This window comes from Ranitomeya variabilis, chromosome 3 (genome assembly GCF_051348905.1).
Source record: "Ranitomeya variabilis isolate aRanVar5 chromosome 3, aRanVar5.hap1, whole genome shotgun sequence".
NCBI classification, from domain to species: Eukaryota; Metazoa; Chordata; class Amphibia; order Anura; family Dendrobatidae; genus Ranitomeya; species Ranitomeya variabilis.
Genome location: NC_135234.1, coordinates 76,633,861 through 76,877,653, shown reverse-complemented (window position 1 = coordinate 76,877,653; position 243,793 = coordinate 76,633,861). Strand labels below are relative to the sequence as shown.

Here is a 243,793-nt window from a genome sequence, read left to right as displayed (position 1 = left end):
ACGGACATCGCTGCTATTTTCACACCCCTGTGCAGGATTCGGGACCTTGGACATGCGCACACCACTACGCCACCAACGTAATGATGAGCCTGATCTCGGGGAGAAACAGCGCTGTGACCACGCCCATCCGACCTGACCAACTTGAGTGACAGGACAAAACGGACACTTCACAAAGGTATTTCGGCAGCCTAACGGGGGTGTAAAGGCACCAAAAAGGCACTAATGTAAAGCCCAGCTCTGCCCCTATTTCACACTATTTTTATCTAATCTTTAAAAAACGGGGTGATAGGTTCCCTTTAACTAGAGATGTGATGCAAGGGAATTTTAAGTTCCCCAACAGATTGAAAATCTTATGCTAATTTTATCAGTAGTGGCCATATTGCCCATAGCAACACTCTTCAGGCTTCCAGAGTAGGTTGAAACATGGTCACTGGTTGGATATTATGGGCAGCATTGATATATGATACACAAGATCCTATACAGTAAATCATAATCAATAGTTTCTGATCACTGGCTTCCAGCACAGAATTTCTCATTATTGGGCAGGAGCTGATTGGGAGGTAGCCATTATAAAAGTAAACAGCATACAGAAAGACAGAAGCAGTGGGAAAACTAAGAAAATCAGTGTCAAGTAATGTTAATCCCAAGCTAATATTTCGTCATGCTTCAGGAAGACGATCAATGCAATATCAATCTGCTCTATAGTTTACGCTGCACGGCTGCAGAGAAGTGCGCTAATACCTTTGTCTATTCGTCATCTGTAGACAGGAACTTTGCAAAAAACAAAATACTATAAAATAGTGGGAATCGGGGTTGGGGATATGTGTTCTTTTGGTGCATATTTAGCGAAGAATGGCAAAAATACAGATAACATGACCCCAACAATCGCAAGCATGTATCCCCATCCGATCTGACAGTCTCCTGCATAGTATATACTCGAGTTCTCACAGTACTTTTTCACAGTAGCTGAGTTGAGGCCGAAGGGATAGACCAAGAGTCCTGATGCCATGATGAACACTGTAAATACAAAAGAGAAAAACAAATGTGATTGTGGTATGTAGTCTGTAAGAATAAAATGCTAAATTCAATGTGAAACTTTGGAGAACATTTTCTTTTTGTTATAAATGATGTAATGATTTATTTTTTTTACTATGTCTTCATAGAAGCCGGAGCTTCCTTTTGGTTTAAAGATGTGTCAAACTTATCAAACAGCATGAACCTTTATGATAAATCTGGAGCAGTTTAAGATTATCCAGTCTAAGTTTATGCTGTCTAACAATTAGAGAGCATTGAGGAACCTGACCCATTATTTTTAAATTTGCCTATGCAAATAATTTGGAGCTCTGTATAATGAAGTACAATCAAAAATTATGTTGTGGTACAGTGTTAGCCAGAAAAATGTATGTCAATATTTTTATACCCAAAAAGACAAAAGTATTCTAGCAGTGATACTTTTATTGGCCACAGCGGCCCCTTCATCAGGCAGGTTTACACAGGAAGGATTGAGGCAAAAGCACAACATTTAACAAATGTTACATCAGGACATTTGTGCATGGAGCGGATGGAGTGATGCCTACTAAAGAAGAGTCAAGGTTATAAAATTGAAGTTTTTGTGACAAATGAAGAGGTGATGAGTAAGGATCTATTTACATGGATCAACCAGAGGCGTTAAACTACCGATCAGCGGTCGTTTAGTACACATACCACAGTAAATGATGCAGACTGAGCGATCTGTAATAGATCACTCAGTGCACACAGGCTCATTGTTCTCAGCACTGCAAGTCTTATTTACAGATTCCCTTTAGAATGACCTTTCAGTATTAAAACTTTTAAATCCATCATACAGTATTGTGTCCCAGCGCATGAAAATCAGTATATTAAACAATCCAGTACTTTACATGGCCAGCGAAGTTAAAACTAGTAGGATATAAGTTTTTCCTATTTTTTGCTCTCTAAGGCCTGCGTCACACCTAACGTATAAAAATACGGTCTGTTTTTTCATGACTGAAAATTGTACATTCACACTGAAGACATCAAAACTATGAATTAACACATGTGGAATTATATACTTAACAAAAAAGTGTGAAACAACTGAAATTATGTATTTTATACTAGGTTCTTCAAAGTAGCCACCTTTTGCTTTGATGACTGCTTCGCACACTCTTGGCATTCTCTTGATGAGCTTCAAGAGGTAGTCACCGGGAATGGTTTTCTCTTCACAGGTGTGCCCTGTCAGGTTTAATAAGTGGGATTTATTGCCTTATAAATGGGGTTGGAACCATCAGTTGTGTTGAGCACAAGTCTGGTGGATACACAGCTGATACTCCTACTGAATAGACTGTTAGAATTTGTATTATGGCAAGAAAAAGCAGCTAAGTAAAGAAAAACGAGTGCCCATCATTACTTTAAGAAATGAAGGTCAGTCAGTCCGAAAAATTGGGTAAACTTTGAAAGTGTCCCCAAGTGCAGTGGCAAAAACCATCAAGCGCTACAAAGAAACTGGCTCACATGAGGACCGCCCCAGGAAAGGAAGACCAAGAGTCACCTCTGCTTCTGAGGATAAGTTTATTCGAGTCACCAGCCTCAGATATCGCAGGTTAACAGCAGCTCAGATTAAAGACCAGGTCAATGCCACACAGAGTTCTAGCAGCAGACACATCTCTACAGCAACTGTTAAGAGGAGACTTTGTGCAGCAGGCCTTCATGGTAAAATAGCTGCTAGGAAACCACTGCTAAGGACAGGCAACAAGCAGAAGAGACTTGTTTGGGCTAAAGAACACAAGGAATGGACATCAGAGCAGAGGAAATCTGTGCTTTGGTCTGATGAGTCCAAATTTGAGATCTTTGGTTCTAACCACCGTGTCTTTGTGCGACTCAGAAAAGGTGAACGGATGGACTCTACATGCCTGGTTCCCACCATGAAGCATGGAGGAGGAGGTGTGATGGTGTGGGGGTGCTTTGCTGGTGACACTGTTGGGGATTTATTCAAAATTGAAGGCATACTGATCCAGCATGGCTACCACAGCATCTTGCAGCGGCATGCTATTCCATCCGGTTTGCGTTTAGTTGGACCATCATTTATTTTTCAACAGGACAATGACCCCAAACACACCTCCAGGCTGTGTAAGGGCTGTTTGACCAAGAAGGAGAGTGATAGGGTGCTACGCCAGATGACCTGGCCTCTACAGTCACCAGACCTGAACCCAATCGAGATGGTTTGGGGTGAGCTGGACTGCAGAGTGAAGGCAAAGGGGCCAACAAGTGCTAACCATCTCTGGGAACTCATTCAAGATTGTTGGAAGACCATTTCCGGTGACTACCTCTTGAAGCTCATCAAGAGAATGTCAAGAGTGTGCAAAGCAGTCATCAAAGCAAAATGTGGCTACTTTGAAGAACCTAGAATATAAGACATAATTTCAGTTGGTTTCACACTTTTTTGTTAAGAAAAAAAATGAAGTAGGGTTCCTCTATCAATTCTAACCAGCAAAGGCTAAACAGACAGCTGTGGGCTGATATTAATAGCCAGAGAAGGGGCTAGGGATATTGGCCCGCCTACCAGACTACCAACATCAGTCCTCAGCTGCCCCAGAAATGGCACCTCTTTAAGATCCACCAAATCTGGCGCTTAGCCTCCCTCTTGCCGTGGTGCGGTTGATGTCAGCTTTGCATTGTCAGCTGCCATCAAGACCAGGGGTTAGTAATGGTGATGCGTCTATAAGACGCCCCTCATTACTAACCCCTTAGTCAAATTGTGAAAAATACATCACAAAAATAGTCATTTAATTGAAATAAACACACCACACTCTCATTTTACCATTTATTACTGTGAAAATAAAAATAATCATATTCCTCACCCCTGTCTGACAATAATCCATTTGTCCCATGCCGTAATACATCCCTGCTTCATCTGGATGCCTTGTTGAACAGAGGCATGATGCGGCCGTTCTGCTTGACATCCAGGAAACGCTGAGCTTGGGGCGCAGCTTCAGTGTCGAGCAGTAATGTCATAGAGGTAACCACAGGTCACTGTCAGCTGTTCCCACACTCAGATCACTATGAGCCGGCCCATGAACTGTGTTAACCTTCATTATGTCACCGCTAGCACCGTGAGAAATTTCTCACTGGTAGCTAGCCGTAATCTCACAATGAGCTGCCTGTGGGAACAGCAGCTTCAGTGATATGTAGTAACCTCAATGACGTCACCGCAGGTCACTGACGCTGCGCTCTGACGCTCAGTTTCTCCTGTATGCCAGGCTGAACGGTCACATCATGCCACCGTTCAGCAAGGCATCCAGATGAAGCAGAGATGGATTGCAGCGTGGGACAAATGGATTATTTTCGGACAGGTGAGGAATATGGTTTTCAATAATTTTTATTTTTACAGTAATAAATTGGAAAATGAGGATGGGTGTGCTTATTTCAGTTAAATGACTTTATTCTTGCTGTGTCTTTTTTTCAATATGACTGTGGGGTTAGTAATAGGGGTGTCTTATAAACCCCTCTCCATTACTAACCGCTGCACTTGAGGTCAGCAGCCATAAAACAGCTGGAAATTTATGGAGTTATTTAAATGTATGTTATTGTATATTCTTTTCCATTTATCTTCATGTTTCCATTGAATCATTATTTTCCACAACATTATTGCTCGTTACAGGCCTGTCTGAGTATCATGGGTCAGACCTCCCTACTAGTATGGAATCTCAATGGAAAGAAAACTAAACCCTACATTCATCCAAAGAAATCACTGAGGTTTCAGTCCATGAGACTCCTCCGATTCCTTGCGGTAGAGAGGTCTTCTCTTATTAATTATGAAATCTACTTGCACATTTTCCAGCTACAGTTATGCTGCTCAGATTCAGGTACAACTGATGTCTCTATAGTAAGCACCCCCTGATCTAGACCCCAGACCACAGTGAGAGTGGACTACTTACATACATTATCTAGTAACAGTTCACAAAATCTATATACAAAACTAAATATTATTTTATTATGCTTTGCTTATATAGCATCATCATATTCCACAGCGCTTTACAGACACCATCATCACTGCCCCCATTGGGGCTCACAATCTAGATTCCCTATATAGAAACACACAGAAACACGGGGAGAACATACAGACTCCTTGCAGATGTTGTCCTTGGTGGGTTTTGAATCCAGGACCCCAGCACTGAAAAACAACAATGTGAGCCACTGTGCTGCCATGATATAAATATTACCATTAAACTTATTAGAAAATGTAAGCACATTTAAAGAGAACCTGTTATCAGATCTAATATAATCTGTATCCATCATTCAATAGCTCACCTGGACCTGATGAGGGTGATGATGAACTAAGGCTACGTTCACATTTGCGTTGCATCGGGCGCAGCCGCGGCGACGCATGCGTCATGCGCCCCTATATTTAACATGGGGGGCGCATGGACATGCGTTGTGTTGCGTTTTGTGACGCATGCGGTTTTTTGGCGCAAGCGTCAGGGCGCAGAGGACGCAGCACGTTGCATTTTTTTGCGCTATAAAAATGAACGCATGCGTCACAAAACGCTGCGTTTTGCTGCGTTTCGCATGCGTTTTTGCGTGCGTTGTGCGTTGCGTCACCGACGCAGCACACAACAACGCAAATGTGAACGTAGCCTTACTCTGCAAATACATCCCAAATTGACTCTTTAAAAAGTTCGAGTCTTACCATACATTGCCAGATTGTGTGATCTCCTGTATTCAGGCCACCCACCTAGTTTGATTGTGGGGTCATTATAGTATGTGTGTGTTGGGGAGGGGGCATTTTATTATACAGCTCTGGCAAAAATTAAGAGACCACTGCAAAATGTTCAGTTTGTCTGATTTTTCTCTTTATAGGGATATTTTTGAGTAAAATGTAAATTGTTTTTTTATTCTATAAACTACTGACAATATGTCTCCTCCGAATTTCCAAGCAATACATTTTGTATTTTTTTGTGAAAAAGAAAAATGGTCAAAATTAAAAAAAACAAACAAACAGTGCTTTCAGATCTCAAATAATGCAAAGAAAACAAGTTCAGAATCATTTAGAAACAACAATACTAATGGTTTCACTCAGGAAGAGTTCAGAAATCAATATTTTGTGGAATAACCATGATTGTTAGGCTGTGCACACGTTGCGTTTTTTTTCGCTGTTTTTCTCCATAAAAACGCTATAAAACCGTGATAAAAACGCTATAAAACCGTGAAAAAAACGCTAACGTTAAGAATCCTATTTAATAGAATGCAATCCTCATTTTTTGTGCACATGCTGCGTTTTCCCAAAAAAACGCAGCATGTTCATTAATTTGCGGAATCACGGGGATTCCGCACACATAGGAATGCATTGATCCACTTACTTCCCGCATGGGGCTATGCCCACCATGCGGGAAGTAAGCGGATCATGTGCGGTTGGTACCCAGGGTGGAGGAGAAGAGACTTTCCTCTACGGACTGGGCACCATATAATTGTTAAAAAAAAAAGAATTAAAATAAAAAATAGTGATATACTCACCTTCTGATGGCCCCTGGAGTCCTCCCGCCTCTCAGCGGTGCGCGCGGCCACTTCTGTTCCCATGGATGCTTTGTGTGAAGGACCTGCGATGACGTCGCGGTCACGTGACCGTGACGTCATCGCAGGTCACAAAGCATCTATAGGAACGGAAGCCGCCGCGTGCATTGCTGAGGAGATCGGGGGCCTTCGGAAGGTGAGAATAACCTTTTTTTTTTTTTTTGTTAAACATATCTTTTTACTATTGATGCTGCATAGGCAGCATCAATAGTAAAAAGTTGGTCACACTTGTCAAACACTATGTTTGACAAGTGTGACCAACCTGTCAATCAGTTTTCCAAGTGATGCTACAGATCGCTTGGAAAACGCTAGCATTCTGCAAGCTAATTATGCTTGCAAAATGCTAGTGTTTAGCAGGAATATGCATGTCAATTCCGCATGCGATATACCCGCGGCAGGAGTTGCAGAATTGCCGCGGAAATTTCCGCGGCAATTCTGCGACGTGTGCACTTATCCTTAATCGCAGCTTTTATGCGTCTTGGCATGCTTTCCACCAGTCTTTCAGGCCGGTTTCACACGTCCTGATATTTTCGGTACCGGAAAAAACGGTACCGGAGATATCAGTGTCTGTGTGTCCATGTGTGTACTTTGTGCCGCATCAGTACCACGTGGACGGCCGCTGGGGAAGCAGCGCTACAGTAAGCGCTGTTCCCCTGCGTGTGGTGCTGAAGCCAACTGTCATCCCTGCTCGGCCGTCGAGCAGCACGAGCAGGGGACAATGAATGAATGATACGCAGTGGGTACAGGCTCAGTAATTAGTGGTGACGTCATTAAGTCTGTGCTCGCTCGCCGGCATGATCTCAGGACCGTGGGAGAATGCAAGTGATGAGGTCACTGTGACAAAGCTTGAACTGCCGTGACCTCATCACTTGCATTATCTCACGTACTGAGGTCACAGGAGTTCATGCCGGCAGCGAGCACAGACTCGGTGACATCACCACTAGTTACTGAGTCTGCGCCCTCTACATATCATTCATTCCCCAGTAGTTTACAGCTGGGCCGGTCGCATTAGCACCGCTCCCGGTTGTAAACTGAATGTCCCCCAGATATGGATTACGGTGTGGGACTAACTGAACGCCGGACAGGTATGGGTATATTGTTGGTTTATTATCTTTACTTTTTTCCAGGAGATCGAGGGTGTCGCTTGGATCACCATTACAATAAAGATGGAAAAATTGTGTGGTGTCTGATTTCATTAAAATACTTTATTCTGCTTGTGTGTGTTTATTTAACCTTTTACTAACTTTAGGATTAGTAATGGAGAGGTGTCTTATTGACACCTCTCCATTACTAAGCCGGGCTTAATGTCACCTTACAATTGGAAGGTGACATTAACCCCTCATTACTCCACTTGCCACTGCTACATGGCAAGTAGGAAGAACCTGGCAAAGCTCCAGAATTGGCGCATCTAATAGATGCGCCTTTTCTGGGCAACTGCAGGCTGCTGTTTTTAGGCTGAGGGGGCCCATACCCATGGCCCCTTACCAGCCTGAGAATAGCAGCCCACACCTGTGAGTTTTGCCGGGTTTTTTCAACAACATAGGGAGACCTGTTGTGAAATTGGATTCTGGGCTCCCCCGGTGGCCACTGGTGGAATTGAACTTGTGTGCATCATCCTCTCTGTTCACCTGTTCCCATCAGGATGTGGGAGTCTCTATATAACCTTGCTCCTCTGTCAGTTTCATGCCGGTCAACAATGTAATCAGAAGCCTTTCTTTGCATGTTCCTGCTACTAGACAACTCCCAGCTAAGTTGGACTTTCGTCCTTGTTTGTTTTTGCATTTTGTTCCAGTTCACAGCTGCTGTTTCGTTACTGTGTCTGGAAAGCTCTTGTGATCTGAAATTGCCACTCTGGTGTTATGAGTTAATACTAGAGTCTTAAAGTAATTTCTGGATGGTGTTTTGATAGGGTTTTCAGCTGACCATGAAAGTGCTCTTTCTGTCTTCCTGCTATCTAGTAAGCGGACCTCGATTTTGCTAAACCTATTTTCATACTACGTTTGTCATTTCATCTAAAATCACCGCCAATATATGTGGGGGCCTCTGTCTGCCTTTTGGGGAAATTTCTCTAGAGGTGAGCCAGGACTGTATTTTCCTCTGCTAGGATTAGTTAGTCCTCCGGCTGGCGCTGGGCGTCTAGGGATAAAACGTAGGCACGCTACCCGGCCACTGTTAATTGTGCGGCAGGTTTAGTTCATGGTCAGTTTAGATTCCATCTTCCAAGAGCTAGTTCTTATATATGCTGGGCTATGTTCTCTCGCCATTGAGAATCATGACAGTTTGACCGGCCCAAAAAGGGTTAAATTATTGGCTGAGAAAGGAGAGAAAAAAGAAGTCTGCTGAAAATTTTTTTTTTTTTTTTTTCTCTAGTTCTGAGTGTGCTCATAATTGAATCACTTGCTAGTCTCCTATACTGCAGCCTTCCTCTCTTTCTCTCCTTCTAATCCTTGAATGGCTCTGTGTTCACCTGTTTGAAATGGATCTTCAGAGTGTAGCTACAGGTTTGAATAATCTCGCCACGAAGGTACAAAATTTGCAAGATTTTGTTGTTCATGCACCTATGTCTGAACCTAGAATTCCTTTGCCTGAATTTTTTTCAGGGAATAGATCTTGCTTTCAAAATTTTAAAAATAATTGCAAATTGTTTTTGTCCCTGAAGTCTCGCTCTGCCGGAGATCCTGCACAGCAGGTCAGGATTGTAATTTCCTTGCTCCGGGGCGACCCTCAAGATTGGGCTTTTGCATTGACACCAGGGGATCCTGCGTTGCTCAATGTGGATGCGTTTTTTCTGGCCTTGGGGTTGCTTTATGAGGAACCTCATTTAGAGCTTCAGGCGGAAAAAGCTTTGATGTCCCTATCTCAGGGGCAAGATGAAGCTGAATTATACTGCCAAAAATTCCGTAAATGGTCTGTGCTTACTCAGTGGAATGAGTGCGCCCTGGCGGCGATTTTCAGAGAAGGTCTCTCTGATGCCATTAAGGATGTTATGGTGGGGTTCCCTGTGCCTGCGGGTCTGAATGAGTCCATGACAATGGCTATTCAGATCGATAGGCGTCTGCGGGAGCGCAAACCTGTGCACCATTTGGCGGTGTCTACTGAGAAGACGCCAGAAAATATGCAATGTGATAGAATTCTGTCCAGAAGCGAGCGGCAGAATTTTAGACGAAAAAATGGGTTGTGCTTCTATTGTGGTGATTCAACTCATGTTATATCAGCATGCTCTAAGCGTACTAAGAAGCTTGACAAGTCTGTTTCAATTAGCACTTTACAGTCTAAGTTTATTCTATCTGTGACCCTGATTTGTTCTTTATCATCTATTACCGCGGACGCCTATGTCGACTCTGGCGCCGCTTTGAGTCTTATGGATTGGTCCTTTGCCAAACGCTGTGGGTATGATTTGGAGCCTTTGGAAGCTCCTATACCTCTGAAGGGGATTGACTCCACCCCATTGGCTAGTAATAAACCACAATACTGGACACAAGTAACTATGCGTATTAATCCGGATCACCAGGAGATTATTCGCTTTCTGGTGCTGTATAATCTACATGATGTTTTGGTGCTAGGATTGCCATGGCTGCAATCTCATAACCCAGTCCTCGACTGGAAAGCTATGTCTGTGTTAAGCTGGGGATGTAAAGGGACTCATGGGGACGTACCTTTGGTTTCCATTTCATCATCTATTCCCTCTGAGATTCCTGAATTCTTGTCTGACTATCGTGACGTTTTTGAAGAACCCAAGCTTGGTTCACTACCTCCGCACCGGGAGTGCGATTGTGCCATAGATTTGATCCCGGGTAGTAAATACCCTAAGGGTCGTTTATTTAATCTGTCTGTGCCTGAACACGCTGCTATGCGAGAATATATAAAGGAGTCCTTGGAAAAGGGACATATTCGTCCTTCGTCATCTCCCTTAGGAGCCGGTTTTTTCTTTGTGTCTAAGAAAGATGGCTCTTTGAGGCCGTGTATTGATTATCGGCTTTTGAATAAAATCACGGTTAAATATCAATATCCGTTACCACTGCTGACTGATTTGTTTGCTCGTATAAAGGGGGCCAAGTGGTTCTCTAAGATTGATCTCCGTGGGGCGTATAATTTGGTGCGAATCAAGCAGGGGGATGAGTGGAAAACCGCATTTAATACGCCCGAGGGCCACTTTGAGTATTTGGTGATGCCTTTTGGTCTTTCAAATGCCCCTTCAGTCTTCCAGTCCTTTATGCATGACATTTTCCGCGATTATTTGGATAAATTTATGATTGTGTATCTGGATGATATTCTGATTTTTTCGGATGACTGGGACTCTCATGTCCAGCAGGTCAGGAGGGTTTTTCAGGTTTTGCGGTCTAATTCCTTGTGTGTGAAGGGTTCTAAGTGCGTTTTTGGGGTTCAAAAGATTTCCTTCTTGGGATACATTTTTTCCCCCTCTTCCATCGAGATGGATCCTGTCAAGGTTCAGGCTATTTGTGATTGGATGCAACCCTCTTCTCTTAAGAGTCTTCAGAAATTTTTGGGCTTTGCTAACTTTTATCGTCGATTTATTGCTGGTTTTTCTGATGTTGTTAAACCATTGAGTGATTTGACTAAGAAGGGTGCTGATGTTGCTGATTGGTCCCCTGATGCTGTGGAGGCCTTTCGGGAGCTTAAGCGCCGCTTTTCTTCCGTCCCTGTGTTGCGTCAGCCTGATGTTGCTCTTCCTTTTCAGGTTGAGGTCGACGCTTCTGAAATCGGAGCTGGGGCGGTGTTGTTGCAGAGAAGTTCCGACTGCCCCGTGATGAGACCTTGTGCTTTTTTTTCCCGTAAATTTTCGCCCGCCGAGCGGAATTATGATATTGGGAATCGGGAGCTTTTGGCCATGAAGTGGGCTTTTGAGGAGTGGCGTCACTGGCTTGAGGGGGCCAGACATCAGGTGGTGGTATTGACTGACCACAAAAATTTAATTTACCTTGAGTCTGCCAGGCGCCTGAATCCTAGACAGGCGCGCTGGTCGTTGTTTTTCTCTCGGTTTAATTTTGTGGTGTCATACCTACCGGGTTCTAAGAATGTTAAGGCGGATGCCCTTTCTAGGAGTTTTGAGCCTGACTCCCCTGGTAATTCTGAGCCCACAGGTATCCTTAAGGATGGAGTGATATTGTCTGCCGTTTCTCCAGACCTGCGGCGGGCCTTGCAGGAGTTTCAGGCGGATAGACCGGATCGTTGCCCACCTGGTAGACTGTTTGTTCCTGATGATTGGACCAGTAGAGTCATCTCTGAGGTTCATTCTTCTGCGTTGGCAGGTCATCCTGGAATCTTTGGTACCAGGGATTTGGTGGCAAGGTCCTTCTGGTGGCCTTCCCTGTCACGAGATGTGCGAGGCTTTGTGCAGTCTTGTGACGTTTGTGTTCGGGCCAAGCCTTGTTGTTCTCGGGCTAGTGGATTGTTGTTGCCCTTGCCTATTCCGAAGAGGCCTTGGACGCACATCTCGATGGATTTTATTTCGGATCTGCCTGTTTCTCAGAAGATGTCTGTCATCTGGGTGGTGTGTGACCGTTTCTCTAAGATGGTCCATTTGGTTCCCTTGCCTAAGTTGCCTTCTTCTTCCGAGTTGGTTCCTCTGTTTTTTCAAAATGTTGTTCGTTTGCATGGTATTCCGGAGAATATCGTTTCTGACAGAGGGACCCAATTCGTGTCTAGATTTTGGCAGGCATTCTGTGCTAGGATGGGCATAGATTTGTCTTTTTCGTCTGCTTTCCATCCTCAGACTAATGGCCAGACCGAGCGGACTAATCAGACCTTGGAGACATATTTGAGGTGTTTTGTGTCTGCGGATCAGGATGATTGGGTTGCTTTTTTGCCATTGGCGGAGTTCGCCCTCAATAATCGGGCCAGCTCTGCCACCTTGGTGTCCCCGTTTTTCTGTAATTCGGGGTTTCATCCTCGATTTTCCTCCGGTCAGGTGGAATCTTCGGATTGTCCTGGAGTGGATGCTGTGGTGGAGAGGTTGCATCAGATTTGGGGGCAGGTAGTGGACAATTTGAAGTTGTCCCAGGAGAAGACTCAGCTTTTTGCCAACCGCCGTCGTCGTGTTGGTCCTCGGCTTTGTGTTGGGGACTTGGTGTGGTTGTCTTCTCGTTTTGTCCCTATGAGGGTTTCTTCTCCTAAGTTTAAGCCTCGGTTCATCGGCCCGTACAAGATATTGGAGATTCTTAACCCTGTGTCCTTCCGTTTGGACCTCCCTGCATCTTTTTCTATTCATAATGTTTTTCATCGGTCATTATTGCGCAGGTATGAGGTACCGGTTGTGCCTTCCGTTGAGCCTCCTGCTCCGGTGTTGGTTGAGGGTGAGTTGGAGTACGTTGTGGAAAAGATCTTAGACTCCCGTGTTTCCAGACGGAAACTCCAGTATCTGGTCAAATGGAAGGGATACGGTCAGGAGGATAATTCTTGGGTGACTGCCTCTGATGTTCATGCCTCCGATCTTGTCCGTGCCTTTCATAGGGCTCATCCTGATCGCCCTGGTGGTTCTGGTGAGGGTTCGGTGCCCCCTCCTTGAGGGGGGGGTACTGTTGTGAAATTGGATTCTGGGCTCCCCCGGTGGCCACTGGTGGAATTGAACTTGTGTGCATCATCCTCTCTGTTCACCTGTTCCCATCAGGATGTGGGAGTCTCTATATAACCTTGCTCCTCTGTCAGTTTCATGCCGGTCAACAATGTAATCAGAAGCCTTTCTTTGCATGTTCCTGCTACTAGACAACTCCCAGCTAAGTTGGACTTTCGTCCTTGTTTGTTTTTGCATTTTGTTCCAGTTCACAGCTGCTGTTTCGTTACTGTGTCTGGAAAGCTCTTGTGATCTGAAATTGCCACTCTGGTGTTATGAGTTAATACTAGAGTCTTAAAGTAATTTCTGGATGGTGTTTTGATAGGGTTTTCAGCTGACCATGAAAGTGCTCTTTCTGTCTTCCTGCTATCTAGTAAGCGGACCTCGATTTTGCTAAACCTATTTTCATACTACGTTTGTAATTTCATCTAAAATCACCGCCAATATATGTGGGGGCCTCTGTCTGCCTTTTGGGGAAATTTCTCTAGAGGTGAGCCAGGACTGTATTTTCCTCTGCTAGGATTAGTTAGTCCTCCGGCTGGCGCTGGGCGTCTAGGGATAAAACGTAGGCACGCTACCCGGCCACTGTTAATTGTGCGGCAGGTTTAGTTCATGGTCAGTTTAGATTCCATCTTCCAAGAGCTAGTTCTTATATATGCTGGGCTATGTTCTCTCGCCATTGAGAATCATGACAGAGACCCCAAGTCGGGTTTTCATTCATTCATTGTCCCCTGCTCGCCGGCAGAGCAGGGGAGAAGGGATGACAGCCACGTTCAGCACCACACATAGGGGAACAGTGGCTTACAGTAGTGCTGCTTCCTCGGCTGTCCGTGCACACGGAGGACAGTGTGCACTGTTCTCCCTGTGCACATGTGTGGCACATTTTGCGGCCCGTGTGTCCGGGTAAAAACGGACACACGGTCCATGAAAACATGCTGACATTTGCATAGACTGATTCATTTGAATGGGTCTACATGTGTCAGTGTCTCTGGTACGTGAGAAAACTGTCACCACACGTACCGGAGACACTGATGTGTGAAACTGGCCTCACGCTGCTTTTGACGAAAAAATGTAAGCAGTTCTTTGATGGCTTGTGACTATCCATCTTCCTCTTGATTACATTCTAGAGGTTTTCACTGGGGTTCAGGTCAGAAGATTGTGCTGCCCATGACAGGGATTTGATGTGGTGGTCTCTTAATTTTTGCCAGAGCTGTATATGGAGCACAGTGGGGGCCATGAAAGGGGTATTCTACTGTGTGGGAACACTAATAGGCTTCACTATGAGAATATTTCTGTGTGGTCGCATTTTCTGGACTGGGCACAGGTTTAGTGTAAAACAAAAAAAAAAGTGGATATCCCTCTTATTTATTTTTCAAAGTTGGGAGGTTTGTGTTTAGTGTGTAATAATAGTGTGTAACACAATCTGCGTATGGCTGCATGTACCCGGCCGAGCACTCAGATCAGCAGGCAGGAATCTAGATGGTCTATACTTATAATCCAGCGGAGCACCTTTGGAGGCAGAGCGCTTTGCTATGCAGCGCCCACTTTCTAGGGGGGCTCATTCAGATGTCAATGATTTTCTTGTACAGTAAGAGCTTCATTAGTGATTTTTTTAGTTTGATCAGAGTCTGGTCAGGGTGTCAATTTTAGCCATCAGAGTTTGGTCTGAGTTTTTCTTAGATAAGATACCAGATAAAAGAAAAAGGTTTCTCTATCTTTTTAGCAGTCCATGAAAAATGGACAGTACACAGATGGCATCTGAATGCTGTCCAATTTTTTTTTTCATGATCCCATAGACTTGCATTGCCAATTTTGATTCAACACTTGGATCAATATCGGACATGTTTCCACAATTTTGTATGGACCACTTGGTCTGTAAAAAACCACGGACATGTGAACGATCCCATTCAGTATTATAGATATAAGCGATATCTGAAACACACCCACACCCGCCCCCCACATTGGACATGATACCAAGTTGAACAATTTACTGTCCAAACGCGCTTTGACTCCATTGTAAGAACAGGACGCTATAAATGTAATTTTATTGTTGATATATGAACAATTTATCAGGGTAGACGTGTCCAGACTTCAGGGAGGTCTCAGCTGTCAATTACAGTGTTTGGGGGGATGGAGGATACAAAACTGATTATTGATGAATCAAAAACCTGCAGAACCACCCAGTGATCAGGATTTACATATAAGGCTGGGATCACACTACAGCGAGATACGGCCGAGTCTCGCAGGTTAAAACCAAGCTCTGGCACCGGCACTCCAGAGCGGAGCGTGCGGCCGCACAGCAATACATGGAGCTGCACGCTCCGCTCCGGAGTGCCGGTGCCAGAGCTTGTTTTAAACCTGCGAGACTCGGCCGTATCTCGCTGTAGTGTGACTCCGGCCTTACTGGAATAAATGTTTTTTAAAGGACACAGTCTGGAAACATTACAGTGAGCAATGAGTAATGCTTAAAGTGGGTCTCCCCTTTCAGAAAACTTTCATCATATAGGGAGGATATAAAATGCAAACCAAGTATCACTCTCGCTGGGTCCCGTACCAGCTCTCCGCTACTATCCCAGTCTATGCTGATGTCATGTCAGTGCTGCAGCCAATCTGTGGCTTAATGTTGCCAGCATGAGCTGCAGAACTCACTGATTGGCTGCAGCACTGTTGACATGTCAGCACTGCAACCAAACAAAAAGATGGTAGCAGGGAGGGTAAGTAATACTCTTCTTTTATAGTTACCCTGGCCTATGAAAGAAAGTTTTATGAAAGTTGACAACTCATTTAATGAACCTTACACCAGAGCGACATTAGAGGTTCCTGGCTGCTCTAGTGACAGATCCACTTATAATATTTTGTTTTATGACCCATTTACCTACAACAGTTTAGAAAACTTTTACTACTTGGTAACAATATAAAGTTCTTCAGTTTTCAACTCTCTGCTACAAATCAAACAAAAATTCCTCCTAATATAGCTCTGTCCTAAAGGGTTTGTCCGGCAAAAAACAAGTTGCCCCCTATCTACAGGATATGAGATATGTTGTTGATCATTAGGAGTCCGACCACTGGGACCTGCACCATTCATTGAAAACTTTTATCCCCGTTAGGGCTCATGCAGGCGACCATGTATTCTCATCCGAGAGAATCGGGATGATTATGCAAATGACACTGATTAGAGTGTCAGCAAAGTGCAATCAGATTCTCTTGAAGGAGACAATCAGAGCACTCCGTGAGGAGAAGCTGGAGAACAAAATGTCTCCATCTTCTCCATTTTGTCAGTGCTCAGAAATCGGACTGTACTCAGATGTCATCCAAGTGCAGTCTGATGATTTCCACGTGCTCATTGACTTGCGTGGCCGAGTGCAATCCGAATATCTGATCAAACTTGGATATGCGATTTTGTCCTTGGCAGACTCTGTACAAGGAAAAAGATTGGTCAGAGTGATTTGCCGGATCACACACGGATGGATTATAAGCCGTCTGCACCTGCGTTTGGAATGAAGCAGAAGGCACATGCTTCACCTCCACACTATATATTTCCTATGAGACTGTGGAGCACTGTCCTTGGCTTTTTCCGGCAACGTCATAGGGAATGGCGATTGGGTGTTCACCCTGCCACTCCTTTCTGTAATAAGGATAAAAAGTTCTTCATTGGGGATCAGCTGTAATCTGCCAATAGCGGTTCCCCACCGATCAAATTATCACTGATGGTGGGAACTTGGTTTCACTGGACAACCCCCTTTAACTATTCGATAACATGCTGTGTTTAAGCCACTCTGTCAAAACTGGAGATTTTAGAAAATTAAATATCATCATCACCCTTCCTGATTTCATGCTCACATTTTTGTTACCTTTTCTCAGTACCTCAAATATCCACAAGGTGGCGTTCAGGGACAAGAAATTTGGCGTTGTGTCCAGGTTTTCACTACTTAGATTTTTCCCTAACTTGTCTCAGTAGATTAGTAAATCGTATCTTTGTTTTTGTGTTATAAAGACATTTGTACGCACAAGTGCTGTAGCGTGCCTCCCTCATAACACTGAACATATTGAGAATTTGCGACATGCTGTGCTCGTAGAGGAAATCTACTGTGGAGATGGCGCGCCGACACAGATTCTCAGATCATTGCGCAGCTTACCACATTGTTTGCCATATGCAAGAGCTAGATCCCTGTACAGCCGGCAAAGTAGCCGGTTATAACACCCAAGATGGCCGTCATCTTTGTACGTAGTGTTGTTTGTCCCGCACTATGAGATTTCATCGCTTGAAATGGATTAAATTAAAAATTTAAAGTATAAAACAGATTTTTTTTTACCATGAAAAGCCATTAATTTATTAACCATGCAAATATATTCATAAATGGCCACAATGTTTCTCATTATATGATCTCTCCGTATACTGCTCTATTGCTTAGGCCGCATTCACACATTCAGTATTTGGTCAGTATTTGACATTTGTAAGTCAAAACCAGGAGTGGGACAATCAGAGAAAAAGTATAAGGCCAGTCTCACACGTCCAGATAATTCCGGTACCGGAAAACTCGGTACCGGAGTTATCCGTGTCCGTGTGTCCGTGAGCTCACGTGGCACATCAGTGTGGCACACGTGCGGCAGCCGTGTGCCGACTGGGTACCACACGGACCGTGCAGGAGACAGCGCTACAGTAAGCGCTGTCCCCTGCTTTGGGTGCTGAAGCCGCCATTCATCCCTTCTCTCCAGCAGCGTTCGCTGGAGAGAAGGAATTAAAAATCTTTTTTTTTTTTGCAGTTGAAATAGTTGAAAAGTTCCCAGTAACCAACCCCCTCCCACCCCCCTCCTCCTACGGGAGGTGGAGCTGCATATTCATCACTGTAATGAGCGGTACCACGTGACCGCTCATACAGGACAAGCTGTGATGCTGAGAGGAAGCATCGAGGGAGCCGGGTGAGTATTTTATTTCCAGCGGGCGGGCGCACAGGGGGTGGGAGGGGGTTGGTTACCGGGAACTTTATTTCAACCGCAAAGAAAAAAAAAAAAGATTTTTCATTCCTTCTCTCCAGCGAACGCTGCTGGAGAGAAGAAATGAATGGCGGCTTCAGCACCACAAGCTGGGGGAACAGCGCTTACTGTAGCGCTGTCTCCTGCACGGCACACGGATGGCACACTGACAGCATCCGTGTGCGGTACGTGTTTTACACGGACCCATTGACTTTAATGGGTCCGTGTGATCCGTGCGCTCCCACGAACATGGACATGTCTCCGTGTTTTTCAAACGGACACACGGTCCGTGAAAACACACTGACATGTGCAGAGACACATTGATTTTAATGTGTCTACGTGTGTCAGTGTCTCCTGTACGTGAGGAAACTGTCACCACACGTACCAGAGCCACTGACGTGTGAAACTGGCCTATTAGAAACATATGCACCACTTCTGCATTTATCACCCACTCCTGGTTTTGGCTTACAAATACTGATGTAAAATACTGACGGAATACTGACCGGTAACACACAAGAGGCACCAATGTCTGTAACAGATATGATAGTCACAAGCATTGTATATGTGGACTAATTACAAGATTTATTTCATTTTTTGTCACCATCTTGGCCCCCTACTCCTCCCATCGGTCCAAATGCTGTTAATAATCATAATAGAATACATCAGGATCCTACCACCCTGAGATTATTCGATATGTTTACACAGAGGTTTCATTTTTCACATGGTTTTTGCAGTAGATCCACTCCAAAATCCATATCAAAAACCTCTTCAACTACCTATACTTTTTAAAGTTGTTTTTGGAGCTGATACGCTTCAAATAGCTTGTAATACAAAAAAATCTGCTGGAAGAGTGAATTTTGGAGCTGATTCTGCTTCAAATTTGACAGATTTTTTTTTTTTTTTTAAAGAATAAGCGATATTTATTTTAATGGGAAAAAAACACCCATAGAGCACATTGTGCTGTTTTTCCACATTTTATTTTAAAATGGCAAACAATCCACGTATAATATTCTGCGAGGAGGAAAATCTCTTTAGTGTAAGAGGTTTCCATGCTGGGGCAGTCGGGCTCTCAAGATAGGATTAAAATTAATATTACTAAGCTGAAATGTGTGAGTATAGTAAATGCAGCAATAATACAGGTAAAAATAACCCAAATATTCAACGTAAGCCGATATCTTGGGCTTGTAAACTGCAGCGGCACTTTTTGTAATTGTTTGCTTTGTATCGCAGGCAAACCTTTTTTTTCCCTTTGCTAGGATCTGATGACTCAGGCCCCATCTGTTTTTTTTTCACAGATGAACACGGCCACATAATAGTCTATGGTCATGTTCACATATCTGAGACATGTCAGATTTTTATCAAATTTGTGGATCGAACTCGCCAATGCAAGTCAATGAGTACCTAAAAAAAACAGACATCGCTTGGTTGTAATTTTGTGTCATTTGAGTGCCACTGTACAAAGGAAAGGAAAAGCCTGGAAATTAAAAAAAAGCGCATGTCACACTGATGGTAATAGCTGAGACACTGACGAAAAAGTGAAGTAATACTGGATAAACCACAGTGATCAAGACAGATCAACGTCTGAGCACGACGAGCATAAGAACCAGAAACCGCTTCTGGAATACAAGTTTATCCCATCCACAAGGCTATGTTCACATGCAGCATTTCTTTCCGCAGCCAAAATCTGCCTTCTTGGCAGAACAAGCGCTGTGTTCAAAACGCAGGTTTTGCAGCGGACTATATATTTGTGCTTTGTCTACAGAACATGTTTAATAAAGTTATTTGATGAGTTTTTTGCAGGTTTTTTTTTCACTTTCTCATTGCTTTCAAAACCCCTCAGTCTATATAATAAGCCAAGAGTCTTGTCTGAGCCTCGCAACATTTGGAGGAAGAGAATGTATCGGGTAAAGTAAGTCAGGTGAGCATCGAACTTTGCGGACCAGTCATGTCAGTCTGGCTCTGTGCACTTGTCCGTATAGGAAAGGTACAGGAGCTGCCTAATATTTACACGCCGGTCAGTAATTAGATGAGATTAGCACATGCTGATGTTTTTTCTTACGTGGCCGTAAAGTCTGCTCTGAATATTACCCATGTGCTCAAGGACATAGGCTACAACTGCTCCGTGTACTGTCCGGACTACACATGGAGTAAAGAGTGAAGATCGGGGAAGTAGAGAACATGACACTACATAGTAACATAGTTATTAAGGTTGAAGGAAGACTTTAAGTCCATCTAGTTCAACCCAAAGCCTAACCTAACATGCCCTAACATGTTGATCCAGAGGAAGGCAAAAAAAAACATGTGGCAAAGAGTAAGCTCCACATTGGCGGAAAAAAATTCAGACTAGTTCCTTGGATCAACGCTCTATCGGTGGTGGTGACCGTTCGCTGACAACGCACAAGATGTAAAGAAACGGATTCATTTTTCATTTTAAAAAACATTGCGTTTCGGAGTTGGATCAACTCCTTCTTCAGGTTCCTTCAGACATCCTCCTTCTGGGTGCAGCGGCCTTTCATTGTTTGGTCACCCAGGTGAGCGGTTCACATCCCATCCTCTGCGGTTTTACAAATCGAGCGCTCCCTTTCTATTTTTTTCTTTGTATCTGCTTTAATGAAAACCTCATCTGAAAATGTTACTTTCTATAAGAGGTGCAACCACTTTTTTGCTGTCAACTTGTATGTTGTTGTCTTTGGAAAATTTGTATCCCCCGAGCCGATGTGCATTCGATGTATTTCTTTTAGATGTGGGCAAACTGTGTGAGTTTTTCATGAGGAAGATGCTCCAGGTCACACTGGCGTCTTTTTTTTTTTGCATCTTTTTGGTCATTTATTTGCAGCATATTTGCCCCAGTCTTCTTTTTCTTCTTTTTCCCCTTTGGTACATAAACTAGTAAGCGGCTTACAAGCTGAAGCCTCCTGGAGAACGGTCCGGTCACTTCTTTTAACCGCTTTGTGTCTTTCGAAAACCTGAGTGATTACAAGAAGCTCCGAAGGCTGAACATATGCAAAGCAAGTTGTTTTTACATTGCTGCATATATGTTCATTCCTTTAGCGGGTATTCACCTGGGAAAGATGTCGTGTGCAGACATCCTTACACTGGTAAGAGATGTGTACATAGAAACATCCCATCTGACAGCACAGGGGCGCCATCTCCGTGCTGACTTCCCATTGTAGATTAGTAGTCCCCTCGCTAGGGGGGCAGCACATAAATCTGCCTATACTATGTACTGTAGGTACAGGTTGTGCGGTCAGTCCTTCCCTATGTGGCCAGGAATAATTAAAGCTGTCTCTCAAATAAAATTAGTAATGTCTCAGCAAAAAAGGCAATGAGAAGCTAAAAGAACACCGCACTGATGTACAATTTAGGGACTGGAAATTTTTTAGGCAAAATATGGGCTAAAAACTGGAGTTGAGCGACTATGTTCGGAATTGGTTGCCGAATCTCAATTTGCCACATTGGTACCCTATTCGTGATGATCGGTTCTGAACATATTCGGTAATTTCTACTCAAATTGACACCATTGACGTTTGGCTGTGTTCGGCGAATATTGCAATATTCACCGCCGATCGTAATCGGAACCGAATTTTGAAAAATTCGTTCTAGTCTACTAAAAACATGACAATGGACATCCCATGTATAACACCAGATATCTTTCATTCAGTAGCAAATTCCTGTGCACTTGTGTGAATAACGGCCCAACGCTGGTACGGGACCACTGTATACAGCCATTTCTTCACACCACCTTTTCTGTCCAGACGCGATGAGAAGGGTCTGCACAATACGTCCATTCTCCACAATGGCTTCTGTTCATCGCATCCAGACAAGGAATCTGCCACATTCTTGGCCTTTCCCCAGTGCACAGAAGCGTTTGCCAATAGTCTGTGCCTTCATCTGGAACAAGTTACAACAAGGCACAAACAGAGGCAGTTGCACCGCAGCATATTTCACCTGTCATCACAATCACATCATCGCCATATTAATTACTATATCTGTCATTTTCTCCTGTCAACAGTGTTTGCACTTGTACGATGCCAGAGTTCAAAGCAAAGCAAATATTGTGGGGAGGCCGCCGCCGCTCTAATGTGGGCACATTCTGATACCTTAGGGACCCAAGAGACATGAAGATTGTTCGTCTGAACCTGACAGTGGCCACACACAGACAGCACCAGCTTGCAGCGAACAGAGGAGTTATATTACGGCATGAGACTTCCTCTATAACATTTATATTATAAAACAAAACCTAAAATATTTATCACACTGACCCAAATATGACTGGTTTTATCATGTGCATCCAAGCTTTAATCTCTTAAAAGGAATTTGTCAGCAGGTTTTTGCGACTCCTTTTGAGAACAGCATGTTTTAGGGGCAGATACCCTGATTCCAGCGATGCAACTCTTACTGCTTGGTGCAGTTTTGATAAAATCCCTGTTTTATCTGCTGTAGATCTCCAGCCCTTCAGAGGGTTTCTGGCTGCTATAACATCCAATCAGCAACTCCACGATTGAATTGACATGCTGATGTGCGTTAAATGCCGCTGTAGTTCTTGACACCAGCATTTCAGAGGTTAAACGCATGCGATTGGAGCTAGCTAACTCCGATCTCATCAGCTACATAACTAATGGCTCTTTCAGAGGTCAGTGTGTCTGTTACGTGGGGTGACCGTTTTCACATGTACCAGAGACACTTACACACGTAGACCCATTGAAGTGAATGAGTCTGTACACATGTCATTGTGTTTCCACACTATCCATGGCCCCTTACCAGACTAAGAATAGCAGCCCTCAGCTGTCAGCTTTAGTAAGGCTGGTTGTCAAAAATGAGGGGGACCCAATGCCGTTTTTTTTAAAATTAGTTCTTTAAATAATTAAAAAAAAACAGTGTGGCGACCCCTCTATTCTTGATAACCAGCCTTGCTAACACTGACAGCCTGGGGCTGCAACCCGCAGCTGTCAGTTTTGCCTGGCTGGTTATCAAAAATACAGGGGAAAACAAGGCGTTTTTTAAATTTATTTATAGCGTAGACGGCGGCTGATGAATACTCCCATCAACCGCTCCTGCTCTCACTGTTATTAGCAGCAGCAGGTGTCGGCTGACGGGAGTAGTAGTCCCATCAGCTGCTGCTTGCTCTGTTATTAGCGGCAGCAGGTGTAGGCTGATGGGAGTAGTAGTGCCATCAACGACTGCCTGCTGTCAATGTTATTAGTGGCACCAGGTGTAGGCTGATGGGAGTAGTAGTCCCATCAACGACTGCTGCTGTCACTGCCCTGCTCGCACTGCAGAGCAGTGAAGAATGATGAGAGCCATCTTCAGCACCAGCAATCAGGATGTGTGAAACCGGCCTAACACAGCATGGAGCAGTCCACACAGTGGCTGTGCATAACTGCCGCACATGTACAGCTGCAAACAGCAAAGAGTTAACACTTTCCACTTTATAATGAAAGACTTAAAATGAGGTTGTATATTAATGAGCAATCTGGTAATAGACAATCATGGAGTTTACTTTTTTCTATTTTTGCTAAATCAATCATATTAATATATCTAATGGGTACATCATAACACTAGTAATCACCAGTGTTGGGGGTGTCATAAGGCAGAAGGATCCAATGCAGGGGCAGGACAAGGTCGTCTTCCACCTTGGGCACACAAGGCAAATTATTCCCTTTCCTTCTATGAACTGTTCAGTTGAGTGTCCGTCATACTTCATGATACACTGGCAGTGTTTGGCTACAGACACAGTGTCCTACCATAAAGTGCCTCTATATACTTGATCTACCAGAGAGTGGCCAATAGACAATGCCTGTTGTGAATTCCGTTCTGGAGCTCCCTCCTGTGGTTGCTAATGGTATTTTTGTGAGTTCTGCCCTTGGGCTCCCTCTGGTGGTTTCGAGTGGAACTACTGCTCCTTTAGGTAGCTGTAGCAGCTGCCTTCACTAATCGCCTTGCCTGGGTTTGTTATTTAAACCTGCTCTGGGCTTTAGTTCATGCCAGCTGTCAATGTTCTTAGTTGGATTTGGTTCTCTCCTTGGATTTCTCATATGGCCTGTCCTTTTCAGCAAAAGATAAGTTTGTGCTAGTTCTTGTTTGTCCATTTGCTTTGGACTCTATTGCTTTGCAAATATGTCTCTTTTTGTCCAGCTTGTCACTATGTCATATTCAGGCTAGCTGGAAGCTCTGGGGAAGCAGATTTGCCCCTCCACACCGTGAGTCGGTGTGGAGTTAATTTTTTAAACTCTGCGTGGATTTTGTAGTTTTTAATACTGACCGCACAGTAACCTTTTCTCTCTGTCTATCAAGTTTAGTATTGGCCTCCTTTGCTGAAATCTGATTTCATTTCTGTGTACGTCATTTCCCTCTCCACTCACAGTCAATATTTGTGGGGGGCTATCTTTCCTTTTGGGGTTTTCTCTGAGGCAAGATAGCTTTCTATTTCCTTCTTTAGGGGTAGTTAGTTCTTAGGCTGTGACGAGGTGTCTAGGGAGAGTCAGGAACATCCCATGGCTATTACTAGTGTTGTTGTTAGGATTAGGAACTGCGGTCAGTAGAGATACCACCTCCTCAGAGCTCGTCCATGTTGCGTTTTAGCCACCAGGTCATATCAGTGTGGCTCCTTAACCACCAGGTCATAACAAATGCCCTAGCCAATCAGGCGCACACTGCACCCCAATAAACAGGCAGGCAGGGGAGTGGTGCGCTTCTGATGGGACAATTTCTTTAATGTATTATATGTAAACATCACACTGCTAATTGGCAGTGCCCGATGGTGGTATATAGTAGACAGAACAGACAATAATGCTAGATAGATTGTTGCCAAGAGCTCTGTTTTAAGTAGTAGTGGAGAATTGTTTTAAAATATTCTTCACACATAGTTTGGTCTCTTTGCTGAAATCCAGTATCCACCTCATCCTGAGCTGCATCTAAGTATCTGGTGCAGTCAGCCAGCACCCTGCTTTGTACTGATGAGAGGCAAAAACTCAAAACAGTAATGCGTTTAGATAGGTCTCTGACTTGGCATGTATGCATAACTTTGCTGCAGTGCAATTGGTGTTTGATGGTGGTACAATATTCAACCTAAGAACCAGGACCACCCACCATATACATTCATGGCCAAAAGTATTTGCACCATTAAAATTGTTCCAGAAAATGAAGTCTTTCTCCCAGAAAATTATTGCAAATTTCATGTTTTGTTATACACATGTTTATTTCCTTTGTGTATTGGATCAACACAAAAAGAAAACAGAGACAAAAAGGCAAATTGGAAATTGGACATAATTTCATAAAAAAAAACAAATGGGCTGGACAAAATTGCTTCCACCATTCCAAAATTGTGTGTAAACAACTTTGTTTCAAGCATGTGATGTGGAAAGTAACAGATGTGGACAATATAAAAATCACACCTGAAACCAGATAAAAGGGAAGAAGTTGACTCAATCTTTGTATTGTGTGTCTATGTGAGCCACACTAAGCATGGAGAACAGAAAGCTAAGAAGAAAACTGTCTGAGGAGATGAGAACCAAAATTGTTGAAAAATATCAACAATTTGAAGGTTAAAAATCTATCCCCAGATATCTTGATGTTCCTTTGTCCACAGTGCGCAACATAATCAAGGAGTTTATAACAGATAGCACTGTAGCTAATCTCTCTGGATTTGGATGACAGAGAAAAATTGATAAAAGGTTGCAACGCAGGATAGTCCAGATAGTGAATAAACAGCCCCAGTCAAGTTCCAAAGAAATTCAAGCTGTCCTGCAGGTTCAGGGTGCATCAGTGTCAGCGCGAATTATCCGTTGACATTTGAATGAAATAAAACGCTATGGCAGGAGACACAGATATAAAAAGCTAGCCTGTAGTTTGCCAAAATGTACCTGAGTATGCCAAACTCCTCCTGGAAAAGCGTTTTGTGGACATATGAGACCAACATAAAGCTTTTTGGTAAAGCACATCATTCTACTGTTTACCAAAAATGGAATGAGGCCTACAAAGAAAAGAACACAGCACCTACAGTGAAATATGGTGGTGGTTCAAAGATGTTTTGGGGTTGTTTTGCTGCCTCTGACACTGGGTGCCTTGACTGTGTGGAAGGCATCATGAAATCTGAAGATTAACAAAGAACGTTTGGGTGCAATATAGTGCCCATTATCAGAAAGCTGGGCTTGCGTCCAGCAAGACAATGACCCCATATATATTTCAAGAAGCACCCAGAAATGAATGGAAACAAAGCTCTGGAGAGTTCTGAAGTGTCCAGCAATAAGTCCTGGCCTATATCCCATTGAACACCTTTAGAGAGAGCTTAAAATTGCTGTTGGGAGAAGGCGCCTTCAAATATGAGAGACCTGGAGCACTTAGCAAAAGAGGAGTGATCCAAAATTCCAGTTGAGAGGTGTAAGAAGATTGTTGATGGTTATGGGAAGTGATTGATTGCAGTTATTTATTCCAAAGCATGTGCAACCAAATATTAAGTTGAAGGTGCCAACAATTTTGTCAGGCCCATTTTTGGAGTTTCGTATGAAATTATGTCCTATTTGCCTTTTTTCTTCTGATTTTTGTTGTGTTGTTCCAGTACACACAAGGGAAATAAACGTGTATAACAAAACATGTGTAATTGCAATAATTTTCTGGGAGAATTTTCTTGAACAATTTCAAGGGTGCCAACACGTTCGGCCATGACTGTACTTATGATGGGCAATTTACAAGCTGCTAAAAAAAGCCAAGAATAATAGAAAAAAGAGATAAAATAGAACATAAAATGTTAATAGAGATGATGGGGCCACGGCCACCACCTTAACACCTCGGGCTGGACAGTCTCTTTCAGTGTGGGTTCAGCATAATAGCTGTCCTATGTCTACTATGCTCAGTCATTGTTCCTCTCTTCCCAGTTTGGTACTCATTCAGCTCCACTCTTTCCATTCCCTGTAAGGCCGGTCTCACTACGGTTCGAATACTGATTTTGGTGCCAGAACTGGTTTTCTTACTCAAACTCAACAGCCTCACGGACCTGCGGCTGGTTGGACATCGCGTTTCGAACGTGGACACATGTGTGAAAGTGGCGTAAGGGTGAGGATTCGCAGCCTCGAATACTTTGTTGCTAATGTTGTACAGGTTCCCATAAGAAATAAGGTCAGGACCAAAATGAACTAAGGCCCCATAACAGTTACAGAAGCTACCTCTAAAATACACATAAACTGCAATGCAAAATACTACATAGAGGGAAGAAGCGAAGAAACAGTGGTGTGGCCTTAACATGACACCATTATTAAAGAAGGAATATATTTGTGAGTAGTTCTTCACAGCACATCCTTCTCTTCTATATTATTCTGGCTGCAGAAAGAATCAATATGATTTAATATTCTGCAATGTTCCTAAGGTGATTGTATTTCATCACTGGCAAGGTTACAAAAGGTGGCAGCAATTCATCTGAATGGAAAAAGATATAAGTAGTAACTACACAATCACAAAAATCCAAATAAATCACAGTGTGACACAACCTCAGACGCAGGAACAAGTATCTAGACAGGAGATGGAGCAGAGGATTGAAACTGCTCCAATTATTGCAGAACTGGAATACAAAACCAGTAAAATGGAGTGCGGCAATATTAATAATAGAGCCAATGCTGCAGTCCAGTAAATCAAGAACACATTGAGTCATACAGCGTAATCTGGGGCAAAACTAGATGGTGCTGCAAATCCCATCCTGGCAGCCACTAGGAGCTCAAGTTGGTAACAGAATCTACACTTAACCAAAGATGATGAAAATCTACTAAGTTCTATGAGGTGCACAAAATACCACTTGCTATCTCTATCACTTCTTTTTGGAAGAAGCCATGCGGCCGGAGAGCTAGATGAGTAATGCAGATGGGGCTGCTTTGACATTTACCTTACTTACCTGCCTGTTGTACATGGCGCCGTTCTTCCCCGGCACAGCACAGAGTGGTCACACACCGCTCCTGCCGGGGATTCAGAAGCCTCTGCTGGCGTCACGTCTACAGAGCTGAGGCTTGTTTTCTGCTCTGCTCATGGGGGGACTTCTGAGGTCATTTTGATTGACAGCCGGATCCCTGTTGCCTACCTGGGGAAGCCATCTATCAATCAGAATGACATCGGACGTCCTGCCCGTCATGTCAGCAGAGGAAACTGAATTCCCGGCAGAAGTGGTCTGTGACCGCTCTATGCCGTGCACAACAGGCAGGTAAGTTGCAACTACCTGCCTGTTAGTGCTTAGATACATTTTTTTGTAAACTCCTGGATACCCCCTTTAAACTAAGAGCAGGTTCGCCCATGTAATTTCCTCATGTAGGAGGTTATAGGATCTGTTACAACAGTTACAAGACCGGTGGTATCTTATTCTCTTCGGCATTCTTGGGACACTCCCTGAGAATAAATCACAGGCCCTGCCATTAACAATAATATTGATATTCAATTGAGATTTTCATGTCATGTCATGTCAAATCAAAGATGATCTGGCTGGTCTCCTGGCATGTCTGTTTTAGTAAATATTTGTTAACCCCTTGTTTTTTTAGAACTCTGTCTTGTACCACTCTGGAAATGTACAACAAAAAGTTTTGAGACCGACACAAACTTTAGTTTTCCTTAATTTTGCTGCTTTAATTTTTATCGTGGCAATTTGCATTAAGTGTAGATTGTTATGTGTAATCAGATGAATAGCAAAAAAAATGTAGTCAATAATTGCCATGAAAATTAACTTATTCACAATAACCCAATTTCTACTGATTTTCTTCCCTGCCACAAAATGACCTGCTTACACAATTTCAGTGATCTTCTAGTTAGATCAGGAGAAAGTGTTAACAAGCACAAGGCAGCTGATGCCACTCTGTCCTATTCATTGAATTATAAGAACATTGTCTTCTTCTGCTTATCGCCAAGTTAACATATGAGTCATTATTGCTTTGCATCAAAAGGGCTTTACAGGCAAGGACATTGCTGCCTAGAAGATTGTCCCTAAGTCAACCATTTATCGGATTATCAAGAACTTCCAATAGAGAGGTTCAATTGCTGTGAAGACTTCAAGACATTCAAGAAAGTCCAGCAAGTGCCAAGACTGTCTCCTAAAGAAGATTCAGCTATGGGATCTGTCCTACAGCACTGCAGAGCTTGCTCAGGAAAGACAGCTGGCAAGTGTCACTGCAGCTACATGCACAGTGAGGTGAAGGCTTTTAGAAGCTGGTTTGGTGTCGGGAAGAAAGGAAAAGAAGCCACATCTCTCCAAGAGAAACCTTAAGGACAGACTGACATTTTACAGGTATTGGACTACAGTGGGCTTGGGTAAAGTTATTTTCTCTGATGAAGCCTCCTTCAGACTATTTAGAACATCCGTAAGAATGTCTGGAAAAGTAAAGGTGAACACTACTATCAGTCTGTGTCATATCAAAAGTGAAGTAACTTTAGACCATTCATGTGTGGGGTTGCTTTTCATTTAGGTGAGTGGGTTCACTCACAATTTTGCCCAAGAAAACTGCTAAGGAATGGGATTTACACATCCTTCAAAAGCAAATTCTCGCAAAGATCCAGGAGCAATGTAGTCAAAGGGGTGTGTTATTACACGGATAGCACTTTGCACAGTATGAGGAAAACGCCCCAACTTGTAACACCTGTTTGTCAATTAATTCATACATTTCTACAATAACCGAGGATCTAAGAATTGATGCTCCAGAATTGTTGCATCATAAGGAATATTACTAAAGGAATTCACTAAAATGGAAGCACCAGGAGAGCAGACCGATCATCTCTAAGTTGACACTACAGGTAGCTTTGGGGTAAATGAGACAAAAAATTCACAAATTGGCAAAATCTGCCTGTCGTGAACTCGGTAAAAGGGTTACTAAATTTGGGGGAACTAATTTATTTTTAAGATATCCAGAAGAGCACCGAGAAGAAATAATCATAATCTCATTATTATAAACCCATCAACCTTTCATTCAATTTAACACTTGGTATTTATCCATCAAGCTGCAGAGGCCGAATGACACCGTTATTTCTTGGTGCTGACAGCAGCGACATTTAACAGAAATGCCTCCAATCTCCTTATCATAAACCATCAGCTCCGTTCATCATCTGAAAACAATAAAGTCCAAGTTCCCATCCACCTGTGACATGTAGCGTGTGCCGATCCCATGTTACCCCACCAAGGGATGAGCGGCGGTGCGGTCATGACAAGTCGTCTCCTGAGATTGAAATGAAAGGCAGCAAATAATACAGAGAATCCGGCATCAGGATCACCGGGAAAGATTCCTATTTATCACACGCTCAGGGCTGGGGAATCTCATTATGGCCGGTGGTCGTGCAGCCTTTGCCAGTAGATCATGTAAAAATGCTCAGTGCCTTATCCTCATTTCACGCTTTGGCTGCTGACAAGCCATTTATCAGTATCAGGAGGATAGTGGTAGGAATTTATTTTCACTATATGTCTCCTCCTACCCTTGACTTCTCTATTTATTACAGATCAGGTGCGGGTCTGTGTGTCAGCATGTTCGTTGCCAAAAGCAAAAAAAAAAAAAATCCACAAAACTAAAACCGTGTGCAGTTGAGGTTATTACGAAACCTAAGGATGAAAAAGCATCTAAATGAAACCCTAATTATTGAGTTTGAGTGGGGCACGTATAAGAACTCATGGCTTGTCGTTCGTCGCCTGAGATCACCGCAAAGCATTTCTATTATCACTGTACTGTCATTAGACGGTAATGTCAGTCTTAATGCATCCGAAAAAAGTAACAGCCTGTAATGATGTCTGATGATTACACTGGGGCTGCTGATTACACTGGGGCTGCTGTACAGGCGGCTGTAAATGAGCTCCGCCAATGGCTATAATGGCGTTATAAAAAGTGAGCGGAGGTCAGAAATCAGAACATTATCTCAGCAACTTAATATACCCCTGTGTATGACACATCTGTGAGCACGGTGGTCCCGTCTGCAAGAACTGTACATGTAACAGAATAGCGCCCCCTCCAATTACAGAGGAGCGGACATCGTTCCTGAAAAGTCAGACTTGAATTCCTCATCTTAGAATTGTATTGCCCCCATTTTACTCCTCCTGGAAATGGATAAATTGACAAGTAGGTGTCGCAATTTACTTACCGTATGTTCATATCTAATCTGGCACTGTCCAATCAGAGCTTTCAGACTAGTAACACGTCCTATTGTCTCTTCATACTCTTCCATGAGGAATAACTGAGAAATGGCACAACCAGTGGAATAACTGAAAGCTTATCAGCCCCAATGCAAAAAAATCTCCAACAATGTCCCGAACTATCACAGACCTTTAGTATTGGTCTTCTCATATGTCTCATAAGGGCTACAGGGACAATGATCTCTGGAGGCAGACTCTACGGAGATCAGCGGCCCAGAGATAGTAACAACTCATTTACATATTAAGAAAAACTTGGCTTTCTCTGGAATAAGACATTGGGTCGCAGATATTAAGGTATCAATTTATTCAGCTTCCCATGACGTACAGTACATGCCCATATAGACGGCTTAGGAGGGTTGATCCTGCTGACAGATTCCCTTTAAAGGTGTCTGAATCTGCTTATATCAGTGGGATCAGTTGGTTGTGTGATATGTTTGGGGGCCTTGCGGGGAGCCCGCATCAAAGCCGGGACATGTCAGCTGTTTTGAACAGCTGACATGTGCCCGCAATAGCGGCGGGTGAAATCGCGATTCACCCGCCGCTATTAACTAGTTAAATGCCGCTGTCAAACGCTGACAGCGGCATTTAACCGGCGCTTCTGGCCATCCGGCCGGAAATGAGCGCATCGCCGACCCCCGTCACATGATCGGGGGTCAGCGATGCATCAGAATGGTAACCATAGAGGTACTTGAGACCTCTATGGTTACTGATCCTGGAGAGCTGTGAGCGCCACCCTGTGGTCGGCGCTCATAGCAAGCCTGCATTTCAGCTACATAGCAGCGATCTGATGATCGCTGCTATGTAGCTGAGCCAATCGAGTTGTGCCAGCTTCTAGCCTCCCATGGAGGCTATTGAAGCATGGCAAAAGTTAAAAAAAAGTTTAAAAAATGTGAAAAAAATTTAAAAAAAATAAGTTTAAATCACCCCCCTTTCGCCCCATTCAAAATAAATCAATAAAAGAAAAATAAAACCTACACATATTTGGTATCGCCGCGTTCAGAATCGCCCGATCTATCAATTGAAAAAAGGATTAACCTGATCGCTAAATGGTATAGCGAGAAAAAAATTTGAAACGCCAGAATTACGTTTTTCTGGTCGCCGCAACATTGCATTAAAATGCAATAACGGGCGATCAAAAGAACGTATCTGCACCAAAAAGGTATCATTAAAAATGGCAGCTTGGCACGCAAAAAATAAGCCCTCAACCGACCCCAGATCATGAAAAATGGAGACACTACGGGTATCGGAAAATGGCACAATTTTTTTTTTTTTTTTAGCAAAGTTTGGATTTTTTTTTCACCACTTAGATAAGAGAGAACCTAGACATGTTTGGTGTCTATGAACTCGTAATGACCTGGAGAATCATAATGGCTGGTCAGTTTTAGCATTAAGGGAACCTAGTAAAAAAAAGCCAAACAAAAAACAAGTGTGAAATTGCACTTTTTTTGGCAATTTCACCGCATTTGAAATTTTTTTCCCATTTTCTAGTACACGGCATGCTAAAACCAATGATGTCGTTCAAAAGTACAACTTGTTTCGCCAAAATAAGCCTTCACATGGCCATATTGATGGAAAAATAAAAAAAGTTATGGCTCTGGGAAGGAGGGGAGCGAAAAACGAAGACGGAAAAACCCAAGGTCATGAAGGGGTTAAATCATAATGACAACTCAAAACATCCAAATGACCCTGATCAAAAGTTCACATACCCCATTTCTTAATACCATGTATTGCCCCTTCTAACATCAATGACAGCTTGAAGTCTTTTGTGGTAGTTGTGGATGAGGTTGTTTATTTTCTCAGATGGTAAAGCTGCCCACTCTTCTGGGAAAAAAGCCTCCAGTTCCTGTAAATTCCTGGGCTGTCTAGCATGACCTGCGCGCTTGAGATCTCCCCAGAGAGGCTCAATGATATCGAGGTCAGGAGACTAAGATGGCCACTCCAGAACCTTCACTTTGTTCTGCTGTAGTCAATGACAAGTTGACTTGGCCTTGTGCTTTGGATCATTGTCATTTTGGAACGTCCAAGTACCTTCCATGCGCAGCTTCTGGGCTGATGATTGCAAATTTGCCTCCAGTATTTGCTGATAACATGCTGCATTCATCTTTCCTTCAACTTTGACCAAGTTTCCTGTGCCATTGTAGCTCACACATCCCCAAAACATCAGCGATCCACCTCCATGCTTTACAGTAGGAATTGTGTTCCTTTCATCATAGGCCTTGTTGACCTCTCTCCAAATGTAGCGTTTATGGTTGTGGCCAAAAAGTTCAATTTTGGTCTCATCACTCCAAACTACCTTGTTCCAGAAGTTTTGAGGCTTGTCTCTGTGCTGTTTTGCATATTGTAGGCGAGATACTTTGTGGCATTTGCGCAGTAATGGCTTTCTTCTGGTGACTCGACCATGCAGCCCATTGTTCTTCAAGTGCTTCCTTATTGTGCATCTTGAAACAGCCACACTGCTAGTTTTCAGAGAGACCTGTATTTCAGCTGATGTTATTTGTGGGTTATTCTTTGCATCCCGAACAATTTTCCTGGCAGTTGTGGATGACATTTTTGTTGGTCTACCTGACTGTGGTTTTGTTTTTACAGAGGCCCTGATTTTCCATTTGTTAATCACAGTTTGAACGCTGCTGACTGGCATTATCAATTCCTTGGATATCTTTTTGTATCCCTTTCCTGTTTTGTACAGTTCAACTACCTTTTCCCATAGATCAGTTGACAATTCTTTTGCTTCCCCATGACTCACAATCCAGAAACGTCAGTGGCTGGATGAAAGATGCAAGAGTCTGTCTGGATCCCAGAAACGCACTCAGCTTTTACACACACACAAAGTGATTACAAGCAAACAGGTCACAGGTGAGGGTGTTACCTTTAGTAGCCATTCAAACCCATTTGTGTCAACTTCTGTGCATGTTATCAGGCCACAATCACCAGGGTATGTGAACTTTTGATCAGGGTAATGTGGATATTTTGGGATGTCATTATGATTTAAAAAGAGAAAACACAGTAGTTTGACAATAAATGGCTTCACCCAACCACTAACCATGAGTGGAGAAAAAGTGTTGGTGTTATCATTCATATTCTGTGAAAAAAGGCCCAAAAAGCAAAAATTATGCAAGGGTATGTAAACTTTTGAGCACAACTGTATATCACAAAGTTTGTTTGTTATTTTACTGTATCCCTCAGCATAGGAAAAAGTAGTGGACTACTCTTTTCTATACACTAAATAGATAAAACTATGCTTATGCCCACTGAATTTAAAAAGGCCATTCTTTTAGCGTATGCCAGGTTTTATGGGGCCCTATGGATATGTTCGGCATAAGCAAAAAGGGCTCTGTTAATGAGATGTGAACAGAATAACTGCATATGACAGTGCTTGAAATGTTCACATTTTCACGGTAATTTCACGTCCCATTAAAATATCTGAATATCTGATCTACGTTATATTCATGTTTTCCATCCTACAAACCTTAAAGTCAAAAGCCATCTATGAACCAAAACAAAAAACTAACAAGCCACTGCCAGATTATGGAGGGGAAATAAAGAATATTAACAATGGGAAGCAAACAGCATTGACTTTGCAGACCCCCTATTACTGATTCGGCGCACATATTGGTCAAGTCCACCAGCAATGTCTACTGCGAGGATGACCAATCTGAACAGTCAGCGTTCTTGAACTGTATTTTTGAATATTCAGTAGTTAAGACACTTATACGCATTAGTCTGTGGGCTGAATTCATTAGTTCACACTACAGTTTAATGTATACGAGGGCCCCCGACAGAGGATTGTTGGGTGAGATAAGGATCCATCTTGCCTTTTTTTTGGAATGCCAATCCTTTTGTTCTCAGTAAGATAAGCCACCACCAGACATATCTGGCAAGCAGCTCTGTCATCGAGAACGCAGAAGCGTTCGTCCAACAGCCATCTAAAGTGTATGGAGGGCTTTAGAAAGGGGTTGCCACAATGAAACATCCCAGTTAAAAGTTCCATTACATAGGTTAAAGATAATTATATACTTGATGGACTTTTTATAAAAACCAGTACAGAATATTTTAGTGTTGTAAAAATGGATATTTCAAGACGAGTAATCGTCGTTTTAAATTTGTTTTCATAAATCAATAGAACACATGAAAATAAGAAACTGTGTGATATATCTTATCAGAGAAATCTGCTTCTTTCTCTTCTTTTCATTCTCAATTCATAGGTGAACTCTGTATTCAGTGAAGACAGACATTGCCATTACTAAGATAAGGAGATGACAGTTGGTGCTTCTAAACTTTTATGGAGAAGGGAGGAGTTACTGTTCTCCATAGAACTTCATGAGCACCAAGTGCAATCTTCTATCTCAGTAATGGGAAAATCTGTGTTCACTAGAGACAGATTTTGCACATGAATTGAAAATACTGACATTAATAATCAGTCCAGTAGAAGAAAGAAGTGGATTTCTCTGATAAGATATATTACAAACGTTTCTTATATCCATGTGCATTATTGATTTATGGGGGGGAGGGGGAATCAAACGACAGTTACTTTTTCAGGTTTATGCTTCTGTATTACTAGAATAGAAGACCCAGTTTCAGAAGCACATGGAATCAGGCCTCTTTATCACCAGGCATTTCTCTTCGCTTGCACATGACTCATCTGCTATTGCAGCAGAAGCAAAAAATAGAAAAATGTATGGAGGGCAGTGACGCATAATGTAAATTAGGATCCCGCCAGTATAAACAAATCACTCTTGTATTTTGTGCAAATGTGTCGCGGGAATAAAAAATATACATATATAAAACCATAAATACATTTCTCAGCAATTTCTGGGAAAAGACCAAAATATACGACAGAAGTAAAAATAGTCACAGTGACTTGCTCCACATAAAATCATCCAAACGGATGTAAAAATGGCCTATAAAATATGTGCTCCTCTGTCTGGTGGGGACCCGTGACTCCCCAATTTGCATTTATATTGCATCATTCATCTATTTAATATGTTAAACCATTAAAGGGACATAAGAATGTGGATGAGGGCACCTCTAAGGTATCAACTCATTTCATGCATCTCACATAATGAAGACCTGTACCTGATTATTAGGTACAGAAGATGATGAAGGACAGGACGGAGAGTTCACTCGCAGCTTGTGTTCACCAACTAAAGATCGAGCACAGATGAGAAACGCCATCAGGATCGTTCTCTGCTTTTACTCCATTTCTTGATCATTTCCATAAGAATCGTTCCTAGCATATAGTGATTGACAACTATAAAAGCAAATTCCCAAAATTTAAAGTTATCACTTATCCACGAGGTAGAGGATAACTTGTAGACTGGTGCTAGTCCGACCACTGGGCCCCCTACCTGATGTACTCAGCAATCTCCGGCAGTCCCATAGAGAATGCTCGGCTCAGAAGGGGCATTTCAGAACCTCATTGGTGGTGATCGGTGGGTCCTAGTGCTCGGACCCCACTTATCTTGTGGATACGGTGGTCTTCTGCTGGAAATTTGCAGTCTATCACTGTATCTGCACCCGGTTCTCTAGACAGTGCTATCTGGTTGTTTTATGGTAATTGTAAGTGGCTGTCCTTCTCTATAAGGCTTGTACTATTGTATAGTGGGCAGCACGGTGGCGCAGTGGTTAGCACAGCAGCCTTGCAGCGCTGGAGTCGTGGGTTCAAACCCCACCAAGGACAACATCTGCAAAGAGTTTGTATGTTGTCTCAGTGTTTGCGTGGGTTTCCTCCCACATTTCAAAGACATACTGATAGGGAATTTAGATTGTGAGCCCCAATGGGGACAGTGATGATAATGTGTGCAAACTGTAAAGCGCTGCGGAATATGTTAGCGCTATATAAAAATAAAGATTATTATTATTATAGAGATGTAATGTAGATTATAATTATGTAGGTATAAAGTGGTCCTATTGTGGGGGTCAACCTAAGTACTACTAGGTCTGGATATTTAAAGGGAGTCCATCGGCAGGATTTCACCCCCTAAACTAACTATAGGCACCTGTAGCTCTTTCAGAGACAAGATCAACAATGCCTTTACATTGCCAGTCTGTTCCTCTGTTACTGAGAAATCAGAGTTTGACGTCATATGCAAATGAGGCTGAACTGTTTGTAGCACTGAAGCCTCTGTCACTCCAGCTCTATTCCCCACCCAGCGCCGTCTCCTCTTGCTTGACTTACAACTCATTTGCCTGAAGTCAAACAGATGTGAGGCAGGAGGCGAGGGCGCTGGGCGCAGAGTAGAGCTGGAGCGACATAGGTACAAGGCTGTAGGACTATTTAGTCTCTAATTGAGGCTTCCGAATAACAGCCATTTTTGTCATTACACTATAAATCATTTTTATTGTATTATTGAAGCCACCTAACAAAAAAAGGTAACCAAATAGGAACAGCTGCTCCAACAACAACTAGGCATGGCAACTAAAATGTGCATGCGAGTCTGAGAGTCACAGTCCTAAATTAATTTCTGTAATATAATATTTGGGTGTGGCAAGATCAGCATGTGCTATTTCCATAGAAAGTTACAGGAGTCACAATGTAGCTGGTAATAGAGTTGATCACAGACCGTCCTGGTGTTGGGATCCTCAGTAATCAACAGCAATCTGTGGAAGATCCAGCAGCAAGTGTACAACTCTCTAGTAGCTCCTCTAGAGGAGAAATGAAGCATTACACAATGTCTACTGAAGTACATGGACTTTCTATGTAGTTAATAGAGAGGTCAGATCAACCAGATAGTGTTCATGACCAAAATGGTTGTTAATTCGAGCAAACAATATCATTTGGCACCTAATATTTTAGACTCATGAGCTATATACGCCCAAGGAATTTTTTTACCCCTTGACAAAGCTATACGCGAAATGCGCGTCGGGGTAACGGGCAGTGTGGATTTTTCTTTTTCCACGAATAATCGCATGTGGTAGGTAATTTTGCTTCTGTGTTGCAGAATACTGATAGGAATACTCCATGAGTGGTTTATTCTCAAAACGGGATTTTCAAACCATGTTTATTATGCTGTTCATAATAATGAAAGACATGAACTCAAAATGTAATTTAGAAGCTGATTTTTTTCTGCCTAATTGGTAAGTTATAGACTTAATTGATTATATTACGCTATTGTGGGATTTACCATTTATCACACGGTCCCTTCTTTTGGGTTTTATGTTGTGTTTTTAACTTATTTTCTGTAGTTGTTGTGCATATATTTTTTGTACTCAAAATATTTACATTTATGTTTTTTTTTTAGTATGTCTTTTGGCTTAATTTATAGGTATTTTTGATTCATTTGGTACTCTTTAAATGTTTTCAATATTTTGGTAAATATTATTATGAGTATTTTTGTCCATATTTGGTTATTCAAGGGATATTTTAGTCTAGAGTTTGGTAAGAGAAAAGTTCTCCTAGTGGTCTCTCCCTAGTTTGGTTTTGTGTTGTCTCCATCACCGTTAAAGCCAGTAATTGGCATGTGTCGCCACTAGGATGTCACGTAGATTAGCGGGGGGCAGTATAAGTGCGCCCCTTTAAACCAACATGAGTTATGTGTTGAGACTATAGGACTTTGCATGTTACTTATTATGTAATGCAAAAAGAACAAACAAATCAATGTTGGAACAGATTAAGTCAGACATATCACTCCCAGTAAGGATCTCCAAGCTACAACTTGTCTACTTTGGACACATTATACGATGAAGCAATCACTGGAGAAGGACATCTTTGTCGGAAGACTAGAAGGAACAAGGCGATGAGGAAGATCAGCAGCCAATGGCTTGATACAATCAAGATAACGGTGGAGAAGACCCTGGTGGCCCTATCTAGGCTTGCACAAGATCGATCTTCCTACACATCATTCATCCATCAAGACACCATGGCTCGAGAACAAGCCGAAGGCCATTAAATAATAATAATAATACAGCCTCTTCAGTCAGCATTAAAAAATGGAAAACATCCAGGACATGTCATCATCAACCCCTTCTTTTCCGAAGTTTCCAGAATATAAGCAAAAACATCATATATGTTCTGTTAACAGATATAAGACAACACATTTTACAGCTGAGTTAAAGATGTTCTCCGCAGAACAATAACTCTCATCCGCTGGCAGCTAAAAGCCAAGGAAACAGCTGGACAGAAGTGATAACGTATCTCCAGGCCCTTACATCTTGTCTCTTTGATAAATCTACAAGAAGCATAGTCTGTGAAGGAAAGCGGAACATTGATGTCATTTTCCCAATGACTTGGAGGAGTCTGATGCTGAGAATGTAAGAAGTGACCATTGCTTCGTGTATATAGGCAACATCCCGCTTACTGTGAAGCCGATCTAACGGGAGCCATTCTCCACGGTGGGAGAGATAAGTGACAGCTAAATCGTCAGCTTACACTTCAAGAGCTGGATGGTACAGATGGGATCTCCTCGTGAAACATTGATTTCCTTTGCATTGTGGCTTTTGCTATTTGGGGGATTATTGTTCAGGGATTCACAATGACTGACCGTTGCAGAAAGAGCTTGGAGGGAGAGCAGCAAATGAGAGCAAGAAGAGGTCAATCAAAGTTTCCCAGACAAAACAAGAGAAGTATTTGCCCTTTAATAGACAACAATACAACAAAGGAAGACAATCAATGAGAGCCCTATATCAAATTAATCTGTATGCCATATGTGTGTTCTATCAGTTGCAATGTATTTTCACTATACAGTAGGTTGGGCTCACACCGGACTCTGGATTTCCAATTCTTTCTCTTCCATTATAGTAACAATAAATGGGAATTCATTATGGAAACGGATCCTTCCATTGGGTTGTCAGCCATTTTACAAGGAATCTGTTAGTAAGATGTTCACATGTAAAGCGCCATGGAATAAATGGCACTATAAAAATGAATAATAATAATAATAAGATTACCCCTTCCAGGCCGTCCAAACAGTATGGGCATTTAGGTCATAGAAGGTTGAATACAATTATACCTTAATATCTGTGATTCAATGTTTTATTCCAGAGTAATCCACATTTTTCTTAAATGAGCCATTAAGATCTATGGGCCGGACATAGCTCTCCCTGAGAATCTGCCTCCAGAGCTTATTATAAATGAAAGGGGGAGTCACCAGTGTGGGACATGTAATGACTGACAGTCTGCTCTCCTGATCTACATGTCTCACACTGGTAACTCATTTATAATAAGCTCTGGAGGCGGATTCTCAGGGAGATCTAAGTCCGGCCCAGAGATCTTAACAGCTCATTTACATATTACAAAAATTTAGTTTTTTTCCTGGAATAAGACATTGCAGATATCATTTTGTTCAAGTCTCTATGACTTAAATGCCCATAGGAGAATTGTCTCAGCAAAACAGCTACAAGCACTACAACGATATATAAAAAAAATAGAAGAAACCTAAAATCAGTATGATGTTAAGGCTGTGACTGGCTCTCTGTGCTTGCCTGCTGCCAGCCATTTACACTACTGCTCAGTAAGTTTGACCAAAGTAGTGCATGTTATGATTTTATTCCATGCAGACTAGTGGCAAATTGGCCATGTGCACGGGCTATAAGAGGTGCATGCGCTCCCCGTATGCGGTACAGCATACGCCCATATAACAAGCCCTAAAAGCTAGAGAATCCCTATAAGAATGTTATTAACACAAAAGTACTGCACAAGACAAACACTTGTTGGCCTTATGACTTAATATGGCATAGGTGACCTCTGCCGCTTCCTAGGGACTAATAATCTAAATAATTGGTCATAACAAGGAAGATATAATTATAAAAAAGGCGCAGGAGTTTGACACACTCTATTGATCCGGAGCGCGATTTAAGACAAGACGATAAAGCAGAAGAATGCTGAACGATAGTGCAGAAGAGGCGTAACAGGCGACATTAGCATTCAGGGCAGGATTACACTGAACCACTGTCTGATCACAGACCCGCAAATGTACAGTGAACGGAGAGGAGTTATCAGATTTCCAGCTGCCCCGATCTACGTTATCTTGTCGATCTTTGTCACCCTCCAGATCTATATTGTATAGAAATTACTGGGGGTAACTGCAGGTAATATTTATTGTATACTAGATGGTGGCCCGATTCTAACGCATCGGGTATTCTAGAATATGTATGCGTAGTGTATAGCACAGCCCACGTAGTATATTGCACAGCCACGTAGTACACTGCGCAGCCCACGCAGTGCATTGCGCAGCCCACATAGTACATTGCGCAGCCCACGTAGTACATTGCGCAGCCCACCTAGTATATTGCGCAGCCCACGTTGTATATTGCGCAGCCCACGTAGTACATTGCGCAGCCCAGGTTGTACATTGCGCAGCCCATGTTGCATATTGCGCAGCCCACGTAGTATATTGCGCAGCCCACATAGTATATTGCGCAGCCCACATAGTATATTGCGCAGCCCACGTAGTATATTGTGCAGCCCACGTTGTATATTGTGCAGCCCACGTTGTATATTGCGCAGACCACGTAGTATATTGTGCAGCCCACGTTGTATAGTCATGTAGTATATTGCCCAGCCACGTAGTATATAGCACAGCCCATGTAGTATATTGCCCAGCCACGTAGTATATAGCACAGCCCATGTAGTATATTGCCCAGCCACGTAGTATATTGCCCAGCCACGTAGTATATTGCCCAGCCCAGTAGTATATAGCAATGTGGGCATCATATCCCTGTTAAAAAAAAAGAAATAAAATAAAAAATAGTTATATACTCACCTTCCGGAACCCCTGGATCCAAGCGAAGCGGTTACCGACGCTGCTCGTGCGCTCCGGTCTCAAGAGTGCATTGCGGTCTCGCGAGATGATGACGTAGCGGTCTCGCGAGACCGCTACGTCATCATCTCGTGAGATCGCAGCATGGAGCGGTCACCAGAGCGTCGCGAGCGGGAAAGGCCTGTTGTCGATCCTGGGGCCGACAGACGGTGAGTATATAAGCATTTTTTTTTTTCATTATTATATTTAACATTAGATCGTTTTACTATTCATGCTGCATAGGCAGCATGAATAGTAAAAAGTTGGTCACACAGGGTTAATAGCAGCGGTAACGGAGTGCATTACACCGCAGCATAACACGGTCCATTAACCCTGTGTGAGGGCAGACTGGAGGGGAGTACGGAGCGGGCACTGAGTGCGGGGAGGAAGGAGCGGCCATTTTTCCGCCGGACTGTGCTCGTCGCTGATTGGTCGTGGCAAAATCAGCGACTTGGATTCCATGACAGACAGAGGCTGCGACCAATGAATATCTGTGACAGAAAGAAAGACAGAAAGAAGGACAGACAGACGGAAGTGACCTTAGACAATTATATAGTAGAAGGGAGGCTAAAAATGGGAGCTGTATGTATAAAATACAGAAAGGGGTAATGTTTAGGACACCTCCATTCATGAGTCTTTTCTCTATAAATGGGACAGCCAATCACATGGCGGCAACTCAGTGCATTTAGGCATGTAGACATGGTCAAGACAATCTCCTGCAGTTCAAACCGAGCATCAGTATGGGGAAGAAAGGTGATTTGAGTGCCTTTGAACGTGGCATGGTTGTTGGTGCCAGAAGGGCTGGTCTGAGTATTTCAGAAACTGCTGATCTACTGGGATTTTCACGCACAACCATCTCTAGGGTTTACAGAGAATGGTCCGAAAAAGAAAAAAAATCCAGTGAGCGGCAGTTCTGTGGGCGGAAATGCCTTGTTGATGCCAGAGGTCAGAGGAGAATGGGCAGACTGGTTCGAGCTGATAGAAAGGCAACAGTGACTCAAATCGCCACCCGTTACAACCAAGGTAGGCCTAAGAGCATCTCTGAACGCACAGTGCGTCGAACTTTGAGGCAGATGGGCTACAGCAGCAGAAGACCACACCGGGTACCACTCCTTTCAGCTAAGAACAGGAAACTGAGGCTACAATTTGTACAAGCTCATCAAAATTGGACAGTAGAAGATTGGAAAAACGTTGCTTGGTCTGATGAGTCTCGATTTCTGCTGCGACATTCGGATGGTAGGGTCAGAATTTGGCGTAAACAACATGAAAGCATGGATCCATCCTGCCTTGTATGGAGCATCTTTGGGATGTGCAGCCGACAAATCTGCGGCAACTGTGTTATGCCATCATGTCAATATGGACCAAAATCTCTGAGGAATGCTTCCAGCACCTTGTTGAATCTATGCCACGAAGAATTGAGGCAGTTCGGAAGGCAAAAGGAGGTCCAACCCGTTACTAGCATGGTGTACCTAATAAAGTGGCCGGTGAGTGTATATATATACAGTATATATATATATATATATATATATATATATATATATATATATATATATATATATAAATATGTGCATATATATAATGTGCTCCTCTGTACCATCCTACTTACAGGTTTACGGCTTCACTTGACAGATTTTTTTTATATGCAGATGTTTCCAATCAGGACCCCACTGATCTTTAGAAACATCTCCCGTTCTGGTCTTGAGCTAAACTTATATTACATATGACATACATGACAATTCGTATGAATGGCTGCCATATATTACTACGTTTCCGCTGCAACTGCTATTCTGCATGCTGTTGGCCAGAGATATCGGGAGCAGGACCCAACACAACCAACAGGTCGCCATGGTGGTCTCATTGTGATATGGGGTAGTATATATTTGGTCGAAAGTATTAAAAGTGTTTTCCACTACTAGGAAATTGTTGACTTATTCTTATAGTATATTATCAATATCAGAGCTGCCGGGGGGGTCTGACACCTTACAGCCCCACCAATGACCTGTTCTATTCCCCCAAAACAGTGATGTCTAAAAATCTCTGGTTCAGTTGAGGCACTAAAATAAGTCAGGCACTGACTGACAAGTCTGTAGGTGACACTAGACCAAAAGTTTTCTTCCAGGAGTTGAGCTATTTTGCACTTTTTTTTATCCTAGAGAGAATTTCCGTAAAAACTTGCGCACCAGCTGTATCTCCACAGGCTACCTTCCGAAAGTCCATCATATCCCTCATTAAAAGACTCCATCTTTATTACAAGTTAACACCCAAAATAATACAAGAGGTTAATAGAACTATAATGGATATAAATTGTGGTAGTTTCATGACTTTGTTTCCACACAACTGATGCCCCCTATTCATAAAGACTGAATACAGCAGCAGCAATCATGTGCAATTTTGATGTCCATCTTGTGACTGCAAATCTGACTGGCCAGAAGTCACTGTTGACGGTCACTATATTTCTTCAAGAAGTTGTCCAGGCTTTTCACAAAAGACTTGTGAAGCACAAGCTGTGAGGAATCTTCGATGACGGTGGCGAGACTGAGCAGTCATGTGATCGCAAGTTTGTGATTTTCATACTTCTGGCCACTTTCCAACTAGACGTGCGAGGCCTCAATCAATACAAGTGAATTGAGCAAGGCTGCATACATCTAGTTGGACTGTGGCCAGGAGTATGCTTATCGCAAACTTGTGGTCACACGACAGTTTGGTCTCAGCACCTACACCGGAGAATCCTCACCGCGTACGATGAGAAGATTCACAAGTCTGCAGTCACTTAGTGACTGCAGACTTTTGTGCAAAGCTTGGACAACCTATTTAATGTAAGTCTATGAGGGTCTCGTTCTGAGTCTCATAGACTTATACTGAGAAGTGACTTCCGGTCCACCCAGTAAACGCTGGAGTGATCTGGCCAGTCACAACTCCGATCACAGGGTGCAGAGGAGGATACGAGCAGCATCGGGAGCAGCAGAAGATATACTACACACAAGAAAGATAGATTACTAATTCCATTCCTATTGTGAAAAAAAAAACAAATCCCGCAGGGGTACGTTAAATAAAGGACTCTTAGGTACTGTAATAAGTTACATTTTTAACCATTTGCGTGTTCTTTGCTGTTAGATGCGGCATCTCAGCTCCAACCATGGGCAGAGTACTAGAATTCCTCCCCGGGGAATGTTTTCTTGTACACTGTCATGACTGTCAACGAGCGGAGCTACGACCCTTAAAACAATGCGTCTAGTCAATTCTTCTGCCTAATGAAGCCTGGTACTATTATCAAGGAATATGGATGAATCTGAGATGAGTCGGTTTGATTTATAGATACTCGCACCACTTTAATATATCAAACCCCTAAAGAGCTTAGAATTATGGTGTGAACATAGCACCGCATGCCTAATAGGAAATTATACGGAGATGCACTGGTTATAGCATGATATCGGATACCCGGAATTACAGAACATGTGTCTATGTATCTTGTGACAAGGACATATGAGGTGACTTTTGACAAAGTGTTAATAGTAGGTTGGACACAATCAAAATAATGACCCCACCCTGCTATAGAGATGTCATCTTTCACATATAAAGAAACCATTATCCTCCGCCCCTCACACAGTAAAGACCTCATAAATAATCGCTTGTTGTATTAACAGTGGTCTTCTTTTGCACTGGTCCAGTCCATGGACATGGACATATGACGGCTCCATACTGTACAGATCTCTAATACCGCAATTATAAGCCTCTGCTCTGTCCCTCCATGATACCAAAGCACTGTGCCCATTGGGAGTCAACAGTGACATGCTCCTTACTCTAGGTGGTACATATCCTTTGGTCCAGTACATTTGTTGCTGATATTGGTCATTTTCATTCCTTTCCATTACAAAGTCATATCTATTTGCAGATTTGTCTTTTCAACTAAAAATGTATCCCATTGAAAAGACAGTCGCATTGAGTATGTTATACTGTAAGTATGTTATAGGGCCGGAGCAGCTCTTCGGATTGATATATATATATGTTTGTGGTAAAAAATTTAGACAAAATCTATTTATTTTATCCTAAAGAGTCCAGTGGGCGGTCCTAATCAGCGTTGTGGCCTTCCCTGTCTGATATGAGCGTGTATACTGACACAGAACGAGCAGAGGTTTACATGAATTACTAGCTTTATTAACTCTAGTATCAATCTGCTCAGCTGGTTTTGAGTAAATCCTGACTGCTAAAAAATGTCATCAATTCTATGTGAAAGAGATGTGTTGCACTGCATGAGGCAAATGGTGGTCCCACCAGACACTGACTGATTTTCGGACCTCCCCCCTGACCACCCCAATACTGTAAAACTGCACATGTTAGAGTGGCCTTTTATTACGGCCACCCTAAGGCGCATCTGTGCAGTAATCATGCTTTCTGATCAGCATCTGGATATGCAACGCCGGAGAGGTGGACGGATTATCTTGGTAAAAGAGTGAATATCACAATAACACATTTACACAAATTTCTGCACAATTCTTGAGAGAAAAAGCCCTTTTGTGTACTGTAGTGCAGCGGTGTCCACGCTGTGTAATGATGAGGAAGTGACCCAGGAAATTTCCTAAGTAAACGCAATTTAATGTTCCGTGTACCTACGAACAAAACAACAAACATAGGCACTCATAGGCTGAGCTTCTGCAGAGCCATTAGCTCTGCAAGTTGCAAACTCCAAAACTGACACACTCAACCCTGTGCTAAGGGTCTTTACCAGGAACCCGTGGCCATAGGCCACATGGAAAACCCGGCCGGGGAGGAAACGCACCAACCCCACTACCTTCCTGTAGTCCATTTAAAAAATAAAACCCCTTGACGGATTTTCTTAAATCTGCCTTGGGCCAATAGCTTGCCCAGGACCAACACTTACATTTATTTTGCATTGCAATCACAGCTATGCCTGTGACTGCAATGCACTCCCGCGGCCTCAATACACCTCTGTGCGCATCCTGGGGGATACGTAGCGATCATCCCATATTACCCCGGTCACTGCCTCACAGTACACTGAAAAAGTCTTAGATGTTTGAGTTCAGCTCAAGAAAAATGGGAACAAAAAGAGAAGTGTTGCGTTTATATAATTCTTCAGTATAGTTGGGGCCGATATATATATTTTTAAGGACTTTTTGATTCTCCCAGAAATCACAGAATTGCTTAATCCCCAACAGCTATCACCATTATTATGTCTTAAGTGTCAACGACACACAGGTTTCAACAGGACACCCTAAAAACCTACGAGTCTATTACTATGACAGAAGTTGTATGGAGCCATAACAGGCTTGAGACATCACCAATCTGCCATTTGATAATGCATATGAAATATTTATGAAATCTGAAATCAAAAACTTTCTCAAAAATGATCGCACCCTATACGGTAGTTCTATCACCAAACTTAACAATACACATTACATACAGTACATTAATAAATAGATATCTTATACTGGATGAGACTGGTGGACTTCCGTCAAAAATCCAGGTCACAACTGCTGAATGAAGCTTTATGAAAGTTTTACACAATCTCTGCCCACTTCGCCTCATTTACAGCCCCTCAGTGTCCCTCTTCCCTGCTGCAGCTGAGATCTCATCACTGCTCAGTACAAGCTGCTGCTGTTAGTCAGGCTGCGTGAGTAGAGATTGATTACACTAAAGATTCACGAGGTATTTATCTCTATAGCTGAATGATAAAATGCTCATTGTCACATCAGGATTACGCAGCCATTGTGACCAGGATTTAAGAACCTCATCATGTCTAAGAAATCTATTTAATAATGTATGTAATTTGTGTTGTGAAATCCGGTGACAGATCCGATTACTTATAATTTTACACAATTGTGAATGCTTTTTTTCTTCTTGCGATTACCGTAATAAAAAAAAAACAATATTAAAATTAATTTACTGAGTAAATATTTTAACCACTTTCCGACATATGACGTACAGTTCCACCCACAAAACACAAGCCCTCATAGGAGTATGTTGACAAAAAAAATAAAAAAGTTATAGTTCTTGGAAGAAGGGGAAGAAAAAAGAAAAATGAAAAAATGGAAAGTTGCCACAGGGTGAAAGGGCTAAAGGGGTTGGCCATTACTTTTTTATTTGTGGCCTATCTTTAAGCTGCTAGCAACGGGAACATAGCAGCTCTGTCAAAACTAAAGTGGCCAGGGCCAGATACTGTGGATCCATCTTCTATTCATTTGAATTGCAGGTGGATTTGGAATTGCGCGTGAATCTGGAATTGGGGAGTGGATCTGGAATTGGGAGTGGATCTGGAATTGGGGGTGTATCTAGAATTGGGGATGGATCTGGAATTGGGAGTGGATCTGGACTTGGGAATGGATCTGGAATTGGGGATGGATCTGGAATTGGGAGTGAATCTGGAATTGGGGATGGATCTGGAATTGGGGGTGGATCTGGAATGGATCTGGAATTGAGTGTGAATCTGGAATTGCGGATGGATCTGGAATTGGGAGTGGATCTGGAATTGGGGATGGATCTGGAATTGGTAGTGGATCTGGAATTGCATGTGAAACTGGAATTGGGAGTGGATCTGGAATTGGGAGTGGATCTGGAATTGGGGATGGATCTGGAATTGGGGGTGGATCTGGAATTGGGGGTGGATCTGGAATTGGGGGTGGATCTGGAATTGGGGTGGATCTGGAATTTGGGATGGATCTGGAATTTGGGATGGATCTGGAATTGGGGATGGATCTGGAATTGCACGTGAATCTGGAATTGGGGATGTATCTGGAATTGGGAGTAGATCTGGAATTGGGAGTGGATCTGGAATTGCACATGAATATGGAATTGGGAGTAGATCTGGAATTGGGAGTGGATCTGGAATTGCACATGAATATGGAATTGGGGATGGATCTGGAATTGGGAGTGGATCTGGAATTGGGGATGGATCTGGAATTGGGGATGGATCTGGAATTGGGGATGGATCTGGAATTGGGGGTGGATATGGAATTGGGGTAGATCTGGAATTGGGGTGGATCTGGAATTGGGGATGGATCTGGAATTGGGAGTGGATCTGGAATTGGGAGTGGATCTGGAATTGGGAGTGGATCTGGAATTGGGGATGGTTCTGGAGTTGGGGGTGGATCTGGAATTGGAGATGGATCTGGAATTGGGGTGGATCTGCAATTGGGGATGGATCTGGAATTGGGAGTGGATCTGGAATTGGGGGTGGATCTGGAATTGGGGGTGGATCTGGAATTGGGGTGGATCTGGAATTGGGGTAGATCTGGAATTGGGGATGGATCTGGAATTGGGAGTGGATCTGGAATTGGGGGTAGATCTGGAATTGGAGATGGATCTGGAATTGGGGTGGATCTGGAATTGGGGTGGATCTGGAATTGCACGTGAATCTGGAATTGGGGATGGATCTGGAATTGGGAATGGATCTGGAATTGGGGATGGATCTGGAATTGGGAGTGGATCTGGAATTGGGAAAGGATCTGGTATTGGGGGTGGATCTGGAATTGGGGGTGGATCTGGAATTGGGGATGGATCTGGAATTGGGGATGGATCTGGAATTGGGGATGGATCTGGAATTGGGGGTGGATCTGGAATTGGGGATGGATCTGGAATTGGGGGTGGATCTGGAATTGGGGGTGGATCTGGAATTGGGGGTGGATCTGGAATTGGGGTGGATCTGGAATTGGGGTGGATCTGGAATTGGGGTGGATCTGGAATTGGGAGTGGATCTGGAATTGCACGTGAATCTGGAATTGGGGGTGGATCTGGAATTGGGGATAGATTTGGAATTGGGGAATGATCTAGAGTACCTGGCCATGACCACTATAGAAATGGTGGAGCTGTGGCATTGCAAAAACTTCCACTGATGGTAACAGGTGATTACTGCGGGTGCTGGGTGTTACACTGCCACGATCAGGTATTGATGACCTATCCTAAGGATAGGCCATCAACAAAAAAATTAGTGGCCAACCCACTACTTGCTTAAAGGCATTTCAGATGTGTGGTTTATTGAGAAAAGTCAAGCAGTACTTAAGTAGAAACTTCCAGACCGGTGTTCATTGATATGCAGAACTTGCCGCTCGGCACGAGTGAAGTTAACTTAGTAGACACATAAAGGAGTGACGAAAGGAAATGAAATACACACTCGGAGCCTGTGAACCTTCGACTATACGAGTCCTATTGAAATGTGTCAGAGTTTAATTAGCGGCTTCCATTCCCAATCTACATCGAACTGAGGTTAATGAAATGGCACGGTGACGTCTATTGTAATAGACTGGAGAATACCAGTCACAAGGATTAATCTGGGGCATGCTGTACTTATGGACTGTGCCACGTTCCTTTACACTACGAAATTATTAACACCTTCTACACAGCATTTTTCTGCTGTAATTTATTTTTATATACTGTATATAGTATGCTAGTCAATATCTTATATATCCTTATAAACCCTATGCTTTGAATTATTGTAATATTGGAAACAAATAATTACATAGTAACACAAAATGTACAAAATGTTTCTTCATCACAGAAAATCTCTTTAATTTGGGGGCTGCAACACCAGTTGGCTAATTACCACTGCCCTTGACTATAAGCTAAGCTAATGAGCCACCTTTCCCAACGTATGAGTTAGGCTCACCTAGTGAAGTGGACCCACTGTCACAGGTCCGGGTGGTTTACGGCCCCATGCGTCTGTGCAGCTGGCAGGATGGCACGAGGGGACCAAGGGTGAGACAACCTCGGGACTCTTGGGAGCAACAGGACAGATGAAGTGGAGTCAGCAGAGATAGAAGCAGGTGTTAGCACTGTGTGCACAGGGGGTGGAATACACCAAACTAGAGTCTTGAACCACAATCCAAAGACACAGGTGTGTGTCCTAATGGGCCATAAAAGCACCAGGAAGATTATGTCACTGAGCCATGCAGGGCAAGCTGCAAAACCCAATGTGGAGGGCAACAAAGGGCAGCGGACGGAGGTGAAGGGAGCAGAGCCCGGACAACCCGAGACAAGTGTATACAGTTATGATTCTGTTAGCTACTTATTTGCACTGTCACCCCCACAAGGCAAATATTGCATTACATACAGCTATTCAGATAAAGGGCTGTCCTGGTAACACATGGCGAATCAATGTCCACCAGATCAACATCCACTGCAGGAAAGAAGTTCAGCTCCGACTCAAAGAAAGGGTGCAAGTGAGGGACTAACTCATACTCACTGACAACCATAAGTTCCATTAGAGCTTAAGGCAAGAGTTGTCAAGATGAGACCGTTTCTACAAACCATTGCAATAGATTATATTGCACTAAGAGGGAGACGTCGGTATTTAAACCCTTTTTTACATACGGCAGTGTATGAGAGTATCCACAAGCTTGTGGATTTACTGAAATCTGAAATTTTGCAAATGGTGTCCCATGACAAGATTGTGCTCTTACCAGTGATCCTTCATCTTTTCTACTAAAATGGAAGGATGATAGCACAGCTCAGCTATCCTCCCTAATGATAGTCATGTTTACCTTATGGTAACCCTGAAGGAGTGACAATATGTCTGCAGATTACATACTGGGGTATGCACAAATATCTATGGACTATGGATCCTAGAGGTTGTCTAATTATTGGATATTGTGCCTATTTTTCCCTCTGAATTAACTTTTTGACATGTTACACATCCATATGAGACCTAAAAGCAGGGACCAGTTTTCTTTGGACTGGATATTACTGGTTGCTTTCTATACATGTCAGTCACAACAGGCTCACAGCTGAATGAAAAAATCATGGCATTGACACAATGGTACACTCATACAATGACATTATTTTTGTCATCCTGATTTCCCACAAACCTACCTACAGTATTTGTGTAACATTGCATGTGGCTATCATACTGACTGTACATGTAGTATAGCATGTCTAAGCAAGTGTCATAGTGATCATGTAACATGTTGTCCTTCAACACTGCTTTACATGATGAAATTAAGAACATGAAAGATCTGCAACATCAATTCGTAGTTACAACACTGGGAAATCATTGTTAACTGAATAAGGCAGACACTACCGACAATGTGGTCAGACAGCACAACTTAACTCCAAGAACACAGCTTCCAAAATGGTCCATCAAGTTGGGACTAACCACTCAATATTTTGTATCATGTTGGTGCGGCCATTGATTATAATAGGTGCTACTCAGTAAGTAGACCGTGAAATAATCATAGTAGGGAAAAAGATAAAAGCAAAAAACGCATATTTTATTAGTTCAACCTGGAGAAGATAAACATTGGGTTGGAGAGGACTCACTTCTCCTTACACAGCACGACGGCCGTTTCGTATCATCGATGACGGATGACGCTTCATCTGATGTTTCAACGGACACCGGATGAAGCATCATCTGTGCTGTGAAACGGCCGTTGTGCTGTGTAAGGAGAAGTGCGTCCTCTCCACCCCTATGTTTAGCTTCTCCAAGTTGTACTAAATAAAAGAAATATTTTTTTTCCATTTATCGAGTTGTAGTGTTTCTTTTTCTCTAAGGCTAGGCTCACATTGCGTTAGTGCAGTCCGTTCAACGCATGCGTTAAACGGACTGCGTTAACGCAAGTGCCGAAAAAGATTGCGTTATGCGATCGCGCTAGCGCAGACTCTTCATCTGTGCTAGCGGTGACGGACCCGAAAATGCTGCAGACCGCATCTGAGGGTCCGTCACATTATGACGGCACATCGCTAACGCATGCCGATTATGACATGCGTTAGCGATGCGCTACATAATGGCAGCTAATGGGTGCGCTAACGCATCCGTTACATAGCATTAGTGCCGCTATGTAACGGATGCCGTCAGCGCATTGCCATTAACGCAATGTGAACCCGGCCTAATACTTGAAGTGCAAGGTGACTCAGAGTTTGTTTTTTTTTTTTTTAAAGTCAATGGCCTCATCGGTGGATACTCCTCAATCCCGTTCTCTTATGATCCAGTACATTACTCCCGCCCTATCTACCTGTGTACGAGCGGGCCAGGTAGCAAACCATAATGTAAGCAAGCAAATTGTTTTGTTTTGTTTAGCAGATGATACAATGTATAAATATATTCCATCCATCTGACACATTATATCCTCTTGTACAGATTCATCATCATAATAATAGTTATTACATTACATATTCCCTTGAATTAATATTTTCCCGCAGGCAATGGCTTCATAACCATCCTGCCTGTAGGACAGTCATTTTCCTCACAGCTGTAATCACCGCTATGACACGGGCGACACTGCCTTGATTTCATGGCTGCTGATAAATTGGTGTCACCAGCGGTCCTCATTTTACATGGATCATTGTAAATCGGCCTGAATGTTATTTACTGTGTGCCGGTAGAAAGATCACTGACAAGGTCTGTTTGCGCTGTCATTCAGGGTTAGCGAGAGGGACCCTACTGTCAGTGCAGTGACATCGCCTTTATGTTCACCTTGGACCTCCATGTGGATCGTGTCCGTCTGTATATACACAATGCAGCTTGTTATATTGTGTCCTGGGCCTTTTCCTTGGAACAAGTGAAAACGACACGGAGATACCGTGGTGCGGTGCGAGCTATTGACCACTTTTACATTTGCACTCACTATGTTACATCAGTGTAAGCCAAAAACCAGAAGTGGTAAAAAAGTAGTAAAAATAAAAATCTTCTGCAAATACTGCAGTGTTTGCAGGAAAAAAAACATTGCACAAAATACGCACATTTTGGATACGTTTTTTCCCATTCATTTGAGCTAAAAATGCTGCAAAAACCCTGAAAGAATTGACATGATGCAGATATGAAACTGCTTTAAATCTGCAAGGAAAAAATAAGCAACATGTGCATGGGATTTCAGAAATATCAGTTACTTTGCTGGTACAGTAAAACGCTGCATTTTTTCCATGGGCAAAAATGCAAAAAAATAAAACACAGCGTGTGAACATTCACTTAGGCTACGTTCCCACGTTGCGTCTTCACTGCAGAGTTCCCAAAGGGATACTTGCAGTATTATTTAATATTGCGGATATAATTGTGGAATGAGGGGAAGCCGCACATTTCACCCTTTACATGGCTCTCATGTCTCTTGCAGGATCTCAAACCCGCATCTCCTGTCAATTTACATTACGAATATATTTCACAGCTTATACATGGGGTTTCTTAAAGGGAATCCAGTCACTACATTTTTGCTACCTCATCTGAGAGCAGCATGATGTAAGCAAAGAGATTCTGAATCCAACAATGTATCATTTTGCTTACTGGGTGCAACCGTTCTAACACAATCAGAAATTTTAGATGTAGCATGGAGCAGAGCTGAGAAAGCTAACTCCACCCCCACCACAGCTAACCCCACCTACACCAGTCTCTGTATGTACATTGCATATTAACAGTGAACTGCTTATCACAGGAGGGGGCATGGTTGGACCAGTGCTCCTGTGCACATCAGACCTGGCAGTGATAATCTCCTGGTGAGAAAACCTTCACTGTATGTAAACAACAGCACATAGTCTGATAACTGACACGTTAAATTCTGTGTTTTAACCCCTATCTCATGCTGCCGTCAGATTACATAGCAAAAACTTATCCTCACCTACTGTATTCTCACCCATCCCTTGCAGATTGTGAGCCTTCGCGGGCAGGGTCCTCTCTCCTCCTGTACCAGTTATGACTTGTATTGTTTAAGATTATTGTACTTGTTTTTATTATGTATACCCCTCCTCACTTGTAAAGCGCCGTGGAATAAATGGCGCTATAACAATAAATAATAATAATAAATAATAATAATAATAACTTGTTGACAGATTCCCTTTAAAATCTCATACTGTAATCTGCCATTGCAACACACAGAGTATTTTCCCGCAAAGTAAAGTACTTCACTTTTTCTCCATGGGAATTTAGCCTTAGAATGTGACCACATTAGCATTCAGCTAAGTGTATGAAAATCAACTGATTCCCATCCAGGAAAGACGGACGATTTTCCATCCATATAGTATTCCATATTCTCATTTTTTACATCCATTATAATGTCTGTTATTCACATACACAAGTAAGAAATAAAACAATAAATTAAATAAAAAGGCCTGATCCGGTTTCTGGTGTAATCTTTGCAACAGATCAGTTAAAATGTAGCATTCCATATGGAATATGGATGATGTCCTGGTAAAAGCCATTGTTTTTATATATTAACTGTATAGAGTTTATTGGGCAAATCTTAAAAAAACGCAGCATGGACGACTCGCTTCCGCTTTTCTGAACACACACGTGTCTGAGCTAGTCCATTGTATTACATTGGCCTGAGCTGATGAATGGAGTCTCCCACCTCGTGCACAAGTCGCTCCCTCGCTTAATAATAAAAGCTGGTAATCTGGCGCTACTCATCTTGGGAAATCTCAAACCAAGAGGAAATAAAAGTAAGGACACGTCTAGATGCATCCCTACCAACTACTTAGGAGTCCATGTTTAGTGTCCCGGATTTCGCAGCACTCTGCCCAATCATTGCTAGATCGTTAAGGCACAATCCATAATTATATGGCAGAGTAAATCCCGCAGTTTTGGAGTATTTTGGTTTGCATTGGGTACATTTTCTGCTGAGGCCATACTTCTGCAGGAAAGCACATTTCTAGGCACGTAATAAAAAGCTTCGGGCACACAGAGGTGACACGTAGTACACAGACCTGATGTCCCTTTGCGGCTCATTTAAGGTATAATGATGGTGGATGAGGACGTACTGCCTGGGGGAACTGGAAATACAGAACATCAGCTACTTCATCCTAGGACACAAGTAAACGTATGAAGACTAGGCATGAACTAAGGGACAATTCCAAGGCCGATAATACACACCTAGGACCAGTCAGTGTCATATTCTCACCTGTCGCAGCTCCTGTGACAACTGTCTGTGTCAGATTCTGCTCTAATCCCAGTGGTGGCGCTGACCGTGATGCCGGCCTAGGACAAGAACAGTCCAGCCAGTATGACTGACGATTACTGGGCCATTATCAGTGATCACAAGAGCTGGTCATTTGAACTCCGAAGAGTTGGGTTAGACAGACAATCCCGGCTTCCTGCACAATGTATGTCCTGTCACCAGCATCGCCTTTTTTTGGATACAAACCTGGTGCCATTTTATATTCTTATTAACGTATTTCAAAGAATTATTCTGATTAACCCCATGTTATGCCCTCACTGGTTTAATCCCTCTGGCTGATCTCCTGTATGATGACCTGGCTTCCACTGATGATGCATTTAGATGCGATTTTGTCCTCGTTCCTACTTGCTTGATTTTTACATTAGCTCGCTCCACCAGTCAGCAGCCACTCTACAGACACAATCTAAGAGTCCGGCAGTGAAGGACAGATCCCTGTTTGGGGGCGAAAGGGTAAAAAACAAGGAGTCCTTAGACCACGATAAGCTAGAATGAAACCAGACTGTTCTATCAAGGGAACCCTTTTTCTGTCAGTCTTATTAGGAAAAATGCACATAAAGGGAGAGTAATCTGCTCATCCTCCTGTGGCGGAGAAGGCCCATCCATGTATCACATGGTTCACCATTCTCCTGAATATCAGCATGTAGTAATACATAATCACACGTTTATGGAGAAGAAATGTATTGCTGGAGGAACTTTACCTAATCAATAACAGCTAATAGCAGAGGGACTAAGAACCGGGGCCTCAGTAATCAGATAATCATCAGGGGGGCTCCAAAGAAAATTAAAGCGTACCTGTCCTTACATACAGCTGAGGCAATGTGGCCAGCACGGTTACTCAGAGGTTAGCACAGCAGCTTTGCAGCACTGGGATCCTGGTACAAATCCCACCAAGGACAACATCTGCAAAGAGTTTGTAAGTTCTTCCCTGAGTTTGGGTGGGTTTCCTCCGGGTTCTCCAGTTTCCTCCCACAATCCAAAAACAGATTGATAGGAAGTTCAGATTGTGAGCCCCAATGGGGACAGTGCTGTTGATAAGTGAGTCAATAAAATAATAATAATAACATGGTATTAGTGCCCTCAACACACTCTACCAATAAGTTAAAACTACTTTTGGTGCAATCTCTAGTCTTATGTGTCCTGGAAATGTCACGATTGTCATGCTCTGTATCTTGTCATCCATTCTTTGTTTGGGTGGTTTCGCTTTATCAGCATTCTGACAGCACTATAGGTGCTGTAACTGTGATTTACCAGGATGCATTCTTCCTGCCATACTTCAAAGCTTTGATTGCCCTAATGTCAAATCTGGCCTTTCCGTTCTGGCTGCATGCAATTTGATAGACGTGAGAGCAGAAGAAGAGAAAATATCCATCCCGTTTCTATAATCCGTCTTGTGGTCTGCATCTCTGCTGCTACAGATGGATTACACTGCACAGCAGGCAGTGGACAGCAAGTTACACAGAACAAACACACCTAGTGGGTGATTTTTCCAAGGTAAAGCTAGAATTATAATGGCTTCCATTTACCACAGCTTTGGATGTACAGTAAATGGAGAACAATATGTAATAGAAAGGGACTACATTTTAAAAATGGTATAAAGTTACTATACTTTTAGGCATAAGTGTGGATTGGGGTAAAATAGAGTTTCACTTTATATCTGGCATTCTTACTAAAGGGTTAAACATTCTTCTTCTTCAACAGAAAAAGTACTGAATTGGAAATCATTACCTTAAAGATAATCTACTTTTATTGTCCAGCGGGACGGCATTAATTGTCGGTAACACATGCTGAACTATTGGAAAATGTACAGGATTTGCATATATTTTCCCAATGGTAAGCACTGTCCTCGCTCTTCTTTGTGCTTAATGCCAGTGATAAATAGCAACTTGCTGACCTATTCTGAGCTGTGCAGTTTTACAATTGTATTTATCTGCACATATTAATAATTTATATGATATGTAAAATGATAAATCTGCATAATTAGCTTGGTAAAATAATCTGCCTAGATCATACAGCCCGAATAATCAGAGTCAGAAACAAGTGATTCAACTAATGCATGCTGATAGCCAACAAATTGCATAGTAATTTAGCAGATTTTATAATAAAAAAGCTTAAAATATTCAGCAGATACAGATATAGAGATCACTAGCTCTTCTCTCATCCTATACCATAACTGTAGAAAAAAATATCCTAAATATTACACATTGATCTATTATGGCAAATCAAAATTTTCAACACTGAACATGAGGTTCTTAGTTTAAATTTTGATAAAAGTGGATAAGCCCACGGCCACGTCATGGCGACCTCTACAGTGGTTCCCTGCTCTAATAGGAGTAACACAACCACAGCCTTCTCTTGTTGTCATTGGCTATCAAGGGAATCTAAGAGCGGAGTGAGACTCTTTGGGTGTCTAGTTGACTGATAAATACGCCCCTTGAGAGCTGACAGACTGTTGCAGTCGGAATGCTACTTTCTGTCCTGTTCTCAGGCAAATAAATACTTAAGCATCAAATAGTAAGTTATATGACTGACTAATATGGTTCAATTAGGCCAAATGCCTCCATTGGCCAGTAACTGTTCCATCTCCCCACTTCGCTTTTGGTCTTGTGTTCAACAAAAGAGCATCACCTGTGTCAGAAACACAAACAGAACAAGGATCGCAGATGAAGCAGAGCCAGATGTGTAGATACACACAGGATCAGCATCAATATAGGAAATTAGTATCTTTCGGCAAGGAAGGAGTTCACACAGTATGCAGTCCGGTATCTTTCAGCAGGGTAATGGCTAATAGCACCAATGTAACAGAGAAGTAAATGAAGTCTGGTATAATCAAGCAAGGCAATGATTAATCACAGGAATGCAATGAAGTATAAGCAAACTAGAGATTCGCTCAAAGACATGTGTTACCTTGATTGCAGAGGCCGAGTGTGAACAGTTCTGAGAAGTTGGTAACCTGCTGAGAAGTTTGTGTGGACAACACTTAAGTTGTTCGGGCAGCATGAATCTATTGACCAGTTTCCTTTAAAATTCAAGAACCTGGCCTCTGGTAAAGCCAGCCTTAAGACCTAGGGTGATGACGTCGGAGGAGTTAGATGAGATACCTGAGAAACCTGGCTTGGACTACAACAAAGGAAGGCTGTCATAGTTGAAGGGAGCTAGACCAGGCACTCATAAGTAGAACTACAGCTGTACTGAAGACATGAAGGGAGGTGAGCCAGGCCATCACATTTTCTGTGGAAGATGATTACTGACCTGCCTTGCTACACTACATTTTATTAATGTTGAAGGTGGGACATATTCTGACAGTAATGCAGGATATCCACACTGCTGGTTAACACAACTAAGGTGCTGCCAAAACCGTACCACCGGACATGGTTTTCAAAAGGACAGTAGTCCCGTGATAATATTGTTAGAATCTGTTTTGTTTTGACCATCCGCCATCTTGTTGTGGTTTTCTGGCTGCTGGTCTTTTTCCCCTTAGGAGGTGACTTTTTTTTTGTACGCAGTCCTTAGATCTTTTAGGGACCTCCTTCCCCTTATCTATAGGTCTTCGCTGAGTTTAGACTAGGATCGTCGGTGGGTCTAGTCGCAAGGAATGGGTCGCCCACTCCATCGTAAGGTTTCAGCCTAGTCTTAGGCTATGTGCACACGTCAGGATTTCTAGCAGAAATTTTCCTGACAAAAACCGGACATTTCTGCCAGAAATCCTCATGCGTTTTTGACGTGTTTTTTGTGCGTTTTTTCCAAATGCATAGAATTGCGGGAAAAACACGGAAAATCCGCAAAATTAATGAACATGCTGCTTTTTTACCGCGATGCGTTTTTTTCACGGAAAAAAACGCACCATGTGCACAAAACATGCAGAATGCATTCTAAATGATAGGATGCATAATGTATGCATTTTTAATGAGGTTTTTATAGTGTTTTTATCTCGAAAAAACACGAAAAAACCTGAACGTGTGCACATACCCTTAATGCAGGGTCAGCTTTCCCCCATCTCTCCTAGTTCTGTGCTGCAGTTTCCTAACAAATATCCCCTGAAGGAGAGTCATTGGCTATTTACTGTATCAGAGCTAAAGTGTTTGAAAACTGAAAAAGTGATGCTGTAGAACCACTTACAGTACATATTGTTTCTAAAACATAGTGTTTTGAAAACTTTCCTCTTACTTTGTAGATTCTGTTAGAACACTTTTTCCAATTTTTTGCTTAAAGAGGTTGTCCACTAGTTTTGATTGATGATCTATGCTTAGGATAGGTCATGAATGTCTGATTGGCCGGGGTCCGACACCTGTCACCGTCTCTGATCAGCTGTTACTTCTCGCTGGTGGCTGCCAACACCAATAACAGCTGATCAGCGGGGATGCCGGGTGTCGGATTCCCCGGATAATCAGACATTGATTGACCTATCCAAAGGATCAATCATAAAGTAGTGCACGACCTCTTTAATACAAATCCATTTCACATCATTCTCATATATCTGAGTTTATGGAAATTACATGGTAATGTAATAGTTTTCTGAAGGTTATATCTTCTCTTCATAGAAACTTATTTTTAACTTGGCATTCCACAGCAATAAATCAACCAACAGAGTAATGTCATTCCACATAAACCTTGAAGGGAGTGTAATAGTACAAAATGACTGTTCAAACCAAGCTGAAGAACTTCTCGGTGCACACTTGGCGAGGTCAAACAGATCAATGCATCTTAGCGCCGACTCGTTTCCCAATCTGTCTCCTGTAAAGTCAGAGCTGCCAATCAAAGAAGAGGGGGATGAAGATCGGTGCAAAACAAGAACTGTTCAGTTACCCCAAGGACTGCACCCATCATCTGTCCTTGGTTTGAACAGTCATTTTCCATTGACAGACTCTAAAGTTTTCCAAGAGCCTAAAACAGAGAGAACGGACACCCATATAGTACCTTCTGTTGAGTCCGATAGCTCGTTAAATGGATCACACTAGAAAGACACAATACTATTGATATGTCCTATGTGTGCAATGAACACAACAAAGAGGATATATTGCAATTAAAAGCGGTCATTAGTGGTGTAGCTACGGGGGGATTTAGAGCTAGCAGTCGACATTGTACCTAAGGGGGTGCTAAAATCCCGTTTTCCATTTAAGACATCAGTACTATGACTAGCACATGATAGATGAGGGGCTGCTTAGGATTTTGATCTGGTGCCCGGGAGCTTTAGGCTATGCCTCTAGTGGTGATGCACATGTTCTGCTCCTCTTGCACCAGGACTCAGGTGCGCTGCTTCTTCTGCACCCCTATAGCTACTTCACTACTTCAAACATGACTGTTCTGGAGGGGAAAATGTTAATACATTCCCATTGACCAAATGGTATTGAAGAACTGCCAAAATCTTGACACTTAAAATAGAGAATTTCTGAGATTAGTGGGAATTTATCATCTGTGTCCCCACAAGGACACTATGCAGTTTCCCAATTTCATCCTTCATTTCACTGGCAGATGTTCTTAGCTAAGAAATTCTGTCACTTAGAATGATCAGTTAGCCTTAGAGAAAATACCTGTTATACGACAGTCTGCACCCAAACTGCTCGGCATCTGAAAGGCAGTACAGCCGTCACCAGATATGTTTATTAATATACCTTTAAGAGATAATTAAGAAAATGTAATTCTTTGTGCAAAAATTCTTAATTTTTTCACTTACCATATATACTCATGTATAAGCCGAGTTTTTCAGCACATTTTTTTTGTGCTGAATGTGCCCCCCTCGGCTTATATATGTCATTATCCCAGTTTACAGTGGGGGAGGGGGAGCAGCAGAGCAGTGGGTCACAGGAAGCAGGAGCCTGTGGCTGCGGTGAAAGCCTGTGCCCGCTGCTAAAGAGAAATGAATATTCACTGCACTGTCAGTAAGTATTCATTTCTCTTATAGCACGCGAACAGTGACAGCCACAGCCGCCGGCTTCCAGCAGCTGTCGGGCTCACATGGGTGTCCGCTCATTAAGGGAATAAATATTCACCTCTCTCCACTCCCATAGGCGTGGAGAGAGGTGAATATTCATTACCTTAATGAGCGGGGACACGTGATCGCTTGGCCAGAAGAACTGCTGGCACCGGAACAAGATGCTGCAAGGGCGTGCAGGGAAGGTAAGTAGGATGTTTTTTTTAATTCTTTTCTCATGGGGGTCATACATACAAGGATGGGAATAAGGAGCCATGCATACAAGGATGGGAATAAGGAGCCATGCATACAAAGATGGTAATAAGGAGCCATGCACACAAGGATGCGGATGAGGAGCCATGCACACAAGGATGGGGATGAGGAACCATGCAGACAAGGGTGGGGATGAGGAATTATGCATACCAGAGTAGGGATTAGGGGACAATGCATACCCGGCTTATACTCGAGTCAATAAGTTTTCCCAGTTTTTCGAGGCAAAATTAGATGCCTCGGTTTATACTCGGGATGACTTATACACGAGTATATACGGTACTTGTTTATCAATCATATGCCAATATATTGGAACACAAAATGGTTACAAAAACATATGTGATCGTCTCAGGCACAGAAAATAGTTGAAAAAAATAATCACATGAAGTATACGTGTATATACCCGCCAACATACTGTGTTATTACCCCGCGGCCCCAATTCATTGTTTGTATTTTTAGTCACTTTTCTTTTTTGTCTTATTTGGAATTTTTTGCATCAAATTTGTCAAAATGGCCCACACGATTCATGAATTTGCCGCAAAGTAAAGAATTGTATTTTTTTTCTGTCTTGAACTGTTTTTGTGACTCTTTTGGTGCTGAAAGTTGCACGTTTTGTAAAATGAAGCTAAAATTTAGCCAAAATACTGGCATGTTCAAGAATACATCATTGGGGCAGCTGGAATGGTGTTTTGGCAAATTTTGCAACTTTTTTAAAAGAAAACATCAGGTATTGCTAAACTCTACACACAAAGCGGAAAACAAGAAAAAAAGCAAGAGCACACACATAAAATAGACTTAAAGGTGCAAAAAAGGTGCAAATAAAATAATGAAGAGGTGTAAAACAAACAAAACTAGACAAAAACCAGGCGATGATGAATCAGGACCTGTATGTTTATAAATGGTCTTTATTATTTGACTATATTGTGGTCTTATAGTAACTACGGTACATTACATGACGTATCTGGAACCATTTCAGAGCTACAGACTCAACTACAGTCCAAAAACAAATTGCACTGAAAGTCTGTGTGGAGACACGAGGATCAGTGGGTGCTCTCATCCGCTGGCCAGGCTGTCTTTAGAAATACAATAACATATAGAACAGTCCCAGCAAATACACAACATGGTGCAAATTAAAGAGTATCACACTTCCGCTGGCTCACCAGGATTAGAGCAGCTTCGACTTCGGGCCAACTACCCCCACCAGTGGCATCCCGCTTTTGATGGCCACCCACAGAGAGGAGGTAACGACAAGCTTAGAAAGCTAACTGTTCAATGAGGTATGTAGTCAGGTGACTTGATTGTCCCAACATGGATTCTCTGAACGTCTCCATGGGGCCAGTTGACCAGATGTTTCCAACCTGGCTTCTCCAAAGTGCAGTGTGAATATAAAAATGGATATTTTGAGTCCATATTGAAATATACAGAATGCATTCAGACCATGACAGAGCAGCATTGCTGATCATACATTTACAGACAATGCTCATAGTGACATAATCTTGAGAACTGTTCACTTATTGTCTAAAAGCTTTTACCTCACAAATAGTTCTATGTTTCTCTATGTTTGCTGTTATTGTAAAAAATGAAGGTTTATTTAACCTCTGTCTGTGGTGGATGAATGTAATCACTGGGAGCTTTTATATTCTATGGGTTTGTTGCCCACTGTCTGATGTTTGCATGGTATCTCTGTTTCATCTTATCCCGAAAGCTGGCCACCGGAGGGGGAGGCTGAAACCAGAGTTACATGGTGTAAATCACTATATAAGGCCAGAGAAACATGACTAAGATAGAAGCAGAAAGTTGGGTATCTGTACTTATACGTGTACAGTGTTGTGATACCTGCATAAGTCAAGACGCCCATGCAGTGTTGTGAATTTTCCAGGAGGTTCTCTGTCTTGGTGTTGCTTGTCTGATATTCCAGACGGATGATGTTGAAAAGCTCCTTGGTGACAATGTGAGTATATGTATTTAATCTTTATATGTATTTAATCGTTATATATATCTAGTCTTTATATGTACTTAACCTTTGTATGTTAAAATATACAAAAGTGTACGCAATCATGCTATTCCTTTAAATTTCTACTTTTAAATAAAATGATGATATATTGCAAGTAGTAGTAGCCTTCTTTAAAGCTGTATCTGAACCTTAGTGTTAAAAACTTGGCGATACAGATGGTCAATGAATCAGATCTGTATTTTTCCAGCTGGGACCAAGGTCCCTTAAAATAACTTCCTGTAGAATCTCTCAAATCTGTATTCTTCAAGTTGGAGTCATGAAGTCCTGGCTGCTGTTCTGTAGAGTCTCTTTGCAGAATGATAAAGGTCCCTTTTTATACCCACATCTGTCCTTCAGGCTATCATCCACAGGTCAGGGGTAAGGTGGGATGAGGTCAACTTTCATTGTTTTCATATGTAATCATTTTGCATAATTTAGTCTACAATGTTTTCAGGTCAACAAACTGCAGGGCCTGATACAATGGGTAATCAACATATTAGCAAACATCAACTGTTCAATTATCCAGCCTCCCTTTCCTCCAAGGATGACAACACAATAATTAATTCAAGAATCAACATTTAGGCCCATATGAACAATGGCCTATGTATCTTGACCCACCAAAAGAAAACCACATCAATTCAAGAGTCAATATTTAGGCTCATATGAACAATGGTCTATGTCTCTTGACCCCTAGAAGAAAAACAGTCAGGATTCGAACCCAGCAGCTCTTGTGCACCAGGCGGCAACTCTTCCTGCTTAGCTATTCAGCTCGCTAGGCAGTTCTGTGCTAACCCAAATACTTGTACCTATGTTGTTTCTGATGGTCTCCACCTTGAGTTCCTGCTGGTCCCTGTTGGTCTCCACCCTGAGTTTCTGATTATCTCCACCCTGATTGAACACCTTATTTAGACCATTGCACTCCCTTCCTTGCGAGATTTTTGAGCTACCATAATCTAGTCAAGCTTCCTTTCACCTGCTGCTTATCCTCAAGATTCTACTGCTGCTCCGTGTACCGACTTCTTGGCTATCCCTGACTACGCTATGTATTGCTCCTTCAAACTACATTGCTGCTCCTGTGTACCGACCTCTGGCTATCCCTGACTGCGCTACCTGCCACTGATGCCCCTAGTGGTTGCAATACCACTACTCCAACCCAGGTCAGCCTATAACAAACAGATCAATTCAAGAGTCAATGTTCAGACTCATATGAACAATAGTCTATGTCTCCTGGCCTACTGAAAAATAAGTCTAGCCTAATTAAGAATGTTGTGTAATAATCTGCCAAACCTAAATAATAGAATTGTCATATTCCCTCCAGCTTTACCATATTGAAAAAACACAGAAGTTAATTCTCCCACCAATAAATCCACAGTTATTTACTAATCATTTGCTTGCATACATGCACTGTGTTCTTGACTTATTCACAGCACTGTGCATGTGTCTATATGAGTGAGGCAAGAGGCAGGAAATACTCGTAGCACTCCACTGCTTCTATGAAGATGGATTTGCCATGGTGCGGGCCTCCTATAGAGCCTATCCCTCCCAAATGAACTACTGCTTCCCTTGTATTCACAATGCAGCCATGGACTATAGTGCTATGCATCCAAGCAAAAGCAGAGTGATTGCCAAGTGCTGCTATGGTCTTAGTTAAGTAACTGCCTTGGGTGCACCCAATTTCTATTGACATTTATTACACAAATTATATACTAGGGATAAAAAAGTCTCTTGCACCAGAATATTTTATCCATTATAAATTACTACTCAACACTGATAACTCTGCCCTTCTTCTCGACAAGCCTACTGTACTGCCCTCATCTGTCCAAAGGGGTTTCTCCCAAGGGTCTCTCTTAGGGATTTCTCCAAAACCCCAAACTGCATAGATCATATTCACTTCTACACTTCCATAATTTCACTTTCCATCATTATCCCCTTACAAAAAAAACAATCCCTCAGTCACAACTACTCTGCTATGGTGCCTCAGTGGTTAGCACTGCAGTCTTGCAGCGCTGGGGTCCTGGGTTCCAATCCCACCAAGGAAAATATCTGCAAGGAGTTTGCATGTTCTACCCGTGTTTGTGTGCATGTTCTCCAGTTTCGTTCCACACTCCAAAGACATACTGATAGGGAATTTAGATTGTGAGCCCCATTGGGGACAGTGATGCTGATGTCTATAAAGAGCTGTGGAAGTAATGGTGCTATATAAGTAAGTAAACAAAATATTAACAGACCTGTCTTCATCTGTAAACTCCTGGAACATTTGGTCTACTCTTTGCTAGTGACTGCTTGATGCTTTGCAATCCAGTTTTTGCTCTTTATATTCTTCAGCAACAGCCCTCACTAAAGTCGCTAATGATCCACTGACAGCTAAAAATCTAATGGTCACTGTCAAGGTGCTGCTATGCAGGTAGATGCAGCTACACTAGATGGCAATAGAGTGGAGAGAGGACTGCACACAGCAGGACCAGACCTGCAGCGCAGCAGCGAGGCCACAACCAGGTGGCAGCAGAATAGTAAACAAGCCGAGTCGATATTAGTCTGTAGCGCAGTACCAAAGGAATAATCAAGCACAGAGTCAGAAACAAGCCAAATGGGTCAATGCCGGTCAGGAGCAGATATGCTAAAGACAAGAAAAAAAACAGCAGGTCAGAGTCCAAGCCAAGTCACGTACCAGGGAATCTAAACACAAAAGGGGAACACAGAGTGGGGACGGGAAGAGGAAAATAGACACAGGTACAGTCAGCAAAAGCAGAAGGACGAATCAGGGTACGAAGAGTCAGCTACACACACCTTAGGCAGAAACTATAACTGACACTGCCTGCAGGATGCAGTGGAGCTAAATAGCAAACCTGAACCCAGAATGAGGCAGAGCAAAGTTAAGCTTTGACATGATCAGACAGGGAAAGAGAGGATACAAAACCAGGCCTGGATCATGACAGTCACTACTCTCTGCTAATTCTCCTGGATCTCTCTGCAGCATTCAACACTGTGAATCACCAGCTCCTCCTCACTATGCTCTGCTCTATCGGGGTCAATGACGCTGTTTTCTCTAGGTTCTCCTCCTACCTATCTGACTGCTCCTTCAATGTATCTTTTGAAAGATAGCAAACATACAAGGCTTTGTCCATAATAAATCATCATAATCTCACACACAAAGCCGCAATAACTGGATGTGCAGGACACACAAATAAGATTAGAAACCACAAAAAAAGTAGTGTACTAGTCCAAATGCATATAAAATAAATTTTATTTAAGATTTACATATAACGGGACTTAAATGATAGCAAAGGCTAAAATTGGCAATCACCTGCAAACTGCAGTATGGAAACAGAACGGCACAGATGCCCAATGAGTCATAACTAGACCATATACAGCAACAAAATGCCAGGTATACTATATCAATTACATGGCCGCAATATGTACCAACAAAGAATACCCCTTTGGACTAGTACACTACTTTTTTGTGGTTTCTAATGTATCTTTTGGTAGCTCGTCTTTACCCCTTAATGTTGGGATTCCTCAGTGTTCAGTTGTAAGTTCTTTTTCTCCATAATCCACCCATACTCTACAGCAGATTTGGTTTTCAGTATCATCTCTCTCTGCTGATCACACCCAATTATATATTTCTTCTCTGGACATAACACCCACATTACTACAAAATACCAATGATATCTGTCCGCTGTTCCTAACATCATGTCCTAAATCTCTTTGAAATAGAATGTGTTAAAAACCAAACCCCTTGTGTTTCCTCCTTCTACTAATGATGTATGATAAAAAAATACATATTATATCATGGCATCGTGCTAACCAGAAAACTCTATGAAATTACTTTTATGCCAAAAAAGATTAAAGTATTCTAGGAGTGATATCTTTATTGGCTAACCAGAAAAAAATGATTTGAAAGCTTTTGGAGAACAGAGGCTCCTTCCTCAGGCATGTTTACACATGAATGACTGAGAAAAGACCACAAAATTTAAGACATATTACAGCAGGACATTTGTGCATGGGGTGGATGAAGTGATGCCTCCAACTGAAACCCAAATTGCCATTTCTGTGGGTGGTTCTTCCATTAGTTCCAAGTAACACACTCACGGCCTTGGAGTTGTATTTGACTCAAATCTTCACTCATATCTGATCACTCACTTGTTCATGCCACCTGCACCTTAAACACATCTTGAGAATTCCTCCTTTTCTTATCTTTGACTCTGCAAAAACTCTTACTGCTGTTCTGATTCATTCTTGTATTGACTACTTTAACTCTCTATTAATCTGTTTCCCTCTTACTACACTCTCCCTCCTCCAATCCATGCTGAATGCAATTGCCGGGATCATATTTCTGTCCAACCACTACACTGATGCCTCCACACTGTGCCAGTCATTCCACTGGTTGCCCATCTGCTACAAAATACAATATAAACTTATCTCTCTCACCCACAAAGCGCTCCACAGTTCTGCACCATCCTACTTCTCCTAAGTAATCTGTCTACCATCCTTTTCGGTTATATTCTCTAAAATTACCAGATTTTTGATGAAGTCTTGTTACAACCCAGGAATTCCAATTTGAGTGTAAATCTTTATTTGCTTTCTATCTTCCGATGTAAAAGTCTCCTTTCTGGAAGCTTTTCCATTACCTTATAACTGAGAAAATAAGTGTCAAATCACTTTCTGCAGCACGTTCAGACTCAATATCCGTTTCTCCTGGATAGATTGTTTTCTCAGCATATAAAAATTCTCATTTACCTAATCTAGCTCTAGTGGTGCCTGCTTATTAAGCAGTGTCACTAGCTCCAACAACAACATGTACAAAATGCAAATAATCCTCCTCATACTTTCAATCTCTTTTAATAGTCATAAAAATTGTCCTGTAAGAACAATAGTTTTCTTGTGAATATAGAAAACTGACAATGATTCATGCAACCTGAGCAAGAAAGAAAACAGACACTGAATTCTGTGCTTCCACATACATAGGCATCACTAGTGCAGAAGTTTAGCTGGTGTTAGGCTCAGCGGGAGCAGGTGGATCCTCTAAGCCTTAGGTCCGGGTGGGCATACAGGCCCCGGGTGTTGATGCAAAAAACTGGGAGGCACATGGACAGCGAAGACTTGGCACACACAGCAATTTCAAGAGCAGCAGGATGAATGAAGTGGAACCCAGCAGAGATGAAATGCAAGCACAGATGGTGGAGCACATCAAACATAGGACTAGAGTCTCAATCCCAAGACACTGGTGTGTGTTTAAATGGACCTTAAATAGGTCTAAGGAGATGATGTCATTGGTCCACTCAAGGCAACTTGCAAAACCAGACATGGAGCACAGCAGAGGGCAGTGGATCCAAGGGAAGGAAACGGAGCCTGAGATACCCCAGAAAGGTGTGTAACAGCTGTCAGGGGGCAGTGATCCCAGACCCAATTACTAATAGCTAATGGATGGGGAAAAAATAAAAAATAAATAAAATAAAAAAAAGGCTAGAGTTGTACTGTAATGGTTTTATGGTGTGTCCTTGTGTTTATCGATTATATATAAAACAATAAATTGTGTTTCTGATACTTTGTTCTTTGGTGTGCTTCAGTTTCTTTTCCTATTCTTTTTCCAAGGGATTCATTCTATGTGAGACATGAGTTGAATATCTTTGAAAAGAAAGGGTGGACACAGAGTTGTAACTACAGTCGGTGAAGGGTTTATAGTTGCCCCTGACCTCTAACAGGACCAATATGAGAAGACCACAAGCTTCAAGTTCCACCACATGGTGGACATATCTACAGTAGGAGGACAAAGATAGTTCTCTGCATTGAAGTTTTGTGATATCGTCTGCTAGTGTATTATTAGAATACTGCTTCTAAAGGAGTTTCTTATTTCTGGAGACCAGTGATAGAGTCTTGTAAAATCATCAAACATAATCTCGTCTCGCTGTACCATACCCATTTCCGGGCCAGTTTGTGTACTCATTGACCACCCGCAGCTCTTCCTTTTACCATTATAGCATAAGCTGTACTTTTTATGTCATTAATGTTACAGCCTCGGTCGGACTTTAGCACAGCGATATAATGTTCATTACTGAATGTATGATGCCGCTACAATGGCTGAATAAAACAGTTGGTGGCCTCATGATTCGGAAACCTACAGACATGGCTTTAGATTTCTGTGAAAGTACTTGATCCTTCTTAATAGTACGAAGCCATCAGGGAAATATCAGACAACTGAAGAGCGGAGTGCACAGTCGAGCGGCGGAGATCTTTTTCTGAAAGGTATTAAATCGCAGAATAATGTTTACTGAAGGAAAGTGCCACTTATACCCATCGACTAATCCAGCTCTACACAAGTGCGCCATGATGATTGATTTCACAAATAAAACATACAGTGGAGTCTATCCTACTTTTTTCCCCAGTAGAAAAAAATACTAAATTTCTCCAGCCATTTTGTCTGTGATTTGTATTGTAGGAGCAGACTAATGAATGACAACCAGAAGTTAAATATAAAATCTACATATATTAATTTGCTGCTTTTTTAAATTCTACATTATATGTGTTTGCCTGTTTGTTTTTCTGCCATTGTTGGACAGGGTTTGGCGTTTCCAAATGTTTTTGGCTGATTCATCAGTTTTAAAAATTCTTCAAATATTTTTGCAAATATACCCCAGTTCCCCCTGGTGTGATTTTATGTACATCTGGATTTGTGGAAATTTTGCTAATATTTTATTGGAACAGGCGACGTTTTTCCCTAAAAAGTATTAAAAAAAAAGTAAGAGACAAAAATGAAGAGTATGCTTTATTTTGCAAAATAAAAATCATCAACCATTTTGAAGAAGTTTTGCGCAAAACTGTCAGCAAATAACACAAGACAAATAAAGAAGAGTGACTTCAAGGGAACCTGTCATGTCCAATAACACTTTTATCCTGCACATATGGGATTAATCTGCAGGTTAGTATAATTGTGCACCTGCCCGGCGCTGTCACTTAGGAAGAAATTAACTTTATTCCTCCCGGTGGTGTTCGGGTTTCAGCCACAGGGGCGGCACCGGTGGGGGGATCAGTCAACACTCTGGGTATAGAGAACAGCAGCTGTAACCGCGTCCCCAGCACTGACTGACAGCCATCCCTAACGCTGATCTGCTGTTAGTCAGGGCCGGTGGTGCGGTTACAGCCGCCGCTCTCTATACACAGAGCAGTGACTGAACCCGCGCCGGCGCAGCCCCCATGACTAGAAGAACACTCACTATCGGGAGGCATATAGTTAATTTCCTCCCAGCAGGGGGCTCTAAGAGCCGACACTGGGCAGGTTCACAACACTATTGATCTACAGATTAACTCCATATCTACAGGTTAGTAGTGTTTTTTCACGTGGCAGGTTCCCTTTAAGTGCAGTCTGTTCCTGAGATGCCATGATGGATTATGGGAAGTGGGGCAGGTATTGGTGTCCTGTCTGTCAAACTTCATACAGGCAGTTTTCAGTTTGGGGCAGGCAAGTCATTGCACAATGGTAGTAGTAATGAATTCTGGGAAGTTAGGAAGAGGAAGCTTGGGCTCCTATAATGCTGGAAGAATACTGATTTAGACGAACTGTTCACTGAACACGAGTGAATGGCAAGTTCTAGATCATGGACAGTTACTGGGCGCATTAAACAGATATGTGCACGAAAAGCAGTTTTAAAGGGGTTGTAGCATCTTCTTTCTTCAGGAGTGCACCGTTCCTCTGCCTCCCAGCTTCCTGCTCTCCGGCCGGGGGACACTGTGCTCCTGAAGTTTGACCATTTGCACCAGTGGCATGGTCGCACCCATGATCCAAACTTTGCACTGTGGTGGATATTAGCAGCAAGATTGTGCTTTTATACAGATTTTGTGAGAACGTAGGTGTAAGCTTTAACCATATTGTACCTAATAAGTGAGAGGTGACAGAAGATTTACATTTTAGACGCAGACAGAACCCATTGTTCTTACCCTATCTCAACACATGAAGTATCTTCTGAAAGACAATCTCACACACATAATAAAAACCATTCACAAGAACAAATCTGACAGAGATAATAGTAAAAGGCAATATATAATGGCTGTAACAATAGGAACTAGCAGTTTATGAGGAGAACTGTGCCACACGTCAGTGTGATGGCCACCATGCAAATGCGCTATTAAATGGATTCAGCAAACACAATGACATAATCCTCAGTGAAGTGCCTGGACCATTTCCACACATTTATCACAGAGGGATAATATACACTGCCAGCAGCACAGAGCTCCTGATTCCAGGCACGTAAACATGTCATATAGGAGGCACCATAAACATGGATTTCTGGGTTCACCATATAAATAAACTCCAAGTTCCTCTTGGCATCTAAATCCCATGAAATTGCTCTCATCGCCTGTGTGAAGTGGCCATTTAAAAGCGTTTAATTGTTGATGACTGTTGTAAAGCAAGACGATTGTCTGCTGCTGGAGAGACGCGTCATCGTCAGGTCCTCGCGGTCCAATGCTGAGAACCCACACATTATGCCCACAAACGGCGCGCCGCTCCATCGAAACAGATGGTCTGGATGCAGTCGGCGTCCTACTTCCAGGTCCCTCCTGTTCTGTTTGTTTTTCATGTGCACCATTTTACATGTCTTCCTTCCACCCTACAGGCTGTTACTATAGTGAAGGCTGAGAAATCACTGCCATAATCCCAACTATAATGAAGAAACTGACCGAGAAATTCATAAGTAAGTTATTACCAGTAGCAACTCTACAGCCGGTGCAAAACCACAACTCCCATAATGTCCTGCGAGCAACAGACTGATCAGCTACTTTCCAAACATTATTTGGTTTTATCATCCATAACCTTACCATTAGCTGCACCTACAGGCAGCCACACAACAAACATGCAAGTACACTCCTTTGTAGTCCCACACTGGACACCCATTCTCGTGATCAATGGAAGTCCCAGGTGGGACACATGACTTATCCTACTATTATACTGTGTGCAACTCCTTCACCTAGCTGGCTGTCCTGCTGCTTCTAACACAGATTTCACAGCACACTGCTGATTGTTGTTCCTGCTCTTTCTGATCTCTCCCTCTCTTCTCTTAGCTTTAAAGATGGCAGAAAGGAGGTAATGAAGTGATCAATGATGTTTCAGAGTGTGGAGAGGAGGGAAGGCATCCATGTCTTCTGGGATAGCAGACCACACAGGCCATAGTGTAATACAGTGTAGATAGGGAGGAGAGAACACATGGAGAGATTGCATAAAATGCTTGCTATCATAAAAAGAAAAGTAAGGCGAGCACTTACTGCATATGCCACACGAGGGAGGTGTGACACACCTGTCCCGGGTCCAGACTCTCCTCCCTTCACCTTGGTCCACTGCTCTCTGTTGTGCTCCACATCAGACTCTGCAGGTTGCCCGGTATGTGATATCATGTCCCTAGGTCGTTTAAGGCCCATTAGGATGCACACCTGTCTGTTAATTGCTATTCAAGACTCTAGTTCTGTTTTTTCCACCTCCTGTGCACATCATGCCTTACTTGCTTCTATTCCTATATATTGAACTTCTTCTGTCCTGCTGCTCCCAAGACTCCTGTTTGTGCCAAGCCCTCGCTCCCTATGTGCCATCATGCCAGCCGCACTGATACGTGGGGTTTGTGTTCCCACCAGGACCCGGGGCTTAGCAAGTCCACGTCACAAGGTGAGCCTAACAAGAGGAAGCCGAACACTTAAGAAGAGGTCACCCGTGGGGTGTACAAAAAAAAAAATCAGTCCAGGAATGAAGCTGTGCTGACACAAAAGAGTTAGCAAAGACAGACCACATTGGACACACAGACCACACGTCCAGCCTGTATTACTGGGAGAGACACACACACGAGAAAAGCCGGAAACTTGGAGCAGGTTGTGCAGGGTCTAATGAATGAAGGGATGGAGATTGCAACCTGAAATTTTCTGCAACTTTTTTATGTCAACCACTGACGTATAGAGTAACCTTTTTTTCTATTTCCAAGTTGTTGTTAGCCTTTAAGTCTAAGTTCTCATCAGAAACCTCTTGTCCTGGTCAATGAGGTCCACCATGTGATGGATCTGTCCCTGGCATAAATTCCCTATTTCTGTTACGAATATGGAGCGGAAGTGAAACTTCTTATCTCCCAGTGCTCAGTCTTCCCATTTATCCTATATTGTCTTCTGATAGAAGATCCAACATATCCACGAGGCGTCCGTCTGCTGATAGCTGTCCTTCATTTTTCATGGTACCCTTGTAGGTAAAATCCAATGTAGTAATCCAGCCAGGATCACACATCAGTGGCCTGTCAGGCTCTATTGTGTACATGGCTAGCCTGCTCGCTCCTCTCGGGTAGTACCTGGGGTGAGGATTTTAAGGTCCATTTGAGCTACATTTGCTTCTGGCTGAATAATGAAGAAGGTGAAGTCCTATGGGGGGGACGTACAAAGCATGGTCATAAGTATTCAGTCTGAGGCTCGCCGGAGCAGATGCATCCAGTAAATGCAATGATGCATTAAATAAAACTATTTCATAAAGAATTAAGTCTGGAGGTAAATGATAAAACAGAATGGTCTCGATTTTCCCTGCTGCGCGTTCACACAGTTGGAACTGATGTTCCTGCAGTCTGAGAATGGCATTGTAAGGCAATACTAAAGCGTGGCTGGTGATTTGCTATTTAATGCTCGCTGCTTGGTTTTCGGTTAGATATAGTATAAATCACCCCGGAGCGAAGGATTTTCAGAAACAATAAAAATCATCTTCCAGCTCGCTATCCGGTCTAGTACTGAAAATAACACGCACATCTGTCGGCCAACCACACAATGCCGGCGTGCCGAAACATCAGGGAAAGGCCATGGTCTGGGCAAAAGAGAGTAGAGAGGCTGTTACGAGAAAATGATGAGCTATTTAGTATGCTGGGACTTGTAGTTCCTCTGCCACAGAGCAACCTGGATATTTTTCTAAGGTATAGTAGGACAAGCAGGACATCTTTTTAAAATTTAAGGAGAAATATAAAATTAAGTTAGATTTTTGCCTTCACATCATGGGCCTCCAATTGATGACACTTTTCTTGCATTTCTGATATTCACACTGCTATATCCTCTGCTATCTACGTGAGGGGACTGACCTAATCTGCGACCTTCATTGTAGCCCCCAGCAGGACATAATGTGCCACAAATGACCCTTACATTGGACAAGCTGCTCATTGTGGCGCCACCATGTGGTCACACAGCGTACTGCACTTTTCCATGTAAGTTAATAAACTAAAGTTCTGAACTAGTTTTAATAAAAATCAGAACCATTCTAGGAGCCATCGGTGGTCCAGCAGACCCCATAGGTGTTATTTTCTGATATTGACTCATTAAGTGATCCTGCACCACAGGACTGAAAAGTGACTATAAATTTCTCATTTATTATCACCTCGCTGCATTGGTTCATCAAAGCAAGGACTCATTCAGACGTTCGATGTTCTCGTACAAGTGCTGCCTGTGGTTTTCACAGATAGCACTCATCCCTGTGATAGTCTACGGGGTCATTCTCAGGTCCGTGATTTTCCAATCACAGGGACATGTTTGATTTTGATCTGAGTGTCAGATCAAAATCAACAATGCAAGTCTATGGTTCCGTGAAAAAAATGGGACTGCACTCGAATGACATCCGAGTGCAGTCTGTTTTTCTTTTTCTTTTCACATAGGAGAAAAACTGATGATACTCAGACTCATCTCTGATAATTGGTCCATTTTTCTCGTACATGGAAAATACTGACATGTGAAGGAGGTTTAATGCACTGAAATAAACAGAGACCTCATGACTGGGTATTTTGGCCAGGACTTATCCATTAGGGCTTGTTCACACGCTGAGTTTTTGCCATGTTTTTTCCCCCAAGTGTTTTTTTAAGGTTAAAAATATGGTTTAACTTTGTAGTATCAAAAAAGTGAATGAGAATTGTGAAATGTCCTGCACGCTATTTATTTGATCCATCCAAGTGATTACCCATCATGGCATCCCGCGCCAGCTCGCTCCATTGTGACTCTCATCATACAGCGTCCCCTCCGGAGATCATTGGGAATAATTATCCCTCGCTCTGTACACTATTGATCCAGTAATATTTCATAAGTGGACGGTCAATAAAGTATTTATATGTCGCTTTTTCCTAGGACATGATAAAAGGGTAAATGAATTAGTTTCCTTGCTATGACAACACATCCATCAACGTGCCGCTCCACTTTTCCTGCCATGTAATTTCCACCACAGCACATGCATTTGTCAATGTGTTTATAGAAATATCACCAAACAGCAGGCGGTACTCAGCGGCCACCTCCACCGCCGCAGTAATGAACCTCTCAGCCCCATCGGGCCGCGGCCCACCAGCTCAGGGGTTTGATTCAGACGCAGTTATTCTTCTTATTGCCTTCAGGCTTTCTGTAGAAAAAACGTTAATAAAACGGTGAATCCTATGCAGTCGGAATGGAGTGTCCTTAAGTCTTAAGAAATAATCCTTTGGGTCACGGTCAAATATTTTTGGGTTGCTGCTTTGTAGTGAAAGACTTGGTTACAATGCTGGATGCCCCTAGGCCCATTGCATTAGGAAGAAATGCTGGAGAAGGTGCAGATCACGGTTAATAGAAGTCCTTGGGTAAAAAAAAAAAAAATAGAGCAAAGGTGATCGCTGTCAGCACAACATGACTGTTCAAACCAAGCTCATGTGCTCGGTGCACCCTTGGTGTGGCAGAGCAGGTCAGTGCACCGTCCAACATACCTGCTTTAAATCTATCTCCAGAGATGGGGGTGAAGGTGCTCTGCCACACCAAGGGGGCACCAAATGCCTGTGCTTGGTTTGATCAGTCTTTTTGTGCTGACAGACTTCTTTCCACTCAAATAACGACAACATAGGACATGCACACACATTAGATAGAATCGGAAACCTGACAGAATTAGTAGAGGAAGTGACAAACATGCGTGGCCACCTCTCTGTTAATTAACCGTTTGCATGCGGCACCAGAGGTGGACATATTGGTGAAGCCACACAGGGGCCCTAGAGGTAAGGGGCCGCTACTATCTCCAAAACATGGAGAACTGTACATTATGATGAGCTATTAGATGGCACATATACTGTTGTTGCACAGGGGCCTCTTCTGTCTGTGTCCACCACTGGCCCCATAAAGTCAGATAGGCTTTGGATGGCCCTTGTGACCAAAGTCAACCTCATTAGCTCCAATACAAAATCTCCATCTTTGTAGATGGGCCTAATTTCAGGGGCGAATGCTAAACTTGCACCCTCTACAATTACACCCTTATATGTGACCTGTATTTCCTGTACGAAAAGGAATCGGGAAAGGAAAGAGTTAAAACATACTAATGAGGTCAATGAGCCAAATTGGAGAGATACCTGTTTGCAAAGTGTGGGAAACGCTTTTATTTCCAGAGCGCACAGCTTGGATGAAACAGTACCTGTTGTGACCCTTAAAAAAAAAACCTTATAATGAATATGTCAGCAGGCTTTTGTTATATAATCTAATAGTAGCATGATGTAGGGGCAGAGAGCCTGATTCCAGCGATGCATCACTTAATGGGCTGTTAAAACAGTAATTTTATCAAAACTACACTTAACAGCAGGACATTATCATTAGAGGACCACTAAACCTGTTGCCAGGTAGTCCTCCATATTCATGTTCTCTGTATAACTCCACCCCCACCACTGAATGCTAGCTTTCTGCCTATGCACAGTGTACACATAAACCTACCAGTCAGTGGAGTGGGCAAGGTTATACAGAGCTCAGCATTTAGAGAACTGCTAAATCTGCAGCAGAGAAAACAGGGATTTTATCAATACGTCAGCAAGCAGCCCAGTAAGTGACACATCGCTGAAATCAGGTTCTCTGCCCCTACATGAGACTGCTCCCAGATGGGGGAATAAAAGTTTGGTGACAGATTCCCTTTAAAACTATTTCAACCCTCTATGTTTTCCTTCTCAAAGTGTCTGGAAAGCCAACGAGTAATTGCTTCTTTTGTGTTTCCTATCATCTGGCCCTAGGCTGGAGGATGTGTTTGCGCCAAGTATCAGGCGATGACAATTGTCTTTTCTTCCCTTGATTTTCTCATTACACACTGGCCAAGGCCAAGTCGCCAGATGACACCCAACCTGGCACCCCGTATCCAAACCCGCTCAGGTAACACCCACCAAACTACTTCAAAAGAAATTATTATTATTATAGATGGTAAAATGTATTTGAAATCACTTGTTTAATTTGTTTATGTGAGGTGGCTTTACTGTAAGAACGAATGGAGGGTCAATATATATTACTCGCCCGATTAATGGCAATTACCAATCAGCACCTGCTTCTCCTGATCTGTGATCCCAGGGTTATTACTGACCACTGTACAGGGAAGTAATGATGTTGTGACAGTACTAAGCAGCTGTAAGTGGTGCCGCTAACGTTCCTCCAGCCTCCAATCAATCATCCCCCGCCGTCCTCCTGCATCTGAATAAGAAGCAGCCAGAATTCTTATCTTCTATCTCAAGATTAATGACAGAGCCAAAATGCTCTTTATTCCCTCCAGTATGGGGTAAAGCAAAGGCAATGATCAGATTCTCTGTGCTTAGCTGGCACATTGCGGAGGAATATACATGAATTATATTTGTCATTCCAAAATAGAGCGTCAGATCACAGACGGTTTCCTGCGTAGCGTACACTCTCCTCTCTTTCCGACGGTTTCCTGCGTATACTGTCCTCTGTTTCCGACGGTTTCCTGCGTAGAGTATACTGTCCTCTGTTTCCGACGGTTTCCTGCGTAGAGTATACTGTCCTCTGTTTCCGACGGTTTCCTGCGTAGAGTATACTGTCCTCTATTTCCGACGGTTTCCTGCGTAGAGTATACTGTCCGCTGTTTCCGACGGTTTCCTGCGTAGAGTATACTGTCCTCTGTTTCCGACGGTTTCCTTCGTAGAGTATACTGTTATGACCCCAATGGCAGGGGGTCTCAAAGACAAATAGCGAAGTCTGCAAACATAAAACCCAGCTCATAGGGCAGTGGTAACTGGGCTGACCATATACCTGAACCTAGCACACAAATAACAGCAGCCGGGGAACGTACCTATGTTGATTCTAGACGTCTCGCGCCAGCCGGAGAACTAACTAACCCTAGCAGGGAAAAGAAAGACCTTTCTTGCCTCCAGAGGAAATACCCAAAAAGTTGGATACAAGCCCCCAACAAATAATAACGGTGAGGTAAGAAGAAAAGACAAACGCAAGAAATGAACTAGGTTTTTAGCAAAGAGAGGCCCACTAACTAATAGCAGAATATAGGAAGATGACTTATATGGTCAGCAAAAACTCTCACAAAAACTCCACGCGGAATATTCAAGAACCCCCGAACCGTCTAACGGCACGGGGGGAGAACATCCGCCCCCTAGAGCTTCCAGCAGTATCAGGAATCACATTTAGTACAAGCTGGACAAAAATAAGAGCACAGTAAATAACCAAAAACAAGAAAGCAGGACTTAGCTTAATTTTGCAAAGAACCAGGACCAGCAGAAAGGAGCAAACAGAAGGATCTGATTACAACGATGCCAGGCACCAGACTGAAAATCCAGGAAGTTCAAATAGCGACACCCCTGGACTAACGAGGCCAGGTGGGTACCAAGCAAGGGAAGGAATATCAAAGTGTCATATCACTAGTGACCACAAGAGGGAGCCAAAAAGTCTAATTCACAACAGTACCCCCCCCCTTAAGGAGGGGTCACCGAACCCTCACCAAGACCACCAGGGCGATCAGGATGAGCAGCGTGAAAGGCACGAACCAAATCGGCCGCATGCACATCAGAGGCGACCACCCAGGAATTATCCTCCTGACCATAGCCCTTCCACTTGACCAGATACGGAAGCCTCCGCCTGGAGAGACGAGAATCCAAGATCTTTTCCACCACGTACTCCAACTCGCCCCCAACCAACACCGGAGCAGGAGGCTCAACAGAAGGAACCACAGGCACAACGTACCGCCGCAACAAAGACCTATGGAACACGTTGTGAATGGCAAACGACACAGGAAGTTCCAAGCAAAAGGACACTGGATTAAGAATTTCCAAAATCTTATAAGGACCGATGAAGCGAGGCTTAAATTTAGGAGAGGAGACCTTCATAGGAACAAACCGAGAAGACAGCCACACCAAATCCCCAACACGAAGTCGGGGACCCACACCGCGGCGGCGGTTGGCAAAACGCTGAGCCTTCTCCTGTGACAACTTCAAGTTGTCCACCACATGATCCCAAATCCGCTGCAACCTATCCACCACAGAATCCACCCCAGGACAGTCAGACGGCTCCACATGTCCCGAGGAAAAACGAGGATGGAAACCAGAGTTGCAGAAAAATGGCGAAACCAAGGTAGCGGAACTAGCCCGATTATTAAGGGCAAACTCAGCCAACGGCAAGAAGGTCACCCAATCATCCTGATCTGCAGAAACAAAACATCTCAAATAAGCCTCTAGAGTCTGATTTGTTCGCTCAGTTTGGCCATTAGTCTGAGGATGAAAGGCAGATGAAAACGACAAATCAATGCCCATCTTAGCACAAAAGGATCGCCAGAACCTGGAAACAAACTGGGATCCTCTGTCAGACACGATATTCTCAGGAATGCCGTGCAAACGAACCACATTCTGAAAGAATAACGGAACCAGATCAGAAGAGGAAGGCAGCTTAGGCAAGGGCACCAAATGGACCATCTTGGAAAAGCGATAACTTACCACCCAGATGACAGACATGCCCCGAGACACTGGAAGATCCGAAATGAAATCCATGGAAATGTGTGTCCAAGGCCTCTTCGGGACAGGCAAGGGCAAAAGCAACCCGCTGGCACGAGAACAGCAAGGCTTAGCCCGAGCACAAGTCCCACAGGACTGCACAAATGACCGCACATCCCGTGACAAGGAAGGCCACCAAAAGGACCTAGCCACCAAATCTCTGGTGCCAAAAATTCCCGGATGCCCTGACAACACCGAGGAGTGAACCTCGGAAATGACTCTACTGGTCCATTTATCAGGAACAAACAGTCTGTCAGGTGGACAAGAGTCAGGTCTACCAGCCTGAAATCTCTGCAACACACGTCGCAAATCCGGAGAAATGGCCGACAAGATTACTCCCTCTTTAAGAATACCAACTGGCTCTGAGGCTCCAGGAGAGTCAGGCACAAAGCTCCTAGAAAGAGCATCAGCCTTAACATTCTTTGAACCAGGCAGGTACGAGACCACGAAGTCAAAACGGGAGAAAAACAATGACCAACGGGCCTGTCTAGGATTCAGGCGTTTAGCAGACTCGAGATACATCAGATTTTTGTGATCAGTCAAAACCACCACACGATGCTTAGCACCCTCGAGCCAATGACGCCACTCCTCAAATGCCCACTTCATGGCCAACAACTCCCGATTGCCAACATCATAATTCCGCTCAGCAGGCGAAAATTTCCTAGAAAAAAAAGCACATGGTCTCATTACTGAGCAACCAGGGCTTCTCTGCGACAAAACGGCCCCTGCACCGATCTCAGAAGCATCCACTTCAACCTGAAAGGGAAGCAAGACATCAGGCTGACACAAAACAGGCGCCGAAGTAAACCGGCGCTTCAGCTCCTGAAAAGCCTCCACGGCTGCAGGAGCCCAGTTAGCAACATCAGAACCTTTCTTGGTCATATCCGTCAAAGGTTTAACAACGCTAGAAAAATTAGCGATAAAACGACGGTAGAAGTTAGGAAAACCCAAGAACTTCTGAAGACTCTTAACCGACGTGGGCTGAGTCCAATCATGAATAGCTCGGACCTTGACTGGGTCCATCTCCACAGCAGAAGGGGAGAAGATAAAACCCAAAAAGGGAACCTTCTGCACACCAAAGAGACACTTTGAGCCCTTAATAAACAAAGCATTCTCACGCAAAACCTGAAACACCATCCTGACCTGCCTTACATGGGAGTCCCAATCATCAGAAAAAACCAGAATATCATCCAGATAAACAATCATAAATTTATCCAGATACTTCCGGAAGATGTCATGCATAAAGGACTGAAACACTGAAGGAGCATTAGAGAGCCCAAAAGGCATCACCAAGTACTCAAAATGACCTTCGGGCGTATGAAATGCAGTTTTCCATTCATCTCCCTGCTTAATGCGCACAAGGTTGTACGCACCACGAAGGTCTATCTTGGTGAACCACTTGGCACCCTTAATCCGGGCAAACAAGTCCGACAACAGAGGCAAAGGATACTGAAATTTAACAGTGATTTTATTCAGAAGTCGATAGTCTATACAAGGTCTCAAAGATCCGTCCTTCTTGGCCACAAAGAAAAATCCCGCACCAAGAGGGGAAGAGGATGGACGAATATGTCCCTTCTCCAGAGACTCCTTAATATACGAACGCATTGCGGTATGCTCAGGTACAGACAGATTAAATAATCTTCCCTTAGGAAACTTACTACCTGGAATCAAATCTATAGCGCAGTCACAGTCCCTATGAGGAGGAAGAGCACTGGACCTGGACTCGCTGAATACATCCTGATAATCAGACAAATACTCAGGAACATCCGAAGGAGTAGAGGAAGCAATAGACACCGGCGGGGAATCGCAATGAATTCCCTGACAGCCCCAACTTGACACAGACATAGCCTTCCAATCCAAAACTGGATTGTGAGTTTGTAACCATGGCAGACCCAAAACGACCAAATCATGCATTTTATGCAAAACAAGAAAACGAATCACCTCTCGATGTTCAGGAGACATGCACATGGTCACCTGTGTCCAAAACTGCGGCTTATTTTCCGCCAATGGCGTAGCATCAATACCTCTCAGAGGAATAGGATTAACCAAAGGCTCCAGAACAAAACCACAGCGCTTGGCAAAAGACAGATCCATAAGACTCAGGGCAGCACCTGAATCCACAAACGCCATAACAGGATAGGAAGACAATGAGCAAATTAAAGTCACAGACAAAATAAATTTAGGTTGCAAATTACCAATGGCGACAGGACTAACAACCCTTGTTAGGCGTTTAGAGCATGCTGATATAACATGTGTAGAATCACCACAGTAGAAACACAACCCATTCTGACGTCTATGAATTTTCCGTTCAATTCTAGTCTGAACTCTATCACATTGCATTAACTCAGGTGTCTGTTCAGACAACACCACCAGAGGATTAGCGACTTTGCGCTCCCGTAAACGCCGGTCAATTTGAATAGCCAACGCCATGGAATCATTCAGACTTGTAGGAACGGAGAAACCCACCATCACATTCTTAATGGCTTCAGAAAGGCCATTTCTGAAATTTGCGGCCAGAGCACACTCATTCCACTGAGTAAGCACGGACCATTTCCGAAATTTTTGGCAATAAACTTCAGCTTCATCCTGGCCCTGAGAGATAGCCAGCAAGGCCTTTTCTGCCTGAATTTCAAGATTGGGCTCCTCGTATAGCAACCCAAGCGCCAGAAAAAACGCATCAACATCTGCCAAAGCCGGATCGCCTGACGCTAACGAGAAGGCCCAATCCTGAGGGTCGCCCCGTAAGAAAGAGATAACAATTTTTACTTGCTGAGCTGAGTCTCCAGACGAACGAGGTCTCAGAGATAGAAACAATTTACAATTATTCCTGAAATTTCTAAATTTAAATCGGTCTCCAGAGAACAATTCCGGAATAGGTATTTTAGGTTCTGACATAGGACTGCTAGTAACAAAATCTTGAATACTCTGCACACGAGCAGCAAGCTGATCCACACTAGTAATCAAGGTCTGGACATTCATGTCTGCAGCAAGGCTCCAGCCACTCTGAGATAAAGGGGAGGAAAGAAAGAAAAAAAAAAACTCAGAATTTCCTTTCTTATAATCCCACTTCTGCAATGCATTAAATATTCACTTAATGCCTGGCATACTGTTATGACCCCAATGGCAGGGGGTCTCAAAGACAAATAGCGAAGTCTGCAAACATAAAACCCAGCTCATAGGGCAGTGGTAACTGGGCTGACCATATACCTGAACCTAGCACACAAATAACAGCAGCCGGGGAACGTACCTATGTTGATTCTAGACGTCCCGCGCCAGCCGGAGAACTAACTAACCCTAGCAGGGAACAGAAAGACCTTTCTTGCCTCCAGAGGAAATACCCAAAAAGTTGGATACAAGCCCCCAACAAATAATAACGGTGAGGTAAGAAGAAAAGACAAACGCAAGAAATGAACTAGGTTTTTAGCAAAGAGAGGCCCACTAACTAATAGCAGAATATAGGAAGATGACTTATATGGTCAGCAAAAACCCTCACAAAAACTCCACGCGGAATATTCAAGAACCCCCGAACCGTCTAACGGCACGGGGGGAGAACATCCGCCCCCTAGAGCTTCCAGCAGTATCAGGAATCACATTTAGTACAAGCTGGACAAAAATAAGAGCACAGTAAATAACCAAAAACAAGAAAGCAGGACTTAGCTTAATTTTGCAAAGAACCAGGACCAGCAGAAAGGAGCAAACAGAAGGATCTGATTACAACGATGCCAGGCACCAGACTGAAAATCCAGGAAGTTCAAATAGCGACACCAATGGACTAACGAGGCCAGGTGGGTACCAAGCAAGGGAAGGAATATCAAAGTGTCATATCACTAGTGACCACAAGAGGGAGCCAAAAAGTCTAATTCACAACAGTATACTGTCTGCTGTTTCTGGTATCCGACGGTTTCCTGCGTAGAGTATACTGTCCTCTGTTTCCGACGGTTTCCTGTGTAGAATATACTGTCTGCTGTTTCCGACGGTTTCCTGCGTAGAGTATACTGTCTGCTGTTTCCGACGGTTTCCTGCGTAGAGTATACTGTCCTCTGTTTCCTGCGTAGAGTATACTGTCTGCTTTTTCCGACGGTTTCCTGCATAGAGTATACTGTCCTCTGTTTCCGACGGTTTCCTGCGTAGAATCATTTGTTTGTGGTGCATAAATAATTTGGAGACTTTCATAGACTTTTCCCTTTTTTCCCACCTCTATAAATTGTGTATGTGCAAATTCACACAACCATAAACCATGCACATGATAAATTAATGGATAATTCTGCAGTCACACTGTACTCTGAGACTTTATGGCCTATTTTCATCCAAAATAGAACGGGATCGTAGTACAAAGGTGAAGAGAAGCGTTATCTAACTATGACAACGCTATTTAGGAAATCTGCCGACCAGACAATCCTGTTATCATAGTGGGAATGTCTTCTTGGAAGTTCTAACTGTTACGAGCGTGTCACACCAAGGCGGGAGATCTGGGGGTAGAAGATCACTGCGTATTGTGAATAACAGATCTTCCATTTAGACTGTGTATTTGGATCCCATATTAAATTAGTTTAGTTTCCTTTGGTGCTGAATAGGTTAATGATCCTTTCTATGCTGGTCAGAAACATGCAGCTCAGCTGCTTCTGATCTGGTCCTTAACTCTTCTTATAAAATCTCGTCAGACCCTCTGGCTCCTCTGGGGAAGGGTTTGCTTCCTTGCTCCTAGGAGACGATGCGTTGTGTCATAAAGCTCAGTAGTTGAAGTTTGGAGTTGTCGTGTTCTGTAGTTTGCTGTTGTGTGTTGCTCTCCTGGTCCCCTTTTACAATTTAGTTTAGTCCTCCCAGTCCCTATCCTCCTCCCTATTGTTGGTTAGTGCTTTTGTATGATAGAGGTTTCTTTTATCCCTGTTTTGTCTTTGAGTCTGGTTTACCTTTCATTACTGTCCCATGCCTCATGGGGTAGGGGAGGAGATTAGTGTTTTTACAGGAGCATGGTAAGGTCCGGACACGGGCCTCTCTACCATTAAGAGTGCCACCGGGACAGGGATAGTTTGAGTTAAAGCTTCAGGGGCAGTGTGAGGCCCCTCGTCGTTACTGAAGATCATCACAACGTGACAGTAACCATCTGTGGATGTCCAGTCTGGCATTACCTGGAAGTCATTAACAGTAAATACTACTACTTACATGCTTTTGGTTCTGGCTCATTGAGGGGGATCCCAAGTGAGGTGCCCCCTTTTATAATTGTGGACCCTACTCCGTCTTTGTTGAGATTAGTTTTCATTTTGAAGAAAAGAAAGATGAGGAGAAGAGCGATCTTCCAACCGCATTGTGGAAGTAGCATTATAGACAGTATGTAAATAACAGTACTATGGTAGGAACTCCAGGACCATCACAAAGATGTGTCACATCACAGGCTCCAAAGTCTTGGATAGTCAAACATGAGCACTAGCTTTATGCAAATCTGCCCACAGGTTGTGTAGTTTTGCAGCTCAACCCAGAGCTGTAGTTTGGAGTTCTTGCATCCAAGGCTTAGATTTAAGTTTGGAGTCCTGCAGGAATTGGCTGCTACTTGGACAACCCCTTCATTAATACACCATATTTAAAAAAAAAAATTGGGTAGGCCTCAAAACATTGTGAATGGGAAAAAAGAGCAAACAAACTGCAGTGCAGCCTAACAATGGCTGGGTGTGGATAGTATACTTTTATATTCAAGTTCTGTGGGGTTCCAGGTTGGCTGTGGACAGTTGCATGCGCCTGTCTGATCACAACTCCTGCGGTGCTAAACACACGTTCTGACAGTGCACTTTCCCCATTGCAGGCCAGCACCTCTGAGGCGTAAAGGGCAAGCTCAGACCATGTGTCCAATTTGAAGACGTAGAGGTTAAATGGGTCAGACCCATCAATCAGTGTATGGACTGGACACAGGTGGACACATACTCTTCCACCATGTTGTTTAAACTGTTTTGCTCATGGATTTGATCCCCTAAGATTTTGTTTTATGGTCGGCTTGTCTTTCTGCTGAGCCACAGGAGACACACCTTTTCTTTGAGTGTTTGGGTTCTGTTTTCTGACTGCAGACTGTCTACCTTAAATCAGGTGTTTTCCTTTGTCCTCCTATCACCTTTTGTGTGCAGCTTTATATGCTGTCCTCCAGGAGGCATTTCATGCTGGTGACAGATTCATTAACAAGTTCTGACATTATATTGATGTTTGGAGCCAGTCTGTGAGCTTTGAGCTAAAGATTTTCATCTTTGCTATACTTTGCACCTCTCTTCTGCTTAATTTTAGCAAGTAGTCTGTATATTTGTTAACCCCTTCCCGACATGCGCCGTACTAGTACGGCTCTGTGGGAACTGAGTTCCCGCAAACCGCAGTACTAGTACGGCGGCAGGATCGTGCGGTCTCACATTGAGCACCGCAGCGATCGCATGCGGGTGTCAGCTGTATGTGACAGCTGACACCCCGCAGGAATGCCCACGATCGGCGCTAGCCCCCTCTGATGCCGCTGTCAGATCGCATCGCGTTGTTCCGGTGTTCTGGAAGGAGTCCCCGGATCCAAGATGGCCGCGGGGCTCCTTCCAGGTCCTTCACTGAGGTGGCTCTGAGCAGGCGCCGGAAAGCCTCCTGCACTGCCTGTCAGATCGCTGATCTGACACTGTGTTATGCAAAGTGTCAGATCAGCGATCTGATGAAATATATTGATGTCCCCCCCCCACTGGGACAATGTTATAAAGTGTAAAAAAAAAAAAAATAGAATGTATAAAAAAAAAATAAAAAAAAATCCCCAAATAAAGAAAAAAATATATATATATTTTCCAATAAATCCATTTATTTATGTAAATAAAAAAAACAACAATAAAAGTACACATATTTGGTATTGCCACGTCCGTAACGACCCGCTCTTTAAAACTATCCCACTAGTTAACCCTTTCAGTGAACACCGCAAAAAAATAAATAAAAAAAGAGGCAAAAAAACAACGCTTTATTATCATACCGCCGAACAAAATGTGCAATAAAATGTGATAAAAAAAGACGGATATAAATAACCATGGTACCACTGAAAACGTCATCTTGTCCTGCAAAAAAAAAGCTGCCATACAGCATCAGCAGAAAAATAAAAAAGTTATAGCTCTCAGAATATAGCGATGCAAAAATAATTAATTTTTATATAAAATAGTTTTTATTGTGTAAAAGCGCCAAAACATAAAAAAAATTATATAAATGAGGTATCGCTGTAATCGTACTAACCCGAATAATAAAGCTGCTTTATCAATTTTACCACACGCAGAATGGTATAAACGCCCCCCTAAAAGAAATTCAGGAATTGCTGTTTTTTGTTTATTCTGCCTCCCAAAAATTGGAATAAAAAGCAATCAAAAAATGTCATGTGCCCGAAAATGGTACCAATAAAAACGCCAACTCGTCCAGCAAAAAACAAGACCTCACATAACTCTGTGGGACAAAATTTGGATAAATTAAAAGTAAATCAAAACCCCCTTCATCGCGCCCTTAGTTAGGGAAAAATAATAACATTTTTTAAAATGTATTTATTTCCATTTTCTCATTAGGGTTAGGGTTAGGGCTAAAGTTAGGGTTAGGGTTAGGGCTAAAGTTAGGGTTATGGTTGGGGCTAAAGTTAGGGTTAGGGTTGGGGCTAAAGTTAAGGTTAGGGTTGTGGGTAAAGTTAGGGTTAGGGTTGGGGCTAAAGTTAGGGTGTTACGGAACCCCCCAGCATCCAGAATATGTTGTGCAGTTATATGTATGTATAATAGGTTCCATGTGAGATGCATGTCCCTAATGCATCAGCCCACAGCCTGCAACCCTGGGCAGAGGGGACAAGATATCCCCCCTCTGACCTCCCCCACCTTTGTAATTCCTACAGTAAATATCGGCAGGCTCCGGCCACCTGCGGCTATTGTAATGTATGTCTGGCCTGCCACTTTTCAATTGGCCCGCCCTCTGTATCTGTGTGATATATTCTGTGTCCTGTGAGTAAAGTGTTGTCACACTGGAAATACGTGGAGAAGCAGTGATCTTTTATATGCGCCCATGTAACCAAGCAATTCCAGCCAGCATCCTTCATTCAGACTCCAGCCAAAGCAGAGTGGACCTCCTGAAACACGGGGTAGTACTGAAAGAGGTACTCCAGCATGGTAGACCCCGTTACATAGGGTTAGGGTTGGGGCTAAAGTTAGGGTTAGGGTTGGGGCTAAAGTTAGGGTTAGGGTTGGGGCTAAAGTTAGGGTTTGGATTACATTTATGGTTGGGATTAGGGTTGGGATTAGGGTTAGGGGTGTGGTTAGGGTTATGGTTGGGATTAGGGTTAGGGGTGTGTTTGGGTTAGGGTTTCAGTTAGAATTGGGGGGTTTCCACTGTTTAGGCACATCAGGGGCTCTCCAAACGCGACATGGCGTCCGATCTCAATTCCAGCCAACTCTACGTTGAAAAAGTAAAATAGTGCTCCTTCCCTTCCGTGCTCTCCCGTGCGCCCCAACATATGGGGTACCAGCGTACTCAGGACAAATTGGACAACAACTTTTGGGGTCCAATTTCTCCTGTTACCCCTGGGAAAATATAAAACCGGGGGCTAAAAAAGAATTTTTGTGGAAAAAAAAAAAGATTTTTTATTTTCACGGCTCTGTGTTATAAACTGTAGTGAAACACTTGAGGGTTCAAAGTTCTCACAACACATCTAGATAAGTTCCTTGGGGGGTCTAGTTTCCAATATGGGGTCACTTGTGTGTTATGACCCCAATGGCAGAGGGTCTCAGGAATAATGCTAAGTCAGTAAATACAGAAAACCAGCTCATAGGGCAGTGGTAACTGGGCTGACCATATAACTAATCCTAGCACCACAAATACCAGCAGCCGGGGAACGTTCCTACGTTGATCCTAGACGTCTCGCGCCAGCCGGAGAGCTAACTACCCCTAGAAGGGAAAAGAAAGACCTTTCTTGCCTCCAGAGGAAATACCCCAAAAAGTTGGATAGAAGCCCCCCACAAATAATAACGGTGAGGTAAGAGGAAAAGACAAACATAAGAATGAGCTAGGAATTTAGCAAAGAGAGGCCCACTAGCTAATAGCAGAATATAGAAAGATAACTTATATGGTCAGCAAAAAAATCCTATCAAAAATATCCACACTGGAAATTCAAGAACCCCCGAACCGTCTAACGGCCCGGGGGGAGAACACCAGCCCCCTAGAGCTTCCAGCAAGGTCAGGAATCACATTTAGTACAAGCTGGACAAAAATGATAGCAAACAAATAACCCAAAAAAAACAAAGAAGCAAGACTTAGCTTAATTTAACACGAACCAGGACCAGCAAACAGGAGCAAACAGAATGTGTCTGATAACACCGATGCCAGGCACTGGACTAAGGTTCCAGGAGGTTTATATAGCAACACCCCTGAAGTAACGACCCAGCTGGGTGCAGACAGAGGGAAGGAAATCCCAGAGTCATATCACTAGTAACCACTAGAGGGAGCCAAAAAAGTCTAATTCACAACACTTGTGGGGGGTTTCTACTGTTTAGGTACATCAGGGGCTCTGCAATTGCAACCTGACGCCTGCAGACCAATCCATCTAAGTCTGCATTCCAAACGGCGCTCCTTCCCTTCCGAGCTCTGCCGTGCACCCAAACAGTGGTTCCCTCACATATGGGGTATCAACGTACTTACGACAAATTTGACAACAACGTTTGGGATCCAATTTCTCCTGTTACCCTTGTGAAAATTAAAATTTGGGGGCTAAAATATCATTTTCATGGAAAAAAATATATTTTTTATTTTCACGGCTCTGCGTTATAAACTGTAGTGAAACACTTGGGGGTTCAAAGTTCTCACAACACATCTAGATAAGTTCCTTGGGGGGTCTAGTTTCCAATATGGGGTTACTTGTGGGGGGTTTCTACTGTTTAGGTACATCAGGGGCTCTGCAAACTGTTGTGAAATTGGATTCTGGGCTCCCCCGGTGGCCACTTGTGGAATTGTACTTGTGTGCATCATCCCCTCTGTTCACCTGCTCCTATCAGGATGTGGGAGTCGCTATATAACCTTGCTCCTCTGTCAGTTTCATGCCGGTCAACAATGTAATCAGAAGCCTTTCTGTGCATGTTCCTGCTACTAGACAACTCCCAGCTAAGTTGGACTTTTGTCCTTGTGTTTTTGCATTTTGTTCCTGTTCACAGCTGCTGTTTCGTTACTGTGTCTGGAAAGCTCTTGTGAGCGGAAATTGCCACTCTGGTGTTATGAGTTAATGCTAGAGTCTTAAAGTAATTTCTGGATGGTGTTTTGATAGGGTTTTCTGCTGACCATGAAAGTGCCCTTTCTGTCTTCTTGCTATCTAGTAAGCGGACCTCGATTTTTGCTAAACCTATTTTCATACTACGTTTGTCATTTCATCTAAAATCACCGCCAATATATGTGGGGGCCTCTGTCTGCCTTTTGGGAAAATTTCTCTAGAGGTGAGCCAGGACTGTCTTTTCCTCTGCTAGGATTAGGTAGTTCTCCGGCTGGCGCTGGGCATCTAGGGATAAAAAAACGTAGGCATGCTACCCGGCCACTTCTAGTTGTGCGGCAGGTTTAGTTCATGGTCAGTATAGTTTCCATCTTCCAAGAGCTAGTTCTCATATATGCTGGGCTATGTTCTCTCGCCATTGAGAATCATGACAGTTTGACCGGCCTAAAAAAAAGGGTTAAATTACTGGCTGAGAAAGGAGAGAAAAAAGAAGTCTGCTACAATTTTTTTTTTTTTTTTTTCCTCTAGTTCTGAGTGTGCTCTTAATTGAATCACTTGCTAGTCTGCCTATACTGCAGCCTTCCTCTCTTTCTCTCCTTCTTATCCTTGAATGGCTCTGTGTTCACCTGTTTCAAATGGATCTTCAGAGTGTAGCTACAGGTTTGAATAATCTCGCCACAAAGGTACAAAATTTGCAAGATTTTGTTGTTCATGCACCTATGTCTGAGCCTAGAATTCCTTTGCCTGAATTCTTCTCGGGGAATAGATCTCACTTTCAAAATTTTAAAAATAATTGCAAATTGTTTTTGTCCCTGAAGTCTCGCTCTGCCGGAGACCCTGCACAGCAGGTCAGGATTGTAATTTCCTTGCTCCGGGGCGACCCTCAAGACTGGGCTTTTGCATTGGCACCAGGGGATCCTGCGTTGCTCAATGTGGATGCGTTTTTTCTGGCCTTGGGGTTGCTTTATGAGGAACCTCATTTAGAGCTTCAGGCGGAAAAGGCCTTGATGTCCTTGTCTCAGGGGCAAGATGAAGCTGAAATATACTGCCAAAAATTCCGCAAATGGTCTGTGCTTACTCAGTGGAATGAGTGCGCCCTGGCGGCGATTTTCAGAGAAGGTCTCTCTGATGCCATTAAGGATGTTATGGTGGGGTTCCCTGTGCCTGCGAGTCTGAATGAGTCCATGACGATGGCTATTCAGATCGATAGGCGTCTGCGGGAGCGCAAACCTGTGCACCATTTGGCGGTGTCTACTGAGAAAACGCCAGAAAATATGCAATGTGATAGAATTCTGTCCAGAAGCGAGCGGCAGAATTTTAGACGAAAAAATGGGTTGTGCTTCTATTGTGGTGATTCAACTCATGTTATATCAGCATGCTTTAAGCGTACTAAGAAGCCTGACAAGTCTGTTTCAATTAGCACTTTACAGTCTAAGTTTATTCTATCTGTGACCCTGATTTGTTCTTTGTCATCTATTACCGCGGACGCCTATGTCGACTCTGGCGCTGCTTTGAGTCTTATGGATTGGTCCTTTGCCAAACGCTGTGGGTATGATTTGGAGCCATTGGAGGCTCCGATACCTCTGATAGGGATTGACTCCACCCCATTGGCTAGTAATAAACCACAATACTGGACACAAGTGACTATGCGTGTTAATCCGGATCACCAGGAGGTTATTCGCTTTCTGGTGCTGTATAATCTACATGATGTTTTGGTGCTGGGATTGCCATGGCTGCAATCTCATAACCCAGTCCTCGACTGGAGAGCTATGTCTGTGTTAAGCTGGGGATGTAAAGGAACTCATGGGGACGTACCTTTGGTTTCCATTTCATCATCTATTCCCTCTGAGATTCCTGAATTCTTGTCTGACTTTCGTGACGTTTTTGAAGAACCCAAGGTTGGTTCACTACCTCCGCACCGGGAGTGCGATTGTGCCATAGACTTGATTCCGGGTAGTAAATACCCTAAGGGTCGTTTATTTAATCTGTCTGTGCCTGAACTCGCGGCTATGCGAGAATATATAAAGGAGTCCTTGGAAAAGGGACATATTCGTCCTTCGTCATCTCCCTTAGGAGCCGGTTTTTTCTTTGTGTCTAAGAAAGACGGCTCTTTGAGGCCGTGTATTGATTATCGACTTTTGAATAAAATCACGGTTAAATATCAATATCCGTTACCACTGCTTACTGATTTGTTTGCTCGTATAAAGGGGGCCAAGTGGTTCTCTAAGATTGATCTCCGTGGGGCGTATAATTTGGTGCGAATCAAGCAGGGGGATGAGTGGAAAACCGCATTTAATACGCCCGAGGGCCACTTTGAGTATTTGGTGATGCCTTTTGGTCTTTCAAATGCCCCTTCAGTCTTCCAGTCCTTTATGCATGACATTTTCCGCGATTATTTGGACAAATTTATGATTGTGTATCTGGATGATATTCTGATTTTTTCGGATGACTGGGACTCTCATGTCCAGCAGGTCAGGAGGGTTTTTCAGGTTTTGCGGTCTAATTCCTTGTGTGTGAAGGGTTCTAAGTGTGTTTTTGGGGTTCAAAAGATTTCCTTCTTGGGATACATTTTTTCCCCCTCTTCCATCGAGATGGATCCTGTCAAGGTTCAGGCTATTGGTGATTGGACGCAACCCTCTTCTCTTAAGAGTCTTCAGAAATTTTTGGGCTTTGCTAACTTTTATCGTCGATTTATTGCTGGTTTTTCTGATGTTGTAAAACCATTGACTGATTTGACTAAGAAGGGTGCTGATGTTGCTGATTGGTCCCCTGATGCTGTGGAGGCCTTTCGGGAGCTCAAGCGCCGCTTTTCTTCCGCCCCTGTGTTGCGTCAGCCTGATGTTGCTCTTCCTTTTCAGGTTGAGGTCGACGCTTCTGAAATCGGAGCTGGGGCGGTGTTGTCGCAGAGAAGTTCCGACTGCTCCGTGATGAGACCTTGTGCTTTTTTTTCCCGTAAATTTTCGCCCGCCGAGCGGAATTATGATATTGGGAATCGGGAGCTTTTGGCCATGAAGTGGGCTTTTGAGGAGTGGCGTCACTGGCTTGAGGGGGCCAGACATCAGGTGGTGGTATTGACTGACCACAAAAATTTAATTTACCTTGAGTCTGCCAGGCGCCTGAATCCTAGACAGGCGCGCTGGTCGTTGTTTTTCTCTCGGTTTAATTTTGTGGTGTCTTACCTACCGGGTTCTAAGAATGTTAAGGCGGATGCCCTTTCTAGGAGTTTTGAGCCTGACTCCCCTGGTAATTCTGAGCCCACAGGTATCCTTAAAGATGGAGTGATATTGTCTGCCGTTTCTCCAGACCTGCGGCGGGCCTTGCAGGAGTTTCAGGCGGATAGACCTGATCGTTGCCCACCTGGTAGACTGTTTGTTCCTGATGATTGGACCAGTAGAGTCATCTGAGGTTCATTCTTCTGCGTTGGCAGGTCATCCTGGAATCTTTGGTACCAGGGATTTGGTGGCAAGGTCCTTCTGGTGGCCTTCCCTGTCACGAGATGTGCGAGGCTTTGTGCAGTCTTGTGACGTTTGTGCTCGGGCCAAGCCTTGTTGTTCTCGGGCTAGTGGATTGTTGTTACCCTTGCCTATCCCGAAGAGGCCTTGGACGCACATCTCGATGGATTTTATTTCGGATCTGCCTGTTTCTCATAAGATGTCTGTCATCTGGGTGGTGTGTGACCGTTTCTCTAAGATGGTCCATCTGGTTCCCTTGCCTAAGTTGCCTTCTTCTTCCGAGTTGGTTCCTCTGTTTTTTCAAAATGTTGTTCGTTTGCATGGTATTCCGGAGAATATCGTTTCTGACAGAGGGACCCAATTCGTGTCTAGATTTTGGCGGGCATTCTGTGCTAGGATGGGCATAGATTTGTCTTTTTCTTCTGCTTTCCATCCTCAGACTAATGGCCAGACCGAGCGGACTAATCAGACCTTGGAGACATATTTGAGGTGTTTTGTGTCTGCGGATCAGGATGATTGGGTTGCTTTTTTGCCTTTGGCGGAGTTCGCCCTCAATAATCGGGCCAGCTCTGCCACCTTGGTGTCCCCGTTTTTCTGTAATTCGGGGTTTCATCCTCGATTTTCCTCCGGTCAAGTGGAATCTTCGGATTGTCCTGGAGTGGATGCTGTGGTGGAGAGGTTGCATCAGATTTGGGGGCAGGTGGTGGACAATTTGAAGTTGTCCCAGGAGAAGACTCAGCTTTTTGCCAACCGCCGTCGTCGTGTTGGTCCTCGGCTTTGTGTTGGGGACTTGGTGTGGTTGTCTTCTCGTTTTGTCCCTATGAGGGTTTCTTCTCCTAAGTTTAAGCCTCGGTTCATCGGCCCGTACAAGATATTGGAGATTCTTAACCCTGTGTCCTTCCGTTTGGACCTCCCTGCATCCTTTTCGATTCATAATGTTTTTCATCGGTCATTGTTGCGCAGGTATGAGGTACCGGCTGTGCCTTCCGTTGAGCCTCCTGCTCCGGTGTTGGTTGAGGGTGAGTTGGAGTACGTTGTGGAAAAGATCTTGGACTCTCGTGTTTCCAGACGGAAACTCCAGTATCTGGTCAAATGGAAGGGATACGGTCAGGAGGATAATTCTTGGGTCACTGCCTCTGATGTTCATGCCTCCGATCTTGTCCGTGCCTTTCATAGGGCTCATCCTGATCGCCCTGGTGGTTCTGGTGAGGGTTCGGTGCCCCCTCCTTGAGGGGGGGGTACTGTTGTGAAATTGGATTCTGGGCTCCCCCGGTGGCCACTTGTGGAATTGTACTTGTGTGCATCATCCCCTCTGTTCACCTGCTCCTATCAGGATGTGGGAGTCGCTATATAACCTTGCTCCTCTGTCAGTTTCATGCCGGTCAACAATGTAATCAGAAGCCTTTCTGTGCATGTTCCTGCTACTAGACAACTCCCAGCTAAGTTGGACTTTTGTCCTTGTGTTTTTGCATTTTGTTCCTGTTCACAGCTGCTGTTTCGTTACTGTGTCTGGAAAGCTCTTGTGAGCGGAAATTGCCACTCTGGTGTTATGAGTTAATGCTAGAGTCTTAAAGTAATTTCTGGATGGTGTTTTGATAGGGTTTTCTGCTGACCATGAAAGTGCCCTTTCTGTCTTCTTGCTATCTAGTAAGCGGACCTCGATTTTTGCTAAACCTATTTTCATACTACGTTTGTCATTTCATCTAAAATCACCGCCAATATATGTGGGGGCCTCTGTCTGCCTTTTGGGAAAATTTCTCTAGAGGTGAGCCAGGACTGTATTTTCCTCTGCTAGGATTAGGTAGTTCTCCGGCTGGCGCTGGGCATCTAGGGATAAAAAAACGTAGGCATGCTACCCGGCCACTTCTAGTTGTGCGGCAGGTTTAGTTCATGGTCAGTATAGTTTCCATCTTCCAAGAGCTAGTTCTCATATATGCTGGGCTATGTTCTCTCGCCATTGAGAATCATGACAGCAAACACAACTTGACGCCCGCAGACCATTCCATCAAAGTCTGCATTTCAAAACAGCACTCCTTCCCTTCCAAGCTCTGCCATGCGGTGGTTCCCCCCACATATGGGGTATCAGCGTACTCAGGAACAATTGGACAACAACTTTTGGGGTCCAATTTCTCCTGTTACCCTTGGGAAAATAAAAAATTGTGGGCTAAAAGATCATTTTGTGAAAAAAATTTTTTTTTAATTTTCATGGCTCTACATTCTAAACTTTAGTAAAACAATTGGGGGTTCAAAGTGCTCACCACACATCTAGATTAGTTCCTTAGGGGGTCTACTTTCCAAAATGGTGTCACTTGTGGGGGGTTTCCACTGTTTAGGCACATCAGGGGCTTTCCAAACGCGACATGGTGTCCGATCTCAATTCCAGACAATTTTGCATTGAAAAGTCAAACGGCGCTTCTTCCCTTCCGAGCTCTGCCATGCGCCCAAACAATGGTTTACCCCCACACATGGGGTATCAGCGTACTCAGGACAAATTGCACAACAAAGTTTGGGGTCCAATTTGTCCTGTTACTCTTGGGAAAATAAAAAATTTGGGGCGAAAATATCATTTTTTGTGAAAAAAATATGATTTTTGTTTTACGGCTCTACATTATATTATAAACTTCTGTGAAGTACTTGGGGGTTCAAAGTGCTCACCACACATCTAGATTAGTTCCTAAGGGGGGTCTACTTTCCAAAATGGTGTCACTTGTGGGGAGTTTCCACTGTTTAGGCACATCAGGGGCTCTCCAAACACGACATGTCGTCCGATCTCAATTCCAGCCAATTTTGCATTGAAAAGTCAAATGGCGCTCCTTCCCTTCCCGAGCCCTGCCATGTGCCCAAACAGTGGTTTACCCCCAGATATGGGGTATCAGCGTACTCAGGACAAATTGTACAACGGCTTTTGTGGTCCAATTTTTCCTGTTACCCTTGGTAAAATAAAACAAATTGGATCTGAAGTACAAATTTTGTGAAAAAAAGTTAAATGTTCAATTTTTTTTAAACATTCCAAAAATTCCTGTGAAGCACCTGAAGGGCTAATAAACGTTTTGAATGTGGTTTTGAGTACCTTGAGGGGTGCAGTTTTTAGAATGGTGTCACTTTTGGGCATTTTCTGTCATATAGACCCCTTAAAGTGACTTCAAGTGTGAGATGTCCCTAAAAAATATGGTTTTGCAAATTTTGTTGTAAAAATGAGAAATCGCTGGTCAACTTTTAACCCTTATAACTTCCTAACAAAAAAAATTATGTTTCCAAAATTGTGCTAATGTAAAGCAGACATGTGGGTAATGTTATTAACTATTGATATTACTCTCTAATTTAAGGGCATAAAAACTAAAAGTTTAAAAATTGCAAAATTTTCGCCAAATTTCCGTTTTTTTCACAAATAAACGCAAGTCAAATCGACGAAATTTTACCACTATCATAAAGTATAATATGTCACGAGAAAACAATCTCAGAATCACCAGGATCCGTTGAAGCGTTTCAGAGTTATGACCTCATAAAGTGACTGGTCAGAATTGAAAAAAAATGGCCTGGTCAGGAAGTTGAAAACAGGCTTCGGGGTGAAAGGGTTAAGAGTAATTGCTTTATTCTTTTATTGGTATTTTGTTATTTACTTTACTCACTGTAACTTCTTTACTTTGTTCAGCACACTTTTCCTCTTGTAGTTAATTCACACTCTGCTCTGCCCTCCAGTTCTTTAGGAGGAACGAGAAGCAACTAGATGGCCGTTTAGGGAGTTTATGTCCGAGGTGCCATCAATAGCTGTTTGCTTAGGGCTATCTCTGTACCCCCAGGCACCAATAGGGACTGTGGTGACAGTATAGCTACTCTGTACAGGAACCAGCAGGCTCAAATGTTTTTTATCCTATTATTCTCGAGTGAGTTGCTACATAGGCATAACATAAACGTAGCCCCTGCTAATATGGACCATATCAGATGATGGTGCTTGATGTTACGACATGCTGAGTAAGGTTTTCTACATTTCTGCCATGCTAACCCTCCCTTCCGCGGCCACAGTTGTGTTTGTGACTTCCTACTTCTCCTCTCCGTTCTGCTTCCACTGAGCCCCCGCTGTCATGTGAGGACTAGTGTTGAGCATTCCGATACCGCAAGTATCGGGTATCGGCCGATATTTGCGGTATCAGAATTCCGATACCGAGTTCCGATATTTTTGTGATATCGGAAATCGGAATCGGAAGTTCCCAGTGTATGGTTCCCAGGGTCTGGAGGAGAGGAGACTCTCCTTCAGGCCCTGGGATCCATATTCATGTAAAAAATAAAGAATAAAAATAAAAAATATGGATATACTCACCTCTCCGACGCAGCCTGCATCTTACCGAGGGAACCGGCAGCGTTCTTTGCTTAAAATGCACGCGTTTCCTGCCTCCCGTGACGTCACGGCTTGTGATTGGTCGCGTCGCCCATGTGACCGCGACGCGACCAATCACAAGCCGTAACGTAATTTTAAAATCCTGAATGCCTAGAATTAGGCATTCAGGACCTGAAAATTACGTCACGGCTTGCTGTGATTGGTCGCGTCGCGGCCACATGGGCGGCACGCGACCAATCACAAGCCGTGACGTCACGGGAGGCAGGAAACGCGCGCATTTTAAGCAAAGAACGCTGCCGGTTCCCTCGTGAGGTCCAGGCTGCGTCGGAGAGGTGAGTATAGCAATATTTTTTATTTTAATTCTTTATTTTACACTTTAATATGGATCCCAGGGCCTGAAGGAGAGTTTCCTCTCCTTCAGACCCTGGGAACCATCAGGGATATCGTCCGATACTTGAGTCCCATTGACTTGTATTGGTATCGGGTATCGGTATCGGATTAGATCCGATACTTTGCCGGTATCGGCCGATACTTTCCGATACCGATACTTTCAAGTATCGGACGGTATCGCTCAACACTATTGAGGACGCCTTCAGTATTTCATCTATCGGCGTGCGCTTGCATTCCGGCATTATCCGATCAAGTTCTAGTGATGGAAGTAAGAACAGCACATTGTGATTGTAGTGGGGATCCAGCAGGGTGGTCACACAGTAATCAGCACTTGTAACAATCTGGGCAACTCGGCGGTCATTGCACAGGCACAGCAGAATGTATTGCCTCATGTGTGCCAGGCTGCCCAGAGGCAACAACAAGCTATCCTCGGTGGGAGGTGTATCGTCGAGTCCCTCTGGTTCCCCAGTGAATCTCGTGAGCTACTTTAAGTGTAACCCTGCTGTGAACACGGTTGTTCCTCCTCCTCCTCCTCCATAAGTGTCCTTGGCTGGACATTTATATACCTCGCCGCTGTTGATACAGGCACCCATCCTCCAAGACATGTGTGGTCACCTGGTCTGTAAATGGTATGAATGGTCCCTGTATCTCCTCCTCTTCCTCCTGGGCCACCACATCATCCATCATCACATGAAGGTTTGTTTTAATAGGAGGCATAGAAGTGGAATAGTATCACTGATGATGGCGTCATCAGCGCCAGCCATGTTCGTGGAGTACTAGAAGCAGCTCAACACAGCACACACGTGCCGCATGGAGACCAACATGTTGGTCGTGAAGTGGTTTTGTTCAGCAGGAGACATGGGACGCTGTGTCTCCTGGTTTCCAGGCAGCACAGGAGGTTGCCTTGCCTGGTGTTAGCCAATGGTGGGAATTTGTGCACCGTGCTGTTTAGGTGAGCAGGGAGTGGCTCCCTGGACATGACTGGGAGGAATTCATCACCTGATTAGGACTGGCTTTACAAGGCCTGCTTCTACAGTAATCCAGTTCAGTGCTGTTTAGTCAGTTTCCTTGTGTAGGTGTATGGTGAGTGCTTCCTAGTTGAGTTCTGCTTGCTTCTCAGTAGTTTCTAATGGTTGTTATTGGTTCTTCTTTATTAGCTATTGTCCATGGGTTTCCCTTTGGTTTTCATTTGAGTTTTTTGCTAGCTTTGGATTTACTCTTGTACTTGACTCCACATAGCCCACCAGATGCCAACTACCCTACGACAGCGTCTGGAAAAGGCTTTGTAAAGCCCCCCTCCCCTTCAGGAGTGGGTGAAGAATATCCTGGCCCTTAAAGTCTTGCCTGGCATTGGTGGCTTGAGCAAAGTGTATCAGTGACTTTTGCTGGTCCAATGCGAGTAACTATACCTGCGCATAATAGTATCCACTTAAAGCTATTAACACTGACCTACAAAGCCCACCATGTAATTTCTGGTCCTCCCAAGACCTCCTTCTCTGCTCTACAATCGTATATTTCTCATCCAATCATCTCCAAGACTTCTCCTGAGTATCCCCCATCCAGTACAATTCTGTGGCCCAACACATCTGATTATTTCCTACATTCAGAAATTTCAAGCAGATCTATAAAACCCATGTCTTCAGAACAGCTTACAGCCTGCAATGACCCCACTGCCACCTCACCAACACCAGAGCTGCCGCAGTCCCCGAGCCTACTGTCTCTTTCCACATTATCCTGTAGAATGTAAGGCCGCGAGCATAGGGTCCTCTACCCTCTATACCTGTCATCACTATTAGTTTGTTCATTGTAATTTCTATTTGTGTTTTGTTTGTAACCTCACCTCATGTACATCACCATGGAATCAATGGTACCCTAAAAAAAATAATACTAATCCTCTGCATGATGGTCCACCCAGTCCACATCCTTGACCTTCTTGCCGGACTACACACAGCAGAAAGTTGCAGCAGTTGGTACATGTGTTTCATCATCATCATCATCAAAGATGTTCTGCAGTGGCCCGCTGATCGTTTGCACTACCCTTTCCACGTATTCATACTCCAACAGAACAAGTAGTTGGACATCAGTGCACTCAATCTCTTACAATTGTTGACCAGGTGGATGGCCCACGGAACCACAGCCAGCAGAGTCATCAAAATTCTGAAGTGACTGCTGCATGACTTGGGGCTCAGACTGGGGCCGAAGGTGCAAAATCTGCACTTTCAGCAGGGGACCGGATGGAAGACAAAGCAAAGGAACTGAAGGCATTCTCAGCCAAATAATGTAAACCACCTCTACTTGTTCCGGCCTCAACATTTGTCCAGCGGTACTCGTGCCTACAAAATTTCGCAGAACGTCCTTTCGCATGCGTGCATCAGAGGAAGGTTGGTAAGTAGCAGGCACAGATCGACCACGTCCTCCCTCTCCCAAGAGCAGCAAAACCACCACTTCCCCTATTTGATGCTCTCCGCAATGTTATCAACCCAAAAAAGAGTATTACATGGCCTGTATACAGAAAGACAGTGGAATTATTACACTGCCTGTTTTCAGAGTACCCCCACAAAAAACAACACAAAACCAGTGTTGTCTACCATTTCATCCAATACCTCTTCCACTTACACAACCACCTCAACCTCCTCCTCCACATCAACCTCCTCCTACACTTGGACCTCCGCCTCCTAGTTCTAGATTGTTATTTTATTCTATATTATATTTAGTCAGTTCCCTAAAAAAACCAGTGCTGGATACCTCCTCTCCTGCCTCTTCCACTTACACAGCCACATCCACCTCCTCCACTTGGACCTCCGCCTCCTGGTTCAAGATTATTATTTTTTCTTTTTTTATTCTATGTTATTTTAAGTAATTTCCCTATTCACATTTGTTTGCAGAGCACTTGACCTGCTCTTAACCCCATTTTACTTCCTTTTGCAGCCCCCTAATCGTGACTATGACCATTTTACAACCATTTTATAGCAGCGAAGTTTGTGTCCCCATTGACTTCTATTGAGTTCAGGTCCGAGATCAAGTTTGAGGTCAAGTTTGGATCTGAACCAAACTTTTTACTGTATATTCAGCGAACTCAAACATCTACAGGTTTGCTCATCACTACTTTTGACTGAGGTGTGTAAAAACTATGACATAGCAGACAACTAAAAATATTTACAGAGATTTACAGTACGTCATGAGAAGTACTGGTTTCAGTCATTCTGAAGAACAGGACATCCAAGAAGTATCGTTTCTCCTTACGGAGATTGACATGCTAAGCATGCCGAGATGAGGAGACTTAAAGCCGCAATGCTCCTCTGCTAATTATGCATATTGTCTCTTCAGAGAGGAAGAGAACTAGAACTGTAGTGCCATCTATTGGAAGGTAGCAATCCTACAAGTCAATGTTGACCCTTTAACGAGCCTTGTCACATGACTTTGCATAATAGCCAAACTAGAATCTCAATTTGCAGACACTGTGTTTCGGGGTAGTGCCCCTCATCATTGCAAAGTGGAGATCTGGTTTGGCTGTGTGAGAGGCGTCCGACCGATATCCAAGAAGTATTGTTTCTCCTTGCGGAGATTGACATGCTAAGCATGCCGAGATGAGGAGACTTAAAGCTGAAGAACAGGACGAATGATTATGATGCCATTTCTCTACTTCTTTTGTTCAATTTCTTACTCAGAAACCTGCTGCATCATCTTTTAAAAAAGAAAACCCATGTCCTCCTAAACATCAATCCATTCCTTTACTACCCTAATTAGTGAGCCTGCTGTTAGGATTTACCTCTGGGACATCTGATAGATTTGCCACAACATTGCCCGAGGAACCTTTTGGCATGTTCAAGTCTTCCGATTCTTTGTATGAGGGAATCATCAAAAAGCACAGAAGCAACCCATCCAGGCATTTCATTACACGCAAAACATCCTCCCTGCCAACACAGCAGCAGCTCAAGGGAATCCTCAAAACCGTGGATGTTGCTATGCGAATTCACCGATATGCAGACAAAGCTTCCTCTGAAAATCTGCTAAAATTCTTTGAAATCCTCATTGAGCAGAGATACAATAGTCACATCTGCCGGAAGGATTGCTTCAAAGTTGTTCTCAGAAATGTCACCTGAAGATGGAGGTTCCTGAAATTATGCTGCAACTGAGCCGCCTTGGAGACCACCAGCAAATCACTAAGAAATCCCGTCATTATCTGCTTTCAACTCTTCATTAATAATACATGTACAGCAAGGAAAGTAAAAAACATGTCTTTTACAGTCGTGGAGTGACTGTACAATACTCATATACCCTGATCTTATAATTATTTCTCTTAACAAAGACTTAATTTAATGTTATCAGACTATAAGATATATCAGAGATCATGTAATGGATTTGGGGGTTTACCATTGGAGTTCAAAGTAGTGAACATTGGGCATCGAACTTATCTACTAAGCTAGAACACGATCATCTGATGTGTAAAGTGCGGGGTCTCCTGACCCTCCTCCAGCAGATCATAAGGTATATAAGGTTCTGGAAATTGAAAGTTAATGGTGATCTCTCACCAAATGTCACAATACAAACTGCATATCTCTTCCATCTGTTGAGCCGGTGGTATTCACTTTGAAAATTTATATCAGAATGGATGCATCAGCCTTGATAAAAGTTTTACTCTATCGCAACCCACCTAACACCACCTTATTGACCGCTCCTCAGTGTCCCTCCTTCCTGCTGAGGCCTCACATTGCTCAGTACAAGCTACAGCTGTCAGTCAGGCTGTGTGCATGTGAAGCTGGAGAAAAGTGGATTAAATCTGTGCTGCAGCCTCGAATAAACCGCATTTCGATATATTATTTTATTCTGCTCATCACTGTACCACCGGCAGCACAGATTTAACCCACTCCTCTCCAGCTTCACATGTTCCTTACACTATGGCTCTGCAGCAGCATTTTTCAAGCTTTTAAAGGAGTTATGACTTTACAACCCCATCATCTGAGCATTACTCCTGCTTGTCTCTCTTGTTTTTCTTGGATAAGATCCTATTGCGCTCTTTCTTTATCCAGTTTTCCTTTGTTCAGTCGGGTTATGTAGGCCGAGACTTAGACACATGAGCTGTTTCATCCTACAGCTGTATTAAAGTTTTCATCTTAATATCAGGATTATTCAGCCATTCCAATATTGATTTGCAAAGTAAATACACCAGTTTCATCAAGTCAACACATCAATTAACGGGCCAGCAATGGTAAAGTGACTATCCTGTGATGTCATTACATGCACTGGCAGCCTACAATTTGGCCTTACAGCTATCCAGCAACTGAGAGTGTTGTTTTTAACCTACAGAGCTTTTTCTGGGGCTTAAAAATGGACAGGGTGTGGTCTACTATGAAGGCAACCCTGGATGTAATGCCTGCAGTGACATCGCTGACCATGGACCCTTAAAATAGACATATTAGAACTCTGTAACAGACCTCTAATCCTTATGGCTGCAGCCATAGCTGCCTTCTATCGGTGCCATACCTTTACTGGTATTCCCACTCTCTAGTCGCATTGTATCTATCCTCTATAGTTTCAGCATTGAGTCCTGTATTCTTCTAGGCAGTCCGTATACCTGAAGAAGGTCTAAACTGAGACCTAAACGTCATATACAGTCATATGAAAAAGTTTGGGCACCCCTATTAATCTTAAGCTTAATGTTTTATAAAAATTGATTTTTTTGCAACAGCTATTTCAGTTTCATATATCTAATAACTGTTGGACACAGTAATGTTTCTGCCTTGAAATGAGGTTTATTGTACTAACAGAAAATGTGCAATCTGCATTCAAACAAAAGTTGACAGGTGCATAAGTATGGGCACACTTATCATTTTCTTGTTTTAAATACTCCTGCCTACTTTTTACTGACTTACTAAAGCACTTTTTTTGGTTTTGTAACCTCATTGAGCTTTGAACTTCATAGCTAGGTGTATGCAATCATGAGAAAAGCTACTTAAAGTGGCCACTTGCAAGCTGTTCTCCTGTTTGAATCTCCTCTGAAGAGTGGCATCATGGGCTCCTCAAAACAACTGTCAAATGATCTGAAAACTAAGATTATTCAACATAGTTGTTCAGGGGAAGGATACAAAAAGCTGTCTCAGAGATTTAACCTGTCAATTTCCACTGTGAGGAACATAGTAAGGAAATGGAAGAACACAGGTACAGTTCTTGTTAAGGCCAGAAGTGGCAGGCCAAGAAAAACATCAGAAAGGCAGAGAAGAATGGTGAGATCAGTCAAGGACAATCCTCAGACCACCTCCAGAGATCTGCAGCATCAACTTGCTGCAGATGGTGTCACTGTGCATCAGTCAACTATACAACGCACTTTGCACAAGGAGAAGCTGTATGGGAGAGTGATGCGAAGGAAGCCGTTTCTGCAAGCACGCCACAAACAGTCGGCTGAGGTATGCAAAAGCACATTTGGAGAAGCCAATTTCTTTTTGGAAGAAGGTCCTGTGGACTCATGAAACCAAGATTGAGTTGTTTGGCAATACAAAAAGGCGTTATGCATGGCAGCAAAAAAACACAGTGTGTTGTATAGTTGACCAATGCACAGTGACACTATCTGCAGCAAGTTGATGCTGCAGCTCTCTGGAGATGGTCTGAGGATTGTCCTTGACTGATCTCACCATTCTTCTTCTCTGCCTTTCTGATGTTTTTCTTTGCCTGCCACTTCTGGCCTTAACAAGAACTGTACCTGTGTTCTTCCATTTCCTTACTATGTTCCTCACAGTGGAAATTGACAGGTTAAAGCTTTTTGTATCCTTCCCCTGAACAACTATGTTGAATAATCTTTGTTTTCAGATCATTTGACAGTTGTTTTGAGGAGCCCATGATGCCACTCTTCAGAGGAGATTCAAACAGGAGAACAACTTGCAAGTGGCCACTTTAAGTAGCTTTTCTCATGATTGCATACACGTGGCTATGAAGTTCAAAGCTCAATGAGGTTACAAAACCAAAAAAAGTGCTTTAGTAAGTCAGTAAAAAGTAGGTAGGAGTATTTAAAACAAGAAAATGATAAGTGTGCCCATACTTATGCACCTGTCAACTTTTGTTTGAATGCAGATTGCACATTTTCTGTTAGTACAATAAACCTCATTTCAAGACAGAAACATTACTGTGTCCAACAGTTATTAGATATAGGAAACTGAAATAGCTGTTGCAAAAAAAACAATTTTTATAAAACATTAAGCTTAAGATTAATAGGGGTGACCAAACTTTTTCATATAACTGTATGTTCACTGTGGATTGCAAATAAATCATCTTTTTTTCTACATTAATTCAGTGACAAGTTCTTCATAAATATTATTCTCCGAATTGGGCTCTACTTGTGCACCTGCTGTCAGGAGTGCCGTGCTCTACTACTACTATAGCTGGGGTCTTAGCATTTCTTTTAAAGTGTTGGCACTTCTTGTGATGCAAGGTCCTGCCACACCTCCATATCTCACATTACCATCTGTTGGTTACCCCCTGTTCTGGGGCCTTAAAGAGAACATGTCAGCAGGATTTTGCTAAGTAAAGTGCACACATGGCCATATTGGCGCTGTGATATTGATAAAAATGAGATAAGTGGTGATGAAATACATTTTGTGGAATTTGTGTAATCAGGGTTTGAAGTTTTATTATAATCATTGCTTCGTGCATCAGGGCGGGACTGTGGATAGGGTGTCATGGCGCTGTTGCAGGATATCCGGGTGCTAGGGTCTCCTTCCCTATCTCTAAAGCTAGAGGCACCCCAGCTATCCCTGTTCCCCGGATTACTTCTGATGGTGAAGATGCCGGGGCCATGTCCTAAATCAGCTCTTATCTGTCACTTCCCCCACCCAGGGAAGTGAGGAGTTGTAGTGTATAAGAATACACAAACCAGACTAACAAAAGTATAAGTACAGGAATAAATTAAAATACCAATCAGACAAATATGCACTCACAAATAACAGAGTGGATCACCTGAAAGTAGGAAGGAAGGAAGGAAAAAACAAATAGGAGAAAATGAGGATGTGCAGACAGACAAATCACCGAGCAACTCTCTTCTAAACAACACTCCAAACGCCTCCTCAAACAGCCAACACCTCCAACTTGAGAACCAGGCAGTATGAAACTAACACTGGCAATCCCCGATTGCCAGAGAAAAGTATATACAGCAGTGGCCTACACTGAACAGCTGAGATCAATACAACAAAACCCAGACTCATATTTAGATATACATAAAAAATACACATATTTGGTATCGCCGCGTTCAGAATTGCCCGATCTATCAATAAAAAAAAAGGATTAACCTGATCACTAAACGGCGTAGCGGGAGAAAAATTTGAAAAGCCAGAATTACATTAAAATGCAATAACGGGAGATCAAAAAAACGTATCTGCACCAAAATGGTATCATTAAAAAGCCAGCTCAGCACACAAAAAATAAGCCTTTAACCGACCCCAGATCACGAAAAATGGAGATGCTACAGGTATTGGAAAATTGCGTTTTTGTTTTTTTTTTTCAGCTAAGTTTGGAATTTTTTTTACCACTTAGATAAAAAAAGAACCTAGACATGTTTGGTGTCTATGAACTCGTAATGACCTGAAGAATCAAAATGGCAGGTCAGTGTTAGCATTTAGTGAACCTAGCAAAAAAGCCAAACAAAAAACCGGTGTGGGATTGCACTTTTTTTGCAATTTCACTGCACTTGGAATTTTTTTCCCGTTTTATAGTATATAACATGCTAAAACCAATAATGTCGTTGAAAAGTACAACTTGTCCCACATAAAATAAGCCCTCACATGGCCATATTGACGGAAAAATAAAAAAGTTATGGCTCTGGGAAGGAGGGGAGCAAAAAACGCAAACGAAAAAATGAAAATACCCTGGGTCATGAAGGGGTTAAAGGAGTTGTTCAGGATTATTTATTAAAAATAAGAGGATTTTCAATAGAGGCCTGTGAAAAGAAAGTATTGATAGAGGAAAATGCACACTATGTTGCCATACAGGGACAACAACCAGACCAGATCAGACCATCGTGCAACACATGCATGAGGCTTCTATTGATGCATTTCTCAGCCACAAACTACATAAATAAGCTAAACTGTCCTCCATGACTCTTTCTATTTATGTATTTAAAAAAACATAAAGTTATAGTTTTTTGCAAATTTTATTGAAATTGCGGAGTATGTAGGTCAAAAACAACATAGAAAAACCTCCAACCCCGTATGTGACTCCTGCCAAATGCAAATCATTCTACCGCCTGAATCTGACAAACGGCAACTCGAGATGGTTCTGACTTTCAATGCGGTGCGGCGCCCATTGACGTTATAACAAGCGACATACCCTGGATGCCATACGTCTTCTTTACCGTATGAGACTCAGGTGTAAGTTATGAGATGTGTTCTAGATGATCATACCGCGCTGCTCACCGCCTCATACAAATTGCTCCTTCTCTGTGAAATCCAATTTCCGTTGGGGAAGACAATTTCCAGAATTTCAGCCATAAAACATTGAGGCTTTTAGTCACCGCTTCTCTGACATTTAGCAGAGAAATAGCATTTTACACTTTCTGACAAATCTGTGTACTTGGGGAAATCTGATTCAACATCAATATGATTTCTCCAAGAGATAATATCATGTGAGATAGAAATATGCTCAGATTACACACAGGAACGCATCTGGGATAAGATCTGTAAACCATTCAGTTATTTCTGGGGACATATATATATATATATATATATATATATATATATATATATATATACACACACTAAATATATTTTTTTATTTATTCATAAAATATCAGAATTGTGAATCATTTACCATTTACCTTTGGTCAAGTAAATGGATAAATATGGATATTCATTGCTTGATATTCAATTTTATTTGTGCTATTAATGATGTGTCTAAGCATGTTCAGTGTTCAACGGGATCACATACGGCCAAATTTCTCCTAATATCTGGCTGTAAATCTGCAAGTTTTTGCCTTTCACTACTTTTTCCGATATACATCTGATGCAGGTTGAACTTGATGGACTTTATGATTTAATTTTTACTCTCTCTCTTAACTCCATAGAATAATGCATGTTACCTAGGTTAAATCACTAAATGTCCTAATATCAACGGGGCACTTCAAAATATCAATACAACACTAGTCCCATATACATCCATATGTGAAAAGAAGAGGTCCCACCAAAATTGCTTAAAATATAAAGCAAGAAGGTTATTAACAATAATTAAAAACAGTTAAAATATAGCAAGAATAGCCGTAATATGGGACGCCAAATAACATATAAAGAGGGCTACAGCACGGCAACACAGAAAACCACCAATTGTATGGCTAAAATAGCTATTAATACAAGGGGTTCTATATAAGTGGTGCTACCTAAATTACTGACACCTGCCCTAAAAGGTAAACAAAGGAGCCCTGCAACAAGAATACATACATATGCTGAGCTATACCATATACTGAATGGAGACAATAATGTCAATATCAAAAAGTACCCTAGGTTATAATAAGCCTAGAGAAAAGGTGGTGCTGAATGACCAGTCTCGCCCAGATAGGACAAGGGACACTGGTACAAGTCCCTAACCCCAGTATAAATAAACATAAAGATGTAGTTGTATACCTGTTGCAGAGATACTCTTGGCGTCCCCTCCCCTCGACGCGCGTTTCGCCGCCAGCTTCTTCCGGGGACGCCCGGAGGTTTTCTGTGTTGCAATGCTGTAGCCCTCTTTATATTTTATTCGGCGTCCCCTATTACGGCTATTCTTGCTATATTTTAACTGTTTTTAATTATTGTTAATAAAATTCTTGTTTTTAATTTCAAGCAATTATGGTGGGACCTCTTCTTTGTCACATATGGATGTATATGGGACTAGTGTTGTAATGTTACTTAGGTTACCAACTTCTTCTGCTGTCTATCTGGAGGTAGCCGGTCTCCTAGGAAAGGAGTGTAGAACTTGCATCGTCTCTGCTGTACAGCGTTTTAGCTATGAAGCAGAATCTGGCCAGGTTCCGTCCTCAGATTCTGCACAGGAACAGCTGCCTGCGCTTGCAGAACCTGAGAACGCACAGTCCGCTGGCCCAAACTGCCATCTTCAGGAGTGCACCACCACTACAGAAGAAACGAAGCCATAAGGCAAAGGAGCAGTGCATTCCTAAATATTAACCTTGAGAACAATCCTTTAAAACACATAGTTGTCTGCACTTTTTAATACAGTTGGGGCTGAAAAATCTAGATTTTTTTTGGTGTATGTTAAGCAAATACTGTAGACAGGGTGTAAATTAATTATCCGCTTAAAGGGAATCTGTTAGCAGATTTTTGCTATTTAATCTGATAGCAGCATGATGTAGGGGCTGAGAGCCTGATTCCACTTACTAGGCTGCTTGTTGTAGTTTTAAGCATATCAGTGTTTTATCGGCAGGAGATTGCTGCTCTGTATATCCCCGACCACACCACTGTTTGGCAGCTTTCTGCCTAAGCAGTGTACACAGAAATCTGCCAGTTAGTGGTGTGTGTGGGGGGGGGGGGTTATATACAGGTCATCATTCAGAGAACTGGTAGATCTGCAGCAGAGAAAACATTGATTTTATAAAAAAAAAACAGCATGCAGACCAGTAAGTGATACATTATTGGAATCAGCGTCTCTGTCCCTACATCATGCTCCTCTCATATTACATACTAAAAACCTTTTAACAGTTTCCCTTTATTTTTTTGCCTGAAAGGCAGTGGAGCACTTCACATTCCTCCTAAAGATGCAGAGGGCAGAGTGTAAATAACCTACAAAAGGGAAAGTGTGCAGAAATAGATAGAGATCCCAGAGTGAGTATGTACTGTTATAAAATATGCCTCACTTCACAAAAGATAGGTGCAGGGCAGAGAACATAAACAGCAAAGAGGAAAACCCTAGCTGGTCTTTCACTGACTAGCATAAACTACAGCATTATGGTTGAACATCCAAATGAGACTGTCACCAGCAGGAAATACCAGGAGAGGGAAAAAATATAAATCCGCACCCAAAAGGTGATAGGGCAGACAAATTAGTAAATGAAAACACCTGTTACTCTAAAAACACTGAAGCAAGGATAAGAGAAACCAAACACTCAGAGAAAAGGTGCACCTGCTGTGGCTGGGTGGACAGAGGAGCGGACAACAAAATACAGGCTCAAGGGTTCGAACCAAGATGCATGACACTAGGTTTACGACAGATCATTAATATCATATTGATGGAGGTCTGACACTTGGCACCCCTACCGATCAGCGGTTCTTAACACCGGTGGCAGGAAGATGTAAGCAGTTGCACAGCTCTCTCAACTTTTTAGTGGTTGATGCTGAAAACTGCTTATCTGCTCATAGTAATGAGATCAGCTGATGTGGACGGGGTGCCGTGTGTCAGACTCCCATTGAATTAATATTGAGGATACATCCTCAATATTAAGATAGTGGAAAACATTTTCAAGTTGTTCTTGGCACAATCGGCGTCTGGCCATCACCTATGCAGGGTCTCATTCACTTGAATGAAGCTACATTGCATTCTCAGGATTTTGTGGGCGTCCTAGTGAAACAATGTTATAGGAAAACACCCTTTAAGGTACCTAATTAACAATCACCGAACATATTTTGATGAGTTGCGCTGACAATCAGCCATGGATTGCCATGATCAGTCGATCTACGACACAAAGGATGGTTGTCAGAATACTTATTATCTTGCTTACTAATTACAATTTTCTCCCCAGAACTACGATTTATCAAAATGGAGTAGTAGTCCACGGCAGCCAATCAGGCTGCTATTTTTATTTTTAAAAGGTCTTTATAAAATAAGAGGTAGACTCTGATTAGTTCCACCAGTTTCGATAAATTTCGGAAAAATGAAAATTCATTAGACGTCTTATTCAAATCTTCTACTTTATATGTAAATGATTGCAGCTCTTTCGTTGTCCTTACCATGACACAAAGGCTTATGTCCTACATATGGGGAAGAAATTCTCCACTTTAAGAAAAAAAATAAGAGACGAAAGACTTATAGATATTAAAGGGCAAATTTCCCATGCTTTTTCTAGACTGATGTAAAAGAATGAAGGACGGCTAATCATACGCTGTCATATTGAGACGCGCTCTTTGTGTGAGCCGCGCGAGATGAAAATCCTAAGAACATTTTTTTCGAAGTTGCGCTCGAGGGTATATAGAAAGCCGGCTTTATTATGCCTGCCAACAGAGCGCCGGGGCGTTCTTACAAAGCTGTTCTCTGCGCGAGCATCCAAGAGTAATTCCGACCATTAACCGCCTGAGCAGAGCTAGCCATCTGCTGCGGGTCTGAACCGGGCACCTCTCCGTAAGTCAGAGCCATAAATACATATAAAGGCTGCCCGCGTGACCGGCTGCTAAGTCATTGTCACAGCCATTACATTTTATGTGCCACCAGGCTCCGGGCTCTGTTTGTATTATTTTCCTCTTAACCAGCGCAATGATCTGCGGCAGCTGTGTGCGGAGCAGAGGAGGAAGCCACTTTCCCTGGATAAACACGAGATGCTTTAGTGTTCTGTGAGCTATATATATATATACATCTGTGGTGTATAACATTGTGCAATAGTGTCTGGCCTGGAAACATATGTTTAGCATTCAGCATAACAGACCTGCTCCTGTTCTTTCATCTTATAAATATAAAATATAAATGTATATACAGATGTGCACTGTCGATTTGTCGTATCCTGGGATGTGTGGAGTAAGACCTCAAACTTTGGGAGAAAAAAAAAATCTAGATACTCTGTAGGGAGAGGTTTATGCTATAGGTGCGTGTGGCCACCCAGTGGTCGTTATGAGAACTGCAGATTATCTAGGGGTTTTTCTAGAATGTCAAGACAATTTATTACATTTGCATTCTGAGTCCTGAACAATAAATTGCACTAATCTATAAGTGGACAGTTCTGTATTAATCCTGAGTTTATTTCCTGTTGGTAATTGTTCAGTAGAATGAACAGATTTTTATTCCTTACGTCGGTACCGGTCATTGATAACACTAAATGTCCTTACCAAACATGGAGGTCAATGTAAGAGAAGAATGATATTACAGCACGGATCAAAACTCCATGGTCATGATGTTCTTGAGCCCGAAATTTTCAGCGCTGCACAGCAACAATGCTAAGTACTGAGCTGCAAAGCTGAGATGGCAATTATGGCCACTTTTTTCCAATATGGTCACTTTTACAGTTTCGCAGCAATACTTTTCCAGAAATATTGAGGATATATCATTGCGTAAAAGAACAGATGTGCCATTCATGATGGTGAAAAGTGTCTAAAACGCGTTTATTGCTCTTATACAATGAGTGGTATATCGTATATATCATGTGTCCCTATGGAGTTGCGTTCAATAAAAACAGTGAAACACTACATAATCAACAGTATATTAGAGAATTAATAAAAATACAATTCCCCGAAGTATGATTTGAAATGACGTATAAGAGCGGGACCAGAAAATACATGTGTAAAATCCACAGCCTTTTACAGTAACAGCAAAGGGGATAAGGTTTAACTTAATGGAATCAGTCAACAAGATTTCACACCCCACACTGTGTGTATGCCTATGTAACTCTTTCAAAGACAAGTCCAGCAATACCTTTACATGGCCACTCTGTTTCTCTATTCCTGAAAAATCAGTGTTTGAATTTATAGCAAGTGGATAAGTAGATCTGAAGCCTTGGTCACTCCAGCTCTTTTTCCTGACCAGCGTTGCTTTCTCCTGCTTGACTTACAGCTCCTTTGTCTGAAGTCTCAAAGCATAGAGGCTGTAAGTCAAGCAGAAGGTAGCGGCACTGGGCGGGGGAATAGAGCTGGAGTGACAGAGGCTTCAGATCCACGTATAGCTCTTCAGCCTCATTTACATATCAATTCAAACGCTGATTTCACAGTAACGAAGGAGCGGACTGCTCATGTAAAGGTATTGATGGACTTGTCTTTGAAAGAGCTATGTAGGCATATAGTTTGGAGTGGGGGAAACTTGCTGACAGATTCTCTTTAATTTAATTTACATGATGCTTTTATTTTAGTGCAGGATCTGCAGAAATTGTATTAGGATGCATGCTTGTAAATTCCTAGCATGTCAATTTCTGCTGTGGAAACACATGATTTTGGTGTGGATTTTACTCATTTGTCTTCCAGGAGACTAAATTCGCAGGTTTAACTGCTGACCTGGCATTGCTGCATTCCACATTGGTGAGCTGTGCCTCTGCACCCTGCTCCCTCTTTCGCTGTGCTGCTATGGCAGTGTGTCACCCCCTCTTCCTCCAAACTGCACATGTCACTAGGATGGTCTCCGCTCCATGTGGGGTCAATGACCTCATCATACCCCACATCATCTTCCACCAACTCCTCACCCCTGCCCTCCTTGCCAGTCTGCACACTGCAGAAAGACTTTGCAGTTGAAAACTGAGTTTCATCATCATGACATGTCCTGCGGTGGTCCATTAGGCCTCCCACGTACTCATCCTCCAACCTAACAAGTTGTCAGGCATCAGTGCACTCAGTCTCCGACTTCTGGGGCAGGGGCAGGTGGATGGGCCACAGAACCCCAGACAGCAGAGTCATCAAAAAGCAGAAGAGACTGCTTCATGACTTGGGGCCCAGACTGCTTGGCTAATTTTCAAGGGATGAGGTGGAAGATGGATGACCATGGTCCTCAGGTGCCAACTGTGCACTTTCTACACTGGACCAAGTGGAAGATAATGCGAAGGAACTGGATCCACTCTCAGTCATCCAATCTAACACCTTTTCAACATCTTGTGGCCTCACCATTAGTGCAGCGGTATTCGGATCTATGAAAGGATGCATAACGTCCTGTCACCTGCGTGCAACAGAGGAAGGTGTTATATTTGGGCCCATAGAAGGTACAGAATGACTACGTCCTTTCCCTGCATCAGCTATATCACCACCACCACCACCACCAGCAGCAGCTACACTACCACAGCCACATCTCTTATTTGATACTCTCCTCAATTTTTCGGAGTGTTTTTTCTAAATACTACTCACAAAGAGATAGCAGAAAAGCATATGTATTTATTTGCAACAGTACTAGAAGACACACAGCGGTCCTGAAAAATTATTTCATTGGCCTAGAAATGGCAACATGACAGCCGATGCCAATTAATTATTTCACAGACTACTAAAATCACAATCACATCCATGTCAATACTTGGCATGGCTGTGAATCTCCAGAAGTGCCCAGTCTAAAAGCATGTAGATTGACTGCGTTGCAGCCTTTGAATAAGTTTATTAGACTGGCAAACCCTAACAGGAATATGGACATACAGTAAAAAGTCCGTGTTCAGGGTTCGGTAATGGACAGAACTTTCCAGTTCGTGTTCGCTCATCTCCAGTGGTGAGGCTCATTGCCACACCTGCTTTCTTCCGAAAGGGGTTTATCTTTGTAAGAAACATACAGTATGTAACACAATATGTCCATAAATTATAGAATCAGTATAGTAAAAAGGCACTGAATGGGTTTTAATCTTTTCCTTGAGTCTAGCAACTCAGTAACCTATAAAAACGCACAATACTGAGGCACACACAAAAACCACAGGAATAAGAATCAAAACAGTCATTATGGCTATTTTATGCTCCATAACTAACAATATCTCAAGGAGCCTGTAAGCCCAGACTAATGCTTTCCCTGGAGCACAGAAGCCTGCTTCTTGTCAAATGTCAAAACCATGCAGAATAAGCATCTGCGATGGCTGTAATCAGTGTGACGTGCCCCGTGCAACTCGCACTTAAAAGAGAAACGCACAACTCTGTGGGGACTGAAACGCCAATCGATAGCTCGAGCTTGTGAATGGGGATTTGTATCTCTTGTACATCTACAGCGTTATCAATCACTGTGTTAAACACAGAAAGGTCAACTGCCTAACTATGGAGAAACGCGTTATGCTCCATTGTACAGCTGAGGCTGCGCACTTCTTATTAGTGCGGTAAAGGCGTTTATCCAGGATATTAAAATTGGTGACCTAATATTAGGATGAAACATATCTGTGCCACTTATTGTGTGCTGTGTAATTTCAGAATAAACTGTCATGTGTGTATCAGCTGTATCTGAGCTAGTGGGTGCATACTAGCTGCTTTCATGTCTCTTCTATAGCATGTAGCACATGTTCTATGGCCAGAGGGGGAGGCAGGCAGGGCATTTTTCAGATGCGAGTACAATTAAAGCTCTGATCGCCAAGTCATGGCAACATCAACAGCATCATTGGATCATGTGATCATGCTGTTGACAACACTCGCCGGCGCACAGAGGCGCGAAGAACATTGGTGGTAAGTAGACACCAAAAATGTAGTGTAACGGAGGTGGGTGGAGATTTAGTGTGGGGGAGATTTAGTGTGTGGGGGAGATTTAGTGGGTGTTGGGAGATTTAGCGTGTGGGGAGAGGGGTGGGGGAGATTTAATATAAATGGGGGGATGTTTTGATGACACAAGTTTGAGGAGCAAGGAAGAGACAGGTGCCGATACAATATGGGGAGCGGGAGAAATCTGAAGACAGGTATGAGGAGCAAGGAGGATGGGGCACATGTATGAGTAAGCCTTATGGTTGATGGATGCCGATACAGTATAGTGAGTTCGGGATGGGTGCAAGCACAGTATGGTGAGTGTGGAGGATGGGTGGAGACACAGTATGGTGAGTGGGGGATGGGTGTGGACACAGCATGATGAGTAAGGGGATGGGTGCGGATACAATATGGTGAGTGGGGGATGGGTGTGGACACAGTATGGTGAGTGGGGGTGGGTGCGAACACAGTATGCTGAGTGGGGGGATGGGTGCAGACACAGTATTGTGAGTGGAGGGTTGGGTGGTGACACAGTATGGTGAGTGGGGATGGTGCGGAAATAGTATGGTGAGTGGGGGGGTTGATGCAGACACAGTATGGTGAGTGGGTGTGGACACCATATGAGGAGTGAGGGGGGAATGTATGAGAAGGGGTTGGGAGCAGACCCAGTATGGTGTGGGGGAGGATTGTTGTGAACACAGTATGGGGAGCGAGGGAGCAGATGGGTGCAGACACAATATGGTGAGTATGAAGATGGGTGCAGTAGGGGGATGGGAGCGGACAAGGTTTGTTGAGTGGGAGCATTGGTGCAAACTTAGTATGGGGAACAAAGGTGGAATGTATGCGGACACAGTATGGGGAGGGAGGGGATGGGTGCATATACAGTACAGTATGGTGAGTGGGGAGATGGGTGTGGACACAGTATGGTGAGTGGGGAAAATGGTGCAGACTCAGTATGACAAGCGAGTGGGGAATAGGAGCGGACACAGTATGGGGTGAGTGTGATGAGGGAGCACAGCATAGAGACTAGGCCTGTAGGGGGCAACACAGTGTGAGAGGACAGTGTGAAAAGGGGTCCCAGTATGGAAAGGTGAGGGCAGTGTGGAGGGCGTGTACCAAAAGAGGAACAGTGTGAGGAAGTCATATTTTGTGCAGGGAACACAGTGAGGGGCAATTGTTTATTCAAGGGCTCAGCTTAGGGCAGATATTCTTATTAGGCCGGGGTCACACTTGCGAGAAACTCGCACAAGTCTCACGTCTCAATACCCAGCACTGCCGCCGGCACTCGGGACCGGAGTGTGCAACCGCATGTATTTCTATGCAGTTGAGCGCTCCGATCCGGGTGCCTGAGGCAGTGTCGCGTATTGAGATGCGAGACTCGTGCGAGTTTCTTGCAATTGTAACCCCGGCCTTATACTGACACTGCTGTATTTAAGGGCATCATGTGAGGATGTGCTGCACAAGGCCAGAAAAGAGGGAAGTCTGCAGAGACAAGCTGTGGATGAGAAAAGTCATCATTGAGTCTGGAAAACATGAAGAAAAGAAACAGAACAACTCCAATCAGAGATAAAGTCATCTATCAGGCACCTGATTGTAAATATTTTTTGTGATACTGACTAAATATCATATTTTGATTTATGCTAAAAGCATTAAAGGGGTTCTCCAAGTTTGTGATGAGTCTGCAGTCATTCTATGTGACTGCCGACTTCTGAAATCTCACCATGCGCACTGCTTTCTGTCGGGATTCTCTGGTGCCGGAGATTTGCATACATGTAGTCATGTGCGGACTAGACATGTGTGGCCTCAATCAATGAAAATGAATTGAGTGAAGCCAGACACGTCTAGTTGGAATGTGGCCAGTAGTATACAGATCTCATACGTGCTGACATGACCGTCCACTCTTGCCAACGGCAAGGGAGAATCCTAAAAGTGTGCAGTGCATGCGCTGTGAGAATTCAGAAGCCTGCAATTCACATAGAGTGACTGCAGACTTTCATCGCAAACCTCGACAAGTCCTTTAGTTATAAAATGAAATGCTGTAGCATGCCAATCCTAACAGCATGTAATATACTCACTGTCAGGATTTAGCTCTGCTGCACTACGGGGTATATTATACAGCACTTCTGAGCAGTGCAGCTGTGAATCCAGTTTTGGTAGAGTTAAACTTTTACTAGAAAACATTGACACTGGTCTGTGTTTCTCTCATTCTTCTTGCTCTGCTCATCCCTCCTACTCTTCCTTTATTCTTAATAGCTTTCAATACACGACTGTAAGCTGATCCCTCAGTTAGCTGGTAGTCCATTTTGTTTGAAGAAGGACAGATTTTAGTTGCTTTTTTACAGTAAATGGCGAGGCTGGGCGAAGAAAGAGTGGTTTATTAATGGAGAAAGAACATTTCTCTGTAGAGATTTATTACAAACTTTGTTATACTTGCTCATCATATTAATATAGCTAATGTTTATTGAAAAGACAGTGGCCATTTAAAGGCCAATAAAAAGACTGTGTCTGGCCTGATGGTTGCCTGAGGTCAAAGCTTCAGCTGTACATAATGCACTTTTAAATACATATATTTTAGGAGTTAACAGAAGAGTTATTTTTTTTTTATCCAGAAGCAGCGCCACTCTAGTCCATGGGTTGTGCCTGGTATTGCACCTTAACCTCATTCACTGTCTAAAGTTACGATATCTCGTGCATTCTCAACCAATAATAGATTTCTTGAGGGAGGAAATGCTGCGTAGGGAAAATGTGTATTTATATGATAGTGCCAAGCGGGTCAGCAATATTCTAACAAGATAAATAGTGGAGGTAAGCAAAGAAACCACTGCAAGTAGCATTTAAGTGTTAAAGCTTAAAGCGATAGTACAGCCTCAGTCAATGTAACGTATTCTTTATATTATATTATAAATAAATTTACAATATTCTACATAATTAGAGGCTTATTACTGATACAGTGCAGGAACCTAAGATTTGTAGGTGAGAAAATGAGTGTGCTTCCCTTGTCAAGGTCAGATTGTTATCCAGGGTCCTATCGGGTGAGAGCAAGCAGAGGTCCTACAGTTTTTAAGGAATTCATATAAATATAAAAAAGTACAATATGAAAATTGTTCAACTTTTTATTATACTAAGAAAACGCTGTGATATCCCATAACCAGCACCCAACCCATCCTCGGTGAGACTCATTACATCAGATTCCATAAAACACTAATTCTAGGGAACTGAACATGAAATCACCGGTTTCCGTATCAGAATGTTTATACATACAAACAGGAAGCGTCAGATAAACATTGCAGGACACAAGTATATACTGCGAGGAAAATGAGGTATACACTAAGCAGTTTATAAATGTCAAATGTCCGATGTTTATAAAAAGGAATAGTTGTGTTTCTAGTCAGAGATGTAAGTGAATATATATTACTGATCTACACTAAACTGCACTTTAAATTTACGAGACTCTAAGGCCACGTTCACACGTTCAGTATTTGTAAGCCAAAACCAGGAGCAGATGAAAAATCTAAAAGTGGTGCATGCGCAGGACTGGCATTGGTGACAGGCAGACTAGGCATCTGCCTAGGGCCACCACTACCCCAGGGGCCACCGGGTCCCCGGGGCGTTCCGCTAATAGCATCAGACCAGCACTCACCCCCCCCGCATCGCGCATTCAACTTTATTGGCATCATAGATGATGGAGGAAACAGCATCACGTGACGTTACCTCTCCCATCATCCACCTCTGATGCAGCGGGCACACGATGACAGTGGAGCTGCTAAAGTGAGTGGACGTGCAGCAGAGGGGAATGAGGAGAGGTAAGTATTGTATTTATTTGTGGGGCTGCATTACATTCTATGGGGGCTGCATTATACTTTATAAGTCATGTTTTACCAATGTAACTGGGGCATTCATAAGAGCCCCAGTTACAGGAGAAAACAGCCCACTCCAGTGAAATAAGTCACTAGCAGAGCTAATCTGAGTCAGCTAGGACCCAGGCACCTGGCGATCATGCGATCACTAAGTCTATTAGAGGCATCAGCAGCGCCAATGCTTCTATATACTACATGGCACTCACTGAGTAGTCAGCACAATAGAAGACAGAAGCAGGAATAAACTGCTTCTGACTTCTCCTCTGTATTTGCGGCTGTGTCTGACAGCCAGAGACCAGACCTGCTTCTTCTAGATTTCAGGAGCATTAGCATCGTAAACTTATCATAGCCCAGGACCAAACACCAGACATTTATGGTGCTTGACTGCTATGGAGCTGATACTAACTGCTGTCTGACTGGACACATGTCCTGCAATTCATATGGGGAAATGGTTTGATTCGGGTCGTGTTTTACAGTTTTCCACTTATTTTAGTGCCATACATAAAATACTGACCAAATACTGAATGATGTGTGAATGTGGCATTAAAGTAACCACCAGGAGTCTTGTGCCTTAAAGTTGTACATTTTGGCCACAATTCTCCCGAAGCCTCTCATAGATCTCTTGCAGAAAAGGCAAAAACGAGTTTGTCATACAAGGGTGGTCATTCACTGACTACCCAGCTAGATGACAGCATTCTCTAGCACTCATCTCTGCAAATACAGATCAATTAGTTGGTTGCTTGCACATCACTTCTTGGAAGAGAGTGAAGATTATTGGGGGTACCCTATTTGTGTATAGACACACTCCAGCTAGCATTACGTTGGCACATTTTAGCAATGTTATTGGAGATCTACTTTTGGAGCAATTTGGCTTAAACCATCACAGAAGGAAACCCACAAAAAAGAAAAGTGGTCCACAGTTAAAGGGGAAGAAGAGCGCGTTCTCTGAAGACACTGCTACTGTATTTTATGTGGAATGTATTTTACGGTTTGCATTTTACCCCCTTGTGGGCTGCAGTGTCCTGTCACGCAGGAAGGACAGGGTTAACTGTAGGGCTGGCCCATAATTGGGGAGAAGTAATAGGAACCTGTGTGTTAGCTCCTGGTTGAGAGTCTATTGGAAGTGGTTAGTGAGCAAGGGAGGAGATTTGTAGGCCATGTGCACACATTCAGTATTTTACATGATTATTTGTAAGCCAAAATCAGGACCAATCAGAAGAAAAGTATAATAGAAACTCGTCACCACTTCTGTATTTTTCTAATGGTTTTGGCTTACAAATACTGATGCAAAATACTGAACGTGTGAACCCAGAGCTGTATCCGAGTGTGTGCTGAACACAGGCAGTGTTACAAGAAGTAGCAAGCTTTACAGCAGACAAGCAACAGGGGCGGCAGAATCACTTCTCAGCAAGGCACGTTTTGGAACCTAATAGAAGAGTCTCGGAGTGCAGGTGAAGCGTTAGCCAGACCTGGAAATCTGCAGTGATGGAGAACGGGGTCAGCCAAGCTGGAGAACGTTCGTAAGGAGGTAGCTAGAGAGTAAATGGTAGATTACCAATAATACATTACTCATAGTAAATAGCACACTATCCAAACAGTCACAAATTATACACCAACAGAACTCACAGACAGACAATAAAGGGCCAGGGTCAGATCGTACAAAATGTATGTGGTACAGGATATATAACCAGCAAAGTACTAATCAACAATTTCACTAATTCATGCACCAATATACATGTAGTACCAGCCCAACAGCCTCTCTGTACCCTGATGTAGATTTTACGTGTTCTTCTAAAAGGATCAGATGTTCTTCTTCCAATGGGTTACAGATGGTAGCATTCCAGCGTGAATACTTAATACATTTTTAAGACATTTAAGATGAAAGAGGAGCAACTCTCCTGACATTTCTGCTTTAGTTCATGTTTGTGTTCTCCATTAAATATTTCTACATCATGTTCTACAGAGGTCCCATGGAGCAGAGGTTCGCATGTTTGACCAGGGTTCTTCAGAGTCCTGATTCCCAGGATCTGTCCCAGAAAACTTGGTAAAAACCTTTTAATTAATATTCATTGATTTCTAAATTTCTAGGATATCTTTTTTTCTAAACTAATGCTCAGATCTCAACAGTCTTTTTAAGTCATACCTACCAACATTTAACAGTTTTTTGCTAATCCAAACCACGTTTTGGTGCAGTTTCTCAGAATATCCCCGCAAAAATGGGACTGTTACAAGTACAGTGGAGAAATAAGTATTTGATCCTTTGCTGATTTTGTAAGTTTGCCCACTGACAAAGACATGAACAGTCTATAATTTTAATTGTAGGTTAATTGTAACATTGAGAGATAGAATATCAAAAATAAAATACAGAAAATCAGTGTATCAATTATATAAATGTATTTGCATAATAGATACCCCTAATCAATTTGTTACCTGTAATTAAAGACAGCTGTCTCACATAGTCACCTCTATAAAAGACTCCTGTCCACAGACTCAATTAATCAGTCAGACTCTAACCTCTACAACATGGGCAAGACCAAAGAGCTTTATAAGGATGTCAGGGACAAGATTATAGACCTGCACAAAGCTGGAATGGGCTACAAAGCCATAAGTAAGATGCTGGGTGAGAAGCAGAAAACTGTTGGTGCAATAGTAAGAAAATGGAAGTAATACAAAATGACTGTCAATCAACATCAATCTGGGGCACTATGCAAAATCTTACCCAGTGGGGTATCATTGATCATGAGGAAGGTGAGAGATCAGCCTAAAACTACACGGGGAGAACTTGTTAATGATCTTAAGGCAGCTGGGACCACAGTCACCAAGAAAACCAATGGTAACACATTACGCCGTAAAGGTTTAAAATCCTGCAGTGTCCGCAAGGTCCCCCTTCTCAAGAAGGCACATGTGCAGGCCAGTGTGAAGTTTGCCAATGAACACCTGGATGATTCTGTGAGAGATTGGGAGAAGGTGCTGTGGTCAGATGAGACAAAAATTGAGATCTTTGGCATTAACTCAACTCACCATGTTTGGAGGAAGAGAAATGCTGCCTATGACCCAAAGAACACCATCCCCACTGTCAAGTATGGAGGTGGAAACATTATGTTTTGGAGGTGTTTCTCTGCTAAGGGCACAGGACTACTTCACTGCATCAATGGGAGAATGGAAGGAACCATGTACCGTCAAATCCTGAGTGACAACCTCCTTCCCTCCGCCAGAACATTAAATATGGGTCAATAATAATAATAAATAATAATAATAATAATAATAATAAAAAATAATAATAATAATATGGGTCGTGGCTGGGTCTTGCAGCAGTTTATGAGCTCTGTAAGGCTGCTTTCACACATCGGTTTTTTGCCATCAGTCACAATCTGTCGAATTTTGAAAAAAACGGATCCAGCGACTGATGCCGCCGGATCCGTTTTTTTTCATAGACTTGTATTAGCGACGGATTGCGACGGATGGCCTCACATTTCATCCGTCGTTCACCGGATCCGTTGAAAATTGTCGGTCCGGCGGCCGGAGACAACGCACAAAGGAACGTTTTTTGTGTCCGTCGAAAAAACTGACAGTGACGGATCCGGAACCGTCTGGCGTTTGCTAGAATGGAAGCCTATGGCTCCGGATCCGTCAAATGACGGAATCCAGTGACGGTTTCCATTTTTTTAAACTGAACATGCTCTGATTTTTTTAGGATCCAATTAGCCGGTTCAGCTAGTCGGATCCGATGAAAAAATGGATCCGTCGCATCAGTTTTTAACAATCTGCGGCGGATCCGTTTTTTAAAAAAAATTTGACGGATTGCAACTGATGGCAAAAAACTGATGTGTGAAAGCAGCCTTAACCCTTCATACAAGCAGTGCCGGACTGGGGTGACAAGGACCCACCAGTAACCAACTACAGGGCCCAGCATTTCATATACATGCAAATTTGACATTATCCTCAATCACAAATGTATATAATAATGAACTGGGTAGATTGGTAAATGAATAAGATGCCGCCTTTGTCTGTACATAGTGATTCAAGTATATTGTGCCAAGTACTGCTCATATAAGAGGGTGGTGGCCCACTCTTGCACATGGGGCCCACCGGAGGATTCTCCTGTTCTCCTGTGGGCCAGTCCAAACCTGCATACAAGGGAGGTCCCAATGGTCATACATCTGCCGATCATTAAGTGTTGGCATATTTTAGCAATATACCCCATAAGGCTATGTGCGCACATTGAGTATTTGCTTGCAGTAACTTCTACAAGGTTTCTGCATCTTTTGGCAGGAAAACCGCACGTTTTTGCCGTGTTTTTTTGTATGCGTTTTTGTACAGCAATGAAGGCTTTTTTGAGCTAAATAAACATATTTAAAAAAAAGTTTTGTGATGTAATTTCTTGGTTCAACAGCACCTTTTTAATGCTGATGCAGTATCAGGGTAATGGGATTAGGGCTTGGTGTCAGCAGCTGTTATTGACACCTAGCCCTAGGCTTAGTAATGAAAAGGTGTTAAGGCCCCGTCTCACTTAGCGATTTACCAACGATCACGACCAGCGATATGACCTGGCCGTGATCGTTGGTAAGTCGCTGTGTGGTCGCTGGGGAGCTGTCACACAGACCGCTCTCCCCAGCGACCAACGATCAGGGGAACGAGTTCGGCATCGTTGAAACTGTCTTCAACGATGCCGAAGTCCCCCTGCAGCACCCGGGTAACCAGGGTAAACATCGGGTTACTAAGCGCAGGGCCGCGCTTAGTAACCCGATGTTTACCCTGGTTACCAAAAAAAACAAACAGTACATACTCGCCTTTCGGTGTCCAGGTCCCTTGCCGTCTGCTTCCTGCTCTGACTGAGCCGCCGTACAGTGAGAGCAGAGCGCAGCGGTGACGTCACTGCTGTGCTCTCACTTCTCACTGTACGGCCGGATCTCAGTCAGTGAGAGCAGGAAGCAGACGGCAAGGGACCTGACGGACATCAGAAGGCGAGTATGTATTGTTTGTTTTTTTTTACATTTACGCTGGTAACCAGGGTAAACATCGGGTTACTAAGCGCGGCCCTGCGCTTAGTAACCCGATGTTTACCCTGGTTACCAGTGAAGACATCGCTGGATCGGTGTCACACACACCGATTCAGCAATGTCAGCGGGGCCTCAACGACCAAAAAAAGGTCCAGGCCATTCCGACACGACCAGCGATCTCGCAGCAGGGGCCTGATCGCTGGTACGTGTCACACATAGCGAGATCGCTATGGAGGTCGCTGTTGCGTCACAAAACTTGTGACTCAGCAGCGATCTCGCTAGCGATCTCGCTATGTGAGACGGGGCCTTAGCCCGACACCCTCAGCCGATAAGTAAACACAAACACACATTGTAAGCAGCCTATGTAGGAGCCACGCTGCATCAGCAGGAAAAAGGTGGTGTTGAACAAAGAAATTACAGCACAAAACATTTTTTTAAAAACATATTTATTTAGCTCAAAAAAAGCCTTCATTGCTGTCCAAAAAGGCATGCAAAAATGCATATAAAAAACGTATACACAAACGTAGCAAAAACGCTCGTTTTTGCTGCTGCATTTTTCCTGCCGAGAGATGCAGAAATTTCTGCAAACAAATACTCAATGTGCGCAGATAAAACAAATACTCAATGTGCGCAGATAGCCTAATTTCTTTTAATAGAAGAAAACAAACAAGAATAAACAGTGAATGGAAATCATGAAGCAAAATAAACTACAAGGAGCGCCGAACTTCCACTAAAAAGCCAATAGAGGTGAAGCTGCACTGAACATGGAGTAACCTATCCGTTCTACTGTATCTTCTGCACAAGGATGAGTCAATAAAATGGCCAGAATTGTTTCAGGAGGCATGAAATTCAGTTATAAGCCACGCTCCATTTAGCTTCAGAAGATAATCAGGTACCTGAGGAGTGCAGCGGATACAGCGGAGGAACCACTGGGAGGGGAAATCTTCCTTCCATAGATCATGAGAACATTGCTATGGTATTAACACTCCCTGAAAAGGTCCCTGTAGGAACGATGCATTTACAAGAAGTGCTAGCATCACTGTCAAGTCAGTCAGCCTCTTGGGATAGGAGGAGCAGGCCATGCATGAAATAATGGTTCCTCCACCGTTTTCATTTTTTCTTCACTGCTGAGCACAGGAAGGGTTAAGCACTAAGATAATTGAACTATCATCCCAGCTCAGAAGTCTCCTCACATCGTAGTGTCCTTCTAATATAAATTGCTCCCTGCAAGTCACTGAGAACATATACATCAATCCCGCTTACGGTGCTGAATGGCTTGTTACAGACGCAGGCTTAAGTACAACTGAAGGCTAATACACATTTAACCTATGGCAGGCAGGCTGCCCACTAGGAGCCTTGCCAGGCCGCCTTCCTTACACAGCTTAATTTAATGAGCTGTCGGGCGCCCATTGTGTCTTCTACAAATAATGCCATGTTGTGCAGCTGCTGGCGCCGTTCACGTTAGAAAACCTCACAGTCATACCTATGGCTCGAGTGATAGGTTTCCTTACACTATGATTGCATTTTACTAAGGACCTGTCACTTGTCATAAATAGGTCGAAATGCTGCCGTTCCCCCGATTCCGATGTTGGTTTACTTCTGTTTCTGTGCCTCTCTGTTCCAGAGATACAGACTCCTCCTCCTTGTATGTAAATCTGGTCTTGTTAGATAAGGGGGCGTGGTCCTCAACTCTTCTTTGCGGGAGTCTTTGTGAGGATTACGCCCACTTGGATAACAGAACTAGATTATTATGGATGGAAAACGGAGTCATATCTCAGGAAGAGAGAGGAGCAGATTAAAAAAAAGCAATTCCAGATTTAGGGGAACAGCACAGGTTAGAAGGGGCAGTGTCCAGAGAAAAAGCCACAAGCTGACATCGCTTTGCGAGCTCTGTTAATACTCCATACAAGGGAGGTCCCAATGATCATACATCTACCTATGTAGACCAGGTAAAAGTTACATATTAATGGCAAGCGTCAGGTCCTCTTTCTTGCAGTCGATATTTGTCACTTATCCACAGGATAGGTGAGAAAATGGGAGCCAAACTGTGTACCCGTAGCCTAAAATGTTGGAAATATTTATTAAAGGAACCTGTTGCCTTGAAAAACATTAGTTAACTGTAGATATAGGGTTAATCTGAAAGTACACAGCGTTATAAAGCTGCGTGGCTGTCTTACAGAAAGTGCGGCTACCAGGAAAAAAGGAACTTACTTCCTCCCAGGAGCTGCCGACTTTCTGCCATGGGGGCGTGAACAGAGCGGCTACAGTCATCGCTCACTATAAGCACGCCCCGGCACTTTGAGTCACAACTAGCTCTAACAGTATAATATATGGGGCTGTGAGTGGTGACTGTAATTGCTCCATTTCCTGGTAAGACATAACTTAATTTGCTTTCTGTAGCTGCACTTTCAGAAAGGCAGCCATGCAACATTTTAAAGCTATGAACCTGCACATTAAACCTATATCTGCAGATAAATAGTATTTTCCAAGGTGACAGGTCCCCTTAAACGCGTATTCCCATCTCCAAGATCCTATCTCAATATGTAGAAGGTGTAGTAATAATATTAATATTAGCAAATACCTCCAATTAGAAATGTAGTATAGTTCTTCTGATTCGCTCTGTCACTTACCCCATGTACAGGGCATTGCAGTAGCTTAGGAATCCATGTTTCTGACCACTTATATAGTGAGAGTTGTGAGGGGTTGTTATAATAAATACCTAAGGTAGTTGCAAAAAACACAGTAGGAAAAGCGGCAAAAAAAAGTCAGCAAAACCTGCTTTTTTATCTGCAGCTTTTTTAGGCTGTGTGCACACGTAGCAGATTTTTTTGCGTTTTTTTCGCGGTTTTTCGCTATAAATACGCTATAAGGCCGGCCTCACACTAGCGAGTTTTACGGACGTATGAGCGCATAAACTACGTCCGTAAAACTCGCAAAATAAACTGCACAATTATTCTCAATGGGGCTGCTCCTATTAGCCGTATATTACGGTTCAGTATTATACGGCTTTCTACGGCCGTACTAAATCGCAGCATGCTGCGTTTGTCACCGTATTGCGCAAAAAAATCGCCAATGAAAGTCTATGGGGGCGAGAAAAATACGGATTCCACGCTGACCAGCAGTGTGACTTGCGAGAAATACGCAGCAGTGTTAGTGAAAAGTCGGTAATTCAATTGCCGGCTTTTCATTTCTCCTGCACAAACCCGACAGGATATGAGACATGGTTTACATACAGTAAACCATCTCATATCCCCTTTTTTTTTGCATATTCCACACTACTAATGTTAGTAGTGTGTATGTGCAAAATTTCAGCGCTGTAGCTGCTGAAATAAAGGGTTAAATGGCGGAAAAAATTGGCGTGGGCTCCCGCGCAATTTTCTCCGCCAGAGTGGTAAAGCCAGTGACTGAGGGCAGATATTAATAGCCAGGAGAGGGTCCATGGTTATTGGCCCCCCCGTGGCTAAAAACATCTGCCCCCAGCCACCCCAGAAAAGGCACATCTGGAAGATGCGCCTATTCTGGCACTTGGCCACTCTCTTCCCACTCCCTGTAGCGGTGGGATATGGGGTAATGAAGGGTTAATGAAGGGTCATTGACCTACATTTCCTTCAGTTGCGGTGATGCGCCCCCTGGTGGATGTCCTCATATGACCTGGAGCGTGGGAAAAAGTTCCCAGGCTGCAGTTCATGAGAACATCCAGCAGAGGGCGCCTCACCGCGACTGAAGGAAATGTAGGTCAATGACCTACATTTCATTCATTCGCCGGGGATTACAGGCACGGAGCACAGCTGCATTTAGCAGGGCTCCTGCCTGTAATATTAGTTAACCCCTTCAGATGGATTACTTCGTGGGACGAGACGGTTCACCAGAAGGTATGTATCTTGTGCGTTTATTATTTTTCCAAGCGAGGGTGTTCCTGATGGATTGAGAGAACAATAAATTATTACAACAACCGCTGTGTTTATTTCATTAAAATACTTTTAAATCATGTGTGTGTGTGTTTTTTTAACCCTTTCAAACAATTGGATTAATAATGGATAGGTGTCATAATTGACGCCTCTCCATTATTAATCTGGCTTAATGTCACCTTCCAATAGCAAGGTGGCATTAACCCTTCATTACCCCATATCCCACCGCTACACGGGAGTGGGAAGAGAGTGGCCAAGTGCCAGAATAGGCGCATCTTCCAGATGTGCCTTTTCTGGAGTGGCTGGGGGCAGATGTTTGTAGCCAGGGGGGGCCAATAACCATGGACCCTCTCCTGGCTATTAATATCTGCCCTCAGTCACTGGCTTTACCGCTCTGGCGGAGAAAATTGCGCGGGAGCCCACGCCAATTTTTTCCGCCATTTAACCCTTTATTTCAGCAGATACAGCGCTGAAATTTTGCACATACACACTACTAACATTAGTAGTGTGGAATATGCAAAAAAAAAAGGGGATATGAGATGGTTTACTGTATGTAATCCATGTCTCATATCCTGTCGGGTTTGTGCAGGAGAAATGAGAAGCCGGTAATTGAATTACCGGCTTTTAACACATATCGCGCTGAATGAAATCTAAATACAGAATATATATATATGTGTCTCAATGACATATATATATATATATATATATACTGTATATATGTTTTCCCGAACATTTGAGCACATAAATCCATTAGATGTCGGTTTTGCAAGCCTGCGCGAAAATCTCGCAGTACGGATGCCATACGGATTACATACGGAGGATGCCATGCGCAAAATACGCTGACACACCCTGCCTACGGATCACTATTTTGGGAACATTTCTCCGTATTACGGCCGTAGTACGGACGTATAATACGTGGCGTATTGTCTTACGCCCAGTGTGAGGCCGGCCTAAAACCGCGAAAAAAACGCTAACATTAAGCATCCTATGTAACAGAATGCAATCCGCATTTTTTGTGCACATGCTGCATTTTTTTCCTGAGCGGAATCGCAATCCAGAAAAAAACGCAGCATGTTCATTAAAATTGCGGAATCGCGGCGATTCTGCACACATAGGAGTGCATTGATCTGCTTACTTCCCGCACGGGGCTGTGCACACCATGCGGGAAGTAAGCAGATCAAGTGCAGTTGGTACCCAGGGTGGAGGAGAGGAGACTCTCCTCCACGGACTGGGCACCATATAATTGGTAAAAAATAAAAGAATTAAAATAAAAAAGTCATATACTCACCTTCTGGCGGCCGACCTTCTCAGCGGCTTCCGTGGTGTGTGTGAAGGACCTGCGATAACGTCGCGGTCACGTGACCGCTACGTCAATGGAAGGTCCTCAACACACAGCATTAGGAACGGATGCCGCTGAGGTGAGTATAACCTTTTTTTTATTTTTTTTATTATTTTTAAACATTCTATCTTTTACTATAGATGCTGCATAGGCTGCATCTATAGTAAAAAGTTGGTCACACTTGTCAAACACTATGTTTGACAAGTGTGACCAACCTGTCAAACAGTTTTCCAAGCGATGCTACAGATCGCTTGGAAAACGCTAGCATTCTGCAAGCTAATTATGCTTGCAAAACGCTAGTTTTCTGCAGGTATATGCATGCAAATTCTGCATGCGATATACCCGCGGCAGGAGGCGCAGAATTGCCGCGGAAATTTCCGCAGCAATTCTGCTACGTGTGCACTTAGCTTTACTGCCAACAGATCAGGTTTTGGCTGCAGAAAAAAAGCAACGTGTGAACATACCCTCAGGGTATGTGTCCACATTCAGGATTGCTTCAGGCTTTGGTCAGGATTTTATACAGGTAAAATCCTGACCAAAACTGCACCTGAGGTCACTGGCAGGTCACTTGCGGTGTTCCTGCGTGTTTTGCTCATTGTAGCAACATGCTGCGTTTTGAAAAAACGCACCGCATTTGTGCGTTTTCGCGGCAAAAACGCATGCGTTTTTTAACGCATAGTGGAGTCGGGATTTCATTAAATCCCCTCCACTATGCTGTAACATCTGGACGCTGCGTTTTTGATGCTGTGGCTCAGCGCTGCGTCAAAAACGCAGCGTTTCCTGAACGTGGACACATACCCTTAGAGAAAACAGAACCTGCAGCCAATACATCTTTTATAAATTTCAAGGGTCAGCGCTATGCCTTTAGATTGACAAAACCATCTAAGCCATAGTCTGATATATTTTGCTTCGCCTTAAAAATAGAAACATCAAATTACAATGAGAATGTGAAAAAGTTCTGAAATAAGTCATACAAAGTAAAAATAAAAAAAAACAAATCCTATTTTAATTTTCTGTTGTACTTTAATTACAGTGGGTGGCTTACGCTTCCATGGCTAGTGGGTAAGAAGGAGCAAACATAATAGGTCCCTCACACATTCCTGACCTCACCCATCACTTACTGCACAGAAAGGAAATCCAGGATCTTCCTTTGGGAGGGGACATCATCTATATCGGGACCCTCACGTAAACATCAAGGATGTGCTCGATGCTAAAGAAGGGCAAGGCATTTGTTTTGGCTACAAAGATTCCTGAAGAAATATTTTTTATGAACCAAAATAAATACGGATGCATCCACCAGCCGAAGAGGCGACAAGAAATCAATGATGTGCCATAGTGAGAACTGTTATTTTTTTATTCTGTCAAATTTTAGGAAACTGCGTAAATAGCAATTCCCGTCCTGTGGTGATCTCATCAGAACGACTTCATGTACAAGCAGGACCTCACTTACAGGTTAGCAAGAGTGTCAGGAGGGGTATAAATTATATGTGGCTGCAAATAATCTGCGCAGCTTCATATTTCTTACTAATGTTAAAAATGTAGTGTTATACGGAGTAAGGTTGCGTTCACACGGTCAGTATCTGGTCAGTATTATACATCAGTATTTGTAAGGCCGGTTTCACACGTCAGTGATTCCGGTACGTGAGGTGACAGTTTCCTCACGTTCCTGAGACACTGACATACGTAGACCCATTAAAATCAATGCATCTGTGCAGATGTCATTGATTTTTTGCGGACCGTGTCTCCGTGTGCCAAACACGGAGACATGTCAGTGTTCGTGGGAGCGCACATATTACACGGACCCATTAAAGTCAATGGGTCCGTGTAAAACACGGACTGCACACGGACGTTCTCCGTGTGCAGTCCCTGTGGCGTGCAGGAGACAGCGCTACAGTAAGCACTGTCCCCCCCACATGGTGCTGAAGCCGCCATTCATATCTTCTGTGCAGCAGCGTTTGCTGCATAGAAGATATGAATAATAGTGTTTAAAAGAAAGATCTATCTGTCCGCCGCCCCCCCACCCCCTGTGCGCCCCCCCGCTGTTCAGAAAATACTCACCCGCCTCCCTCGTTGGCTGTCGCTGCTTCCTGTCCTGGCCGCACTTTGGCTTCTACTGTATGCGGTCACGTGGGGCCGCCGACTAGAGTCATGAATATGCGGCTCCACCTCCCATAGGGGTGGAGCCGCCTATTCATGACTGTAAATAAGCGGCCCCACGTGACCGCATACAGGAGAAGGGGCGGCCAGAACAGGAAGCAGCGACAACCAACGAGGGAAGCGGGTGAGTATTTTCTGAACAGCGGGGGGGCGCACAGGGGGTGGGGGGGCGGCGGACAGATAGATCTTTCTTTTAAACACTATTATTCATATCTTCTATGCAGCAAACGCTGCTGCATAGAAGATATGAATCGCGGATTCAGCACCAGATGCTGGTACGTGTGGTACCCAGCACGGTGCGTGTGGTACCCAGTGGGGACACGGGCGGCACACGTGTGCCGCAAGTGGGCCACACTGATGTACACCAGAAACGTAGGGGCACACGGAAACGGATAATTCCGGTACCGATTGTTTCCGGTACCGGAATTATCTGGACGTGTGGGACAGCCCTAAGCCAAAACCAGGAGTGGGTGATAAATGCAGAAGTGGTTCTATTGTTTCTATTAGGCTGGAGTCACACACAATATATAAAAAAATCGGTCCGGTTTACACGGCCAAGATACGCAGAAATGTTCATGAACAGTGATCCGTGTGTCATCCGTATTCAATGCGAGGATGCAATTTTTTCTCCAAAAAGTATCCGTGTGTCATCTGTATGACATCTGTATGGTGAGGCTTGCAAAATGGACATATAATGGATCCATGAGCTCAAGTATTCGTGAAAACACATATACAGTCTATATATATATATGTCAGAGAGACACATATACAGGGTGGTCCAAAAGTAGGTGGACAGTATGTGTAATAGGGTTATGAAGGGGCAGATTTATCATACATGGTGTAAAGTGAAACTGACTAAGTTGCCTTTAGCAACCAGATTCCACTTTTCATTCTTCACAGACTCTTTGGAAAATGAAAGGTGGAATCTGATTGGTTGATACACACACATATATATATTTATATTTCATACAGCGCTAGATAGCAACAAAGCCGGCAATTCAATTGTCGGCTTTTGCTAAATCCTTACCGAACTGACAGGATATGAGACATGGTTTACATACAGTAAACCATTGCATATCCGTTAGATTTTTATATATCCCTCACTAACAATGTTAGTAGTGTGTGTGTGTGACATTATGCCTGGTTAATAATGGAGAGGTGTCAATAAGACACCAGGGACTTGACTGTCAATAAGACACCTATCCATTATTAATCCAATAGTAGGAAAGGGTTAAAAACACACACATACACATTAAGAATAAAGTATTTTATTGAAAGAAAGAAACACACAGGTTGTTAATATCTTTATTGTATGCTCAATCCAACAGAGAACCCTCGTTCTCCTGTAAAAAAAAAATCCAAAATAAAAAAGCAACAATATCCCATACCTGTCCGCCGTACAGTCAAGTCCCATGCTGTAAATTCATCAAGGGGTTAAATACATTTACAACCAGGAGCGCTGCTAATGCTGCCGCTCCCGACTGTAAAAGACTGGGGAATGAATGAAATGCAGGGGCGCAGCTTCGGTGACGGCACCGCTAGTTACCGAAGCTCCGTTCCCTGCATTTCATTCATTCCCCAGTCTTTTACAGCTGGGAGCGGCAGCATTAGCAGTGCTCCTGGTTGTAAATGTATTTACAGCGTGGGACTTGACTGCACGACGAACAGGTATGGTATATTGTTGCTTTTTTATTTGGATTTTTTTTACAGGAGAGCGAGGGTATTCTGTTGGATTGAGCGTACAATAAACATATTAACAACCTGTGTGTTTCTTTCTTTCAATAAAATACTTTATTCTTAATGTATGTGTGTATTTTTAACCCTTTCCTACTATTGGATTAATAATGGATATGTGTCTTATTGACACCTCTCCATTATTAACCAGGCTTTAAGGGACACTGTCACCTGAATTTGGAGGGAACAATCTTTAGCCATAGGGGCGGGGTTTTCGGGTGTTTGATTCACCCTTTCCTTACCCACTGGCTGCATGCTGGCTGCAATATGGGATTGAAGTTCATTCTCTGTCCTCCGTAGTACATGCCTGCACAAGGCAATCTTGCCTTACGCAGGCATGTACTATGGAGGACAGAGAATGAACTTCAATTCAATATTGCATGCAGCCAGTGGGTAAGGAAAGGGTGAATCAAACACCCGAAAACCCCGCCCCTATGGCTAAAGATTGTTCCCTCCAAATTCAGGTGACAGTGTCCCTTTAATGTCACCTTACAATAGCAAGGTGACATTAACCCCTTATTGCTCCATATGCCAATGCCACAGGGCAGTGGAAAGAGAGAGGCTAAGTGCCAGAATAGGCGTATCTTCCAGATGTGCCTTTTCTGGGGTGGCTGGGGGCAGATGTTTTTAGCCAATAACCATGGTCCCTCTCTAGGCTATTAATATCTGCACTCAGTCACTGGCTTTCCCTCTCTGGCGGAGAAAATTGCGCGGGAGCCCACGCCAGTTTTTTCTATGAATTAACCCTTTTATTTAACACCTATAGCCCCCAAATTTTGCACACACACACTACTAACATTATTAGTGAGGGAGATGTAAAAATCTAACGGATATGCAATGGTTTACTGTATGTAAACCATGTCTCATATCCTGTCGGGTTCGGTAAGGATTTAGCAAAAGCAGACAATTGAATTACCGGCTTTTCTGCTATCTATCTCTGTATGAAATATAAATATAAATATATATATATATATATACTGTATATATATATATATATATATATATATATATATATTTGAAAAAATTAGAACAGCATCATATTACCACACTTGCAGTGCAAAGCTTCCCAAGCCAGTATTCCAATGGCTTCAATAATATGAGAAAAAAAGGAAAACAGCACAAAAAGTAACAAAAAAAGTGGGTCTTTAATGCCTGGATGGCGTGGCGACGTTTCGGATTTTCCAATCCTTTTTCAAGCAGTGAACATACAAATGAAGTGAATATATATAGCCATAACATATGTTGCTTGTTAATTTGTTATTAAAGATTATTTACACTTATATTTCCAATCTCTTTCTTTTCCCACATTGTAATAAAGTGCATTCATACATATTTTCTTTAAAATAAAAAACCATCATAAAATCATTTACAGTGAATAAAGTGCATCGTGATTATAAGATAAATACATAATGATCAATATAAATCTCACAGATGTCCCAATCTATTTCAAAAAATAGACCAGAGGCGTACTCACAGGCATAACGCCACATGTATTTCGTTTTCAGCGTCCTCACAGAGTTACTGCGCATGTCTGTGACGTCAAATCCAAGAAAGCAAGGGATTATGGTCGGCGCCTGCGCACTAGCGCTCTAAAAACCTCAGCGCCATCTTGGAAAATGGAAAAATACCGATTTCTAGGCAAAAGGAAGAACAAACCCAAATAAAAAAGAATAAAGAAAAATATTTTAATTTTTTAAAAGCGCTAACTTCCCAAGCTGTTCTTAGTATCATAGCCCTAATTTATGTTAAAAAAAAAATTTTCTCATACGTCTGCTTGGCTAATAAGAACGCTACATATATATTAAAAGGCATCCATCAAATCTCACTCTTCAAATGCCTTCATTTTGTCTTAGTGGCATAGATAGTCCGGACATAAGCCCATATAAGATTCACGAGAGCCCTCCCCAATTAAGTGGGGCCTCCTGTATCAAAACAAGGACATAGAGAAAGCAGGGGGTGGACCATCCCCCTCAACTCACTCCCGTCACATGTAAAATAAGGACCATATCCTTTTTTGCCATAATAAGACGAGAAAAGAAGCAAACAAGTGAGTGCCAATCACATTTTTCATTTATTGAAAAATTTTTTTTTTATAATACTCTTTTGGCATTTCATATTTCTATATTTTTATTTTTCAAAAAACATTCAAAGAATCTGTGCGTAGAGTACGTCTCTATTTCCATAGACTGGGAAATCTGTAAAATATAAATTAAAAACAATTTTTTAAACACACATAAGAAAAAAGAAGGGGGGGGGGGGAACAAATTAATACATCCTATAGGACCTGAGTAGTTTTAAAATCTACATTCAGTCCGTGCGGTTTTAATGTATTAAGTTTTACAATCCATTCCAATTCTCTCTTTTTGAGTAATTTCACTCGATCACCGCCTCTTCTCTGAACAGGAATCATATCAATGATGCGAAATTTTAATTGTTTCTCTGTATGTGATTTCTCCACAAAATGTTTTGACACAGGCAAATCCATACGTTTTTTCCTTATGGTATGTCGGTGTTGGTTGATACGAGTTTTAAAATCACAAGTTGTCTCACCGACATACCATAAGGAACAAGGACATTGCAGCAGATACACCACGAACTCCGAATCACAAGTTAAAAACTGTTGTATTTTATATTCTTCATGGGTAATTGGGTGAGTAAAACTCGACCCTTTAAGCATCATGCTGCAGTTGATACATGATAAACATGGAAAACATCCTTTTCTATTCTGACCTGATATTGTAGTTTGAATAGACTTTTTAAAGGATCCAATATCCGATTTAACTAAAGTGGAACCCACAGTACGATTACGTTTATAGGAAAACACTGGTAAGTCAGAAAATTCTGTCACATGTGGTAGGCATTTAGATAGCATCCCCCAATGTTTACACACAATCTTTGAAATTTTTTTACTTTCTTCACAAAAAGATGTTATAAAAGGTATCCGATTTAGATCTTTTTTGTGGGGTTTCTTTTGCAAAAGAACTCTTTTAATTAAATCAACTTTATTTTTCTGTTTGCACAAAAGATTATTGGGGTAGCCCCTATTTGAAAATTTTTTTATAACGTCCTCCATTGATTGTTGTAAGGACTCTTCCTCACTTTCAATTCGTTTGACCCTAATCAACTGACTAAACGGGATTGATTCAATTGTTTTTTTGGGATGTTGACTATTATATAAAAGGAGGTCATTTTTATCTGTCTTTTTTGAATAAAGTTGAGTCACAAGTTTGTTATTATAAATTTTCACATTTACATCCAAAAATTGGATGTTTGTTTTTGAATGAACTAAAGTAAATTTAATTGTGTCATCAACTGTATTCAAAAAATTATGGAAATCAATTAGTGAACTTTCTGAGTCTGTCCAAATGAGGAAGATGTCGTCTATGTACCTCCACCACGCAGCTACATAGCTGAAGTGGGGAGATACATAGACCAGATCCTCCTCCAGGACACTCATAACGATATTCGCATAAGCAGGCGCCATATTTGCGCCCATGGCGACTCCTCTCCTTTGTAAATAAAAAATATCTCCAAATAAAAAATAATTTTTAGTCAATACCAATTCCAGTAATTCTAAAATGAACCTTTTACTTCCCTCAATATACTTGGTATTTTGTAATTTCTTACTAACTGCTATTAGACCCTTATTATTCTCAATGGACGTATACAAAGAAGTTACATCAAATGATGCTAGTATCACTTCACCTGTTATTTCAATACCACCAACTTTCTCCAAAAAATCTGTTGTATCCCTTACAAAAGATTCTGCCTGATTAGCAATGGGATTCAAAATTTTGTCTAAAAACATTCCAATATGTGAGAGGATGGAATCGCAGCCTGAAACGATAGGCCTACCCGGAGGATGTATGAGAGACTTATGTATTTTCGGTAAAATGTACATCACAGGAGTTATAGGGAACTCCACTGTCAAATATTCAAAAACATCCTGATCAATAATTTGCCTATCCAAGGCATCATTCAAGATAGACTTTATATTTCTTGCAATCTCAAACTTTGGATCATATGTAAGTCTCTCATACACCTCTCATACATACATTCATAAAGTGAAATGGAAGCCCTGTATGAACTAGCACGGGATGATAAAATAATTATTAAAAGTGCAGATAAGGGTGGTGCAGTCGTTATTATGAATAGAGAGGATTATATTGATGAGATTCATAGACAGCTTGCCGACCCGGAGGTGTATGAGAGACTTACATATGATCCAAAGTTTGAGATTGCAAGAAATATAAAGTCTATCTTGAATGATGCCTTGGATAGGCAAATTATTGATCAGGATGTTTTTGAATATTTGACAGTGGAGTTCCCTATAACTCCTGTGATGTACATTTTACCGAAAATACATAAGTCTCTCATACATCCTCCGGGTAGGCCTATCGTTTCAGGCTGCGATTCCATCCTCTCACATATTGGAATGTTTTTAGACAAAATTTTGAATCCCATTGCTAATCAGGCAGAATCTTTTGTAAGGGATACAACAGATTTTTTGGAGAAAGTTGGTGGTATTGAAATAACAGGTGAAGTGATACTAGCATCATTTGATGTAACTTCTTTGTATACGTCCATTGAGAATAATAAGGGTCTAATAGCAGTTAGTAAGAAATTACAAAATACCAAGTATATTGAGGGAAGTAAAAGGTTCATTTTAGAATTACTGGAATTGGTATTGACTAAAAATTATTTTTTATTTGGAGATATTTTTTATTTACAAAGGAGAGGAGTCGCCATGGGCGCAAATATGGCGCCTGCTTATGCGAATATCGTTATGAGTGTCCTGGAGGAGGATCTGGTCTATGTATCTCCCCACTTCAGCTATGTAGCTGCGTGGTGGAGGTACATAGACGACATCTTCCTCATTTGGACAGACTCAGAAAGTTCACTAATTGATTTCCATAATTTTTTGAATACAGTTGATGACACAATTAAATTTACTTTAGTTCATTCAAAAACAAACATCCAATTTTTGGATGTAAATGTGAAAATTGATAATAACAAACTTGTGACTCAACTTTATTCAAAAAAGACAGATAAAAATGACCTCCTTTTATATAATAGTCAGCATCCCAAAAAAACAATTGAATCAATCCCGTTTAGTCAGTTGATTAGGGTCAAACGAATTGAAAGTGAGGAAGAGTCCTTACAACAATCAATGGAGGACGTTATAAAAAAATTTTCAAATAGGGGCTACCCCAATAATCTTTTGTGCAAACAGAAAAATAAAGTTGATTTAATTAAAAGAGAAGTTCTTTTGCAAAAGAAACCCCACAAAAAAGATCTAAATCGGATACCTTTTATAACATCTTTTTGTGAAGAAAGTAAAAAAATTTCAAAGATTGTGTGTAAACATTGGGGGATGCTATCTAAATGCCTACCACATGTGACAGAATTTTCTGACTTACCAGTGTTTTCCTATAAACGTAATCGTACTGTGGGTTCCACTTTAGTTAAATCGGATATTGGATCCTTTAAAAAGTCTATTCAAACTACAATATCAGGTCAGAATAGAAAAGGATGTTTTCCATGTTTATCATGTATCAACTGCAGCATGATGCTTAAAGGGTCGAGTTTTACTCACCCAATTACCCATGAAGAATATAAAATACAACAGTTTTTAACTTGTGATTCGGAGTTCGTGGTGTATCTGCTGCAATGTCCTTGTTCCTTATGGTATGTCGGTGAGACAACTTGTGATTTTAAAACTCGTATCAACCAACACCGACATACCATAAGGAAAAAACGTATGGATTTGCCTGTGTCAAAACATTTTGTGGAGAAATCACATACAGAGAAACAATTAAAATTTTGCATCATTGATATGATTCCTGTTCAGAGAAGAGGCGGTGATCGAGTGAAATTACTCAAAAAGAGAGAATTGGAATGGATTGTAAAACTTAATACATTAAAACCGCACGGACTGAATGTAGATTTTAAAACTACTCAGGTCCTATAGGATGTATTAATTTGTTCCCCCCCCCCCCCTTCTTTTTTCTTATGTGTGTTTAAAAAATTGTTTTTAATTTATATTTTACAGATTTCCCAGTCTATGGAAATAGAGACGTACTCTACGCACAGATTCTTTGAATGTTTTTTGAAAAATAAAAATATAGAAATATGAAATGGCAAAAGAGTATTATAAAAAAAATTGTTTTCAATAAATGAAAAATATGATTGGCACTCACTTGTTTGCTTCTTTTCTCGTCTTATTATGGCAAAAAAGGATATGGTCCTTATTTTACATGTGACGGGAGTGAGTTGAGGGGGATGGTCCACCCCCTGCTTTCTCTATGTCCTTGTTTTGATACAGGAGGCCCCACTTAATTGGGGAGGGCTCTCGTGAATCTTATATGGGCTTATGTCCGGACTATCTATGCCACTAAGACAAAATGAAGGCATTTGAAGAGTGAGATTTGATGGATGCCTTTTAATATATATGTAGCGTTCTTATTAGCCAAGCAGACGTATGAGAAAAAAAAATTTTTAACATAAATTAGGGCTATGATACTAAGAACAGCTTGGGAAGTTAGCGCTTTTAAAAAATTAAAATATTTTTCTTTATTCTTTTTTATTTGGGTTTGTTCTTCCTTTTGCCTAGAAATCGGTATTTTTCCATTTTCCAAGATGGCGCTGAGGTTTTTAGAGCGCTAGTGTGCAGGCGCCGACCATAATCCCTTGCTTTCTTGGATTTGACGTCACAGACATGCGCAGTAACTCTGAAAACGCTGAAACGAAATACATGTGGCGTTATGCCTGTGAGTACGCCTCTGGTCTATTTTTTGAAATAGATTGGGACATCTGTGAGATTTATATTGATCATTATGTATTTATCTTATAATCACGATGCACTTTATTCACTGTAAATGATTTTATGATGGTTTTTTATTTTAAAGAAAATATGTATGAATGCACTTTATTACAATGTGGGAAAAGAAAGAGATTGGAAATATAAGTGTAAATAATCTTTAATAACAAATTAACAAGCAACATATGTTATGGCTATATATATTCACTTCATTTGTATGTTCACTGCTTGAAAAAGGATTGGAAAATCCGAAACGTCGCCACGCCATCCAGGCATTAAAGACCCACTTTTTTTGTTACTTTTTGTGCTGTTTTCCTTTTTTTCTCATATATATATATATATATATATATATATATGTATGTGTCTCACTGACATATATATATATATATATATATATATATATATATATATATATGTACCTATTCTATGTGTAGACATTTATTTTATCTATTCTATTTTTAACCTGTCAGTGTGATTTTACTGTACACCGCACTGAATTACCGGCTTTTCTATAGGACACCGCTGCATATTTCTTGCAAGTCACACGCATGGTCCATGTGGTGTGTGAGTTTTTCTCGCACCCACAGACTTTCTTTGGCGAGTCTCAGGCGTAATATGGTGACAATCGCAGCATGCTGCGATTTCTCTCTCATGTATAATACGGCCGAGAAAACAACGGATGATAGGAGCCGCCCCATAGATTAACATTGATCCGAGAGCTAGGTGATTTTTTTATCGCATAGCAGTCGTCCATATTACGGTCTAGTGTGACGCCGGCCTTATACTTTTCCTCTGATTGTTCCACTCGTGGTTTTGGCTTACAAATACTGAGGTAAAATCCTGACCAAATACTGAACGTGTGAACGTGGCCCATGTGACTACAGAGACCTCAGAGGTTTCTGTATCCACCCTGTTGCAAATTTTGCTTCGGTGCGGCTGTAGAGATTCAGTATAAAATCTGGGTATTTTTCATCTCTGACTGTTGCATCAATTGATAAAATGCCGGCAAAACATATATGAACTCCAGTGCAATGATCGCCTAGATTATGAGCCATTAAAAAATAACCCTGTAGTTTTAGTGAAGCACAGAGACTTTTTAATAATTAGTCCGTGTTGGAATCTATTACTGAAAAATCCCGGAGAGATAAAGATTGTGCACGGCTTCTCCTCCTCCATCAGCAGAGTCTGTTTGAGCCTCGGACACGTGCTGGGCCGTGATGAAGATTTTGTGTAAAGCTCTACATTTTTATTGCTTTGTTGGTCTATTTTACTGTTGCGTTAATGTTTTTGTTGGTCTTTTTTGCATTACTTTTCCATTTACATGCACAGAAAAGAAGCAGAAGGAGGCTTCAATACAATCGTTCTATATGCTGTATTGTAGATGTTTTTCCTTCCGGTAAAGCAACAGTCCTGTTCAGTCAGTAGATCAGACATGTCCGGAGTGATACCCAAAGGCATTTTCTACTAGGAATGGTGGCATCTGAATGTACTTCCCTCATTCTTATCCTTAGGGGTGAGAGCAATTACAAAGCACTGGTTAATGCGAGCACATGTAGCTGAACCGACACAAAATTTTCACATGGTGGTAAATTCAGACTTCTTCCTTTATAAAGAATACTAAATAGTCACCAGATATAATTTAAAGCGGGTTTTCCTGTTTCAACGTAATTTTACATATTTGTAAAGGCCACGTTAAAAATAATAAAACCATCCCTTTACCTTTCCCCTGCCCCCTGTTTACCTCTCCCTTCTTACCCTCTTTTCTTTCTGTATCCTACACCCTTTTAAGCTGTATAAATGGATAATTAATAAAAAATCTTTGAAACTACAAATAATAAAATCAGCATATCGGAGAAAAGAGTGTATCAAGTGCTAAAGTTACAAATATTGAATCTTATTAAATAACCCAATAGAAAGAGTCACAATAACACAATAAATAGGAACACCCAGGACAGTACACGATAGGTAAGGGTCACCTTTCCACTAGTAGCAAAAGATAAAGTGCCAGTGCATAATACCACATTCACTAGTAGCCAAACCATATTAGTAACCAGTACCACCCATTAGAATCGAACATGCCATGCAATGTCTAACAATAAATGAGCAATAGCTTACCAGGATAATGAGAACCAACTGGTGGTGACCCCCAATAGGATGTGGACCCGACTTTTCGCTGGCTGGAACGCCACTTTATCAGCAAAACGCACGTCGGGGTCCACATCCTATTGTGGGTCACCACCAGTTGGTTCTCATTATCCTGGTAAGCTATTGCTCATTTATTGTTAGACATTGCATGGCATGTTCGATTCTAATGGGTGGTACTGGTTACTAATATGGTTTGGCTACTAGTGAATGTGGTATTATGCACTGGCACTTTATCTTTTGCTACTAGTGGAAAGGTGACCCTTACCTATCGTGTACTGTCCTGGGTGTTCCTATTTATTGTGATATTGTGACTCTTTCTATTGTGATGTTTAATAAAATTCAATATTTGTAATATGCTAACATTATATAGAGTGGGTGCAGTTTTTGAGGGGGGACTTTAGTTACCAAGGGAACTTCACCCCCCTAGTATTATGAAACTGGTTTGGTTATCAAATAATAAAATCAGTTCGTACTTACCCTCCTCAAGTCCAGAGCTGCGTCTCCACCGCTCAGTGTGTACAGGCGGATGAGATGACGTCACATCAACAGCTCTGCAGCCAAACACTGAGCTCTACACGAGATAACACAAGCCACAAAGCCCAGTGATCAGCTGCAGCGCTGTTGCTGTAACATCAGCACATTAATTCTCACACAATCCCCGGAGCAGCAGCAGTAACACAGGTTTGAACATGGGGAAAGTGAATTCTGTCTCATTTTGTTAATTTTAACAAAGCCAAAATAAATTAGTAAAAACTTTAAAATTCCAGTTTTTCTCGAGACCTTCTCAGGCTTTTGAGGTCCCTGGCCTTTAACTTACATGCATAACAGCCATAACAAAGAAACAGGCATACAGTTCAGGGCAGGCACACCATTGGACAATGGCAGGAGCAATGCATGCTGGGCAATTAGGGAATTGAAGTTCCAGCTCCTTTAGTGCTGGCAGAATGTTGATGAAGAGAAACCAGACACTAAAAAAAAAAGCAGATAGCAAGTCATATTGCTGGAATGGGGGTAGTTCTTGGACATACTAGGCTGGTCCATGCACCAAAAACAGTTTTGTGGAGGAAGAGGGGAGTAAGACCATTCTTTTCTACAGATTTTGTGTAAATGAACAGCTACCAAGGCTCCACAAATGTTGTAACAGATTAGGTGCCTGGTCGGCAGGTGAATGACTCTCCACTCACTATGTGAAAGGGGGACCAGATTACAAAAACATGGCTGCTTAATTTCATAAAAAGGCTGCGCATGTCCACAAGTGATTGTGGCTGAACAGCAAAACTAAATACATCCTTATAGACAGTGCTAATCCCCGACATATACTGTGAGTTGCTCATTAGCCCCCTTAGTCCCTGCATGTACCAAAATTAGGCACTGTATGACACAGGAGCAGCCACAGACAGAAGAGGGCCCCTTTGGAGAGCAGTTTAAGGGCCCTTTGAAGTCCAATAGTTCAGTATGATGCACCAGTAGGTAGAAATGGTCCCTCTCGCTTTTTGGGGTCCTCTGTGGTTGCACAGGTTGCACCGATGTCATGTCCGCCCCTGGTGTAGCATATTGGCACATATCGGAGGCATACGTTACCGGATACATCCGGAGAATAGGTGAGCCTATAATAAGTCACCTTGTAGGATGGACCTGAAGGTTCATATATCTATATCGTTTGTCAAATGTTGCAGACACAATCATCTCCCCTGGATTGAGATTTCCGAGAAATGATCTGTCCATATTGACAGCGGCGTAATGGAGCGATTCCGCAGCCTCCTTCTTGCTATACATTTCTGTAACAAAAGCAGATTGTTGAACCGAAGCTTCTACATGTTGATAATATTAATGAGCGCTGACATTTAATTAAATGTTTCCATGTTTTGTAGCAGGTGGAGAGAAATTTATATCATCCACCTCTAAGAAGCGGCACTCAACTCCAAATGCATCATTTCCTGAGCCTCTTAAAAAATGCTGGGGAGGGACAATATATCACTAATTGCTACACTAATTGCCGTATGAGGGTTCGGTCAATTTATGGCTGAATTAACGGCATCCACAAATTCATTCTTAGGATAAACGACGCTGTAGCACCTATTTTTATGGGGGAATTTTAATGCTTCCTTCTATTTTTACTGTCATTTTTTTCCTGACTCCTTTGAAGGAATAGTCATTTTCCAATTCTTTTTGTCAGCCTGTCAAGTCGCTCCATCAAACACAATGTGATAAGCGCCGTGGTCCGCTGACATCAGTAGTCACAGTCTGGCCTCCAGGGTTGCCATAGACCTTACTAGTCTGCAAGCTTTAGATAAAGAAACCTGTGTCATGTGAACCGTAATATTTCTGTATAGTACATATACCGCCATGTATATATGTATTATTCAGCTATTTTGTTTTCCAATTATTAAATTATATTCTATTACTATGAACAAGTCCATTGTACAGTGGAGTATTGGCTTTGTATTTCCCGGCCCTGGCTCAATGTACAAGCTCTGACCTCAATTCATCCATAATCTTCTCCCTCATTAACCAAATGGAAATGGTAATTTACAGAGCTACTTAGTGTTAGAGCTTTTAAGGTCACAAATATCCGGTACACGTAGCGTTCTGAAAGCCAACGGTGGAGTCTGACCCATTATCCTGATCAAAACCACCAGTAAATATTCCGCTGTCGATACTCAAGTGCTCAGTCTTTCTTTTATATGTAATGAGCTATTTTTTCGAGAAAAAAAATATGCAAAGTGCTACACTCATATATTCCAAGATGTGTCTCATTTGCTTCAGTGAAGTGAAAGAGTGCCAGAATCAGCAAGACCCAAGATCTGGCAGACTCCGTTTGGCAGGCTGTTAAGTCCTTAATATCCGGGAAATGCTTGGGTCCAGTAAGAGATCATTTGGAGGACAGACGTAATGGCACAGTCTGGTTGGAGAATCTGCAGAAATATGAGTGTATGGCTAGGTGGGAATGAGCCATAAGGGGGTAGATGACTGAAATAACAGTATAATATGCCATATACAAAACAAACTACATAACAACCTCTATTGATACAGTCATGTGCAGATTACATGCATTTTAGCACTTTTTTTCTTAAGAAAGTAGCAGTGACATTACGAGCATCGAAAATCAAGGGCAGTGCAGGTGCCCAGGACTTCACGCCTGTTGCCCCGGATCTCTTGGGAATTGCCCCTTTGAACTGTATTGACATGAACTTGACATTGATATGGTTGGATCCTGTGGTCGAGCAAGGAAACATAGGCTCCGGTGCAGGGCCGGCTCCAGGTTTTTGAGGGCCCCAGGCGAAAGAGTCTCAGTGGGCCCCCCCCTTTAACACATACCACAATGTAGCATATAAAACAGCCCACGTAGTATATAACACAGCCACGTAGTATATAACAGCCATGTAGTATATAACAGCCCACGTAGCATATAACAGCCCATATAGTATATAGCACAGCCACATATTATATAACACAGCCCACGTAGTATATAACACAGCCCACGTAGCATATAACGCAGCCATGTAGTATATAACAGCCCACGTAGCATATAACACAGCCACATAGTATATAACACAGCCCACGTAGCATATAACAGCCCATATAGTATATAGCACAGCCACATATTATATAACACAGCCCACGTAGTATATAGAACAGCCATGTAGTATATAGCACAGCCCACGTAGCATATAACAGCCCATGAGTATATAACACTGCCCACGTAGTATATAGAACAGCCATGTAGTATATAGCACAGCCCACGTAGCATATAACAGCCCATATAGTATATAGCACAGCAACATATTATATAACACAGCCCACGTAGTGTATAGAACAGCCATGTAGTATATAGCACAGCCCACGTAGCATATAACAGCTCACGTAGTATATAACACAGCCGTGGAAGTATATAGAACCATGTAGTATATAGCACAGACATGTAGTATACAGCACAGCCCCCCTCCCCCCAAGAATGGTCCCATAGTCCAGTACTCACTGTTATAGTTAAAAAAATTAAAAAAACACTCCTCACCTCTGAACGTGCCCGCGCTGCTCCCTGCTCCGGTCTCGGCGGCTGCCGCTGCACTGCCTGACACACAGTGAGTGCGCGATGACGTCATCGCGCACCCGCAGTGTCAGAGGCAGAGCGGGGAATGACGGGTGACGCTCTCTCCTCCATCATTTGCTTTGAACTTTACCGGCAGACGCCGGTAGAGTTCAATGTAGCGGGGGAGTCGGCGCTGGCGGCAGGCGGGCCCCCCTGCCTCACAGGGACCCCATAGCGGCTGCGTGATGTGCCACTAGCTGAGGGCCCCTGGGGGACCGGGGGCCCTAGGCACTGGCAGCTGCCTGTCCCTAACGCTGGCCCTGAATGGGCCCCCTTGTCTCGCCAAGGCCCCGGCGCTTGCCCAGGTACGCCGGGTGCTGACGCCGGCCTTGACTGTAGGTCTGGTTTAGACAATTGTTTTACACCTACATATGCATTTAAAGTTAAAGTCTGATACCACTAGGACCGATTTTCATTGAATAGGGCTGAACAGGTGACAGCTTTACACACTGTGAAAAAATATTGCAGCGTGAACTATTCTCTTTATTCTCCATATTTTCCATATTTCAGATGAAACGCCCCTATCCAAGTCTAAAAAAAAATCTGATTATTTGTACAGCATCCAATTTTTACAGATACGTTGCAATTATTTACCAAGGAAACTGTATTTGATCCTTACATTTTAAACTGATGGATGTCACATGGATGTAAGGGGTAACGTTTCTTCTTGTGGAGAGTGACAGGCCTGGCATGTCAGAGTGAAGAGGCTTATAGGCCAAGCAATACTCCTCTTGGGAATTGCCTCTTCAGAAAGGAAGAGGACTTGAACTCAGTTAGAAGCCTCTCATGCAACTAAATCAGATCTCATGCTTTGTACTGGAGAGGAGCAAAACCCCGAAACACTGTGTTTGCAAACTGAAACTCTGGTTTGGCTTTTAGCCTAAGTCATATGGCAAGGCTCGTTAAAGGATCAATATTGACTTTTAGGGTATGTGCACACGTCCGGATTTCTTGCAGAAATTTCCTGAAGAAAACCGGAAATTTTCTGCAAGAAATCCGCATTTTTTCTTTGCGTTTTTTTTCTGTTTTTTTTCGCGTTTTTTTTAGCATTCTGCAAGCGTAATTAGCTTGCAGAATGCTAAAGTTTTCCAAGCGATCTGCAGCATTGCTTGGAAAACTGACTGACAAGTTGGTCACACTTGTCAAACATAGTGTTTGACAAGTGTGACCAACTTTTTACTATAGATGCAGCTTATGCAGCATCAATAGTAAAAGATAGAATGTTTAAAAATAATAAAAAAAATAAAAAAAATGCTTATACTCACCCAGACGATCTCCTCAGCAGCGTCCGTTCCTCTTCCTATAGCTGGTGTGTGCGCGCAGGACCTTCCATGACGTCGTGGTCATGTGAGCGGTCACGTGAGCGGTCACATGACCGCTCACGACCAATCACAAGACAGTGACGTCATCACAGGTCCTTCACCGCACACCAGCTATGAGAACCGAAGCGGCAGCATGCAGCGGTGAGGCGGGAAGACATCGAGGGTGAGTATAGGACTATTTTTTATTTTAATTCTTTTATTTTTTTGACCAATTATATGGTGCCCAGTCCGTGGAGGAGAGTCTCCTCTCCTCCACCCTGGGTACCAACCGCACATAATCTGCTTACTTCCCGCATGGTGTGCACAGCCCCGTGCGGGATGTAAGCAGATCAATGGACTCCTAGGTGTACGGAATCCCCGCAATTCCGCATTTTTAATGAACATGTTGCTTTTTTTTCCGCAATGCGATTTTTTCACGGAAAAAATCGCAACATTTGCACAAAAAATGCGGAATACACGGTAAATAATAGGAGGTATATGTTAGCGTTTTTTTCGCGTTTTTATCACGTTTTTATAGAGAAAAAACGAGAAAAAAACGCTAAAAATCCTGAACGTGTGCACATGGCCTTAGAATTGCAACTTCCAATAAGTAGAGTTTAAGTTCTCATCTTCTCTGAAGAGACAATTTGCATATTTAATTCCCCATAAGAGCATTGAATGGCCTATAAGTCTCCGTACACTGGCATGTCAGACAGGCATGTCACTCTCCACAAGGAGAAAAGGTGCCCCTTAGATCCCAGACAGAAGCCTCTCATACAGCTGAATCAGATCTCACGTGTTGCACTTATGAGGGGCAAAACACTGTGTCTTCTTTTTCTATTCTTTTCTAGTTCTAGTGGAAAATACTGCACCAAAATGCAGGTTGTGACCTGTGCCTTGGAATGTTATATGCTTACTAACAGACCTGACTTTTTAGGATCATCAGTGAGGTGGTCTGCATAAGGGGAAGGTTTATACTAATTTACATTAAATTGGCATTTCTGCTCTTTAGGGGATCTTCACATTCTGAGCAGTGCCAATCATCAAATGTCTTGTGATTTTTGGAGACACATTTTAAGTAAACATGTAATCCAATTCGTAAATCTATTGCTATATATAACTTAAAGGGAATCTGTTACCTCTGAGACAGGAAGCATGATGTAGGGGCTGAGACCTTGATTCCAGCGATGTGTCACTTTTTTTTTTCACAGTTTTCTCTGCTGCAGATCTAGCAGAGCTCTGAATGCTGAGCTCTGTATAACCCCACCCACAGCACTGATTGGCAGCTTTCTGTGTACACTGTGTATTGACAGAAAGCTGGGGGCAGAGTTGGACCAGGAAGCACAAGACACCTAGTCCTCTTCTGATAATCTCCTGCTGATAAAACACTTATTGTATTGAAACTACAACATGCAGCCCAGTAAGTGACACATCTTTGGAATCAGGGTCTATTGCTTCATATTATGCTGCTCTCAGATTACATAAAAAAAACATGATGGCAGATTCTTTTTAACTAACTTTACCTTCTATTTATGGGCACCATCTGTCCCCCATGTGACAGTTTCATAACATTTGTAATGTACTTAGTCCATAAAATTCACCTTAAACTAAAATAATTTTTAGCAGCACATAAACTATTGTAAGAAAAGGCGATCTGTATTAGTCAAGGATAGGAATATTATCACATAAGATGGTGGCTGTGGAAATCTTGACAGTCTACAAGATGCAAGTTTTTGTTGTGTGAATTTTGATCATATGAAATATGGAAACAATCTGAACAAAAGTATAAAAAGCAGAGCCATTCCTCCATAGTAGTGTGCCAAGTATTAGGGGACTACAAGTCCCAGTATATCATGTCATGACACTTTAGCTTCAGAGATATTGCGTGCCTACGTGTGAGGAATAAATTAAATTGTTCACATTGAGATATTTTTTCTTCTTTTTTTGGCATCAGTCAGATGGTTACCTGCGGCTGTCTGCATGTATCCTGCAAGCGTACATAGCCGTCTTTCACACAAGCCGCTGGGAAGAAACAAGGTCACGATGGCGAGCAGACAGCTCATAACCAGGAGAGCACAACCTCCACAGCAGAGAACAGCGCTTGTCTGGAATGACAAAGAAGACAGAGCCGAGATTTCATTATTAAGTCACATTAATGCAGCGGACGTATTCAATACAGTATTCAAGACGTAGGATCTGTTATAGCTGATGAGCGAGCGTTAGCTAAGATGTATGTGCAATGTTCTCAACATTCGGAAGCACATGTGCTGCTCGTCTCAATCCCCAGTGTCTCCGATGTGAAAGGGGCACCACTCACTTTCACATCAGAATTAAGTGGTGTCTATGATGGACCTCACAACTAGCAAGTGTGTGAAGTCGTAACGTCAGCATTCGGCAGCACATGTGCTGCTCGTCTCAATCTCCAGTGTCTCCACTTCCATGACAGTGCTGACATCAATGAATGCCTGATGCAACATACGGCAAGCTTATCAACATGAAAGTTTCTTGTATGTGATGAACCTGTCCTGTTCCTCCATGACATGAGAGAGATGGTGAAGCACAACGAGCTAGTCAGATACTCCATCCTAGCCTGTCAGTGGGTGCAACTTGCACCTATTTGTCAATCATCTCCATTCTGAAGAAATGCAAGGCTCTGTTCACATTGATCACTTATGACGGCAAGAATAGCACAGCAACTAGACCTAATTTACTTACTGGGTCTGGGCAAGCCCTGGGCTAATCTGAAAGGGGCACCACTCACTTTCACATCGGAATTAAGTGGTATTTATGATTGACCTCACAACTAGCAAGTGTGTGGAGTCGTAACGTCACTTCTCACCTCTGATGTGAGTAGCGAGGGTTAACGCCTTTAAAAATTCTGTCATTTCCAGTTTCTTTTTATTAAATACTTTCAATTATCTGATAGTTATAGAAAAGTAAGAAGCCTTCCCAAAAATACAAAAAAAAAATGAGGTAACTCTGTTCATTCTTTTTCCAAATGATCATAATATGATATGTGAGAAGCCAGTGTTGGCCTATGTGTAGTCTGAGGCATAGCTATAAGGCACGAAAAGGTGGCCATTACACGCTGGCTCTAGTGTCTGAGGTACAGTGGGCTCCGTTACAAGTCACCAAAGTCATAAATATACTAAATAGGAATTTGGGGTCCTGTTTAGAGACTCAAGAACTGAAAGGTACATCATACCTCCCAACTGAAAGGGACAAAATTCGGAGTGCTGCTGCAAATTTTGACCACGCCACTGTGACGACACAGCATGTATTCTTAATTAGGTCAGACATATTTTTTTACTAGATACAAATAGAGAAAAACCACATACATACATACATAAAAAATAAAAAAAATAAACCACCATATACTCACCTGTCCGCTGTAGTTCACGTACTCCCGAGTGCCCCGAGGAGATCTCACGTGTAGAACAGTCACATCTGCTCTATCTGGAAACCGATGATACACTGACGGGGTAATCGCTCCCGCAGTGTATCACTGAGCTGCAGTGAGAGTTCAGCGGAGTTCATCAGCTCTGGTGATCTCACTTATTCCACCGCTGCACGAGAACTTTCTGACGGCAGCTCAGTGATACACTGTGGGAGCGAGGACCTCCTGTCAGTGTATCGCCGGCTGTCTTTGATAGCAGTCACATCAGTGATTGCTCTCAAAGGGATCAGGATTGTCGTGGGACATTATGTATTATATTCTCTCCGGACAGGTGAGGTACATTGTGGTTTATTATTTTACTTTTGTTGCAGGAGAGGTTGGCTTCAGTGGATTAGGCATTCAGTGAGTATGGTTTAACCCCATAACCCCATTTTTCGTGATCTGGGGTTGGGTGATACCATTTTTGTGCAGATACGTTCTTTTGATCGCTCATTATTGCATTTGAATGCAATGTCACGGCGACCAAAAAAACATAATTCTGGCGTTTTGACTTTTTTTCTCGCTACGCCGTTTGACGATCAGGTTAACCCTTTTTTTATATTGATAGATCGGGCGATTCTGAACCCGGCGATACCAAATATGTGTAGGTTTGATTTTTTTTTTATTGTTTTATTTTGAATGGGGCGAAAGTGGGGTGATTTGAACTTTTAATTTTTTTTTTAATTTTTTTTCATATTTGTTAAAACAGCTTTTTATTACTTTTAGCATGCTTCAATAGCCTCCATGGGAGGCTAGAAGCTGCCACAACTGTATTGGCTCTGCTACATAGAGGTGATTGTCAGATCGCCTCTATGTAGTAGAATTACTGCATTGCTATGAGAGCCGACCACAGGGTGGCGCTCACAGCAATCCGGCATCAACAACCATAGAGGTCTCAAGGAGACCGCATCAAAGCGGGGGTTCTGCCATCGGACATACTATTCTGTCCGATGGCAGAAAGGGGTTAATTAAGATTCATTAAAGGAGTCTGTGTCATTATTTCAAATAAAGGACTTTATTCTGGGTGTGTGTTGTTTATACAATATCACTATGGGGTTACTGGTGGATAGGTGTCTAATAGACACCTCTCCATTTCTAAAATGTGGGCTTGATGTCACCTGACAATACAAAGGTGACATCAACCCCACAATTATGAACCCCACTTGCCACCGCTACAGGGCAAGTGAGAAGAGCGAGGCTAAGAGTCAGATTTTATCCATTGACTCTTAGTAATGGATCAGTTAAAAATGAACAGAACTAGAATGGGACTCTGAAATACAAAGTCTGTCTTCCATATTCAAAAGTTTTACACAGATCCCTATAGACTTTGATGGCTGAGTCCGATCTGTAAAATGGATGAGAATAGAACATGCCTGCACTGCCGGCACTTTATGATTACCTTTACTACCCTAGACCACCAGGGGTTTTATGATTCCCTCTACTAGCCTGGACCACCAGGAACTTTATGATTACCTCTACTACTCTAGACTACCAGTAACTGCAACATAAACCTCTATAATGCGTAGACAACCAGGAACTTTATGATCACCTCTATTACCCTAGACCATCAGGAACATTATGATTAACCTCTATACTGTGTAGACCACCAGGAACTTTATGATTACCTCTATCACCCTAGACACCCCAAAACTTGATCATTACCTATGCCCTATGTGATGCAGTGACCAATGCTGCAGCTAGGGAGCGCTGTGTGGGCTCCTGAGGATACGAATGGACTGTTTAAAGCGGAAAGTATTCCTGTGTGCCTTAAATCTTGCTGCCAAGCGAGTATTCCCCAACCCGCTAGTGATTGCGGCATTACAACTATCATAGACCACCAAAATGTTATCATTGCCTCTAAATTTCCATAGGTTTCCATAGCCCACCAGGAATAATAATAATAATAATATATAGGAATATTTGTATCTACATTGCCCTGGACCACCAGGAACTTTATCATTACTGCATTGTGGCCTTAGACCACTAGAAAATGTATCACTACCTCTAGAACTTTATCATTAACCTTTACACTGCGTAGACCACCAGGAACATTATGATTTACAGTATACACTGCTCTACAGCTCCACAGCCTTCAGGGACAAAATAATTAACAAGTAATTTTTGGGGGGCCTAGTATTGCAGCATTACTGTACTTGAGCAATACATAGTAGTTTTGTATGGGTACTATATGGTAGTACTATTTGAATACTGTCCAAAGGCCTTATTTTTGCAGTATTTGCAGCACTATTATTTGGAGAATTGCTTGAATACTGTATGGAAGTATTATTTAAGCACGGTATGGTAGTGTTTTTTAAACATTAATGGCTGTTGTATTATATGTTTACTATTACTTGGCATTGTATGGCAGAATATTTATATGCATCTTTTGAAATTAAAGTAATACTCCATTCTCATGACTGTGTTTTCTATCCACTTTATTACTTTCTGTAGATAGAACACGTGCCAATTATTCTATTATTCTGTATACGTTCACAAGTCGTTTTTTGAGGTTCAGATGTCTACAAAAACTGAGACATGTCCGATTTTAATCAGATTTAGGAATCAAAATCTGTCATTCATGTCGATAGGTCCACTAAAAAAAATGAAAAGCACATGGATGTCAAGTGTGGTGCAACCAACTAATGTCCATTTTTTTCTGTCTAATAAGTATAAGTTTGAAAAAACAATTGTAGGTTTGCATATAACAAAACAGACGCCACAGTGATGGTGAAACTGACATTTGAACCAAACAACACAGTTGAAATTCAGATAAAAACACATTTTTCTTGCAAGCAACGAGCCCTAAGCTGCATGAAAATGACAATGAGCTAGCATAGATAGACCTTGCTTGTCACCCACAAGCCCTTGTACTATAAAACCTCTGATTACAGAAATATTGTACAGAATATTGCGTTATATTTGAAATATAAAGTGATGAACCAAATAATAAAAATAGTAAAAAAATATATTGTAGATGCAGATGTACACCATAAAATTAATTTATAGTTAGAGGACAGCAATCACACAATGCCCTATTACATACTGTCTTATATTATACCTATAGCGTCCTGTATATCTAAAATATCCTATACAATTCTTTTTTAGAAATATGGGTCACAACTCATTTTTTACTGTATTCTAACACATAAAACCTACAAAATCACTGAATTATATATATATATATATATATATATATATATATACAGTATATAAAGGGTAAATGGATATTGCACTAAACGGACTCCTTGAGAAAGCTACAGGGAAACGTACGTTGGGGTTCTGAGGTGTCCATTTCTCTGGTCAGTCTCTCTTATATGGTATGCTTACATTTGACATTTAGATTCTATATTCATAAATCTAGTTTTTTATCAGTTTATGATTAGATCTTGTGGTAATTAACACTATGTCCAATTTATAGCCCTTTGATCTATTATAGAGCACAATACTGACCATTTACTTTATACCCATACTGATACGTTTTTCTTTTTTTTTTTAGGCTCCTTACATATTTTAATGCAATTTGTGTAATATTAGACACCAAGAGAACCAGAGTATCTATAATTCACCACCACATAGTTTTAAAATAATCAATTTTTATTTAAATATTCAGTATAAAAAACAATATAAAATAAATAGTACAATGAGGGAAAACAACAGCTGAGCACTCGAAAAGGGAATCACCCTAAGACCCCTAACGCGCGTTTCGCGTTTTGATGGCTTTTTTCCCCTTCGAAAAAGCCATCAAAACGCGAAACGCGCGTCAGGGGTCTTAGGGTGGACCACTGTTTCCAGCTGGACCTACAATGGGTAAGCAGTGATGTCGGTATTTTTTATATATTGTTGACAACTATATGGTGTTAATTACTTTTCGATACGAACATGATTCCTTGCGTTTTTACACCAATAAGAGTGACATTTTTCTACTAAATACATAGACACATGCTACACCAGGTCATACTAATGGAGCAGTGATTCCCTTTTCGAGTGCTCAGCTGTTGTTTTCCCTCATTGTACTATTTGTTTTATATTGTTTTTTATACTGAATATTTAAATAAAAATTGATTATTTTAAAACTATGTGGTGGTGAATTATAGATACTCTGGTTCTCTTGGTGTCTAATTTGATATTTGAGTACCGTACTTCACCTGGCAATGCGCCGATTTAATATATGGGAAAGGTTTTAAACTACATACCTTTGACCCTTATGAATATGAAGTGCTGGATTGCTTTTGCTTGTATATTAATTTGTGTAATATGTAATAAAATTGTTTTGTAGTTATTTATTGAGTGGCTGGAATTTTTTTTGTGTTTTAAGTAACACAGCAGTGCGCCCATAGCATAAATCCAATCTATGTGCCATGTAAACAGAATGAAATAACATAGAAAGTACAAGAAGAAATAACACAGATTGTCTGCCTGCTACCTCTGAGATTAGCAGCTGCTCCTTCCTTTCCATTTAAACAGAGAACCAGGGAACAGAATATGTGATGATATCAGGATGATACCAAATTGGCTTCCTCAGAGGGCTCAGCCAGCAGGAAGCCTGGAAAATGACTTAACCACTTGACCTGCAGCATTCGGTGGCAGCTAATCCTGACTTCGGGCAGGACACCAAATATCTTCTGCCAGGTGGGAATCGGGAGTAACGTGTAAATGGCATCTAACAATCTGACTCTGAAAACACAGTAATCTGCATAGGAAATTAAAGGGGTGAATTAAAATAAATCAAAGTCAGATTGGATGGTTTGGGTCCATGAGCGAGCTTCCAGATCTGTGAGGAGCCATGGAAATGAGACGACAAATCGCTTGGTTATATGTCAATCACCTAATGTATTTTCTCCATTTGTCACACGGCTACAGGCAGTAAAGGCCAATATTCAGACAAATGCATGTTAACAGGAATGCTCATTTTCGACACTGCCCGTGTAATCATACTCAATGATCATCCAATTTCACTGATCACATTTTTCTTATACAGACCTAAAAAAAAAATAATTGTCAGTAGCTATTCCCTCAACGAGGATTTGCTGCTGACAAAGATGCAAACAGAATCGGGGTGAACGATCACTCTTCTGACCCTAATCATTATGTTATAGAAATGCGACAGCACATTTAGAGAATCGGTAACAATGCTCGTTCCCAACTATTGGCCCTTGTAAGCATGCCGATGATCACCTGACAGCGAGCAAAACGCTTGTTCGTTGATAGATCAGATTGTTTCTGATGGCGATAAAAATAATTATTATTTGCAGCACATCGCCCTGTGTAAACAGGTAACATGCTGCCGACAACACGATGCTGTATGAGGACAAAATGATTGTACTAATAGATCATTCTGGTACAATCTGTTATTGGCATCCAGTGAAAACGGGCCAATAAATGAGAACTGATCAAATTAAAAGTCGAAAATCGGCTCCTCTAAGTGCGCCATCCCACTGAGGTGGAAGAATCCTTTTACATGGACATGCAAATTGCCTCTGCTGAAAAAAAGAGGACTTAACTCTATAGCGCCACCTATTGGAAGTAGTGATCCTACAAGTCACAATCAACCCTTTAACGAGTCGTGCAATATGACTTAGGATTAAAGCCAAATCAGTATCTCAATTCGCAGACACGGTGTTTTGGGCTCTTGGCCCTCGTCAGTGCTAAGCATGAGAACTGATTTGGCTAGGTGAGAGGCTCTGGAGTGGGGTCTAAGGGGTAACGTTTCTCCTACATGGACAGAAACTGACAAAACGCACGATTGTTGCATGCAAAACAAACACCAAATGACTTCCCATATCGTCGATAGTTCCATGATTTACAGGCAGAAATCATCATGAATTTACAAACTGTAGGAGATAAACAATTGTTTCTAGGGTCATTTTTTCCCCATCTAGTGTCAACCACATCCCTAATTACATGAGCGGATGTGCTGCCGACAATAATTTTCATACCCACGAATCCATACCCCAAAATGGAACAGTTTCCTTACTAATTCAAAATGAAGAAGAGAGACCCCAGTGAATAAGGGGTCCGTCTGGTTTCTCCTTAGTGTCAGTTTTTACAATGGAAGAAACAATGCAGAATGTAGAACCTTTTCTTCCGTTCTAACAACAAAGGGAAGATGGACCTAATAATAACCAATATCCCCCCCTGACCCCTTGCGGAAAAATGGAATTCCCAAAGGGACATGTGAACATAGCCCGAGAAGTGGTCTGAGTTGTTAGATACAAGATTATGGAAGTAAATTGATTTTTGCCACAGTTGAAGGATTACCTAGATCTTCCATCATTACTTATTAGTCACCACTTCTTTTCGGGAAAAAGATAACGGCCAAGCAAAACTGAATGACATTATATAATATATGGAAGAGCCTTGTCCGCCAGAGCAAGAGCCGCTATTAAGCAGTTTTCCGCTCTGACAAGTGGGGATAGGTCCTAAGCTCTATTCCATCTACATGTCTAAATCCAGAGTTTCCAACGTTGTTAAGCATAACCCAAGACTTTGACAAGACACCGTGCTGTTTTAAAACTGGGGCATGAGCATAAAAGAAGTATACCCTACCAGCACGGTGGCTCAGTGGTTAGCACTGTTGCTTTGCAGCGATGGGGTCCTGGGTTCAAATCCCACCAAGAGCAACATCTGCAAGGAGTTTGTTCCTCCAATAATCCAAAGACATAATGAAGGGGAATGTAGATTGTGAGCCCCAATGGGGGCAGTGATGATGATGTTCTGTAAAGTGCTGTGGAACTAATGGTGCTACCGTATATACAGTAAGTAAAATAAATACAAGTATGGCATATACCCCTGGAGGTACAAGAACCTGAGCCCTGGATCACTCCTTGAAAGCAATACAGAAACAGTGGGAAAATTATTCCAGCCAGAAACAACAATATAAAGAAAAAAATAAATATACACTATAAAGAACAAAACCTAAATATATAACATTTACGTATAGTCCTAGGTGGGTCGCATCCCCTTATTTCAGAGCCATTTACAATGACCAGTATACAGAGACTACCACAATGTCCCTGAAATGAAAGGTGAAGCCATGCTAATGTGATCTAGTGGCGGCAGATATATGGGGCCAGCCTTGGACGACTGCTGCTATAACTCATTTTAGGTCGCCTGACTTTATGATATCCTGTGACGGGGATGACATGTGAAGCCCAGATAGAGTCCCCATCACGGAAAATAAAGCGATACTATATGTGACAGAGAATGATATCGATCACATCCCCTTCACCACCCTAATAATAGGTTTCCGACAGAAGTCAGGAATTTCCATGGAGCTGCATAACTTTCCAGGGACAATATAAGAGGGACTTCCACTGAAATATGACTTTAATATGAACAGTCATGAAATTGGTAAAGTACGGCTTCAGCTTTTATTGATTTTCTTTTAATTTATTGTTTTGCGAGGGTAAAAGCGAAGGTCACTGCTTTGTTAATATGTAAATAGCGCAGAAACCAATATGTGCCAAATGATAGCAATGGTTTCCCCGACACAGAAAAGCCGGCGGTTCTTTACATGGGGATAACGTGAGCTGTTCTGCCAAAATAAGATTCTAACTTATTTCGATTTTATTAACTTTAGCTGTATGTAAGGAAATCTAAAACATCAACTTTTTTTTACTTGTTACTTTTTTGTTGCCTCTGCTTATGTAGCACCACTATATACTGCAGCGCTGTAAACAGGTATTGATGTGAGGGACAGCCTACTTTCTTCATGATCATCACACACATACAATTTTATAGGAGGCAAGTTAATCTTTCACTTTGTTTTAAGAGTGTGGAAGAAAACTTGCACTGTATATTGACGGAAGCCTGGGGGCGTGGTTGGACTAGGAGGCACGAGACACCTAGTCCTGCAGTGATAATCTCTTGCTGATAAAACACTGATTTTATTGAAACAGAAAAACACAGGCCAGTAAGTAACACATCGCTGGAATCACGTACATACTGCTGCTCTTAGATTACATAGCAAAAACCTGCTGACAGATTCCCTTTAAGTGCAAAATGTTGTGAAACAATTAGAAATTAGAGACATTCCTCATGAGTTATGTAAGTAAAAGATAAATTACATGACAGGATTCTACTGATATCTATATAGAGGTCTAAGGTGCTGCTCAGAAAGAGGGTTGTGCTATGTACTTAGGAGAGTTTATAACGCACAATGTTACTGGTGACACGGGTGGGTCATAGGGATATGCAGGGTCAGTGGTGAAATACACACTAACCCCTGGTAATATGACAAAGTCCATAAAAAAGGTCTTTAGTCCGTCAGACTGAAGTATAGATGTCGTATGGGGAGGGTCAGAGGGAATCTGTATGCCTTTCTATAAGGCCAAGTTCACACAGAGTGCTGTCCGTGAAAAAAGTCAGTAGTCAGAGCAATGTTACTCAATTGGGCTGTTCGGATGTGCGGTGTTTTCACAGAATAAATGTAAGTGTGAAATAAATTGCAGTCTGCAGTCATTTCTTCCATATATTGGATGAGACTCACCTTGTCTTGTCTATGGGTGCACAAAAAAAATCAGAGCTCAGAACTGCTGATGGTCACACGTGAGCAGCAGAACACAGCAAAAATGGGAGCTTCTTTTTAGAAGTCCGTGACTGTATGGCCACATTCACACGTCCAGCATTTGGTCAGTATTTTACCTCAGTATTTGTAAGCTGAAACCAGGAGTGGGTGATGTATTTATATACAGATGCCTATGGATTGTATATGGATGACAACCAGGAGAGGAACAATCAGAGGAAAAGTAGAATAGAAACACGTCACCACTTCTGCATTTATCACCCACTCCTGGTTTCAGCTTACAAATACTGAGGTAAAATCCTGACCAAATGCTGGACGTGTGAACGTGGCCATACAGTCTAAAAAGAAGCTCCCATTCTTGCTGTGACGTTTGACCATGTGAGCTGCTCGCCTAGTTTGACATCTCTGTTCATGTTTTTATTTCCACACGTATATTGGACTTTTTTTATGAAAATTAGCTGAAGACCCTTGCTAATAATCCGGGCAATATGCTAAGTTTTAGTTCCAATGCTGGAAGGATGAGCCACAGATTTGTGCATTTGTAGATGATGATGCGTCTGAACACTGCACCATGTGGAAGTGCCCGACACTGCCGGCATCTCTCGAGTGGGAGTATCATCACTTTGTGAATGCCCTATGATTGAGCACAGATGGCTCAGAGAGACATGAAAACGGCTTGTAATCACCACCTGGCTGGCAGGAGCCGATAACTACAGGGATGTCGGACCTAGTTAAAAATGCAAGTCTTCCAGGCTCTGTCTGGTTTTATGATCCAATTCTGTGTCACCAAGGCAACCATGGAACCCAACCTAATATTAACCTCTCTGCATCTTCTTTATCATTGACTAGGTGATAAATCAGTCTAGCAAATTCTGCAATGGAAAATAAGGATTTATCGCACGTATTGATCCATAACCCCTTCAGTTTGACCTTAAGATACTTATTCCCGCCATTATTTATTTTGAGAATTTTTCTATATGGCTTGTACCTCATCCCCTCTCCTAGTGTTGTCCAGGACTAACATATTGAGGACTTTGGCTGAGAAGAAATTATTTGGTACAAACATTAAGAGGCAAAGAATGAGGGCGTTGATTCAGTAGAAGCAGCAATAGAAGTCCCAGTATTGTGGCGGCAGCAGGAGACCACTCCTAAAGTGCGAGAGAATATCACAGAGGAAGGGAACGTGGTATCGAGGGTAAGAAATCGTAACACTACACAACATAATGAATTAGAACAGCTCTGCCAATTACTTCTAGGTGTGTCTGTCAGCCTGGTTTGGACTTTTTCCATTAGCAACAACTAGATATCTGACTACAACTTTAGGCCAAATTTACACAAGCCCATCTTCAGCATACTGGGAAAATGGAAGAAGTGTCCAGTTCTGCATAGAAAATGTAAATACCTAATTACATTGCAAAGTTTCCAGGGAAGACCTTTTGTTGGAAAAAATTGAATAAAGCACTTTGATAAACTGTGGTCTTGTGATGTGGCTTCTTGTCGGGGTTCCCAATATAGTGTTTGTTTCCTACTATAGAGGGTGTCCTACTCTTCATGCTCTCCTTCCACAATCAGATGGAGCCCTACCATACAAAGGAACATTCAAGGGTGTAAAATCCAAGCCAGTACTTATTCCCTCTGTTTCCGCTTTGGTGGTCCCCTTTTTTTGGAATTCCAATGTAATCTGCTTATCACATGTACTTAACTTTGTACTATCAATTTTTACATTCCATTTTTCTACACTGTCTGAATATATTAAAGAAGCACTCCTCCTTCCGTCAAAGTTTTTATCCTCTTAATATATTGAAACTATCATATTATATATCACTCCTTACTTACAATTGCTCATTTTGCTTTTCTACCCAGCTAATTCTTCTCTTTTCTCGGCTTTATGTAGAAACAGGAAGTCTATTGTCCCTCCTTTTTTCATTCCGCTCTTCAACTCCTGACCCAGCTGTTTCCTCCTCCCTGCTGCTAGGGACTTTTGTAGTGACTGTTGACTCATGCAGGAAAAAGAGACTTCCTGTTTTCTACATAGAGCTTAGAAGGATTCAGTATGTTTTTAATCAAGTGATGACATAGACCTGATCCAAAATAGATGAATTAGATGGGTAGAAAGGCAAAATGATCAATTCTAAGTACACAGTGATATATATTATTGCAATATATTAAGATAACAATTTTGATAGGAGTGCTTCTTTAAAGGGAGTCCTTCACCCCTAAAATGCATTTTATCTGGGCTAAACACTGTTCTAGGGGACTTGAGAAAATAACTTTTAATTCATATGCAAATGAGGAGGCATTGGCCAAGAGTTTGGTGCACCGTTACCCTACATTTTCATATTGGGGCCCTTCTGTTGTGAATTCTGCTCTTGGGCTCCCTCCGGTGGTTGTTAGTAGTAGTGCAGTGGTCTCTGGATTATAGGCCAGGGCAGGTGTTTCTGCTTATTGCAGCTCTTGTTATGATCCTTAGTGGTTGAGGATCACAAATTACTCCAGCTAAGTAACAAACATAGGACAAGCTCTAGGGAGGTGGCAAACTGGACTGACCGCAAATCTGAACCTATCCAAACACACTAGAAGTAGCCGGTGAACGTGCCTAAAAATCCTAGACGTCTCGAGCCAGCCTGAGGAACTAACTACCCCTAGAGAGAAAGAAAGACCTCTCTTGCCTCCAGAGAAATAATCCCCAAAGATATAGAAGCCCCCAACAAATAATAACGGTGAGGTAAGAGGAAGGCACATACACAGGGGTGAAAGCAGATTCAGCAAATGAGGCCCACTAATACTAGATAGCAGAAAATAGAAAAGGGAATCTATGCGGTCAGTAAAAAACCCTTACAAAATATCCACTCTGAGATTTCAAGAACCCCCACACCAACTAACCGTGTGAGGGGAGAAACTCAGTCCCCTAGAGCAACCAGCAAGCGAGGAAATCACATTTTAGCGAGCTGGACTAAAAACATAATGAACGCTGATAATCAAAAAATGATCAAACAAAAACTTAGCTTGTCTTGGAGAGACTGGGAGCAAGGTAGACACAAGGAATCTGAAGAGCACTGAATACATTGATAGCAGGCAAGGAACTGAGTATCCAGGTGAGCTAAATAGGAAAACAAACCAAGGATAACGAACCAGCTGATGCTGCCAACCTGCAGAAAGACAACACTACACAGTACCGCTTGTGACCACTAGAGGGAGCCCAAAAATAGAGTTCACAACAAGCTCTATTAGGTATTTAGGTTTGTAGGATCCATCAATCCCTGCCAGTTTTCCATTGTATCTTGGAGGGATTGCATCTCTGTCTGGCTCCACTTGCCCTGCTGTCATTTCAGCTAAGATAAGTGCCCTGTTTTGGTTCTCTGTAGCACGCATGCAGTGTGCTTTTATGTGCAGTGCAATCTATTGTGTTTTTGTCCAGCTTTGACTTGTTTGGATTTTTCTGTCATGCTGGTTTCTCTGGAGATGCAGATATACATCCTATGTCTTTAGTTAGATGTAGTATATAGTATATTCTGCTGTGGATTTTTCTAGTGTTTTAATACTGATCGCTTAGAACTCTGTCCTATCCTTTCTTTCTAGCTAGAAGGGCCTCTTTTGCTAAACTCTATATTTTCTGCCTGTGTACGTATTTCCTCTTAAACTCACAGTCAATATTTGTGGGGGGCTGCCTATCCTTTGGGGCTCTTCTCTGAGGCAAGATAGGATTTCCCATTTCCATCTTTAGGGGTATTTAGTCCTCCGGCTGTGTCGAGGTGTCTAGGCCTGGTTAGGTACATCCCACGGCTACTTCTAGTTGCGGTGTCAGTATTAGGATTGCGGTCAGTACAGGTACCACCTACTCCAGAGATAGTCTCATGCTGCTCCAGGGTCACCGGATCATAACACCCTTCCTCCACTTTTTGATTAGCAGTGCTCACTTCACAGAGAGGGGACTGTTTGAATGGTACTGGTGTGTGTACAGTCGCATGCACATGCTGTGGCCACGCACATCATCCTCACTGTCTCCTTCTGATGGCGCTCACTACACTAATAGACCTGGAGGCGCAGCGAGTGGCATCAGAAGAAAGGAGATAGAGAAGAGACTACTTTGGTTTTGTGCCGTTTTTGTTTCATGTTTGTGTTTTTGAACCCCCAATTTGTCATGGTTTATGATTTTTGGGTTTTGAATTGTGGCATTGTCAAGGGGCTTCTTGCCGGGGCTCCCAGTATAGTGTTTGTTTTTGACCACAGAGGGTGTTCTACTCCTCATGCTCTCCTTCTACAATCAGATGGAGCCCTGACCTACAAGGGCACATTCTGCAGCATGGAAGAGTCATGGCCTGAAAAAGCACTATCAGGGAGTAACATCCAAGCCAATATCTATCCCCTCTGTTTCCACTTTGGTTGCTGGGCAGCGCCGCACCTTTGATGCTGTTGATGCAGAGTAGAGTCTTGGTAGTCCGGTTTAATTCCTGGAGCTTTTAGTGATGCTCAGTCATGGAGCTATGGGGTTAATTCCTGTCTTTTTAGACTTCTCCAGGCCTTTGGAAGGGCTGTTTTCTATTTAAACTCCTGAACCTCTGACTCCCACTGACAGTTAAAATTGTATCTACTGTGGTTCAAGTTCTGCGCTTTCAGCTCCTGCATTGCTTGTTTGTATTTATGTTGTTTCTTGACTACTCTTTTTCCTTCTAATTTTGTACCTTTACTGCCCTCCTGGTTCTGACCTGGCTTTACCATACCTGACAGCCTGTACCGTTGGCCAGCAGCTGACTCCGTGGCCCCAATACAGTGGCCCGTTTTTTTAGAACTACCAGGCGACTAGTGACAGACCATGGTAACTCAGGGGAAAAGTTTAGTTGACAATATTTTCTTAGAGAAACATCCCTAAAAGTTGTCAGGTAAGCACTTAAACAAATTTTCCACTCCTAACAACGGAATATCTGAAGAAGGGAGACTAGTGCCTGTTATCACAACTTAATAGCACAGAGATAGGACCATCGACTACCACTATTTCATGCATACTGTACTTATGATGTTCTATAAGTACTCCTTACCGGTGGATGCTTGTAGCTGCTATCTGTAAGATTTCCTGACAGAGTAGTTTGCAAAGAGTGAGGACTCACTGTTTTAAACTCTATTTGTTAGTCCCTTAGAACCCCTTTAAGAGACTCCCTGGCATCGGCTCCTATTAAGCAGATTAGATTTATTATAAGTAATGCACTGGCAGATTTGAGCTCGATTTGCTCTGCTTCTCTTACAAGGAATTCCAGGAGCACCTGCTTCATAAACTCTCTGAGGTCCAGGCCATTAAATATTCATTCAGATAAATATTTCAACTCAAGAAACACGCGCCTCCATGCTTCTACCACCACGTGAGATAATTGTTTTATCTCCATTATGGTCGGAGCAATCGCCACTTTCTCCCCACATATGGATCTAACTAGCTAAATAATCTGCTTCCAGCATCACTGCTAAGAGAGAACCCTTGTGAATGTTTAGCAGCAGTGTCCTGATTTTTCCCTTATATTCATGTACTACCCCTCCCCAAAAACTTCAAGTTCTAACCTATATATGCTCTATTGTCTTTGTCACAATTCCTGTTTTTAGTGCAGAATGTAAATTATGTGGGAATTTAATCACACGTTTTGTTGAATACATTTTTCATTCTGTATTTTACTCCCATCAAGCCTCATGATGGATCACAGACAAATCTGTTATAGGATGGGTGGTGTTCTCTCCTGTGCTCCATGCTGCCCCCTGCTGAGTAATGCACTCTGTATGACCCGCTAAGAAGAGTGTGGGACGGGAAAAGTCGATTCGCTCTGAGCACTTTTCACCTTGTTTTATAGCATCCCATGGGCCATCATTTTATATGGGAATATCTATACAACCCCCTGACATTTTCTAAAAAATAAACTTTGTATCATATCACCGTAGGGCCACATGATCGTTTTCTCCAAATCGGAGAAAAACTGATCAATTATTCAGATCAGACTTTGAACCAGAGATTGATCAGAGTTGCATCAGTTTTCTCAGACATGGAGACAAAAAAAAGTGCTCCACCTTCTCCATTCCGTCAGATTGAACGGTACTTGGATGTTATCCGATTGCAGTCCGATGTTTTTCACGGACTCATAGACTTGCATTGCCAATTTCGATCCAACAGTTGGATCAAAATTCTATATGTCATAGATTTTTTCCACAGACCGTTCTGTCAGTAGAAAACAATCGACCATGTACCCAGCCCCATAGAATATCTTAGGTACGAGTGTTATTCACGAAAACCAAGGATAGCATTCGTCTGAGAAAATCGGTCAAGTGCACAAGCCCTTAGAGGAATACTTTCCATTACCTAAGTATTACTTCTTAAGTACTGTGAGAATTCTAGAAACCAGTCATCTCAATATCAAGTCCAAGCCTGACTTACCACGATGATGCTATTCAATGGCTGCCTACTTACATTCCAAATAAAACATGTTTGGGTGACACCCGACGTGTAGGGGGGAACTTGGATTTTAATTGACTTTGATCCTCTCATCTTTATTTAAACAACAAATATTTTTCGAAGCCTCAAAAGTTCTTCTGCATACTTGGAGATGGCCTTCTGCTGACACTGTGGGTGGGAGAAGTCTATGAGTTTAACCACTCTGAGAACCACAAAATCAGGATGAGCATAACGTAGTGTGATTTTATCTTTAATTAGTAAATCATGTTCGGTTTGTCTTTGGAGGTAATTACTATAGAATTGAGATGTCTGCCATCCTGTTACACTGACAGAAACCTGTACTAGAATGTTAGGACAGGAGTCTGTGAGCATGTGCAGTAGGAAGCTTCGCTGCTTTGACCTAAAGATCATCTTGTACCACATACTCTTCAGTCACAGCCACCGTGCTTCCTACTGCACATGCTCACAAGCAACGATCCTATTAACATTTTTGAACATGTGAATTGCTAATCAATTAAAGATATTTAAGAATGTATTCATAATGACATTTACTTTCCTTTGTTTTTTTCCCATTCCCAAACAACAGAGACAGGTGAGTGTGCTCGGCACTGCTCGATACTTGACCAAGCATCTAGGTGTTCGATCTAGTATCGAGCCATCGTGTGGGGCTCCATTCCCTGTAAGAAGCTCATTTGATCTATCTGAGCCGCGTATTTCCCTGCTAGGAGCGCCAGGACTCCTCCGTCAGCCAGACTCTTTGTGACCTGTAGAACTCCGGGGACAGTTAGACAGAAGAGAGACATAGAGAGACCGTCCTACGGAAAAATGCTGGAGTACCACACTCACTTCCATTATGCTTGCTACTCGAGTGAAGCACGTCTGACCATCTGACGTGCTCGTTTTGAGTACCAAGTGCTCGAGCATTTTAGTGCTCGATCATCACTACCAAACAACTTCTTTAAACATGTCAGCTAGAGAGTGACCCGATCGAAAAGTATGGTTTCCTGCGTTTTCCCACAGAGTTAAAAAATAAAAAAAATTCTGATAAACGCAACCTGAAGAAATGGCAAAGATATTGTGGATAAATATGGTGACGAACCACCCTTTGTTAGAGTTATCTTTTAAATTCTAAGAAAAATGCGGAGATGAAACTAGACACAAGTGAGATGTAAAACTAAAAACAATGCACACCTGTCAAAAAGGTAGTGGCCCTTTTAACAAAGCGGCAGTAATAAATCATGACAATACGCAAGATGCTCCTGTACCAGCCTCCAGCTGGCGTGGGAAGGGGCACGGAATATTCTTCCTGTGTCTAATTTAGCTTTTTCAAAACTCCAAGCCTCTTCCTTGCTTTGTCACGGCGCTTCCTGATATTTCCCTCATCACTACGTCTGTCTTCATTAGCGACATATCGAGTTATTTCTTCTCAGCACATCTGGGGCTCATATTTCTATTTTTGGAGACAATATTAGGATGCACCTGCGTAATCTAGACAGCTAAAAGGGGACATGATAGAATAAATGCACAAACGGCGCGATCATTCAGCGCAGCACTTGGCCTTTGTTTCACTTAGCCTTGTCTTTTGGTGAGAGTGCAGATGGCAGACTGTGTGAAAATGAGAGAAAAGGTCATCACAACTGTTCCAGAATAAATGTGTTGACTTTTCACTTCATGCTGGTGATTTACTGCATCCTCCAAAACAAGCAAATACGGTATATGAAGTTAATTCGCATTTGCTAACTCTCCCAGAACATCTAGAAGGGTCCTGCAAGAAAGGTGAAACCTCCGAGACTCCTGGGGCGAAACTCATGAAACCACCCAGAGAGCAGTCTCCTTGCATGACACTCAGATGCTTTATTATCACCCCGATCCAAGGGATGGGAACTGGGTATGGAGGGAGTAGACTTTAAGGGTATGTTTCCACATGGCGTATTCCAAGCGCTTTGGACACAGCGGACACCCACCCCGTCCAAAGCGCTGCCGGCTTTTGTACTGGCGGTGATTCCGCATGTGTTCATTGAACACGTGCGGAATCACCGCATCCTATACACAGAACAGGGCTATTTATCTGTTTGTCTCCGCAAGATAAATAGACATGCTGCGGTCTATAAAGGCGCGCCGCATGTGCGTATACACAGGTCTACCACCTGCGTCTTTGTACGCATAGTGGACATGGGATTTCATAAAATCTCATCCACTATGCTGTAACATCTGGACGCTGCTGATTGGACGCAGCATCCATTCCACAGCAAATACGCCACGTGGAAACATACCCTTAAAGGGACATATGGCAAAAACCTTGCAAGTTGTGCCACACTTCTGGTTCTCTTGCCAGTGCATTTCAAACAGTTGGCAATAAGGAGTTAACCTATTTTCCTTCCATATATTAGAAAAATGAAGATGGCAGAGCTGCAGTTATTAGTGCAAAGTCCCCAGGGTGCACTGGATCCAAACAATCCAAAAAAATAAAAATGAGGCAGTACTTTCAAGCCACTTCTTGACCATTGAGGCCTGTGACTGGCTGTAGCGGTCGGGTAACACCAGGTGAGTATGACTGATTTTATTATTTCAAAGCCAACTATTCATTTTTCAAATGTACTTTTGAGGCTGTACAAGCCCTATCAGGAGGAGATCTACTTGAATATCTATATTTATTCTTATTAATCGTGACCCCAAAAGGGGCTCATCATAATGATAAAGGGTTTATTAAGGTATTAAGAGCATATTGTTCAGGCTGGCCTGATTCTTGTTCATGAGTAACGTGAATATTTACAGGGCTGTTCATAGGCAACATAAAAGAAGGCGAAGAAAACAGTTGCAAGATTTATCATCTTGGTCTCTCATACAGGGGACAGAAAGAGGGGTACGGGTGCAAGTATCCTCTTGAATAGAATATGCAACTGCAGCAAAATAAACCTCTACCACAAGGAGGGCTCATTTTGATTTGGACAATGGGTTCCCCTATGCTGTATTTGGGAATGTCTGACTAAGGCTACTTTCACACTAGCGTCGGGCCCGGCCCGTCGCAGTGCGTCGGGCCGAGGTTACCGATGCTAGCGTTCTCTGCGCCGCACAACGGGGGCAGCAGATGCATTTTTCCAGCGCATCCGCTGCCCCATTGTGAGGTGCGGGGAAGTGCGGGGAGGTGGGGGCGGAGTTCCGGCCGCACATGCGCGGTCGGAAAAAGCGGACCGTCGGGAGCAAAAAACGTTACATGTAACGTTTTTTAATCCCGACGGTCCGCCACAACACGGCGCAACTGTCGCACGACGGTTGCGACGTGTGTCAATGCGTCGCAAATGCGTCGCTAATGTTAGTCAATGCAGAAAAAACGCATCCTGCAAGCACTTTTGCAGGATGCATTTTTTCGGCAAAACGACGCATTGCGACGTATTGCAGTTAACGCTAGTGTGAAAGTAGCCTTAGATGGGCTTAATTGGGCTTTCTGTCCCAATTTTGTTGTATTTAAAGTAAAGTTTGCCAGAGATCATATTTGAAAATCCCTTAAATATCAAGTTACGGTAACTTAAGGTTACTCGGAGTTTGAGATAGAGGCTGTTTTACACTCTTGTAATTCTTCAATATGTCTTCCCATAGGTGCACAACCTATTAGAAATGATAGAATCAGCCAGGAATCTAATTGACTAAATTGTGTAACAAAGAATACTCACCTCACCTGTCCCACTATCTCCACAGTCTGCCGTCCGGTTCTCCGCATCTCTTCTTTTCACGTTCCCCGTAGCAAGCATCCTCTTCAGTCTCGTCACTCCAACCCCTGGCTTGACTAAGCCTGGAGTGAAGAAGTCGAAGACGATTTGTGTGATGGGGTTGACAAAAATGAATAGTGGTATGGAGAGTATTTTTTTTTAACAGTTTGCCGAGGCTTCTACACTTCAGCAAAATGGTGGCAGCAAACGGAATGGCGCAAATTGCAAAAAATCCAGATTTTGGAGAATATGAGTTTCTTTAAAATTCGAGAATTCAATTCCACTTAAATTTGCTCATCTATTTGTTACAACCTACCGTATGCATTATTGAGAAAAAAAAAAGTCTTTTTAGGCTTTTTTACGTAATTTCCAGTAATACTAAATTGACAATTAGTGACAATTGATTTTTTTTTCACTTCCGTTCCTGAAAATAGTTACATGTTTTATACAAACGGCTCAAGATTACAACATTTCCACGAGTCTGCTGTGATGTGACAGTTCTCCTTAGCACAGACACTTAATAAACACATCCAGCGCTCAGCATCAAGTGTCTACTGGGATCCCAGGAACATTTGTGCTTGGCAAACTCTGAGACAGAAGTGACAGCCATTATATTTAATTACTGTCATTGTTTGGCGTGTGATACCAGGCAGAGATATAAAGTTGGAGGAACCACCAGCTATGAGCTGCTGGTGATTGTCCCACTGCTCAATTACATCCTACCTAAGTGCCATAGACTGCAGGAGGGTCACATTGCAAATAATACAGCCATTTTTTTTTCTCGGTCATTAGAATTATGCATCTAGCCCCCATCACAAAATGCAAGTTAACCTGGTCTTCTCGGAAGCTGACAAAGTCAATTATTATGCAAGGATCGTGCTGACTCTGGGGCATGGAGGTTAACTGCTACAGAAGGTTAGCAATTATACAGATTTCCATTTGTAATGCTATTGATATTCAAATCTAATGTAACCTTTAATAATGGGTTCACTTCTCTAAAGTAAAGAAAATGCATTTTACATACGATTTCCAGGGAGCAATTGAGAAGTCTGAACACTTGGACAATTAAACTATCTAAAATTAATTAATTTCCTGAAGCTCTCCTAAAATACAATGCAATATGAATGGAGCTTGTGATTAAACTCCCAGGAAGTACAAAGTATATATTGTCAATTTTTTAAATACGAATTATTGAAAATGTAAGCAATTACTGTATATAAAATAACCAAATTACCATTTTGTAATAGTCACTAAGTTCTTTAGTCTCCATGTGCTGGATGTTAGCTTTGTTCCTTACCTGTATGAATGTTTCCTGCCATAGATGAGTCTACAGCAACTCATGGGGAACAAAGGATCTGACAAAGTAAAACCCAACAAGCCCCCCAAAACATGCCAAAAAACCCCAAGCTAGATTGTGCTCCCTGACCTACTGGCTACAGTGAATCTACCCCCATTACACCAGTCCCTGTTTTCAGAGATCTAGGAAAATCCAAAGCCCCAATGCAAAATCTGTGCCTTGTCCTCCACCTAACATTTATAATGCTAGTACACATGTGTTTATTACTTCTCCATCCCTCAAAGTAGACCCCATACCTGTTTACATATGCTGACAGTCATTAAATTATTTTTTCAGACTTTATTTGTATTTTCCCAAAGATTTACAGATATAGAAAATAAACACAGCAATACTCACCCCTCCGCATATCTATGCCGTTGACCCAGACTTTATTGACAAGCTGCAGCGGTGATATCACAACTATAGTGCACCTGACAGCTGCAGCCAGTCACTGGGCTTATTGGATGGTGTTGTCTTTGTTAGCATCACTGTTGCACCTTGTGATTGGTTGCAGAGGTCAAAGGCTGGGGAGGGCAATGGAGGAGAGGCAGCGTCAGACCTGTGGCGAGTGAGTATAGCTGTGTTCTTTTTCTACACCTACAACCTTATGGGGAAATAAAAATGACGGGTCACCCCTTTTTATTACTCGAGATTTTTTTTACATTGCCAAGGCTGAGGTCAAAATAGGATGACACAAGCTACTAATTATATTTTTCACATGGCATTAGACAGTACAGGAAATGTTACATGATGCCATCAAGTTACTGGATCCTCCTATTCAGAAAAGTTTAGCAGTATCAAGACTAGAAGACTAGGTTAATGATGAACTTTTACCAAACTTTTCATGCTGAACTGGACATTAGGTTGGAGTCACACTTGCCGTATGAAAAATCAGTCAGATTCTCTCCCCCGAGAATCGCACCAATGTTCTCCGTATGGTGATCCGTATGTAATCCGTTTGCAATGCGATGATGTGATTTCCTCGCATCTATGTATCCGTATGACATGAGTATGACTTTACATTTCTCACTAATTTTCCCCAATGAATTTAATGGCTCAATGGGCTGAAATGAGGAATATGTGTGCGTATTTGTCGCAGGTCACACTGATGGTCCGTGTGGTGTGTATTGGTGAGACTCAGCCGATATACGCTGCAAATCGCAACTTGCTGCGATTTCACTCGCACGTATAATAAAAAAGGATGATGTGATCTGCCCCATAGATTAACATTGGTTCGAGTACCATGCGATTTTTTTTCTCGCACAGCACTCGTCCATATACTTCGCTAGTGTGACTCCAGCCTTAGTGTAATACCCTTATTTTGCTCTGCAGTCACTATGTGCACACTTGAAGTATTTGGTCTAGAAACTTCTGCCCCATTTCTGCATCTCTTGGCATTGAAAATGCAGCGTAAAATAGGTGTGTATTTTCCGCATCTAATGCAAATCTATGGGGAACATCCGCACCGAAATTGACATGCTGCAGATTTGTAACACACACCCCAGGTCAGTTTACAATGAGTAAAATAAAAACTGTAAGGGTATGTGCACACGTATTCTTGAGGTCTGCGGATTTTTCCGCAGCGGATTTGTGAAAACCGCAGGTAAAAGGCACTGTGTTTTACCTGCGGATTTCCTGTGGATTTACCGCGGATTCCACTGTGGTTTTACAACTGTGTTTTTCTATTATGGAGCAGGTGTAAAACCGCTGGGGATTCCGAACTAAGAATTGACATGCTGCGGAATGTAAACCACTGCGTTTCCGCGCGTTTTTTTCCGCAGCATGTGCACTGCGGATTGCGTTTCCCATAGGTTTACATTGTACTGTAAACGCATGGGAAACCCCTGCGGACCCGCAGTAAAATCCGCAGCGTGTGAACATAGCCTAAGATGCTGCGTTTTTGATGCAGCAAAAAGATGCAGCTTCAAAAACACATCAAAAGTTCATGGTGGGAACGTAGCCTGAAATAATTGACATGCAGAAGATTTAAATCTGCCCCAAATCTGCAACTCAAAAACAAGCGATGTGTACATGAGACTTCACTATTCTCATTCACTTTGCTGGCATCAGGAAACCCTTCAGGTTTTGTAACCTCCATACACCTCATACACACACGGCTCCACTCCATACACCTCATACACACACGGCTCCGCTCCGTACACCTCGTACACATTCAGCTCCGCTCCATACACCTCATACACACACGGCTCCGCTCCATACACCTGACCTCGTACACACATGGCTCTGCTACATCCACATTGTAAACACCTCCTGACCTCACACATAAAGCAGCTTACTTACCTCATCCAGCAGCACCATGGCAAGTTGGGTATGCAGTATTCAGTCCATCCTTCCTATCTGCCGCTCAGCCCTTCTCCTCTAATTTGTCCACGGAGCTCAGCGAGCAGCTGATTGGTGGATGGGCCCGTCAGTCAAAGAAGTCTCCAGCAATCAATCTCTGGCGGTACATTCCCTAACAGAATTCTAAACACAAGAGCGCGCACTGTAATACACAGTTTTGTCTCCAGATGTTCTAGTGACATCACTGAGGGCGGCCATTTTTCCGAAGATAAAAACCTACTTAGTTTTTATTAGGCGGCGTTTATTAAATGGCATCGGTAATGGAGTCATAAATTTGCCCTGGTAAGGTGGTGACAGTGTTACGTACCTCAAAGAACTAGTGTCCCCTCTCTCTCCCTCTCTGAACTGTACCGCACACGCACACTGGAAGACTCAGGAACATACGGAAGGGGCGTGGCCTAACACAAGGGGGGGGTGACGGCTGCTTCTCCTGTTGTCTGCGGGAAGCAGAGTGTCCCATGCGGGACAGCGGGGCAAAGTGTTATGACCCCAGTGGACAGGGTCTCAGAGGAACGTGTAAGTCTGCGAGATTCAAAAATCCAGCTCATAGGGCTGTGGTAACTGGGTTGACCAAAAAGCTACTCCTAACGCCAACACTAGAAGTAGCCGGGGATCATGCCTACGGTGATCGCTAGATGACTCGCGCCAGCCGGAGAATCTAACTACCCCTAGGAGAAGAAAACAAAGACCTCTCTTGCCTCCAGAGAAAGGGACCCCAAAGCAAGATACAAGCCCCCCACAAATAATAACGGTGAGGTAAGAGGAAATGACAAACACAGAAATGAACCAGGTTCAGCAAAGAGAGGCCAGCTTACTAATAGCAGAATATAGCAAGATAACTTATCTGGTCAACAAAAACCCTATAAAAATCCACGCTGGAGATTCAAGAACCCCCGAACCGTCTAACGGTCCGGGGGGAGAACACCAGCCCCCTAGAGCTTCCAGCAAAGGTCAGGATACAGATTGGAACAAGCTGGACAAAAATACCAAACAAAACAAAAGCAAAAAGCAAGGAAGAAGACTTAGCTTGAAATACAGGAACCAGGATCATAGGACAAGAGCACAACAGATTAGCTCTGATTTCAACGATGCCAGGCATTGAACTGAAGGTCCAGGGAGCTTATATAGCAATGCCCCTGAACTAACGGCCCAGGTGAGGATATAGGAAAAGACAGAAGCTCCAGAGTCAAATCACTAATGACCACTAGAGGGAGCAAAAAGCAAAATCACAACAGTACCCCCCCCTTAGTGAGGGGTCACCGAACCCTCACCACGACCACCAGGGCGATCAGGACGAGCGGCGTGAAAGGCACGAACTAAATCGGCCGCATGAACATCAGAGGCGACCACCCAGGAATTATCTTCCTGACCATAGCCCTTCCACTTGACCAGGTACTGAAGCCTCCGCCTGGAGAGACGAGAATCCAAGATCTTCTCCACCACGTACTCCAACTCGCCCTCGACCAACACCGGAGCAGGAGGCTCAGCAGAAGTAACCACAGGCACAACGTACCGCCGCAACAAGGACCTATGAAACACGTTGTGGATAGCAAACGACACAGGAAGATCCAGGCGAAAGGATACAGGATTAAGGATTTCCAATATCTTGTAAGGACCAATAAAACGAGGTTTAAATTTGGGAGAGGAAACCTTCATAGGAACAAAGCGGGAAGAAAGCCACACCAAATCCCCAACACGTAGTCGGGGACCCACACCGCGGCGGCGGTTTGCAAAGCGCTGAGCCCTCTCCTGTGACAACTTCAAGTTGTCCACCACAAGATTCCAGATCCGCTGCAACCTATCCACCACAGAATCCACCCCAGGGCAGTCAGAAGGTTCCACATGACCCGAAGAAAAACGAGGGTGGAAACCAGAGTTGCAGAAAAACGGCGAAACCAAGGTGGCGGAACTAGCCCGATTATTAAGGGCAAACTCAGCCAACGGCAAGAAGGTCACCCAATCGTCCTGATCAGCAGAGACAAAACACCTCAAATAAGCCTCCAAAGTCTGATTAGTTCGCTCCGTCTGTCCATTAGTCTGAGGATGGAAAGCAGACGAAAACGACAAGTCAATGCCCATCCTACTACAAAAGGATCGCCAGAATCTGGAAACGAACTGGGATCCTCTGTCTGACACAATATTCTCAGGGATGCCGTGCAAACGAACCACGTTCTGGAAAAACACAGGAACCAGATCGGAAGAGGAAGGCAGCTTAGGCAAAGGAACCAAATGGACCATCTTGGAGAAGCGATCACATATCACCCAGATAACAGACATGCCTTGAGACACCGGAAGATCAGAAATGAAATCCATGGAGATATGTGTCCAAGGTCTCTTAGGGACAGGCAAGGGCAAGAGCAACCCGCTGGCACGAGAACAGCAAGGCTTAGCTCGAGCACAAGTCCCACAGGACTGTACAAATGACCGCACATCCCTAGACAAGGAAGGCCACCAAAAGGATCTGGCCACCAGATCTCTGGTGCCAAAAATTCCTGGGTGACCTGCCAACACCGAGGAATGAACCTCGGAAATGACTCTGTTGGTCCACTTATCAGGCACAAACAGTCTGTCAGGTGGACAAGAATCAGGCCTATCAGCCTGAAATCTCTGCAACACACGTCGCAGATCTGGAGAAATAGCTGACAAGATAATACCATCCTTAAGAATACCAACAGGTTCAGCGACTCCAGGAGCATCAGGCACAAAGCTCCTGGAAAGAGCATCGGCCTTCACATTTTTTGAACCTGGTAAATACGAGACAACAAAGTCAAAACGGGAGAAAAACAATGACCAGCGGGCCTGTCTAGGATTCAGGCGTTTAGCAGACTCGAGATACATAAGATTTTTGTGATCAGTCAAGACCACCACACGATGCTTAGCACCCTCGAGCCAATGACGCCACTCCTCAAATGCCCATTTCATGGCCAACAACTCCCGATTGCCCACATCATAATTTCGCTCCGCAGGCGAAAACTTCCTAGAGAAAAAGGCGCAAGGTCTCATAACAGAGCAACCAGGGCCTCTCTGCGACAAAACGGCCCCTGCTCCAATCTCTGAAGCATCCACCTCAACCTGAAAGGGAAGCGAGACATCAGGCTGGCACAAAACAGGCGCCGAAGTAAACCGACGTTTCAACTCCTGGAAAGCCTCCACGGCAGCAGGAGCCCAATTAACCACATCGGAGCCCTTCTTGGTCATATCCGTCAAAGGTTTCACAATGCTAGAAAAGTTAGCGATAAAACGACGGTAGAAGTTAGCGAAACCCAAGAACTTCTGAAGACTCTTAACTGACGAGGGCTGAGTCCAATCAAGAATAGCTCGGACCTTGACTGGGTCCATCTCCACAGCAGAAGGGGAAAAAATGAACCCCAAAAAGGGAACCTTCTGTACACCAAAAAGACACTTTGAGCCCTTGACAAACAAAGAATTTTCACGCAAAATTTTAAAGACCATCCTGACCTGCTCCACATGCGAGTCCCAATTATCAGAAAAAACCAGAATATCATCCAGATAAACGATCAAAAATCTATCCAGATAGTTCCTGAAAATGTCATGCATAAAGGACTGAAAAACTGAAGGGGCATTAGAGAGCCCAAAAGGCATCACCAAGTATTCAAAATGACCTTCGGGCGTATTGAATGCGGTTTTCCATTCATCCCCTTGCTTAATGCGCACAAGGTTGTACGCACCACGAAGGTCTATCTTGGTAAACCACTTGGCACCTTTAATCCGGGCAAACAAGTCAGACAACAGCGGCAAAGGATACTGAAATTTGACAGTGATCTTATTTAAAAGCCGATAGTCAATACAAGGCCTCAAAGATCCGTCCTTTTTAGCCACAAAAAAGAATCCCGCACCAAGAGGGGAAGAAGACGGACGGATGTGTCCTTTCTCCAGAGACTCCTTGATATATGAACGCATAGCGGTATGTTCAGGTATCGACAGATTAAACAGTCTTCCCTTAGGAAATTTACTGCCTGGAATCAAATCTATTGCACAGTCACATTCCCTATGAGGAGGCAATGCACTGGACCTGGACTCGCTAAAGACATCCTGATAGTCAGACAAATACTCCGGAACTTCCGAAGGCGTAGAAGAAGCAATAGACACAGGCAGGGAATCCTCATGAATACCACGACAGCCCCAACTAGACACTGACATAGCCTTCCAGTCAAGGACTGGATTATGGGTCTGTAACCATGGCAGCCCCAAAACAACCAAATCATGCATTTTATGTAGAACGAGAAAACGTATCACCTCGCGGTGTTCAGGAGTCATGCACATGGTAACCTGTGTCCAATACTGCGGTTTATTTTCTGCTAATGGCGTAGCATCAATACCCCTAAGAGGGATAGGATTTTCTAATGGTTCAAGAATAAAACCACAGCGCTTAGCAAATGAAAGATCCATAAGACTCAGGGCAGCACCTGAATCTACAAACGCCATGACAGGATAAGATGACAGTGAGCAAATCAAAGTTACAGACAGAATAAACTTAGGATGCAAATTACCAACGGTGACAGGACTAACAACCTTAGATATACGTTTAGAGCATGCTGAGATAACATGTGTAAAATCACCACAGTAGTAGCACAAGCCATTCCGGCGTCTATGAATTTTCCTCTCATTTCTAGTCAGGATTCTATCACATTGCATCAAATCAGGTGTCCGTTCAGACAACACCATGAGGGAATTTGCGGTTTTTCTATCACATTGCATCACATCAGGTGTCTGTTCAGACAACAACATGAGGGAATTTGCGGTTTTGCGCTCCCGCAACCGCCGGTCAATTTGAATAGCCAGGGACATGGTATCATTCAGACCTGTGGGAATGGGAAAACCCACCATAACATTCTTAATGGCCTCAGAAAGGCCATTTCTAAAATTAGCGGCCAGTGCACACTCGTTCCAATGTGTCAGCACGGACCATTTCCGAAATTTTTGGCAATACACCTCAGCCTCGTCCTGGCCCTGAGACATAGCCAGCAAGGCTTTCTCTGCCTGAATCTCAAGATTGGGTTCCTCATAAAGTAAACCGAGCGCCAGAAAAAACGCATCAATAACAGCCAATGCCGGATCTCCTGGCGCCAACGAAAAAGCCCAATCTTGAGGGTCACCCCGTAAGAATGAAATAACAATTTTTACTTGTTGAGCAGAGTCTCCAGACGAACAAGGTTTCAGGGACAAAAACAATTTACAATTATTCCTGAAATTCCTAAACTTAAATCGGTCTCCTGAAAACAGTTCAGGAATCGGAATCTTGGGTTCAGACCTAGGATTTCTGGTAACATAATCTTGTATACCCTGCACACGAGCGGCAAGCTGGTCCACACTTGTAATCAAGGTCTGGACATTCATGTCTGCAGCAAGCTTAAGCCACTCTGAGGTAAAGGGGAAAAGAAAAAAAAAAAATAATGAGAGAGGGAAAAAAAAACCTCAAAATTTTCTTTCTTATAATCCCACTTCTGCAATGCATTAAACATTTAATACTGGCCTGGCATACTGTTATGACCCCAGTGGACAGGGTCTCAGAGGAACGTGTAAGTCTGCGAGATTCAAAAATCCAGCTCATAGGGCTGTGGTAACTGGGTTGACCAAAAAGCTACTCCTAACGCCAACACTAGAAGTAGCCAGGGATCATGCCTACGGTGATCGCTAGATGACTCGCGCCAGCCGGAGAATCTAACTACCCCTAGGAGAAGAAAACAAAGACCTCTCTTGCCTCCAGAGAAAGGGACCCCAAAGCAAGATACAAGCCCCCCACAAATAATAACGGTGAGGTAAGAGGAAATGACAAACACAGAAATGAACCAGGTTCAGCAAAGAGAGGCCAGCTTACTAATAGCAGAATATAGCAAGATAACTTATCTGGTCAACAAAAACCCTATAAAAATCCACGCTGGAGATTCAAGAACCCCCGAACCGTCTAACGGTCCGGGGGGAGAACACCAGCCCCCTAGAGCTTCCAGCAAAGGTCAGGATACAGATTGGAACAAGCTGGACAAAAATACCAAACAAAACAAAAGCAAAAAGCAAGGAAGAAGACTTAGCTTGAAATACAGGAACCAGGATCATAGGACAAGAGCACAACAGATTAGCTCTGATTTCAACGATGCCAGGCATTGAACTGAAGGTCCAGGGAGCTTATATAGCAACGCCCCTGAACTAACGGCCCAGGTGAGGATATAGGAAAAGACAGAAGCTCCAGAGTCAAATCACTAATGACCACTAGAGGGAGCAAAAAGCAAAATCACAACAGCAAAGCATCAAAACCGGGACAGTCCCGCACAATGAGGGACGGTTCGGAGCTATGCCGCCGTATGGTGAGATTTTCTCGCCGGCTTGCAAAATGGACATATAATGGATCCATGGGCTCAAATATTCGTGAAAACATAAAAACATATATACAGTCTATATATACATATGTCAGTGAGACACATATATATATATATATACAGTATATATATATATATATATATATATATATATATATATATAATTATTTAATACAGAGCTAGATAGCAGAATAGCTGGTAATTCAATTGTCGGCTTATGTTAAATCATTACCGAACCCGACAGGATATGAGACATGGTTTACATACAGTAACCCACTGCATATCCGTTAGATTTTTACATATCCCTCCCTAATAATGTTAGTATTGTGTGTGTAAAATTTGGGAGTTGTGTTAAAGGATTAATTCATGGAAAAAACTGGCGTGGGCTCCCGCGCAATTTTCTCCGCCAGAGAGGGAAAGCCAGTGACTGAGGGCAGACATTAATAGCCTAGAGAGGGACCATGGTTATTGCCCCCCCGGCTAAAAACATCTGCCCCCAGCCACCCCAGAAAAGGCACATCTGTAAGATGCGCCTATTCCAGCACTTAGCCTATCTTCCCACTGCCCTGTAGCATTGGCATATGGGGTAATAAGGGGTGTCAATAAGAGGTGTCAATAAGAAAGGGTTAAAAATACACACACCCACACACATTTTAATGAAATAATGAAACACACAGGTTTAATATCTTTATTGTACGCTCAATCCAAGCAAAGCCCTCGTTCTCCTGCAAAAAATTCCAAAATAAAAAAAGCAACAATATCCCATACCTGTCCGCCGTACAGTCAAGTCCCATGCTGTAATCCATATCTGGGGGCATTTACATTTTACAACCGGGAACTGGGGAATGAATGAAATGCAGGGAGCGGAGCTTCGGTGACTAGGGGTGCCGTCAGCGAAGCTGCGCGCCCTGGCGGCATGAACTCAAATGAACTCTTCAGCCTGAGAAAATCCCACATGACTGTACGGCGGACAGATATGGGATATTGTTTTTTTATTTTGGAATTTTTTACAGGAGAACGAGGGCTTTGCTTGGATTGAGCATGCAACAACGGATGATAGGAGCTGCCCCATAGATTAAAATTGGTCCGAGTGCTAAGCGATTTTTTATCGCATAGCACTCGTCTGTAGTATGACTCTGGCCTTAGGGTATGTTCCCACGGTCAGTAAATGCTGTGGGTTGGACGCTGTGTACAACCCTTAAGTGCGCAGGCGCTGGGCCTCTCTGACCTTTACCGGTGCCTATGCACTTCAGTACTTTGCTCTGCCCTCAGGGCAGATAAGTACACCTACACCGGAGCGCGATGCTGTGGCCAGCATTGCAAGAAGATGGAAGGTGGTGGACCAAGAAGAGCAACACCCCTCGGACCAGACGGCCCCCCCGGTGAGTATAATAAAAGTTATTTTTCAGTTCTTCCAGGTCGGGTTGGGGGCAGACATACAGCATTATAGAATGCTGCATATCAGCCCTGAAAGGCGGTGGCCGTACCTCATATCGGCCTAACCTGGTGACAGGTTCCCTTTAAAGAGAACCTGTCATCAGGTCTAAAGTGGCTAGTATTCAATCTTATTTTACTCCCGCTCCGCCCTCGAGTATTTTGTTTTTGTTTTTAATCCGCCATATGGTTCCATGGATATGGAACTATTTTATTTAGTTGTAATTTCTATGGATTTTACCAAGGGGCATGGTTTACCGGATTCTATGGGAGCGTGTCTTTAGGTTGCTCTGCTTTATTACCCTGTGAGCCACACTAAATAAAAAGGTCCATATCTGTAACTGTACGTCAGATGTCAAGTGGAACGGACAAAACTACCGAAAGATCAAGGATCAATTGGGGCTCCAAAGTATTCAACTCATTTCTTCATAATGCCCTTTCATTATTTAATCTCTTGCAGGTATGTTATTCTTCTTCTGACCATACCTTTGTACTTTTATGCTTCAATACACCCTGAGTCATTGAGGGTTAAGGAGATATTATAGAATGTATTAAACCCTCACGAGGTGACTTGTATCTCAGTTACTTTTATAGGTGACAGAAGGTTGCTGTCATTGATTTATGAAGCTATTTTTGTAGACATCAAGAGGGTAACAGGTCACAGATTTCATTAGTAATGCCAGTCTTCAGTTATCTCCAACTCATCATAACTGTGCTGAGGGAATGCAGGAGGCCACGCCGTATTTAACCTCCAACACTAAACTGGGTCACTGTAAGAAGTGTACGGGAGATCCACTATTTAACACTTTTCAGATCCTGTGAAGGTAGATGTAGCTTTCCATTACTTCTGTTCAAAATCCATATTGTGGAAGATTGAGCAAATTTTGGGGTTTCCCAGATGATAACCCCAATTCTAGATCTCCTTTTCTCAGCTTTTCTTAAGGGAAAGCGATACTTTGGCCACACTAGATGAAATATTGATGAATGGATTCAGCATTAAAAAAATCACGCACGTTTAAACCCTCAGTGACAGAGCCAATTTTGTTCTTAACGATCAAGCCAATTTTTACAATTCTGACAACTGTCACTTTATGAGGTTATACTCTAGAACGCTTCGATGATTCCCACTGATTCTGAGAATGTTTTTTCGTAGCATATTGTACTTCATGTTTTTGGCAAAATTTCTTCGATATGACTTCCATTTATTTATAGGGAAAAAAACGGAAATTTGGCAAAAATTTTGAAAATTTTGCAATTTTAAAACTTTTAATTTTTGAGCCCTTAGATCAAAGAGTCATATCGCACAAAATAGTTAATAAATAACATTTCCCACATGCCTACTTTACATAAGCACAATTTTGGAAACATAATTTTTTTGTTAGGACGTTATAAGGGTTAAAAGTTGACCAGCGATTTCTAATTTTTCCAACTAAATTTACAAAACCATTTTTCATAGGGACCACCTCACATTTGTAGTGAGTTTGGGGGTCAATATAACAGAAAATATCCAAAAGTGACAACATTCTAAAAACTGCACCCCTCAAGGGTCTATCACAGTGATCAAAATGAACCAATAGGAAAAATCTCCTATTGTTTCCGGGTGCCGGCCGGCAGATCTCCCGGAAAAAGATGCTGAGGGCCGGGGGACACTGAAGGTACTGGGAAGGGGGAAATCGAGGGACCCCATTTCTCTTTCCTCTGGTATGCTAGATCATATCAGAGGAGAGAGAAATAAATAGGAAATCTGACTTTTTTTTTGCAATCGCCATTATTCAGTGAATAACGGCGATCGCAACACTCGGGACGGTAAAAAACGACCTGAATCATGGTCTCGAGACCCCAGAGATTTTCCGACGCTGGGGGAAGCTATACCTTTACTTCTTAAAAATCGGCACAGAGGAATAAGTACCCTGAATTGTCGCCATTAAAAGGCGTATCAGCAGTCGTTAGGGGATTAAAGAGCATCCATCAACTCTTTCGAATTGTTTGTTTTAGTAAATACTTGTTCATTTTTTCCAATTCTGGTGCTGTTTTCCTAAAACTCTTTTTTTATGACTTTCCGCTGTTATTCCTCCTAGATTTGTATAAATTGACAAGTGGGTGTTACCAATTGGGGGATTGACCTTACACACATTCACACTGTCCAATCAGTGCTGACAGTAGCAGATGGTGTAGTGACACAACCCTTTGACAACTGGAATTTGAATGCCCCACAATAAAACCACCCTTAGGCCTCATGTAAATGGACATATTATAAATCTGTAACACAGCAATTGCAAAGATTAATGGTGCGTGTTTTGGTGCTTTTTTTTAATTTATGTGTTTTATATTCTGGGATCAGAGCAAAATAATGTACATTAGATTTGGGCAGCACGGTGGCTCAGTGGATAGCACTGTTGCTTTGCAGCTCTGGGGTCCTTCGTTCATATCCCACCAAGGACAACATCTGCAAGGAGTTTGTATGTTCTCCCTGTGTTTGCGTGTTTTTCCTCCGTGTTCTCCGGTTTCGTTCCACACTCCAAAGACATACTGATAGGGATTCTAGATTGTGAGACCCAATGGGGACAGGGGTGAGAATATTTGTACAGTGCTGCAGGAATATTGTGTAAGCAAACTAAATAATAGATTTGCATCCAATTAATTAGATGGAAGTCAAATTTCTTGGCCAGATATGTGCAAATTACCAAATTTGAAGGGTCATGTTCCTTCCATCAGATGTCTTATTGAGCACCATAACGAGGCACATACAATTCACATGGCTCCAAAATATGGAAAAGTCGGGACGGGTACTGCCAAATGTTAGAGAGCTTTTGATATCTATAATTAATAAATTCCTTTTGCACCTGCATTATAAAAAAAAAGAATTCCAAACCTATTAGAAATTCAACGCGGAACCCACAATAATGAAGTAAATATAGGATGTCTCCAGATTGTCATTCATGGCGTTCTTGTGGAGGCTTGCTTATTCATTCTGCAGTTATTGTCTTCTGCCTGTTGTCTGGCAGCTGCGCGATGTAGTCTGTGTTTAGTTCCTTACGCTGATTTTTTCCTCCCTCTGCTAATCATTTGCATTAAAATTCAAGATCTTCAACTTTCTTAGCAAAAAAGAAAAAAATAGTCACAGTCTCTGAGCAGCCTGTCGATAATCCAGACACTGAATTTAGCCTCTACCATCAAAGCGTTACCACTGGGAGTTCTTAGCTCTTTTAAAAACAAATTACTGGTAACTCCCTACTGAGCTGAGAGCGGCGGCACACTGTAGATATAGCACCAAGGACTTCTGGAAGATGTTCTCCATGGATTCTCGTTTTTTTTAATATCCACTTAAATACATTAAACCTTTTTAGAAATCTCCCATGTTTGGTGACTTGATTATGCTACATAGGGATCTGGAACCAGATTACACATTTGTTAAAGTTTTTTTTTTTTTTAGTGCCAATTTATGCAGGTGTCACATGGCTGAAAACACCTGGCGTTCATTTCTGCAGCTCGAAAACATCAACCTGGCAGGCGGCAGTGCTGGCAGTGGGACAGAGGAGAGTGGCAAGGTGTCTTATGTCTGGCAATAATTAGTACATAACTGGGAACCTACCCAGTGTAATCATCAAATACATGTTCGATAATTGGATCCATCTTGTTGGTTATTTAAGTGAGAGTCTGTATTTCCAGCTATGTTCTGCTATGTTATACAGTTGTTTTTCTTATACTGACGTGTTTAGGGTATATCCACACATAACAGTCAGCAGATCAGCAAATGAGAATCAACTAAATTTAATGGGAACCAATCAATATGGTTTTACTAGCCAAACTAGTGGTATGACTGTATAAATGTGTACATACATTATATATATATATATATATATATATATATATATATATATATATATATATATATATATATACACCCAGACACACCATACACATACACAAGTATATATATACACACACACACACATTTCTACACTTATATTAACCCCTTAACCCCCAAGGGTGGTTTGCATGTTAATGACCGGGCTAATTTTTACAACTCTGACCACTGTCCCTTTGGCCTGTCCCACACGTCCAGATAATTCCGGTACCGGAAAACTTTATTTTAACAACAAAAAAACCCAAAACAATGATTTTCATTCCTTCTCTCCAGCTGGGGGGACAGCACTTACTGTAGCGCTGTCTCCTGCACGGCACACGGACTGCACACGGATAGCATCCGTGTGCGGTACGTGTTTTACACGGACCCATTGACTTTAATGGGTCCGTGTGATCCGTGCGCTCCCACGAACACTGACATATCTCTGTGTTTTTCTAACGGACACACGGTCCGTGAAAACACGCTGACATGTGCAGAGACACATTGATTTTAATGTGTCTACGTGAGTCAGTGTATCCGGTACGTGAGAAAACTGTCACCACACATACCGGAGCCACTGACGTGTGAAACCGGCCTTTATGAGGTTATAACTCTGGAACGCTTCAACGGATCCCGGTGATTTTGACATTGTTTTCTCGTGACATTTTGTACTTCATGATAGTGGTAAAATTTCGTTGATATTACCTGCGTTTATTTGTGGAAAAAAAATGGAAATTTGGCAAAAATTGTGAAAATTTAGCAATTTTCCAACTTTGAATTTTTATGCCCTTAAATCACAGGGATATAAGTTATATATATATATAAGTTATATATAAGTTATATATATATATATATAAATAGTTAATAAGTAACATTTCCCACATGTCTACTTTACATCAGCACAATTTTTGAACCAAAATTTTGTTTTTGTTAGGGAGTTATAAGGGTTAAAAGTTGACCAGCAATTTCTCATTTTTACAACACCATTTTTTTTTAGGGACATTTGAAGTAACTTTGAGGGGTCTATATGATACAAAATACCCAAGTGTGACACCATTCTAAAAACTGCACATCTCAAGGTGCTCAAAACCACATTGAGGCTATGTGCACACGTCAGGAATTGCCGTGGAAATTGGGAAAAACGCATGCGGAATTGGCATGCGTTTTCCCGCTAAACACTAGCGTTTTACAAGCGTAATTAGCTTGCAGAATGCTAGCGCTTTCCAAGTGATCTGTAGCATCGCTTGGAAAACTGATTGACAGGTTGGTCACACTTGTCAAACATAGGTTTGACAAGTGTGGCCAACTTTTTACTATTGATGCTGCCTGCGCAGCATCAAAAGTAAAAAGATCTAATGCTAAAAATAATTAAAAAAATTAAAAATCATGATATTCTCACCTTCTGGCATCCCCCGCAGCTTTCCCGCTCTTCGCGATGCATGCGTTCCCAATAATGCCTAGCTGCAATGACCCCAGATCACGTAGCATCACACGAGACATCTACGTCATCACAGGTCATTGCCGCAAAGCATTATTGGGAACGTGAGCATCGCGAGGAGCGGGAAGCCTGCCCGGGACACCAGAAGGTGAGAATATCATGATTTTTTATTTGAATTCTTTTTTTTAACAATTATATGGTTTCCAGGGCCTGGAGGAGAGTCTCCTCTCCTCCACCCTGGGTACCAACCGCACATGAACCGCTTACTTTCCGCATGATGGGCATAGCCACATGCGGAAAGTAAGCAGATCAATGCATTCCCCGCGATTCCGCACAAAGAATGAACATGCTGCGCTTTTTTTCCGGAATGCGATTCTGCAGCGGAAAAAAACGCAGCATGTACACAAAAAATGCGGATTGCATTCTAACACTAGGATACTTAACGTATGCGTTTTTATGCGGTTTTATCGCGTTTTTATAGCGAAAAAACTCGAAAATTCCTGAACGTGTGCACATAGCCTTAACAAGTTTATTAACCCTTCAGGTGTATCACGGGAACTTTTGGAATGTTTAAAAAAAAAAATGAACATTTAACTTTTTTTCACAAAAAATTTACTTCAGCTCCAATTTGTTTTATTTTACCAAGGGTAACAGGAGAAATTGGACCCCAACAGTTGTGCAATTTGTCCTGAGTACGCTGATACCCCAAATGTGGGGGTAAACCACTGTTTGGGCACGTGGCAGAGCTCGGAAGGGAAGGAGCGCCGTTTGACTTTTCAATGTAAAATTGACTGGAATTGAGATAGGACACCATGTCGCGTTTGGAGAGCCCCTGATGTGCCTAAACATTGAAATCCCCCACATGTGACACCATTTTGGAAAGTAAACCCCCTTAGGAACTATTTAGATGTGTGGTGAGGACTTTGACCCACCAAGTGCTTCACAGAAGTTTATAATGTAGAGCCGTAAAAATAAAAAAATCATATTTTTTCACAAAAATGATCTTTCACCCCCAATTTTTTATTTTCCCAAGAGTAACAGAAGAAATTGGACCCCAAAAGTTGTTGTGCAATTTGTCCTGAGTACGCTGATACCCCATATATGGGGGTAAACCACTGTTTGGGCGCATGGCAGAGCTCGGAAGGGAAAGAGAACCGTTTGACTTTTCAATGCAAAATTGACTGGAATTGAGATAGGACACCATGTCGTGTTTGGAGAGCCCCTGATGTGTCTTAACATTGAAATTCCTCACAAGTGACACCGTTTTGGAAAGTAGACCCCCTAAGGAACTTATCTAGATGTGTGGTGAGCACTTTGACCCACCAAGTGCTTCATAGAAGTTTATAATGTAGAGTCGTAAAAATAAAAAATAATATTTTTTCACAAAAATGATATTTTCACCCCCAATTTTTTATTTTCCCAAGGGTAACAGAAGAAATTGGACACCAAAAGTTGTTGTACAATTTGTCCTGTGTACGCTGATACCCCATATGTGGGGGGGAACCACCGTTCGGGCGCATGGCAGAGCTCGGAAGGGAAGGAGCTCCGTTTGGAATGCAGACTTAGATGGATTGGTCTGCAGGCGTCATGTTGCATTTGCAGAGCCCCTGATGTACCTAAACAGTAGAAACCCCCACAAGTGACCCCATACTGAAAACTAGACCCCCCAAGGAACTTATCTAGATGTGTTGTGAGAACTTTGAACCCTCAAGTGTTCCACTACAGTTTATGACGCAGAGCTGTGAAAATAAAAAATCTTTTTTTTTCCACAAAAATTATTTTTTAGCCCCTAGTTTTGTATTTTCCCAAGGATAACAGGAGAAATTGGACCCCAAACGTTGTTGTTCTATTTTTATTCTGAGTACACTGATACCCCATATATGGGGGGGAACCACCGTTTGGGCGCATGGCAAAGCTCAGAAGGGAAGGAGCGCCGTTTGGAATGCAGACTTAGATGGATTGGTCTGCTGGCGTCACATTGAATTTGCAGAGCCCCTGATGTACCTAAATAGTAAAACCCCCACAAGTGACCCCATACTGGAAACTAGACCCCCCCCAAGGATCTTATCTAGATGTGTTGTGAGAACTTTGAACCCCCAAGTGTTTCACTACAATTTATAACGCAGAGCCGTGAAAATAAAAAATCTTTTTTTTCCACAAAAATTATTTTTTAGCCCCGTTTTGTATTTTCCCAATTGTAACAGGAGAAATTGGACCCCAAAAGTTGTTGTCCAATTTGTCCTGAGTACGCTGATACCCCATATGTGGGGGAGAACCACCGTTTGGGCGCATGGCAGAGCTCGGAAGGGAAGGAGCGAAGTTTGGAATGCAGACTTAGATGGATTGGTCTGCAGGCGTCACGTTGCATTTGCAGAGCCCCTGATGTACCTAAACAGTAGAAACCCCCCACAAGTGACCCCATACTGGAAATTAGACCCCCCAAGGAGCTTATCTAGATGTGTTGTGAGAACTTTGAACCCCCAAGTGTTTAACTACAGTTTATAATGCAGAGCCATGAAAATAAAAAATCATTTTTTTCCCACAAAAATAATTTTTTAGCCCCCAATTTCTTATTTTTCCAAGGGTACCAAGAGAGATTAGACCCCAAAAGTTGTTGTCCAATTTGTCCTGAGTATGCTGATACCCCATATGTTGGGGTAAACCCGTTTGGGCGCATGGCAGAGCTCGGAAGGTAAGGAGCACTGTTTTACTTTTTCAACACAGAATTGGCTGGAATTGAGATCGGACGCCATGTCGCGTTTGGAGACCCCCTGATGTGCCTAAACAGTGGAAACTCCAATTCTAAATGAAACCCTAATCCGAACACACCCCTAACCCTAATCCCAACCCTAACCATAACCCTAACCACACCTCTAACCTAAACACGCCCCTAACCCCAATCCCAACCACATCCCTAAGCCCAACACACCCCTAACCCTAATCCCAACCCTAAACACACCCTTAACTCCAACACACCCCTAACCCTAATCCCAACCATAACCCTAACCATAACCCTAACCCTGACACACCCCTAACCCTAATCCCAATCGTAAATATAATCCAAACCCTAACCCTAACTTTAGCCCAAACCCTAACTTAGCCCCAACCCTAACTTTAGGCCCAACACTATCTTTAGCCCCAACCCTAACTTAGCCCCAACCCTAAGTGTAGCCCTATCCCTAACTTTAGCCCTAACCCTAACTTTAGCCCCAACCCTAACCCTAAATTTAGCCCCAACCCTAACCCTAACTTTAGCCCCAACCCTAACTTTAGCCCCAACCCTAGCCCTAATGGGAAAATGGAAATAAATACCATATTTTCCGGCATATAAGACGACTTTTTAACCCCTGAAAATCATCTCAAAAGTTGGGGGTTATCTTATACGCTGGGCACGGCGTGTGCAGGGAGCGGTCCTGTATGGTTCCCAGGATCTGGAGGAGAGGAGACTCTCCTTCAGGCCCTGGGATCCATACTCATGTAAAAAAAAGAATAAAAATAAAAAATATGGCTCTCAGCGGTGCAAGCGGCGGCCTCCATTCCTAAGGATGCATTGAGCGAAGGACCTTCGATTACGTCGCGGTCATGTGACGGTATGTATTCACCCTTTTTGCGATGAAGACCCTAAAAATTTCTGGTGCACGCAATTCCCTTCATGAGTCACATGCTTAGTGACAGGAAGTCCACCTGTGTGCAATCTAACTTCTGTTACAGGAGTCTCTCACATCTATCCTTGACTTCCAGTTTCACAGATTTACCTTGATAAAGGCCCAAATGTTGGTTTGTTTGTTTCTCTGTGAATACATGAATCTCTTTTTTTAATAAATCTCATACACTTATTTAACTTGCTATTTTTGTGTGCCAAAGTACTTTTTGGATGCTGTCACTATATACACACCTTTTCTGAAAGGCGACAGAGGCTGCAACACCATTAAACAAGAGGCACCACTAACCAAACACCACCGTGAAGACCAAGGAGATCTCCAAACAACTCAGGGACAAAGTTGTTGAGAAGTACAAGTCAGGGTTGGATTATAACAAAAAATATCCCAATCTCTGATGATCCCCGGGAGCACCATCAAATCTATTATCACCAAATGGAAAGAACATGGTGCCACAACAAACCTTCCAATAGAGGGCCCCCACCAAAACTCTCAGCCCGGGCAAGGAGGGCATTAATCAGAGAGGCAGCACAGAGACCAAAGGTAAGCCTGAAGGAGCTGCAGAGTTCCCAAGCAGAGAGTGTAGTATCTGTCCATACGACCACATTAAGCCATATATTACATAGAAGTCACCTTTGTTAAAGAGTGGGCAAAAATGCCTTTACTTACAAAGTGAAACATGGTGGTGGCAGCATCATGCTGTGGGGATGCTTTTCGGCAGCAGGAACAGGAAAAATGGTCCGAGTCGAGGGGAAGATAGATGGTGCAAAATATAGGGATATTCATGAGCAAAACCTGTTTCGGTCTGTCAGTGATTTGAGACTGGGATGGAGGTTCACCGTCCAACAATAATGACCCAAAGCATACAGCTAAAGCAACACTCGAGTGGTTTAAGGGGAAATATGTAAATATTCTGGAGTGGCCTAGTGAAAGCTAAGGCCTTTTTTCAATTGAGAATCTGTGGTGAGACTTGAAGATTGCTGTTCACCAGATGAAGCCATCTAACTTAAAGGTGTATATGTACAGTATCTCACAGAAGTGAATACACACCTCATATTTTTGGAAATATTTTATTATAGCTTTTCACGGGACAACACTGAAGATCTGGCACTTTCATACAATGTAAAGTAGTCGGCGTACAGCTTGTATAACAGTGTTTGTTGTGCCTTCTACATAATTCAACATTAATGTCTAAACTGCTGGCACCAAAAATGAGTACACTCCTAAGTGAAAATGTCCAAAGTTGTGCCCAATTAGCCATTTTCCCTCCCCGGTGTCATGTGACTCTTTAGTGTTACAAAGGCTCAGGTGTGAATGGGGAGCAGGTGTTGTAAATTTGATGTTATCGTTCTCGCATTCTCTCATATTGGTCACTGACTACTTTACATTCTATCAAAGTTTCATATCTTTAGTGTTGTCCCATGAAAAGATATAAAAAAAAATTAGAAAAATGTAAAGGGAGTATCTACTTTTGTGAGGTGCTGTATTAACCAGGATGGGACCAGGAAGGGAAATGTACTGTATATAACAGAATGGATGACATATTATATTTATATATACCAGGATGAGGGACATACATACTAGGTTGGGCTCAGGATGGGGAACATATATACCAGGAAGGAGCCCAAGAAGGTGGACATTACTACATAATGGGAGAAGAGGTGCAACCTGTGTGTACTTATAGGATTTAGAACTCTACAAGGGCCCATACATCTGACCAACATGTGGGGGGCGTCGCACGTCCAAATCTTGCACCAGGGCCCATCGGACCACTGTCTATAGATTCTGTGACAGGGTCACTGGGGAGATATGTGTCACGAAGGTTGCTATCTTCCGTGATGTGAAACCCAGAAGTTTCTCTCCAGAATGTTATGTGTTGAGGGGTTAATTGGCCATGGCAGGGTTGGTTTTTTTGTGAGTGGTTGTAAGAGATGGGCGGGACAGTCACTCATATCTCCACCCCAAGGGTGTGGTTGGGAGAAGTTAAATGTCCAGCTACTGTTTTTTTCTCTGCTGTGTTTTTGGAGACAGGGAAGTCTCCAGGCGGTAGCTCCAGTGGGAGCTGAAGTGTTCTGCATCATGAATGGGCGAGTCCGGCAGATATATGGTCTATACTATAAGTTATCCTATGTTTAGTCATTATGCCAGAAAGGCCATGTTTGTTTTGTTCCATCCTGCAATGGTGTATGCAGCCCTTTACTAAACTGCTGCTGTAAAAAAACAGATTGTATATGGATGACAAGTGAGAAAAAAATCGCCCACTTTTCTAGATGAAACTGAACGATTTTTTATATGTTCATGTGAATTAGCCTAGTGGCTCTCTTACTCCCTTTTATGATAATGCAGCAGAACTTAATTATCCTTTGCATTCAGTGAGTTCACTCTAAATGTAAGATATAGTTTATGTATTTATTCTAGATAACATTGGAGCGGGCGGATGATCTCGCCTGGAGAATAGTTGGTCTAGTTCCACAGTCACAAGGATTCATTTTCGCACTTTATATTACTCAATGCACCGTTTCAGGACCTCTTGCAGACACTGCGGGCTTTGTGGTCCAGATGAAAGGGATATCTGTGAATGATTGACTGCATGATGGTTCTGGTTTGAATGGTTAATGAAGAACACTGGAAGGGGAATTAGAGCACAGGGCGGCAATGATGATGGAGTCTGCATGCCACCTTCCGTATGACCCTGTTTGTGCCACTTGGGCATCTCAGGAAACAGTGCACTGAAGCACACACGCAGTTGGTAAATAGAGCATGAAAATGCCAGGCCTCTCTCCACAGCATCATTTAGTAATCTTGCCACGTCAGGAATACAACATTAGCTTCTTAGGCTGCTGAGACACCCTGTGCCTGCAAGCAGATTTCTCATTAGACTTATTTCTCAAGTCAATCTGACAGCAGACAAACATATCTCCAGACTAAAGACTCATTAGAGATTTAAACAGCCTGCAACACTGGAAATCTAAATGTTTATGGTACAATTAGACTGTTTAACTATCAGAGTAATTACTTTACGTTAAAAAATTCCTTTTAAACTTGCCCCGATGATCTGACATCCATCAATTATTCATTTAAGCTGGGGCTACATGGCGACTATGGCAGCAACACAGGTCATGCGTCCTGAGGTCACTGTATGCCGCTAAATGGGGTCCCACCGCGACCCTTATACAAGCCGCAAAAAATCCAACCGTTTCCGACTTTTTTGCAACTTGCTTGTTATAGCACCTTTTAAGTCACAATGTGACAACACCAATCACTTGCATTGTGTTGCGGTGTAGCAGCGACCTAAAGTGAACTTTGGCAGTGGGAAATGATTTGAGGCCGAAGTTACCTTCAGGGTTGTCAATTTGACTTTTCATTTTTTCTGGACCACATATCAACAAATTACGGACAAACAATATTTTTTACGGACACATTGGAAATCCACAATAAATCAGCTAACATTAGTCTGGTTGGATAATCTGTCAATCCCGTTACCTGCACTTAGGTAGGAAAAAAGGATCATCCCCGCGCTGCCGCAAGAAGAATTCCAAAAATTGTAGAGGTTTCAACGTGGTTTATTCTACGCGTTCCAGGGTTCAGGTGACCCCTTTATCAGGACGAACCACAAATATTGTACCAAATCCCGTTACCTGATAACAACAATCGAGCTGTGTGGTCTGGACCCCCTCCTGTGACAGCAGTCAGGCTGGGTACTTGGTGGACCCCCTATAACAACAGTTTCACTGTGTAGTCCAGAACACTACTAAAGCTGCATGCTCAGCTCGAATCAATGTCAGGCACCTTTGTGCTTATGATAGTTGATAACTTGCATATTGATTTACTGGTGATTCGTCTGCTGTGACCCCCACTGATCTCTGCATACAGGTATCCAGCAACAGGAATCCATTGCATCCATGTCTTTCTTTATTTTATGCAATCATAACACCCATGAACTGTAACACTACGCATTTCGAATTTCTCCTTCACCATGGTGCCACTGATCTCTGTTGTCTCTGGCAGCCCTATAGACAATGAATGGATGAAAGGGTATCTGTGTCACCCCCTGGGAGGTATATGACCTATTAATATGGGCATACAGGTAATAGAAATGTTACAGCAGTCATTCCTGTATGCCTCATATTAATGGTCTTGTTGTGGAGAAATGTTATATTCTGTCTTTATGCTAATGATTTCTTCCAGGCTTCGTGACGTAATGACGTGATGCCAGGAAGAAATCCCTGCCTCCTGTCCTCATTATAATACTACCCCCCTCCCATGCACATCACTTTGGGCACCATAATCCTGTGCCCTGCACTCCCTCAAAAATGAATACCTCATCCTCCCTTCGGTGGGCGCTGCATTCAGGGATCTTCTACACAGGCGCCTTCTTCTCCACTGACCTCCGGTATGAGCGCTGTAGGGGTTGTACTCACTTGGGTGCGACGTGAGGAAAACAGGAGTGCGTGTTCCTGTGGATTTATTGCTTCATAAACCCCAGAAGCCAAACAGAAAATAAACAGCCTTTAGCTCAGGCAACCAAAATACAAAATGTCCATAGCAAGGCTCTGCTTTGCCAGGCCTGTGGGCAAACACACACAGCAGGCCTTCTCCCACCCAACACATAGACCATGTGCCAAACAACAGCCTCCATTGTATAGGCTGTTAACCACACCCAGAGGTGAGGTATGTGGGTAGCCAGACATGCCCATCTCTCACAGCTACCAGTAACCCGGTCCCAGGTGCACCAACATCTTAGTGCTTACGTGCACTAGAGAAAATGCTCCGGGTTACATCACAGAGACAAGCCATCTCTGCGACACATACCTCCCATCGATTATGCGACCATTAGCCACACTACAGCGCCAATAAGGTGCTCTCCCCACTTCCTCCCTGCATAGTCATCGACATGTACACATGGTTCCTAGCAATGACTATGCACCGAGGAAGTGGGAAGAGCACGTTATCGGCGCGCACACCGGAGGTCACAGTGACTCGCCGGCGCCTACACAGAAGATCCCTGAATGCAGCGCCCATAGAGGATGAGGCATGTATTTCTGAGAGAGTGCAGGGAGCAGGCGCGGGATTGTGGAGCCATACCTGCATAGGAGGGGGTAGTATTACAATGAACACAGGAGGCAGGGATTTCTTCCAGGCACCGCATGCCCGGTAGCCTGGAAGAAATCATTAGCATAAAGACCGAATATAACATTTATCAACAACAAGACCATTAATACGAGGCATACAGGTAGAACTAGTGTAACATTTCTATCACCTGTATGCCCATATTAATAGGTCATATACGCCCGTGACAGATTCCCTTTAATGTTGCACATGATCTCCAGCGCTCCATTCCAATAGAGCTTGCCAGAGTCCCATTCTTAGGATCGGTAGGGGTCCCAGCGGCCAGCTTCCCAGAAATCAACTGGTTATCACCTAATTTATGGATAGGTAATCGCATCATATCTTGGGACCAATCATTTACATTCGATTTTCAGATTTTAGGTTATAAATATAGGGATGTCGAACAAGTAGAAAAATAAGAAATCTGACAAACAGTGGTAGATCAGTAAAGTAAAACTGTTGCAGTCCTTCACATGTGACCTTCACATGGGATCATTTCAACAGCAATTGAATCCTAAATTAGTGCAATTCCCAGCATACGGTTTAATGACACAAGGTCTTCGTTGTTAAAGATCTTGACAGCCGACTCATGCTGTACAAAATGCGGGCAGCATGCACCAGACACTGGCTCTGTCATTTCAGCCTGGTATCTTTTACTCTGAAACGCTGCGGCATATCAGAGAAAATACTTGTTTATCTAGTCATGCAAGCGGCATGCTCACAGGATGGTTTTTAGATACGTGGATATAGGGAGAGATCTCTCATTCAAGGAAACCGGGGAAAAAGGGAAGCAACTGAGGACTGACATCTTGGATTAGTTTCTCGAGCAGTATGGTCCCCGACTGGCTTTTAAACACATATTCTCTCTGAAAAGTTGTAAAGTTTAAGAGTAAAACATACCTGGCCGAAATAATACATTGGATGCATGTTGCCTGTTTTTCGGGCAGCATGAATCATCTGTCAGGTTCCCTTTATAAAAAAAAAAAAGTACAAATAACAGAGTCAACATAGAGCTGATCGCAGGGGACATAGGAAAGGGGTTTATTTGTCTGTATATATGTTGCCTACACTGTCCGCACTGTAGACATGACAAATACACTCATGACTTTCTATCATTAACTCTATACACACTGCAATTACATACAAGATAAGATGCTCTGTATATAAACAGACACGCATCGTGCCAGAGTCAGTCCAGAGAATTAATTGGAATATGATATATATGAAAAATAGCCAAACACATTGGAAATTGCATACATCGAAAAGTTGCCTTTCACAACCATTAGATATTACAAAGTGATGGCGGCGGATGGCAGTGTTATCCACAGCGAGAGTAGCAGCGCTAATGCGCCGTCTTAATTGGCACCTGTGGACCCAATATAAATACCGTATAGGACAATACCACTTTGAGAAAGATATACACGAAACGCGCATCGGGGCAGTGCTAGCGGGCTAAATTGTGTTAATTGTGAATGTCTTAAAACATTCTCTCTCTCTCTCTTTCTCTCTCTCATTATTCTGGCATTTGGCAAATATTAATAATTATGGTAATCCTAATTGACCTAAAACACAGGAAAGGTTTATTTTGATTTCATGTCAGATATTAATAAAAATAATCATATGTGTCATTTTTATATAGTGTATGTAAACTTCAACTGTATATATTAGTAATATTTTACGCCACAGTTTTGTCTCCATTCTTATAGAGTGTATGTCCAGATGTCAACAGATCAAAGAAAAACAAAGTATCAGACATCAAAGACAGGATTTTCCTTTTGGAGAAGAAGTTATAACTTTCCTTTCATACTGAGGCCATCAAAATGTTGTCTTAAAGCCTGGCTAAATTCAGCAGAGTTATGGGTCATCTTCAAAGTGCATCTACTCTCAATGGACAGGAGCAAGAACTGGTACATTGTTGGTGTCAAGAGTCTTTGAGCTCAAATTCAGAGAAAAGTTCCTTGTGATCTGTGAAACCACTTGTCTTGATTGTACAGCGTAGAATAAAAAAAAGACATGGCTGATTTCTTTCAGAAACCGTAACATCTCTCTTCATAAGTTGTGCAAGTAATTGCAGTTTGGCCATACTGAAGTAAATGCAATGCTACACACAACCTGTAGACATAAGTGGCACTGATTGTGGTGGAAAGTAGACATGTTTTATAATCCTCCACAACCTCTATATTAATGAAAAGCCCAATTAAAAACAATATCTTGGATGTTGCCATTGAGATCAGAGGCCTGACAATAAATCGTGAAACCCTAGAGTAAGACTCCACCAAACCTCTACACTCATTCTTCTGCACACGAAATTTACCTATCCTACTACCGCCATTAGGATCACTCCGGAGGAGACATGTGTCCTCTGGGCTGTGAGGTCCCATAGAAGCTGCTCACCCCTGCCCATTCTTGATCTGTCACGGGACAAGGGGTTTCGCAAAAATCACCACGGTGTGATAGTGATATAGAACAATTACCAGCGACAACCCATCCATTCTTGATCTATATTGCTCTCTATTCAATAGATAAAGCAGCGGAACAGTTCATGGCAGAAAGAGCACACAGAACAATGGCTATAATCCCTGTGTAACAATAACTTGGTATTCTAAGCAGTTTGCTCATGAAAAATGAGGCTCGCAAGCTTTCAAATCATTCTCGACTGAGCCTCTGCTCTGTGGTCTGTATGGAAGATTTTCCCAGGTCTTAAGAGCTTATGTAAAACAACATTTACTAAGGGCAAGGATATATACTCAAGACAGCACATGGATTTGTTGCTTGTGTAGCTGAATTTCAATCAGTTATATTTATATCATTGTTCTTTTGTTTTTATTAATCCTGTATATTTTAGATAATAAACTTGATCTCCAATTAAAATATGCTACCTTAAGATCCCCATACAAAGTAGACTAAAATCATCCGAGCCCACTGATTTCAGCGGATATATGCAACCTTCTAATATGGGGGTCCACCTGATCCTCCGGACACATGATGTGAAAAGAGAAAACGATCGGGAATGTTAAAGTACTATTCCCAAACCTTTCGTATCCCCTGGAGATAAGTAATTCCCAGGTTTGTATAATTATTGTCAGGTTTGGCCATGCACACTTGTTCGGGCCTTATAGAGGAATCCGGAGGGTAGCTATCAGTAATTTGGGTGCCCTGCTGTGTTCATCAGTTTAGCGCTCCACTCGCCTTTACTTGCCTCCTCAAACCCTCTTGTTATATGCCTCTGTACATCATCAGTCATAATTAAGGGTGGGTTTACGCTTGCCCTACTTTAACTCGGGGCCGGGGGAACCTTCTTTCTGCTAACGGCCAAATTCAAATTTAAGCCATTATTTGGGGGCCGTACAAATTGTGCGCTGAGTCCGCCCACAAAGTAAGTCCTGAAGCTGGCACTGGTGTCAGGACGTAATCTTTCATTGCTCGCTCCTCAGTGTGCATAAATGAGCACCATGTGCGTGTGCTCGCAAGAGTAAGAAGAAATTAAAAGGCCAGTGGCCATCAAAAGGCAAGCACTCTGGTCCCCAGGAATCTGCCCAGAGCTGGATAAAAAGGTAAACTCGACTTTAGCCATTAAACAAGTGCTGATCAGATAAATGAAAGCTGATCATTCTGGGCGCATAGAATATCATTGTTATCGGAAGCACTTGTCCTGTTTACACTGGTTGATGTGCTGTTGAGAAACAAGATTTCTAAGTAACTAAAAATCATTTCACACTACGAACAAGTTTAATGGACGTTACTTGGCTAATTGTCAGCTTGTTCCAGCAGGCCAATTATTGGGAATGAGCTTTCCTGGGAAAACTCGCTCCCGATAATCATCCAGTGTAAATGTGCCATAAGAATATAAGAGGACATGAGAAAGTCAGTGAGCTCTCCAGTCATGAACTTAGCAAATTCATATAGCTGGGCATGCTGTATTATTTCTAATCAGCCATTATACAAATAGCACAATATAATAGCTCAGCAGACCTGGCAATATCATATGTAATGCTTAACAAGAACAGATCAGCTTTAAAACAAACCCAGGGCCACACATGATAGGGGGGCAGTAAACGTGTGTCTTTCAACCCCTACTAATGAGAATATGGTTTTCAACAAACAGTATTCATTACAGGCCGCCCATGCAGCTGTCATGAATCGGAGGTCATATTTTGGGTTGACTTCTTTCCTCTTTCGCTATGGGTGGTGGGGACCAGCAGAAGGTTTACACTCAAGGGGAGGGCACATTGCCCTGGTAAAGAGCGAGAACATGTATTTGACCCTCATAACTTCAGATAGAGGAAGGTATGATCCAGAGCCAGATAGAGGACTGACATACTGGATCCCATCAACATTAGTCATTAGGATGGGGTGTATGCAGCAATATACTGGACTGAAGATGGATAATATCCTATTGGTCATCAAAGGAAGGCTAAATTTGTGTTTTTTTCTAGATGCTCCTCCTGGATCTTCAAAGTAATAACGCTGGAAAGCGCTTCAGATAAACTCAGAGACAATCATTTCAGAAGGTTCAGAGACCGTGTCTTCAAGTCCAAGTGGCTACAGAGTAGTAATATAAAGTTAAGAGTTAAGACGCTTTGAGTTCTGCCAATGGTTGTGCTCAGCAAATAAACCTGAAATCCTCACAACCATCAAAAGTCGTCATCTCAAGTGAATATGGAATTTTTTTCAGTTTTTACGCAATATCCTGACAGAATGTTGTGGTTCTGAAGGTTTAGTCAGTGCTCACACATCTTACATCTTTTACACACAACAGCCCTGTACCGCTGAGGGCTTCTAAGTTTCCCGGCACAATCACTGAATCTTGCAGGGAAAAAGCTGTGTCACTTGGGAGACTGTGGAGCCGATCATAACGATCGTTCGGATTTTTATCTGACAAAGTTGTTTCCCTGCAAAAAAAGCTAAAAGCTACAAAATGACACCAATAGCCCGGTTCACTATGTATTGATTTAGGCCTTCGCCGGAATTTTTTGGAGAGTCTGAAAACTATACATTTTTGGAAAGGTTATAGTATAAGCAATACGAAAAACAATGTTTCCATTTGCCCCGAGTCCCACGTGACCGCCATATTGGATTTTACAAAATGGCTGACGTAAAACCAATTTTCGTTAATATCTCAGCTTATAAATAACATAAAAATAAAATTTGACAGCTAAACATACATTTTAGGGCTAAGAAATGCAATATTACTAGTTGCAGATGTGTTTTAGATATTTACTACAGCAGTTTTTTATAGTTAATTAGTATTGACATAATAATACATAATGACAGGAATCACATGTTTTTTTTTTCTTTTATTACAGGAGTTGAACATGACAGACAAACCACAAGCTACTGAAGTCACTTGTGAAGGTGAGGCACCTATCAACTGGAAGCTATGTATGCTCTGTCAGTCTTCCAATGGCAATGAGAAGTTGGTGCAAAATCCTCGGATACAGTCTTACCAGCGCGTTTTGGACATAGTAGCAGAGAGGGCAAGTTTACAAGATGGCAGCTATGTTGATATCCATCGACGGATTAGCAACAGGAAAGACACAATCGCTACACATCAGGCAGTCTACCATCGAAGTTGTTACACAAATGCAATTAACAACGACCAAATACAACGAGCCCGGGACCGTTATGCACATGCATTAGCTACTGGTAGCCACATTACCAAGAAACGAGGATTAAAAAGAGGACGTGCTGAAATGGACGAATCAGGTTCATTAACATCTGACTCTTCATCACCATTCACGAGGTCACATACATGGCCACTGGATAAGGAAAAATGTTTCTTTTGTCAGAACGATGAGAATGAGAAGCTTTATAATGTGAGGACAGTCAACGCAGGGAAATCGTTGAAACAAGCTATTGAAACATCAGATAATTTAACACTGAAAACAAGACTGAACACATGCATTGCACCAGGGGATGCACATTCTATTGACGTCCGGTACCACAAAAGCTGTTGGACAAAGCACGAGTTGTCAAAGAATATACCAGACAGTTTGATGATTTAGAACGTGACAAAACCAGAGAGCATCACGATCTTGGGCCAAGTGCAGTCAAGAAGTGTCATCATGTTATTGACAAGATTAAGGAAGCAATTTTGAAACATGGCAACCCATTTGCTGTTGTAGGTGACAAGTTGCACAATGTAATCACCCATGCCTACATCCCTGATGAGTACGTAAAAATGATCCTGAATGCAGATGAGACAGGTCAAAAGCTGTATGAAGACTATGTGTTGGCGCGAATCAATGGGGATGTTAGCCTATGGGCACCAGTAAAGAAGGAGAACAACAGGATGTTCATGTCGGCAAACAAGAAAACCACAGTAAAACTCCGAGACAAGACTGTTGATCTTAAGGAGACCAAGGACTTGTATGGAAGAATGATGGTTTTGGCAAGGTCCAACAGAGACATAAACCAGAAAGTGGCCATTGGGAACTACGAATTCACTCTGACCCCAAGAGCCTTTTTTGCTCCAGATGGTACAATGTTACCATGCCATGACAAATCAAAACTGATCAGTCTCCTTAACAAGTTGGTTATAGTAGAAACTCCACAGAAAGATCTGCAGCCAGAAGATAGGATGGACACAAGATCAGATGCTCCAAGTCGCAAGATAGCCCTGGTAGATGGAATGGTTCTTCTGCAAAAGATGGCCAAGAAACCGGCAACACTAGTGACAGTCAAAGATCTCAGTTACTGCTTCAATGACAGGCTTATGTCTCTCACAGAAAATTACGATGAAATAATCCTTGTGTTTGATACGTATAGGGAAAATTCTCTCAATGATGCTACCAGGGATAAAAGAAGAAAAGGAAAGGCACCAATTCAGTACCAGGTCAGAGATGAAACAAACATTAATCATATTCCAATGAACAGGTTCCTTTCACATGACAAGACAAAGGCTGACCTGACCAACTATCTTGCTGCAAAGACTCTAGAGTTCAACAGTTCATCACAAAAACTGGTCATCACTTGTTCTTCAGGGTGTACCAGGAGCAACAAAAACTTAGTTTTCGACGACAACAATCACGAAGAAGCAGACACACTGTTGATCTACCAAGCTGTCTTGGCAACACAACGAAACCCACCGGATGCAAGGATGGTTTTCTTCTCCCCTGATACCGATGTACTGGTGTTGGTCATAGCTAACTATGACCTCATGCTGAAGAATACATCGATTTCAATGGTCTCTGGGATGATCGAGATAGAGCCAATAAGGCGAGTCATAGGGGCAGACAGAGCAAAGGCTTTGACAGCCTTCCATGCATTCACTGGTGCTGACACAACTGGAAGGTTCTCTCGAATTGGCAAAGCAATCTGGCTGCAAGCTTACATGAACGCAACACCAGATGTAATCAGTTCTCTGCAGATGCTTTCGACTGAAAAAGAAGTGAGCGAAACTATGTTGTCAACTCTTGCTACCTTCGTATGTTTTGCTTACTCTCCAAAAGGCATTTTTATTAAGAATATTCCCGAACTGCGATGGCATCTATTTTGCAAGCATATGGCAGAAAGTGACAGGTTACCTCCTACACTCGGAGCTCTAAAACAACATGTCCTCAGAGTCCATATCCAAGCCAGAGTGTGGGGACAAGCTAACATTGCTTTGCAGGATTCTCAGCTGGATCCCGAGAAGAATGGCTATCACAAAGGGTTGGATGGACAGTTGAAACCAACCATGACAGATGTTCTTCCAGCTCCAAAAGCAATAATCGAGATGATTAGTTGTCAATGCAAACATGACTGTTCTTCTTCAAGGTGTTCGTGCCGAAAAAATAACTTATCCTGTACCGATCTTTGTCAGTGTGACAGCGAGTGTATGAATGACGAGGACACTCAGACCAAATATGAAACTGATGATGACAGTGATGGTGGCGATATGTAAAGACACTCTGGTTGTTCAAAAGTTAAAAACATTAACTCTCTGCTTTTCGAGTTCGAAAATTTGTTCAAATATAAACCGATACAATTTGTAGTCGTATATAGAGTATTTATTTGGATACCACTGCATTTCTTAGTACTCAAAATGTATGTTTAGCTGTCAAAATTTAAGTTTTACGTTACTTACAAGCTGAGATATTAACGAAAATCGATGTAAATCAGCCATTTTGTAAAATCCAAGATGGCGGCCACTTAGGACTCGGGGCAAATGGAAACATTGTTTTTCTTATTGCTTATACCATAGCCTTTCCAAAAATGTACATATTTGAAACTCTCCAGAAAATTCCGGCGAAATTACATAGTGAACCGGACTACAACATGTGAATGCAATCATAGGGCCTCATTCACACATCCGTTTTTCAAGTACACAAAAAAAAATGGTACTAGTGTCATCAGTGTTTTGGATCTAAGTTTCATCAGTATTTGGTCACGTTTCATCAGTGTGCTTTACGAGGTATAATTATTAGTATTAGGTCAGATACTCCATTAAGTAAGAATGTATAGAATTTGTACCAATAGACTATATTTTCTTGCCATTGTTATACAATATATCATCATTTATCCTTACCATGAGTTCCGATTTTAAGCAACAGCAGTGTATTCATTGTGTGATAAAACATGTTTCTATTATAGTTATTTCGTTCTTATTAATTATACTCTTAGGCCGGGGTCACACTTGCGAGTGCAATGTGAGAAACCCGCGCATCAATACCAGGCACTGCCGCCCGTACTCGAGACCGGAGCGTTCAGCTGCATAGAAATACATGGAGCCGCACGCTACGGTCCCGAGTGCCGGCGGCAGTGCCGGGTATTGATGTGAGAGACTCACGTGAGTTTCTCACATTGAACTCGCAAGTGTGACCCCGGCCTTAGTGAGAAACACGCAAATACATTTATTCCCCAAGCGTATGTGCACAAAAAGTATTTTTCAGGCAGTATCCACTTGGAATCCACCTAAAAAGCGGCAGAGAAGAACCACCGCACAAAATGAACATAATGCACGGCAAGTGAGAACAGCATTGTGGTGCACATGTTCCGGCTTATGTCACTTCTTTTAATGATTTTAGGTTTGGAAACTCAGAAGCAGTTAAAGAAGGGACGAGCTCATTCTTCGAGCAGCTTCTCCTCAGTTCACAGTTAGGCCTGTTTCACACTTCAGTGGCTCCGTTACGTGTGGTGACAGTTTCCTCACGTACCGGAGACACTGACACACGTAGACACATTAAAATCAATGTGTCTCTGCAGATGTCAGTGATTTTTCGCGGACCGTGTGTCCGTTTGCAAAACACGGAGACATGTCAGTGTTCGTGGGAGCGCACAGATCGCACGGACCCATTAAAGTCAATGGGTCCGTGTAAACACGTACCGCACGTACTGTCCGTGTGCCATCCTTGTGCTGTCCGTGTGCGTTTTTCCTGTCATAGGGTTAAAATTGTAAAAATTGTTGCAATACACGGACACACGTAAATCACACATACAGCACACAGACAGCACACGGACCTTAAAAACGTACTCACGGACATCACACAGATCCCACACGGATGGCCTACGTGAGCACACGGATAACTCCGGTACCGATTTTTCCGGTACCGGAATTATCTGGACTTGTGAGACTGGCCTAAGTAGAAGACACCGGCGACGGAGCCGCAATGAGAAAAATATCTGTCGTCGTTTCCCTCAAGTGGCTTCGCCTGGGATAACTTGGCGGCTGCGTTGGTTCCTAAAGGCTATGGCTATGTTCACTTTTTTTAAGTGGATTCTTTCTAATATCCTGCTGAGAAACTCATCAGATTAATTTCTTTGGGAAATCCACTTTCCTGTACCTACGAGGAGTTTTTTTTTACTAAAAAGGTAAAAAAACCCTCTTCTTATATCCTTCAAAACTGCTTCAGAAAACATTTCAGAAGCAGTAAGCGTATGTGCACAAGTGTCTTTTCAATGACGGCGTACCTGAGATTTTGTTGTTGTATGAAGACGATTCAGGAAGACACTGGTGGTGTTTTTCCTGAGGTGTTTTCTTTGACAGCTTTTGTATTTTTTTAAATTTATATAAAAGAGGAATATACAGGTCACTTCTTTTAGCCTCTCGACATCTTTCGAAACCTGAAGTAGTTAAAAGAAGTTGTAAAAGATGGAACAAGGGCACAGCAAGTCATTTTGATATTGCTGTGCATATGTTCATTCTTTTTGGAGTTTTTTTACAATTTTTATTTTCAGGCGAGTTCCAGGTGTAATCTACCTAAAAAAGACATCATGTGCACATACCCTAAAACTCCCCCCAAAAAGGAGCGTTTCCTGAAGCAGTTTCTTCTTGAAAAACTAGCAGTTTTCCAGCACCTCAAAAAACTCTATGTGAACATAACCTAATGATGGACCAAAATTTCCTTAAACAGCTGCTGGTCAAACGCTCATCGGGTCAACAGCTATTTTTCTCCTCTCCCCAATATATGTGTTGTCAATAGGGAGAGATGAGAAAGCTGCTGCCTATCATCTTTTTTTAACAAATTGTCTCCCAAGACAGCAAAAGAGATTGGGCGTGTGAAATCAAATTGATCATGCTACTCTCCCTGACCTTATCTCTTAGGCCGGTTTCACACGTCAGTGTCTCCAGTACGTGAGGTGACAGTTTCCTCACGTACCGGAGACACTGACACACGTAGACCCATTAAAATCAATGCATCTGTGCAGATGTCATTGATTTTTTGCGGACCGTGTCTCCGTGTGCCAAACACGGAGACATGTCAGTGTTCGTGGGAGCGCACGTATTACACGGACCCATTAAAGTCAATGGGTCCGTGTAAAACACGGACCGCACACGGACGTTCTCCGTCTGCCGTCCGTTTGCGTGCAGGAGACAGCGCTACAGTAAGCGCTGTCCCCCCCACATGGTGCTGAAGCCGCCATTCATATCTTGAATAATATATGAATAATAGTGTTTAAAATAAAGATCTATCTGTCCCCCGCCCTCCCACCCCCTGTTCGCCCCCCCCCCCCCCGCTGTTCAGAAAATACTCACCCGCTCCCACGTTGGCTGTCACTCCTTCCTCTCTGCCCCGCGCCTTCTACTGTATGCGGTCACGTGGGGCCACTCATTTACAATCATGAATAGTCGGCTCCGCCCCTATGGGAGGTGGAGCCACATATTCATGACTGTAAATGATCGGCCCCACGTGATCGCATACAGGAGAAGATGGGGCCAGACCAGGAAGGAGTGACAGCCAACGAGGGAGCGGGTGAGTATTTTCTGAACAGCGAGCGGGTGAGTATTTTCTGAACAGCGGGGGGGGCGCACAGGGGGTGGGAGGCCGGCGGACAGGTAAATCTTTATTTTAAACACTATTAGGCTACTTTCACACTAGCGCTAACTGCATTACGTTGCAAATCCGTTTTTTGCCGAAAAAACGGATGCGTCAAAAAAAGTGAAAAACGTATGCAACGCATACAGCATTTCGACGGATCCGTCGCAAATCCGCTAAACGTTTCCGTCGAAATACTGGATGCGTTGCATACGTTGCATCCGTTTTTACCATCCGTTGCATCCGTTTTTACGACGGATCCGTTTTTAAAATGGGAGGCTCCCAAATTTGATTGGCTACTGGAAAATATGGAAAACTATATAGTTACTGTTTTTACAGCCCATCTTTGAGGGTTTTAGTTTTGTGGCAGCGATGGAAGGTGTTCTTGGGAGGATTGCTAGTTTGGTTACAGACGTTATCTTTCAGACGAATCGCCTGGATATCATAGTGCGGGAGAAGGAGGCGGCAGCGGAAAAACGTAGGATGCTTCTGCAGCAACGGAGACGGAGGCGACTCTGGATACATCCGATTAATGAACTACGGATGATGATAAAGGGATCCAAACCCTAACCCTAACCTCACACCTAACCATTTAATGAACATTTTCTGACAGTCATAGTGCCACGTATTTCAGTGCCACGTATTTAAGTGCCACGTACTATAAATACTATAACTACGTGGTTATACGTGGCACTGAAATATCGTGGCACGTAAATACGTGGCACTTAAATGCGTGGCACTGAAATACATGGCACTGAAATATCGTGGCATTTACGTGAAATACGTGGCACTTATGTACGTGGCACTTATGTACGTGGCACCTATGTACGTGGCACCTATGTACGTGGCACCTATATACGTGGCACTTAAATACGTGGGACTTAAATACGTGGCACTTAAATACGTGGCCATATATGTGGGGTTGAAGGCCTAGGCCAGGTTTATATAGATTTGGGGGTGTCTGGCCAATTGGCAACAAAATCCAGCTTCTGAGCATGCTCAGTGTAAAAAAACGTATTGCAGCGCTGCATTGCGTCGTACGACGTGTCCCGACGCATCCGTCGCTCATAGGCTTCCATTGTAGCCAACGACGCATGCCGTTACAAGCAACGTTTTTTGCCGACGACGTGTCGCCAAATTTCGACGCATCCGTCGTACGACGTACACGACGTATGCCAATCCGTCGCAATACGTCGCCAATACAAGTCTATGGGGAAAAAACGCATCCTGCAAACACTTTTGCAGGATGCGTTTTTTCTGAAAAAAGACGTTTTGAGACGGTTTGCAGTTAACGCTAGTGTGAAAGTAGCCTTATTCATATTTTCTCTGCAGCAAACGCTGCTGCACAGAAGATATGAATCGCGGCTTCAGCACGATGCAGGGTACCACACGCGTGGGTACCACACGCTCCGTATGGTACCCACTCGCCATACGGGCGGCACACGTGTGCCGCCCGTATGGCCTACGTGAGTTCCCAGGCGGCACACGGACACGGATAACTCCGGTACCGATTTATTCCGGTACCGGAATTATCTGGACGTGTGGGACAGCCAGGCTTCTTTCACACTAGCGTCATGCACTGCACGTCGCTATGCGTCGTTTGGTTGAAAAACCGCATCCTGCAAAAGTGCTTGCAGGATGCGTTTTTTCACCATTGATTTGCATTAGCGTCGCATTGCGACGCTTTGCCACATGTCGCAACCGTCGTGCGACGGTTGCACCGTGTTGTGGCGGACCGTCGGCTGCAAAAAACGTTACATGTAACGTTTTTAGCTGCCGACGGACCGCCATTTCCGACCGCACATGCGCGGCCGGAACTCCGACCCCACCTCCCCGCACCTCACAATGGGGCGGCAGATGCGCTGGAAAAATGCATCCGCTGCCCCCGTTGTGCGGCGCATTCACTGCTAGCGTCGGTACGTCGGCCCGACGCACTGCGACGGGCCGAGTATGACGCTAGTGTGAAAGTAGCCTTAGGAGAAATCAGGAGAACCCCGTACACATAGGCCATGTTCACACAATGCGTTTTTTACTGCGGAACCGCCGCGATTTTGCCGCTGCGGGTCCGCAGCTGTTTTCCATGCAGGGTATAGTACAATGTAACCCTATGGAAAACAGGAAACGCTGTGCACATGATGCTGAAATTCGCTAAAAAAGCCGCGCTGAATAGCTGCGGTAAAAAAGAAGGACCATGTCACTTCTTTGTGCGGAACTGCAGCGGTTCTGCACCCATAGACCTCCATTGTGAGGTCAAACCCGCAGTAAAACCCGCAGATCAAAAATATATCTGCGGGTTTTATTGCGGTTATGGGTGGAGAAACCGCTGGAGCAGGAAGTGCGGGGAAGCGGGAGGAAGTGCGTGGGCGGAAGTGCTTGGGCGGAGTGTGTTCCTGTATCCCGAAGAGACATGGAGGCATACCGTCGCATGGGCATCGATGTCGGCCATTTGATAGATTTGGTATGTGTGTGTGTGTGTGTGTGTCCCCATGCGACGCTAGTGCCACCATTGTGCTAAGTCGCCGTATGGGACTACTACTCCCATCCGGTATTAGGATGGGAGAGTTGTCCCTGTGTCCGGCGACTTAGCACAGTTGTAAAGTTACACAAAACACACACAATACACATACATGACACACAGTGCATACAACATATAACACAGAGTATATACTCACCAACAGCACACTGGTAGGCGAAGCCCTCGATCCCCTAGAAAAAATCCCAAAATAAAAAATCAAATCCATACTCCCTGTCCGCAGAATCCATAAAACGAGTGTCCCACGCCGATCGGCTGCTCTCCGGCGATACACTGCCAGGAGCGAAGCTCCTAGCAGTGTATCGCGTACTGTTCCGGAGTTCAATGGCGCCGGCATCTCGGTTAACGGCATTACAGCTGCGTTGAACTTTCCCACGCAGCACTGCCGTTAAGCGAGAGTGCCGGGGTCAATGACCGCCGGTAAACTCGCTCGCGCATGCGCAGTGACACACCGACAGGAACTATGGCTCCTGTCAGTGTGTTGCTGCAGCCGTGGAGAGCAGACATATCTCTGGATGTGTCTGTTCTCCATGGAAGATCTTCGTGGGACCCTCGATGGATTTCTGCGGACAGGGCCAGGGAGTATGAATTTGTTTTTTTATTTTGCGTCTTTTTCAGGTCGAGGGTCTTCAGGACGGATTGAGCATACAATAAAATATGGTCAAAAAGTGGGTGTCTTTATTTCATTAAAATATTTTTTTTCTAGTGTTTGTGAGTTTTTTTTAACCCTTTCATTGGATTAATAATGGATAGGCGTCTTATTGACGCCTCTCCATTATTAACCAGGCTTAATGCCACCTTACAATAGCAAGGTGGCATTAACCCCTCATTACCCCATATCCCACCGCTACAGGGAGTGGGAAGAGAGGGGCTAAGTGCCGGAATTGGCACATCATTTTGATGCGCCTTTTCTGGGGCGGCTGCAGGTTTATATTTGTAGCCGGGGGGGGGGGGGGCAAATATCCATGGCCCCTTTCCTAGGCTATGAATATAAGCCCACGGCTGTCTGCGTAGCCTTTCTGGCCTAAAAATATAGGGGGACCCCAACACTTTTTTTTGGGGGGCTCTCCCTTTATTTCTGAGCCAGAAAGGCTACGCAGACAGCTGTGGGCTTCATATTCATGGCCTGGGAACAGCCATGGGTATTTTAACCCCTTCCCAGGCCACAAATATTGGCCCGCAGCAGTCTGCCTAGCCTTTCTGGCCTAAAAATATAGGGGGACCCTATGTCATTTTTTTTTTTGGGGGGGGGGTCCCCCTATATTTTTTTTAATCATTTTAATAGCATTAATAATGGATAGGCGTCTTATTGACGCCTCTCCATTATTAACCGGGATTAATGCCACCTTACAATAGCAAAAATATATGCAACTGAAATACGTGGCACTGAAATACGTGATACGTGGCACTTAAATACGTGATACGTGGCACTGAAATACGTGATATGTGGCACTGAAATACGTGATACGTGGCACTTAAATACGTGATACGTGGCACTTAAATACGTGATACGTGGCACTGAAATATGTGGCACTGAAATACGTGGCACTGAAATACGTGGCACTGAAATACGCGATACGTGGCACTTAAATACGTGATACGTGGCACTTAAATACGTGATACGTGGCACTTAAATACGTGGCACTGAAATACGTGGCACTGAAATACGTGGCACTTAAATACGTGATACATGGCACTGAAATACGTGATACGTGGCACTTAAATACGTGATACGTGGCACTTAAATACGTGATACGTGGCACTTAAATACGTGATACGTGGCACTTAAATACGTGGCACTTAAATACGTGGCACTTAAATAGCTGGATAGAGCTGGATCCGCGGGCTGTGATCTGGCCTACGCTCAGCACTCTGCGGAGCGCTGTCATTCAAAACACGTCCACTCATTTTGGTGTTTAGTCCCAAAATGGAGGATGGAAGAAGAAAAGGGTTGGACAAGGAAATGACATCATTTCTTTTTTTTTTTTTTTCCCCACTGCAGTTAAAGCTTTATTTGTGTCAAACACAGACAATCTGCAGAGAAAACTGCATAAAAAACCGCACTAAAAAACCGCATCAAAAACCGCACCAAAAACCGCACCTGCGTTTTCTGCCAAGAGCTGCGGTTTTTAGTGCAGAAAAAACAGCAGGGAAATCAGGAACGTGTGAACATGGCCATAAGGCTGCCGTCACACTAGCAGTATTTGGTCAGTATTTTACATCAGTATTTGCAAGCCAAAACCAGGAGTGGGTGATAAATGCAGAAGTGGTGCATATGTTTCTATTATACTTTTCCTCTAAGGCCTCTTTTCCACTTGAGAGAAAAATGGACGAGTGCAATCCGATAAAAAATCGGATTGCACTCGGAACAATGTTTTTCAATAGGTGACATCTCATTTGCGTTTTTTTTCTCAGCCAAAATCGGACTGAGAAAAAAATCGCAGCATGCTGCGATTTGCTGCGAGTCTCGAACGAGACTCGCCAATGCAAGTCAATGGGTGCTAGAAAAAAAACACATGGAGTTAGGACCATCCGTATTCCATCCATTTTTTACGGATACCTTACCATTCTGTGGCATAGAACACTGTAAATAGTCCTGTAAATGACTGTATAAAAATAGTTGCAGAGAAAAAAAACGGATTGCATACGGATGTCATACGGATGGTGCGATTAAAAAATTGCATTGAACTTGCATGACAAACGCATACTTTTCATCCCTTTTTTTCGGTCCAGATTACAGACCGTTTTTTTTTCTCTCAATTGGAAAAGAGGCCTAATTGTTCCACTCCTGGTTTTGGCTTACAAATACTGATGTAAAATACTGACCAAATACTGCTAGTGTGACGGCAGCCTAAGGGCTGTCCCACACGTCCAGATAATTCCGGTACCGGAATAAATCGGTACCGGAGTTATCCGTGTCCGTGTGCCTGGGAACTCACAGAGGCCATACGTGCGGCACACGTGTGCCGCCCGTATGGCGAGTGGGTACCACACGGAGCGTGTGGTACCCACGCGTCTGGTACCCTGCATCGCGGATTCATATGTTCCCTGCAGCAGCGTTTGCTGCAGAGAAAATATGAATAACAGTGTTTAAAATAAAGATCTATGTGTCCGCCGCCCCCCCACCCCCTGTGCGCCCCCCCGCTGTTCAGAAAATACTTACCCGCCTTCCTCGCTGCTTCCTGGTCTGGCCGCGGCTTCTAGTGTATGCGGTCACGTGGGGCCGATCATTTACAGTCATGAATATGTGGCTCCACCTCCCATAGGGGCGGAGCCGACTATTCATGATTGTAAATGATCGGCCCCACTTGACCGCATACACTAGAAGCCGCGGCCAGACCAGGAAGCAGCGAGGGAGGCGGGTAAGTATTTTCTGAACAGCGGGGGGGCGCACAGGGGGTGGGGGGGCGGCGGACACATAGATCTTTATTTTAAACACTATTCTTCATATTTTCTCTGCAGCAAACGCTGCTGCAGGGAACATATGAATCGCGGCTTCAGCACCATGTGGGGGGGACAGCGCTTACTGTAGCGCTGTCTCCTGCACGCACACGGACCCCAGACGGAGAACTTCCGTGTGAGGTCCGTGTTTTACACGGACCCCATTGACTCTATTGGGTCCGTGTAATACGTGCACTCCCACGAACACTGACATGTCTCCGTGTTTGGCACACGGAGACACGGTCCGCAAAAAATTAATGACATCTGAACAGATGCATTGATTTTTATGGGTCTACGTGTGTCAGTGTCTCCGGTACGTGAGGAAACTGTCACCTCACGTACCGGAGCCACTGACGTGTGAAACCGGCCTAAGATGGTCAGCCAGTCCTGCCAAAATCAGGCGGTTTGGCCAAACTTAATATATGCAAGGAGGGCTGTGGAGTCGGTAAGCCAAACCTCCGACTCCTCAATTTCCATGACTCTGACTCCACAGCCCTGTATAAAAGAACCTTTATTTCTGAAATAAATCAGAAAAAGGTAACTTTACCGTCAGTGAAAAAACTGTTCTCTGTGCAAACTCCATGGATTAGACTATCATCAGAAAACCCGTGAAGATCATGTGATCCGCCCACAGGTGGGAGCCACAGTTAGGGGAGACACACTGGTGTGAACTATATCCCATATCTGCTGTTTCCCAAAGGTTATGTGCACACAGTGCGGATTTGCCTGCGGATCCGCAGCAGTTTTCCATGAGGTTTTTTACAGTGCCATGTAAACCTATGGAAAACCAAATCCGCTGTGCCCATGGTGCGGAAACACGTTGTATTTTCCGCAACATGTCAATTCTTTGTGCGGATTCCGCAGCGTTTTACACCTGCTCCTCAATAGGAATCCGCAGGTGTAAAACCGCAGATGAAATCGGCACAAAAAGCACAGGAAATCTGCAGGTAAATCTGTGGTAAATCCACAGGTAAAAAGCAGCACCATTTACCTACGGATTTTTAAAAAACAGTGCAGAAAAGTCCGCACACGAATCCGCAACGTGTGCACATAGCCTTATATGTTAACGACAGGTTGACGGATCATATGGTGAAATTAGCATAAGGTATGAACAAATATCTGGAGATTTGAATAATTAGATCATTAAGGAAGATTCTTTGATATTTACGGGATTATGAATTTTTATGTACGATTATGGCGCCTTGTAATTGCTCTGTGAATTCCGATGTTTGTATTTTATATTTAAATGTTGTCCAATATTATGTCTCTTAATTGTTGTAAATTGAAGCATTATCCGCTTACCCTTTCGTATATACCCACATTGAACACTTTGTTATCCTTGAGAAAGGATCACCACTTTTTTTTTCTTCTGGAACCAAAATGACACATTAAAGGCAGGTCCAGATCCGTTATTCGGTTGATTTCCATGCACTCACAAAATTGAGAAGATGGAGACATTTATTTCTCCATCTTCTCCTCATCCGAGAGAATTAGTTCAAACTATGCTGACACTCGGATCAGGCCAATTTGGTCAGGGGAGCGAAACTGCGTCCGTCTGCATCCTAGCCTAAGTCAATAAAGTTCTCCCACTTTTTTGTACAATTTATTCGCTATCTGCTTTTTTTTGGATTTCATTAGAAAAGTCAGATAAATGGATGAACCCTGATGATACTGACTGCTATTCTATTACATAAGCCGATGTTTGCATCTGAAGATTCTCACTGGTAATATACTGTGACACATGGATGTTTATTCTCAGACTCAACCTCTTCGTGCACGGTAGAAATGATCTGCTATAACCTCCCCTAAATACCATAAACCACAAAACCCAGGGTAAGTTAGCGCAATTTCTGATGTACATCTATTTTTTTTTCCATTAAAAAAACAGCATAAACAACTATATGTATCTGGCCTTAACCCCTTCAATCTCCCCAAGCCTGTTTTCACCTTCATGACCAGATGAAATTTTACAATTCTGACCACTGTCACTTTATGAAGTAATAACTCTGGAACGCTTCAACGGATCCCACTGATTCTGTGACTGTTTTTTTTCCCCGACATATTGTACTTCATGATAGGGGTAAAACTTTATTCAATATGATTTGCGATTATTTGTGAAAAAAATCTAAAATTTGGCGAAAATTTTTAAAATTTGCAATTTTCAAACTTTTAATTTTTATACCCTTAAACCAGAGTTATGTCACACAAAATAGTGAATAAATAACATTTCCCACATGTCTACTTTACATCAACACAATTTTTTTAAACATTTTTTTTTTTTTATTCGGACGTTATAAGGGTTAAACGTTGACCAGCGATTTCTCATTTTTCTAACAAAATTTACAAAACCATTTTTTTTACGGAAGACAATCACATTTGAAGTGACATTGAGAGTTTTAAAAACTGCACCCCTCAAGGTGCTCAAAAGCACATTCAAAAAGTTTAATAATCCTTCAGTTGTTTCATAGGAATTTTTGCAATGTGGAAGGAAAAAAACAAACATTTTCCTTTTTTTCACAAAAATTTGACTTTAGACCCCAAATTCTTTATTTCCACAAAGGTAACAGTACAAAATGGACCCCCAAAATTTGTTGTGCTATTTTTCCTGAGTATGCCGATACCCCATTTGTGGGGGAAAAGTATGATTTAGGCGCACGGCATGGCTCGGAAGAGAAGGAGCATTGTTTGACTTTCTGAACGCAAAATTAGCTGGAATTGAGAGTGGACGCTATGTCGCCTTTGGAGACCTGTCCTATTCACGTATTACACGGTCAGTCATTTATCTCAGCCTAGTGTTCCAGGAGCCGGGCCTGCTGCGGTCAGCCATGATAGCTGTTATTGGGGTGTAATCACAGGCTGCACATTTATTTCTAAAATTTCAGCGACTCTCCAATTAATTTGCATGAGACTTGCAGACCTCCATGTGCTTGCCACCAATGCAACCATAATGAGATTAATAGAAATAATTTAGTTGCAGAAATTGCTGCCTGGAGTGATTTCCCTGATGAATACCTCTAACGCCTATGGTCAACTCAGTTCAATAATGTGCAAAATGTTTCCCTGTTGTAAGGACGCCCTGTCCGGCTATATTCACATGGGACTGATTGTCCTGGATAACTTCTCATTTCCATAGCTGATTATGGACAGAAATCAATACACACAAAAGGGCACTGGCTTAGCTATTGCAATGAGCAGTCAGCCAGCCCCTTTATATTTATTGCTCTAATGATGTGCTGAATCCGGACACAGTACTAGAAGCTACCAGGACCGAAACAGCTACGAAGAAGAAGAATAAGACAATATTTATAGCTTATTAATTTTGGGGGCTGGAAATCCGGTTAAACAACAAATGCATGAATAATAAGGAAAAAAAAATCCTGACATTAATACCACACATCAGAAATTAAAATATATCACTTGTGACTCAATGTTTCTGCTTCACGCAGCATGTTTGTCAACTCCCAAGATACTGTTCCTGGTTCCCTAAGAGCAATATTGGTCTAATCAGGAGAATGCAAGACTAACGAGAGCAATTATAAATGAGGGTGAAACAGTAGATGCAATTTTAAGCAACCGTACGATCCTATCTGATGCTAACTATGACTTAATTAGCCCTGAGATGTTTGTCTCATTTATAGAATGATTAGCATTTGCCCCAGGGAATATAAACACAAATAGCATGTAAGGATCACTTGGAGGATTCAGATAAACTGGTTCATGCTCTGGCACACAACACAACATACACATAGACAGTACTAGAACTAACTCAATTGGCCCTGTCATCGTACTGCCCCATTTACATGATATACAGTTAACTGGACCTCTCATCCCCCCCACAGAATTAGAAAATGGTGTTACCCAGCAAACAAAAAGATGTCCTTGAAAAAGCCAAGGCGAAACGTTTGTTGGAGTCCTGGGGTAATCAGTCTCCTTACTTATGGTATGTTTATATTGACTTGTATTATTATATATTAGTGTTGCCAACTCTTCATCTGCAAACCATTATATTCTATCTATCTGAATCAACACTATAGTTTCAATGTACAACCAATTATTTTATATGGAGCTCAATACTGACCACACCTTAAGTGTTTTTAATGAATTTTCTATTTTTGACACTTTCCTCGTTTAATATATTAATAACATTGAATTTATAGTTACTCCCAGAGTGATAATTCATTTTTTGTGGGTTCTTAATCCTTTTACTATCCACTAAACTTCCATGTTTATGATTTAGCCTTTTCTTGTAGGTTTAAACAAAATTTTTGTCAAAATTTGGGTGATAGCCAGAATTAGTATTTCTGCCATTTTAAATGGGTGTTTTTTGGTGTTCCCACCTCTGGGACCAGTATTGATATCGAGAATGGTTCTTGACCTGCATTTGCTCTGCATGGAGAGGTGCCTGCTACAGATGGATAAAAAAAATAGCGGCATCCAGTTCTGGCATGTGGTCCGGTCCTGTCTTGCAGATGGACTTCATTTCACTTCATCCTCGGCCTAACATCTTCTGGGCTCCTTTGTCAACTCCTTGGGCCCACGATACAAGAGGTTGTGGCGCGACGCACATCTTAACATCACATGAGGCCTAGTGACTAGGCCTCAAGCAACAACATGACAATGCAGGGCCGAGGAAGCGAAAAAGTTTCTGAGGAGATGCAGGACTGAGGATGAAGGCTGCAGAAGTGAAAGGGTAACTATATGTTCAAGTCCGGTAACTTCTCAGAATAAGCTGTCATGTGTGTTGGCGTGCTGTCCAGCCACCTTACTAAATGTGCGGCCATTGGGAGAAAATTAAATTTCTTCCTCCCAAGAACCTCTGGCTTTCTGTCATAGAGGTGTGCCAGAGCACCTACAGTCTACGTACACTAAACAGTGAACACTAAATACTTGGACTGACAGCTGGCCCTGCAGTGCATCTGTACAGCGTGAGCTGTGAATCAAAGTGCTGGGGTGTGCTTACAGCCAACACTCGCTGTGTACTGGGCGGTAAAGCCGCTCCAGCCCATCTCTATGACAGAAAGCTCCCCCTGTGAGGAATATTATGCTCATCTTTTCCAGGTAGTCCCATTTTCAGTCAGGCGTCTGGGCAGCTTTGTAACACTATTAGGCCATGTTCACACGCTCAGTATTTGTTGAGTTTTTTACCTCAGTATTTGTAAGCCAAAATCAGGAGTGGGTGATAAATACAGAAGTGGTGACGTGTTTCTATTATACTTTTCCTCTGATTGTCCCACTCCTTTTTAGCTTACAAATACTGATGTAAAATACTGACCAAATACCGAACGTGGCCTTAGACCTGTAAATTAACCCTATATATGCAAATTAATATTGTCTGGGGGCATGTCAGGCTCCTTTTAAACATTATAAAGAGCCCAAATCCATTTGCCTGTGATCCTTCACTATTCTCTCGCTCACGCCATGACGCTGCTCTTGCCACAGCCTTGTCCTCATTGTCATACATAGGTCACTACCTGCGACATGATAAACACTCTCATGTCCTGCTGCTGTGACCATTCAGATGATCGGTCTAATTAATAAAAGAAAAATAAATTAAAGAAATGTAAAAGATCAGATATTTAACCATTGATCGTCTAAAATCTTATGCCAACATTAAGCCAAACGTATTCCTTAGAAGGCGCTTCCACACATTCTACTATACTCGCTAAATCAATGGAGCGCTAAGTCCAAAGATCATTCGATTTGGAAAGGTCCAGCCACTTTTTTTCCTCTTGCTGGCACAAATACAAAAGAGCTTTGCTTCTGCAGCCCCAGCTGGAAGCAAAGTTTCCGTCCTCCATCTGTTCCCACAAATCAGTAAAAAACATATTGTTGTGTTTTCATGCCGTTCAGTTGCACAACATGGGGCAGTTGTAAGCAATTAGCGGATGGCTGGGGTATACAATAAGTAACTCTACAGACGACCGGCACTATCTGCAGCAATGCCCCCGGCAGCATCATGGAGGGTGTGTGATTATTCCATGGTCGGAGAGCAAAGCAAAGCTCATTGTAGACCGAGGATAGCCTGCCACACTCGTGACTCATAAAAACAGCTTTCATCTCCATTAACTGGACAAAAAGGTTATTAATCCCGCTATGTCTGTTCACACTCGTATCACAGTATGTTTGACGAAGGATTATTAGCTACTGTGCAAATATGACTACAGCAAACCCTTCATATAAAAATAAGCAGAGATCGAAAGGCAACAAAAACATTGCACCTTCTTAAAATTATATTGTAAAATAAAGTTATTAGTTCTTCGCTTAAAACGACCACTCACATTGGTGTAGATTCTCCCATGTGAAAGAATCGGGACGATTATGCTAATGTCACTGGGCTCAAACTCTATCCAAGTGTCATCCGATTTTCTCGCATGATTGAATCGTATCACAGCTGCGGAGAAGACGGAGAAATTAATTTCTCCATGGTCTCTGCGAGGATATATCAGATGACATCTGAGTGTAGTCCGATGTTTCACACCCACCCATAGACTTGTATCGGGATATCGGATTCACTCTCAGCATGCTGAATCGTCATGAGAAAATAATGACAGATCTGCACTGCCCCATAGTAGAACATTGGCAAAGAGTGCGATCTGATAAAACCTCGCGGAGCACTCGGTCATGTTATACGCAGTGTGAACGAACCCTAAATAAGAAGACTCTGAAAGAATTGGTCAGGGATGGTTTTGCACTGGGAATAATAGGGAATTAGCATTCCTAGGGATGTTTGCTTCCCTATTATTGGTCTGTCTAAACAAGCAACTGATCACTCAATAAAGTAGCAAAATTCTCCTTCATCGGTGAATGATTTTTAAAGGGAACCTGACAGCTAATTCATGCTGCACAAATCTGTGAGCAGCATGTATCAGCCACTGGCTATACGATCACAGCCATGACACCGCCATAGCTGCCAGGAACTGAGCCGCGCTACTGACTAGTCATAGAGGCAGGTCCCTGGCGGCTTCTCCCCGCCCACTCACAATGACTGACAAGCCTCTGCCTGCATGCTCATAAAGGCTTGTCGGTCACTGTCAGCGGTAGGGGAGAAGCTGCCGTTGACCCACTTATACGATTAGTCAATAGGACGGCTCACTCCCCGACTAAAAATATTTTGCCGCAGCATTTCCGAGACAGACATACATGGCTATGATTGTACATGGCTGATTCTGTGGTCAGCATGTATCAGCTGACAGATCCCCTTCAAGTTTGCTTAAAAATCAAAATTCCCGGCAGCACATTGTCGTGTGTAAATAAGACACGTGCTGCCGAGAGCAATGATAATCTGTGCGTACAGAAAGATCATATGTGAAGCTGATCGGTGGTCATTTATCAGCGTCCGTCAGGACATGTAAATGCACCCTAAGGTAAAGGTCTACTTTTAGAAAAGCAAAGCTCAAATGATTCCCATAATGTAAAATAACAAATACATCCTGTACTCACTGTCCCTGATCACCGCTCTCCGCCAGTGCACCCGTCTCTATGTTTTGGCTACAGCGGTAACGTCACGCCAACAGCTCCCATCACCGCTGCAGTCAATCACTGAGCTCAGTGGCTCATGCTGCCCATCTTCAGAGTAGTTGGGCTCGGTGACTGGTGATATGAGCTACGGAAGTGACGTCACCACTGCAGTCAATCACTGAGCTCAGTGGCTCATGCTGTCCATCTTCAGAGTAGTTGGGTTCGGCGATATGAGCTGTCGAAGTGACGTCACCCCTGTTATCAATCACTGAGCTCAGTGGCTCATGCTGTCCATCTTCAGAGTAGTTGGGTTCGGCGATATGAGCTGTCGAAGTGACGTCACCGCTGTTATCAATCACTGAGCTCAGTGGCTCATGCTGTCCATCTTCAGAGTATTTGGGCTCAGTGATATGAGCTGTCGAAGTGACGTCACCACTGCAGCCAATCACTGAGCTCAGTGGCTCATGCTGTCCATCTTCAGAGTATTTGGGCTCAGTGATATGAGCTGTTGAAGTGACGTCACCACTGCAGCCAATCACTGAGCTCAGTGGCTCATGCTGTCAATCTTCAGAGTAGTTGGGCTCGGTGATTGGTGATATGAGCTGTCGAAGTGACGTCACTGCTGCAGTCAATCACTGAGCACAGTGGCTCATGCTGTCCATCTTCAGAGTAGTTGGGCTCGGTGATTGGTGATATGAGCTGTCGAAGTGACGTCACTGCTGCAGTCAATCACTGAGCTCAGTGGCTCATGCTGTCCATCTTCAGAGTAGTTGGGCTCGGTGATTGGTAATATGAGCTGTTGAAGTGACATCACCACTGCAGGCAATCACTGAGCTCAGTCACTCATGCTCTCCATCTTCAAAGTAGTTGGGCTCGGTGATTGGTGATATGAGCTGTCGAATTGACGTCACCGCTGCAGCCAAAAGCATAGAGACCACAGCAGTGACGGAGAGCTGGCGTTGGAGTGGGAGAACCTGAAAACGGTTTGCCTTTGTTATTTTACATGACTGGAATCGTTTCTAAAAATGGGAGACCCTTTAAACGAGTTGTCACAAATTAGGACGTTGGGAGCAGTTGGCACCTCCACCAATCCCGAAAGCTGATGTGCCCCAATTGGAGAGATGGTTGTAAATGCGCACCACTACTCCATTCATTGTCTATGGGACTGGCAGAGAAAATGGGACCCTTAGAGATCAGCCAACTTTCCCATATCTTAGGCGTCCTGAGGGTGCCACACTGGGGTGCTTCAAGTCCTGGTTACCAGCTAGAATAGCCCGAAATTTATAATCATTCACCTCTATACTGAATTCCGTGCTTTTTAGTGCCCTATGTATGAAGTGTAAGGGTATGTGTCCACGTTCAGGCTTGCTTCAGGCTTTGGTCAGGATTTTATGCAGGTAAAATCCTGACCAAAAATGCACCTGAGGTCACTGGCAGGTCACCTGCGGTGTTCCTGCGTGTTTTGCTCATTGTAGCAACATGCTGCGTTCTGAAAAAATGCACCGCATGTGCGTTTTTGCGAGAATTCAGCATGCATTTTTTAATGTACAGTGGAGACGGGATTTCATTAAATCCCCTCCACTATGCTGTAACATCTGGACGCTGCGGCTCAACGCTGCGTCAAAAACGCAGCGTTTCCTGAACGTGGACATACCCTGAACGTGGACACATACCCTAAGTGTCCGATTCTGGTGCTGACATTACTACCATTTTTCTGGTGCCTTGCTTTTATCCGTATTTACTACAATGCTTACTTCTTTACTGAAGAAGTCATAAACTATTAGCTTTTACAGTGTCACGGATGAATAGATGAGGCTCGATTAGTTGATGTGTTCCAACCATTGTGCCCTGAGTATTGGGACAAGATTACACTCCAATATGTATTCCACCCAAGTATAATGAGAGTGCGATGATATCCAGGCATTATCCATCCTCAAGGACACTTCTAAGAACTAATGGAGAGACTGAGAACAATTGTTCTGCACCCGCATTGTATCTGCAGAAGTGAGGACCAATTAGCAGTCGATGTGTCTAATCAGGGTAATGGATGTAATGAAATGACACCGATGTAATGATTGTTCTGGATCATTCGCCCGACGTTGGGCAGAGGTTCAGCTGGTGGAAAGCTCTAGGTGGGGATGGACGGTTGTTGGCTTCGATATTCTCAGGGTTGGACGAAGGCCACTAAGTGTTCATCTGCTTGACGTCTTGTATCTCAGCGAATCTCAGTATGAAGAAAACCCCTGGCGGCCGCCCCCGCCACGCCATAAGGCACTTAGATTAATTGAAGCCCCGTACAGTGTAAGAAACAACGGAAAATATCAGCTTCTAGGAAAAACGCTGCGAGATCATTAGTAAACTGGAAGGATAATTGTTCTTAATGTTGCTGAAAGACCATTATCACCTTCTTACAAAAAAAAGTCATTGGTCACTTGGGTGCCTTTAAGATGTCTTTTTAGGCCGTGGCACACGGCGACATTGAGATCGTAGTGTCGTATTGTGACATTTAAAAATAATCTGTAATATGAGAGCAGCATGATGTAGGGGCTGAGATCCTGATCCAGTGATGTATCACTTACTAGGCTGTGTGTTGTAGTTTCAATAAAATCAGTGTTTTATCAGCAGGAGACTATCACTACAGGACTAGGTGTCTCGTGCCTCCTAGTCAACTGCTCTGTGTAATTCCGTCCACGACATTGGCAGCTTTCTGTCAATATACAGTGTACACAGAAAGCTGATGTGGGCGGGTTATACAGAGCTCAGCATTCAGAGCTCTGATACAGAAAACAGTGATTGTATCAAAATGACAGCAAGCAGACCAGCAAGTGACACATCACTGGAATCAGGGTCTCAGCCCCTACGTCATGTAGCTCTCAGATTATATTGCAAAAACCTGCTGACAATTTCCCTTTAGAGAGGTATTCTCAAGATAACTTCCCGATCGCTAAGGGTCCGACCACTGGGACCCTCCACAGGAGAACCGGGCCTCTTTGGATGTAGTGGTGGTCGATCATGTGCACTGTTGCTCCATTCATTCTTCATGAGACTGCCGGACAGTAAAAGCCATAGGATAATTATACTTCCTGCAACTTGCCGGTATGGAACCGATCATAAACATTCAGGAAAATCCAAATTGTATTTCTGAAGCAATCTATTGCATCTCGAAGTTGTCCCGCTAAGATAGAAACCCATGTGTGAATGTCCTACTATGCTGCACGAACATCAGCGTCAGGATTCTGTGTGTCCTTCTATAGACTGACCACTAGTGGCTGCTATTATTTACTTTGTTAAATTGTGCAGCAATTCCACTCCTTACCACTGGAGGCTGTTATTGTGCTCTGCAATGTGGAACCTGTGGATGCCATCTTGCTTCCTGTTTGGACCGATGTAAAGCCACATGGACCAGTCACTCTTTGCTTGAGTATTGTGTCTAGCTGTTAGGCTATATGCACACGTTGCGGATTAGCCTCAGGAATTTCTTGTGCGGATTCTGCATCTCTTGGCAGAAAACGCAGGTGCGGACTTGATGCGTTTTTTGTGCAGATTTGCTGCGGATTTACTGCGGATTTTGTGCGGATTTACTGCTTTTTTTACCACTGCGTATTTCTATAATGGAATGGGTACAAAAACGCTGCAGATCCGCACAAAATAAGTGACATGCTACTTCTTTTAATCCGCAGCGTTTTCCGCGTGGAATTTTCCGCACCATTAGCACAGCATTTTTTTTTCCTATTGATTTACATTGTACTGTAAATCAATTGTGGATCTGCAGTGTTTCTGCAAGGCAAAAAACGCTGCGGATCCACAGGAAATCCACAATGTGTGCCACACCATGTGGCTGCCTGCCCTTAGGATCACGCCATGTGGCTGCCTGCCCTTAGGATCACGCCATGTGGCTGCCTGCCCTTAGGATCACGCCATGTGGCTGCCTGCCCTTAGGATCACGCCATGTGGCTGCCTGCCCTTAGGATCACGCCATGTGGCTGCCTGCCCTTAGGATCACGCCATGTGGCTGCCTGCCCTTAGGATCACGCCATGTGGCTGCCTGCCCTTAAGATCACGCCATGTGGCTTCCTGCCCTTAAGATCACACCATGTGGCTGCATGCCCTTAGGATCACGCCATGTGGCTGCCTGCCCTTAAGATCACACCATGTGGCTGCCTGCCCTTAGGATCACGCCATGTGGCTGTCTGCCCTTAGGATCACGCCATGTGGCTGCCTGCCCTTAGGATCACACCATGTGGCTGCCTGCCCTTAAGATCACACCATGTGGCTGTCTGCCTTTGAGATCACGCCATGTGGCTGTCTGACCTTAGGATCACGCCATGTGGCTGCCTGCCCTTAGGATCACGCCATGTGGCTGCCTGCCCTTAGGATCACGCCATGTGGCTGTCTGCCTTTAGGATCACGCCATGTGGCTGTCTGACCTTAGGATCACACCATGTGGCTGCCTGCCCTTAGGATCACACCATGTGGCTGCCTGCCCTTAGGATCACGCCATGTGGCTGCCTGCCACTACCTACCATGAGTTTTTAGCTGATGTCCCAATGCTGATCAGATGATCATCAGATGATTATCAGTAGTCCCACTGATATAAGCTGATATCTGGGAATTCGGTTTGCCATTTTGGCAATCATGCCAATCAAATATGGGTGACAAATGCCGACTATACAATAGTCTTCAACACTAGGGATAAAAATACAAGCAGAGTGCTGGTAAACTGGGATGGCCTTAGTGGTGTGCAACTATTGATATTCAGTCACTACCATCAACTTAAAGGGAATCTGTCAGCAGCATAATGTAGGGAAGAGACCCTGATTCCAGCGATGTGTCACTTACTGGGCTACTTGCTGTAGTTTCGACAAAACCACTGTTTTATCAGCAGCTGATTGGCAGCTTTCTGCCTATGCACAGTGGCAGCTTTCTGTGTACAATCAGTGATGTGGGCGTGGTTGCTAGATCTGCAGTAGAGAAAAGAGTGATTGTATAAAAAAAATACAACAAGGAGCCCAGCAAGTGACACATCGCTGGAATCAGGGTCTCTGCCAATTCATCATGGTGCTCTAACATTTCGTAGCAAAAACCTGATGACTAGTGATGAGCGAGTATATTCGTTGCTCGGGTCTCCCCGAACATGCTTGGGTGATCTCTGAGTATTCTGGCGTGCTCGGAGATTTAGTTTTCGTCGACTGCATGATTTGCGACTGCTAAACAGCTTGACTGAAAAAAAAAATTAAACAACCACAAGACGGATTTCATCAACCCAGGTATCACTCTAATCAGTATAATGGTGCCAACCTGACAGTGTCTGTAGGTTACTGCGCACAATCCGTTCCATTTAACAGAAATCTCATGCTCACTGTACTTCTAAACTACTTAGTGTAATCTGACCTGTGGTGCATGCTTTAAATCTGCAGCATGTCAATTTCTCTTGTGGGTACACTACATTTTCTAAATGGATTTTCTCCATAGACTCACATTAGTTGTGGAAAATCTGCAGGTAAAAAACACATAAGTATCTTTACGGTATGTGCACACGCTGCGGATTCAGCTGCGGAACCGCAGCGTTTCCGCAGCTGCGGGTCCGCAGCGGTTTCCCATAAGTTTACAGTACAATGTAAACCTATGGGAAATGAAATCCGCAGTGCACATGCTGCGGAAAAAAACGCGCGGAAACGCAGCGGTTTATTTTCCGCAGCATGTCAATTGTTTGTGCGGATTCCGCTGCGGGTTTCCACCTGCTCCAATAGAAATCTGCAGGTGAAAACCCGCAGAGAACACCGCACTAGAAACCGCGATAAATCCGCAGTAAAAACCACAGCGGTTTTTCACTGCAGATTTATCAAATCCGCTGCGGAGAATTCCGCAGCGTAGGCACAAGCCCTTAGTGTGTTTCAGCGGTGTAAACGCATCAAAAACTCAAGTAATCGGCGCCCAAGTATATCAATAAAGTTTTGTTAAAAACAAAAACCAGGAAGTATCAAAAACAAGCAGCTTTATTTACAACATGACACACCAAGAATAGACAAAAAACGCAGAGTCAAAAATGCAGAGTTTTGGGTTTCTTTATTTAGCGATATCTGAGTGACGTTTCGGCTCTACATACATGGGCCTGTCTCAGGGAAATAAAGAAACTCTCTCTTTTTTAGGCCAGGGTCATACTAGCGTATTGCATGTGATGTGAGCGCATCGGATGCGATACATATTGATAATGACCCTCGACTCCTGCTCTGCTGCGAATGTCATGCACAGAGGGAATCGGAGCACAGCTGCGGAGGAGGCGGAGGAATTAATATCTCCATCTCCTCCATTGCTGGGGTCAGCGTATAACGCACCGCACTCGGATGATGTCTGAGTGATGTGCGTTGTGTCACTCACACACCCATAGGCTTATATGGGTGCGAGTGAGCCGAAACTCGGCCGAGTGTCAGTGACAATGGCAGCATGCTGTGATTGTTCTCGCATGCCGATTCGGCTTGAGAAAATAATCGCAGATATGATCTGTCCCATAGATCAACACTGGGCCGAGTGCTATGCGATGTTTTCTCGCATAGCACTCGTCCGTGTTACACGCTAGTGTGACCCCGGCCTTATACTGGAGTACTGCCTATTTTTTTTTCTTATAATGCTGGTTGGAAGAATTCTTGGGGCCATCTCCCACCCAACCTATAGTGCTGGTTGCTATTTTTCTTCGTTATATATGCCGTATATATATACGTATATATATATATACGTATATATATATATATATATATATATATATATATATATACATATATATATGTGTGTGTGACAGATACCTAGAACTGACTACTATATAACAATAGTATGAAGCATTGTGTGCAGCGGGGGTCACGGGGGTATGGAGGACCTCCTACCATTCTGGAACATCTTGCCCTTGCTGCGTCCACAGACATGAGAAACTGGATGCTTACAATCCCATTACCAAAAGGATTGTGTGCTATTCTGACAGCTCGCCCAGCAAGACAATGGTTGTATATAAAGCTGGCAGGTCCCAGTGTTCTGCGCACACAGTGATGTAACGGGCCCCGTGCTCGGACTCACTAATGATGCTCCTGTTTTCAAACAACTTATCAGCATCACAAAAGGTGCACTGGTCCATCCTTCTGGGGAATAAAAAAACCTTTAGATTTGGGCACATTTCACACAGAAATAGACTACTAAAAGAGGAACAAATCCCATCTTCCCACAATCAGACTCTCTCTGTCCATTTTTTTTTGCAGACATGAAATTAGTTGTGCCAATCACCTGCTCTGCATTCCATAGCACACAGTGGCGGTATAGCAGCATGGCAGCATATCATCATCCCTAGGCCATGCAGATATTATAGCAAAGCTGTGCTTGGCATTTGGGACACATAGTTATATTATACTGTGTTATACATAGGACTGTGTGCAAACCTACTACATTATTTTAACCCCAAAAAGTATCTCAAAGTTGTTCTAAACAATGAAATTACTAACTCAGCTCTGCTCCATCTTCACATATACCATTGATGTGTTATAGAAACAATGCTGAGAATTTTTCCATCATTAACATTGGAAAAGTGCTTTAACCGGGACTTAGATTGTTCTTAGTAGCTACCAGAAAGGTTTCACCAGAGGGTAGAAAACCCAAATCAGCAACAATCAGCCGAGAACTATGATGTCGTCTGTTTTAGACCACGATCACACGGTCAGTGTTTGGTCAGTATTCTACATCAGTATTTGTAAAACCAGGAGTGGGTGATAAATGAAAAACTGGTGATGTGTTTCTATTATACTTTTCCTCTGGCTGTTCCACTCCTGGTTTTGGCTTACATCTACTGATGGAAAATTGACCAAATAATGAACGTGTGAACATCAAGTCAGCTAGCGCAAATTGACAGTAAAAACCAAGCACATAGCCTTGTAGGAAATAAAAAAAAAACTAAAAAATTTCACCTTTACAGTGTGTTCACACAACAGCTTTTTCAGGGGGATTCCACTACAAAAAACACCTGAAAAAGCACTAACTAAACGCACCAAAGAATGAACATAATTTTTGTGGAAAAACTATTTCATGTTCATATGTTCAATCTTTTAAGTGTCAATTAACCACGTCAGGTTTCCATAGACGCCAAGCGGTTAAAAGAAGTAATCCTGACCGTTCTTTCAACTTTGAAGACGCTCTATAATTGCGGTTCCTTCACTGTTAGTTAAAAAAATGTTCTGGAATGCCAGTAAAGAAGAAGCCCCAAAAACTATACTATGTAAAAACGCACACAAAAAACGCCAGGTGGACAAAAATATCAAAAAACATCAATAAAAAAATATAAATTGTTCAGGAAAAAAAACTAGTATATTCTGAAGGATCTTTCTTTTGAAAAACTTGGCATGTTTGCCTGCCTGAAAAAAATGTTGTGTGAACCTACCCTAATCACTGACTCCATTCTGTAGAAACTGATGCTTCATAGGGTGTTTGGATACCTCTTTATGTGACCTAGATCAATGCGTTGCTCCGCCCAATACATGACTCCGCCTCCCGCACTGGTGATTGACAGCACTGGCCTGTACATTCTCTGCAGACAGTGCTCACTCCAGGCAAGGCGGCATACAAAGCAGCACACAGTGGCAGTATAGCAGCATGACAGTGAAGTGGAGCAGTGCACTGAGCCTCTTGGTTCACTTCTTTGCATCTCGGAGGCCATGGCCCATAGCTGTAGAAAAAGACACGGACTGCACTTCCAAAACTTAAACTATGATCTATTGCGACTAAGCAAAAATGAAAGTTTTTCAGATCTACTCACATGGTGTTTGTGCTGTGTGCCGGCCATTATTACTGTAGTGCTGTGCCAGTGACCTGGAGTCATGGGGACTCAGCCGTGCAGCATCGGTGCTGTGAGGCACCAATTTGCTCTCCCTGCCGATGCACCATTGATGCGGCTGCAGTCAGCCCATAGTACCTCACCTTTAAAGATAGATACCCACTGAGTGGGTCACCGTGACGTGTCAGTGGGCTTCATACAGTTTAATCAGAATATTAAACTAAGAAGTTTCTGTTCAGTTTTGTAAATTTTTGCATATCCGCGATAGATCAGTCTATATGTTTTGGATGTGTGGTCCAGGTCTTTTTCTACAGCTATGGTGGAGGAAATGATTAAAAAACTATGGGTGACATTTTTGTAGGAGCTATATCTCCGACAAGTTTATACTGTCGGTTTCAAGTGACAGACTCCTTTTAAAGAGAACCTGTAAACTGCTAAAAAAAATTGAGCTAAGCACCTTGTAAAAATCGTTGAACTCTTCTGATTTGGACATTTTTTTCCATTTTGTGCTGCGTCGCTCCATTGCAGAGATATTCACATTTGCTTCCTCTGGAGCGCAGTATGTAAAATCTCTGCTTACAGACCAACTGGTGTGAAAGCGCACACCTCCAGTGTGCTCTGCGCTTTCACCACTCCCTCAAACCTCGGCAGCATCTGAGACTGCTAAATCAGCTGCTTAGCTGTGATTGACATCTTTTGGGAGGGAGGAACGAAAGTGTGCACCCCCATAGAAGACTAACAGTTAGTCTGTAAGCAGAGATTTCACATACTGCGCTCCAGAAGAAACAAATGTGAATATCTCCACAAAGGAGCGACGCTTCACAAAATGAAAAAGAGCTGTCGGAAACAGGGGAGCGCAAAAATTTTGACAAGGTGTTTAACTCTAGAAACAAGTCAGAAAGTAATAGTTACACAGTTCTTCAGGGAGGGGTTGGGAACCAAATGTCTTTTCGTGACAAAGAATATCTAAATTAGGTCTAGCTTTGGTGGCGCAAGCTTTCTTAGATGAGGCCAGACAAGTATGGAATCCTATTGCCAATGCTTCAAGGGAAAACTAAGTTTTCAAATTAGCTGTCTCACAAAACAAAACTATCTCACAAGTGCAACTTATTGGCAGTAGCTACCTCCACTAGGTGGCACTTGAGAGACAAGTTTTGTTCTGTTCTGGGATAGAGCTAATTTGCATAAATAATTAAGTTTAATAAGTGTTCCAAGCATGCCAGGTTATTAAAGGGGTTTACCAGACTTAGGCTATAAGTTGGCAGTCACTCTATGTGACTGCAGACTTGTGAGTCTTCACATCGCAGACACTGCGCACTACGAGGATTCTTCTCTGGCGCCAGGAGTGGGCAGTCATGTGGCCGCAAGCATGTGATTTGTATACTCCCTGCCACATTCCGACTAGACTGTATCCGACCTCGCTCCATACATCTGAATTGAGTGAGATCGTGCACGTCTAGTCGGCACATGACTGTATGTAGCTGTATAAATCCAGCAGATGCGATTATAGCTCCTTCTCTCCAGGTTATAACCCTGAGGACGCAGAATGAAGTCACCACCAGATGATCTATGAGTGAAGCACCAGGGAAAACGCTATATGTACTCACCAAGCTATACATTCACAGTGCTGGCAGGGGATCAGTAAAGAGTCGTGCCCTTTATACAAATCAGCGTTTTTCAAGTGGAAACTGCTTCAGGAAACTTTCCTTTTAGGCGAGTATTTCGAAGAGTTTTTCTTTTCCTGAAGAGTTTTGTTTCTCAAGCTTGCTTTTCAGCTTTTTGATTAGAAAGTTAGGAGCAAAATCCAACAGGATTCGCTTCAAAGAAGTGACACATCATCTTTTTTTCTCTTCTATTAGACATTTTTCAAAACCTACTTAGGAAAAAAAAAACTTTGAAAAACTCCTCAAATAAACAACAAAGTGGATTTCCCAATGAAATGAACATGAAGAGCATTCCATGCTTTTTTGAACATCATTTTTTAAGAGGATTTTAGAGAGAATCTGCTCCACAAAATTCCTCAAAAACGTCAAGTGAATAAAAGCACCCATCACAATACTGATCTACTCAAATACTCTAGTTCATTTGGATGCAGAGTGGATATAAAAAGTCCACATATCTCTGTTAAAATCTTAGGTTTTTCTCATGTAAAAAAATCATACCAAGAAGAATCATTTCAGAATTGTTTTTCGCTGCTCCGGTCTCAGTGATTTACCTGCTGATGTGACGTTGTGTGGAGAGGTCACATCACCGCTGCAGGCAATTACTGAGCTCAGCGGCTGTGCCGAAGTAGGCAACATGCGCCACCACCAAACTCATGGACCACAGCTGGTGCTGTCAGCATGTTATTACCGCTGCAGCCAGAACATTGAGGCTGGAGCAGTGGTGGCGAGCCCGTGAGGGACACAGGGAGGGTGAGTACCTGCTCTGTTTGTTATTTTAGGTATTTTACAGTGGTTGGCGTCCACTTTTCTCACACATTCTGGCCATCAGCTATCTTTCCAAACTTCCCCATAAATGGAAACATTCACTGTTAAGGGGGTTGTCCACTACTCAGACAACCCAGTCTGAATCCCTAGGTTTCCCCCAGTAAAGTAATCGCATTCATACTCTTCTCTGGTACGAGTGCCGTTCCACGATGTCAACATTGGCTCTCCTAGGGGTTCGCGTGACATTATAACCAGCTCTTGCTTCACTCCCTCTCCTTCAGACAAGTCAAGACATCAGCTCTAACTTCCTCTGGATGTCAATTTTATTTGTAGGAGAGGAGAGTGAAGCCAGCGCTGATTTCCTGGAGTGATCGCATGACATAAGAATGTCATGCAATCCCTGGTAGAGCCAGTGCCGACACCGCTGGAACAGCACTACACCGCTGGACCAGCATCGGCACCATACATGATTATTTTACTGAGGGAAACATAAGGATTCAGAAGGGGTTGTCCGAGTAGTGGACAAATTGCCTAACCAAGATGATAAGATGATGTTGGGGAGGAGTCAGGAGTCCTTTATATACATTAAATTGTCAACCTATCCTGCTCATATCGACTGGTTTAACCGAATTTAGTCTAATATGTATGGAGACCTTTATAGAATACTTGGACAAGAATTCACGAGTGTTTGGCACAAAGTAAATCCACATTTGCTGTGCAATTACATTGTCTTTTCTTGCGTATTAGATGTCATCTCACCATATGACTCAATGACCTTATCACCATCGGATTATCAAACCTAATAATTGTCCACCCTTGTCCCAAAATCAGAAGTGTGCACGTCCTTTTTTATATATCAAGAGGATGATGAAGGTGATTATTATTATTTGAATATTGTAAAACTGCAGAATAACAGGGTGCACTATGGTTTATGCTTTATTGCTATACTCTATTTTTTTAAAGTCTTCTCAGCTGAGAAAAAAGTGGTAACGAGAGATGAGCTTATAGTTACGGTATACAGGAATATCCGCAGATCGCATTCTGCACAGAGACATATTAAGGTGCCATCTGCAGATATAGGATGGTGACAAGTGTCTCTTAATCTACTCCCACATAATGCCTATCCTCCTACGGAAGACTAATTGGCGGCACATTATCGTTCCACTTGTAGACGTGAGGGCACACAAGTGTAATGTTAATGAGCGAGATGCCAGCTTTCCTCCTTGTAGCTTGTTTGTTGTCTACCCACTTTGGAGCAATGAGCTAATTCCCGGACCCTCACAGTGCCAGACCCTCGCAGTGTGCTCAGTATTTGCGGACACCGTGTGTTACACCCATCTACTAATGGATATGACATGATTAAGAGGAGGAGGAATGTGAGGCTTTCTCTCCGGGTATGACGACTATTAATGAAACAATTTTTCAGGAGATGATAATAATGTCTCACTGTGGTAATTCTGCAGCCACTACACCGCGATGATCAAACAACCGAAAACCATTGAATAACTAAATGACATGGTCTACAATCTATATTCCCATGAAATAGTTCATTATAGAGATGGGGGGGGTCCTCATTGACAATCACCCATTGCCTGCATCGGGATTGTTGGGGAGTTTTGCTCTTGGAGTTGGAAATGAAGGATGCCGGGGCGCCCACCGAGGGCACAAAGCTGGATATGGTCCCAAACCTCCTATGTGACATAGTCTTCACACATACTAAGTGGGGGTCAAAAGGGACCAAAATGCATTCAGATTTCCTCCTGCAGGGCGGCGCTCCCAGTCACCAGCTATACTGGTATCACCACATTCACACTACATGGATTCCCACCGGCATAGGGTTTATGTGGCCAAGAACATCACTAGTAGCTTGATGGCTCAATAACTGTTGAACAATCGTTTCGACGATGCAGTTCTTGATATTTTAGTAGATACAATACTCGAGGCCATAAATATATATTTACACCAGGAAGGTGATAATAAATTGGCAGAAATTACTTTTGCTATAGAAAAGTTAAAAAAAACTTTCATGGACCGATCCTTCATACAGATGGGAATGTGGCGTCGGTTGCCCACAATGATTGTTCTTTAGTAATTCTCACCTGTCGAACTTTGGCGCAAAGTTAATGACCACATCTTGTGTATTAGAACTGCAGGGGGGGGGGGTGAGTGCCCCTTTGGCTGTTGCCCCCTTTCATATTATATCACTATGGATGAAAAGTATCAGGGACACCATGATCACCGCTTGCCACCATGACCAACTGACCTGACGTCGTACGGGTGCCATATCAAATCTAGAGTAGCAGGCGTGACCGGACATCGGAGGAAGTGGGATTTTATAGGTAAGTTAATCTAAAGATTCTTTTTGAAGGAGCCACACAGGTTTTTTTTTTGAAAAGTAAATGTCCATGATCCTTATAAAAAGAGCTTATCATATGTCTAAAAATTGCAATTGACTGTAAATCGCTTATTTATGACATTGGCCACCTGACGAGTCATGAAGAATAAGTCACTGGTACACATTGAACATCCTGGTGTTGGAGTACAAGCATCAATACCATTTAGTTTATGATAACATTATAATATCTATGTGCACAAATGAATATTTTACAATAATGATGCCTGGTTTACTACAGTGTTTAGTCGCGCCGTTTTTTATATACCCTTCTGATCATTGCCCAGTGTGATGGGCAGGAAGAATTAATTACAACCCATAAAAAGTTCAGTATATATATATATATATATATATATATATATATATATATATATATATATATATATATATATATCATTATCTCATTTTCCCCACTTATTGCCTGGGTTGCCAACTATCCTGCAAATAAAGGTTGTTCTATATTTTCCTCCTGTTTCCCCAATTTTTTTTTATAGGAAGCCTTATATATATATATTACTGTGATTGGTAATTATCATTATTTCACAGTTCCTAGTGAATACAGGTAACGTCTTCACATCAATATTCTAAGCCATAGACACAGATCACGTAAAATCTTTACAATTTATTATAGATTTCCAATTTCTCGATTTTTGGAAAAAATAAACAGCTGATTGCGCCCAACATAGAGATGTCTACATGGTCATAAATTGGCTATATACAATACACTGGGGGCGAATGTAATAAATATATATACACACATATATACACACACACACATATATATATACACATAACCACCTAGGCTGTATTTGAGTATTTCAGTGATTGCAAAGTATCTCATGGATCCAACTGCCACTCATGGGATCATTCTGCAAAATGTAAAGTGCAAGTTGTGATCATGGTGAATGTATGGAGCTCCTGATCGTCTGCACGTCCTGTGTGAATTGCACCAATCACAGATCGCCCGATAATAATCGCTGTCACTCACCTGCCACGAGCTGGACGGGATGTCATTGAATCTGCCCAATCCCCCGAGGGTGTAGCAGCTGGACATGAACTCCAGGCTGTCGGAGCAGTGCCACAATAGCCCAAAGCTGACCGGCTCCTGCAGCTCCTGATCGCCCGATCGCACTATCCAAGCCGGGGAGAGGAAGCTGAAGCTGCAGACAGCCACCAGGCAGGCGGAGAGCAGCACCCAGAAGCAGGACACACAGCTGAACATCCTGGGCTGCCGCTGCCACTGCTGCTGGGGAACCAGCCCCAAAGCAACATCCAGCCCCGCGCTGCTCTTCTTCTTACTGTCCAGCAGCGAACGCATCTGGGAGGTAAGAAATAATCCCAAATCCTCCCACCTCCTTCCCCCCCTCTAAAATGCAATGGGGTCCTCCTATCTCACCATCAGGATGCACCCGGGGCACTACTATTACCCCAATACGGGGGTGGGTGAGGGGAGCTGTAGTTTCTCCAGTGCACTAATGCCTGCCCACACGCTGTAACTTCCCCGGGCACTGACTGAGAGAAGTCACAGGCAGGATGCAGGATGCTGGCTGTACATGACAGCGAGGGAAGAAGGGCCGGTCCTGTGTCCCTGCCCTCTTCCTCCTCCTCCCTGCATACAGTATGAAGGAATGGAGGAGGCTGCACCACAACCTGCCGCGCTCACAGGTGTCCCCGGAGCTGTCAATGACATCTCCTGTGACCTACTGCCTGTCACTGACAGCTCCTGTGACCTGCTGCCTGTCACTGACAGTTCCAGTGACCTGCTGCCTGTCACTGACAGCTCCTGTGATCTGCTGCCTGTCACTGACATCCCCTGTGACCTGCTGCCTGTCACTGACAGCTCCTGTTACCTGCTGCCTGTCACTGACAGCTACTGTGACCTGCTGCCTGTCACTGACATCTCCTGTGACCTGCTGCCTGTCACTGACAGCTCCTGTGACCTGCTGCCTGTCACTGACAGTTCCAGTGACCTGCTGCCTGTCACTGACAGCTCCTGTGATCTGCTGCCTGTCACTGACATCCCCTGTGACCTGCTGCCTGTCACTGACAGCTCCTGTTACCTGCTGCCTGTCACTGACAGCTACTGTGACCTGCTGCCTGTCACTGACATCTCCTGTGACCTGCTGCCTGTCACTGACAGCTCCTGTGACCTGCTGCCTGTCACTGACAGCTCCTGTGACCTGCTGCCTTTCATTGACATCTCCTGTAACCTGCTGCCTGTCACTAACATCTCCTGTGACCTGCTGCCTGTCACTGACAGCTCCTGTGACCTGCTGCCTGTCACTGACAGCTCCTGTGGCCTGCTGCCTGTCACTGACAGCTTCTGTAACCTGCTGCCTGTCACTGACATCTCCTGTGACCTGCTGCCTGTCACTGACAGCTCCTGTGACCTGCTGCCTTTCATTGACATCTCCTGTGACCTGCTGCCTGTCACTAACATCTCCTGTGACCTGCTGCCTGTCACTGACTGCTCCTGTGACCTGCTGCCTGTCACTGACAGCTCCTGTGACCTGCTGCTTGTCACTGACAGCTCCTGTGACCTGCTACCTGTCACTGACAGCTACTGTGACCTTCTGCCTGTCACTGACAGCTCCTGTGACCTCCTGCCTGTCCTTGAGATCTTCTGTGACCTGCTGCCTGTCACTGACATCTCCTGTGACCTGCTGCCTGTCACTGACATCTCCTGTGACCTGCTGCCTGTCATTGACATCTCCTGTGACCTGCTGCCTGTCACTGACAGCTCCTGTGACCTGCTGCCTGTCACTGACATCTCCCGTGACTTGCTACCTGTCACTGACAGCTGATGTGACCTGCTGCCTGTCATTGTCATCTCCTGTGACCTGCTGCCTGTCACTGACATCTCTTGTTACCTGCTGCCTGTCATTGACATCTCCTGTGACCTGCTGCCTGTCACTGACATCTCCTGTGACCTGCTGCCTGTCACTGACAGCTCCTGTGACCTGCTGCCTGTCACTGACAGCTCCTGTGACCTGCTGCCTTTCATTGACATCTCCTGTGACCTGCTGCCTGTCACTGACATCTCCTGTGACCTGCTGCCTGTCACTGACATCTCCTGTGACCTGCTACCTGTCATTGAGATCTTCTGTGACCTGCTGCCTGTCATTGACATCTCCTGTGACCTGCTGCCTGTCACTGACAGCTCCTGTGACCTGCTGCCTGTCACTTACATCTCCTGTGACCTGCTGCCTGTCACTGACAGCTCCTGTGACCTGCTGCCTGTCACTGACAGCTCCTGTGACCTGCTGCTTGTCACTGACAGCTCCTATGACCTGCTGCCTGTCACTGACATCTCCTGTGACCTGCTGTCTGTCACTGACAGCTCCTGTGACCTGCTACCTGTCATTGAGATCTTCTGTGACCTGCTCCCTGTCGCTGACATCTCCTGTGACCTGCTGCCTGTCATTGACATCTCCTGTGACCTGCTGCCTGTCACTGACAGCTCCTGTGACCTGCTACCTGTCATTGAGATCTTCTGTGACCTGCTGCCTGTCATTGACATCTCCTTTGACCTGCTGCCTGTCACTGACAGCTCCTGTGACCTGCTGCCTGTTACTGACATCTCCTGTGACCTGCTGCATGTCACTGACATCTCCTGTGACCTGCTGCCAGGGGGGAAACACTTTTTCACACAAATGTATTTTTATAGAGAATCAAGAGAAGAAGGAGTACCAGGTGATAATTAAGTAAAATTCAGTATATATTTTATTGAGTATCAAAAAATAAATAAATGCCAATACAGAGCCATAATCAAATTAGCTTCGAGGGAAGCCATCCCACATAAGTAAAGCAAGTAAATCACAAAATGTAATATGCATAATCACTGCGGGAAAAGCTTACCAATGGTTTTGAGGCGATATGGTGGTAACTCCCAGCCGGATGTCAGACCCCGACGCGCGTTTCGCTGGCTCAAACGCCGCTTTCTCAAGGGGAAAGAAAGAGAAAGCTGCATTTGAGCCAGCGAAACGCGCGTCGGGGTCTGAAGCTTTTCCCTCAGTGATTATGCACATTACATTTTGTGATTTACTTGCTTTACGGATGTGGGATGGCTTCCCTCGAGGCTAATTTGATTATGGCTCTGTATCAGCATTTGACTGATATATGATTCCTTCACTTCTAATAGGTGACTCCTATTTATCTGTATGGTCGTGAAGTGTATGTTACTGTATTGTACTGTTTTTATATTTATTTTGTGATAATAAAATTTATAGTGAATTTTACTTAATTATCACCTGGTACTCCTTCTTCTCTTGATTCTCTATGCTTTCTGGAGTTGGTGTTGGTATATAGGGCGGGTCACTACTGATGCTCTCCCCCCTGCCATGTAATATGCAGCTGGGTTTGTTATTACGGTATAAATGTATTTTTATTTATGTATTTTCTCCCTGCCTTCACTATCTTTATCCTGAAGCAGCATGGTTTCCCATGCCATAAATCATGCTGTCTACCCAGGGACCGATTCTGGTGAACCTCCATAATGCACACTGTTCGCTGTCAGGATTCTCGGGTGCCAGAGGCAGGCAGGCGCATGATTTGCATACATGAGGTCATGTGCAGACTAGACATGAATTGAGTGGGCCGGACACGTCTAGTCAGAATGTAGCCAGAAGCATGCAAATCACATGCATGTATTTACCATGTCAGAGAGGAGTGGCGTGTGGCATCAGAGCAGGGATGGGTAAGTACTAATGGTGCACTGTGTGCCCAACTATGGGATCCCTAAATATTGGCAAAATGGGCATCTCCAGACCCCATTGAGACACTCCAGTATAAGAGTAGATGAGGTGCATCAACTAACATAAACTACAATGGAGAGAGCAGCACAGATCCACGGTCCCTTCCCTTCTCCAGTCAAAACTAAGAACAAAAGGACCCCCATTTTACCAAGAGGTGGGAATCCTGGAAATGGATTGGCTCCTATAATACATCTATGGTATATAGTTTTGTCTTAAATGTCACAGACAGTAACACCCAGGCTCGGACTGGCTCATAGGATAACAGGGCAATCCCCCGGTGGGCCCCCAATCCCCCTGTATGGGTAGTACTTGGCAATAATTCATTTGATTCACTCCGTACAGAAAAAAGCAGCATCTCCTCATTCATTAACTAAACTACCCAGTTTATTATTATATAGAGATATAGGTCAATGTTAGCGGTGGGCCCTTGGGACCCCAGTCCGACACTGGTACTAATACCCCAATAGGATTTATTGCTGATCATTTGGACAATGTGGTTCTTGGCCCAGGAAAGCTGTACATCCTCCCCTACAGAATACAAGGTTACTTTCTTCTGTATGAAGACTGACGTCTCCTTTTCAAAACTTCAGATGAAGATTTTCCATCCTACACAGCAGAACTGAGCGATGGTGGTAGAAGCTGGCAGCGCCTGAGTGTATGCTGTGACCCGGCACACCCCGCACCTCGGATGGAAACTCTGATACATATACTTAGCGATGATGGGTGGATTATACCTTTATAAAGGCTGGCACCCGCAATAAGCGCGTCCTACTTGTACTGATTTACCCTTCTCTGTATAATATAATGTAAACTAATTTTGCACCTTCTCGCTTGTTACTCCTCACCTACTATTAACACCTCCTGTGCACAGTTGTGCAGATCTGTAAGTCACGTGGACGAGTAGCACGTACTAAAATAGAGCGCTGTGCAGGAACATACATGTCGTCAGTCTCCCCTCCCGTCCTTGTCAGCCTCGTATCTTCACCCCTTAAATACCGTGTGTCTAAGGGCAGCTTGATGTATACACTGTTAAAATACACACTGGTGCCAGTATCAGAATGGTGCCGTCCACCAAAGTGATGGATGGCAACCAAAGCCATTCAGGCTCAGTGGTGCAGTCGTGATGTTAGTACAGGGATCAGTTTTATATGCTCCACTTAACAGATCCATTTCTCCATTGAAGAAATCTGTCAATAGTTTTTTTGCTATATAATCTGATAGCAGCAATATGTAGGGACAGAGACCCTGATTCCAACGATGTATCATATAGTTTACTGGCTGCAGAAGTTGTGTTAGATGTTTTTTCTGCTGCAGATCTAGCAGAGCTTGAAATGCTCAGCTCAGTACGATTACGGCAATACCAAAACGGCCAGTTTTTTTAATTATTTTAGTGGTGAAAAAAAAATCTGAAGTTTGTTGCCATTTTCATAGTCCCGTAACATTTTTTTTTTTTGTCCGATGGAGATGTATGATAGCTTAATTTTTGCGGGACGAGACAACGTTTTATTAGTGCCATTTTTGGATAAATGTGACTTTTTGATCGCTTGTTACAGCATTTTTGTGGAATTGTGGCAACCAAAAAGCGTAATTGTTTAGCGTTCTTGAATTTTTTTTCCGCTTACGATGTTTAAAGATGTTTACCGATCAGGTTAATTGTTTTTATATTTTGCTAGTTAGGGCTTTTCTGATTCCAAATATGCATACTTTTTATTTTTGTAATATCTTTATTTTCAATGGTGGGACAGAGGGATGATTTGACCTTTTTTCATTTTTTTAATATTTTTTTTTACTTTTAACTGACTTTGTTAGCCCCCTTATGGGGCTTGAAGATGCGATCGTCCAATCATCGCCGTAGGTAGCAGAAATCACAGTCTCCTTTGAAGCTCTGCCAAAGGAGTTCCGTAATGACAGTCACGGGAGTAATCAGCTGACCACCGCCTGAACTATTTGTTTTATTGATCAGGGAGGTAACAGCAGTCAAAATGCCCCGTATCAGCATGTGACTACGTGGTTGTGGAACCACTGTGCTGCAATTCGGGGAGAGCCTGGAAGGGTGTAACTAAGTTAACACCTGGTTCTTCACTAGAGCCCCGGATGGTGTTGTTAGAATTGAACCCAGGTGAACAACAGATGCTACTCCAGGATGAATCTTCGGAGCCGTGGCAGCTGAGCCCCAAGGGGAAAGGGAAGTAGGAGCGGCCAGAAACTGGCTAGCAGGGTGTATACGACAGGTAGACAAATGTGGGACTGATACAGCAACACAGGACGGCCACTGGTACAGGATCACTAGTGCAGGTACAGAGTAGTGGGATCAGATGGAACAGGAATATGCACAGTCGGGCTGGGTACAGGTATAGGTACAGCAGGGTGGACAAGATCAGATACTGAGAACACAGGAACGGGTAGCAGTATATATACTGATAACTAAAGTTGCTAAGGCAGTCACCTCCCAATAATGGAGGGTGCCTTAAATTTCAGATGTCTGCCATGGCTGGGGAAATTTTTAGCAGCGTGCACGCTACCCTTTTAAGATGCCGGGAGCGCGCTCACGCTATAATCACGCTCCCAAGAGACCTGTGTGCGAGGCGCAGGTCCTGGGAGGAAATAGACGCTGAGGGAGCGCAGACAGGTAAGTAAAAGCATCGGCTCCCTGCAGCGGGAAGGAAGGAAACACGTGCAGGGATACTGGCGCTAGTCTAACAGTACCCCCCTTTACGCCTCGTCTTCTTCAAGTCTGCTAGATATTTTGGAAGCAGTGGGTCATGAATATTTTCTTTGGGCTCCCAAGACCTTTCTTCAGTGCCAAATTTCTCCCAATCGCCTAAGAAAAAAGTCTTCCTTCTCACCCTCTTTGAGGCTAGAATATTCTTCACCTCAAAGACATCCTCAGAGCAGATGGGATCAGGCATAACACTAGGATCCTCGTAGAAGGGACTCAAGATGACCGGCTTTAGGAGGGACACATGGAAGGAATTGGGTATTTGTAAGGAGGCTACAACTTGTAGGATACTGCATTCATTTGTTTGATGACTTCAAAGGGACAAATGAACGAGGACCCAACTTGTAGGATGGGATCTTGAGACGGCTGTACTTCGAGGATAGCATTACCTTATCCCCTGGACTATAACATGGAGGATCCAAGAGTCTCTTGTCCGCATGCTTCTTCATACGCTCAGATGATTTCTCTAGAGTAGCTTTATTGTCCTCCCATATTGTTACGGGTTTACCATGACAGAGAGGAGCCAGAAGACCGCAGAGTCTGATTTCTCTTACTCCTTCGCTGAATAGAAGCAATTCACCTTTTTGAGAGCTCTGGGAGCTAGGGCTTTCAGCTGAGCATGGTTAGCCACTTCCATTCCCTTTTTTAATCTGGGTCCTGACTAACACACATCGTCAGAGCTAGCTTATGCTGCATGGCTTGGAGGATAGGTGATGGTGGTTATTTGAGTAGTCGGTTGGTAGATAGCAGGATATAAACTGATAACTAAAGTTACTAAGGCACTCTCCTCAGTGATTGACTGGGGACATCTTTAGTAGTGCGCACTGGCACTTTAAGAGGCTGAGAGCAAACATGCGCTCGCCCTAAGCACACTCCCAGGAGACCTGTGTGCCGTGCGCAGGTCATGGGTGGAAACAGAAGCTAAGGGAGCGAGGACGGGTTAATAGACACGCCGGCGTCCCTGCAGGAGGAAGGAAACACGTGCAATATACTGTTTACCATGTTTGCTAATTCTTCTAGTAATGATACTAATTAATGATTCACTATGTTGCTTGGTGACTCCCTGGGGAGAGGGAGTCTTTTATACACGATGTCTCCCACCTATAGGATGGGAGCTATCTTTCAGGTGTACTATTTATGCTAAATACATCTCAGCTATAAGCTCAGAGCATTTAGCATAATGTGTGAGCTGCCCCTTTAAGAACAGGGAAGCGTGGGCATGCGCATACTAGGTGCGCCACTGGACTGCGGCGTGCACACACACAGACCAGAAAGTGACAGGGAAGCAGGAGAACGCGGGGACCACGCCATGGAGCTGGGCCAGTGAGTAAGCCGGAATCCCTGTATGAAGGGGACACCATGCATGGGCATCAGCAGCAGTGTTACAGTACTCCCCATTATGTCCCCTGTTCTTCAAGCTCGCAATTACTTTCTGCAGAGAAGTTGGAGGCCGACACCTCTTTATGGACTCCCACGACTTCTCAACATGACTACGACTTCCACCCACTAGACAAAAAATGACACCTCTCACCATCTTCACAACTAGGATGTTTCTCTACATTATGCCATTCTCAGCATAGGACAAAACGG

At 43.0% G+C, this 243,793-nt stretch overlaps 1 protein-coding gene across 1 annotated transcript; it reads right to left on the bottom strand.

Annotated features, from left to right (window-relative positions):
• Positions 1-296: 296 nt before the first annotated feature.
• LOC143815205 (LHFPL tetraspan subfamily member 7 protein-like) lies at positions 297-236,320 on the bottom strand. Its single transcript, XM_077294208.1, has 3 exons — positions 235,719-236,320; positions 150,788-150,926; positions 297-1,017 (listed from the first exon to the last, which is right to left on the bottom strand). Exons 1-3 carry the CDS (start codon positions 236,046-236,048, stop codon positions 791-793), a joined length of 696 nt encoding a protein of 231 aa, XP_077150323.1. The 5' UTR covers positions 236,049-236,320; the 3' UTR covers positions 297-790.
• Between the last annotated feature and the right edge of the window lie 7,473 nt (positions 236,321-243,793).

What these genes read in the sequence shown, in the direction of transcription:
- LOC143815205 (XM_077294208.1), bottom strand. Translation starts at nt 236,048, where the DNA reads ATGCGTTCGCTGCTGGACAGTAAGAAGAAGAGCAGCGCGGGGCTGGAT. An exon ending in TCCCGTCCAGCTCGTGGCAG is followed by an intron (nt 150,927 to 235,718) that starts GTGAGTGACAGC and finishes TTGTCATTCCAG; the next exon opens with ACAAGCGCTGTTCTCTGCTG. An exon ending in ATACATGCAGACAGCCGCAG is followed by an intron (nt 1,018 to 150,787) that starts GTAACCATCTGA and finishes TTGTATTTACAG; the next exon opens with TGTTCATCATGGCATCAGGA.